This window comes from Anopheles coluzzii, chromosome X, assembly GCF_943734685.1.
Source record: "Anopheles coluzzii chromosome X, AcolN3, whole genome shotgun sequence".
NCBI classification, from domain to species: domain Eukaryota; kingdom Metazoa; phylum Arthropoda; class Insecta; order Diptera; family Culicidae; genus Anopheles; species Anopheles coluzzii.
The window spans coordinates 14581174-14807930 of NC_064669.1; the positions used below are offsets into that span (position 1 = coordinate 14581174).

The 226757-nt window shown below is 43.4% G+C and overlaps 7 protein-coding genes across 18 annotated transcripts; 3 read left to right on the forward strand and 4 right to left on the reverse strand.

Annotated features, from left to right (window-relative positions):
- Nucleotides 1-1424: 1424 nt before the first annotated feature.
- On the reverse strand, nucleotides 1425-14031 carry LOC120952470 (glutamate receptor ionotropic, kainate 2-like). 4 transcript variants are annotated; one of them, XM_040371813.2, is made up of 10 exons: nucleotides 13307-14028; nucleotides 13058-13230; nucleotides 5033-6058; nucleotides 4750-4956; nucleotides 4325-4686; nucleotides 3815-4239; nucleotides 3625-3740; nucleotides 3315-3464; nucleotides 2544-2693; nucleotides 1425-2113 (listed from the first exon to the last, which is right to left on the reverse strand). In XM_040371813.2, exons 1-10 carry the CDS (start codon nucleotides 13428-13430, stop codon nucleotides 1847-1849), a joined length of 3000 nt encoding a protein of 999 aa, XP_040227747.2. In that variant the 5' UTR covers nucleotides 13431-14028; the 3' UTR covers nucleotides 1425-1846. The 4 variants fall into 4 exon arrangements, with proteins under 4 accessions (XP_040227747.2, XP_040227766.2, XP_040227758.2 ...); XM_040371832.2 differs by lacking the exon at nucleotides 2544-2693 and having other exon boundaries at nucleotides 13307-14031; XM_040371824.2 differs by lacking the exon at nucleotides 3315-3464 and having other exon boundaries at nucleotides 13307-14020.
- A 6600-nt stretch (nucleotides 14032-20631) lies between these two features.
- Nucleotides 20632-134648, reverse strand: LOC120952514 (glutamate receptor ionotropic, kainate 2). Of its 8 annotated transcripts, none has more exons than XM_049608095.1 (18): nucleotides 134403-134648; nucleotides 132970-133949; nucleotides 102498-102653; nucleotides 102311-102405; nucleotides 67853-67942; nucleotides 61957-62114; nucleotides 52195-52336; nucleotides 51938-52096; nucleotides 51736-51756; nucleotides 47755-47907; nucleotides 47285-47673; nucleotides 46895-47155; nucleotides 44718-44855; nucleotides 26251-26449; nucleotides 25900-26131; nucleotides 23096-23211; nucleotides 22813-22968; nucleotides 21844-22385 (listed from the first exon to the last, which is right to left on the reverse strand). In XM_049608095.1, the coding sequence occupies exons 2-18, from the start codon at nucleotides 133073-133075 to the stop codon at nucleotides 22341-22343; spliced, it is 2616 nt and encodes an 871-aa protein (XP_049464052.1). In that variant the 5' UTR covers nucleotides 133076-133949; nucleotides 134403-134648; the 3' UTR covers nucleotides 21844-22340. The 8 variants fall into 8 exon arrangements, with proteins under 8 accessions (XP_040227873.1, XP_049464052.1, XP_049464051.1 ...); XM_049608094.1 differs by having other exon boundaries at nucleotides 134387-134648; XM_049608088.1 differs by having other exon boundaries at nucleotides 134383-134648.
- A 2423-nt stretch (nucleotides 134649-137071) lies between these two features.
- LOC120952488 (glutamate receptor ionotropic, kainate 2-like) lies at nucleotides 137072-146769 on the forward strand. Of its 2 annotated transcripts, XM_040371858.2 has the most exons (7): nucleotides 137072-138739; nucleotides 138942-139927; nucleotides 140001-140245; nucleotides 144869-145058; nucleotides 145131-145215; nucleotides 145297-146004; nucleotides 146065-146769. In XM_040371858.2, the coding sequence occupies exons 1-7, from the start codon at nucleotides 138631-138633 to the stop codon at nucleotides 146562-146564; spliced, it is 2823 nt and encodes a 940-aa protein (XP_040227792.1). In that variant the 5' UTR covers nucleotides 137072-138630; the 3' UTR covers nucleotides 146565-146769. The 2 variants fall into 2 exon arrangements, with proteins under 2 accessions (XP_040227792.1, XP_040227784.2); XM_040371850.2 differs by having other exon boundaries at nucleotides 144869-145215.
- LOC120952681 (uncharacterized) lies at nucleotides 146703-156796 on the reverse strand. The gene is made up of 4 exons (XM_040372141.2): nucleotides 156678-156796; nucleotides 152178-152368; nucleotides 151172-151395; nucleotides 146703-147309 (listed from the first exon to the last, which is right to left on the reverse strand). The coding sequence occupies exons 2-4, from the start codon at nucleotides 152291-152293 to the stop codon at nucleotides 146996-146998; spliced, it is 654 nt and encodes a 217-aa protein (XP_040228075.2). The 5' UTR covers nucleotides 152294-152368; nucleotides 156678-156796; the 3' UTR covers nucleotides 146703-146995.
- Nucleotides 156797-159201: 2405 nt separating this feature from the next.
- On the forward strand, nucleotides 159202-166184 carry LOC120952674 (BTB/POZ domain-containing protein KCTD8). Its single transcript, XM_040372130.2, has 2 exons — nucleotides 159202-160854; nucleotides 164495-166184. Exon 1 carries the CDS (start codon nucleotides 160021-160023, stop codon nucleotides 160714-160716), a length of 696 nt encoding a protein of 231 aa, XP_040228064.1. The 5' UTR covers nucleotides 159202-160020; the 3' UTR covers nucleotides 160717-160854; nucleotides 164495-166184.
- Nucleotides 166185-172808: 6624 nt separating this feature from the next.
- LOC120952656 (microfibril-associated glycoprotein 4-like) lies at nucleotides 172809-174406 on the forward strand. The gene is made up of 2 exons (XM_040372096.2): nucleotides 172809-173348; nucleotides 173425-174406. The coding sequence occupies exons 1-2, from the start codon at nucleotides 173209-173211 to the stop codon at nucleotides 174347-174349; spliced, it is 1065 nt and encodes a 354-aa protein (XP_040228030.2). The 5' UTR covers nucleotides 172809-173208; the 3' UTR covers nucleotides 174350-174406.
- Nucleotides 174407-206738: 32332 nt separating this feature from the next.
- On the reverse strand, nucleotides 206739-208630 carry LOC120952643 (uncharacterized). The gene is made up of 2 exons (XM_040372078.2): nucleotides 208419-208630; nucleotides 206739-208271 (listed from the first exon to the last, which is right to left on the reverse strand). The coding sequence occupies exons 1-2, from the start codon at nucleotides 208553-208555 to the stop codon at nucleotides 207245-207247; spliced, it is 1164 nt and encodes a 387-aa protein (XP_040228012.2). The 5' UTR covers nucleotides 208556-208630; the 3' UTR covers nucleotides 206739-207244.
- Nucleotides 208631-226757: the final 18127 nt, after the last annotated feature.

Sequence of the window (226757 nt, forward strand, 5' to 3'; positions counted from 1 at the left end):
TTTAAAAAAAAAACTAATCACTCATGCAAACGAATCGAGTAGCGTGCCATTACTTATACATTGTGGCACGAGGATTCGTTCACTCAAAACGCATTGTTCGTGCGGGAGCTATTATTAATTTGAGTGTGCCATCTTTATTGCATTCTCCTTTTCGTTTTGGTAATCTATTTGAATTTGCTGCCGCCGCAATGTACGAACGCCAATTAAATATTAATTCCACCAAGTAAAATGACACAGCGCACAGGGTTTGCTTTTTATTTCCCGCTTCTTTGTCAAACGTTACGACACCTAAAGTGGGCTGTCCTGTGCCGCTGCTCGGGAATGCATACTTCTGCAGAGAAATGATTGGCAGGTGTGCTTTTTATTGCCTTTTTTATTGCAATGATATGAGTTTCTCTCCGGTCCATTTTCTTTTTCTTTCGGGACATTATTTAATATATTTCCAACTTTTTTTTTGTTGTTTGGTGCCCACCCCCGTATCATAAAAAAATCGTATAATTCTAGGAATCGCCTTTCTTTTCTGGACAGCTGAACTCGTCAGCGCCCGAAAAAGTCATCCCCGTCTGTTGCCCCGTCTCATTAATCAAACTCAAACCCCGGCCCGGCGGACTGGGAAAGGAGTGTTTTGTCATCACACGTTACCCGCGCACGGAGTCCTTTGGCGCTTTGCTTTGTAAACATAAATCCTTAGCTAGCCTCTTCTCTCTCTCTCTCTCTCTCTTTCTCGTTATCTTCTCTCTGCAACTGAAGAAGAGCAGAAGGGGACGGGGAAACTCAAATGAAACCGCGGAAATGCAACAGTTACGATTCTGCTTTGCATACTCACGATGACGCATGCCGACGGGCTGGTTTTTACTGCTGCTCGGCAAATTGTAATCAGTTTTTTTTGTTGTAACCATCTCCACGGCCTCGGCTAAGGCTCGGGCGAGCACGACAGTGCAAACTGGGTACCGGTGGTGACATCTGTCCAATAGCTTTAGAAGGTCGGAAAGTTTGGTGAAAGTTTTTCGCGAAAGCTTGTCTCGGTGGAAAATGGAAAATTGAGGGTTTGGGTTTTCAAAGCCCGGGAAATAGAAAATCCTGCTAAAGCAAGTTCTTTAGTTTTGTTGAGTAAAGCTTCCCGGGAAATGAACGAGCTTTTTTTTTCAGAGGAGCTTTCTTAATGACTTCCAAGAATCTCAATGCCAATACACAATGCACAATGTGAGACAAAATTAAACTTACAGGAAGGCTTTTATTATTTGTACCGAAGTTTGAGCCAACTTTCACCAAAGAAATGCTTTTGGAGCTTTTTAGTAGAAACATTCTTTTATTTTAAGGGGACATCCATTTACTACGTAACGCAGCGATAAAACACTGAGAAGAAGTCGAGCAGCAAACCACAATTTCATATTTTCCCTTTTTATAAAACTTATTGTATACAGTTGAGTATTGCAATGTGTATCAACATTCAACTGAACTAATTTATTAATGGTTTCTCCTATGCATGCGTATGCTAGCTCAGATGCTCATTTCAAGTCTTTAACATATTATGTTGAATGCTAAAAATTGTTAGTAACACATATTGCTATTACTTTTCTTTTTTTTTGTAGCAAATCGTATAGTAATTCATATCTTGCACCCAAAACGTTACGTAATTTATGGATATTTACTTAAGTGAATTTAGATTCGCACTATACTTCATATCAGAACATTTCGGCTAAGTTGTGTGTCCTGTAGATATGTGTTTGTTTTAACGTTCACTCGTTTCTTGTACAATTCTTCCTCTGAGCTTCGTAAATATCCTCCGCCTAAATGTCCTTAACCTCCCGCTCAAACAACAAATCACTATGCGTGCCCTGAAGCTTCAGTCCTCCGACAGCATCTTCCGAGTGTTTCCGTTCAGTGCCAACTTGCCACCATTTTGCCTCCGCTGGTTGCCAGTCGGCAGACGGTCGCCCATTCCGTTGCCAGAAATGTCCTGCTTGCTGGAGCTGGTCGAGTCCTCCACGTCGAGCTCGAGCGAGTTCTCCCCGGAGGCGGACGAGCTTTTGCGATGGCGGACCGGTTTGGTGTTGCCATGGCACTTGGCGACGAACCGCAGTTCGGCCATCAGCTCCTCACGGAACGGTACCTGGGTAACGAGACGGGCGCGTGTTATCGAGAGATGGCAAAAGGCAAACGTTTAACGTTCATGAGTGTTAGTCACTGATCAAATTAAAGACATCAAAGAGAGAGAGAGAGAGACAGTGAGGAAGAGAGCAAGAGTAGAGAAACATTTCTGGAATTATTGAAGATTAGCATCAGCGGTGAAGCGTTAGGTACTGGTGGAGTTCATCACCTACCTTGGTGATGAACCTACAAATCTACAGTTCCCCAACACCCAAAACAAAGCTCCCATAAGCACAACACTCACGCATACACACACATACACATACACATGTCCACAATTTGGAGGTAGGGGTTAGTGTACGTTTGCCGGACGCCTTCTTCAGGTGCACTATCCGGTGCCCAAGTCGAACACATACACAACACATATATCGCAGCCAGTTTGCTAGAGTTACCTTGTGCCGGCGGGCCCGGTGCGCAATGACGAAGAACAACTCGCAGCAGCCAAACAGGCTAGCAAACGAGCAGCCGACAAAGAGGACAAAAAACACACCGCCTACATTGTCCATGTCGAGCTCCTCCGCACCATCGTCGCTAGTGCTTTGCTGTGGAGAGAAGGGGTAAATGGGGCAGGGACAAGGGAAACACGGCAAATGCAGGTAACGTTGGTTAATAAGGTGCGCTAGTGGGAAGTTGGTGATGTTGGTGTGATCGAGATGAGGTTCTGATGCTATCAGTTGGAAGGGAAGTTTTGGAGGGGTTTTCGGTATTCCAGACATTCCAGACAAATGTACAGTTGGCCCGCAGTATTGTGAAGATTCTTGGAACATGCTGTACAAGATGCTGAGCCTCGAGCATGACTCAGTAGATGCTCAGGGAAAAGGTTGGAATACTTGGAGGGATTCATTGGTAGCTTGGAGAGGGAACATAACCGAATCTTCAACCACTGCTACCTGTTACGGACTAGTACTACTGGCACAAGAGTCTACAGATGTTACAGTATCTAATCTGCAACAGCGTTTAAAGATGCCCCAAACATCAGCAAAAGCGGACAAACGACACAAAGGCCAAACACGGTAGTGTGCAAATGTCAGAAGGTGCTATGTGCAGAAGAGTGCGCCGGGTGGAGGGAGTGGGTCGGAACAGCGGAATATTATTTGAACCGAAAGCAATTCCTCCAACAGGAGGCGTGGACGGCGGACCACACATACGCACACGGACCGTACCTTCAGTTCGCGTGTGCGGCTGTGCACTTCACATAGCATCTCGCAGAAGCTGACGAACAGGGCGGCGACGCAGCCAACAATGAGCAGTACAAAGACGCCACCAACGTTTGATAGCTCGAGCGCAAGTGCTCCACCCTCCTCCATCGTGTTCTGGGTGGGGGAAGGGCAGCAACAAGTGTTGGCCGAGCAGAAACAAATAATGGATGTGTGAAGAAATGTCAGTGACTCCGTTGCATCCCGAACTGAGGCGTGACGGACGAAACCGCGGACGGAAGAGACGGCACTGGAAGGAATAGGACCAGATACTTACTGAACATGCTCCACCGCCACGCTTCTCCTTCCACCATTTGCGCTTCAGCGAGGTTAGGACGCCCTGTTCCTGGAGCCGCAGTACGGCTTCGCTCAGCGCACTGCGGTACGGAGAATCTGCCGGCAGATGGACGTAAAACATTTGGAAGCCATTATTTGGATTTCTGGAGTGTCTTGCTGCAGCTACTTACTCTTGCGCATCGCTATCCCGTAGCCCTTGTCGTCGAGCAGGCCCCCGATCTGCGTGACGTCACACTCCCGCTCCACGATGTACTCGATCGAGGTGGACTCCATCAGGAAGGCGTAGTTCTCCGTCTTGACGCGCTGCAGCCCCTCGGGATTGGAGGAGGTCAGCAGTTCCTGGTTCGCCATCATGTACTGGTACATCTTCGCGTACGTACCGTACTCCGCGTCCTTGAAGAAGCTGATCGTGCTGCCGTCGCGCTTGGCACCGTACTTGATTGTGCCGCCGGCCGCCGCCAAATCCTCCGCATTGCTGATCGGCGACACGACCTGCTCGACCGTGAGGAAGGCCGCCAGATTTGCCGTATAGGACGATACCATGATGAGCGTGAAGAACCACCATATCGAAGCGACGGCACGCGTTGCCGGTGCTCTGTGGGGAGGAGGAGGAGAAGGAATAATGCGTACGTATAACTTTCTCGCCCCCGGCCAGTGGCAGCGTTTACTCCGGCACTTACTTGGGCGCAATTTCCGAACCTTGCTGTAGTAGCGCACCGATCGTGAACCACATCGAGTTGCTGAAGCTGAACTGGTTCTCCAGCTCTTCTGGTTCCTCGATGCAGGGGTACGGGTTGTCCCACTCCTTCGGCGAGATGCGGCCGAGGATGAACAGTGACATCGAGACCATCATGTAAGCACCGCCGAGGTACAGCCACACCTGCTTGGAGAACGGTGACATGAACGAGAACAGCGACGGTGGTTCCTTCGTGGGCTTGCGGTACAGTATCGAGATGCCCAGGTTCATGAAGGGCATCGTAAAGTCGACGGCACTTTCGCGGTCGGACGTGATGGTGAGGTCAGTAATAGCTAGGTCAGCGCGCTGTAAGTGTGAGGAGATGTTTGGTAGGTCGCGTTCGGGCAAAGGTGTTGATGCGTTGCTTACCCATTCCAGTAGTTCCAGCACCATGCCGTTCCACTTCTTGGTGTCCCGGTTGAGCGAGCCGTACACGCCGTCCTCCTGTAGTATGAAGGTGTAGTTAAAGCCCAACATCAGCGACAACTCGTGGATGAGATCGATGCCGAAGCCTTCGAACCGCTCGTTGCCGGTCAGCTTCACGGGCGAGTCCTTCAGCATACCGTACGGCGGCGACTGTGTGCAAAGAGAGATACGATTTCGAAAAAACAACATTTTCGCAACAGCATGTCTACTTGTCGCCCTCACTTACGATAGCAGTCAGCACGAGAAATGTTCGATTCTGCAGCGTCCCATCGTCGAATGCCAGCAGCGTCTGTTCTTTTTTGCGCGTAAAGTTAAGTCCCTCGGTCGAGTTCCAGACGCCCACCTTCTCCAGGCCGGCCGGCCCGAGCTCGATAATGTCCAGCAGAAAGTCCGACCGGTGCCCCTGATGGTCGAACCGGATGCTGCGCGTCAGCCCGTGTATGGTGGAGCTCTTCATGTAGTTGATCACGCTGTACCCGTTCTTCCACGTCGCCGTATCATCGCAACGGAGCGCGATCGGTTCGAGCAGGTGGGCCGGCTCGCTGCCGATCAGGTGCTTCAGCGCCTCGGCAAACAGCAGCACCGCATCGTACATGAGGGCCGTCTCCACGCGCATCTTCGCCGGGTTCAGCCCGTCCTGCAGCTCGAGCGTCTTCGCTATCTGGGACGCGTTCAGGAAGTCGGCCACCTGCCGGATCTTGCCCTCCTCCGGGTCGATCAGCCGCACGCCGGTAATGTTGGTGCCACTGTACTGGTACGGCTCGAGATCGATCGTGTGCAGATCGAGCGAGGTCACGATGATCTGGTGGTGATCTGTCAGCAGCCCGACCTGCTGGGCCTGCCGCAGCACCTCCGGCATGGAGTCGATCGAGCAGGCCAGTATGATGCGCTTATCCTCCGACAGCTTGACGCGCCGCAGCACCGCCCGATAGTTGCCGTTCAGCCCGAGATCTAGCTGCCGCACCGTCACCGTGTACCCCTTCGGATCGTACATCTTCAGCAGGTCGGCAATGCCCGGCAACCAGGGCCCGGACTCGTACAGCACGGTGAACGACTTCCACTCGAACGCCACGACCAGGTCGAGAAAGACGCGCCCCATGATGTGCGGGTGCGGGTGCAGGTTAAGCGTGGGCAGCTTGGTGTACGCGTCCCAGCGCGTCTCGATGTGCGGCATCTCCTTCTCGTCGCAGACGCTCTGCACGTGCAGGGCCGACTTGGGCGACGAGGGACCAAAGATGCCGGCCACTCCCGTCTGGTGTGTGGGAACAAGGGAAGCAAAACCGTGCATTTAACGACCGGAGCGGAGATGCAGTGACAGATAGCGGGAGGGAAGGAAGGTACTAAAACGAACCTTAAGGTCTATTTTTACACTCGCACTCAATTCGGAGGGTTAAGTTATGAGCTCTCCGATGATGAGCGGCAGCCACACTTAAAACTTTATCGATCAAGTATCAATCCAGCTCAGAACCAATCGACAAGTCGTACCATTCAAACCATAGATGCGATAAATCAACACACACACACACACGCCAACATTCACTTCGATCCCATCACCCCAGAAGAGGGATTTTAAATTTTATGACCCAAAATGATGTGCCAACGGATAATCGGCGGTGGACGGCGTGCGGGAAACATTCCAACGTGTCTGTTTTTTTTTTTACACAGCGCTCGTCATGAAGCGCATCCTGCATTGGCTACTGGTCTAAATATTTACCAGCACACTTCGGCCGAGTGCAGCATTGACCGTCCGATCCCCGCTAAGCCGGACCAAATGTGTGTTTTTAGCGTTAGCAGCTGCTTTACGTGTACGACCGGGTGAAGCGGACGGTAAGATGAGCGTCTGGGATAAATATTTCAAACCGACCCTCAGGCCAGTGATGGAATAAGCACATTTAATAAGCTGTTCACGTATTACGTTTGATAGCACTGGGGGATATTTACTGCCGAAACGGTGATTGATCGGAGGAGCGACTTGTGGCGACTTTGGCTCGCTAAAGAAATGCTGTAAAATGGGTTTAAGTATCTTACGTTGAATCTAATGCTTTGAATTGTTCATTCGTTGCAATATGTTCCATGGAAAAATACGAAAAAATTGGGAAACTGCCTTTGTTTATGGTTATATTCAGACATAATTGAAAAGAATAAGAACAATTTTAATTTCTTTGTTATTTAGTTTTCGGAAGACTAATTTGCCCTAAATTAGTACCTCTATTTCTAAAATAATACAAGGTTGTACTGTTGTGTTTGAAAAAGCTACGTAGGGATCGAATTAAATTATAGTTATTCTGAATGTTAAACAAGAGCTGTAGAGCACTTACACAGAAACGTAAAATATTCACAAAACATCAATCAACAATCAGAGCATCAAACTGCACATAAATGTTTCAATAACCATGTCAATTTACTCGTATTTTAATTCAAAAAGTTCACAATTATGAACTGGGGCATGATGCATCCATCAGATCAGAGCAAAATGCTCCAGTTAGTGCAGAGCAATCTAGGATGTGTTTTGTTATAGGGTAAATGTACCAATAGTGGTGCAATTTGTAGTGATACAGATGTGTTTCAATGGATTTAAATTGTCAGGAAGGACAATTTGTGAATATTTTAACATATAGCAATTGAAATATGTTTTACCTTCGTAAACACAACCATTTTTATCATAAAACCCATCAAATTTACGAAAAAATACATATTTTTGTAACTGCTTCGTTGTAACCATAATGGTGATATGGTTCCTGTAGTCAATAGTCATAGTAATAAAGTAATAGTCAGTCACAATACGACGTGTTCGTATAGTTGTCGTAAACAAAGATGCCTCAAAACAGTGTATAATATCAATGTAACTTAGTTTTGAAGCTGTTTTCGTGTGAATAGCAAGGATTACTGCCATTCGATTGATTTCTTTCGTAATTTGATCGTAAAAATGGTTGATGAAAATATAGACTAAAGTACTGAGTCGTCAACCCACACCCAGAAAAGTTGGCTTGATTTGAAATCGATTTTTCACTCAGCCAGATAAGCGAATTTTGACCTTTGTTTGGTATTTGTTTGCTTATTTTAATGAAAACAGTACACGTCGAAAATGTCGTCGAAAAAAATCTAAATTTATCTGTTTTTATTGATTTTTGAACTAAGATCACTATAGGAACATGTCTGTTTGGTGTACCTATAATGGCACTATGGTAAAAGTAGTATAGTAGTATACAAGTTTTTATTGATTTGAAATTTGTGTACAGTGTACAATGGGTACTCTTGTAGATTTGTAATGGGTTCGAATTCGTTTTCTTTCCTCATTGTTTGAACAGTTTAGCTAGCCCTGCCAAGTTGAATTTTTAAACTTTTTTTTTTGTGTTTAGGATTGTCGTTGTTGGAAAAATTAGAAGAAAAAAAAAAACCCCCGAGCAAAATTTTTGAATGAAACTAATCCTAACTAACCTATTTTAATCCTACATTAATCCTACGACCTAATCTATATATTAATGATGAATTATCCATTAGGATTTAAATGCTTTAATGTTTTGATAGAACTATAGTGCAAGGTTTTGTACCAAAGAGTTTTCGTTCATTTGACATTTGATGATGTATTGCCTGGATATTTTGTCGATGTAATCTTTTACTATAGATGTTTTTGTTCTTGAGTGCAAATTGCTAGTTCTGTACCAAGGTGGGACGTTGAGTATTATTTTAAGTAATTTGTTTTGACAAACTTGTAGTTTTTTTATATGAGTTTTGGCACAGTTTTTCCAAACTGGAGCTGCATACGTTAGCAATGGTCTGAAGCAAGCATAATAAAGCGCACTATGGTAAAAAAAAAAAAAAAAAAAAAAAAAAAAAAATACTTAAAAATACGTAAATATGGTCAAAAAGCAATTGATTTAAACAATATCATTTGATAACAATTATGTTAAAAAGCTGATAATTGCGTTGTGATGTGGTCATTTAGAACATTAAAAAATATGAGTATCGTTATGAAATCCTAAGGATTTTGGAAAAATGTTGATACTCTTCACAAAATAATGGATTTTTCGGTCATTAGGAAACGGATTCATCCCATTTAACTTTTAAACCCATCTTGAAAGACCATATACTATCATAAACTTAACTACTGTTAATTTAACGTATGTGACGCATTTTAGTGCAATACCACCACTGTGGCCCTTCACGATTCTAGTCAGCTTTTTGTATGGAGTTTGACAGTTGGAGGTTGAAATTATGTAAATACTCCATACAAAACCACACATAAAACTAGCCTGCCTTTTTTAGTCTAGATTATTTTAGTCTCTAAGCTAGAATTAGATTCGAGTACCTGCTCGAAAAATGGCAAAACAAGGTGATGTTTACATTTATCGCAAGGTGCATTAAAGAGATCTGGTGAAGGAATCCAGAATCAAAGTGTATGTAGTCCAGGTGGTCCCATAACATGTTTTTATAACCAAATTTGAATATCACTTGTTCAAACAAGCTTTCTGGAGGCTTGATAAATACACAAAAAATCTTCGTTCAGAAGCGGAAGCGATAAAAATAAGCCTATTAAATTCATACACCTTGGAATAAGCCCACCTGAATATTTTACCAACTTAGATAGCTGCTATTGGTACTACCACCACTATAGGTACGTTTACCCTAGTTGGCATTTACTTTGATGAGTTTTCCCAGTTATTGTGGTGCGCCGTTAAGGTGCATGTTACGCCGTTGCAATGGAGTATATCGCCTCAACTAGATAAAAATCATTCTAAATTGTGATGTGTTTAGAAAATGATATATTCATGGTTTTTATTTAGCAAAAATGTCAAACATTCCTTAAGTGATAGAATCAACACTTGCTGGCAAATTTTATTGGAAAACAATTGATTTTCCTTCGGTGTTGTGAATTGATTAATTACTTTAGAAACCCATACTTCGGCATTTAAGATTGTCACTGTTTTGCTTGAATTGTCGGTCAAAGGCCCAATGTGTGTGTCTCAAGTTTTCTTTTTTATCAGCCTTTGATGCTGTAGTATGTTATCAGTTATTTTATTCTATAGTATGCCTCTAAAAGTATCTGAATGCAATCGTATTACCCTGCATGACAAGCTTGGTAATCATAGCCGTTGGCACCAAATTTTGGCTCAAATCAAAACCGTGTAATTTTATAATTTTTTTCGTGAAAAAAATGTAATAAAAATTTTATGTAACTTTAATGCCATAGTTTACACCTGAAAATACATGCCAACTTTTTTCATTCCATTAAAGCTTCCAAAATTTCCACAACAGTTGTTGTATTTTGAATTATAACATTGACATTATCAACTACTTAACTCAATTTCAATCATTTTGGAACGCACAGTTTAGAATTTTGCAAATAAAGCGATTGACTCACAGTAAAAATGGATGCCTTAGAGACAAAAATTGATGCGAGCTGTCAAAAATTGATGCCTTAGAGGCAAATATTTTCACACGACAGCAAAAACTGGTGCTTTCGAGACAAAAAAAGGTAAGTTAGAGTCAAAATTTAGCGGCAACGAATTGACGCTAGCAACAAAACACGTGAATTGTAAAGTTAATGGAAGTTAAAAAGATATTTTCAACCATAAAAACAGTTGGCATTTACAAGGATGCGTAAAGAGTACATAAATGGTATCAAAAGTAGTCAAATAGGCTAAAAATTACAGGGTTTTCAAGGAGTTTTCATAGCTGTGGAACACTTCATTGACTCCTTCTTAAGTGAAATGAATGGGAATTGGACTTTATGGCACGATTGTTGGACAAATCGTATCGATAGTGAACATATTTGAACGCAATATGAAAATAATCTATGCTAGCGTTAACCAAAACAAATTCTTTTTTTGCTAACCAAAACAAATTCTCTTTTTGCTTTTCTTTGCTCAATGAAACCTTTTTTTGCTGTTAAAATATTTTTCAAATGCCATTGTCTTCAAACTGAAGGAAATGATTCATCCTATAACTAGTTTTACTAACAGGTTCTCATTTTCTATCGTCTCACTATAGAGCGTTTTTGTTTTCACACTATAGTGAGAGGATGCTGGTTAATGAGTTGTTGCTAGATGCGGATTGTTTGGATATTTGTTGTATCTTTGGTCCTGTAGGTATACCTGCACTCTCAGCCACGACATAGCGATTCATCTATGTAAGCGTTGACCGAAAACGATATACATATTTTTGTCAAATGAATCCATATTCTAAATGTATAGACTGGCATATCCACATGTATAACCATATAGGCATAGACCGAATGGACTGCATATGGAAAATGGGAATATGACCGAAACAGAGGTAATTTTGTAAATTCGTTTTTTCGACAAACCAGAACAGCTGCATGCCTTTTACCGATCATTAGTGAGTGAAAAATTCATGGAAAAATTCAATCAGCCAGTGCAAAAATAAGTGTCCTCTTGCTGAAGTACACGAATTTAAAAACGAAAAAAGTGTTACAAAAACAATCACGTCGACTTGTGTTCCAAAGAGATTTAGTAGGGGAACTGGGGGTAGTTACGACACCGTAATCTTTTCTCCTAATTGCAATACTTTTGCCAATGTAAATTTACTAGTAGACATCAAAAAAGCTTTTTTGTTTCATTATGTATCATGTTACGAGAAACTACGGTTCCTGGATTGATTTTGATAACATTTTGATAAAAGTAAAAAAGTGTGTTATTTGTTCGATCGACACGATGCTGGGGTAAAATCGACATCTTGTCTTGACATCGACTCATTGGTTAGAACTTTTAAAAGAACAAACTCTGACGGCCGGCTGTTTTTCATTGAAGTTCAACAAAGCATTTCGTACCTATTTTAAGATTTAAATTTAAAGAAGATTTAAATTAACACAACACATTATTGAAATATGGGAACATTATTGAAATATGAAGTTACAAGCAAAAAAAAAATTCGTTACAAATAGCATGGGACCCGACTCCATACAATCAAAGCAGCGGAGATAGCATCTGGTTTACGGAATGAATGGTTACAATTCCTTTAAAAATTAAACCTTGCAGCCAGTATCTTCCAGCCTTCTTCTTTTTTTGTTTTTCATTAAATCGATTTATTTTTCTCTGCCAACTCGCAAGCCAAAAGTCGAACATCGGTCAATTTGATTCCATGCCAGCGATTTTTTTTTTTCTTCAGTTACGCCCAAACCGGCCTAAAGTATTCCTAAAATACGGTCAAACCCATAACAATATTATTTTTAAAAATCCTAAACCATATATTGAGTACATGTTTTGAGTCAGAGTTTGGTAAACGTTCTAGACACTATAGGCACTTTCAAATTATGATATAAAAAAAAAACTTAACATGCTACAAATCAGCATTACACTACCAGCAAGTGTGGTGTCGATTTTACCCCCATTGGCCACACAAGTCTTAGTGACATTTTATACTATATAGTTTAATATAAAAACTAAGCACTTTGATACAGAACAAATCAAAAGTGTTTATAAAACAATATTATTAACACGGCAACTATAGTTTTGTTGAATTAACGCCACAATTCCTTAAGCCCCACAAGTAAAAATTTACATCGGCTGTCAATCAGAACCATCATGTGTTTATTTTGTTGTTTTTTTTTTGAAAATTTACAGGTTTCTGATAACTGAAAAGTGACTCAGATATTCGAAACAATTAATATAAATAATGTGCACTATTTTTTTCAAAAAGTTTTACAAATACTAAAACGACAAGGTGTCGATCTTACTCACAGTGTCGAACCAACCCTGACTTCCTCAACACTTGAAAGCAGGAAAATGTTAGTCAAATGAATGTACCAGAAAAATGTCATCGCATCAAAACGATATTTTTTGACGTGACTGTCGAAAAAAATGAGAGAAATTTGAATGCGGAACATCCAATAGTGTAAAAGTAACCGATTTCGTGTCGGAGAATTTTGGAAACAAATTAAATCTTCAAACTGAAAAAAACATTGTATGATGCAAGCAGCCCCATAGTTTCAAAGATTCAAGCAGGGAAATGCTTCCTCCTTCCGTCAAGCACACCCATCATATTTTAATGAGAAGCGTCGGCACTGCCCTCACACAGGGAGACTTTGGATTCGAGCAGGCGCTTTGATTTTGCCGCCCCTTTCCGGGCACGAGATGCAGAGCGGGATTTGTTTGTTTGCATAAACGGTTCAGTGCAGCATTATACCGCCGCGTGTGGGACTATTATTTGATTATGTTCGGTTTAAAATCAACCGAACCGAGGTTCCTGGGATGGGACAGTCATTATATTGTTCGTGTCTGCGTTTGCTTACCTTCAGCAGGCGGCAGAGCTTCTTGGACGCGTCGAACTGATCGCCGTACTTCACCTGCACTGCCTGCGCCTCGAGCTGGTAGTTCGAGTACGACAGCTTCTCGTTGTTGACCGCCTCGACCGCGTACTGGAAGGCGAGCTCCACATCCTCGGTCGCACCATCGAACAGTCCACCTGTGCGAGAGTTGTTTTTTTTTTACAATAATTCCGCTTGAATGAGCCCAGGGAAATGGAACAGTGCGCCGTTTACCGATTTTAATGTGCTCCACCGTCTCGTCCAGATCGCCATGGTGGTAGCCGGTGACAGCGGCAAGCTGGGTGATCAACAATAGTGCGAACAGCACTTTCCACCGACGCCGCCCGATCGTCGACATCGCGTGTCGATTGCCGAGCACACAAACGGCACCCGCGAGCGTCCTGTGTTGATTGCGGCAGTAGTTGATCGCGCCGTCTAGCAGCGCTGCATCTGCTCGGGGTGCCGACAGGTTGACAGATTGACTCGTTGACGGGCTTATATAAGTGGCCGCTGTTGGCACGCTTCGCTACGCTACCAAAGCGCTTCCTTCACGGCACGGGCGCAAACCACACGCTCACAGTTCATTAACAAATCGGAATGAAATCGAACCGCACTAATATTCACACGAGCCCGCAGGATGAATGGGATAGGGTTCGCTGTCACTATTGCCCACTCCGGCCAGGCGGCACACTACGGCCGGCCGCTCTACGGGACGTCCGAAACCGGTCGCGACGTGCGTACGTTTGAATGCGGCCCTCCGTGCGCCTGGCGTGCCGAGCCGAATGGAACCGCGGCGGCGGCTGTGCGGTGGTGCACGCATCACAACCGCCCAGGGGGAAAAACTACGCTTTGCCACTACGACCTACGCGAAGCGGTGCAGACAGTGTGTCACGCGAGCCAGTACCGTGTGGGAGGAATTATTGCGCCTTTTTACCCGTTCGCTCCATTCCGAGGGCATGTTTATTGCTTTCGAGTAACCTGTTAAACCCCCCCCCCCCGCATCAGCCCCCTGAGATACTGTCTCTTTTTCTCTCGCAGACACTCACACCCAAACACACACCCAAACTGTGGTTGTATTTGCGACACTGCAAGTACGTAGCTATGCGATGGTTGCGTTCTATTTTCCCACAAGCATTTTTCCCCATTCACTGAGCTGCATGCCTGCCGATTCTAGCGGAATGGAGCTCTCCTCGGTTGCGCACTCTGACACGGCCCAGCATCGCTTCTTTTGGGTGGGCCGGGTGTATTTTTAACAACAACAAAACCCCACCCATCCTTCGGTTTTTGCCACCCCTCCCCCTCCCCCTTCCTTTTTCTTCAGGAGCGTTTCGGTTCACTGGGTGTTGCGTTTCACATGGCGAGACCAAAACCGCGGACGTTTATTTCTGATGTTTCTGTATGTGTGTGTGTGTGTGTTTTTGGTGAAGATTTTTGTTTGGGTTTTTAGTCGATGTTGCTGAAGAACGATGATGAAGTGAAAGCACAGGGGTAGATAGGTTGTGCTAAAAAGATGCTGACAATATGACGCGAAAGTTGTTTTAAAACCTTTAGATGTGAGGCATGTTTAGAAAGATACCATTAAAGGAAGTAATGGTCAGCACTTTGTTTAGATTGCAATATCCCTGGAATTCTATTACAAGTCCACGAGAGGCCGAAGACCCCTGCACTGCGAGCAAATGAGGGAATGCCGTTCATTCATCCTGAACCGAGTGCTATTACTTATCTGTTTCGCCTGTAAGTCATGTGAGTTAGTGTTTGTGTTATTACGCACACTTGTGCTGTTGTTTGGTGTTCAGTTCAGAGTGATGTTCGTGTCTGTAAATTTTCGTTGCTTGGTGTAAGGAATCTAAAGCAGTGATCCCCAACGTATGGTCCGCTAAATAATTGATTTTGTAAAAAAAACCATTATTTCAATTTTCTTCTTCTTCTTCTTTGTCGGTCAAAGCCTGCCTGCCTATACCATCTGGTGGGCTTGGCTTTCAGTAAATTATTGAATACCTAAAAGCAGGATAGTCAGTTAAAGGTCCTACGTAGTCGGTTCATTTGGGTTTTGAATCCACAACGGGCATGTTGTTAAGTCGTTCGAGTTGACGACTGTACCACTAGACCGGCCCTGTTATTGCAATACATATTGCCAACTTTATTCCCACGATCGAGATTAAATTTTCAACATGCATGTCTAGAATAGGAATTTAACAAATTTGGACGGGAAGCTTTGAAAACAAGTATTTAACCAAATAGATGGTCCATCTATTCCTTTTGATTAAAAAAAAATCATATCAAATAATAGTGGCAAAAACCACACCTTACATGCAAAATTAAATGAAAATTAGTGAAATTTAGCCAGGAAATTACGAGAATCGACTTACCAAAATCGAGATACGCGGTATTTTGCGGCCATTTTCGGTCCTCATTAACCGTGTATCTAGGGCACCGCCTGTACATGCAAAGGAAGGAGGTCTGTGACCCTAAAAAGATTGAAGAGCTGTGATCTAAGGTATTAGGAGTTTGGGAAAGTGTTGTTGTGCACTTCTTTTTTTTTTAATTTATTTTATTTTTTCAATATTTCTATGTGTGAGTTCCTCCTTTGATCGATACATTTTCTGCTCTCTTGAAAATATCAATGACGCTTTTTAGACAAATTTAATCGATACACCAAACAAAAACTCGGCACGAGGACCAAACACCAAAATGTGTCCGTTGAATAGATGAAAAGATTAATAAAAAAGACAGTGATTTTTTAAGGTGTATCTCTAAGTAATCTACAAAATTTTGGGAAGTACAATTAGATTTAAGGAGACAATCATTTTGAAGAGGCATACATGTATGAAATCTGAAGGAACTGTCAAAAATCATTCTCAATGAAAGGGAATTAAACCTTGGTTTACGTTCGTTTAACTTGTTCCTGTTTTTTTTTACAACATTGTTTCAATTAAATATACTAATTAATCCTATTTTGGGCTTTGAGCGTACTTATTTCACATTTCACCATAGATTGAACAAAGGCATTGCTATATAAAATAGTAAAAACGATTGTCCTTTCATGAATGTATTGTATAATTCACTGTGTTCCTGACATATTTCAGGATAACCATTACGACATCTTTAATGTTACATCTTTTTACATTCATGCCTCATTATCTACGAGATGAATGGACAATTTGAGTCGAAAAAATTAAATTGTTTCACTCATTTATTTAATTAGAATTTATTTAAGATTTCGTGGCTTAACATATCATCAACTCATTCGTTAATATGACCCATTTTTTCGGCATACAAAAAAGTCAATAAACATACAAAATATTTCGAATGATATAAGGTCCCTCAAATATGGCAACTCTCCAAAGGCCCTTTTCCACCACTGGACTATTTAATGCACATTGAAAGAAACCATTCGTTTTCAAAAGAGTAAATATTAGTCAGATTTCATGGCATTCTAGAGCGAGGGTCGCAAAATGTATCAATTCGTAGGCCGCATTACCTTGCAAATAATAGAGTTTGATGCCATTTTAACGTTACCTTAAGCTACGTTTGAAACTTTTTTTTAAATAAAATATTAACCAAATAAACTACAATTTTCTACAACCATTTTCCATTATTAAAGCAAAATAGGACTATTCTTTCATCCTTTACAAAGCAAAAACGCATTGTTGGTTTTCGTGGGTCGCATGCAATTCCCGGGCCGTTGTTGGGAGATCCCTGTGCTAGAGCCAATGAAATAAAACAAACCCAGCAAAATGTTGAAATACGACAATCGCAAGAAACGCATGAACTAATTTGCGCACCTAATACAATGATGCTCTCCAAAGATTTAAATACATCGAAAGACATTTTTACGCGTGCTAACAGCCACATAGCGTTGGGACAAGGACCGTTTTGTGGTGGAAAAAGCGGGTCCAAAATCACACAAATCCCATCAAACAATCTTCAACGCGTTCACAGCATTACCAAACCGTGTTCGCTCTGTCGCCCTGGTACGCACGTGCCCAATGATTGATTCTCACGCACTGGCACACAGCCGCAGACCCGTGCGGGGCGGGATATTGTTTCTCGAATGATTGTTTTCGATGGTCAACTTCTTAATAAATGAAGCTTACAACTTGAAACTCTGTGTGTGTATGTGTGTTTGGCTCCGTTGTGTATTGTTTTTGCACGCTCCTTGCGCGTCTCCAGGACCACTGCGCCATTAATCTAAGGCAATGGTCTGGCAAAACCGTGGAAAACCGCCGCAACAGAGCGTATGAATTGTTTATGCGACCCCGCGCGCAAACACGGCAGGACGAGTTGAGCAGAACCCGGCGTGTGATGGAGTGATGTGGGGTCGGCGAGTCGTAAATATTTATGATCATCTCATCTCGCCGATACGATCCCCTTCGCTCGATTGGCAAGCTGCTCAGTACTTATAGCGTGTTTGTGTGCCTGCGTGTGTGTGGCGCTTGGAAATGGATTTGTTTTTTCACACTTGCGCCTGGAACCGCCGAATACGTAATTCGATTTTTATTGCATACTTTATTGTGTTTCCCTTTTACCCAACACTTGGTACATCCTCTCCAGCGCTTGACTGCTTGAAATAAACTTCCGCACTCGTATCTTTTCTTTCAATAATCCTATAAGCGGAAGTCCAGTGTGAAGATGGAAATGATTTGTGAGTGATATATTTGAGAAGCAGCTTCATTGTGTGTGTTTGTTGTTGTTGTGGACTCGCCCACGTAGGCAGTAACGAAGAGTTACAGGGTTTACCTAGCCAATCCGGCATCATCAAAGCGTCATGATATTTTCCATAAATATTCTTCATAAATCCGGTCGTCATAAATATTTTTTCGGGCGACGTAAACCCTCAATTGGGCACTGTCATTTCTTTTCGGGCCTTGTGTAATGAATGCGGCTTTTCCTAGGTTTTCTTGCTGTCTAGTTCTAAAACAATACTTGTTTGCGAGTAGTTCAATTGATCTGTAAGAAAATGTATTATTTTTTAGTTAATTTACAAATGAAAATGATTTAACTATCCTATTTCAAAATTTTAATTCGAGCCCTTGCAATGCTATTTGGTTTTAAATTTTTTGAATAATGTAATTTGCTTTGCGATTGACTTAGGTTAACATTTTAAAATAATACATAGTCATTTAAACAATGTGCAAACTACGTATTGTTAAACAACTTAATGGATCAAACACACCGGAGCTACCGACTTGAAACCTTTTGAAACCAAAAGTTGGCCGCATTCTGCATTATGTCCGATTCATACTTCACAAGGCCCGAATAGAAATGACAGAGCCAAATTGAGGGTTTACGTCACCCGAAAAAGTATTTATGGCGACTGATAACGCTTTGACGATGCCGGATTGGCTAGGTAAACCCTGTAATGTTGGTCAGAATCGATAACAGGAGCGTATTGCAATACGGATTGCATAACGTTAGCCTGTTTTGTGAGAGTAAACTGCAATGATGAGAAAAATGAATCTCAGATGGGATTCGAATCTTCGAATCACAATCCTGGATGGGATTCGAATCTTTGAATCTCAATCCCAATCCCAATGTGGTATTGTGTTTTTTTTGTAGTTTGCGGCGGGGGGGGGGGGGGTTGTATAGGGGGATTAGTTGAAACTCGAATAAGAGGTTATTCTGTTTTACTCTTAATTATTTAACATTTCAGTTCTTATATCATAATTAGTACAGGTAGTCCCTGAGAAACGTGGACCTTTATTCAAAATCAAATCAAATAATTTATTTAGTGACTATAACTTCTCATTAAATGCATTAAATGCATTACACGAACATTTGCTATATTTTGACTGAAACTACGTTATTCGACATCCGAAATTTGAGATACGTGGTTTGTCTTGACCCCCATTAATAGCGAATCTCGGGGGCAGCCTCTAATTCCAATCGCAATCCCAACGGCAATCGCAATCCGAATTCCAATCGCAATCAGAATCCTAATTGCAATCAGAATCCCAATCAAATCGCAATCCCAATTCCAATCGATCCGCAATTCTATTGAGAATCCCAATCTCAATCGAATCCCAATCGCAAAGCAATCTTTTAGAGATTCAAATCCAACAAACGGGATCCGATCCGATCGAATCTTTCTAGGGATTGAATATTCGAATCTTCCGAATCCTGAATCTCTCAACACTGGTAAACTCGTGCTGCGGTACTCACCATCACGTGTTTTTTAATTATGATGTGTCATTTATTAAAAAAGAAGAAGTATGCATTTGCTCGTAGCATTCACCAGCACAACCACTGTTTTTGACATTTATTAAGACAAGTTTGGTAAAAAGTTACATACATACACCATTTTTTTCACCAGAAGCTTAAAGGTTTGCTTGCCAGAAAAAGACGCACATTTGGGGACGAACTCTTGGCTTGGAGTTTGGGAAGGAAATGTGAAAGATAGATAGCGAGAGCGATAGAGAGAGAGAGAGAGCGCGCGAGAGAGGTAGCACCGAATCAGAAGTGATACTCGGCGTAGGAGGCCGACCCGAGGCAGACCGAGCCGCGTACCGCGATCGTGTCGACGCGGTAGCAGGAACCCTCGGGACACCGCAACACCTAAGGGACGGCTTTCGGGTCGAACTCGTACTGGGCGTACGGTGGGCCGAGCGGATGGAACCGGCCGTGCTCGGACGACGGCTCGGACGCCGAATCCTTCGGCGAGGCGCGGGACGACGCGGTGCGCAGCGTGCCCCCGCTTCCGGCGTGCTTCGGCTGGGCCCGGTTGCGCTTCAGGGCGAACCGCAGCTCGGACGCCATCTCGGAGCAGAGCGATACCTGTATGGGGTAGAAGGGGTGTGAGGGGGAAGGGGGCGAGAGAAGATTGAAGGTGAGTGAGCATAAACGGATTTCGATTAGAGCCTGATGGCAGCTGGCAAACGAAGCATACCTCCTGGCAGGAAAAAAAAGAAATAGACGAAACCGGTCCAGGATGTGCGCGTGTTGCCCGGCGTTCAGCGTCCAACGGGCAACGGGATGCAGATGATGCAAACGGGGGGAAATTACAGAAGACAGCAGTAGGTCCCCGGTCGCAGCGAGAGCGAAATACACAAAGAGTGAAACAAGAAATAGAAGAAGAAGAAGAAGAAGAAGAAGAAGAGGAAGAAACAGCAAAAAAGGATAAGAAACAGAAAACGATGGCGCACGACGAAAGCAGGCGAGCGAAGTGTGTAAGTGTAAGTGGGACGAGCACAGAAAGGAGAAGGAAAGGGCCAAATGAAATTGCAAGGAGAAAATATAGTTTCACTTTAGAAGAGAATCCAGTTTTATTTAGTGCATCCAGTTTTGTTTCTTGCGTGTGTGGGTGTTTCATTTTTTTCTTCTTCCTCTTATTTGCTTCCCTTTTTATTTACTATATTGTGCTTTCGCTTTCTTTTGCTTATTCTTAAAATGACGCCTCCGGCGGTGCTCCTTTTGGCGAGAATCGCTTACATCTGTTTCCTCCTCTACCGGGGGTGGATTCTGTGGGGGTTTTGTATGGAATACACAGCATATCTAGTCCCCTTTTGCTTTTTTTATTTCACCTTCTCTCGTATTCTTCTCTAAATGCTCTCTGTTTCCTCTCTCTCTCTCTCTCTCTCTCTCTCTCTCTCTCTCTATCTATCCTGTTTTCTGGTTTTTTCTCTCTTTCTCTCTCTATTTCTCTTTGCCTCTAATTCCACCCCAGGAATGCAGAGCCTGCGGTTCGGTTACGGGACAATTTATCTGAAGAATGTTTAATCATAATTGTTGACTACTCTAGATTGTTTATTTTTTGTTGTTTTTTTTGGTAAAAAATTCCCTAATATTTTTTCTCACGCATTTTTCCGCCTTCGAGCATAATGGCTCGTTTTGGTTGCCCCGTTTCTTCACTGTTCAATCAGAACAAATGTACAGATTCACATGTTCACATGTCGTTGGATATTTACTGTGTGAGTACTCAGTTTGCGCATATTGTTTCAATTATTATCCGTTCGACCATGTAACTTGTATTTGTAGTTTGTTCCATTCTACTATTTGCTTCGCGTTGCATGGAACTGCCAATTTCAACTGTACAGGGACTTTTACTGAGCATCTACTGTGTGTGTGCGCGTGTGTATGGGTTTTATTTCCTGTGAACATCGATCCCTCTGCTCGGCTTACTTTAGTATGCGCTGGTTGTCTTTCAGTCGTACGAATTTCCCTTTCACCGAGGGTAGGTGCACGGGTGGATGCATTTAGTACTGGTACATAATACAGGTAGGGTTTGAAAACGGAAAATCATGGAAAGAAAGAGAAAAAAATAAAAATAGAGAAGAATTAAGAAAGGAAATAAATAAAAGGAAAAAAGGAACGTACAATAAAAAAAAGAAGAACAGACAAATAAAAAAAAGATATAACATGAAATGAAAAATGTTGACACGGGTATTAAAAAGACAAGTGTAATAAAAACAAACAGTAACAACAACAAAACATTTCACGTTTTCGTCGATTGGCTAGTCCTATTCTCTGCTTCTAGGAAACCATTTCTTGTTGCTTCCAACTTGTATTTTTCTCGATTTTTTTTTAAACAATCAATGAATGATTATATTTTACACATGTAGTTTCCTCTCCCTTCCGCTATTACACTCCCCCGCAGGAGCATCAGCATTTGCATCAAATCACGACTACTACTACTATCTCTAATGGAGGCGTGTTATCCGTACCGGGGCTGGGGCTTTGCCAAAAACGATGTTTTCTGTTGGTTTTGTGTTAGTTACATGGTTCCTTTCTGTGTCTACGGGGTTTTATTTTTTGTTTTTGTATGTTTCAAGGGGGGGGGGGGGGGGGGCTTTGTTCGTTGGCTAGTTGGTCCGAGCAAGAAACAGAAACCATCCCAAACGGTGTTGGGTGGCAAATTTGATTTAGCTAGCATCCGCCGCTTCTCCTCTTTAATTTTGCTTTTTCTCATTTTCTCTCTCCCTCACTTTATCTCTCCCTTTCTCTGTCTGTCTCTATCTTGTGTTTGGAAGGGTTTTTTTATATGTTATGGATGGCCCAAAAAACCAAAGATACACCTGAAACTAAACCCTCATGAATGAATAACTTCACCGAATGTAATCGTAACGCAGTTTCTTAAACCTGCAGAACGGTCTTATCTAGTTGAGCAGTTTATGTCATGGAGTGATTTACTGTTTGGAGCTAATAGTAACATGCTTAAACGATCGCGGTACAAACTGTTGCGAGCGATGGAGGGATCCTTGCTCCCTGTTAACGTAAATAGTAAATGTGGCCTTTTCTTTTTTGTTCAGAAGCGTGAGCAGCTGACCGTAATCTACTCGAATCTACACTCTTTGGGATGCTTTTTCTGGTATGGTTCCTTTGCCGGCGACGAAACAAAGAAGCACGGTGTGAAACAAACCATTATTGGGAAACCGAAGAGGGAAGAATAGTGGGAAGCAATACGACGAGCCGTTGACGCAAAGACCGATTGTGCGGAAATGGAATCGAATGTACAATGAAAACAATCAAACAACCAAAATTTAATCCAGTTACAAAACGGAAACCGGTATGCATAAAAATGAGAGAGAAAGAGAGAGAGAGAGAGAGAGAAAGAGAAAAAAGAGAAGATAAATGACAGAAGATGGTGTGACGTATGAGGTAACGTAGTATGAGCGGGAACGGGGGATCATGGAATTTGATAAAGATGCCGTCGAACCGCTTGAAATTTGTACTAATGGTGGGAGAAGGGAGGGACGGGATGGGGTGGGATTGGTGGCAAATATTTTAAACCGAGTGATGCTTACCCGTTCCTCGACCGCCACCTTTCTGCTCTTCCAGACGAACTCGCACACGGCGATAACGCACGCAACGCCCATACCGCCCATCAGCACGACAAACACGCCGCCCACGTTCGCCAGCCCCAGCTCGTTCGCTGTTGAGCTCGATTTAGACGTATCGTCCTGGGAGACGCAAGTTCGATTCGAGAAATTTAAGAAATAGAGAGAGGGAGAGAGAGAGAGAGAGAGAGAGAGAAATTTGGATAAGTTACTGAAATGGGGACAATGCTGGAATATGTAGCAAACGTACCCGGCAGGATCCACCGCCACGCTTTTCCTTCCACCAGCGCGTTTTCAGGATGTGCAGTTTGCCTTCCTCCTGCAGCTTCAGCACCGCACCGCTAATCGCCGTCCGGAAAGGTGAGTCTGGAAGGGTGAACGATGGATTAGTACGGCCCAACTGGTTATGAAATTGACATTGAAAAGTTTTTAATGCAAGTGATGTTGCATACTGGCGGGCGTAATTTACATTCATTTTATGGAAAAACGAGTGTTTGAATATTTTTATCGGCTTACTATTAATCTCATCATCTTTTCAATTTAACCAACTAAGAATGTTTAATCATAAATGTTGACTACTTTAGATTGTTTTTTTTTTGTTTTGTTTTTTTTTGTTTTGTTTTTTTTTTGGTAAAAATTTCCTTAATATTTTAAGTGTTTGAGTATTTTTATCGGCTTACGCCTACTATTAATCTCATCATCTTTTCAATGAAACCAACAACTATCATTTAAAAAGATTATGTTTACAGTCTTTGCCGTCAAATTTTGGGTCTAAGGCATTTTTTTGTAGATTTTGTCAATTATCTGACCAGTTAATTTTACATTATCAAAGTTTTACCAACAAAACAATTGGTTCATGATATCAAGCAATAGTGAAGTGAAGTTGCTGTCACACTATTATCCAATGTTAAAGATTGGTAGTTCCTATTAATATAATTTATTGTTATAGTAGTAAGGTGGTAGTATAATTGATAAGGTATAATTGATTTCGCTGGTGGTAGCTTTGAACAAGCAAATTGATCGTATCGAAGCAACATGTCTTGATGCACCAGCATTTAACGGCTTCATGATATACAAACCGTCGAACGATATCAAAAATGATCCCCTGAGTTGGTTTGGGGAACTATTTTGCCGAGAGAGCCAACATGCCGTTGTTTTTCATTATCAAAAGCCATTTGAGCTATAGCTTGGTGCTAAAATATGTTCTGGAAAACACAGTTTTTGCTCTCAACAGAGTTCTACTTCACCCACAAGGCTTTAATAGATTAGGAATGGCGTTAGAAGAATTTGACTTATTACATCAACTATCTAAAATGGCCTGCAAAGGATCAATAAAGTGTTCCAACCTTATTCCTAAAAACGCCTCGCAATAATTTGTCCCTCTATCCAAATAATCAAGGTTTAATGGTGCGGCGGGCCACATTTGGCCTGCGGGCTAGGCTTTGCCGAACACTACTCTAAGGCATCAAATGTTGACAGTGGGCATCAATTTTGACTCTAACGCGCCTATTTTGATTTGTAAGTCTAAAAGTTTAGATTCTTGTAATAAGTATGATCAAATACCATGTTTACTACAACTGTAATGTGATTATACAAAAGCACTACTAAAACCGGGTAACCATGTAATATTTAATAGATTCTAAAGCTATGGTTCCAACCTGAAAATAAATGTCCATTTTTCACTCCATTAAAACTTTCAAAATTGGCATAGCAATTGTTATATATTTTAAATGACATCAATGAAATTATTAACTGTTTAACTAAAATGCAATACCTTTGGAACACATACAGGCGTATTCTATTCTTGTATGTCCATTTGTATGGAAAAGTTCACTTCGGAGAATAGAATAAGCCTGATAATTTCAAACATTACCTTAAATATTGTAAGTAAAGCTATTGACTTGCAATCGAACATTGATGCGCAGTGTCAAAAATGTATGCAAAAATTGAGACACGATGTCAAAAATTTGTGCCGTTGAGACAACAATAGAGTTAGAGCCAATATTTATTGGATTCGACTGTTTTGCCTAAAATGTATACATTTTGATGCAAAGCAGTTGAATTTAAACGAACGCCTAACGAAGTCAAACAGGAGTTTTCTCTAATCAAGTTTATTGTTCAATGCATCGTGATCTAGATGATCTAACTTCAACGTAGTAAAAGTATTGTTTATAAACTATATGAGGAGATGATGATGATTGCAAAGGCTCGATTCGATTACTCACGGCATCATAGTATTCAAATGTAGTATTTTAAATCATATCTTATTGCACTATATTGTTACGAAGTAGTCTTCCTTTTCCATTTGAATGTCTTGTATAACCTAATGAGACTATAATAAAACTCACTTAAGACTGAAATGGCTCATCTAAGGAACTCAGTGAAGAGTACTAGTTAAAATCATTTCTAGATATTTGAGATGTGAAGCGCAAACAAACTGTTAAAATCACATATTATTGCTATCGATATGTTCTTGAGACGACAATGAAGTAATGACTATGAAGTAATACAGGGTTTGCCACGATTTATTGGTTGGTTCCCATATTTTTTTTAATGCATTCCCACGATTTTTGCCCGATACTCAGAATATTTTGGTTCAATTGTATTGATATCACGATACCAATAAATTATGGGAACGAACCAAAAATCTGTAAAAAACCATGAATTAATCGTGAGACGAGCCCTTTAAAAATAATGGGAACTGACCAATAAATCGTGGGAAACTGTGTTATATTGGCTCAACATTATTTGCCAAATTTTGTATTTATGTTTTGCCTGTTGAAATCGCTCGCGTATGAGCAGAAATCTATGCCGAGAAAATTAAACTGTTGAAATACTTCAAAATAATTTGGAAAATATCAAAGCGCCTCAATAATATGCATATTTTCCATTGGTACCGTATATTGGTACATCTATTATACATCTATATATTCCCTTACAATCTCTATCAATTATTTTACGATCATCAAACCAAAATGAAAAAGTAAAGCCCTAGTAAAACCAACATGAAAGGGAAAAATATGCTTGCTTTTCCCAACGGGGTGCAATACTTACTCGGTGGCATCGCGATACCGTAGCCCTTCGAGTCGAGCATGCCGCCGACCTGCGTCAGCTCGCAGTTCCGCTCGATCACGTACTCGATCGAGGTCGACTCCATCAGAAAGGCGTAGCTGCCCTTGCCCTTTACCACGCGCTCCACGCCCTCGATGTTGCTGGCGGTGAACACGGACGGGCGGGCCGACTCCATGAACGACCACATGCGCTGATAAGTGGAGAAGTTCGAATCCTGTCGCCATTCGGTGGGACAGAAAGAGAGAGAGAGAGAGAGAGAGAGAGAGAGAGAGCGAGAAAGTATGTGAGTAAAAATGAAATAGCCATCACGAGGGCAACACGGGCCTAGCTTACCCGGAAGAAGGCTGCGGTACTGCCACCGCGCAGTGCCCCGTACTTGATCTTGGTCTGCTTCGCCAGATCCTCGGCCGACTCGATCGGCGAGTCCATCCGCTCGACAGTGAGGAAGGCGGCCAGGTTAGCGGTGTACGACGAGATCATGATCAGCGTGAAGAACCACCACATCCCGGCAACCATGCGCGTCGAGACGGCCCTTTTTAGGACGTGTCGATTTGTGTATCCGCGCGCGTGAGAGTGGGAAAGAAACGTGTTAGTAAGTGTATTCCAAGGGTCTGTTAGGAGTGCCTCACTAGTGCTCTAGCCTTTTGCTACAACTGCTTTATTTCTTTGCAAAGTCTAAAGGCTCGTTTGGATGAAAATAATAAGGTGGGAGTTGCGCTTCTTTTAGTTTGTTGAATTGTTGCTCTTTTCTTTTGAATATCGTTTTTCATTATTATTTTCAATACAAATGTAAATATTAATTCATAATTTGGAGCGCAACTCACAGCAAAGTGGTAGAGAAGCTTTCCCTATCTAACTAAAAGCTACGATCTTAACTTTTTAGGAATGCCTCACGTGTCCCTCACGCGGCGAACGGATAGAGTGGCAAGAGTGACGCTTGACAAAGAGGAAACAAATAACATTGAAGCAAGTGAAGCAGTGAAGGTTAAAGAAAGGAAAAGCACAACGCAAAATGAAGCGGACTCTAACAGCAAAACATCGAGTGAAGCAGGCCAACAAAATGGCTGTTCTTGACTTGTTACACTAGACAGACATCTTTAAAGAGAACCACGGTAGCAAAAACAACACCCCAAAAATACACAAACACACACACACATACAGTTCGCTGATAATTCCAGCACAGTGAGTGAGGAGAAGCTTTTCCCGGCAATTCGATATGGGCTTATTACGCCACGCTAAGAATGATGAATGCAGGCAAACAACACACCGACGGCAACAACAACCGCTTTAATCCCATTGCCATCCCCGCTGAATGGGCCGGGCAGGGTGAAATCGGACATTTTCCAGCTCGCCGAGCACACGCACACCCGAAACCCCGGGTGCGCTGAAGTGTTCAGCCGTTGCGGGATGTTGTTTTTGTGTGTTGCGTTCGCATTTTCCGCAACAACTGAACAGCGGCACGAAGCCGGGGGTCAGGGGGAGGAAAAACAACCAAAGAGACACGCTACCTCGCAGACTGGGTTTTGTTTTTCGATCCTATTCGTGTCGTGCGCGTGTGTGTGTGAGAGAGAGAGAGGAAAACAAAAACACAAAACAAGACATAAAAACGCTCACTTCGTCCATTTTCCGGGAAGTTAGTTTGGCCGGCTCACTCATGGCAAAACATGGTTCGTTTCTAACCACCAATCCTGTTGTGCAAAACCAGTTTCACCTCGTCCGTGCTCGTCGCGTACGCATCGCGGAGGGGTAATTAGAAAATCGGCACCGATTGATGCAAATGATTCATAAATAAATATGCGGCAGCATGCACAAACTCGCTCAGTCTATTATGCTCCAGTTTCTGTTTTACCACAAACACTCGCAAAAACAACAGCAAAAACAATCAAAAACAAAACGGATGAACATTAAACTGTTTGCTCACTGCAAGGCTTGCATTAGCTCACGTGTGCCGATTGATTTTTCTCCCAGACTGAACCTTTGTTTGAGCCTGTCCCTGCTGCCTTCGCCCTTCTTCGCGCCTTTGTTTTATTTTAATTTTTCCACTTCCGCAGTTTCAATCAGTTGCTTTTCGTTTTTCTTTCCTGTTTTTGCAAAACAACGAGTTAGCCAGTCGGAAGCGCTTTTCAAACCACGCGCCGCGCTTTCCCTTGTAGCCGGTTTTTCATTACCCTGTGTGCAGCGAAAGACGCCTCTCTTCGAACGCCCAGCGACCAGGGAAAACCCGAACTCAAGAATCAAAGCTTTCCGCACGGAGATGGTGAACAGGGCGCGGCTTTGCATGTGAAAAGGGAACAAAAAAAAACAAAACAAAAAATTAAAAAAAAAAACTTGCGAAGGCAAGTCAGGCCATCAGCATGCAGTTTGCGGTCGTTTGAAGTGAGCCGCTCATGTTGAAGGCTTCTAATCGATAAGCCTTTTGTAGTTCGATTTACGGTCAAAGTAGCAAAACAAAAAAAAAAACACACACACACACAGACAAAAGCACGGATACTACTCAAGCTTCTTGTACTGTATTTTTGACGGGTTAGAGCAGAGATGTCAAACTGGAGGCCCGCGACCGCTTGAGCCATTTTTTTTTTGTATAAGCATATCTGCATCTACAGTGTATGTCAGTCAATTCCGGAGCTGAAATATTGAGTGATTTTCTTCTTCGCAGGTTTCTCTACTAATTGTCGGACCATCATAAAACTTTGTCGGTATTTTATCCTACCTTGCATCCATGCGTGTATGAACAAAACAAAAAGAAATTCAAGAACTGGTTGAGTTGAAGAAGAAAATCTCAAAACTGTTTATTTTGATCAAAATGAGCATTAAGTTCAAATTTCGAAAAATGGTTAAAAATTCAAAAAAATCTGTTGTACCCTTTTCGATGAATTAATTTGTTAGTAATAAATATTTGATGCACAGCTCTTTAAAGAAACAACTCGCGTTTTCGTTTCAAACTCTTATAAAACTCCAAAATGTCTGGAAGTATCTTACCCATCTGCATGTGGTTTTGGAACATTATTATTTTAATTTGAATTTTGATTCTTGATGATCAAAAAGAGCAATTTGTATAAAAACGTACATGAATAATTTAACAAAATCACTCAACCAACAGGAATAAAAAATGCTAGCTCTTACACTTCGTTGGCATATTTTGGGAAAGATCGAATCCCTGTTTAGGTATGGCTGCAGATTAGAATATTATACATCTGCAATACGTTTAGAAATCAGCTGTAACATATGTCAGCATAAACACGTATTATTGCTAATAGGATATTACAAATGATTTAAAGCTTTCCATGAGGCGGCACCAAGGTCACCAGATATAATACATGTGAGCTTATTGCTATGATTTTTGCTTAGTTGCTATGATTTTTGCAGATATAATACATGTATGCTTATTGCTATGAAGCATAATTATGTTTTTTTGGCTATAAACAGTGCTGCCGGGCCGGTCTCGTAGTACAGTCGTCAACTCGTACGACTTAACATCATGCCCGTCATGGGTTTAAGCCCCAAATGAACCGTGCCGCCATATGTAGGACTGACTATCCTGCTATGGGGGATCAATAAGTCACTGATAGCCAAGCCCACAAGTTGAGTGGTACAGGCAGGCCTTCCGACAACGGTTGTTGAGCCAAAAGAAGAAGAAGAAGAAACAGTGCTGCCAAATGCCACTGTTTGAGTCACCACGCTCTTTCTGGTTTAATGGTCTGTCGGGTCAAACAGAGCGAGAAAGCAAGCTCATTTTGTTTCATGGAACCACTAGCACGCACTGCATATCTGGCATGAATATCGGGATGATCACCGACTGAAAATGTCGTGACCAAGTGACTGACCAAGAATTGGTTGCACACAATGTCACCAAGCACAATGTCACTGTTTGAGGCTCGCATCTGATCATCACAGTAGAACTGTGACATTAGTTTGTTTCAGACGGAATTGGTCATGACTATGTCAGTGATATTTTGCAAAATTGATCACAGTAAAAATAGTCATGACATAGTGACTGACCAAGCGATGGTCGCAAAAATGTCACGAAACATGTATTGATCACACCAATCGTTTTGAGTATCACCTTTGAGTATCACAATTGAGTACGTGACGTTGATATGGATGTTGTTTCAGTCAGATTTTTTTATGACATTGACAGTGACATTTTGCAGCACTGAAGAGAGATACTAAGGGACGGTTACGAAGGACTTGTATGACACCTTGCACTCCCCGACTGTCAAATGAAGATTTGTTCAAGTCTGGACTAGACTGGACGAACCGACCTGTAGTAATTTATGGACTTTGGACAGCATCAAAAGTAAGAATTCACTGTTTCTAACGTACGTAAATGCAGTTCACAAAAAATACCAAAATACCAGTTTAAAAATATTAATAATCAAAATGACGCAATATCAACATAAAAAAATCCTTTTGACATAAATCAGTGTTTGTCAATATTTTTGCGTATTAAATCTTGTTAGTTGACACAAAACTATACAAATGTGAGAAATATCAGGCATATTCAAAATAATCAACTACAATTTTTTATACTTTCTTTATATTAAAGTTTTAACTACTGAAACGCAACTGTAATCCCGAAATGAAATGGAAAGAACTGCTCACGATTTGATTTTTGCATATGAAAGCTAGGCTGAGGCTCGTGCTACTATTTGGCGTAGCATTTTGGTCCGCGGGGTCAAATGAGTTTGACATCGCTGGTTTCGAGGCTGTGGAAAAAAAGGAAGAAAAGCGCTTCTTTTGTGTCCGTTTGCTCAAAAAGCAAATTTTATGTACACGCTTGTGGGAAAAGCTTTTGCATTGATAGGAAAGAGGGCAAACCGGTCCTCTGGAGTAATCGGAAGAGATAGGAAAGGGCACAAGGGATAGTTTTTTCCTCACTGTTTGTTTTTGGTTTGATTTGATGCCTTCTGTTCAATCTTTCTCCCTCTCTTTCTTCTCTCTCTCTCTCTCTCTCTCTCTCTCTCTCTCTCTCTATCTATCTCTTGATCTTCTAACTTGGAATGGAAAAACTATTTTCTCACATCACCTCTTTTCCAATCCCACTCCCCCCCTCTTTCTCCTCCTACTCTTGTTGTTGAGATAGAATTGTTATGGGTCGCGGAGGAAACAAAAAAGGGAAAACAAGATTTCTCCGCTTACTAAGCGCGCGTGTATTTTCCCGCCAGCCCGATTTCTCCTTCCGGGACAAGTAATCGAGTCGAAAAAGGGCCACTGGGGCCGGAGAGGGGATGGTTTGGTTGGCTGGTTGAATGGAATTTGGAACTGACCGGGTCAAAGTCAAGTCGCTCGTAAAACTGTTTTGTCGAAGCTAAACTTTTCAAATTTCCTCTACCGCCCCATCATTGTTTCCCGTAAACTTTTCCCCCCTCCCCCCAGGGGAGTGGCCGGGTGGAGGATGCAGCGCATCAGGGTATTGGTTCGCCGTTCGGCGCAAAGTGGCACCATCGGATGGGCGGCCGTGACGAAACTGGTGGAATTAATTTCAATTTTGTAAGCGGGAGGAGTCTTGCAGACTTTCTGTGTGGGGTTAGAGTATGGTAGCGTTGTTGTTGTGGCGCTCATCTTCTTATTCACCATTTTGAATCGTTAGCTGGGATGGAAAATGCCTCTCTTTTTTTTGCTACGGTCAAGATTTTAATGCGCGGATTAAAGCACGATCTAGGCCAAGCGCCAGCCTCCGCCAATGCAATGAGAAACACATCAATGGACTTGTGAATTTGAGTGTATTTATGTGAGTGTGGGTATGTGGGTACATTACTGCCGCCATTTGCTGGAATGGCATCTAAATACTTAGCAGAAGAAGAAGAAGAAGAAGAAGAAGAAGAAGAAGAAGAAGAAGAAGAAGAAACAAGACAACCAAAACATGGAAATCCGGCTTGATCTTCCCCACGCGATGCAGCTCATCCATAAATTGACGCTAAACATTCCCCGTCAGCTGAAGGTGAGGTGTCAGAGCAAAGGAAACGTCTGCTTCAAAGCATCACGCACAGGCACACAGTACAGGTGCGGAAATTCGGGGCCAACAAAAAAAAAACAAGTTTGAATTTTAATAAACCTCTCGACTGTTGTGGGCATATTTTTTGTGCCGTTTTAAGCCCCGCCTCGCGTGTCTTATCGCTTCTGCGAGTCCGCGTTCGAAGGTGCTTTATTTATTTTTTTGTTCCAGATGATGAAACATTACACGGCCGTGCAGGAAGGGCAGACAGGGCGCGCACGCAAAAGCAATCAGAAAAGGTACGGGCCAGCGAGACAGTGCACGCGGCTCTTGGTTCAAATCACATTTTCCTTCCTTTAGGCGCGCCGGAATGACTTCTGGGAAACTTTTTAGTTGCTCTGGTGTTTTCTCTCTCTCTCTCTCTCTCTCTCTCTCTCTCTCTCTCTCTCTCTTTCTCTATCTCTCTCTCGCTCGTCAAATCAACAACGCACCTTGATTATGTGTGTCTATGTGCGTGTGTGTTATAGCTTGATGAAAAGTTCTGTGCAGAATGTAGCGCAGGCGATAAAACAGAGAGACAGGTTGGGTTTGTGATGATTTGAAGGATTTAACCTACAGCCAAGCAAACAAAAAATCGAGAGTAAAACGTGAAAAAAGAAAACTGAAGTGGAAAATGGGAAAAGTTTGTTTGCTGGTGAAAAGCGGCAAATCGCGTTTGATGTAAACTGATGATGGCGCTACAAGAGGCTTGTGCTGTGAAAATAAAAAAAAGAATGTACCGGCAAATGTCCACTAGCCTCGAAGGGTAGATTTATTCTCGAAAAGATGTTTCTTGTTGTCAATGTGCGCAATGAAAGAATGAATATAAGTATATATATATATATAGAGAGAGAGAGAAAGAGCGTGTGCTACGAAGAGAGAGGGAGAGCGTAGAATTCATATCTTCTTTTTGTTTGGAAAGAATAATAGGTTTTGAACCCTGCCTCACTTCAAACCAACTTTTGCCTTTCCTTTGATCAATTTACGATTGACTGCAAGATGAAACTTTCCACCAAAACTTGATTTCAATTCCAAACTTGACCAGTAAAATGCCTTACACACACACATACACAAAAACAATACAATAAAAAGGAAAGGATTAATTTTCTACTGCCAGCTGCCTGCTATCTTTGTTGACAAGAGTATTAATGCGACAAAGATGTTATATAATATCTTATTTTTAACTAAACAAACTTAACACACTGCGATTAGCTTCCATATCCACACAACAAGTTTGCGTATTATTGCTATATCTTCAAAAGATATAATATCGGTCAGTATAGAGTGTATGTCTGTAGTAGTAAAAAATAAGTTTTGTCCATTTTTTATTATTTTTACCATCCGTGTACCTCTTACAATAATGAATTAAGGTTATTTTTCCGTCTAGTTTTTATAGCTGCACTTGAGTAAATTACGATAGAAGAGGTTCAATTCAGACAATTGTCAAAACATGGTATTACAGTCGTTGTCGCTAAATTTTGACTCTAACTTACCAATTTTTGTCTTGATGGTACCAATTTTTGACAGCGAGTCACAATGTTGGCCTCCAAAGCATCAATGACAGTGACAGTGCACATCAATTTTTGTCTCTGAAGCATCACATTTTCACTGTGAGTCCATCACTTCGTTTACAAAATTTTACATAATTTCTGAAACTATGTGTTCTGAAATTGTTGAGTTAAGCAGTGAATAGTTTCACTGATGGAATTTAAAATACATCAATTGCTTTGCCAATTTTGGACGTTTTAATTTTAGTGAAATAATTGACATGTATTTTCAGGTGTAAACAATGGCTTTAGAATTTTTAAAATTGCATTCCTTACTCAAAAAAAAAAAACAATTAAATTACAGGCTTTTGGGTATTGTTTATGTAATTTATAATTACAATTGGCAAAAATCTGCTTAAATACTTTAAAAAATTATCATTATCACAAGAGTCAAAAATTGAAGACTTATAGGCAACAATAGGTGCGTTACAGTCAAAAATGGATGCGCACTGTCAACATTTGGTGCCTTAGAAACAAAACTTGATGCGCACTGTCAAAAATTGATGTTATAGAGCGAAAATTAGGTGGCAACGACTGTAAGTTGTCTAGAGCCAATTACATTAACATATCATAGAGATTAATAGATTTTTCAGCAACACAACGCCAGTCCACAAAAGTACTATTACAAAACTGTGATTTCAGGATACGAAAACAAATTTTTTAAATTGACCCTTCCGAAAGTTTGACTTTAATTAGGTAGAAAACATTGAGAGAATAATGGTGATAAAACATAGCTAATTCTTAACTTTTGCTCAAACAGGCTTTCAGGTTACTTGACGAATACATAAAACACTCTTAAAATCTTCATTCAGAAGCAGAAGCGATAAAAATCTGCCTTCTTAATGCATCCCACCTGTACCTGTACCTACTTTGATAGCTGCTCGAAAACTGCTATACAATGCAAACAGCTGACAGGCTGAAATTTCAGCCTGCGGTCTTAAAGCGTAAAGGGGACCATTAATTGATTTTTGTATGAGCATGGTAAAAAAAAGTAAAATTATGTGCAAAATTATTTTTTAACAATCACTAACTAACACCCTATACTGACCAAAATCACATATTTTGAAGATATAGTAAACATCGTGAAAGATACGTCATGAATTGAACTTGGTCAGACCAACCAGGGAAAGATCTAACTTTTCCCTTTTTCTATTCATCTTAAAATGTTTTTGTTAAATAGAAGGTAAATTATTTGTAATGGAACACATTGTACAACCGCAAAAGCTTGAAACTATTTAAACAACGTCAATTAACTTATCCTCTTTCGCCGTAGCACACACACACGCACACATAGCCAGAAGCTAACCCATGAAGGGATAGTACGAAACGATGGTCAAAAACTACCGAATGCATTTTCCGTGCGCTCCCTCACCCCCGGCCAGTAATCTCGCTCTGATGGTAAGGAAAAGTGGTTTTGCAAATTGTAACTTCTGCAGCGAATGTCTCTCTTTACCTCACTCCATCTCTCTCTTTCTGTCCTCCCCCCCACCCCTCCTCCCCTCCCCTCCTGGATCGTTTCCCTGCAGCAAGACCGTTTCTGCTAGTGGTTGGATATACGGAACCCCGCCCGTAACCGCATTCCGAGTTTGCCACCCTTGGCCAGCGGCGGGCACCGAAACACAAATGGTCGGAAACTTTTAGTGTAATGTGAACCGTTTTACCGTGCGAAATGGGAAGCATATCCCGCTGGCGCACTGTTTCCTTCCTGCCTCCTATTCTACCCCCCCCCCCCTGCCCCTTCCCACGCGCATCCCTTCTCATCCTATCGCTTTATTTTCTAGTGGTTTTTCCATCGGTGGTCAGCAGCCGCAGCCGGGTCGAAGGCATAGTTGGTCGGTCAGTGAGTGTGAGTGTGTTTGTGTGTGTGTGTGTGTGCGTTTGATGCGTGTTAAGTTTTGAGCAAGAAATCTTCCCCGCTCGTTCTCGTGCAGCCCTCTCGGCCCGCCAAAAGGTGCATTCTATCCGCTCCAGCCGGCCTTACACTTGTTTTGCCCTTTGCCACGGAGACCAGCTTTGCCATCCCTGCACCCCTCCACTCCTGCAATTGGTCCCGAAACGAGTCCGGCAGTACCGCGGTGTCGCTACGGAATCCATTTGCATAATTTAAAGTTTCTCGCAAAAAGTGGGCACTCCTTTGGGGAGGGTGCGCGAGGGGCAGGTAAATACTTAAGCATACACTTTCAGTTGGAGAGAAGGTCGCATGGGGAGGGGCGAGAGGCCGAGCAATAAAAGGAAGAAGAAGAAGTAACGTAAGGGCACTTGCATCCCGGGTTTCTTGTAAAGTACTGGGCGCCTCCATGGAGCTGGTGAATGTGAGGTTAACATAAGCAGAAGAAGAAAAAAAACCCCGATGGATGAGCAAAAAACAATCCCGACACCTTGCTGCGATTGTGTTCGCTTGCAGTTGAAATTTGTAAAAATATACTTCCTCCCCTACAACCGGTAGTCCCACCTTTGCCTGCCATTTACCCTAAAGTGTGGTGGACAATGTGGTGGAAACAAAGTGGGGGAGGGAGGAAATTGGATAATTTTACGACAGCTATTCTTCCAGCGCAAAACGTGGACCAGATTTCAGTGCAACACTGTAGGAAAGATTTACCTGTGGGCGGCGGAGACGTGCTGAATGAGAAAAAAGAGACCTCACCCGCCCCGTGCGACGGGATGCAACGGAATGCATCGCGTGGATGGCCATCGAGCAAAGGACGGTGCATCAAGGGCCCGGTTCATCATTAGCCCTGAAGGAGGTGTCGTTTACCTTGCCACTTGGCTGGGCCCTGTTTCAACAGCACACACGGTGCGCAGGGTAAAGAAGGAAGCAAAGCCAGACCAAAAGGGCGAAGGTTCGAGAGCGAAACCGAAGCGGTGAGCCTTCACAGCATTTCCTCTCGACAAAAGCGAGTACCCTTTTGTGCTGCCAACAAATCGGTGAAACGATCTTGACTTGACGTGTGAGTGCGAGTGTGTATGTGTGTGAGGAGGCAGGATATGTACAGTGGTTGGCAAAATAATGTGCCAACGACTTAAAAATTTTAGGTTTTTTTTTACCAATTCTCGTAAAAAAATGAAGTTATTGTACTTATTTATTATTTAAAACATTATACTATTTTTTGCTTATGAATGTGCAGCACCAAATCATTTAAAAAAAAACGTAAATTTTTCTTTAAGAAAAATAACTCTCTGCCCATTTTAATCCTTCTAGAGAAATCTATTTTTTTTGACAAACATAACACCAATCTGATAATTTATATTCACTCCTCTGGCATTCCGGGCTCGTTTCAGGATCTTTGGCATATATTTTTTAAAATTTTATTTGGTATTGATTCTTCCTGAGTGCTTTTCAGAGCTTTGACATATTTTATTTTCTTTTAAATCACGCCATTTTTACCATTTTGCATCGAAAACCGCCCAATGAAATCTCGAAATTTGAACTTGGCGGTGAAAAGCGATGACGCAAATTCTAGCAATCTTTTATCTTATAATTATAAAATGCAAAAAATATAAAATATTTAAAATAAACAAATTTAATAATAAGTCCAAAGTTAAATTATCCAACAATCTCACACTGTACCTGTATGCTCTACATCATATTTAAACCAATTGGCTTTATTAGACATGATGTAGATCGGGCAAGTAGCTTGAAGGACGCCATCAGGGGGAGCTTGTCCTTAGGATTAGCTATTGTTAGTCCAATTCCGACTCCGGCAAAATCAGAATGACCAGTTACCGCCCGGAGTCGGAATTGTCTGGAGTCGGACTGGAGTCGAAGTCCTTCGTAGTGGACTAGAGTCGAAGTTATTCGGAATTGTACAAAGCCGATTGGAGTCGACGGAAATCGTAGTTGGTCGGAGTCAATAGGTGCAATGTGTTTGTGATTAGGCATTTCATTTCGTTTTGTTTTCTTGTCTTTAATTTTGCACTTCGTATACAAACCTTTGTTTCGAAAGCCGACTCCGGACAACTTCGACCTCTCCAAACAACTCCCAACAACTCCGAACGGCTTCCAACGACTTTGAGCGACTCCTGACGACACCGGACGACTCCGTCTCCGAACGACTCCGGACGGCTCCAAACGACTCCGGATAATGCTGGGCGGACCTACCATCCGGATTCGGTTCCGAAATTATCGAAGTTGAAATGAAGTTGACTCCAGATTTTTGCCAACTTTGCCCAGCACTAGAAGACTAAGGTCTTTACTAAGGTCTAAGGACAGATAAAAAAACACGCCAGCATGTCCTGAAACATGTCTGGAATGCCTGAAAAATGCATATACATTATTTGATTGGTGTTAAATATGTTAAATAATAATGTTTCTCTAAAATGATTAAAGTAGGTAGTGAGATATTTTGTTTCTTAAAGCAAAGTTTTCATTTTTGTCATAGTTTGGTATTTCACATTCATAGGCATTTAATGAATAATGTTTCAATAAATAAAGCACTACAACTTTTTTTTTCACGAAAAGCAAATGGCCAAAAATGTAAAATTGCAAGTACTGGGCACTATATTTGGCCGATCACTGTAGCTACTGCTGCCCCGTTTCATCCCAGCCCGGTAACATCATTCTGCTTGCCGCTTCCATCCCCTGGACCTAGTTGTCAATTTTTCCTTGTTGCAAGAATGTGAGTCAAAAACATTCCTTTACATTCCCTTGCTCGTCATCCCCCTTCACTTCCCTTTTTCCTATCACTTACGCCTTAAGGAAGGCTTGAACTTTCCACCCGACGTTCTCACTCTTACATAAAATAGTTTCACTTTTTGTGGTTACGGGAAAAACTGTGAGCCTGTATGTGTGTGTGTGTGCTTTTTGTTACTTTTGCTGTCAGTAGTTGCAGGAAAAATCCAATCACACGCACACATACACCCATCAACATTGTTGCCCAGGCAGAGCTATAAAGCAATCGGGCGAGCAAAGGTCCCGTTGGGTGGTGCGTTCTCGATTGCTGCCTAAATTTTATGCACCATGCCCCACCCTCTGGTGCTCTGTCTTCGAAGCTTTGCCCGGCAGAAACAGCGTTCTTTGTTACAGCATTCAATGTAGCGCACAGGCCATACACACAGAGGCAGACAGCAGTATTGAACAGCGTTAGTAACAGGGCGCCATCGTCAATAAATCAGTGGCGGGACGGGCGGATGCTCCAAAGTGTACGGTGTTGCTTGTGGGTGGGCTCATCTTACCTCATTTTCTTCTTGATTTTCTTTTCTGGTAGTGTATGTGTGCTCGCAGCGAAGGAAATGGCGTTAGTGTCAGACAAAATTTACTGCTAATGGAGTGAATTCGAACAATGGGGCAGCCCGACCATCGGCAGCGGAAAGGCTTTTGCGGGGAACACGGAAGCGAAGATTTCTGATCCGTTTTCCGGGCTGTGCGGATGTCCTGCCGTATCGATCCTTGGCGCTGCTTGGAGCGTCGTAAAGGACGGGAATGTGACAGCTTCCAATTTACGTCCCACGGACCGAATAGCGTTTCCGACCATTATCGAGTGGAAACAAAGAGGAGAAAGAGAAGGAAAGGAAGAACAGGGTTGGGAGGGGGGAATCTTAAGCAGAAACACAATCATCAATGCTCCTCTCACCAGTTGCAGCGCTGGTGATGTTCCTTTGCCTCCGCGACGGGATAATTATTTTAATTTCTTCCCTCGGCCCAGGTCGTCGATCGGCGGGACGCAATGCTGGCAAATGATAACGCGCCCGGCTCATGAATATTTACATTCTGGGTGTTGCGTTTTGCGATCGATACAAGCCACTCAATTTTGGCCCGAGCTCGAGTGGTGGCAGTTTGTGTTTTTGGTGTAATGTTTGTTTTGCCCGGGAACGCGACTTAACTGCTGCAATAATCGTGCGATGCGAGCGTGAGCAGCAATCGATCCTTATAATTGGTTTCGATGATTTGAATTTTTTTGCAGAAGAAATTGATAAACAGTGTGATGTCTGGATACGTATACCCGCACACACAGATTCAGTGACATAAAGTCACACAGACACACAGTGAAGCAACACATGGATATGAGGATTGCTACATCCCGCGGGAGAAGAAGAGCAATAATTGAAAAAAAAATTCTTCACACACACACACACACACACACACACACACACACACACACACAAGAATAGGCATGGTAAGCAACATCACACGCGTACAAGCAGCAAAAGCTAGTGAGTGTGATAAAGAGAGAAAAAGAGCGCGAGAGTGATTGAGAGAGAGAGAGAGAGAGAGAGAGAGAGAGAGAGAGAGAGAGAGAGAGAGAAAGAAAGCGGGAAGAGATAAGGAAAATAACAGCACAAAACACGATATATGATAAAGTGGGGAAGAATGTACAGTAAACAGCAATAAACTAGGATATAGCGCCTACCACAACTATATAGACAGTCGTTTTTCGCGATTTGTGGAAAATTCATAAGAAATAGATAGACACAGTAAATGTATGAGTTGTGCAGGATACTATTTCACATCTTCGTAATTTTTTTCAATTTTTTTTCACAATTTTACACGACTTATTATAAAAAACCAATTTATGATCGTATCATAACTTTAAAGACGTACCATAACTTATTCTAGAATGGTTAACAGAAAAATATTTTTAACGATTTTTTAAAAGTGTTTTACAACTAGATGCTTTAAAAAAAATTATAATATGCGATAAAAAATTTGACAAAAATATAAATATATAAAGACGTGAAATAGTATTCTGCACCACTCATCCATTCGCTATTTTTTATCTATCTCTTACGGATTTTCCACAAATCGTGAAAAACAACAGTCCATACTAGTTGTGGTAGGTGGTGTATAAAAACGAAACAAGGAATAAAACAACATTTTGTCTTCAAATAAAAGTAATAAAATGCTAATGCATTTTAATAAATACTATGAAAACAGAATCATTGAAAAAATAATCCATAAATAGCCAAAGATAACACAGTAAAATGCAGAGAAATTAAAACCAAAAACTATTTGGCAGTATTTAGAATCAGAACAAATATCTGAACAATGTGAGGGAAAATAAAAACGCTGATGTAGTAAAATGAAACATCTTGTTAATAAAGAATTGAACATAAATATAAAAAAACATGGAGAATTTGAAATAATAAATCAAACACAAAATTAGCGAAAACACTTGAAAAATTATATAATAAATAAGATAAAATATGTTTTACTTAAAAAACATCAACTGCTATAAAACATAACCACTTGAAAAATTGATACAAATAAAAACACATTAAAATCAATATAGAAAAAGGAAAAAAAGAAAAAAACCAACGTAGTTGTTTGAAAATAAAACAGACAGAAGTAAATACGGCTATAACACAGTAACGTGATGAAGAAAAAAAGAAAAAAATAAAACTAGTTACACTCAATAAAAAAGAAGCCGTGAACAAAAGAAAAATAATGGAACGAGACAAAATCCTACCCCACAACACGCCGCTACGGCACTTACTTGGGAGCAATATCGCAACCCTGCTGCATGAGGGAACCGATCGTGAACCAGAGCGAGTTGAGCAGCGTGAAGCTGTTCTCCAGAAACAGGGGCTCGCTGTTGCAGGGGTGTGGATTTTCCCACTCGTACGGTGTGAAGCTGCCGCGGCCAAACAGGATGCTCATGGAAGGGAGGGGGATGGAAGCGACCGGAGAGCGAAGGCGATGGAAGGCGGTTGGAGGACGGAGGAAAGACAACAGTGGTTCCATTCCGCCGGCACCGAGAGCAAATGAAAGCAATCAAAGGCACCGATGTAACATCACTCGCCCGTAAGGAAGAGGAAGCAGAGGTTGTGGGAAAGGGATGGAGAGGAAATGGAAAATGGAAGACAACGGGAAAAGAAGCAAAATGAGGGATCATTGTAGTAAATAAGTGTAGCACTCATTTCGATTGTGTACTGTACTGCGGTGCACGAATGGCGGGTTTTTTTTTTGGTTTTCCACTTTTCCGCAAGTAGCGTAGGGAGCGGAATATTGCTTGTTTCATTTGCCCCTGCCACCGCGGTCCCCGTTTCGCCCCCTTACAGTAACAACAATCAAAATCACTTCATCGTAGACGGGCGGAGCATTAGGAACGACTGCGTGTAAGAAGTGTCAGTGTGTGGAGCTGTTATCAATTTGCTGCTTTGCAGTTTTGTAACGCGACGTTTTCCCACCTTTTTCGCCCTTTTTTTTGCTCGCATTGAATCGCTCGATGATAGAAAACCGCCATGTACACTCTATCCTCATACGCACACACACACACACACACAGCTTTGTTGATGAGCGAGCATGAACGTCATGTTTTCCGCCCGACACGTGTACGTTCGGTGTAATTCTCGAGGTGCGTTTTGCGAAAAGGATGAAGCAATCTAGTTATAAATTTATTATCTCGCCGCTCGCTGGCGCAAAAAGGCGGAACCGATACAAACACACCACGCACACTAATACAGAAGCAAACGCTCTCTCCCTCTCTCTCTCTTTCTCTCTCTCTCTCTCTCTCTCTCTCTCTTTCCTTTCCCTTCTGCATAGATCAAGTGTAAAGCTACCGGTAGCACAGCGGGAGCGTTAGCGAGCAACGCACGTGTGCACCCGAGCGCGCTTTCCTTCGCTTCTCCAGCGAGCGAGGCATTCCCTTTCATCTAATCCCGATCGAGCAGCGCTGCCGAGATTATCCTCCCGCTCAGTGTTGGTCCTGCGGGAGGGGACGGCAGGTTTGTTGTTCGCATTTCGGTCACACAACCTCACACACACACACACACACACACACACACACACACACACACACACACACACACACACTGCCGACAGAGACGGCCCACAGCCATTGGATTATGATTTCACTTATCGCTTCTTCAATTTATTAAATTGAAATTTAATCCCGATTCCATTTCTGCCCCGTGCTCCTATCCACACTTGGCTTCCCATCGCCTAATCCCTGATTCTGCTGCTAACTCTGGCGCTCTGCACCAGTCCGCTGTGTTTCGCAGGCCACGTACGGATGGTGTATCCTTTTCGCATCTTCCACAAGGGAGTTTTTTTGTGTGTTCTCTGCAGTTTCCAATGCTGCGCGTGGAAGAAGGAGTCAACTGGCAAAAGGCTGGCTTTATCGTTGTTTGTAGCTTGTTTGCGATTTACCAGGAATAATGTGCGCTTCGCTGTAGCTTGTTAGGTATAGAATGCAGTGCGCACTGCCTACATTTAGGCGCATTTGCTACAAAGCACATCAAGCGGGGCAAGGGCATGATTGCTTCGGCAAAGAAAATGAGTAAAAGGAAAATACTTAGCCAGCTATTGGAAAATGTTTCAAGGCTTCCATCAAGTGCCATTGATCTGCAAAAGAAGAGAAAAGACACGAAAGAAAGAGCTCTGTGTTTCAACTGTTTTCTCATTTGTTTCAAGTACCATCATGTATTTGTGTGTGTGTGTGTGTGTGTGTGTGTGTGTGTGTGTGTGTGTAAAGAATTAATTATATAGCAAAACCAAAGAATTCTTTAACTTTATGTCTCTTTCTCTCTCTCTCTCTCTTTCTCTCTATCTCTCTATATATATTCTGCTTTAAGAAAAAAGACACAATATTATTTTCCTTTCCCTCATTTGTTAAAAAGTTCCTGAGACACACTTTTACTTCCACCGTAACGCACGTGGGAAAAAGGGAGACAAAGTAAGTGGCTTTTGAGTGATGAATTACGTACTATGCCCTTCATCGTCTCGGCTGCTTGAGTTATGAGCGTTATGAATATCTTTGAATGAATACTCAAACATACACACACACACATGCGCCGTCATCCATGGAAAGTTTGCTTCGACGAGGTGGAAAACAGCGCACCCTACGATGCATGAGTAGTGTCTATTTTTCAGCCCAAAACTTCAATCTCGCTTCGTTTGTGAACCGGCGGCACCAAACAGCTTCATCCTTCACCTGTCCTGTGTAGAAAAGGCTAGAGACGCGAATGTCCGTGGCTGTGTGTGTGTTTGTGTGTCGGTGTGCGTGAAGGATGGGAAAGAATAAGTGGAAAAGCAACTTCCCCCAATCATCTGGAGTGATTGAGATTCACAATCGTTGGTGGGTACGCTAGCGAAGGGTAGCTGTAGCCGTGCTATTGGGCTGTGGTCTGTTTAGAGGTAGAGAGCGAAACCCTGCCTAAAGTGGGAGTATTTATCACAAACCTTTGTTTTTTGCTTTTTTGTGTGAAGAGTTGAGCGATTGTTCAGCTTGTTTCTTCCGAGCGCAAAGGAGTGAGTTCACGAGAGCACTGCCTCCGCTGGCTGGCGTACCCAACACAAGCAACAACAAAAAAACACGCTTACGGCCAGAGCTTACAAATCCATCGCTGAAACCTGATAAGCTCGCAATCGATCGGGGGGGAAAACCGTTGTCGGCAGACAGCACCTTGACTACCCGTTCGAAACCCCATCGAAAGTGGCGTTGCTGTTCGTGGAAGGATGGAAACAAATACGGCAGAAGAAGAAAAAAAAACTCCTCTAAGCTCTGTCGTATTAGCCGTTCGCTACAACCAACCACCCACAACGGTACGGTACAATCGGCCGCCGGTAGCAGTGAAACGAGGGAAAAAACTAAAACACCTCTTGGCATCACAACGTCGTGAACGTTTGCGTGCTTGAACGATCGCAGCGCTGATGAGGTGACAAAGGGAAATGATCGGTTTTACGGCTAAGCTGGCATAAAGCCGGAGCCATTCACTCCCCCCCCCCCCCGCCCAACCGCTAACGGGTCGATTAGCGGTGGTTTGTGAGGTGGTTGGCCTGGCTGTTCGCTTCCCCCCAGCTCGGACTTCAATCGGGCTCGTGTGGCGGTGAGATTAGTGCGTGGAGAAGATAATGCAACACAATTAAGCCCGCCGCGGGAAAGGTGTAGAGAAGCTGTTAGAGATTGAACGTTAATTTGTTGCCCCCGTTTTAACCGACTTGACTGCTTTCGAACTGTCGTACGCAATCGGTTACTACAGCAGGATGGATTGAGTTACAGCCAATTGAAAATCGCATCAAAAACGCGTCCCACTGCAACTGGCTTGCAAATGTTCTACAATGCTGCTACAAACTAACTTCAAACAAGCGCTACAAGGCATCACTACTACGGATAGGAAAAAAAAAAACAAAACAGGCGTATTAAAAAGGAGGGTAAAAAAAAACACACACACACACACACACAATTATACACAATGGGAATGGCGAGAAAAATCTGTCAAAACCTCTGACACCACAAAAATGAAAAACAAAAGGAAAAGAGGATAAAATCCGTCACTCTGCACTTGAATCCGTTCAACCCGTTCGCGCGCTAAACTTTTGGGCTTCAACTTGGGGTTCTTACTTGGGCAGAAAATCGCACCCCTGCTGCATCAGCGAACCGATCGCGAACCACATGCAGTTCATCAGCGTGAACTGTGTTTGCAGCTTTTCCGGGTGCGGATCGCACGGGTTCGGCGTGGGCCACTCGTACGGTGTGAAGCTGTTCCGTTATGGGGGGAGGGAAGAGAGCGTTTAGTACGAAGCAGTAAAATTAGCGGAGCAGTTTTTGTTGTTGTTGTTGCATTTGTGAAGGTCAGGAAAAAACGGGATGAAAAAACTAGCAAAATTCAAAACAAAACTCAGCCAACAGCAGGCGGCTCAAAGTGCAAAATAAAAGCTGCATCAAAAACACCAAACCAAAAAAAAAAAGAAAAACAACACCTTTTTTGTATTTTCCCAAAAAAAACCAAACAAACCAAAGCTCCACCCACCGTGACTGACACAATGGACGGAAATGAGAATTTATTGCCCTCCGGGCAGGGAAGCCAGCGGGGCGATTTTGAATATTGATTGGAAAATTAACGATGATACAACGGCGACTGAACGGTTGTATTTATTTTCCCTGCCGCCCGCGACATGTGAAGTACGCGACGGGGAAAACGATATTGCGCTAGTAAACTAGGCACAGCATCTCACACCTGCAAGCGCTCCCCCCTCCACGCGGGTAGTGATTTTTCGTGATAATTAACTCCCACGTCCGGATGCACACACACACACACACACACACACACACACATACACACTCAACGAAAGCAAATTGAATTTGTGGTCGGTTATTTACATTCCTGTCTGTATGTTTATGTACGAGTGTGTGTGTGTGTGTAATGCTTCCTCTTCACACTGGTTGATGAGCAGATAATCGCACAGCGGGCGTTGTATGGCGCTGTTTATTTTGTTGTTGCTGTTGTTGTTGTTCTCTTGTTTGCTCATCTCGCCCATGTTCATTGGCGTGCGGATGTTATCTGTGCTGCGCTCCGTTAATCTTGCCCGGCGGGATAGCGTGAAGCGGAAACGTTTCAGTTTTTGCTTTGTTTTTTTGTTTTTGGTTTCCACCATTTTGGTTTTGCCACCATCACCAGGTTTGCAGTTGTGTGCGCAGGAAAGCTTCACCATTGTGGTGGATGTAATCGATGCTGGATGATTACGATGCTGCACAAGTAGCCAGCACTTGAAGCGCGCTCTGGGCAGGGGCTTTCGTTCGGCTAGGGGACATTATTACGGTGCCGTGACCAGGATTTCGATTGAATATATTAATCATTTTGTAAAGCGAACAGCTTTGTTTGATTTCTTTTCACCGTTCTGATCTGATTGCGCTTTAAAGCAACAGTTAGATCAAAAACAGTGCTTGGTGCCGTGACCAGGAAGCAGCCCCTGCTGCTATAAGGGACTGTGAGACGAAGAAGAAGGGGAAAAAACTACCAAGACTTGTGCAAGCGCCATTCAAGCGTGGCAAATCACCGAAATGGCCATTAATGGTACCGCTGGGGGAGCCCCCCGCTAACCGTGGGAAATAAAGGGACGCAACGCTGCAACAGGAAGGCAACCGCAACCGCGCAACGGGGAAGCGCAACGGTTTTGCGCGATGGGCACTCATAAATGGTGGATAATTTTCAATTAGATTGCACTCGTAAAACGAAATTACGCTCCACACTTGTGCGCCCGTTCGTCCGGTTGGTCGGCGAAGACGATTGCAAGGGATTTCCGACCGGGCGAATGCACAGGATTTGCACGGCACGAGCTGCTGCGGATCGGGTGGGGCGGCTTTTGCTGCTTCCTGTGCTGGTTGTTCACTGTTTCCGAGTTTTTTTTCTTCTTCTTTTTGTTACGCCCAACTGCTAGCGTGCGCACACGGTGTCATTTCCGGCTGAGCTGTCGCTGACGATGTCTAATGAGGTGCAATCTTGTTCCCGAGACCGGGGCAGACATGCTGCTGAGGCACTCCCTTGTCGTTCGCTTTTAGTTTTTGCTGTTGCTGTTTTGTTTGCTTCCCGTGTGCGCGATGCACCGTTTTGAGCGCGACTCATGGCTTCTTGGAATGCGTGTCGTGTTTTTTTTTTCATTCTCGTTCTATTTTTACACCCTTTCAAGTGCTTCTTACACAAGAACGGGCAAACAACGTCGAGCAGCTGTTGAGAGGGAGGGCAATACACAAGGAAAAGAAAAAAAAAGGAAAGGTTAAAACTTAAAAGGCATGCTCACCGCGCCAGTATGAACAGCAGCACCGAGACACCGAGGTAGGCCGTCGCCATGTAGATCCAGACGTCGAGCGAGAGCGGCGAAAGGAAGGAAAACAGATTGGGTGGCTGCTTCACCGGCTTCCGGTACAGCACCGAGATGCCGAGGTTCATGAACGGCATCGTGAAGTCGACCACCTGCTCGCGGTCGAAAGTGATGGTAAGGTCGGCAATGGCTAGGTCAGCCCGCTGCTCCAGCAGCTCCTTGATCATGCCGTCCCATTCGCTAGTGTGTGTGTATATGTATGTGTGTGAGTGTGTATAAAGAACATAGAAAAATATGTATTGAATTGCGGGCAGGATGGGACAGACTTCCCCACGCAATTGCTCGTGTTTTTTTTGTTTTTTCACCTACCCCGTCTCCTTGTTGTGGCTGCCATAACGACCGTCAGGCGCGAGCCGTATCGTGTAGTTGAAGCCCAGTATCTTCGAAATCTCGTGTATCAGATCGATCGCGTAGCCCTCGAACTGCGAGTTGCCGGTCAGCTTCTCGGCCGAATCCTTGCGCATGCAGTACGGCGCGCTCAGGATCGTCGTCACGATCAGCGTCTTGTTCTGCAGTATCTCGACGATCTCCTTCTGCTGCTCGCCGTACGTGCGCGTGAAGTTGACGCCCGAGGTCGAGTTCCAGGTGCCGCTCTTGCGCAGCCCCTGCGGTCCCAGCTCCACAATGTCTAGCACGAAATCGCTCCGGAAGCCCTGGTGGTCAAACTTGATGACGTCGGTCAGTCCGCGCATCTCCACCTGTCGAAACAAAAACAAAAAAAAACTTGCATTGCGACGAGAAACAGGAAAGGAGCAGCGGGCAAGCGACATGGTACGTACGATTTTCATATAATTTATGAGGCTGTATCCGTGCGGCCACGTATCCTGGGTGTCGCATGACAGCGGATGAATGTCAATCTGCTGGCTGGTATCCAGATCGTGCAGCGCTTTCGCAAACAGATGCACCGCGTCATACATCAGCGCCGTTTCCGCCTAGAATGCAGCAATGAGAGAGAGAGAGAGAGAGAGCCAAAGGATGAGTGAAATAATAAAGGGTGGAGGAATAATTGCGCGCACGAAGGGAAACCCGTGAGCCGTACGGCTTCTCGCGTGGAAAGTCAACACACATCTGTCCACATTTAGCTCGACGAGGAGAGCGATAGAGCAGGGCGCGAAAATGATGGCCCAACGGGGTAGGGGTGGATGGTAGAGAGGACTTAAATTAACATTCATACGAGTGCACCCAGGGCTTTGGGCGTTTGGCAGACCCGTCCGACCGGAAGCACCGTTCCGCCGGCCGACCGCCGTATCGGCCATAGGTTGGCTCCCATCGTCCCATCAAACGAGAAGGTTAAATGTAAACGAAGCAATTATTGGCATTTCATTAGCCCTGGTGTGCCTGGTGCTGGTGGTGGCGTTGGGTGGCTGCCCGCACAGCATGTACACAGCGGGCAAAGCTGCTGACAGTGCGTGCTATTGCGCTCTTACCCGCGCACCGTGGGGTAGAGTTGGGTGATCAAATGGACATTTTGGTTTTCGTTTTGGATTCATTTATTTCTTTTCTTTTTTTCCCTGCCATTATTGAGATCGAAAAAGAGAAAGTTATAAAGCTGAGTTGCACATGCCGAATGCGCGTTTGCTCCAGCAACGGCAGAGCAATGTAGCAAAAACGCTTATAAAACGCGTTTTAACGTGAGTAGAGATGGTGTATTTTAAAAAGGAAGATATTTTTGAATGTTTTTTTTTCACAAAAATTAACAAACTGCTGAAAATCTCGGTACCGGAAGTAAAAAACAGTAATCTGGTTTTAAAATTTGATATGAGCTTTGATAAATTTGATATTTAAAATTTGAAAATATAAGCAATTAGCTCTTGTACTGTTAACGGAACTGTATTCTGAACCCATCAGATTGCTGGGGATAAACTTCCTGAATGGCACGGACGCTGTGTCGGTCAGTAGTTGTTGAAGTAGTAGTAGTAGTAGTAGCAATAGAGGCAGCAGTAGTAGTAGTAGCAGTAGTAGTAGCAGTAGTAGCGGTGGTAGTAGTAGTAGTAGTAATAGACGTTGTTGTTGTTGTTGTTGTTGTTGTTGTTGTTGTTGTTGTTGTTGTTGTTGTTGTCATTATGTTCATTTACTTATTTTCCAGCAGTGAACCTATTATTACTTGATGTGAGTAAAAATAAAGTCTCAAAATGATTTTTGGCGTGAAAATTCTCGAGTTTTGGCACGCAGCCACAACTGGTACGCTATATCCATAATTGGTATCTTGACATGCAATTGTTATTGAAATTTTGTACTATTTTGATAAACACTAGTCAAAATAAAAAAATAATCTTGTGTTCTATTCGTTTTAAATTTCGGTATAGTCTTTCAAATTTTTACATATTATAGCGACAATTGATCCACTTACTCTGTTACTCTTAAACATTGGATTCGCAAATGTGCTTTCCTGAATAACAGTAATTGTGTGTAAAGCACAGTTGAGTTGGAATGTGTTGTTTTTTTTTTTGATAATATACGTGTACAGTAGAACAGCAAGATACGACTGCATTGTCGAAAAATCGTTCCATAGTATGGCTTCAGTCGAAAAAGTCGTATGACGTACATAGGTCCATACAAAGTTTACAACCATAGTTGAAGAGTCGAAATCTATGATTTTGTGAATTAAAACAAACTATTTACGATAATTTAAGATACGATTAATATGCATGTAGCTGTTATTGATCAGAAATTGAATTAAAAATGCATTAATTTCTGCTAAATTACAACTTTTGCTGGCACGATATCGACCTCGTGTGGATTAACCAAACAAATAGCAAATCAAAACAACGAGCTGTCAAGGACAGCTCGAACAATTGCTAAAGGTTACCCCGGAAGGCGCTGTCGAGAGAGATAAGGACGGAAAGATGCGCCAAGATGTGAGACAACCAGCTGATCATAAATAGGGCCAATTGGATAAAAGTTCGGTTAAGCTCACTAAGCGGGGTCAGGCAGGGTCAAGTAGCACAGCTGATCGAGGAACAGGGTGCCATCGCAAATCGCGGTAGTAGCAAAAGTTTAGCAAGAAAGAACAGACGAATTTTTAAACTGCACAATAAATATAAACATACAAAGCCAGTTCTAAAAACGTCTATCAAGCTACTCGAAATAAATATAAAGCTACATCCGTAGCAACAACATTCAACTGTCAAAATCGAAATCTTCGTTTCAGCGAATCGTCGTCACTCAAGTGGATCGGTTATCGAGGAACACCTTTATAGGAAAGAGTGCCAAAAACCTGTTTTTGTGATTTTAGCCATAAGCTAAAAGATACTTTCCTAGTGCCTAACCTACTTTATCTAAACCTTAACCTGAACTATAAAGAATAGAGTTGAGCTGTATAAAGCAAACATAACACAAATACATTAAGGTCTAGTTTGTGTGAAGGGATACATCATTGTTTGTTTGTATGATTTTTTAAAAATATGGATAACTATAGTATTCGTGTTGCTTTCTGAATCTGAATGAAAAAAACAAGAACTGTTCTAGCTAATTTAAAAGCAAACAAGGATTGAATAATTGATATAATAATAGAAATCCACTAATCTAAATTTTATGACATACTACAAATGAAATTTGAACTATTCCAGCATCAGAAGGAGGTTCCATATGTCCACTTGTTGTCATGCTATGCGCTCACGAGCCTGGCTGTAGCGATGAACCGTCAACATGCGTTCCAAAAAGTCCGACGTGCACCGTTTAGAGACGTGTGCCTGGGATGGTTTTAATCGGTCTCGTTCTGGACGATCACCGTTCCATTTGCCGGGGTCCCGTGCTTAATGATGGATGGACCTTCGGTTCGGCCGGTTATGTGGCCAAATTCTCGCTCCAATAATTTACTCACGTGCAAGGCGGGCCAGGCGGACCCGTTCGCCAACGCGGCGGATGGCGGCAGAGGCTGTTAGCTTTCAATAATGCTGGCGTTTATCTCGCGCCCAGTACACAAGCCAGCGTGAAGTGTTAACTTTAAATTATTATCCCCCTCCCTGTTTGGATGTAATTTCGCCTCAGCAGTGCAACAAGTAATTGTACCGCCGAAGCTATTTAAGGAGGACAAAAGCTGTACCGCATTCCAATCCCGGCAAGGGCAGGAATAGAAGGAAGCCAACCCCATTGCTCAAATCGTCTGATCTTTCATTGATATTTACATTAAATTTCTTCATGCCACCCGCTGGGTCAGTTGATTGACATGAATTTCAATGCAACGGTAAATATAACAACCTCGGGACGTAGCCGGAAATTTCATTCCAATTTCCGTGAGCCCCCGTAGCCGAGTCATTGCGGGTTGAAAAATGAGTTCCTGCTCTGCGTGTGTGTGCTTAGTAGGATGAAGCAAAGGTAGGAGCTACAGAGCCGTCGGTCAGACGTCCGGACAGCCGGAAATGAGGACGACAACGACGACGAAGACGACTACGTAAAGCCTGTCAAGAGGGTGCCCTTCCTTCCTTGCCAAGCTCGTACCATTCCGGGGGGGGGGGGGGGGGGGGGGAGTTTTTATTTCCTTGGGAGCAAGAGCACGTCCCAGTGTTTGCATTTTTATTGCTCCTCCCGCCCCAACAAGCACCATGAAAAAAACAGCCTCTGCCCGGGGAAAATTGAAATAATGTCAACCGGGCTGACGGCTCGGCCCAGTTGTCGGACAGCACGAAAAGTCCGACCTGACGCTGCCGCAGCCGTAATCTTCAACGCTCGAGCCGTGGCCCAACTGTCCGGGCTGGGCAGCCGTTTTTGGCAGAATAATTCAAAAGCCCAGCATTTTTGGGCCGGCGGGCTACACTCACCTTGATCACGGTCACGTTCTCCTATTATCCGGTTGTCCAAATGTCCAGTGTTTTCGTTGTTGGTTTGCGGTAAACCCATGGGGCGGGGGCGTGACGTAAGGCAGCGTGAGAAAGAAGAACCACCGACGTCCGACGATGGTCAGGGTGTGATTTATGAAGTGAATCGCTTTGCGGTTTTGAGGAATGCTGGCCGAACACTTACCGCCGTTTTGAAGTCAACCTTTTTGCCGAGCCGTGCCTCGCCGATCGTCCAGTTGTGGATGGCCTGCGCTACCTCCGGGTTTTCCGGATCGACCAGCCGGAACGCGGTAATGTTGGTGCCACCGTACTTGAACTCGTCCAGATTGATGGTGTGCAGATCCTGAGTGAACGAAAAAGGGAAAAGATTTGTGCGACAGTTTAGATACGATGTACATATATATATGTGTATGTGTGTGTGGGATGAGCATGAACACTTACCAGCGATGTGATGAGATAGCTGTGGTAGTCGCTCATCATACCGATCTGCTGCGCCTGCTTCAGCACCTCGTAGATCCGCTCGGTCGAACAGTCGAGCACGATGTGCGATTCGGCCGAGTTTTTGATCTGCTTCAGCAGCGGGCTGCAAGGGGAAAACACAAAAAGGCAGATATAACCGATTGAAAAACCGAGTTAATGAATGTCCACGGCACGATGCATGTGTGCTTCAGCAGTCCCGCTCGGAATATTATGGCACCGGGTTGACCCTCGTTGTCAGCTCTTCGCTTAGCAGGCCTGTACAACATCGTTCGAGGAACGATAGGAGCGGTAGATAACAATCCCTGGAACGTTTTTCCGGATGATGTACTTGCACGCAAAACTTTGCCCACTATCTGTCAGTGTGGTAGGTGACGAGCACGTCGGCCCTGAGCACTTCATTTCGCTACTGAAGCGCTCTTAATCTTCTTCCCGTTACAAAGTAACTCATGCGGAGCAGTACAGCTTCGCCGAAACTGGCTCGTTCCAAGCAAACAGCAAGTTCATCGCTAAGCGGTACTGTGTCTGCTTTATTCCGGGTGAATCCATTCGGTTCCAACCGATGCTCATTTGCCGAACAAAAATTAGTTTTCCTGCTATTGCAATATTCGTGGTGCTGCTAGCAAATGGAGTGTGAATGTTGATCAGCGGGCATGTTGTGTGACTGGCACTTCACCTCCCGTTGCCTTGAATTTGAATGCTGTGACACGGTTTGTGACACAAGCACACACACACACAGACATGGCTTATCATTACGCAAATGTGCCATATAGTAGCCCTCACCCCAGTTTTATGCAGTAAATTATACAAAACATCGAGAGTCGACGGTACCGAATCCATCCAATGTGCCCAATTTCCACCCCGAGAAACGGTGTAAATCGATGGATATTATTGGCTCACGAAAATGGGGGAAGTTTTGCTTGATTATCGATCAATTGAAGCCGTCTGCTGGCCACAGTGGCGACAACGTTCGAGCAGTTTGTTGTAACATCGTTGCATCGCTGCAATGGCGTAATACTGTGTAATAGGAGAGCATCTGGTTGCATGATTTTATTAAGTTACTTTCACAATAGCGTCGGCTGCGGGAATCGATGATTGGAAACCATTCCAGGTAGTAATAAAGCGATACATGAACGCTATTGGTTCATTAGCAGCGACTGGTTGGTTTTATTTTAGCGCACGAGAGCTTTTGAAGAATGATGTGATGCTTCATGAATATTACCTGCTGTTTGGTGCAAAAGTACGCGATTTTTAAAGCTATTGAATTAGTTGCTCATTGTTCTAACACTGGATGCAATTAATTTCTGCTTGGCTTCACGCAACCATAATTGTAATAATTTCTCAAATTGTTATGGTTTGAATACATTACAACAGAATAGAAAATTAATTGAACAAAACCTCAATAATTAAGCAAATTAATAAACAAGCGGAACGAATAGTAGAGCTAATTCAATACTAGAAAAACCTTGGCTACTAGTAACGTAGTACATGATTAATTTGTTTTATTTGACAATAGAATGGAAATAACTGGATCAAACTTATACACCTATAGTCACCTGAAACAGTGGTCGGCAAATTTTACGGACGAAAGAGCCAAATTTTATGCAAATACTAGTAGAGTTATCCGTGAACCAAATTGTATAATGGGATCTCTAGACATTTTGGGGATATCTCCGGTGTTTCTCCAGAAAGCAACATACCTAACAACCTAACATTTGTGATTCCTGGAGATTCCTGCCTGATGTATGCTTGTGATGTACGTTTATTTAAAATTGTCTCCTCGCACCTCTGACTGCTTGACTGTGCAAACCATCTGTGATGATTTCAGTCGAAAAGTGTTGCGTTATTACATTTCTTAGGTTTGAGAGGAATATTGACATTTCCTGCAAGTTGTCAGATTTCATAGCTCAATGCAGCAATGAGGTATTGGACTCAGGGGTTATCTTAGACAGTAAATTAAATTTTAATTTTCATTACAAACAAACCATTAGCAAAGCTTTAAAAATGCTAAGACGCATCTGTAAACTCGCTAACGATTTTAATTATCTGACTTGCCTAGAGGCTCTGTATGTGTGCTATGGGCAATACTTGAGTCAAATGGTGTACTATGGAATCTCAACTCTGAATTGTGGATGAATAAATTTAAAAAGCTATACAATGTCGGTTCACACGTTTGCACGTAATTTTTCATCATACGCAGACTATGGAGCGTGCCGTTTACTATTAGGATTAAAGTCTCTTCAGTCATTGGCGTAAAACTGCTCATTGTATGTTTGGTGCCAAATTGTACTTCGGTTTTATTTGGCGAATTGTGAATAACTGTAACATTAGTTAGTTGTGAAAGTATTTTTTTATTAAATATGTGAAGAGATCAGATAAAGTATGTCTTTAATATAGTATTTCACTACACACTATTTTGCGTAAAGTAAGCAATGCTCAACAACCACAAAAATTCTCCTAAACATCATCATATTTTATGCAATACGGCAAAACCGTCCCTTCTGATCATAACTCATCACACTTTCGTTAAGTATTTTAAACGATTTTGGAGAATTATATAGCTATATGACAAAAATATATTACAAAATGTACACTAATTATTTCTGAATGCCAAAAAAACTAATAAAGTAATTTGTTACTGGAATTCTAGATGATTTGTTAAAACATGCTCACAAAAATAGGAATAGTGTGATAGTAGATATTAAGGGTATATTTTTAAGAGTATTTAGGAAACCAATTGAACAAAACCGTGCTTAGATGTTTACACATTAAAGGAATCCCATGTCAACCTCCCGCTTAGGGCACCGAGATGTATAAATCCAGAAAGTAAATTTTAAATTAATTCATTACAGTGTATCCCACGATTTATAGGTTGGTTAGTTGTTTGGGCTTGTCTCACGATTTATTTATCGTATCCCATACATTTTTGGTTCGTCCCCTTAATTAATTCGCATCGTCCGATTGCGTATTAATACCATCAGTATACAAATTCTTCTAAATTCATACACTAATTCCTAAAGCTTGCTTCAGATAGAATTGGAACATAGACAATTGCCTGTATCTCAGTTATTTATTATTGAAATTAAGATCTGTTTTTATGCAAATGTAGCGTTTTCTTCATACTTTTAAGAAAAAATTCGGATAAAACTATTTTTCACGGTTTCGAAGGAGTTCTCGAATTTTTCCTGTAACACGGCTCATTAGGCGGCGCACATCTTCTTCGTCCATCGTTTTAGCTATCTTACTCCACCAGGACGTCATCTGATTGATGTCTTTGAAACCTTTCCCCTTGCCTTGAGTCTCCTCTTCATGATTGCCCAGTATTTCTCAATAGGGTGGAACTGGGGGCAGTTGGGTGGGTTAAGGTTTTTCGGAATAAACTGGACCCCTTTCTCTGCATACCATTTCCCAACGACTTTACTGTAATGACAGCTTGCCAAATCTGGCCAACACATTACGCGATGGTCGTGGGATCGAATGAATGGCAAAATTTTTGGAGACACTATTTTTGATATAGTTCCGACGTCATTGTCTTGTTTGTAACGAAAACTTTCGTTTTTTTCCACAGCTACAAATGTCCTCCCAAATTTTAAATTTTATTGCAAGTTTGTCGGCAAAAACTAATTTAAATTTGGCGGGAACATCTCCCCGACCCGTTGCCAAGTAAAATTTTTGACCTGGGATTTGCCCGAAGTCAGTCTTAACATAGGTTTCATCATCCATCAGAAGACACCCGTCGAACTTGGTCAGCACCTGATCGTATAGCTTCCGAGCACGAGTGTTGATCAAACTATTCTATTTTATGGTGCGATTTGGCTGTTTGCTAGCTCGATACGACTTGATTCCTTCCCGGAGTCGAGTTCTCCTGACGATACTATGAGCTGCACCGAATTTTCTGGCCAAATCGCGGTCCGACAGATTAGGATTCCTCTTAATCGTCTTCAAAATCTTACTACGCAGATTCCGGTCGACAGTTCCACTCCGACGATTGGCTTGAGGTTTCCGAATCGTCGTCAATGTTTCCTTATACCGTTTGATAACGTGCCATACGGTATTTCTGGGAAATTTCAACTTTTTAGCTAGCTTAGATGCAGACCACAAAGGATTTTCCAAATAACTGTGCACATTTTTTTCCCTTCCTTCGGCTTCCATGTTGATTGTTTACTAATTACAGTCGATTTGCGGAATGTCAAAAATACATACGTCAAGCTGACAAAATGCCCGACTCGTTGACGCCAAGAGCTTTCAAATCTGTCCACCAGGAGCGCCACAATATGAGCAACAGTTTGTTCCAATTCTAAATGAAGCAAGCTTTACGCTAATTCTTTTGCTCGCTCCTACGCTGAATTCCTACTATATTTCCTACACTATTCCTACGCTGTACATTTTCTACCGGCTATGATGTGTCGACTAGAGCTGCAATTGTATCGGTTCTAGGCCTGGAGCTGGCCCCGGTCCAAGTATCGTTCCAAATCCGGAACAGTTCCAGGTATTGTTCTTTGCAATAATTAAAATCGGGAGCTTTTTCTGGATCAGTATGGGTTCATGATGGGGCCCCGGACCAGTATGGGTTCTAGGACCAGTATAGATTCTTGATAGGCTAAAAAAAAGTTAAGCTGTTAAGGTAGACAGTCACGTGCATAATCATGGATAGATGCTGCGCCGAAAGGGGGAATTGAAAGAATGCAAAACGGTATGTAAGTGACAGCGACTAGTTCAATACGATGAATAATCGTAGGCACACACACAGTAAGCATGACGTTTGATTTGTTATTGTTTGAAACAGCGATATGTTTTCACCGTACGCCAGATCACGTGATGTGACTTTTTACTACCCGACCCGTGGGGTAGCTGGGTTCGAAAGGCCGTTCGACCGGGTGAAAATCCCACAAGCTGGGCCCCCAATGCAGAACGATCTTCCCGGGTGGGATAAAACCAAAACCATCCCGAAACCAAAAAAGGACAACAAAGGGCATAAAAACAATGCAAATAAAGCACTCCCTCCGTCCTTCCCAATTTGCCCCACGCCGAGCGGTATGTATCGAGCTGTGTAAGTGGTTGAGTGGAGCCTGCAATGCGTAAAACATATACATATGTTGTTTTTCCAACCACCCACTGGACCAAACAGAAACAAAGGGTGGTCAAAAGCGGAGTGCCAGAAAAGTGTGCGCATTTCTGTCGTCATTGGAACCCCCCAAAAAAACGGAAAATTTTACCACCGGGAGGGTTTTGAAAAGCTCACCTCTAAGCTCACTTTTCCACCTAGCCCCTTCCGTCCAGGGCGGTGCGGGGCAGTGCAATAAAAAATATGAAATGAAAGCCCAACCCGCCCAACAAACGGTGGCACATGGCGCGATCGCGCCTACTGGACATTCATTATCCGTTTTGGGGATGTGCATGTGAATGTTGCTTTTTTTTTTGTGGCCATGCCGAGATCAAACGCGGGGCCGCAGCGGGTGGCCGGGTCAGGGAATGGCGTTTTTTTTTTCGCTGCCGGGGTGCGCTGTGTCCCCGTCAGAATGCGAATTTTCATGCATTTTTCCCACCCATTGGGGAGATTTTTGTGTGTTTTATTCATTCTCAACCCCTCCCACGGCTGACACCCTCCATCACCCCTGCGGGAGCGGTTTAAAAAGGTCCAAAAGCAGGGATCATGTGGTTTTTGTTTGATGCAGTAAATTTAGCGCGTCCCGCTCGGTCTACGCCCGTTTCAACCCCCCCCCCCCCCCCCCTTCATGGAGTGGGCGCTGGGAAGGAGGAAGAAAAAAAAACGCAAAATCAACACCCTGACCCCGCACCCACTCAGACTAGTTGAAGAGTGTAGGTGTGCGAAAGGGAAAGAATGGTGTGTGTGTGTGTGTGTGTGTGTGTGTGTGTGTGTGTGTGTGTGTGTGTGTGTGTGTGTGTGTGTGTGTGTTTTTGAGAGACCTAAAAACAGAAAAACGACCCCTTCTCTTCGCTGGTTCAAACCTTCAAACGGGGTCTAGCCGCAGCCGGGACTAGAGCAGCGGGGAAACAACAAAACGGAAACACAACAACACCCTCAACCCCTTCATCAAGGGGGATGCTTTCCGTCGCACCAACGTCACGGCTGGCTGGCAGGCTGAAGAGGTGTCAGTGGGCAAAAACAGTAGTTGTACAGTGGGTTGATTTCGGTGGTGTAAGAATTATGACCCTTTTCACGGCCCGATACACGGCGCGATCCCACGTGTATCGGTTTGGGAATTTGCCGTGTTGCTATCCTGCCGTCCCACCCGCTCTCTGCCACCCATAAGGACACGCAAGCGGGCTGTGTGCGGTTTTGCACAGATGTAACCCGCTTTGCGTACGCGTTGGAAAACTTTTGCACCCACGGGCTCACCCGAGCGCTTGGCATGCATTCGTTTGCTACCACATTAAAGAAGGTAAGAAAAGGGGTGGGGAAGGAGAGAAGGGTTGGCTACCACCACTTGCCCTCACACACATACACACACATTTATATAAATTTACACACGCATGGACCCGTGGCAGGGGCCAATTGAAACAAATTTCAATTTGAAAATTCATATAAATTTTACCGCCACGCTCGCAGGTCCCACCGCAAGTTATAAACATGGCAACACGGGTTTAAGCGCGTGAGAGAGAGAGAGAGAGAGAGAGGATAAGTGGGTGGGAGAGGGATGGAAGGCGGATGAAGATAATGAAGTACCGGGAGGGAGTACGGGGACCGACGATGCGCACAGCCCAATTCCCATGCAATATAAGCTGGGCGCCGTCCCCGAATGCGTTGCGTTCACTCATCAGAAATTCATCAGGTAGTGCGCGAGCGCGCTCTGCCGTGCTGTCGCGCGGCGGCAGGAAGTTGATTTGTGTGGTGAATGACACACGAGGGCACGCAGGTATACGCCAGCAAGGCCGCAACAGGGTTTACATTATGCGACACAGCTGTGGTTTCGTTCACCGTGCGAGCGCGATTGAGTGAAATGCGATTAATTTGAAGCGATACACACACTTGAAGGCACCGAGCACTTAGAAGCAGCAGCTTCTTTAAAAAGCTACCACACCACTAGCATGCGTTGCATAGCTTTAGGCGGTGGCTTTTTTTTAATTTTTTATTCTCCACTGCCAACTGGTAACGTTCCCCGCGTGGTGATTGGAATGGGAAAGCGCAACATTATCCCGTCCGCACTTTCAACCCCATGCCATGTGATGTGACCTGTACGTGTGGTCCAAAAATTCCACGGCAGAATGACACGGTATGAAACCAACAAAAAAAAAGAAGTTAAATAAAAGCCGTGAACATTTTAATGAGATACCGCAACACCGCGAACGCGGTGGAGGATGAAAATGCCCACCGGGTGAAAACACTCGGCACTGGTGGTCCTGTTTGGTGCAACGGCTGGAAATGGTACCCAACGCTGCACCCCAAAATGGAGGGACACATTTGGCCGCTGAGTAGTGCAGGGTTGGTAAATGGAGTAATTTTATTTTTCTTTACATTATAAAATATACGATTTATCAGCCTTTCTGCTTAATTATTCATTCATGGGCTTTACTTCAGGATCATTTTAGGCCCTTTTTTTGTATTCACTTTTCAAAAGCTCTTTAATATAATTATTTAAAGTCCTTTATCAAACAGCAAAACTAGTCTTTTTTGCTGTAGGATACCTTCACCCGATAAAAAATCCAAACTATTACAAAGGCGCTCGGCGAACAATCATTTGCCTTCATGTAACGTATGATTGTATACACTTGGGTTTTTTTAACGTAGTTTAGGAAATTTTCAATGACATTTTTTCAGCCGAAAATTCCGTAATTGTTTCAGTTAAAGGATATTTACAGTACAGTAATTTTGAACTCGTTTACTGAAATCATATCAAGCTATTCAAGCTTATAGGTCAGTAATTGATAGCGATTAAAAGATTAAAATGTGTCAAAAAACATTGATATTGATGTTTTTTTATCGATGCGCAGAGAGGCAGTCCGTTCAGCTCATGTTCATTCATGTTCCATAATGTTTGATACAGTTTTTATACTGTATGGTGCCGTAACAAGCTTGATGGTTCAGTAAGCGCCTACCAAATCAGCTGTTTGCACATGAGCAAGCGATCATCGCATTGTTTTGTTTTGAGGCTCTGGCTGACAGGTCGATTTAAAAGAAAAAAAAAATGCGTTACTGAAAGGCATCCAATTGTTTTACTGAAAATCAGTTCAAATATGACATTAATGCTGAAATTCAGCAAACCTATCTGTAAGCTTGCTAGGCTGTAAAAAAGATTACTAAAGCAAACTTAGAAAACGTGCTCTGTAGCATCATCTTGACACCAGTGTTGGTAAGCGCCTAAATATATACAATATAGTTATTTTCATTGCATGGCGAACAGGAAAGATTAATACTCACTGGCGATGTGAATAGCCAGAAGGTATGTAATTATTGTAATATTGATACAATTTACATGTAAGAAATAATTTAATTTGTTCAGGCAAATTTCATAACCACACATGCTAGAGAAAAAAGTGAAGAGAAAAAGTAGGAGAAAAAAAGAGTAAGACAACGAGTGAATCGGCAAGGATTTACATTGACTTTCACCGATTAATTGTTTTTGATGAAAGCTCCTTTGATTTGTGAATAGTTTTAAACCAAGAAAAATTTGTTCTAAACTACAGACATGTCAGTAATCTTTTATTGTGTAGTTTTAGGCGTTCAGTATGCAATGCACACTTGATATTAGATGGATGCAAATATTGCATGTGGTGGTAAACTCATGCACTATTATTATTGAATAAAATCTTGAAAGTGTTGGAGTAAGGTAAGGACTGGTGAAACCCTGTAAATTCACTGAACCATATAGCACTCAATGACACACACACACACACACACACACACACACACACACACACACACACACACACACACACACACACACACACACACACACACACACACACACACACACACACACACACACACACACACACACACGCGCACGCACTCATCCACCATTCATTGTAGTTTGAAGAGAAAACGGCCGTGCCGGATGTGGTTGATTGCAGGTGGATGGCGAAACGCAACGGTTTGCAGTTACACAACCGCATACACATCAGTTTGCGGGGTTGCCAGCCGGTTTGCCCGAACCAGGTGACTCTTGCGTGTGTGTGTGTGTGTGTGTGTGCGTTTCAAAGTCAATTGTGAAGTTACCATTTGCGCAACACAAAAAGGCGGGTACCAACGCACGCACAAAGAGATTAATTTCCTGTTCCGCAGCACGGCAACGCTGACGAAGGACGGCACGAGTGCAGCCGAGGCGCAGTTTTGTTATAAAGGTGTGGTGCAGTGGCTTCGTTTGGCGGCTCTTTCCAAAGTCAAAGGCTCTTTCCAAATAGTGCACAGTTGACTCCAATAAACCGGCTGCCTAATTGCACTGACAGAAGCGTCCCTGCAGTTTCCCAAAGGGCGATACAGCACAGCTTGCCGCTTGCGAGTTGCAGCGTGCAGACAAAGATTTCCACCTCGAGCGTGGTGGCTACTTCGTTCCCCTCTCAAGGGAAGCATAAACACTTGCGCAAACTTCTCGCTACCGAAATCAAAACCACTTGGAAGAGAGAAGGAGAGAGAGCAGAACTGTTTCTTCTTAGGCAACATTGCCGGCGAGTGGGGGCGGTTGTTTTAAATAATTCATAAATTAAATTTATTCCCCCGGGGGCCGGAAGGGAAGTTTTTGGAGGCTCGCCGCTACCGCCACTTACCGGTAATCGCCGGAGTCACTCAACTGTCGCACGGTGATCGGGTAGTCGGAGAGTCCGTGCGCCTTGAGCAGTTCCTGCATGCGCACCAGCCCCTCGTTCGTTTCATAGATGATGGTGAAAGACTTCCAGCCCCAGGCCGCCACCAGATCCACGTATGCCTGTGAAAGAGAGAGATAGAGAGAGAGAGAGAGAGAGAAAGAAAGAAAGAGAGAGAAATATATATTAGTATACTAGTTAACATCGGGTGTGTACGATTCCATTGAAGATCCCAACAGGGCAGATTACTCGCCACATCTCGTGCGAATGGGCGGGCACAATAGTAGTACACGGACGTGTACTCTCAAGTGTCTCGTTGTGTCTGACTTGTTTACGTTTTGGCCTGATGCCCATCGTGAATCTTTCTCCATTATCGCTCGTTGCGCACTAGCCAGTCCATTGTAGCGATTGAACAAGCGGACAGCGAGGAACGACATTGTTGCGGGATCAAGCGCTCCATCAAGTGGCCTCTTCCCGTCTACTTAGCTCTTTTTTTTTTCTTCTTCTTTTAGCGTGAAGTGAAGCACGCCTTACGCGTAGAGTGTCACTTTACAGTATGCTGGCGCTACGGGTCTCGTGTTACCCCCTGCCGTTGGGCCGAGTCGCGACCGCAACGAGCAGCTCCGGCTCGTTCCAGCACCACTTGAGGCTGCGGGTAATTGTTGCTCGCGAGTGGCTCCTTGACGTGAGCGCTATTGTGCTGGGCCGGTGTGTATCGGTTGGTTGAAGCGGCTGCTAGGAGGATGGGGAGGAGGGTGCTTTTCGTCTTAAAAGGGTAAATACTAGACAAAGGTACATGCGTCACTTTGCTAAAACAGGAAGCAAAATTTTCGATGTCAAAATCAGCCTAACATTTTAGGCAATAGTTCAGCATCAAAAATGCTAAACCACAGTGTTTGATTTGTAATATTCTAATGACTTTTTAGTTTCTTTCTTCTTACTTATGAACCCGTGATTGAAAAAAATTGAACAGGCCATCCATTTAAATCACATCAACCAGTGATCGGAAAAGACGTGGGCCAAATGCGACCCACCTCAACATTACATCTAGTACGCGGAAGGATTTGCCTGGTTTTGAAAGTTGAGAGTAAACTATTCGCATAAAAAAATGCTGAACAACTTTTAGCATAACATTTCATTCCATCGTACTTTTCCACCTTTCATGATTGTAATATGGATTGACGGACTAATCATTACAGGGGCTTTCAGGAGTTCTCATAATTTAGGGACACTTTCTTGATTCTTTCTTACGAGAATTGAGCTTTATGCAACGAGAAGTGGACTCTACGGTACCCTTTTTGAACAGACTCATTCCCGCTAAATACAATAATGTCTTTCATCAGCAAATTTTGTGAGTCTATGTGTACGGTGACAACGTAAAAATGATGCACTTTTTTATGTCATAAAATACAAACCAGATTTCTTTTATCTGCAGAATCAATGCCCACAACATCTTTAAGTAGTAAAATTACATTGATCTTACAGTCAACTCTCCTTTATTTGAGAGGCGATGGGACTTTCGAATAAGAGAGGTTTTCAAATTACAGAGATTGAAAATGAATGAAAGGTCCATGCAAACAAGAAAGAGACAGAACATTTAGTGTGCAGTCTTGACTGTTGCTATAGGAAGCTGCGAACACGATTGTCAATTTGAGCATATATCGTTCAATAACCATGGCAACACCATACACAAATAAGAGGGATACAGATTTCAGAGGTTTTTTCAAATTAACCAGACAAAAATGTACTAAAAATGAAGAGACTGTGGAAAATGTTCAAATAAGAGAGGTTTTTCAAATTGGAGAGGTGTCAAATAAGAGAGGGTTCACTGTAGTGTAGTTAAAATCTTCTTCCCTTGTATTCCATAATCGCCAGCAAGAGCTTTGTAAAGACATTGCAAGCCGCACGCACAACTTCGTTGAAGCCTTATGGGTTAGAGCACAATCCTGTCGGAAGCAAAAAATATCTATTCTCAAAAGTATTTAAGCACAAGACTTTAAATGGCTTTTGATAATGAAAAACAATGGCAAGACATTGCAAGCCATTGACCCTTTGGTCATTGTAGCGCTCCAAATAATCTCAGATGAGTTTGATATCGTTCTGCTTGTATATTCTGAAGCCGTTAAATGTTGGTATATCAAGACATACTCCATAAGTACTGTCATTTTGCTGGTTCAAAGTTACATACATAGCAATTGATTTTTTATCAAAAAAAAAAAAAAAAACAATGTTGTGAGCAGAGTGTGCTCTCTGCAGTAACCGAGATCTAACTACTCTATTACCCTATTACCAGCTTTAACCTGGCGTGGATGATACAGTGTTTTGCGATAGAACTCAAGACGGCTGGACACTTTTATGAATAGGCGTTAGTCAATTGCAAGGCTGCGTAAAGATATGTGAAAACGTTGGCGACATCGGGGTCTGCAGATTTGTATCGCAAGTCTGTGGCACACTTTTCTGAGCACATTTTCGCTGCACAGGGACGGACGACCCAGCTCGTAAAATCTTTTCAGGACGTCCACAAGGACAGAGGAAGCGTGGTAGGCCAAGTCTGAGACGTCCGCCATTAAGGCCGGGATAACATGTTCAACATGTTCGTTGAAAATAATAGTGAAGAAATGTAAAATAGTCATGATGAATCCAAAGTATTACAATGATGTGGAATAACTTCTTTCACGCGGGGAAAAACAATGTTTACATTCAAAGTGACTTGGAAAACCCTTCATCACACTTTCGCACACTGTGTTGTCAAACCTAAATGGATACATTTTCATAATTAGTGTTAATATTATGAAACAACAATTTCGAACCTTGTTTCAATGACAGAATCACAGAAAAAGAATAATTATTATTCTGAGATCGGACCCTTTTCCTTTTTAAGATCGTATGCTAAAATTTCAGTCTATCAGCTGTTTGCATTGTATAGCAGTTGTCGAGCAGCTATCAAAGTGGGTATAATAGACAGCCGTCCTTATCCCAAGGTGTGTGTATTTAGAAGGTTAGTTTTTATTGCTTATGCTGGGCGACATCTGTCAATCGCTGCATAAAAATTTAGACAAGGTAGTCCGATAGCCTGTTTGTTTACAACCAAATATGATCGTCACTTTTTGACAGGACGGGTGCAAATTAATGCACAAACATGTTTTCCGGTGGCTTGACGAACACACAAAACACTCCTCAAATCTTCATTCTATTCACTAAAAGTTCTTCAAACACGTGAAAAGCTGCAAATTGTAAGCTAAATAAAATCAGAACGACTTAACATTCATTTTTGTTTCGATAAAACATCTTCGATGAAGAGACCAATGTCTGCAACGTATATGTTGCTATGAACAACCATCTGTTCCTATGGAAATTCATATCCCGCGCTCTGTCAAATGGCGCTTTTTTACAATTAGATATTTTTTCGAGCAGACTCTCGAATCTAATTCTAGCTTTGAGTCTGAAAGAATCAAGGCTGAAAATCGTAGGATAGTTTTGTGTGTGTGGTTTTGTATGAAGTGTTGACTGAAATTATGCCGTGAAGTTCACGGCGTGAACTGTCAAACTCCATATGAATAAAGCTGGCTAGTATCGTGAAAAGCCCCATCACTAGATTAGTCGTATCTAAGATTTTATTATGCATTTAGTTAAGCGCAAAACTAAAAAAATTGCATTTTCCTGACCCGTGGCTCTCGATTGGTTACTAAATTTGGCCTTTTACCTCATAAGTTTTCCGACCTTGCTTTAGATGTTTGTTATCAATATTCAACAGTCTTCAGCTGAGAAAATATGTGAGTTATTCTTAAAATATTTGCATGCAAAATGCTTGATTCAAAACTGCTAGGCTAGCGAGGCTGCTGTCTAACTAGAATCCTGTTTGAAACAGAACATCCTGTAACTGTTGGAATAAAATAAAACTACACTGATGGGTTATTAGGGTTGCGGAAAAGAAACCCGAAAAGCGACCAAACAGACACAACTGTCCTTCTGTCCTTTGCGGCAGGCCAAGCCAACCTTCCACGGTTGTCACCCGTCCGGAATAGAGCTGATCGCAAAATTAGGGTTTTGTTTACATGCGTCGTGTTGTTTGCGCTTCATCATTTAGCGCTTGTGGCAGTGGACAGTTTCAGCAAAACGGCCACGCACAAGAATGCGCTCCGAAGAGGCCGACCTGACGGGAATGGTGCCACTCGTTCCGTGAATGGATGGGCACCGTGTCGGGTGAAATATTTGCTGCAATTTATTCCTGCCTGTCGTTCGGAGAATATCGATTCCGTATTTCCAGCACGCCAGCCACCAGCGCGCACGTGCAAATGAGACGGGTGGACCGGAAAAAAAGAAGAAGAACAAAAAAAAGGACAAGAAAAGATGCACAAGCGTGCCCGGTGACGTGCCGGCGTATACGGTGGATAAATATTATCTCTGACTACGAAGCAGCTCTTCCTAATAAAGCATCTCACAAACTACCAGCCTCCGCTTGTCTCCGCTTTCGCTTGTGCCCAAGTACCGCCAAGAACAAACACAGCCACCAGCTGGCCATGGCTCGATCGGAAATGGAAGCGAACCCGAAAGACCGTGGCCTGTGTACACAAATTAAATATACATTTTATGCGACCGAGCTCGGGTCGTGCTTCCTTCCCGGATCGGTGTACAGGGAAACTCTGTCACCCTCTCCCTCCCTTGTACACCGCCACCAGTGCGCTCAACTTTCCCTATCCATAACGAACCCATATCGTGAATAAATGCAAAACAATGGCTCTTTACTTCGACGGAACCGGCATAAATTTGCATTCCCGGCTGCATTCGTTCCATTCCGTGCCAACCAATTTCCCACCGTCTGCATTGTTTCCTTGCCGCTGTGCACTATTTTACCGAACGGAAAGCTAATTCTAACCTACCGAGTAACGGCCGGGAGGCGATTAAAGTGCAAGCTCCTGCACATCGGTATCCCGTTTTTTTTTTTTTGGTGTCGAATCTTGTAACGAGCTTCTTGCGACTGAAACGACTGAACCAATTTTTCTCCATTTTTCGGCCGGGCCAAAAATGGGTAAGCCCATGCCGGCAGCAGCTTTGGGCCTGGTGCTGCATGCGCCAGTGCATAACAGCCCTTGCACAGCGTATCCAGTGGGCCGGAGAAGAACGCTGAGCACGATGGACGGCCTCCCTTAGAGCGCTGGCGAAAAAGGTTCCGCAAATTGGATTTATTGTTTTTGGGCTGGATTTTCTCCTGCTCTTAATGTGTGTCTGTGGGTGTGCGTGTGCGAGGGGGCGGAAGGAGGTTTTTCACATTCTGCACTCGGGCACGGGACGAAGCTTTCGCAAAACCCCGAGCAATCCGATTTGGCTGATGGAGCGGCTGGCTTTAGAGGTTTCGAAATCAATCGATCGGGGAGGGGAAGAAAATCGCCTCCATCGCTTGTACGCCATCTTCTTCGGGGCCGGGGGAAGGAGGGGGGATTCTCGCTGGAAACTCGGGAGCGAGATTAGAAGCGGAACTTCGCCAGGAATGTAGACGCATAGTTGCGCATGTGAAATAAATTTCCTCCCTGCAGCAGCAGCAGCAGCAGCTTCACCGTTTTCCTTCACAGTGCGCTGGCTTTCACAGGCGAAGCGAGAGCAAGAGTCAATCGAGTCGATCAATCAATGGTACTCTCTTTCTCGCCTGACCCCCCCTCCCCTTCGTGCTTGAGCTGTTTTCGGGCACCGGTGGGAGAGGTTTTACAGCACCGGGTTGATGACGGATTGGTATGTGGCAGCCTCCAACCACCTATCGACACAGCGGCCACAACGGTAAGCTCCAATCAATAACCGTCCGGCTTGCCCGGCTAGTTCGAGCGTTGGTACGGATCGTAGCTAGCAGCTAAAATTACAACCTTACCTTGGACAGCGTGCTCGGATGGGGGTACAGATTGACGAGACAGCTTTCGCGCCGCAACCGATAGTCCCAGCGCGTCTCCAGGTGAGGAATCTACGAAAAAGAAAAGAAAAGAGAATGTAGTACACATAAGAAGCAGAAAAAGATCAGCAAACGGTTGACGGTGTAATGGAGCGGGTCAACTTAAAAGTAAATTTATTAATCAGACACCTAACAAACCAAGCTACCCATTTTTGTGAAGTGCAAAGTATACTTTCAGGCGATTTAGTTGGAATGTACATACCTGAAGGTATGCAATCAGAATAGAAAAACAACTAATGTGCGAAGATATTGCATCAAAAAACGAGAGTATGTTTTTTGTTTGTCTTTTTTTCTGTGAAGCTTACAGGATGAATAACCGTTGAACGATCGTTAATAGTGAACAGAGAATCAATCAAAATGATCCTAGCTAAGCCACTTTTTTATTATTTTTTTTTAATTAAAACAATACAATAGAATGTTCTTAGCAACTAATTGTCCTATCAAAGATTTCAGTTCATGTTTATCTAATACCTGGAGTATCTGTTTGTTAGCTAGTAGCTCTACATAATTCCATTGGTGACAACATACATTTGGTGTTTTGGTTTCATTCCCGGTGCAAAACGGCCGGTTGTTTGCCGCGCACAAAATTACACAGAAACCCATTGCACCGGTTCGGGGGAAAGAACACTCAGCGGTTTGCTTTGCTAACCGCTGAACTCGTACGAGAAGGATTTCCACTCACTCAACTCCTCGCATCACTTTGCTTGTAACCGCTCGTCATAATTGCGTTACATACGCTTTGGTTTTAGGAGCACACACACACACACACACTTACACGAACCCGAAGTAAAACAGGCGAGCTCATCCATCCTTCCGACAGCAGCAACAGGATGGACGAAAGGATGGGGCGCTTCCAAACGCGGTTGGAAAAAGGCAAAAGGCGCCCGCTAATGAGCGCACGCTTGGTGCTTGGTGCGGAAATAGTTCCGGACGCTTACGCCGACCATATCGAGCGGAAAATTGCAAGCATGCGTTGGATGACGGTACGCAGTTGGTTAGAATATTTGCACGAAAGAGTGTGCGTGTGTATATGTTGATTAAAATAACTTTCACATTACCATTGGGTGGTGTCCTTGCCACTTTATTTATTTTTTATTGTTTGTTTTGTCAACCTCTTTCAGTCCTACGTGTTTGTGGTTGTGTTTCTCGTTCGTTCCTTGTCGCTGTTGTTTCTTTAAGCTCGTGCATTATCGATGACCGGCTTAATAGGTGCAGTATGGCGCAGAAATAAGATATGAACGCACTTTCTTCCTCTCCTTTCATCGTCCTTCCCCTCCATCCAAGTGAGTGTACGATTAAAATAAATTCCACTCGAAAGAAGGGCGACACGATCTTGGATGCGGCGATATGAGGTTAGGACATTTAAAAAATAAGCTTTATTTGTCCACTCCACTACGAATCCGGTCAGGACGAAGAATGCTTGAGTTGTGTTTAAATGAACGTGAAATGTTCAAAAGCCACTGGCTGAACAAATTTTCTTCTTTTCTTTGGGTAAAGTGGGGCAAAATTACACTGTTAAGGATTTTGCTCTGTATCTAATTGACTAAACCACTTTCACCGGGCAATCGATGCTTTGACGTCCTATTCATGAAACAAAAATAGCAATAGACATTTTAACAACACATATAAATGTTTAAAATGCTATTTAAAATTCAATATCAAAAGACGTGAAAATGTATTGTGTGGGGTTAAATGGTCTTGCTATCCGGCAAAATGGTCATACACCAATTGTCAAAACACATCAAAACAAACGGGCAAAATGGACATTGAACTTTAGGCTTTGGTTTAAGCTCTTGCATCTAGGCATCTTGCATCTTGCATCTATTTCATTTTAGTATTGCAGTGTTTTGTTAAATAATTTAGTAAAATGCAGGAATATTTTGATATTTCACGTCTTGTCAGTAATTTCTCATTTCGGTAGAGTATACAAACAGGATAGTTTTATTTATGTCAAGCATATATATTGTGCCGACCTTTGCTTACATCTCTTCTTCTTCTTTTCGACGAGCGGGAATGTATCCTCCTATGTTGTTCAAACTCATTACTCTGTCTTTGTGCTTACATCTCAGCCTCATAATTTTGCTCCTGTCAAAACATACCGACCATTGTGTTCCAAGTTGAACCAACCATTTTTGAGCTTATTTTTGAGACGGTCAATATAACGTCGCTGTAATCAATTATTTTATTTCTTAATTTCTTCTTCTTCTTCTTCTTCTTCTTCTTCTTCTTCTTCTTCTTCTTCTTCTTCTTCTTCTTCTTCTTCTTCTTCTTCTTCTTCTTCTTCTTCGTCTCCTTCCTCTTTTATTCTTCTTCTTCTTCTTCTTCTTCTTCTTTTTCTATTTCTTACTTTATTCGTTCTTCTTATTATTTTCTTCTTTTTAAAAATCTTCTTTTGCTTACCTGCTTCTTTGATGTTACCTTTTTCGTGATGTTATCTTTCCACAGTCTTCTCCACATTCTTGTTAGGAGCTGTTTTTTCTAGTATGTTTAGTGTTCTTGCATTTAGTTTTGTTTATCTATTTCTTCATTCTGTTTACTAAAGCTTTTCCATATTTGATTCGTAGTTTTTAGAGCTCGATCATGGCATTTTCTGGTTCACTATTGAATATATTCCTTTCACTTGTCTTAAAGATTGGTTTAACACAAATTGAATAGTAGGTAATAATGTCTTTTAAACATAATTAATTATAATCTCACTCCGAAACACATTTGTTCAACCCAGCACCAGTGTGCGCACATCGACACAAGCGCACACTAAATCGCGCACACACACACACACACACACACACACACACACACACACACACACACACACACACACACACACACACACACACACACACACACACACACACACACACACACACACACACACACACACACATTTGTCCCGCCCGGACACATATTTGCGCCCATTAATGTTTGACTGGTGGCAAACTTACGCTCGCTCGCGTACGCCCTTCGGTCATGAACGATTTTTCCCCCCTCACCTCCCTTTCCACTGTCCACCCTTCCTTGCGACCAGCTGTACGCCGAAAGCTTTTCGGGTGGAACGCTTTAGCACTGTGCACGTTCTGTTTGCCGAACGTGCGAATGTTAACATTCTCACTGAACGTACACACACACACACACACTTACACACATACGCACGTGCCGAGAAAAAGGCAACTAAAAAGTTACCCAAAAACATAATCATTCCACATACGCTTATGCACCACCACCACCACCACCACCTAGGGCTATTATTGTAGGAAGGGGGAGGGGAGGAGGGTTTGTTTTAAGCTAAGTATTTTATTTCCCTGCCTCCTTCTGCCATCCTGGCCCAGCCAAGTGGCACAATTTTTTTTTATGTGAAAGCCGTTTGTGTGTATATGTACGTGTGCACTCACACATTCACACACTCCTTTCATTTTATTGCTTTCGGTGCTTTTGGAGTTTTTGGCTTCGACCGCGACCCCGCTTGTACTAGGATTTCCAACCCCTTTTCCTCCCGCACCATTTCCCATCATGCCGTGCCAATACCTCCTTCCACCATTCTGCATCCCCTCCCCTTACCAGTTAGGTAAATAAGCACACGCGAAAGTACGAGTAAAAGTTTACACGCTTGTTTTTATTCCCGCGCCCTCCTCATCCACCAAGCCCGTTCCATTTAGTTTGCTTCTGTTGTTTGGGTGTGCTCTGTACTAGTGACGGAATGGTTTGTGTGGATGTACGCGTGTGTGTGTTTTCATTCTCTTCCTTCGTTGTTTCATTAACGTTCCCCTGTCGCACATCTCAGTTTCAGCTCATTGATGGAAAGTTTTTGGTCTGAATTTGGCGCTCTGCTGCCACGTCCGCTGTTTTGCTGCTGTGTTTTCCCCCTGAAGCTGCTTTATTTGTTTGCACCGTTTTCCCCCCGCAGCTTACATCCTACCTAATCGCGGTGGTTCCGTTTGTCATCTCTGCTTGTCTTCCCGCTTGGTTTTTGATTTTTGAAACGCTTATTTATTTATTTTTACTTCCCTCTTTTTTGCTTGTTGCTGGAAAGTTGTTCCAGCTGGCAAGGGCGGAGCGCGAAGCTGGAAAAGTTCGCTACCGTGCCAACGGACGGGAAAAAGGTAAATATAAAGCAACCACGGACACAACGCTCGCGTAAGTAATGAATATTTCCAATCGGAACTTCCCGCGCTCCACTCCACCCCACTTTGCTGTGTTTGACTTTGCTCAAGCGTTTCGCGGTGTAGTTTTTACCGCGCAGCCCTTTCCTTTGTTGGAAGAAAATTTTAAGTTTCTCCACAGCAAAGTAGGTTCCCGGGGGAACACATAGAACCAAAATAAAGAAAAAGCACTGTTAGTGCGTTTCGACATTACGTAGCGCTTCTAATTAACGCCTTTGCGCCTGGTGAGTGTAATGCACAGCGCGAACAGGTCGTTTGCTCACCGGTCTTAAACGACGCTGCAGATGAAACGCTGTAATAGAATTTGGCGCCCGCTTTCGAGCTCGGTGCGTTCGTTCCAGCGATTTTGAGGCCGTGTGAAACAAAAAAAAAAACTAGTGACAGTGCAGCGGAGAATCGAAAGTCGACGATACAACTTCCCACGCCGTATCGGGCCAACCAATGTCGAACTGTTTTCTGTTGCAAGAGAACAGCTTTTCCACACCAGAACAAAGCTCCACCCTTGGCCGAAAGGTTTGGCTTGTTTATGGAGTAGATTTATCGTCCTGTCCTCCGACCCTTTCCACCTCAAAACCCGGGACTGAAAGTTCGCCCGTTCGCTGGGAGCCATGTTTCTTTTTGCCCCGTTCAAGTTAAAATAAATGCACTACAGTTTTATGGTGCAGGTTTTGGCTCTTTTCAATGAGTTTTTATTTTTTATGTTCTAACTATGTGTGTGTGTGTTCGTGAGCTGATCAAACTGGAATTTGCCCCAAAAAGAAACACCAACGATGTGGCGTTAACGTAAAGCATCCACGCTGCTTTTATTTATTTATTTTTTGTTCAGCTTTTCTCTGGCAGAGCTGCGGAGCATAGGTGAGGGTATCAGCTTTTATTTCATTTTAATTTCGACACCTTCCCTGCGTTCTCGGCACCGTGAGGGGGATTTTTTTTGCTGCCGTGACGTGTCGCTCGTTACTGGCGCAAAAGAAATAAACAACTCCCATGATGCATCGACACGCCTTCGAGCGACATGAATTTTTCAGCACACAGCACAGCGTGTCAGGTCAGGTGGAACGCGAAAGGCGAAATGCTCGTTATTTGTTACATTCTTGTACCGAGGCGCACAAGCTGGCTCACAGTGTTGGCACACGAGCGGATGACTTCTGATGCTGGGAGTGTCGCAACATTGAAGGCACGCGCTTTCGGCACGGAAGGAATATTGGAGTGGAACATCCATTCTACGCGAGTATGCGGGGACGTAATAGATGTAAGAAAAGAGCGTGCTCAAGGTAAGATGTTCAAAGATACGAAGTGAGCTTGGTAGATTTAGTACAATATTATACAGCCCGATCCGGGATGCTTCTGCTCGGCGAATGGTACGCAGAGAGGGGTTACACCTGCCAGCAAGGACCAAAGCAAAGCAACCTTCTGCAGCAACCCTTATTACCCATTCCATAATTGTGCCGAATGATCACGGAAGCTTTATTCGTGCTCCAATGCAGCAGAACTTCCCGCGCGGCACAAACGTAGCTGACTCGTCGGTGTGCTCGTTTGAGGATTCTAAATAATAAAACGCCGTTGCACTGTACAAACGCTACCGGACCGCCCTGGGTCCCAATCATTGCCGGAGGGTTGGGGGCCAACGAGGCCAACCGATCCCGGCCGCTCGCCGGAATAAAGTTCGCAAAACTGCTGCTTCCGGGCGCCCGGAAGGACTGGCCCCTAGCGTGCAGGGAATGGGGCTGAAGGCGGCTGCAGTATAGTTATTAATTTGATTACTCCAGTCCCAATGTCACCAATGTCAGTCCGGGTCTCGGGGCCTGGAGTGACATTTTGTCACTCCATTGCTGGCCTTGCTTAACTAGTGTTCCTGCTGGAAAGAGTTTCGTCCACTCGGTCCTCCCGGCAGGGCGCAGAATGTACGGGACGAAGTTTTTACTGCCCCATAAACTGACACCGGACGTACACGGACGCTCGCTAGCTGCCCAGGCACTCATCAAGTACGGTGCACTTACGAGCGTCCCATCAAGTAAGCAGTTTCAATTACCGACGCTGGAATCTCGGAGCGGGTCGGTCCCTGTACCGGGAGAAAGGGTGAGCCGGAATGGCTTCACTTTGCCGTGGACAATCCTAGCGATGAGCAGCTTGCCGTTTGCCGGGGTTTGTGTTTATGATGCACGGTCGTGATTGAAATTTTGGACTGAAGTCAAGAGGAGTGAAACACGCGCAAACGAACGAAATAAAGGCTTTCTTTGCTTTGGACGTGCAGCACAAGATTGATCCGGTTCGAAGGACTAAATTATACCACACGGTCGGGACTGCACAAGTTGCGAGCATTTCAGCATGATTACTTGCATTCACTTTCATGTTGTATATGAAGTGATTGTAATTGATGGGTTGGGATAAATATTACACATACACTTAATAGATACTTGATTTCACTTCTAACCATCACTCTTCTCATCATCTTTCCCACTTATTTAGATTGATCTTGTACAGGTTTGATGTTTTGTTTGTTTTGTTTGTTTTGTTTGTTTTGTTTGTTTTGTTTGTTTTGTTTGTTTTGTTTGTTTTGTTTGTTTTGTTTGTTTTGTTTGTTTTGTTTGTTTTGTTTGTTTTGTTTGTTTTGTTTGTTTTGTTTGTTTTGTTTGTTTTGTTTGTTTTGTTTGTTTTGTTTGTTTTGTTTGTTTTGTTTGTTTTGTTTGTTTTGTTTGTTTTGTTTGTTTTGTTTGTTTTGTTTGTTTTGTTTGTTTTGTTTGTTTTGTTTGTTTTGTTTGTTTTGTTTGTTTTGTTTGTTTTGTTTGTTTTGTTTGTTTTGTTTGTTTTGTTTGTTTTGTTTGTTTTGTTTGTTTTGTTTGTTTTGTTTGTTTTGTTTGTTTTGTTTGTTTTGTTTGTTTTGTTTGTTTTGTTTGTTTTGTTTGTTTTGTTTGTTTTGTTTGTTTTGTTTGTTTTGTTTGTTTTGTTTGTTTTGTTTGTTTTGTTTGTTTTGTTTGTTTTGTTTGTTTTGTTTGTTTTGTTTGTTTTGTTTGTTTTGTTTGTTTTGTTTGTTTTGTTCCCCCCAGCTAGGAATTGGAAGACTCCACCGGAAACCTACATTTAGACGCTATACGTATCGGCGCCCGGATCGCTTTCACTGCCCAGCAGTAGCGGCAAAATTGCATTCCAAACAAACAGGCCCGACCTGACGGGACGGCGTTGTTTTGCTTCCAAGCTGACTAACAACCCGACCAATGGCGTGTCACACAGGCCCACTGTTTAGAAAAGAGACCGACAAAGAGAGAGAGGGAGAGAGAGAAAAAGAGAGATCGACAGAGCGAGAGACAAATAGAGAGAAAAAAGCTCCCATAAACATAATAAACTGGTGCCGGCAACATGGCCCGCTCGAGCGTTGCTGTTTGTCCTGCCGCTGCGCTTCATGAAGCAGCGTTAGTTGGATAATGAAAATGGTTTCCGGTAAATAAGCTGCCCGGTAGTCGAAACTGAGCTGTTATTGAGGCGGCTGTGGTTGAGTGGGGGAGGGGTAAGACAAGGACGGAAGAACTCTGATAAAAACACATAATAGTGGTGAGCGAGGAAGGACGAAAGTGTGTGTTTTGGTGGAGGCGTGCCGGGAACTCATCCTTGTTTGTATCATTAGCAATCGGAGCTTGGCGGAGGGGCTGTGGGACGGGATGGACGGACTATGCTGGCAAGCTGCTTAGCCAACATACGCGATGCGATACTACTGGATCAACAATATCTCGCATGTGTAGGTCTGTGTGCCTATCGTTTGAGCGTCCTTGCGAACCGCTAAGCCCGATGGAATAGTGTACCACAACAGCACCGCAATCAAAATCAAAAGCGGAAAGGAAAACAAACCCACTCTTACGGACTGCCGGACTGTGCGGTAAAAGCGAACCACCTGGACAGCATCTGGTTAAAGCTAGTGCCGTGCACACTGGGGTGGGAGGGCCAAGGAGCAAAACGAGAAAACGAAACCCTGCGCCCGGGCGTAGCGTCTTTGTCCTCCCTTCCTCCCGGGTTGGCACTCGTCTCGTATCTTAATTTCTCCTCAATTTATCTTTATTAAAAGCAATTCCTGGTATCGCTTTGCTGCCCTCGGTTTTCCCGCGCGCCTGATAATAACCGGAAGTGCACGGTGCTGGCCACCTGGCGCCCACCGACCGAAAGCTAATAAAGCCTCCAAAACTGGAGCGGAGTAGTTTTGCGTTTAAAGTGCGGCAAAAGCGAAGGGGTAGGCGGGATGGTTGGCTCGGCACAGCGAGCATAAGGAGGGGCTTTTATGAGCGATTATGGGTTTTCTTCGCAAGCGATCCAGCCGGCTGCTTTTGTCCAGGGTTTGCGTTTGTTCCAGTTGTTCGAAGCGGAACGGTGAGCGGGGGCGAGGGAAACCATAACGAAAAAGCGATGGGGGAAATTTAATGAACACGAACACTCGTGTTTAAAGCTTCCACAATGACGTACCTTATCGCCCACTCCAAAGCGCGTTTGCTGCCCTCAAGCCCCTTCTTCCCATCTACAAACCCTTCCCTTCGTCGCTTATTCGTGGGTGGGAACGGGAAAAGTTGAGACGCTCTTGTTGAGTTTCTACAGTCGTGCTCAAAGTAGAAGCAGTTACGTTCACATGATAAGTACATGATTTTCTGAACACATCATTACGTGTGGCAATGAGATGAGTGTAAAGGAGATTTAGTAGTGTGTGTATGGTAGTTCACATACAAAAAAAAATGTTTGAATTATATAAATGTCATTCATAGACAATAGTGTAAAATTTTAAAATTTTCTTTAAAGTTTGTTAAATATTTCAAACTCAAGTACTGAAAATCATAATGTAAAATCATAAGCAAAAAGTCATAATCTTGTTATGAAACATGAATCACAAATGATTAAAACATGAATCACAAATGCTTAAATAATTTTCAAAACATAACCTTCCCAACACTGCACAGTGGGAGCAGCCAAAACACAACATGATAAAATTATGTTGTTAGCAAACATTTATATTTTATATTGAAGTTGTATTTTATATTTTATATAATAAATGGATGATAATTAAAAAAAATCTCCTATCACGTGGAAACTGTCTTTTGTTACTTTATTATTTAGTTTCCCTATAACTGCTGTATTTTTAAAACTGGAGCATATATATTTTAGATCTTGTATTGCATTTGTTTGGAAATGAAATATTTGAGTCGGTTCTTCATTATCTCTTCACTCAATTGATTTAAAAACATCTGGTATATTTAAACCTTTCAGAGTTTTTCTTGTTGTATTCTTGCCTTCCTATGAGAAGTTTATCAGCATTTTCACTCGCAATATGTGTATATAGCTGCCACCACTGTCTGAATAGAAATTGCGACGAAAGTCGAATTACTGTTATAGAGAAAGAACTAATTAAAATTTATGTGGCAACGATAGTATTTCGCAGTATATATGACGTGTTATATTACGTTTGAATTTAATATTCAATTTTATCTACGTATATCTTATCCTTGTAATCTTAAAAAAAAAACTGCAAAATAACTTTGACAATCCAGCTGTATTTTATTTTTTCTAACTATAATTTTAGTCATGAATTCATCTCCATTCATTTCATCTTCGCCTTCTTTTAAATATGATTGTAGTTCTAAAAGCTCATGTTATCCCTTCATAAATAGTACACAGACGAAGTGATATGGTCTGTACTTCTTACAAACAGATTTTTATAAAATATGATGTTATTTCTAAATTTGTGCAAAGTGCACCTTGATTTTTGGACACAAGCTTTCTAATAAGTCATTTTACTATGTGTAGTTCTGAGGAAAACATGAATATACTAAGCTCTATGGTTTTCATCATGTTAAAGATAGAGTTATCTTTTTTTTTTGCTATAGCTATTGCCATAACTCTCGTGAATATCAAATAGTTTTCTAAACATGTCGTTCGTTTCAAAGATTTTTAAATAACCTTTCTAAAACACTATAAACCCTGAGCACTGTAAAGTAAAGCATTACTTTTTGAAATATTGTCGTTGAAAGATGTACCTTTCATTTTCCTGAATGTGATGGATTTGAACCATTGTTCAAGGTTTAAAATGTATTCCTTACTATTCACGGGATTTAAACGTATTTTTTCCTTTCTTGGTGTTAAGGTATTTATTAAAAAGTAAAAATACTCCGGGCATTCAAATTGAAAAGTAAAAAAATCATTTTCATCTCGGTCTGCTTCCACTGTGCACTGCTTTCAATCGGAATACAACTGTACCTGTACGTGACGCTTGTGTGCCCCGGGAAACGAAGACATAATTTTCCCAGCTTGCCAGCGGGCTCCAGGCGGTGGATCGGGAAAAGGGACGACAAAAAAATGGGTTAAAGGATCGCCCGTCACAATCTTCGGTACAGCGGGCCCACTGTGAACAGTCACGGAGGGCTGGGCGCCTCCATCAAACCAGCAGCTGCCGCATCGCCGGCCACCCCTCAGTTTTGCACAGCAAAAACCCGGGAAACTAATTGATACTAATTGGCGCTCAGCGCCTTCGGCCCGCTTCGGCAAAAGGAAGAGCGAAGATGCGAAAAGTTTGGAGCGGAAGCAAATCGAAACAAAAAAAAAAAACCCAAAATCTTGCCTGCCATCACGCTATCGATGAGGTTTTCTTGGAAAGCCCGCGCAGCGCGGGTGCGAATGAAAGCAAGCAGCAGCCATTTTGGGTAGATTAATTTCAAGCTCTACAAGCGCCGAGTGGCCGAGGCCGTAAGTGGAAAGTGTTTAATCACTGGAAAGGTGTGGAGCGGGCGAGGAATTATTGCTGCGCGAGCAGCTATAACCTATAATTTAGTACGAAACCAACATACCTGCCAGGCGAGCAAGCAAACGGTGAACAAATTATGCGTGAAGTTTAAACTCTCGCAAAGCAAAGTGAGGGCGCCACTTCAGCGAGCTCGTGGTAAATTATTACGTTTTATGTGCTCGTGTAAAATATTTCCCGAAAGAGGTGTGCTCGTCCTGCACGGCTGCCCGTTTGCCAATCAGCACAACCGGACCTAGCGCGCCAACGGTAGACCAAACGAAGGGCTTTTGATGTTGTGACAAGGCTCGGCCACGCCTTTCGCGCGCCGTCACATGCCGAAAAATCGCGCGAAAGCTGCACACACACACACAAAATGGGCAAAAAACGAGCAAAGGGTGTTTCGTTTGCCTTGGAGGATGGAGTGTCGGCAGCCCCCTGGTCTGGTTGCTTTTCATAATCATAAAGTAAAATCTTGCTGCTGCAGGGAAGTAAGGGGGTGAGCATTGGGGAACTGTTTCTTAAATAAAATACCTTTTTGCGCTGCGTGGGATTTCGCATTCGCTGGGGTTTTTTTTTGTTGTTTTTACGCAGCAAACTTTGCAAGAAAGACATAGTGTGGATCGTATTTCTCACGCGCATCCAAGCTGCACAGCGAGAAGGGACGGGAAAGGAAGGCTCGAGGTGGGAAAAGCTCTAATGAAAAGTGTGCGCTATCAGCGTGAAAGTGCTACCAGCTTGCCCGCACAGGAGCGCGTACGGTAAGCCCGTTAAATGCTTTCATTTGTAATGAAGATAAAAGGCCAGATTAGTCCTCGAAGGGTGCGTGCGTGTGCGTGTGTGTTTGTGGTCTTTTTTTTGTCAGAACTTCTCCACCCACTCAAATCCCGCTCGTCTCGTTCGCTCCTTCCCGTACCAGTTTTGTGTCATAAAAGGGCGAGCCGAGAAGGTGATAAACCCCCGCCCGGCTGGTACAGGAAAATGAAGATTAAGTTGCCACAGGAAAAAAGTAAGCCGACGCAAAATACAGCACAAGACGCAGATGACCACAGTGTGTGGAAATTAATAATAATAACAATGTACGTCTTAGTAAAGGAAAGATTTTACATGACAGAACGAAGACAAAAATGTTTCCGAAAGAAAGAAAGTTTAATTTTAATTAAAACAAAAATATATAACTCAAGCAGCTGATTGCATTTAGAAAAATCCTTGCTGGAATTGTATTGAACAGCACGAAACCGATCGTACTTTTCTGGCCACCACTGTGCCCACTGTATTCTGTCCGTCCCTGTGCTGCAATTGTCGCCGTGGGAAGCATTAAGCAAAAGTTTCGCCTTCATGTGTCATTTATCCTTGAGCTCGACCGTTTCATCTCGGCACTCGAGCGGAAAAACGGCCAAAGGAAGCGTTGTGGTTTCATTTCTGTTTTTCCTTTGCTTTCCAGGATTGACGGAAAAGGTTTGCCCGCCCCTGACACTGCTTCGCGCGATGGCACAGGAAGGCAGTGCTCCTGAAACTGCAGAAGGAGACGGCGAACCGGAGCGGCAGCTGGCAACTGGAGCGTGAATTTGCGATGGAGAGGGGGGGGGGGGGGAAGTGGATGTATGTGTGGCTCATCTTTCATCCTGCAGCAGCAGTAGCAGCCGAGTGCAGCCGGGTGGAACAATTTTCCGACCGGTCGGCTATGCGCCGAGTGACGTGAATTTTTCACCTGCCAGCGCTCGCTGTCTCGCTAATTATCAGCGTCCCGATCAGCGGCTCACCGTGGCCCGGACAGTTATTCGTTATGGCACGGGCAGTCAGCTACCTCATTTGCCTCTAGCTCACTATCCCGACAGTCACCCCGGGGTTGCGGTCGTTTGGAGGAGAATCAGGTTGCGCACTAAGCCGGCGGGAGAAATTGTCCAGCAATCAGTGCTCGATTGCTGGAACGCTTCGCTCGCGTAAGTGCTGGAGTTCGAAGTAGCAGCAGACGCTATTAATGCGAAATAATTATTTTATATCTCACCGCCAGTAAGTGCGTTTTTTTATGACGAGCGCGGCTAGACAATGTTCAACAAATTGCAAAACCCCTCGCGTAGTTTTTTGCAGTGCAACAGTTTCTCCGCTAAGCTTTGATGCTTTTTGCATTTCTGCTCGTCCACCTGGAAAGGGGCAGCACATTAACCAGAAAGCTAATGAACGTTTTATTACAGTCATTAAAAAAATCTGCACAGTACTGCAAATAAAGAAGCCTTTTTTCTGCACATGTCCGCGTGTTTACTTTGGTCATTATTTTCACTACGCTACAGCTATTCAAACAGCTTGTTTATGTTAATTATCAGCATTTTATAACGGCTTCACATTTAACAGCACAATCAAGTGTCAAATCAATATCTGAAAATCGTGCACGCGTGTGTGTGTGTGTGTGTTTGTGTGTGCATTTATCGTTCGTTACCCACGAACCTGTTGCGCTAAAAGGATACAACGAACTTTCTGGATGTACCTATGCCTTCCACTGCGATACGATCGAGATTTACTTCTTTTTTTTTCTACTGTTCGCTTTTTGCTTTTTGCTGTCATTGTAACACAAAATCCCTTTCAATGGCAGGCCGAATCGGCAAGCCGCTGGCTTACCTGTCATCTGGGCCCGAGAAAGGCCCAAAGCAAAATGGATCAATCGAATCGTGATGGTAGGCGGCGGTGCTGCAGGACAATCAAATCAAAATCGCAAGCAAAGAAAAGCCCCGGTGGATTTTGGTAAAGGTAAAGGTGTACCTGTCACTAGGCCCGAGTCCTTGCTACACCCTTTGCAATACACACACACACATACAAATACAGCACATTTTGCTGGGAGGAAAATGTTGGCTTTGGGAAATAATTCTCCACAAATGGCTTCAGAAAAGCGGAGGGAAATATTGTATTAGGATAACAATCGCAAGCATTCAATCGAGTGCAAAACCTTTCACTAGATGCTAGTACTTATATATTCTTTATATATATTGTTATCTTAAATACTTTTCCAACTCGCACAAATAGTTGTAGATTTTCGTACATAAAAAATTAGATTACTGCAAAGCAACAGAAACTATCATGGGTAGAAATCAACGACAAACATGATACATAAAGTCTTTCTTTCGGATAATTTTATATATTCATTTAAAAAAAGATCAATCTTATTATTAATTTTTGATGACTAATTTTACAATAAAGTTTTTTTTATAATCAAAATTAATTTAAACTTCTTCTTCTTTGGCACAACAACCGCTGTCGGTCAAGGCCTGCCTGTACCCACTAGTGAAGTGAGCTTGGCTTTCAGTGACTTATTGTTACCATAGCAGGATAGTCAGTCCTACGTATGGGGGCACGGTCTATTCGAGACTTGAACCCATGACGGGCATGTTGTTCCGTCGTACGAGTTGACGACTGTCTGGCCATTAACGACTGGTCATTAACCGGCATTTAAGCTACGAAAGAGTTTATTACACATGCGAGAATTATACTTCATTTGGTAGATTCTCTTCGGTAAAACGGCTACGCGAAAATTATTGTTTGTATTTATCATGAGCAAAATAAAGAAAGCAACAAAATGATATGTCTTGTGATTCATTAGAAAATTTAGGATAAAATTTTGTCTATCTGGTATATAAACATGCCAATGCGCCAAGCAGCGTTACGCTTCAGCAGAAACACCGTGGGAAACTTAGCAATTACATAGAAACGCGCTTGGCATCGAGAGCGTGGTTGCTGTGGACTACATCTTCAAAGTTTACATCCTTTTCCTTTTCTCCGATGCCATGGTGAAACATCAGATTCTTCCTACAATTCTGCACAACTCAGTGTAAAGAAATCACACATTTTCGTCAATCAATACATTTGATTTTGTATCCCTAGGCATAAACTAATTACATTAAATTATTTTAATCCGGGTATGGAATATAGAAATCAATTCAACACATTAATTTCGGTCGGTTAGTTGATTTTGGTCCGGTCATGTGGTAACACTTAGTCCCGTATGGCTCGGGTCTCTTAAATATAAGACTGTCCTGGATTAGGCACATCAATTTGGTAGCGGATGGTAGCGGCCAAGGCCGGTCTAAACTAACAACGTTGGTGGTACTGTTACCCCAGCATCCTAAAACCTGGCTACTAGACCTGGTTACTAGTAAAATTACTATATCATATCTTGGACCAAACATTTGGCTCTTTATTGGTGCAAGAATCAAGATATTATCAACTACCAGGAAATTTGAACAGGTCAACTTTACAGAGGAAGGTATGACGAAGAATGATCCTATGGTGCAAACACAAGATACGCGGGCTTGCGAGCTCCTTTAAAATCAGACGTGATTGACCTTGTTCTTTGATATTATTAAGTATATAAAGTATGTATAATTGCGTAATCTGTTTGGCGTAACTACATAGTCATATTAGCCCATACACAGGGTTTCTAGAATAAGTTTCTAGACTCAGTCTTGCTATGGGGTAACGGTACATCTGATGCTTGAATCCATGATGGGCATTTTTTTTAAGTCTTACGAGTCGACGACTGTACCATGGAACCGCTCCCATGTTAAAGTTTACAGTATGTGGCCTTTTTGCTGAGTGTTTTCTTAGTCCATCGAGTGTCCCACTAGGTCCCTTTCTGGTCATTCTCTTCCTCAATAACTGTACTTATAACCTTCCTGTTAACGGCTTCTTACTATACGTGGATGACGTAAAAGTTTATCTACCTGTATCCTCTACAACTGATTGTCTAGTCCTTCAATCCAGGCTCTGTAATTTCTCTTCATAGTGTGCTTCTATCGGCTTAGTCATGTGTCTTGAAAAATGCTCTCCTTTATCTTTCTTCCGATCCTCTACATGTATCTCTCACGTTTATACGTTCAACGCAAGGTTTCCGTAATCCTATGACTATAAAAACCATCTACTGTGCCTACGTTCGATCAGTGTTAGAATATGGCAGTATTGTTAGCGACCCCTGTACCGAACAATGGAGTAATCGAATCGAGGCCATCCAAAGAAAAGCGACTAGATATGCTGTAAGACTCTTACCATGGCGACAGGGCGATGTGTTACCGTCATACCATTCCCGGTGTCTGCTTTTAGGGATTCAGTCGTTGAAAAAGCGCCGTGAGATAGCTAAATGCCTTTTTATATCAGGACTACTTAACCACCATATTGATGCTCCTACTCTATTAGCAACGATAGAATTTAACGCGCCATCTAGGAATCTACGTACACGTCAATTCATATCCGTCCCTCGTTATAGAACTCGTTTTGGCCAGTCTGATCCTATGTCAGCTATGTGTCGAACTTTCATAAATAACTTTGATTTATTTGATTTCAACATACCACAGAATGTTTTTAGAGATAGACTCAGGACACAACTTACGTAATAATTCTATTTTCAAAATACATTTTCTATTCTTGTGCTCCAGTTCTCTCCTATCGATTTATGTACCTTACATAGTCTTTAAGCACTAATTTAAGTACATTCATGTAGGATCTTCAAGATCCCGATGGATTAATCAATAAACATGTTAAACATATTAAACATATTATAGTTTCTGTGATGCCCCATTTATCTGTGAGTCTTTGTCTAAGAATCTTGAAGTCTTATTTGATCCGAGAACATACATACAGACTACGTAATCAATAAGCCCAACAAATGTCTTGGTTATATTTGTCGTATGTCCTCTGAAATTATAGATCCTTTCTGTCTTAAGTCCCTTTAATGTTGCTGGGTTCCCTATTGGAATATGCCGGTATCATTTGGTGTCCTGTCCAAGTATCTGTTGGCCAAACGATTGAGAGGATCCACTGATGATTTACAATAATTGTTGGTCGCTGGATCATCACTCTATTCTCTTTTCTTAGCATGACGATAGATGCGCTCTATTAAGCCTAGCTAAGTTGGAGCACCGTCTTTCGGTCGCTCAGGATTTTGTCGTGACTGGTCAGCTGCTTCATACGATCGGTGCTCCTTCCCTTCTATCTCGTGTACATTTTTATGCTCCTTGTCGCTCCATAATATATCGTTTTCGTCTTGACATACGTATATGTCGTACATGTTTTGTTCGCAATGAGCCAGTTCTAAGAGCTATTTCGTCATCTAATAGTGCCTCAGATCTGTTCGATTTCAACTTATCCCTTCCCGTCTACCGATCCCGTCTTCGCTCCTTTTTCATATCATAATCTCCTTCCTCCTTTTCTCCGTTCATTTCTTGCTCCCGAATTGTTGTGCGCTTTAGTTAGTAAGCACTATTGCTGTAACTCAAGTAGGCAAGCAATGAACAAAAATGAAAATGAATAAAAAAATGTATTTGGGATATATGTAAACATGAGATAAATTTAAAAGAAATCAATCTTTTTAAAACTGTTTATAATCTCGCGTTAGGCATTAGCGCTTTTTCCCTGATCCTCAAATGTAGCAGAATTTGTCAAATTACTGTACACGTCTCGCAAGATCTGTTGCATAGTCCTATAACCGGGCCAATTTAGCTAGTAATAGCAAAAAAGTAAAAATAATGCACTTAAATTAATAACGCTTCATTTAATCACTAGCAACTATTACTTTTTTTCATTCAACTACCCTGCAATATTTACACAATCGGTTTTTAAATTCCATTTAAAAACCATGAAGAAATCGACAGCAATCGACAGACATTAAAGAACTTGTTTGAACGAACAAATTTAGATCGAAAAGAGCCTTTAACGAAGCGCAGAAAATAAAACAAAAAGATAAAATCTCCTATTTGTACTTTTCCCTATCAAGGACCCTTTTTGAAGTGATGTGTATAGGGAGGAAGGTTTTCTTTTAAGGAGCGGGATCAAACAAGCTGGCCTGATTTTTATTTTCTCGTAAGAATAAAGTAGAACAACAACAACAACAACAACAACAACAAACACCTCATTTCGGCCACCCCGTTTCGCTTGAGAAAAGGATTTCTTTGGAAGTATGAGCGCTTCACTGCGAGAAAGTCCGCCTTTTCCGCCTGTTGCGCTTCGTTTGAAGTGGAAATCTCCACAATGGTTCGTCTCCAAATAGGACCAATAGATGAGTGCGTTTTTTTTTTTTGCGGGAGAGTTTTACCGTTGCTTTGCTGCCCTAAGTAAGAAAGGTTGCCGATGAAAAATGGTGTCCCTTTTCTAATATGCTCCCTTAAGTAAACGGGTGTCCCTCGGGTGGGAAATTATGTCAACGGTTGCGGCTGCGGAGGCTGCGTGGCCGTAATTATCAAGAGCGAGAGGGCGAGTTTACACAAAGTAATTATCAACCGACAGGTACTGTGTCGCTGAAGCATTCCAAGAACCCGAAGTGCAAACCACTCCATTACTGTGGACAGAGCGCAAGAACATACAACCAGGGCGCAATACCCATTCGATCTTTTAACAAGCAGTAATAACGGTGCCTTTTTCTAAAATATAAAACCAAAAAGGAGACGTTAAATCATCCCTGGGTTGAAATTACTTGCAGCGGTCTCGGGAGAGAGAGAGAGAGAGAGATAGAGAGAGAGAGAGAGAGAGAGAGAGAGAGAGAGAGAAAGAAAAGCACCGCAGACCGTGGACATTTCAAAACGACAGCTCAAAACTTTTACCCTTCCCCCCGGGTAGGTCCGCAAGACAACGAAATGCAACGGAACAATAAAACCACACAAAAATTCCGCACCATTATCGGCGGCATCGGCGCAAGGAGTGGCGTCCTGCTGGGTGTTGTGCCGCTCCCTTGCTTTTCTGCTCCTGCACCAGCGCACTGTTCGCCCGTTCGGTGCCATTAAATTGCATTCTGCGAAACTGCAACTGATGATCGGGACGGCGGGCGCATTAGAGAAACAGCTGCATTCCGTGCTGCAGCGTGCAGCAAACGAAAAAAAAAACAGTCACAATAACAATACCAGAACAAAAGGAACCTCTATTCCGGGGGGAGGGAGCGGTGGAAATAGAAAGCGGATGATGAGCTTTTTCTGCTCAGCAACTGTGCCCTTTTAACATCGAATCGAAATTGCTTTCAAAACCTCCGAAAAAAAAGCGCCATCAGTCGAGCCGTAACTAAAGTCAAACCGTATTGCTTTGTGCTGTTGTTGCTTGCCTACGTGGAAAAAGGCGATATAAAATGCGGGAAATAGTACCAAACTCAGTTTTGTTTTGTTTCTGGTTTTATGTTCATTCCGCAATGTTTTCTTGACGATGAGCCATTTGAGTTTTTTTTTGTTGCTCTTTGGCTCGATGTTTTGTGTGTGAGTGGGTTTTGTTTTTTAAAGCGTACCGAATTTTCATCACTTCGGATGCTTTCGATTGTTTTTACGAGCCGGTAGGTGTTGCAATATGTTGTTCTTTAATTAATCTAGCCCTGTGTGTGTGTGTGTGTGTGTGTGTGTGTGTGTGTGTGTGTGTGTGTGTGTGTGTGTGTGTGTGTGTGTGTGTGTGTGTCGATCTTTTGTGAGCGAATGCCTCGAACGTTCGCCAGCAGTGAAATGACTTCATCCAGCAGTGGAAGGGCGTTCGCTTGCGGTGCACACTTGTGCCCGATGCAATATATATATATGCATCGAAATTGACTGTCAATGCAGGGGCACCATTGCACACGACGAAAATGGCGGAGGGCCGGTGTCTGAAGCATTGGTTAGCTGCTCGCTTTATCGCGCAGGGAAAGGTGAATGGGGTGGAAATTTCAAGCGCACAATAACGGTGCAGAACGAAAAAACAAACAAACGCCACCCGCCCAACGGCCGAAGCAACAGAGCAGATAGTGTCAGCTGCAATGACGCAGAAGACGACCGAGCGTGGCAGCCTTGGGGTTGCCCAAGTTCAAGTGGCATGCGAGCGGTGTGAGAAAATGACTAAACCTCCTCCCCATTTTCGCTCTGCCAAAGCGACACACCTCATTCCTGTGGCGTCCCGCCGTGTTATTATCGTTTGCTCTTGCTTTGCGCTTAAAGTGTGCATACCGTTGCTTCTTTTTGGAGTTTTCTCCGCCAGTGAAACCGCTATCAACGGAAGATAAAGAATAGTGTACATCACATATGCGCACACATACACACACACACACACACACACACACACACACACACACACACACACACACACACACACACACACACACACACACACACACACACAAGCACACATTCATACCTTCTAACACACAGCCACACTTAATCGGTGCGAAACGGTGCGAAGCTGACGGGAAGATCGAAAGCACCATTTTCGACATTTTTTTTTTTTGGTTACTGTTTTATTTCGTCACCCAGCTTGACGCGGTTTTATTCATGAGAGCCCCGCCACGGGTAGGTAGAAAAATGAGCGTACAATTTCTCATACACTCACACACACACACACTCACACACACACACACACACACACACACACACACACACACACACACAAAGGCTTCTGTGGGTAGGTTGAGCATTGTCTTGGTGGGACCAGCGACTGAATGCTTCTATTGTTATTCTGTATGCAAACATTCATAAAACGCACATACAAACACACATACACAAAGAGGAATATATTAAGGTATGTGTGTGTGTATGTGTGCGTATGCAGGTCATAGATATGCTCGTGTCATAATCCATTGGATCGTCGCGAACGACCGAACGAGGAGCGGCTTTACCTTGGCGATGGCGACGGAAAGCTGATTAAGTTTGACATAACACTTACAGAACGTCGCCAACGGTGTCTAGCCGTCCATTTTGTTTCCTTAAGCCTTATAAAGTAAAGCAGGAGGAGAGAAAAGTAGAGAAACTATATAAGAGTGCATTGTAGATTGTAAAAAAAAATACGAGGGAGAGTGGCGGGGGCAATTTTGAAGCGAATTTGAGGACATATACTTTCAAGTAAGTAACGCCGTTTTTCCTTTCCTATTTTTATATAAAACACTCATATGATGTAAACAACTTCGCTCTTGAATCCCTGAAACAACAACGCACCGATAACATTGATTACAGCAAAACCATTTCCAAGTGACGTGTTTGGAGGTTTGAACCAAGGCTGATAGAGTTGTTAACCTGTTAGCTTACCACTACACCACCAAGGAGTTTCCTACAGTGGGTGTTTCAGCAGCAATATAAATTTAGTGTCACCGTGCTGAATATTTTAGCTCGCTGTGAATTGTATATTAATTGCGCTTTTATTTAAAGTTAAGTTGTTTGTATTTACTTTGTTGTAAATACAATCAATTGCTCCTCCATTTGTCTTGCCCTTCAGCTCGGTAAGCTCAGGCTTTGCTCAGTCAACATTTTAAAAACAAATACAAAAACAGGAGGCTTCATCAGCACAAACCAAATAACGTTTCAAACAACCATTTGCATACACTTAAAAGTGAGTCCTTGCGTCTGTCGATGATTTTTTTTTTTGCATCATGTCTTATACGGCCCTCCTTTCGGGTGTGATTCCCCCTCCATCTAAAGCGATTTGTATTGATGTGCTGGTGTGCGAGATTTTGTGTGTGTGTGCGTGTTTGCATACTATTGCATTCTTCCGCTGCTTGCTGGCATCGATCCGGGACCCCGGAAAGGTTCGACGTCACTCGTTGGACGGTAATTTATACTGTTTACAATCGGGTCACCGTAAAAACGTTTTACGTCCCAAATTTCCGGGTCTTTTTTGTATGTATGTATGCTATACTCTGCTCACGCAGCCTGCGCTCAGGATAATTTATTATGTTTTTTGTTTCTTCTAAAATTTCCAATACCATCCGTTTGCGTGAGGATCAAGCTTGATGGTAAGTGATACGTTATGGTTTTTAGTATCATCACGAACCGTTTCGGGAGTTGGTTGCAGTGCCATTAGAGCACAGGACATTGGGCAGTGATTGTAATTGATTCTAGGTTTGCGCGCTTAAGTTTCTCGCATAAAAGAAAAGGATACGGCATAAGCGAGCCCTTGAAAATGATTTCCGGGTTTTGGTTTGAAAAGTGAAATAAAAGGGGAGAAAAACCACCAAAATTTAAACAGGTAAATTGCAAAACAAAAGGACTCGATAAGGATTAGCCAAATCCAGCACGCAACTTACTGCTAAGTTACTGGCAGGATGAGCTTAGCAGGAAATTAAGCAATCTTTAATGAGCCCAGAATCGGTCCAAATGGGCAAACCAAAGTAGTGACGGCAAATAACACGCTCGCAAATAGTCCTTGTTGCGCGGGAACAGCAAACCTCCAGACTATTGCGCGAAAGAAAGAAAAACCCTCACCCTAAAGGTAGGGTGGGTTTCGATCTGATTAATTCACTTTTATATGCCTTCCAGCAGCGGACGGTCACACTGCGACTGAAGATTTACGACCCGCACTGATCTGCCCCGACACCATCCGTCCATCGCATTAGTACGGGCCGCTTGCCTTGCGCAGCAGCAGCTCACGAACCGTTGCTGCTTCCGTGCAATGGCTGGCGATTAAATCCCAAGATGGTAATCATTATCACTCGCCCCTCTTACGCTCAGTCTTTCCGCTTCCGCCCAGTGTCCGAAGGTGAAACAAAAGGGAAAGCTATTCTGTTTTATAATGCAGCTTGATTAACGGTTGGGGAGGCGCACTGATATCCACTTAAACTGCGATGCGGTGACTTGTTTTATTCCTAACCCGCACAATTATTTATCTCTCCCTGTTTCTCTCTCTCTCTCTCTCTCTCTCTTTATTTTTTTTTCTTTGTCATGCATCTTCTTCTGCTGACCACAACGAGGTAACCCCACTGATGGATGACAAGGCACCAATCGCTGTTGAGGTTGCTCCTGTTGCTGCTGACAACGTGTGCCCTCGTAAAACCGGAACGTCCTTTATCATTTCCTCCACCCTCTCTCCGTTGCATGCAGTATTTATACGATGGTTTTATTTTCACACCATCCACATCCTCACGCGAATGGAAAGGGAAGAACAATCTAAAAACGGATAATGACTTGGCGCACAGCGCGCCACTGCAAAGCGGAAGAGAGCGCGTCATTACAAAACACTACTACCGCGTGGGATGTGAAAAATCATTGTCCCCATCTCCTGCTTGCTGATATCGACAGCTTCTCATTCGTGGGCAAGATATGGGACCAAAATCAAATGAAAAAAAAAACGCATTGCATTGAAGATTTTCTCAATCAACATTCCCCATCAACGTTCGTCACAACAGTTAGGCAAGGGATGGTATGCCATTCGGATGCTCAAACCCACACGGCTCCACAGTAGGATTGTTTTAAAAATTCCATTTTTGCACTGTGAAGCGAACACTAAGCACAACAAACCAGACAGAACTTCTTCCTGGACACAGAGGCTTGCCGTTTTCGCTCATGTTACGCTGGACCAAATTCCAACCGTCCCAACAACGGGGCCCGGTGACAAAATAAGGCGAACAGCGTCATCATGCTAACGCGGTGGCTATTATTAACTTTGCTACAAGAATTCTGATACATTTTCGCTCGCTCCGACGCACAACGGGAAGCAGTTACAAAAAAAAAAACAAAAAAAAGCAAAGAAATAAAGATACACAAGCTCAGCAACGTTTCGTAGAAATTTGAAACACATCCTGAATGCGTTCGAGATTCGCAAAAGCGCACCCAGAGCACGGCCGGGAAGGGAGGCCGGCACGAGCACGAAACGTAAAACCAAATCACCATGATACGGAATGATATGTTGGCAGCGTTGCGTAAAGCTTTCCATGGAAAGGCGGAACCGAACGGGCGAGCGGAGAGCGGGCAGGAAACAACAAGCTTCATTAAACCCAACTTCAACCATTCCAGAAGCTACAACACACCGTGCCAGTTTGGTCAGCTGGCGGCAACGCAACACAGCATCGCAACAAAAAGGAACAGCTCACACAAAGATAGTTGCAGAGTGTTTCCGCACGCTTCGGCTGCAGCAAACGCTTCGGCGACCATCGGCGCTGGAGGAAGAACCCGTCGCGCGGCCAGCATGCTGCTGTAACAACTCATCTTGGGCTCCGGCTGCTCTGAGCGTAGGGTAGGCTTACAAGCTTTTTTTTTTTTTTGTTTTTTACTACCACGCGCGGTGAGCTTTAACTGTTTGCTCTGAAATAAAAAAAAAGGTAGACAGTGGTGACCGGACAGCAGATGTGTGTGTTTGCCGCCAAAGCTGGAAAATCTGGATGAAAAAAAAAAACGAGAAAGAAAATACACAGGAGGGAACCTTTTCATCCCCTTGTTTTTTGCCTCGCAATTGATCGCAGTGCAGATCGCAAACGAGTTGCCGATGAGCACACAGTGGGGTGGCAGGGACGAGATATAATCGAAACAAAGCGCACTGCTTCCCACCGCGCCGGGCTCGGGAGCGCCCAAATTTATGCAACACACTTTGGCGTCGTTTTTGTTTGTTGGCGTTCATACAGCGCCGGCGATTTCGATACCCTGGCTGGAGGTTATTGTGGCGAAGCGATTTCAAATTTCAGTTTTCGAATGAACGATTTATGTTTTGAACGGTCGCTTAACTATTGCATACATTTACGGGCGCACAGGGGTTTTTGTTTTGTTTGTTTGTTTTCTACTCCCAAGCATGTTGGCACGGGAATTAACGATACATAAGCGTGTGCAAGAGTCCGTGCATGATGCACTCAAAAACAAGGCTTATTAAAAAATCATCCCCAACCGGGCGGCAACTTCAGGCAAACTCATCACACAAAACTCCGCTCCACCTCGGCCCTTCGCTGGACACGGGGACGGCCGTCTATTTCGCACTTCGCCGGTTCCCGGTAACGGATGCGCCTCTAAGACGGCAATCTGTAGCCGGAGCCCTCTCGCTGCGGCGTCCGGCAGTGTGGAGCGATGAGTTTGCGAATGCTCGTTTTCGTGCCTCTGTTTACCGGCATGGTAAGGGATCGATTTTTTTTATACTAGTCTTTCTCTTCCTCCGACGCACTCGACCCCTCTCCCTCCGCATTCTCCTACTTGTTCCTTAGCCCGACGGAAAACTTGCGTTGCTTGCTTCTCCGAATCTCGGCACTGAAGCAACGTAAAAGCACAACAAAAAATCACGCTTCCTTCTCCATTTCCAGTTGGGTTCTTACAGGAAGCAGACTTCAAATGAGATGCAAAATGTAGCGCTGGGAAGGAAGGGTGGCAGGCAATGAGGGGAGATTTTTTGCCGTACGAAAAAAGGCTACTCAAGCTACCTGGCTCAGATGCAGAGTTTCAGTGGTGGGCCGTTTTCCGGTGAGGTGGTGCAAAAACCTGCACCGAATGAACATCTGCTAATTATAAGGTTAAAAATAGTTTACCATCCGATAATTGGCTTCTTCTGTTTGAGCAGCACATTTTGGACTCATTAAAACACACACCCACACATTTACCCACACATACACCACGTTAAGCGCACGTATTTTCGATTGCACGTATCCAGCCTGCTGTCCGCTTTTCGGTCTGGTACATCAAGTAAAGTGCGATAAATAAATGCAAAAGCCAAACAGTGTTTACAGTGCGGCACTAAAATAGGAAGCGCGAGTCCGGAGGGATTGGAAAAAAACCATCAAAAACAACCATTCCACTGGACACAGGGGGGTGCTCTGAGCGTAGCTTGCGCTAATTAAAATGTTGTAACGAGCTGTTAAGCAATTAAGGTGCGGCGTGTTGAAGCCTTGCAATTCGAGCCCCGTGTATGCGATCCCGTGCACGATGGGGAAGGAGTATGGAGTGGATGTGCCAGTAAGCAAAAGCATCACTTGAAACGCTTAAACCAGTCCCCGGTGGATGCATTTTCGTACTCATTACTGACAGTGCTGCGGCCAGTACTTACTGTTGCATTTAATTTTGGTGGGCTACAGTGTAATGTCCATTACATCGAAACCATTTCTCAATTGAAGTAGAACCGTTGATAGGCAATACGTTTAACGGTTTGTTTTAATAAACTGATATTGTATGCGATGGGAATAGCTTTTTTTTTTTTAAATCAATTAAAAAGTTGACCATCATTGACGCATAAATGTATGTAACGTATCCAATTTTTCTCAGCATTACATTATACAGCGCCTACCACAGCTATATGGACAGACGGTTTTCGCGATTCAGGGAAAATCCGTAAGAGATAGATAAAAACAGTGAATGTATGAGTTGTGCAGAGTAATATTTCACATCTGTGTATATTTTTTCAAGTTTTCTAAATCAGTTTTACATGACTTATTACGAAAAAAAAACAAAAATATGGACGTACCATAACTATAAAAATATTTTGAAAAACAGTTTTTTTTGTGCTAACTAACGCATTTATAAATGATTCAAAAATATAATTATCATGTTTTACATAGGTTTCACAGAAAAATATGCTTTTAAGATTTTTAAGAAGTGTTTTCATAACTTATGTTTAAGGTTTTAAGAGTTTTATACGAATAATTATCAAAATTATACAATAAACAAAGATCAAATATACAAAGATGTGAAATAGCATTCTGAACAACTCATCTCATCACAACATTCTGCACTATTTTTATCTATATCTTACGGATTTTCCACAAATCGCGAAAAACGACTATCCATATAGTTGTGGTAGACGCTATAGTACAAGCCTCTTCTATAAATTAAGTCAGAAAGCTGAAATTTTGAAGCGGTCAGTGGAACAATATTCATCATCCAAGTTTGAGGTGGATCAAGGAGATCAAGGAGATAAAAGAGTATTTTGACAATCCATCACTTGACATAAGGTCCCTGGGATTCAAACCATGTTCACGTTTTCTAACGTTTCTGTACATGGATCGTGTCTACAATTATTTGTTAAATTATATACTTATTAAACGTATTTTGGGCTTTATGAATTCTTATTCAGAAATTGTTCAAAATAGATTAAACACTAAATTGGTATTGCAGTAAACAGAGATAAAAATGAGGGTTATTTCGTGATTCCATTGCATAATTCACTGTGTTTTCGACATAATGGCTTCTAATTAAGCAATTAAGGCAATACGGCAAATTCTATAAGGCAAATTCTATCAAAACAAGAACGAAGCAAGCTTTTATATCTATTTTATATCGGACACTCCTGAGGCAGTTCACCACCGCAAAGCGGTTGTAGTGCCACATAAGAAGAAGAAGAAGAATCTTTCCTCCTAATTACCTATAAGGCGCATAAATGATTTAATTTGGTACAGTTACCTATTTGTTTGTAGATTTCGAGACCAAAAAAGTCATCAACTATTTGGTTCGAACTTGACTCATTTTTCCGATATAATCAATAAACATAAGAAATTGCACTTCAGCACCAAGAAATCGGGTCTATTTGCTATGTTTCGTGTTACACCCCCTAAAGGCGCTTCTCCGCCACCTGATCTTTTTAATGCACCTTGATCCGGATTGTATCCATTTCACAGCTACGTTTCGCCATATTGGATTTCACCATTTGTGTACAAACAAAGGTTCAGTTTACTTTTTTCTGTTTAAAATGAAACATTCCACTTTTAATACATTTTAAAACATCGTTTCGAATTGTTTTCCACATTTCCTGACAAAGTAATTTTGCTTCAGCGAAAAAAGTTCAATCATCCATAAGCTAACCTTGCGAGCTTGCAATGAATCAGCGATTATTTACATATTTTTCAGGCTAAAGTAATATAGGTTGAGGAAAAAAAATTGCCCTTCCCCCCTTCTCTAGTTAGACAAATCGCCTTTGTTTGGTTGTATTTACATTAGAAAGAGAAATACTTATTTGTTTGAACAATCATAAAATTTTAGAAAAACAAATAAATTATGTACCTTTTTAATCTTGCTAAGAGCAGCAATTTCCCTCAAAAGTGCATTGCTTACAGTACAGAGAAGCAAACATTCAACATTCCTAACGAATAGTTGAAACTATAACTGCACCAATATGCACTCCACAAGTTGTCCACTGGTTAGCAATGGTTATAATTGCTGGAGGCTCAAAGCTCGTGCGAGGAGTTGCAAAGGAAAAAAAACTTCACTGTTAAGCTTACAAAACAAACATTTTTCGCAATCACTGTCACAAACAAGGCAGCACTTCAAGCACCAGCGCCAGCTCGAAAAACATCACCCGATCCGTTACAGGCACCACTTAGCCACTTTATGGGAGAGTTTCTCATTTGCCGTTGCCCTTGCTACCGCGAATGAGCCGAACTTTGCATCCACGAGTTGACACGAAACCATGAAACTGCGTTACACCATCCCCCTCCCGCAGCAGGAATGTGAAATATGATCGGGCCCGGTGGGATTTGTTTTTAAACGAGCAGGAGAGAGAGAGAGAGAGAGAGAGAGAGATAGAAAGAGAGAACTAGTAAAGGGAAGGGTCAGAAAATGTGTTTCCAAAAACCGTCGGTAAAGGCCAATTGCTCGATCGCTCAGGCACGCACGTACACATAAAAAGTGCACGACGAGAGTTCGCTAATGGGTTCAATTAGTGATGCCACCGTCCGTCTGGTTGAATGGAGGGTGTTAGAGTTAATTCGCCCCATTGCCGCATTTCCATTCCATTGGGTACAACAATAATAAAAACGGTGGGTAAAAAGTACCAGCTAGAAAAGGAAATTGAGAGGCGAAGGATGATGTTTTGTTGCTGCACTCTTATTCTTTCTTTCCGTTTGGGTTTGGGTATTTTATAACTCGCTTCAGAACTTTTTAATACATTTCTTTTGTTTGAATTAGTTTCCAGTATTTGGTTCTCTATTTTTCTATACACTCTCATTATTACACTCTCATATTCACACCGGTGAGTGTATCTTAAGTAAGGCTAAGGCGTTTTTCTGTAAAGTGACGCTAAAATATTGCCATCAGCCAGCTTGAGCGCCTAAATGTATGCACTTTTGTTCCGCAAAATAGCATTTTCTGCGAAATAATTGGCCTTTAAGATTTAAATTCGTTATCAGACTACTTTTAGCTTTGAGTTAATCAAAACTTCACTCTAAGATTTTCATTCTATCCAGGCAGATCCTAGTTCATGCTGTTGTTGTTGTTGTTTTATTTTTTGTTTTTTTTTGCGACTCTTGGATATCGGAGCGTACCAGCAAAGGGAAGCCAACACATTGGCCGAGCTCGAAAACTCGAACCGTCAGGGTGTGACTAAGCTCATGGATTATCTAACCACACACACACACACTGACATATACACACATAGAATCCCTCATCAGTAACAACAAAACTAACTAGCCAGGAACAGGAAACATGCCCAAATGTCCTGTGCCTTTTCAAAGAACACAAACACACACACACACAGGTACACATCCCAAAAAAAAAAAAATCCGATTGGATCTGTCGACTCCAGGAAGGATATCGTTAGCTGCTCACATTGAACCGGCATAGACGGGGACCGGTGCGAGCTGTGTGCTGATGGGGTTGTGGTTGTAAGCTCCTCTAGGATACGGGTACGTAAATGTTAACGAAAAAAACGGTCCCGATGTACTGTAAAGCAGGGAAGTTACACCAAAACCGACCCCAAACCAGAGCATGCTTGTGTGCGCTGTCGGCCAAAACAGATAGTGGATCAGGATCAGGTCCGATTTGCCATGTTACCGCAAAGCAGGAAGCCCGAGAGCGTTGGACAGAGAGCGACCAATTTTGTTAGTGCCAAACATGTACCCGTGCCGCCGTTGGTCGGTGTGGCTTTGTTGGCTTACTTTTCGATGTTTTTATTTGCCCCCTCCCCTTACCTCCCTACAGCCTGCGGGCGACGATCTTAGGCAGGATCCATGTAGCGGATGCGGTTTAGCTGTCGAAGGCTGATACCGCCCAACGCTGGGCGGTCAGATTAGCACCTCCTCCACCAGGCTAAGAGTGTCGATTTTCGGACAAAAGTATTAAGACGTGTGCTGGATTTTTGTTGCTAGTGGCTGGATTTAGAGACAGTTCGCCCAACAAGTTCTCCCTGGAACTGTCTCGCATTAAGGTTGTGAGCTGTGCTCTACATCCCGTCCCTTTCAGCAAGGGAATAAACAAACCAAAACAACTACAAAAACGCCTCAAAAACACCACTACCAGCTAGCTGAAAGGCTAGCGATGGTTCGGCTAAGCAAAACTCTACATTTAAATAACTGTCAATTCGCCTTTTTTTAAGCAACCACAGCGAACAACGGGTAACCGGTTTTGTGAAGCGTAAAATAAAGTTAGTATCTATGTTTGCACTACCAGTGGAGGACGGTAAAAATGCTAAGAAAGTATGAATTAAAAAGCTTTCCCCCACACGGGAGGTCCGCCACAACATTCTCCTAACCCAAATGGCGATGACGCTTCACGCAAAGGGTACGGAGTAAGCTGATGAACACTGGCGGAAGAGGGAAGACAAAATTACCATTTATAATGATGACAAATAAGAGAGCGGTAGCGTCGGTTGCTGTTTTAAGAGAAATTATCTTCCACGCTGTAATACAACGTCCTGATTTTTTTGGTTTTTTGCTTCTTTATCACATTCGCTAGCAAAACCGACAAGCGGCTAATACGCCCAAGATTAGCCTGTCCGCATGACATTTGGTTGATTTTTAAAGCGAACAGTAAAGCGATCCCGAAAAGCACACGCACGTCATCACCTTTACCGGCCCAGGCGAAAGCAGTTCGAAACTAATTAAAAAGTCTGCCTAGTCTGCGTTCACCGTTGGCTTCACTTCGCTCTGTGTATGTGTGTATGTTTGGGCTTTTGTTGTTGTTGTTCTCTTTCGGTTGTTTTTGTGTGGTAAACTGGAAGGAAATTTTCTGATTCGCGCACCAGTTCCGCAGGTGGAGCACCTTTGCGTCACACCGCGCCGCAACGAACGCAACGATGAAATCAAACAGCTCGACAAAAGTTGCACTCCGTCCGTTCCTCCGTTCACCGTTCTCTGCCCACAGCGTACACCCGCACACAAATGCTTCCCAACCAGCTTTCCGAGGGCTTTGAGGTTATTTGCCAGATTTCCCAAACTCCACGCTTACGGCTTAGCTTTACTTTTTCGCTTGTATTTTTGGTCCTTTGCGCTGTTTTTTTTATCATTTTGTTTTCTTCCTCGTATTCCGTTTTTTTCTTGCTATTTTATGCTTTAGCTTTCCCCTTTTTTTGATTAGTTAATTATTCATGCCAAGCCGGAATGCCGGGACACGCCGCGTGTGTCCTTCGGCATGCCGCTGTGAGTAATGTGCGGAAAGGCACGGGGAAAGGGTGTCGGGTAGTGAGGGCAGGAAAACAAAAACCTCAACCCGATCTTCTTGGCACACCAATACGGCACGGCAACGCAGCCCCAGTGTTCTGTTGGTTTAGTTTCGCTTTGCGCTTTTCCGTTCTTTGGTTTGCCGACTTTAAAAGCAGCTCCCAGCAGTTGGGAAGTGAAAGCACTGCACGCGGCGCTCTTGTGTGTAAAAATGTGTATGGGTGTGTGTGTGTGTTTGTGTGTGTGCTAGTTTGCTGGTGTTTGGTGTTTGTGAGCTAATCATTCGGTCGGCGTTTTCTTTATCCCAATCCTTCCGTTCCCACGCGAGCAAAGGGCGGGCGGGCGCTGAAGGGTTTGGCGAAGCAAGACACCAGCATGAAGTATTTCACACGATTCTCCATTTAGGACTTCATTAATCTTAGCTTGGCTAGTTGGTTGGTGTCCTTTTACTCCCTTCGCTTTCGCATTCCGGAGGGAGTTTTCTTATCAGCTACGCTTAAAAGTAGCGCCCACCCCCTCCCTAAGGGGTTGGGAGTTGCAGCACAGGCGAACCAGCCAGGGCTGTGTGCGGTGTGTCTTAGTACGCGATGGGACGGCGAAGAGGACCTAATTTCACGGCTAATTTACTATCCCCTCTCGTTTCTGCTGACGTCTGTCACAAACGCAAGTCGAAAGAGTCGGGAGGGTAAATTTATATCCACTGAAAATCATTTGTCTCGCCCGTTCCGCCGTTCAGTCCGGCTAGCCGTTGGAAGACAACAGGCAGCAAAAGGGAAAATTCTTGGAGCACAATGAGCAAGCGAGGAACCCGATCAATGTATTTTCTCTCTTTTCTCGTTCTTTATATCCCACTCTTTCCTTCTCTCTCGCACACACACACACACACAAACTCATAAAACCGAAAAGCAGTTAGAGTGACGGAAGTAAGAACAGCAGCAGCAACGGCATCGCCGAAGGAAGGACTGATTGCAGTGTGCCCGGTTCGACAGCGACCGTGTGGCTGTTGGGAGTGACTGTGCTGCGGTAAGCCGATTATGATTGCCACGGCTCGGTCACCGACAGCTGGGTCCGATGCTCAACTTTAACTTACCGGCCCCCGGCCCTGGTGGTGGGGCAAGAACGAGATGATTCAATTCCGACTGCAAGCTGATGTGCCCTCCTTAGGGTTGGCCACTATTGGACGTGAAGCTGCTGGCGGGCAACACTTCGTGCGACACGAACACGGCTCTGTCCCAGGGGTGTGCTGGGAGGGAAAAGAAATTTCGAACACCCTTCCTCGAGGACGCGCGGCTCCGACAGATGGCACTGTTTATATGAAAGTCTCGCACGCCTTCGTTCCTGCACCTTGCAGGCAGCAGGTGTGGAAGGGCGGGAGCACATATTTATTGATATGCAAATGTCTGCGAGCTGCAGACACTAAGAATTCGAAAGGATGCGCGCACACACACACATACACACACACACACACACACACACACTCACATACAGGCACACATACACCAACAAACCTGGAATCTCTTTTTGTTTGACCAGAAGAACGGCTGAGAGAGTCAAGACAAGAGAAGGCTGTTTTTTTGTCGGACGATTGTAAGCGTGAAGTACACCTGCAGTGCTACCTGCAGTGCAACCAGCACGATTACTCTGAAAACCTTCCCTTGGTTAAACTATTGATTTTCCACTTCCGAACGTTGACACCAGGCGAGCCTGATGAATGGCATTAATTACAATGAAACATTTTCAGAAAAAAAGCTGATTGATAGAAATCAGTGATGCAATCAACGAAAAAGGCAATCATTATACAATAAACGCACTTGACACCAACGGAAGCTTATCGCGCTGTTCAATCGACTTCTACAGTACACAACATTAGAGTTGTTTTACATAGAATTTTCACTTTGCAAATGGATTGGTATTTTGGCAAATTATTATTATTAATAAATTGTTATTGTAATTGATATAATTAATATTGTTATTATTATTGTTATTATTATAAGTACTATTATTAATATTATGGTTATTAATATTATTATTATTTTGGTTATTATTATTATTATTATTATTTTTATTATTATTATTATTATTATTATTATTATTATTATTATTATTACTTTTATTATTATTATTATTATTATTATTATTATTGTTTTTATTATTAATATTATTTTTATTATTATTATTATTACTATTATTATGATCATCATCATCATTTTTATTATTACTATTATTATTATTATTATTATTATTATTATTTTATTTTATTTTCCTTTTCTCTTTTCAGTGGATAGTAAATTCCTGAAATAAATATCTCTGTTAATCGCCTCATTACATACATTTTATCATAGGCTGGAGTGAAGACGGTCTATAAATGACTGAAGTTTTTCTAAAATAAATTAAATTGATACACCAGCTTAAATTATCTGTACATAGAAGTAACAGGGCCAGACGACAGGCCATATCATGTTCGCACTATGGACGTGTACGTAGTGGAGCTGTTGCAGTTGTTGGAGTTGACATGAGTAGTCGATGTTTCCTGTTAATAGACCTCTGACGAACATTTGCTGCGCTACGCGGTGCCTATCGATGAGTTTTTGCAGTTCAAGCCACTTTAATCGTGCTTCATAAGATGGATGAGTCTGCATCCGATTCATTTGATACACGGATGAGTCTACGTTGCATGGATTCGATGCGATCTAAAAGGTGCTGAGATAAAAGCCTTCAGACAACACAGGCACATTCCGCCACTGACCGGACAATTCTGCAGTAAACAGCCTTGGCACCAATTGGATCCCTAAAATCCGAACATGCCGGCCTATACAGGCTTTCGAGACTTGATTCATTATCACGCAGCAGGATAGGTCAATCTTTGCTACGAGAGGACGGTCCATTCTAGGCTTGAACCCATGACGGGCATGTTATTAAGTCGTTCGAGTTAACGACTGTACCACGGAACCGCCCTTACCGCCGGATTCAATTCTCTACTCCCTTACCGACAGCAAAGACAGTCAAAATTGAAAAATAACATCAACACATTTACTTACGATAACTTTGATGCCTTTGATTGAGATAGTAAATGAAACATTCATAGAAATAATTTGAAAAATAAACCCTAATGAAAGTTATAAAGTAATATTAATTGGAAGATTCAAAGAGAACTATAAACATTTGATTCTAAAACATTTTACAAAAAATTGATTTATTTATAACGCGTTGAACTTTTGTAGAGCATATTTTCAACGCTGCTCATTGATTGTATTGATTGTAAGTCGCTAATTGTTTCTTTACAAAGCTGTAACAAAAATAAACTTTAAAAAATACCATGAAACCCATTTCAAATTTGATTAAGATGTAATGTAAGATTAAGATGTAAGATGATCTAAAAACAAAAAAAAAAACATCATTTACCCAGACCACCACAAGCTCTACAAGCACTGCTTATGAAATAGTATTTAACTTACCTCCATCGTATCGCAAATGCTCTGCACATGGCTGGCGGTGTGCGACGACTGCGGCCCGAAGATGGCGGCCACACCGACACCAAGCAAATGACACACTGTGAGTGCAAAGTAGAAAAAAAAACAGTTATTTGCGGTTCCGAAAGCTCTTTCGCTGTAGCATCACCACTTAAACGGAAGAAACGCTTACCTCGTTTCGATGCTAGAAAGCTATCCTGCGGCGAGATACGCTCGATCTGTGCGAGAAGTTTCGAGCGGGGCAGTATCGTCCGGTCGGAGTTGATCTTTTCCACCGCGTACCGGAACGCTATCTCCTGATGATCGTCGTCCGGATGGAACAGTCCACCTGGCACCGAGGAATGCGCGGCAAGCAAAGGGAAACAAAGGTAAAAGAAAAACCAAATTTGAAACAGGTGTTTAATGAAACGGCCAGGCACGGTACGGTGCCGAGAACACCGAGTGGGGCTATAGAAGACGCAAAGTTTCATTTAATGTTGCTACACCTGGTCAGAGATTTTCGTTCTTATCCGAGCAGCGCAACCTTTAGTTGAATAAAATGGTCCCAAACAAAAGGGAATTCGGATTGAAACTCCTTGGAGATTAGAGGTGTTCGGAACATACGGGCAGCTATTTGGTAGAATGCGTTTTACTTCTCTACCCGGGAATGGGAGTACGAGGAGCTGGTACAATGACCTCTGTGACCTTGATAACGCTTGATATCCTCGCCATCCTTCGAATTAATGTCGTAATATTTACTTTTGCCTTCGATAAGTAATGGTTCAATTTCAATTTTTTACACTTTTTGTTCAATCAAATATGCTTAGAAAGCAAACTAAAATTGAGATTAGTGTTGTTTAGTTCAAGTATTGAGATCTTGCTCACACACACATTTCTGGGAAAACGTGCTGAGCTTCTCGAAGCAGCCGTACTTCCCTGCCAGTTAATTAATGATTCCACACAATAACTAACAAACCGCAGCTCACTGTAAACCACCACTGGCATGCGAAGTAATTAAATGATCATCGCTCGAAACCGACCTCCCTGTTTCCGTCAAAGCTTGCATCTCCCTAGTCCTGCTTCCCCCCCAGCCCCCTCCAACGCTAAAGTCAACCAAAAGTTAGGCAAAAGTTCACGCCCACCATTCAGCCCGACTCTTGCGCACCGAGTTTACACACCGAACGCATCTGGTGAGTGCATCTTCCGCGCTCGAACGCTGGCCCGAATGGTTTGGCGTTGGCAGGAAATTATACTTTGATAGTGGCAGAAGCAACAATACCGTACGCTTGCGGCTCAACTGAGACCGGGAGCCTGAACTGAAGAACTTTTCCGAACTCTCGTTCTTGTTCGACGTCCCCGGAGAAAAGAAAACGCACATCCATAGCAGCAGGTATGTGTGTGTGTGCGGATGTATCTGCTGACTTGACTATTCAAGATGCTGGTGTGTGTGTGTGTGTGTGTGTGTGTGTGTGGCTGTGTGTTCAATGGACAATTGTATTTGAAAAAAGGAACAGGTGAATAAAAAAAATTCATCGACTAGCGTCTATATTGAACAATCGGAGCGAGATTTCGCTGCTGCCTTCATCGCGCTACCAACATACCTAGTCCTCTCTCCACTTTCTTTCGTTTCTCTTTTATTTGTCGCTTCACATTTCAAAACTCCCAGGTGACAATTGTACGTCTGTGTGTGTGTGTTGCAAGTGTGTTGATACGGAATGTGGAGCATCGTTAGGTGAAGCTGTTTGCTGGTCAAGCAGTTCGTTTCCATCTGTCCTTTTCTTTTAATTTCTTCTGTTGCCTGTTTTGAGCGTAAACGTTGCTGTGCAAGCTTGTGTAGCGACGAACGCTTAACGGAGAGCTGTGCACAGAAGAATAATATGAAGAAAATCCCACATAACACAATAGCACGCTTGGGGAAGTTTTTTGTTGCTGACTATGGATTGGAATTTTGGTACTTGCTCCCATGAGGATGTGTTTGCTTGCTTCAAAAGTGTGTTTTTACTTTCTCTCCATTGCATTGGATATATACTTCACTGTTTTGTATTTCTTGTTGTATTACAATCTGCTTTTAATTCTACCTATATTCGTAGCGGGACTTAGTAGCGCAAAGGTATCTATAGAGCATAACAATTAATTCCTAAATTAGAGCCAGATTGGTTGTCAAAAGAGTTCGAATTATTGCAATATATCAATGAAAAAGCCAAAAAGAACCTTTGTTTCGTTCTGTAGACTAAATGTAATGTAAGTAATCTAGAAATTTTAAACTGAAATAAAACTTCAAAAACAAAGTAAAAATTTAATCCTAGTGTCCAACAAATGCAACGCTTCGCTGGAGCAAGTTATTAAGACATATCACTGGTTTACCCGTTCGGGTTACAGCACCAGTCTTGTGTTACATTCTTTTGCTTCTTCTATTTATCTCGCTCTGTTCTCCCTTTATATATATATATCTCTCTCTCTCTCTATCTTCCACCTTGCTGCTTACAATACCCATGAGTGCCTCCATCCGTTGCAAGATCGATTGTTTTTACTCGTCTCAAGCTCGGCGCTCTCGTGTGCGAGCTGGCGGCAATATTTTCGGCTTCGACTCGGGGAAACAAAACGAATTCCATCTCGATGGAGCTTTTGTTCAGCTTTTTCTTATTTTCCCCCCACCCTCCCTCACCTCCACCTTTCAACTCGCTCTCCTACCCGTAGAGCGGCAGCGATTCGGTCCGGAGTCGCCCACATTCCAGTCGCCCGGATATCGAATCACCGAGCGTGGTCAGGCAAAGGGGGGTGGAAAATTGGGGCGAAAGGGAAGGCGTTCGCTTCCTTCAGCCCCGCCCGAGATGCAGTGCGGGATGCGTGAATGTGCTTGCAAATGACGAGCGAAACGCTACGAATCCTTTGCTTGCATCTCGCCGCAACACACCTGGCCCCGCGCTCTTTCCGCGTCCGTGGTTTGCTTTTCGCTCTTGCTCTTCCCGCCTTTGCCAACTCCCGGTGGCCGGAAATGAAGAGAATCCAATTCACATTCACCAACGACCCCCTCCGGCCAGGCTACGAGTGTGGAAGGAGAGGGGTGCGATGGGTGTACTCGATGTACGTGAATCGAACCGTACATCAACAACAACAACCCCTCTCGAGCCGAGGGTGATCAAGTGATTTGTTCTTTGACGAAAAAAAAACAACACACCTTCCAGTGCCTTCCAACCATCTTGGAAAAGCAGTGCGAGATGGATACTAGGAACCGAAGGCAGCTCCACTCTCCCGTTCCTTCCAGCGTTTTTGGAAAGCAAAATACCACTGTTATCATATAAGTGTGTTGTTGTTTTTTTGCCTTACTTCTAACCTCCTAGTAGACAATCACTAGTACGGTTTGCGCCTGTATGTATGCGGTGAGAATATTTCAATCACAGCGCAAGTTCCGCACCGGCCTCCTGGGACATTAAGTAACAAACACACACCGACGAGCGGAGAGTTGGGCTTGACTGTAAAAAAAACAACTTTTTTTTTTGTTAATTGCATACTGTTAGGCGCATTGTAGTACGCTGTAAGGGTTTAAAAAACGCTTTTGCTTCATAGAACTTTATGTTTCATCTTCATAGCCGAAAAATCATTATACGAAAGTGTTTACGCTACCCGGTTTCCACCTTGAAAGCAATCAGTAGCTTTTGTTTTCTCAACCCTTTACTGCCTTCACACGCACAATCAGTATGCATGCAACACACAACAAACCCATCGTCATCGGGCAACCACCGCGGTGCCCCGGGTGAACGAAAGAGCACGTCCTCGGACAAACCGTCCTCGCACGTTGCACGGCTCGGCCGACAGACCAGCTGCCAGTACGGGTTGATAATTTTCCATTATCAGATTAAATTCCCGTTTCCCAGGGCAGCTCCCTGGCCACCGTTGCCACCCGAGAGAGAAAAAAAACCCCAATCGGTAAGAAGCTGCGGCACTACTGAACTAGCGACGAAAAGCGATTGCTTTAAAAGCAATTACGAGCGTGCTTTGGCCGGGCGTACGATCGGGCATTGGTATCGAAAGTTATTGGCTGTGCGTGTTTGTATATGTGTGTGTGTGTGTGTGTGTGTGTGTGTGTGCGCGTGTGCGGTAAAAGTGATGCTGCTTATTGCTTCACCAGCAGCGGTTTTCCCTAGGGGTCGCTGTTGCAGCATTTCAGTTAATGAAATTGACACTACAATTAGCATAATAAGAGCGCAGTCAAGCGAAGATTGCTGGTTAATGCGTGCGCGTGTATGTGTGTGTGTGTGCTGTTTGTATGTGCGCATGATCGATTGATCAAAACTCAGTACAATTGGCAACCATTTTTAACTCAGTGTACATTCCATGCTTGCATGTATTCCATTGGTTGAATGTGTATTAGACAAAAAATCTATGTTCAGTGGCCAACAATACAATATTTGATACAATGTAGTCAATTGCACTGCATGGCAAATTACATTGGCGAACAAAAGTGAACAATCAATAATTATGACCAGTGTTTTTGTGTTTGGTATTTACCGGGTTTTTGCCTTTATCGTTTTTATACTGGTAAACATTGGTTAGTTTCTTTTGAATGGATTTTTTATGCATTTTTGTCACTTATTCCAAAATATTTCTCCAATGATTATATAACATAAACTTTGCCATATTCTTACTTGCAGCTCAGGCATATAAATAGTATCTTTTTCGAAATATCTAATAACTAAATATTATATATCGCAACAAATATTATTCCACTAAATATTCAACAGCTTTATTTTCCCGTTGACGATGTCATACAACCGGATCTTGGTTTGTAAAAGATTTGTTCAATGTTTTTCGATTTGATTATTCATTTAATTTTAACATATATAGCAAATATGTTTTACCTCTAATAGAGAACATTTTCATGATTTTTTTTATTTTGTTTTATAAAACAATTAGCTTAAACGCGATAAATCAAAACATTTTACCCGCTACATTTAGCATCCTGTATATTATTTCTAACAGAAAGTAGGTAACTAAGTTAAAAAATAGTACCGAACTAGTTTATACATATCATGCAATCTAGTTTTAATATTATATTATATGAAAGAACAATCAAAATGTTAGCAGTTTTTTTCATTTCATTTTGGAATGATAGATACGTTACAAAAGTTAAATCTTTCAAGTAAAAAAAGTAATAAAAAAATAGCTGTAGCTGATTGTTTCCAATTGGTCATAGGACTCTGATATTTTCAACATTTGCATAGTTTTATGGCAACTAACAATACTCAGTATGCAAACATAATGTGCAAAATCTGGCCATGACTAACACGTTGGTTTCAATGCAGAGCAGTAAATTTTGTAAAGAAAAGTTGATATTGGTGTCATTTTGATCATCAATATTTTTGAGCTAGAATTAAAGTAGCGAATGCTTACTTTTGACGTTGTCTAAAGTCCATAAATTACAATAAGTCGTTCAGTCCAGTTCAGATCTTCATTTTACAGAGAAGTGCAAGGTGTCATACAAAACATTGGTACCAGTTATTCTCTTCCTACTAAACTCCACAGAAATCTTCATTCATTACGGCAACCAAAATCAGAATCATAAGCCCACCTGTAATTAATCTAAAGTTAATCGAAATCTTGCAGAAATTAAATGTATCTTTAGTATACCTAAAGATGGGTTCAACCTTTTCCAAAACAATATACCAGAAAGTGTGAGAATTTGCGTTTTTAATTCCTGTTGGTTGAGTGATTTTGTCAATTTGTACAAGTCTTTTTCTTATGGAAATTGCTCAATTGGTCGCCAAGTGCCTTGGTTGATGGCGAAACAATAAAAAGAGTAATGTTTCCTAAACCGTGGATTGTTTCCTTTAAGAATTGTTCATCAGTTTCATCATCTGGGCTATCAGTTTAACATCTCTGCCCTAATGTTTGTATATATGATGGTTCAATAATATAATATTGATTCTGAAGATTAATAATATATTGAAGATACGTTTGTACTGTTGTTCTTTGTTAGCTGCTGTATTGCTAATCTCTTAAAGCAAGGATGCATTTTGCAACATCATTTACATAAGACAAACAACGTTTTCGATGCCACATGTGTAACACAATCGTCTTGGCGGGCCACATCGAAATCATTCTCTACACGATGGAATAGTAACGGTCAATACATTATGTGTACATATATGCTTGCGCTATCCACGAATGGGCATTCAAGTGCTTAAGCGATTTCTGTTAGTTCTACATTAAAAAAATGTTCTACTTGTTTACATGTCCACTTTCACTTCAAAGTCCTTTTGGATACCGTTGCATCGTAGCCATGTCATACAGGCGTATTCTTTTCTTTTAATCGAGTCATCATGACGTCGAGTTGATGAACCTTGTGAGTTCATTTGTATGGAAAAACTCACTTTGGAGTTTATTTTCTCGACTCGAATCAAATCGAGTTCAGTGTAGAATAAGCCTAATAGATATCAATTACAACCAACAGGAAAAAAAACTCACTTTAACTTTATCATTTAGTCAATTTACCCAGGAAAATACAGGTCTTACCGGGTATATACACCTATGGATGTTTTCCCCCGAAATTTATAATACCCGATGTATCATAATACCCCGGAATGTACCAATCCTGATTATGACAAACTGTATGCACTCCAATCCAATCCCTGGCAGTGTCATACAAAATACACTGTTGGGAATGAACTTCAAGTCATAATTTTAAAGCTAAAACAAAACCCTCAATGCGATAACCCGAAGCTACCGGAGCAGTGGATATCTTGTCCCTGCCTTGATGTAGCTTTTCTATCTTTTATCCCACCCCTTCGCCCCAAATTTACAAGTCAAATGTCAATTACTTGTGCACACCTCGTCAGGCTTCGTTATCATCCTACCCACCGGCTGGATAGATTGTTGCGGTACAGATAAAGCTCCAAAAGAAGGAAGCCAACAGTACACACACACACAAACAGACACCCTTCGCTAATGATAAGACAAACAATGCACTGTTTTACACCGGCCCGGTGTACACAAAAGCCTGCCCGTGCGAGCGAGGATCAGATTTTTGTGCGGTGCGGTTTTAGATTCATGGGAGCTGCTTTATACCATTCTTTTCTTTCCTAGCTGTCTCTCTTTCTCTACGCTTGCCGGACTGGTGGGATTTTTCCTCGTGTTAAATGCCGGAAAATTGCAGCAATTAACACTCCTTTCTTCGAAAACGGAGCGAACCCTTTTTGTCACCACGTAATGTTGTTGTTTTTCGGGCTTCTTTCCACTGTTGCGCTGGTTGTTTTTTGTATTCCTTTTCGGTGCTTTTGTTACCACTGTTTAGTGGAAGAGAGAAAGAGACCGAGTGACAGTGCGAGTGAGTGTGAGAAAGATGGTGCAAAAAAGGGATAATGCTACACCGCATTGCCTTTTGCCATTTTATCGCGATCAGAGAAACTCTGGTAGCATCGCACTGGGCGGTTTTCTGGGCCACCCCGGCGGTCTTTGCTCCCACGGTGCAATTTTTATTCTGTGTTCCCCCAAAACAAAAAGGGGGTCTGGCCGGGAGCAACAGCACCGCCAAACACCAGCTGCCCGCAACGAGAAACGAGGGAGGGGGCTTTCGGGACCGTTGCCGTTGGCATCACCGTTGCCTGGGCTGAGTGTGCGTTGATCGTGGATAAAAGCTTCATGGAAAATATTTTATTACACCATGGGTTTGCCACAGAGTAGAAAAAACTTAATCAAAACTTTTACAAAAAATGGTTTTCATATTTTTTCATTTCATTTTTTTTTTTTTCAAATTAATTGTGGTGAGAGGTTTCTTCTAATTCATATCTGATGGGCGCGGGAAAAGTGGGAACGTATTTCATTCCTCGACACATGTGGCCATGTGCAGTTGATGACTTGCTCATCTAGGGTTTGCATTTACGTGCTGCATCAGCTGCTCAGTCAGCTAGCATAAACAAAAGTGCATGAAAAAAGCGCAGCAAAACCATTAAAACATCACGCGAAAAAGGTAAAGTTTATAGAGTCTGCTCGAGACGCAGGGTACTTTTTGCCCTGCTTAATGGAGACGCCTGGTGGTTACACATTTTTCTGTGCGGTGGAGACGCTTGGTGCTTCACTTCTTTTAAGCAAAACACCCACCATAACCTCAAAAGCTTTTTTTTAATTCTTTCAATTATCTTGGCAAATGCCCCCAAATTTTTAGGTTATTTTCCACCACCACCGTTTGTTGTTTTTTTTTGTGCCACGATGGTTTTTTATTTGTTAAAAATGCAAATCACTGCTCCCACAACAACCGTGATGCTTTCTTCATGGTGGTGCGCATTATCAGCAACAAACGGTTCATAATGCACCGGGAGGAACAAACGGTTGGATGGCGTTCCAACTAGTGATTGCAATGGGATGGCCGGCGGGACAACCGAAAATAGGCGACACACACACACACATACACAAACACACACAATGGAGCGGAAGTGGCGGGCCAAACACGTATCCCGGGCAGCAGCATACTCGCTCGGCGCTTGGCTGTCCATCAACGGCGTCTGACCGGCGTTTGCACCCTCACTGTGTGTGTCCTCGAGCTCCTATGCCCCCTCCCCCCTCCGTTCTACTCCCTCCGCCCCAAGCCTGTTGTGCCATATCTTTGTCACTGTCATTGTGACGTTTGTCTCGTCGGCATCACCACCGAGACAGAGAGAAATAGAGAGCCCAGCCGACCGTGCACAGAACTGGCCCGTGTCAGGTTTTGTCGTTTTAATTTCGAAACCACCCACCCAGCCTTCTGCTCGCGATCAACCCGCTCGAACCGTTGCATGGGTGGCACGTTTGTTATCTCCATCGTGATGCCGCCATCTTTCTGCTTTATGTCTATGGGTTCTTTTTGTTTTTGTTTTTTTTTGCACCTCCCTCACTCGTCTCTCATCGCTCACTGTTATTTGTGAGTCGCATTTTGACCGTCCGTCAGGCGAAGCTCAACCTCATCAGCCATTCACGAGCTCTGGCCGGTTGAGTATGTGTGTGTGTGTGGTAGGCCTTGACAGAGAATGGCTGATTCGGGCAGACGTCAAGCGTTGGGTGCGATTTCAAATATTTTGCACCCACCGCCGCTCACAAGGAAAAAGCTACCGCATCGGCTTTCCCCGTACACCGCGACACACTGTTGCTGGAATGCTGCCGTTTGCTGTACTTACGCCCCACCCCACCCTTGCTATTGTCTCGTTCACGTACGGATGCTCAAGGGTAGCAAGGAGACGGTGTTTTATTGTCAAGCATTTAATTTGCATCAGCAGGCAGCGGAGCTCAATTGCTAAGCTGAGCAGAGCTGGCCATATCAGTGCGTTCCATTTAACACATTCTTTGTGGGATGGATGGAAATGTAATGCTTGAAATAAACAACTCAGGCGAAAGGATGCGAAGAAGGGGATGGAAAATGGAGCCAATGGGGACAATGCGACCGCCGCTAGCGTTTGTCATTTGTAGTCAAAATAAGTTTCTACCCTCGTCTATTATCTGCAACAGGACGGACTACCATTAAAATTTACTCCTTCTTGAACCCTCAATTGGAAACAATCATGCTTGTAAATGTTTTGAAGAGTTTTTTTTTCTATTATTTTGAAATGTTATTTGCATTATCGAACAGTGCATTGAAAGGGCATGCAACGCGCTAAAGCTCATCATTCTATTCACCATTATTCAAAAGCTCCCCGGCCGACACTGGGCTGCTGCCAGGTACGAGCGTCCATATCGTTCGGGCCCCGTAACTGATCGCATCGTTGATTGTCCTCCAAGAGGGGGTGGGGTGCGAGGTGTGATAAAACGATGATAGCACTGTGGGTTTGCTGCCCGGCCGACATTTCAGCGAAGGGCCTCGGAATTTTACCGACGGTGCGGTTGTGGCAGGTATGATTGATAGCTCCTGGAATGACCACCCACTGTACCGTGCCGTGTTTCTCCGTGACCATGTGTGTGTGTGTGTGTAAGTGTGTGTATGTGAGTGAAGTTCACTAGCAGTGAAGCAATTTTGCAAAATATCCCACGGCGTCATGTCGTAGCGAGCGAACGCAACCGATGGACCGTCTTCAGATGAAGAAAAATGGATGTCACCCAACTCAGGGCCAAGAATTGGGTCTTAAAAGAAAAACCGAGGAGACCGGAGAGTCGAGGAAAGCAAACACGCAAACCCATTCCACGAAACCGACCGCAATCATCCGTGTCAGTAGAATGGACGGGGGGACAATAACGGTATCAATAAATTATGGCAACATTTATGATGCATCTGTCACTGATTTTTTTTTACCTCACAGTTTAGCAATGTTGTACAATTTTTTTTTATTATCTGTTAGGGAATTGTGTGCGAAGGAGGCGGTGATTCACCTTGGCTGATGTTACTTAGAGAAGTTTTAACAAAACAAAAATCAGTTTAACTTGGGAAGCTTTGTGTTCGCATGTTATAAACCTGCTTTATTTGTGTATATGCAATGTGTGTAATTTAATTATTGATTCAATTGATTTTTTAACTTCATCACAGCTTACTCGTATGTACAAAGATTCTACCTAAAATCCAAAATATCATATTTATCACATTCATTTAGGCGCTAAGGATGGTCCCCAACAACTATTGGCGAGGGGGAATAATAACGGTATCAATAAATTATGGCAACTTTTACAGGGTTTTCCAAGTCACTTGCAAATGTGCACATCATTATTCATCGCCTCTAAGATTTTTTTTCAACAGCTGTCAAATGGAGTGTAAGCGTCATACAGGGTTTACCTAGCCAATTCGGCATCGCCAAAGCGTTATCGGTTGCCGTAAATTAGTGTTGGGTTTCATGACTCTTTCGATGAGATTCATTCACATGAATCTTCAGTGATGAGTGATTCGAATCTCGAATCGCCTCTTCAAAGATTCATGAATCTCTTAAGATTTATGAATCTCCAAGAATTTATGAATCTTGAAGGATGTATGAATCTTCAAAGATTCATGAATCTAAAAGATGAATAAATTCATTAAAATTCATATATGTCCAGGGATTCATTAGTCTTTTTATGTTCATCAATTTTTTTTGATTCAAGATTATTTGGAGATTCATGAATCTTTGAGATTCATGAACCTTTGTAACCGGGATTCAGAATCATTGAATCATTTCAAAGATTCATTTAGATTAATGAATCTGACTCAGATTTACCCAACAGTACCGTAAATACTTTTTCGGGTGACGTAAACTCTCAATTGGCCATAGTCATTTCTATTCGGGCCTTGTAAAATATGAATCGAGCATAGTGCAGAATGAAAGCGACCTACACTAGATTTTCTTGCTTTTCTAGTTGTAAACAATGCTTTTATGCGTGTAGTTAAACTGATCTGTGAGAAAGTTTACAATTTTAAGTTAAATTACAAATAAAAATGATTCAAATACCTTACAGAGTTTACCTAGCCAATCGGGCGTCGTCGAAGCGTTATCGGTCGTCGTAAATACTTTTTCGGGCGACGTAAACTCTCAATTGGGCTCTGTCATTTCTATTTGGGCCTTGTAAAGTATAAATCGGGCAGAGTACAGAATAAAAGCGTCCTACTCTTGAAGGTGTCAAATCGGTAGCTCCGGTGTGTTTCATCCATTAAGTTGTTTAAAAATACGTAGTTTGCATGTTTTTTTTTAACTTAGTATGCATTTTTATAAAATGTTAACCTAATTTAATCACTAAACATATTATATGCTATAATATGAAGAACTGAAACATTTTTGTGATACAAATAAATAATTTGATCACTGTTGAAAAAACATCTCGCAATACATGAAAAATGATGTAGGCATCAGAAATTTACTGGGAAAACCCTTTATAATGTAACTGTTGATGTTTTTTACCTTTCATTTTAGCAGGTTTGTAAAAATATGTTGTATCTGTTAGAGAATTGTGTACGGAAGATGCGATGATACACCTAGCCTGGTTATATTGACAGAACATAAATTAGTATAACAGGGGATGATATGGGCTCCTATGCTTAAAATTTGTTTTTAATTTCTTGCGCCGAAAGGCATGCGAAATGTGCGTTTTAATTATAAATTTAATTTTTAATTTATCACGAGGGTCGTACTTACAAAAATTGCACCTTAAATCCAAAATACCAAATTAATCACATTTATTTAGGCGCTAAGGTGCATGGTATCCACAAAAATATGAAATAAAAAACATTCGCCATTCTCCAGGAAAGATATATCTAAATTTAACATTTCTACTGCAGCCAATCAGCAGGCACCTCATCTTTCGCCTCGTTTCACATCGATCAAACGTTTGCTAAGCGCGCCGCGGTAGCTTTTACGAACGTTTGTACCACTCTCTCCTTCTCTCTATCTCTCTCTCTCATTCTTTCTTTCTTTTTATCTCTCCCACCACCACCTACAAACCGCACGTTTCACGCGTCAACACCAGACCCAAGGATTTGCCATCGAATCCGACTCTGTGCTGGGACGGGAAAAAAAACCCTTCCTGTCAGCAGCAGATGCTGCACGCCTACATACAGCACGTGGAGGGGGTAGAAGAAGGTGGGCTCCCTTCAAATTTTGGAGCACGTACTTTGGCCGCAAGAGAATGAACTGTGTTTTTAGGCACGCCGAGCGGAAACTATTAGAGCGATAGGAGAAAAAATGACAACATTGAGGGGAGAGCGGAAAGGGGAGGTAAGGGTGTGAACGTTTACTTCAGAAATATTGGAGGGGGAGAAGCATTGAACAACAATCGATTCGTTACCGGGTTCAATTTCGGGCTCGAGGCTTTTGCCACTCCATACGTAACGGGTTGCGCCGAAAGTTATGCAATCTACATCGCACTCGCACACATACAAACACATACACCGTTATGTCCATATTAACCCGGTACAAAATGGACGCAAAAAAAAAGAATTCAAAAATACTAAGCGTGCACTTCCACACTACTTCGCCCCTTCCCCAACCCTCCGATCTTAAATCTTTTACCATACCATCAAACAAAATAAGAAAGGCAGACACGAAATGGCAAAAAAAAGAAAACCATTTTCCGATACACTTTCCTTTCATTGCAAAATCCTTTCAACGTGATTAAACTACAACAGCCACACGTCAGCCGTCATCAACGAGATTTTTCGTTGCAGTTCAATCACATTTCGTTGCGTGTGGCTGTCTATGTGGGTGGTTTAGTATGTGTAACGAATCTTTGCAAAACTGTCCAAACGTTGCCCAACGAAAGTTATACCGTACGGTGGAAGGTGACATCAAAACGGAGAGAGAGAGCATCTCTTGGCTTTCATCTTTTCGTGCACATTTTCTAAAGGCATCGCCTAGTGGGGATTATTTTTTCCGATGAGACTTTTTGTGTTGTGCCTAAATTCAAAAGCGTACAAAGAAGACAAGGTTCAAACACCACGATACACCACAAAACTGCACATGGTTCAAAAGAGAGTTACAGTTGGTGAGCAGAAAAAACTATGCCCCGCTGTAAAGCTGACCAAGCGCTGGTACCGATGCAGTGGACCGTGGTTTACCATGTTTCAATAACCACCGGTTGGGAGTGGTTTAAGCTAAGCTGCTGGATAAGCTTTAAAAAATTAAAATCATAAACACGAACCGGGATGTAATGGAAACAACAACAACAACAAAAACAGCACAGCGAATCGGAGGCAAGTAAAGCCGCGAGTAACAGTAACGCAAAATAATAGCAAAGCGTGCGCCCGGTACCTTGACTTTATTTAATAAAGCAGCGCAAACATGGCTAACTACAAATTGGATGGAGAGATGGAGGGACCAGCAGCAGCAGCAAAGCTGCGCACGGTAGGAAGGGAACGACAAAAAAAAGCTTTACTCTCGCCTCCGCCACCCACCCAACTTTTGCAATGCAATGCGGTACTCACGCTCGCGTACAAAATTAGCTCTCAGAAAAATCGGATTAATTCCGATACACTCGGGACTTAAAAAATCTTCCACAAAAGCATTTCCTTTCTTGCGCCGCCCTGCTGCCTCATGAAAAATGCTAATGCTTGGCGTGCTCTGTGTGTGCGCATGTGTCTTCCCTTCCATTTGGATGCTTCGTTTCGCTCCGTGCCTGCCCGAAACGGGCCAATTTATTGCTTATGCAGTGGTTAAGAAGTGCAAAATCGAGGAGCCAGGGAAAACATAACGAAAGCACCTGCAGAAATGCGGGGAACGGCTAAAAATATGAATGTGTAAAGCTATTGTATGAAAAATTGTGCACTACTCGCAAGCTGCACGAGAAATCGGTGAAAAATGGAGCCTTTTTTGTGCTGTTGGTCCGCAATTTGGCTTATAACATTCCACGCTCAATATTGCATTTAAATTGAGCATTTAAGGGTGTGCATATGTGTGTGTTCTCTCTCTCTCTCTCTCTCTCTCTCTCTCTCTCTTTCTCTCTCTCTCTCTCTCTCTCTCTTTCTCTCTCTTTCTCTCTCTCAATATATCTTTAACACACACACACTCTTTACCCACTTTACTTCGCATTGGCTTTGACTACGAATTTTGTTCCATTCGTACACATCCTTCCGAGCTCTCAGGGCTAAATTCGTTACATCGAAATGAATCGAATAAATTGTAATCATTTTAAGTACGCTCACACAAATTGACCCCCTCACCTCGGCACCAACGAGAGAGATTGAATACATGGCGAAAAAAAGCGAGCATGGCAAACATACGTAGCAAGTACAGCAGTCAATTCAAGTACAGCAATTTAATACATTGCGCCAACAAATGTGAACATGTTTTTTTTATGAAGTTTTATTTTAAACGTGTTCCAAACAAATGATTATATTATTTTTGGAAAATCATTTCCACCCCTGTGCTTCGCACTGTCGCTGTCACAAATGCTTGCCCACAAATTAACGATTACAGCAGTTCCAGGATCTAAATAGATTCGGTATCAAAGTCCAAATCGTGATCAACTCCCGCACCGGTATGCGTCCTGTACTATTGCTAGAAACCGTACAGTTATGGTATAAATTCCACCATCGAGACAACCTCTAGTTTGGTTTTGAAATCAATACAGGCTAAAATCCTAAAAAGGATTATTTCCATGAGTTCCGTTTAATAACCACAATACGACATCAGCTGCAGGATCGGAATAGGGCTGAAATCAGATCCAGTAACTTTGGTGTCGGTTCTTTGGTCATTATCAGAATCAGACTCAGAAACAGGAAGCATTTGCAATATCTTTCCGAGCAAAAAGCGTAGTGAAAATAACAACACTCTAATAAATCAAGCATTTGAAAAAGATAATAAGTTTGATCACCTCATTTTCAATGTTTAATCATGATTGTTTTGTTAATTTTAAGCCAATTTAAAACGAGTTTATGTACAGTGAAACCTCTCGTAACGAGTATCCCTTGTTAAAAAATTAGTATGAATTAAATGACACGGGCTGCATAAGTGTGCACAAGTTTGTGGTATGTTGACGATCATTTATTGCGTTTCGATATTAAAGTATGATCAACGCGTGATCTGCCAATTGCTGCCACTTGGAAGTGTTTTGTATGACTATAATTGTTTTGTAAATTTAATGCCAATAGATTTGTGGATATTCTAATTATTGCTGAAGAAGATTTAATTGCTTAATTGTTCATGGTTCGTAAAGTGGCATGATTGGCCAAGCTAGCGACCATAGTACTGAGGTAAAATTAAAATTTAAATAATTATAATAAATACTAACACAACCAACAGCAAATCAAACACAGCGTACAAGCTTTTTACACAGATTAACAAACACTTGAGTGGTAGAGTGGTGCCGTTCAAATGACATGTAGCGTAGATTAAATTTACGGGCCATTGCAGTCATAGGGTTGCTCTCGCTATGTGCACAACTTTTAAGGTCAGTTCTTATATGTCTGTAATTACGAAAGGAGGAAAATTTATGATGACTCTAGCCAACAGTTCAGGCAAATCTATATCACCGACGAAAAGCTGAGATATTAATGCATATTGGGCATTAATGTATATCGCGTCTCCAAGCAACTGTGTTCCAACCAAACGATGTTTGTTGTTAAATCGAGTAGAAACTCGAAGAAACTGCTAAACAACAAACTCGTTTTTGACCCAAACCGATAATGGATCGTTTGTCATCACAAATCACGTGTACGAAACAATGAAATTGGTCAATTTGAAAAATCATCTAAAAAATACTAAATCAACCAAGAGCTTTTTCAAGAAAATGTATTAATAATCATGTTACACAAATAGCTTTCTACAGATATTTTTCAAAAAAATTCATATTGATATTAAACCGGCGGGGTGGATCCGTGGTACAGTTGTCAACTTGAACGACTCAGTAACATACCCGTCAATGGTTCAAGCCGTCCCTCCGTAGTAAGGATTGACTATCTGGCTGCGTGGTAATGTAATAGTCGAATACCTGTATAGGCCGGCATGTCCGCGTAGTACGTTACTCCAAATAGAAAAAGATTAATATTAAACAGATGAGGATGTGCTTAGTCCATGATTTATAGTAAACTGTTTTACCGCTTTTAGCACATTACTTTAATATGTTGACAGGATATTTGTAAATTTTGCTGGAATATCATATCAACAAAACAGGTGCAAAATAGGAATAGCACCACCGCGTGAAAACAGCTTACTCTGGATTTTGGAAAGAGATTTTTCCCGGATTTTGTTAAGACTATGATTCAGTTTCGATTAAGAAGTGTTACTGTTAAGCAATACGGCCTTTTTGGACCGTTCCTCCTGAATATATAAAAAAGTGTAGCTCAAAAATAACAAAATAGATATTATTGTTTTCGTTAGACTACCAGCATTGGACTGATCACAGCATCTAGCATACGAAAATAAGGTTCATTGCAAAAATGTTTATGCAGAGTAATAAAAATATGTCAAACCTACTGCCTCTGAAGGAAAAATCAGATCAAAGACAAGGTTTTCATGACTGATAAAAGAAGATTCAATACTGAATCAGTGTATCAGTTAACAAATGTTTATCGTGTATGATTACCATTTCCGGTGTTAAAAACAGTGATTTGTCATTTTCTGCAACAATTAAAACCATATCATATCATGAATATGATCGTAAACCTTTCTTAATGAGGCTTAATCGTACTTAATTAATTATATTCTACTTAGAGCATCTTTAAAAATGTTCTCTTCTAGGTGAAATAAAACTTGATGTTTATCATGTGTGGCAACACTATTGATGCGATAAACGTAAACACCAGTTTTTAATTTGAATCAGAGCCCTTACAGTACGTTCATGACGATGCACTTATTATTTGGAAGGATTTATCATTTAAACAATTTGCTATTGCAGTGCAAAATGTTGGAATATGAATCGAAATACTTAAAATTATCTATATGAAACAGTTTGACCCCCTAATTGGCCTAGATAAAGTTCAAAAGTATAGTATAATAATTTCGTCACAAACATGCATGGGATAACTTGAGGTAATTTAACATTACATTACATGCTTAAAAAAAATCTTCATCGATAAGGTGATTCCGCAATTATTGCAAAAAAAAACATGGTGTAGCCATTTTAATTTCACACAATATATTAAAAAAAGTTTAATTATACTTATAAGAAGGCTATCAAATAAACTAGCTTATTGTGTTTCGTCTGCTTGCTCAGTGTATTATGTTTTTCGAAAGATTTTTTCCTATACCATTGCTTGAAGCCTCATTATTTGCCAAAGTTATGTAATTAGTAAACATTGATATAATTTTAAGTGTATTTGCTCGGTTTATCATTTCTGGTTTGATTCGTGCACAAAACGTTGGTGTTAAATGCAAATCGTCCTTTACTATTTGTAAAACTAGTATGAGTATGTTTTTAATCGTTACATTCTTTAAATGTGTGCTCGATATCGTCGAAAATCAAACGTTTTTTTACAGTTCAAATCACGATTCTTATTTAATTAAGTATGATTAATATTACGCCATAACCTGTTCTATTTTATTGACGTGCTGTAGAGTGTATTTGTGGTGCGAGAAGTGAATATTTAGCTTGTTTGTAAATTTCTTTAGCTATTGGAGCAGTTTTTTAGTCTAAGTTCGTTTCTTCTGTGCTTACTGGCAATATGCAAAGATAAAGTGAACCATTTATTTCATTTTTCATAAAAATAAAATTGGCTAAGAGTCTCCCGCTTCCCGAGTTTTTGACATAATGAGTATGTCACTGGCACGGATTAAACTCGTATTGTGGGGTTCCACTGTATTAAAAAAAAACTTCCACACAACATGTCGACAATATCATCATGCGTTACACGATTTGTAGCAGTCGTATTGGTATTACTATTGATATCTCTTAGTTTCTGATTTGGACCACCTTTCCGTCGGCCGTGCGGGGTCCGGAAGCACGAAAAAATTTGCCTCATGATGCCCAAATGGTGCGAAATGAAAAATTGTCATGCACGATGCCCAGCTAGAAATGGGCCAATTGGAGGAAACAGTGAGACGAACTGCGAACGAATAAGAAACCCCCAAGGCAAGCGGCGTGCGTGGTGTGTGGAAAAATTATGACACAGCCTCCTGCCAGTGCTGCCATGAATTATTCCGAAGGCAGGAAAAAAAAATCCCCCCAACCGGTCGGTGCCGAACGGTAAGTGGCGAGGGGGAAGGCAAAAAAAAAGAAAACGGAACGAAAAATGCCAATGGTGGAAATACTTCGCACTTCACCATGTGCGTCGTCCAGCTGCCCATGGAAACGGTCCACCCATTGTCACCCTCCGAGGGATTTGCTGCTGCTGGCTGGTATGTCTTCTACCTCTTGCGCTGGTACTCCTGTTCGATAATTCTCCAGCATGGCCGGCTGTAATGTGAAATTGTTGGAGCAAATTTTACACACACGCACACACACACCCGAAAAGCAAGAAGCTACCGGAGCGAGCAAAAAGAAATGGAAAATACCTCTCAGGTCGAGCCGGGCCGAGCAAGTATGTTACCGTTTTGTTATTTCGTGCCAGCCGTGTTTTTTCTTCCTCTTCTTTTTGGCCACTGCTGTGCCCGGTGGAGTGCAGAGCGGTTGCGAAAATGGTTTCTAGCTTTCAGGAGTGCTTTTGCCACCATCCTTCCAGCTCTTTGCCCACCTTCCAGCGTGCGCCATTAATTAGACCGTTCTTTTGGGGGGGGTGGGGGGGGAAGGGGTGGGGGGTGTAGGATACCCCAAGGCTCGACCCGACCCGGTATGCAGTGTTATTAGATTATTGCTTCACCTTTTTTCCGCCCCGGGGCCAACCATCCCTCCCATCATCCGCTGGGTACCAGCAAAAAATCGTTTTCGAGATGATTGGTCCATCTCTTTTTCGTTCGTTCGGGTACCACACACACTCGCACCTCGTCGGTTCTTGTGCTGTGTGCGTACGTGTGTGTGTTAATATTTTTTATTTACTCTTTGTAGCCCTCTCTCAAAACAATTATTTTTGAAACAGGTTTGATCGAATTGTTCGAAGCATCGCAAATCGAATCAAGCACCTTGCACTTAATTGTACAATCTTCCGAACAGCTTCACCCGTCCCGTGCTCAGTTTGATTGGGATCTGTCACTAATTGGAAGAGGATAGAGTAGTGGAGAGAGAGAGAGAGAGAGAGAGAGAGAGAGAGATAAGAGAAAAAGAGAGAGAAAATGGGGGATAGCAACAACTTGGTCAGGACATTTTCTCTGATTGGTTGCGCTCCCACGCTCCCAGGCCCAAAACTGGACAAAGGTTGAGCTGGTTTACAAAAAAATAAGCACTAGGTGACTGTTTTTGTCCTTCACACCTTTATCATTCACACCCATCATGGAAAAGGATCGTCATGTGTGTGTGTGTGTGTATGTGTGAGAGAGAGAGAGAGAGAGAGTTATCTGTCGACTGATTTGTTGGTGTGCTAATAGGATTTACTACAGTCCACCCTCAAAAAAGGGCCCGTACCTTAATTGTATTGTTAGGATATATATTTATTTGTAGGCAGTATCCCAGGGATGAGCAACTTTTTTTTTTAGCTGTCAGTGTAATGTGAATGTGAAAGAAGTGTAAACTCATGGAAAACAAGGAAAAAAACGATCAAGTATAATTATTCGTTGCTAGGCAGTGTGTTAGATCGTCGCCAGGAAGTCTGTGACTTAGGTGTTACAGTAGACTATAGTTTAAATTTCCGTTTACATATTGACAACACTGTTAACAAGGCATACAATATGCTAGGTTTTATCTTTAGACAATTCCGTGAATGTAATGATGTCTTATGTCTTAAGTCGTTGTTTACTGGTCTTGTGCGCTCGTGCGTGGAGTATTGCTCAATTCTTTGGTTCCCGAATTGCACTACGATGATTAACAGCATAGAGGCAATACAACGGAAGTTTACAAGACTTGCTTTAAAATGCGACCAATTCAGAGGACTTACAACCATGCCAAATTATCGCTCGCGTTGCCTTCTGCTTGGCCTACAGACGCTCGAACACTTTAAGGTTAACCAATGTGTATTTGTAGCCAAAATAGTGAAAAACGAATTAGACGTCCCTTATTTACTAGAGAAGATCAATATCTCCGCGCCATCGACACCTCTTCGCTCTCGTAACTTACTTGTCGGCGAGAACATGCGTACCTTATATGGATACAACGAACCGTTACTAGCTATGACAAGGCAATTCGATACATGGTCCCATCACTTTGATTTTAATTTAACGACCAACGCATTTAAAGAAAACATTTTAATAATCTTCAATTTTGGCGACACTGGATCAAGGGAGATGTTAGGGGAATAATTTAGGTGTAGGATAGGTTTTAAGTACTTAATTTGTCACAGCCTCAAGAGTGCAAGACATATTTGTTGGTAAAAAAATAAATAGAAATGTGTTTTGTGTCAATGCTTCCTAACGTGTGCATGACAAAAATGGGCAAAAGTTTGTTGATTTTTAATTGATTTACCATAACTTGTTTCTACCAACATTCTTACGCATTATCAATTTTAGTAACCTGTGAGTTCCTGAACAAAATTTTACATCTCTATCAGTTGAACTCTAACCGGGATGGCCAAAAACGTGAAGCAGCTTTGTTCAGAAGCGTGCACGATAAAAAACTGCATCCGTTAGCGTCTAAAACGGACATCGTGTGGCAGGTTGTGGACGACGTAGGCATTATTAAACAACAATCAGAGCACCAACAGAAGACCCGGTACCGAATGGCCGACGACCCTAAGCGACTTGAAGCTCCAAAGGAAGCTAAAAATGAAGACTGAGAGACAAGTGGATACATCGCTGCCTGGGAAACATAAACAAACATACCAGGAAGTAAAAATCGCGGGTCCATAGACTTCGCAACGGCAAGCAATGACGCTAAAACTCAATTCGCCCGTTTCAAGCGAATTTCGGCTTAATCTCAATATGACTAGAACGCAAAAACTGCGTCTCATCCAAATTGTCGGGACTAACCTGATGCAAAAGCTCTACTCCAACAATGTTGTCGCGAAAACTGATGAGGAACTGCTGAAAATCGAGGTAGATTTTCAAAACATGCCTGCACGTATGGATTCATCTGCTGCAACGATAATTCCGAGTAACTTACGAAAGGCAGCTCGCGTGGTTGTAGATATATTTTTGCAATAAACCTTAAATCACCACTTTTCAAAGGATGTTCATTAAAATAAATCAAGGTCAATTGTGTTACTCGATTCTTTGAAGAAGTGCCCAAAAACGGAAATGTTGTATTATGATGCGTGTTTGGCATCTCGATTTGTATCTGGTTTGATATTTTCAACTGTAAGAAAGATTTTGTCAACCGTTTTCTATTAGCTGACTCAAACGGAGACCAGTTTTTGTCCAACAACTTTCCGTCGGATCGCACTGGCGGAAAGTGTTTTATTTTACGGATTTCTATTAATAATGTTATTTTATACCATAGGATCAGCATAGCATAGTACAAATTTAGAAATGTCGCCTGCAAAATGTAAAATGACAAGAAAACTAGATATTCAGTTGCTACTCTTTTTTATTCTACAGTAAGCCAGTTTCATTACAATCAAATAGTTGTTTGTGGTAAATGTTCTTCAGCACGATTTTTTTTACGATTTCGTTCGATTAATTGGCATCAAATTTACAACAACACTTTTAGCCATACGAAACATCGTATGATTCGTATGATACGCAATGGTGTTAATAGGCAGACCATGCGCTGATGAATTATTAGTAACGATACGCAAGAAACAATCGTTACTTTACACTACTCCATAATTATTCGATACCTCTATCGAGGTAATATTTTTATGTTAAACTCTGTATCAAAAATTTAATCATATCAAAACTCTGATTAACTTGAGCGTTAATCAAAATTAAATAAATACTCATGTTAACAGTTGTGAGCTTCATAACACATTGGCAGAACAAAATGTATCAGAAACACAAACGTTATTGCTTGTTATGCGAGATTTTACATGTTAAAACAGGTATTTGTCGAGCTTTAAGATTTGCTTACAATAAGAGGCACTTGTTATGAGGGTTATTACTGTAATAAAAGAATAACAATAATACTCCCAAGGAGGAAACGATTTAACAATTTTGTAATGCTTCTTGTGCATCATGTTAGCGTTTGTTTTTAAAAACAAGAGCATTGACAGAGCGATTTGACAGAAATGTCTTTTGGGTCTTCTATAATAGCGATAAAATTCCAGTTTTTTTGGAATGGGTTTGTTGTACATTTATCCGTTTGACTCGCATAATTGGCTTGATTCTCTCTGAAAGTTTTTTTACACAGCCAGCTAGAATAGTCTTTTTTTTCAAATGCAAACGTTATAATAATCAAAACTTCAATCTGAAAAAGGAGGTGTTAAGTTCTTTTTAAAATTCAACTTTATTAAATTTTATTCAGTTATATACTTGGCCCACCGATTGTTCATCCCTGCACCATGTTGAGGGAAGCAAAAACACCATTCGCCCTAAACACGATGAGCACCAAAATTGCATTAGCACCGTCGATCGGTTTTGTTGATTTTAACATTTAAGCACGCTCAATTTAATTCACCTTTTCAGCAGCCAGCAGTCCACTGGCCGATGCATTCCCAAACCGCAAAAAGGTGGAGAAAAATAAAATAACTCAACAGGGAAACTTTAGGCAACAGTACGATGTGTCGAGTAGGGGGAAAAGTTTTCACACAATTAACCACTCCCAACGTGCTTTGCTGCTAACTCGAAGCGCCCAATTTGCTGTTGTTTTATCTCCATAGCTCTTACACTAGCATGTTAACCAATATGAAATATATGTACCATTACTGTAGGTTTAATGCGCTCCAAAAACATGAACAATAAATAATGCATGCTTTGCGATTGACTGAACTATACCAATTATTAACCCGCCATGGAACGAGCAATTTGTGCATAAACTGTTCCTAAAACTGCTAGCGTCCAGCTTCCGTGTAAGCCGCTTGCCAAGCACAGTGGGCCATTTTGTTGCGTGATGCGTTTGAGAGCATTATGGGAACCTATCTCATTACAGGCACATCTGTTGATTGTTCACTTCCTAGAATTTGTGAAAACAAATGAGCTGTGCTTTTGCTATAGCGAAGCGCCTCCCGCGAATTCCTCTATACAGTGCGGCCTGCCATGTTTATAATTACATATTACACCTAATCAGCTCGGTTGAATTCTAATGAATTACCGTTCGAAGAGAGTTTTCCAATTGACAACAACATAAAAATATAAAACAAAGCAACAGTAAAAACCGAATCATGATCAAACCCCAAACAGCAAACTATGTGCGAGAATCACAACTCTTGTGCTCGTGGGCCTATTCAATTCCAATGACGTCGGGCGGAAGCGGAAGCGGCTGAATTGGGCGGGCAAGGCAAAGCAAATCATTTCACGAAAATTATTCCCCCGCTTCTTCCGGACCGATCGAAAGTGTCGGTCGAAGCCCCGGTCGATTGGTGAGAATATTTTACCGAATTCAACACCACCGCAGCTTTGATCGACGATGACAGTTTTGCCGAAAGCCGAACGGGCCGAAGTAGAGATTAGAAAAAAGAGGATGTTTGGCGCAAGGGAGGAAGGTTGTGAAGAGTGGAGTGAAAAGTTGGTCCGTTCCCGAGGTTCACAAGCACAGTGTATCGGGAAGGCTGGGAAACAATGGAAGTGAAAAATGTTTGAAATTCCCTCCCAACGTGTCTGACCCTGGCACAGTTGGGGTTTGGAGATGGTTTCATCTTATTTCCCACGATGAAACGATAAAGAGAGAGAAAGAGAGAGAAAGAGAGAGAGAGAGAAAATAAGAGAGTGAAAGAAAAAGTAAAAGAAGATGAACTTTCTCATACTAATTTGCTACCTCCCAAAAACTCGCTCCTCCTCAACTCGTTTGCTACCGCTCGAAACCTTTTCTGCTTCACAGCTAGTCTTCCACCCTTTTGAAACGCAATGGTTAGGGGGAGGGGGGGGGAGAGGGAACGGTATGCGTGAGTACGGACGATTGAACCGATCGTTCCGGGCAGGGCTGCCGGGCATGGGGGTGTTCGTCCCAAAGTGTAGCCGCTTTTTTCAGGGCGTGCGCGTGCAGCAAAACTGAGCGCGTGCTCCCTTTCAAAATTCATCATCGTTCCGGGCGGGTAGAAACAAGCCCCAGGAAGGCAGCGAAGGTGATGCTTTCGAAGGGCCTGTCGAGTGGATGTCATTTTCCGGCACATTGCGGAGGAGCCGGACGAACGAGTCAAAACCCTTTCACTTCCTTCACACGCACACTGCTGTAGACAAAACAGCATTGCAGCAAGCATATGAGGGACACATCACAGTGATTAGCGAAAAAACAACTAACCTTCGGCATTGCTTCGTCCGCAAAAAAAAAACGCCAAAAAGTTTGCAAAATGTTTTACTTTTCTCCATCGATAACGTACAGGTTTCGCATGCGGGTGTGTTACATAGAACCTTTTTGCATACATTTCGGCGCTTAATAATTACGCCACATTACAAACGTTCGGACGAATTTTGCCACTCTCTGTGCGGGTGAGAGCAGCACTGGATCGGGTGATATTGTGCCCTCTTAGTCAACAGTCCGCCTATCCTCCTGCCCGTCCCCTTCTTGTAGTGAATAGACAACTATAGTGAATTTATTTCGAAGCGATCTTGGCAAACTGGTCCCTTCTGGGAGTTTGGGTTCCTTCGCTTCCAGCCTTTGGGAGTTGGAAGGATGGGGAAAAGGCTACAACAACAGCCGTCCCTGCATTCCGCTTCCTCATTTTGCAACACACTAACACACACAGACACACACACACACACACACACACACACACACACACACACACACACACACACACACACACACACACACACACACACACACACACACACACACAATTACACTTTAAGCTCTCCCGGGCAGACACGGCCAAGAAATGGAACGATTTGTAGTAATTCAATCAAAAGAAATTCAGTACGGGTGAGGGCGAGGCAACACAGGGTTACTTTCACCCGAAAGAAACTTTCACTCTCAGCCTTTTCATTTTCCTGAATCCCCCTCCCTCCCTCCTCCCTTCTCTTTCACTAGGATGGCAAATCGAATGTTCCCGTTTTCCCCACCTCCCGAAAGCCGACTCCCACTTTTATCGCTTTGGGAACGCTTTGGGAACACTGTTTCCGGCGCCCAGCTTTGCACAGTTTTTGATTGAAATTTTCGTCCGCTTTAACCATAAAGAATAAAATTGTCTTAATAAGTGGCGGGGGGAAGGGGGAGCTTGAAGAAGAGGGACCATTTCTTTCCCTGCTCGCTTGCAGAATGAATCGATCATTAGGAATTTTTGGGATTGCAAAGAGGCCATGGTCGAACTACGTCGATTACGCAAAAACGAATCCATCATCACGCTTCCTGCTATCTGTCTCGCTGTGCGTCTGTGCTAGATCGAAGCTTCCTGCAAGTCAATCAATCACACATACACACACACGCACACCCAGAAACAAGCATCGCAAGCAGTGGAATTGGGGACACTTCTTCCGGTTGCTATCGGAATAATGTAAAGCTTTCAATTCCTACCCTTCCTAAACTGTTTTTTTTCTCTCCTCGTTGAGATTAAAAGAAACCTATCACTACGGTACAAGAAGGAGACAAGAAAAAAAAAGTGGACGCCACCAGCAGTGGCATAAGAATGGGAGCAAAATTGTCACAATCTTTATGTACATTTCCAGTTACACATTTTGATGGATCAGTTTTTCTTCGCCGTGCTGTCACCGGTTGTGTATTTTTTCTCTTTTTTCTATCTAGTTGCTCTACTTGTAGTAGTTTGTTTTTTTTTCTGTAATACCTTCATACCGTTTTTCATGACCAGCCTATCGGGTCCCGAAACCGGCCTGACAGAACCTGACAGCAGAAAACCACAAACCACAAACACAAGATAAAGAGAGAAAAAGTATAACACAAACATCCGGCTAACCCCATGACGTGAACTTTTTCCACCGAGAGCGCGAGATTGCGATAACGGTGAGGCTAAATCTCGGTGCAACAACAGCACCAATCCAAAGAAGGCGCAAAATAAAACACGATGCTTACGAAGCGTGATATCGCAGAGCCATTTATCAAGAAAGTGAAAAGGATGCTGCTGGCCGTGGTGCAGAGATCGTGGGAGCAAACGACAGCAGTAGCAGTAGAAGAGGGCAAGTTTTTCTCGCCCTGCTTCGTTTGCTACGGTAGAAGTTTACTATCCAGAACTTTGGTGAAGTTAGCAAACAGTTACTAAAGTGTCAGATTTACTATTTTTTGTACTCTATCATCTGCTGTGCCAAACACGTCAAGGTCAAAGTTGACCAGTACCCCAAAATAACGCCTCTCGAATTGCGTGAAACATTTTGTAACTCATGCACCATTCGCAGTATACTTACTTTGTTTCAATTTATTTGATCTTCTGAAACCTTCTTTTTAGGATCCAACATGTAAGCTAAATTCAATAAAAACGCTCCAATAACATCTATCTCGTGAGCTATAATGTGCAAAGTTCCTTAATTATTAATTACAATCCTTATTGCTAAACATTGGCGCTGAGCTACCAAGTGTGGATCTATTTTTGTTTCTGCTGAGCCTATTCGAAGACTTTTTTGAAACCTTTAAAATTGTCGTAACAATAGATAGGGAAAGGACTATTAAAAAGAACGCATTAAGGAAAATGGTAAAGAAAGTGTGCTGAAACTTTGAAGTTTCTATCGTTTTTTTATGTTTTTATCGTGAATTAATACATTGTTTTGAAAACTGCAAATATTCAGGTAAGACGGACATATGATATGGGAAAGAGGGACACCATCAAGAGCGTCCATCTGGCCATGTAGAAAATGTTTGAAATTGAAGAATTATTTCAACATATCTTATTGCTTTCCACGACCTGGTACGTTCGATAAAAGTATCTTGGTCAATTGAAAGGACGGTTCATCCAGCCGTGGCTTTAGAAATTGTAAGTGCCACCTCTGACATATCGTAAAATGCAGAATCTAAAGCATTATTGAATCATCGGGTACAGCTTACAGAAGAGTCCATGACTCCAACATGTTTAGTGGGCCTTAAATATTTGTTAATAAATAGGCCCTTAATGGTATTTTTGCAATTAAGTCTAAATTCAACTTCATGATCTTGAATGAACCCATGAAATATGTCATCTGTTAGTGAATGATGCCATGTTAATACCTCTTCTTGTTGAATTAAACACAAAAGGTTCAAATCGTGGCAACAACATTTAGGAAACGCCTCATCAGCGTCGATCGAGTAATAGCATAACTTGAGTGTAAGGATGCTTAAACCACCAGAAAACAAGTATTTTTATTGCCGTTTTTTCGCCAGTTTTTTAGCATACTAATCACAAAATTTCTTTCAATTAATAAAACTTTCAACGGTCAAAACAATGCAAGTTATAGAGCTTACGATTTCTAGTAGTCAAAGTCTAGTAGATCTACAAGGGTGCGCAGGATTGAAAATTTCTTCAATTCAAAAATTTGACAAATTTTTATAATATCGTTTGAATTTTTTTTAATGTTTTTTTCATACCTTGCTACATTGATGAAATATTGAAAAAAAAAATCTTTTAATATGTGTCTATGAGAAGTGGCCATCTTACCTGTAGCGTTTGTCGTAACCTACCTTCCCGTAACATTGTGATATTCTAAATTAATTAATTATGTCACTGCAATTGACGCATTTTGGGTCCCACAGACATAGCAACTAAGCAAAAACTTTGTATCGATTGCAAGCCTTGACTTAATTAATCGATTTACAGTCAAAGTTTGATGCCTCAGAGACACAAAAAGTAATTACAACGAGTTGAAACTGTTGACCTAGGAACACTATTTTGTTCTTTTCTTAAACCGATTGTTATGCGTGTTAATGGCAAATATGAAAAAAGTATAAATACTGATGGTAAATATGAAAACAAAAATTGTTTCACCATATTTCTAAAATCAAATGACAAGAGACTCGAACAATGTTTGAAAGCTCAATCGAGAATAGGGTCAGTCTTAGCTTATTTTTTACACGCTGGGTAAAATGGATAGAACGGCAAGTGGTAACGTTACTAATCATAAAATCACACTATATGCCTTTCCCTTGCGTTCATGCTACAACTCTGAAAGAGAGATGTTGTTTTTTTTCTACCTCCCCCGTTGCGGTTCAAAAGGTGATGTCCTTATCTGGTTTCAATGAACTTGCACGTGTGTGTGTGTGTGTGTGTGTGTGTGTGTGTGTGTGTGTGTGTGTGTGTGTGTGTGTGTGTGTGTGTGTGTGTGTGTGTGTGTGTGTGTGTGTGTGTGTGTGTGACACAGTTCCTTTTGACTTCCCATCCACCAGCGAGGTACAACAACGACCAGCAGCAACATTTTGTGCCCCGTCAGCGTCCACAGACAATCATCCACAGCAAAGAGGCGAGTGGCGCTTCCGCCTTCATCAAACGGTAAGGACACTGAGAACGGCTGGGTTAGGGGGAAGAGGCTGGGCAAATCATGACTTTTCCGGATTTTCTGGGCCAATCCTCCTGCCCCACTCCACCCGTTGGAATCGATATCTTCCAGGGTAGTATTCCGAGAGGTACAAACGTACAGGCGAGTGGAAACAGTTGGTAGTGGGGGAGGAGGGAGGGGCAGTAATGTTATTGGAAGATAAATTATAATTCCAACCCAGCTGGATGTTACTGGACAGGAGGAGAGGCTGTAACGCCCGTAGGCGCACATGCTGTGGTTTCATTTTCGTATTTTTTTTTGTTTCTCTCTCGCTCTCTCTCCCTCGATGAGCCTTCGTTCCCTTCGGCATCACGTACGGTTAGGGTCCTCTTGGTTCCTCACTCCTCCGGTCCCGTTCTTTATTCCCACTGGACGAACGTTTACAGCTAGCCGGCCAAGGGGTGGAGTGCGCCTGAGAGGAGAGGAACCAGGTGGAAAGTAATACTCCCAGGTGTATCAACATGGCGACCACCTGCGGCAACAAGGAAGGTCGTAGCTGGAGCAGCTTTAATGCAAGCGATATTCTACGCCCAATCCAAACCCCCGCCCACCCCCACGTCACCCAAGTCAAACGAATTGAGACGTTATGAGCGCAACTAATACACCGCGGTGCAAAGGAAATCCAAAATAAATAACGAGCGATTATGGAAGAACACTGTGTAAGAATGAGCGTTTGTGTATGTGTATGTTATTTCTTGCAGCTGGCAAGGGAAGTTGGAGAGTAAGAAACCCGAGATTGAATGATTTTATATTCTAGTGTGTTGATGTTGTAAGATAAGATACGCGTTAATTATATCAATTGTATCAAAAACCATTGACAATGTCAATTTTACTACAAGATTTTATATAAAAAAAAACCTATTTGAAGACGAACTAAGACATTTGTGTCTGTACCGTGGCTTTTATAAGTAATTGAAGCGCTGATAGCAGATAGTGCTCCCGTAGCGTCGTAACAAGCGCTCAAGCATATGCAACAGAGGTCATGGGTTCAAGACCAATCTGAACATTGATACAATCCGTCTCTTTTCGTCGTGAGTAAACATTTACGTGAGACTTCTCAGGTCAATATTTGTGTCAAAAAAATAAGGTAATAAAGTAATCTCTTACGCGCTCTCAAGAAGGAATAAAAAAAGATTGTTTTTGCTTTCAAAGAAAACGATTAAATCCTAATCTGTTTCTTCCTTCTTATCGACTACCGATAAGCGAATTCCAAACATAAACTTACAGAGAAACACGCATCAAAAACAACGCAACAACACTCTTTCACCGATAACCTTTGTGCACCCTTCCAATCGTCTCCCGAAATAGCCCCGCGTCTGGAGATGTGTTATGCTTGTTAACTTGTGAAACCAACCCAGCGCGCTCTATTTGCGAAGGATCTCTGCACTCGTTTCCACAATACTTGCCGCACCGAACGGGACGGAGATGATAGTGGAGACTCATTAAACTATGCATATCAACTATGCTATTATCGGGCTGACAAAAACGGGTGGCTTTCAAGTGGGTAGAAACTCTTCCGCACGCATTTTTTATATGTTTTATGCCTCCCACCGGCAACATCTGGGGCCCGGTTACGCTGTGCATCTGTACAGGTAGTATGTTTTACTTCTCTTTGCTACCGATGGGTACACCGATGGTACACCAAATCTGCTGTGCACTACCATTTCGGTCTTGCATTTCCCGAGCGCTCCTGCATCGTTCAAACTTTTAAACAACAAACTCGGATCCGTTATTATTTGCGTTTGTACCCTGCATCCCGCCTCATCCCCTGCTTCTGGGATCCCCTACCCTTGATACACAAGCTGTACTCACCGATTCGAATGGCGTCCGGGAGGGCGCGGGCAGGAGCAGGACCGTGTAGCAGAAGCGCTAGTAGGCAAGCGGCCCACCAGCACGGGTGAGCCCACCGACCCGTCATGGTCTTGAGTTGAACACTCGGCTGCAGCCACTCAGTGCGAGCTCAGGGCTCTCAGACGCTCAACAAAGTGACACGAAGCTGTGCCAGGGAGGAAAAGGGAGGGATGCCGGTGTGCGAGAGTCTCACGTCTCACTGCGACAGCTCAGTGCGTCGGTTGCGCCCTTGCGCGTTCGTTTCCTCCGTCGAGCCCCGCTTGGCGAAAGCTCTCTTCACTCACTCACACAGCCGCACGCACGCACAGACACACACGCACTCGGTATAGGGAAGGAAATGTGAATCGAGGCAGGGAAAGGGCAGCGACGAGGAACACGCTTTTGCGTTATTTATGCACTACGCCAGTGGCTCACGAGCTGGTTGAATGATGCTGCTGCTCCTTCCTTTTCTACTGCTAGTAGTGGTTGATGGACGCTTGCTGTGGTATTGGTGGTAAGTGCGCTCGTCAGTGTTGGTGTGCTAATGTTTTGGTTTTGGGTGACGCCGTTTCCCCTGTTTTCCTGTTTGAAGGGGAGCAAATGGGAGGCAGCGATGGGGAGATATGCGCTTATTATCAGGATTGTCTTTCTCGCAACTGTCACCGTCGGTTGTCAAAAAGTGGAAAACGTCCCCTGCTGTGGTGTGAAGTTCAAACAAAAAAAAACACACACACGCACACGCACTGTGTACGGTTCTGGATACAAGAAAAACAAAACACACGCACACACGCTCACTGCGTAACGTCAGTTCGTGTTCGAAGGACCAGCATGGACCATGCTTTCGCTCGCTGCGACAGTAATTTTTTGTTGTTTCTCTTTTCTTTTCTGGGTTTCTCGTCTGTTTCGTTTCTCTTTCTATCTTTTTTGCTATTGTTTATCTGATATAATGGTTGATTGGAGCGCTTTGAGATTGATGAAAAGGAAAGAATGCAAGAAGCAAATTAACAACACACTCAACCCGTACCTTCACTATGCACACACACACAATCAGGAGCTTGGAGCAGTCAACAAACAGATGATGCTGTGCTACCTGAGCCGCCAGCCTCAGCACGTAACGAACACTAGCACTCTTGCAACACTAGTACACACACACGCACACGATCTGTCAAAATTCTTCCACCGAGGTTTCTACCAAAAACAAGGTGCCGCAGCGGCATACAGGAGGTGAGAAGAGTTGCAAATCGCTCACGTACGTCACGGGCACCGGATGCAAACCGCACCAGCACCGGAAGCGACACGCGGACCAAGCACCCTATTGTGTGTATGTCGGAATCGTGCGTATACAGCGTCCTTCTTCACTTATACTCCCACCCATATACACACACACACACTCACACACCCATACACGCACGCACAAATTCACACACGCATCACAAGCAACAGCCCCGATGGCGCAGGGAAGGGGTGTTGAGCAGGGAGGGAGGTGCTGGTGCTGTGTCCGGGGGAATTAACTGGGCCGCTGCACTCCCACGGTCGCAAGCGAGAACGGAAGCGGCGGGCAACTAGCTGCTAACTGACACTTGGTCGCTCGCTGCCCTCAGCTTTTAAAGGATCTCTTTTCGGATCGGGTCGGCCAGCAGGTCGGACAGAAAGCCGTGCACTATTACCCTAGCGGCTGCAAAGGATGCGACCGTACTGACGACGCGTGCTCCGAGATGCTGGCTGCTGGCTGCTGGATGCTGCGCTCACCGTGAGTGTCGAAAGCTTTCGATATGATCGAAGCTTTCGTGGGTGCGTCTGGTGGTTGTCAGCGCACCCGGCGATTTATTTGTACTTCACATGCGCACTGCCACGCAAAACACGCAAGCACTCACGCGAGGCCGCTCGGGCACCCGAAGCGGCTGATAACGTGTGGCGGTGTGCTGTGTGTTTGGAGCGTTCGGAACTCATCTCAAACCCGGTGTGGATGCTGGACAGGCACTCAGCGCCAGAGCATGGCTTATCTGTCGATGTGCTTTCAGTACAAAAAAAAAAAGTGCGGTTAAAGTTGATTCGCTTGTACAGAGCTTGCTGGTGAAATGTTTCTATGAATTTTTGAAATATTCTACGAAAATTAGAATGAAATGTTTCGCAATAGCGATTGCGTGAATGGACATGGATTGAAGCGAACGAAAGCATGATTAATGGTGCCAGTGCAATTGAAGCTAATTCCCTCACTCCTATTTCTTCACCCAAAACATAAAAATCCTTTCCAGCATTACCACCGGAATACATTAATTTTTTTTGGCCATGCTCGTCTTTATTGCTTTTGCCAGTGCACCCGTCGGGATCCATTTCATCGCTATGAACATCAATCTTACTTACTGCAGCCCTGCATCTCACGATCCGAGCCAATCGACTGCACAAGTACGTGCACTTGCTCCGGGACCGTCTGCTGTACGTCCCAGTCAGTTCAAGAATCGGAGTCATTAATTATTGCTCAAAACACACACACACACACACACACACACACACACACACACACACACACACACACACACACACACACACACACACACACACACACACACACACACAACCCCACAGCAGTACCACTCCTTGTCCTGTGCTGAAATTTGGAGCTCGAAGTGAAAGCTCCAGCCAAGCGGTATGATGGATGGCTGTAACGTTTCTGTTATGTTTCGTTTTTAACGTTTCACGTCACTTTTTGTGTTGATCTGGAAAAAAACAGGACATATTTCTTCTTATTTTTGCAGCAGCAACTGAACTGAGAGCAGCCAGGACTACCAAGCCAGACAGGGAAAACTTTTATAAAGCTTGCTTGCATTTCAGGAAAGCTGTACATTCGAAGCTCGCGTTCAGAAGCTTCCCATGTGCGAGCTGACAAACACTATTTCTAGCACCGTTTCAGTTTCTATCCCAAGCTGATAATGCCTGTTGAACGGAAAGATTTGCTCAATGTGCTTGGTCGGAGAAATCAATCATGCTTTCAACGTTGATTCATTAAAGCTTTGAAAATAAACGTGTGCTTATTCATCAACAAAAACGAAAATAAACCATATTTCAACAACAAATCTAATGTTCGGATGTATGTTGGGTTGAAATGGGTTAACGTTCAAGATGCATAGAGGTATTTTTATGATTTTTGTTTTTTTTTGTTTAGCTTCATACAATTTTTATGTCGTTCCAAAATATCCTAGAATGCATGCCAATCAGCTCTACAATATTTATATTATAGCTTTACAATAGACATTAAAATAAAAATCCAAGCAAGCTGCCACTACATAGTCGAGACCTTGTTAGCATTTTTAAACAGCTTGAATTAATTGCAATGGTTTTGTAATTTTAAATCATTTTAATTATGCAAATAATTTCGCTTCTGGTGCATGCAATGTGGAAAAAACTTTTTTGCTTTTTTTGATTACATTAATTTTGATTGTTAAGACTTCTTCTTTGGCACAACAACCGTTGTCGGTCAAGGCCTTCCTGTACCGCTAGTGGCCATGGCTTTCAGCGACATGTTGATTACCCATAGCAAATAGTTAGACCTACTTATGAGGAATACGTTGTATACGGGTTTTGAATCCAAGACGGGCATGTTATTAAGCCGTCCGAGTTGACGAATTTACCGCGAAACCGGCCTTAATTGCTTAAGATTAATCAAATATAAAGCATAATAACATTGAAAATTTGTATTTTTAAGCAAGAAAAAAGTATTGAACAAATCAGATAATTATAAATACATTAATAAAAAGCAAACATAAATAAAATACTTTAAAACATATAAGTGTTAAAAGTGTTGAAGAAGCCAGAGATATATACATACATTTATAAAAGTAGTTATAAAAATAAAATATTGTCAAATATTTTACATACGAAAGAATAAAAAATAAAAAAAAAACAAATAAAAGAAAAAAAAAACAAATAAAAAAATAAACACCAAAACTAAAGTAATTTATTTGATAATATTGCTAATACGTGACAGGAGGCAAAAATAACTCTTCCCACAATCGATCAAAAACGCTTATTCGATTGCAGGGTTGGCGGATCCTTTTTCATACTTGATTCCCATTTGGATTTTAAATTGTTTTCGAAATATGTTTAAATAAATAGCACCATTTGGCGATTTGGAATGATTCGATTGATCAATTTAAAAAAATATACATAAGCACCTCTAAAAAATACTTTGCACTCCCCTGTGTACCAAGCAGCTGTAGATTGTCATACTGCTTTGCTGGCATGGTTTAATTTTGCTTCAACAGTAAACCTTTAGCAAGCAGTACATCGTCAAGCCATTTGATATAGTGCAGTAGCGCTGCCCTCCTTTTGCCATTCTTCTACCATTCTCTTAACCTCCAAATCATAAAGCTGCCCTGCTCGGTCACCATCCCCCGGAAATTGCACCGGCCCTGCTGGCCTGGCTGCCCAGGGACACAATTTTCCTTGAGTAAATGAATTATCTGCACCTCAGAGCCACAGGAAATGACTCGTCCGCACACTCGCATACACGCATAAGCTGCAGTGTTTAAGCTAACACACTCAAAACTCGGTTAATGGACACACTGGAGAGCGTCATCCACTGCCCCGTATGCATTTGTGCCACGAGGAGAACGGGATGAACGGACAGCTGACGGAGCTGTGCAGCGCACGCTAGCAGGGATAGATCACCGAGCAAGAATAGACCACCGGGATTCCCAATCGGTAACGATGGCATCATGCGGTCAGTTGTCCTCAACGCACCTGTTAGTGAAAAGAAAGATAGGGCAATTGAAAACTGTTTCAAATAAGCATCCCGCATCCATAGCAAAATGCCACGACTACCTGAAGAAAATAATTATGAGCTTTTTATTTAAATAATAATTGCATTGCAACTCAGCATTGAGTAACCCTGTCCCGGATGAACATTTAACGACTATTTGCTTTTCTAACAAGCACGACCCGCACGACCAAAACGTTTAATAATATTCTCACGACATTTCCTCCCCCATCCCCGCCTCCTTTTCCATACCCACTCTCGTAGAATTTCCACCGCCTCAATTTCCCCCTTTTCGACTCGGTTAAAAATAGATACCCCACACCCATACAGAAAAAGACACGTGTGTGTTGCCTCGTGTCTGTCTGGTTTGGCATTTTTGTTTGCATTGGAAACAATCCGTGCGCCGGCTAACCACCCGCTCCAGCCGCCGGCCAGTTGCCAGCGCGCCCTGCGTCGAGCTATTTTTGACGTCCCGCTGCAGCAGCTGTCTCTTCCTCATCGTTGTTCATTGGCTTGGGCAATCGTGCAGCGTGCGGCCACACCAGTTGCACGATAAACGCCCGTCCCGACTGCCGACCGAATGATCTTGCACGAGCCGGCGTAGCGTGCTGTACCTTTGTGCTCGTGACCGCGTGCCAGACCGGTTGGGGTGTGTGTGTTTGTGATCTTTTGTTTGATCGTACAGCGTGTGCGTGTGTTCGGTTGGTATTTGGTCGCGCCAACTGTCATCGAACCTTCGTGCAGGCAATTTCCGTTTGAAGCGCCGAGCGAAAACGAGAAAAGGTCTTGAAGCAGAACCAGTGAGTGCAGAAAAGGATTCATCCGTTTTCCTTTTGTGTGTAGTTTGTGGCCAGAGTGTGGTGTGTGGGTGGGAGGACTATCGCTGCATGATGCAGGGCACGCGTCGTGGAGTGAGCGTCCACTATCTACCCGCGATACTGCTGCTAGTGCACGCCCTATGCGGATCTGTCGACGGCAAGCGTGAAATTCCCATCGGTGAGTGTGCCCTGTGTGTTTGTGTTAGTGTACTGCATCTCTACACGAATCTAAACGCGTCTACAATAAAATAAATACCTTCAAACAACATCCTCAATCAAGCCAAACAATTAATGTTCCAATGTCCCAATGTTCACTGGATGATGACACCTCCGTTTATTTTTTTAAATTTGTTCTCCGGTATATCCCCGCGCCCAACCAGGTGCCATCTTTCATCAGGTCCCGGATCACAGCTACGAGTCGGAGATCGCGTTCCGGTACGCAGTCGAGCGCGTCAACATGCACGAAAAGCACTTCGAGCTGGTGCCGATCGTGCGCTACGTGTCGCCCGAGGACAGCTTCCGGACGGAGCGCAAGGTGTGCGAGCTGGCGGCGGAGGGCGTCACGGCCGTCTTCGGCCCGTCCTCCCTGCTGACGGCCGGCATCGTCGGCTCGATCTGCAAAACGCTCGAGATCCCGCACATCATCACGCACTGGGATCCGGAGCCGCTCGGCGGCATCGAGGCGGAGCTGCGGGCGATGACGATCAACCTGTACCCGGAGGCGGACGTACTGTCCCGGGCGCTCGCCGACCTGATCGTCGACTACAGCTGGAAGAGCTTCACCATCATCTACGACTCGGACGAGGGGCTGATGCGGCTGAAGGACATACTGCAGATCCACGGGCCGGCCGATGCGCCGATCACGGTGCGGCAGATCGACGACGATCCCGACTACCGGCCGCTGCTGAAGGACATCCAGTCGTCGGGCGAGTCGCACATCATATTGGAGATACGGCCGGACCGCATACTCGAGCTGCTGCGCCAGGCGAAGGAGGTGAAGATGCTGGAGGAGTACCAGAGCTACATCATTACGTCGCTCGATGCGCACACGATCGACTTCGAGGAGCTGCGGTACTCGCGCTCCAACATTACCGCGCTCCGGCTGATGGACACGAAGAGCTTCGACATCAAGAATGCGGTGCACGACTGGGAGCAGGGCGAGGCGCGCATGAAGCGCCCGTTTCGCGTGTCACCCGAGCACGTGCACACCGAGTCGGCGCTGTACAACGATGCGGTGAAGATATACGCGACCGCGATACGGGAGCTGGACGCGACGGAGGAGATCACCCCGGCCAGGCTGTCCTGTGGCAGCAAAAACCTGCGCCAGTGGCCGTTCGGGCTGCGCATCGTCAACTACATGAAGGTGGTGGGTATAGGAAGCACATACACAATGGTTTGAATATCACGATAAACGTCTGACTGTGTACCTCTGTTAACAGAAAACCGAGCACGGCATTACTGGGCCCATCATCTTCGATGATTTTGGCCGGCGAGCCCACTTCCACCTGGACATCATCGAGCTGAGCAAGGACGAGGGCTTCAAGAAGATTGCGACCTGGGATCCGACCCACGGCGTCAACTACACCCGCAGCCAGGGCGAGGTGTACTCGCAGATCGTGGAATCGCTGCAGAACAAAACGTTCATCGTCGCGTCCCGCATCGGTGCGCCGTTTCTTATGTTCAAGTAAGTGATGTGCGTTGGTGTACGTGACGCTCTCCAAGGCATTGCCATCCTTCACCACCCAAGAAACATTTATTATGCTTGTTACACTTAAACCTGTCTAAAGAATGATTTATTATGAGTGTGCTAAGCTACATAGTTTAAGCATGTTGTTTGAAGATACTAAACAATCTTATTATAAAATTATAAAACATTAAATCGTTCCGAAGACGCTTTCAAGAATGCCTGTTAAAACTAAAAGTGGAGTTTTGATGTCTGGGTGAGTGGGGCTTTAATCAACCTGTAACCGTATTCTAACACGCGTTTTAGGACTCTTCATTTGAGACTAAAGCCCGGGTTAAACGTGAAATTTTGAGTTTGTCTGCTATATTTCATTAAACGTCAAACAACATTAACGTACACCAAAAGAAATGAATTTAATTACTCAACTATGTACACTATAAAACATGTTAAAATAATTAATTAAATGGGTTTTATGATGATTCTCTGCTTTGTTCGTGGTAAACGAATCATGGCCAGTGAGGAATCACTAGGAAATGCATTTAATTCATTACAGGGTTTTCCAAGCCAGTTTCGTAAACGCGGTAAACGTTGTTGTTTCAATCTTCACATCGACGAAGTTATAAAAAAGGTTGCGAATAAGTGTGGTGTAGACTTACGGATGAATGAATTGAGCCTAATTGGAAAAATATAACTTTATAAGACTTTAATTGTTCCACATTTTGACTTTTTTGTAACAATGTTATTCTTGGCTAATGAAACACTAATGAACTGGGCTAAGCGCATAATTCTTGGTTGTAATAGACGCTCTTCGTTATATGTGATGTTACATATATTGCAGTCTGTTGTCTGTTAAACAACGAATCATACAGTGGCCGGCAGAATAAAGTGGCCACTACTTACAATTTTACACTTTTTTCATTTTTTCCGTAAAAAATGAAGTTATTGTACTGCTTTATTTTTTGAAACATTGTTCGTGATATGCTTAAGAATGCGCAGTACCATAGCATGACAAAAATGAGAAGTTTGCTTAAAGAAAAAATATTTTTTCTAAAATTGATCAAAATCACTGTGCCAAAATAAAGTGCCCACTTTATTCATTCTACAGAAAATATTTTTCTGAACAAATATAACACCAAACTTATAATTTGTATGCGTTCCTCTCGCATTCTTTACATGTTCGATGATCTTTGCCATAATTTATTTTGTTTTTTATCTGCACATATTTGGCATTGGTTCTTCCTAAGAGTATTTCAGAGCTTTAACATATTTTGTTTTTCTTAATCACGTCATTTTCACTACATTTGCATTAAAATTTGCATACTAAATCTCGATTGAATTAAGATTAAGAATAACTGGGAGCCATTAAAAAAAATTTATTCGATTTGATTGATAAAAATAAAATAAAAAATTCTTCGTGTATAACTTGAGTCGCCTTCCTGTTGTAACATCAATTTATTTACTAACTCCGTATTTTTCACAGAAAACAGATAAATTCACACAGGATGCTTGTATAGGTATTTGCTTTCATTATGCCGTCGATTCAAACCATGCTCCCCACTTCTCGTATAGAAATCCCCTCCTTGGTCATCACATTGTACTCTTCATACATATTGGTTTGTTGGATCGCGTCTACTTATTTTTGAACATCTGTTCTAATTTGGACTCATCTGTCCAAATACCAGTTTTTCATCAATCTAACGATATATCTGCATGTTCTTGATCATATTGAAGCCAATTAAAGGCTTTGTTAGTCTTGCTGTAGCTCGGGCGAGGAACTTGAAGGACGCTACATCTAACGGGCAGTAAATTACGAAAATTGCAATGTGATAGCTAGGGGGTGTTTCTCTTTAGGAGTAGCAGGAAAACTGGTGTGAATCGAAAGTACAACTATGGCTGATACCTTTTTTAACATTCTTCATCACTATTTTGGGATATTTCTTTTAAAAAAATAGGGTTTGAAAACTAAAAACATGTTCCTACAGGCTAACATCTCAACACCCACAATCAATACAAAATTCATTTCTCAACTAGTATCGTATAAAACACCTTGCATGTCCTCCATGAAGTCTAAATCTTTGTTCCATCGAGAATTTGTGGCAGATTCTATGTGCGAAGGTGGATAAAACTGGTGTCACACACAAATAAATTTAAATTTAAAGTTCTTGATAACGCTTAAGAAGAACCAGATGCAAAAACTAGATGCAGAACTAGATAAACCTTTAAAAATTAGAAAAAAATACGCCAACGATCCTCGAACATGTAAAGAATGCGAGAGGAACGCGTATAAATTATAAGTTTGCTGTTATATTTGTTCAGAAAAATATTTTCTGTAGAATGAATAAAGCGGACACTTTATTTTGGCACAGTGATTTTGATCAATTTTAGAAAAAAATATTTTTTCTTTAAGCAAACTTCTCATTTTTGTCATGCTATGGTACTGCACATTCTTAAGCATATCACGAACAATGTTTCAAAAAATAAAGCAGTACAATAACTTCATTTTTCACGGAAAAAATGTAAAAAATGTAAAATTGTAAGTAGTGGCCACTTTATTCTGCCGGCCACTGTATACACAACGATGATATGTGTATATAAACTGCTGAATGACCTGTTGCCTGACTACCTAACCACAAGAATCCAAAGAGGGACCGATGTGCACTACCATAGGGCAAGATTTGCTGGGATGCCAAGGCTTCATGTGCAGGTCACATTAAGAATTGTTATACAGAGCCTACCACAACTATATAGACAGTTGTTTTTCGCGATTTGCGGAAAATCCATAAGAGATAGATAAAAACAGTGAATGTATGAGTTGTGCAGAATACTATTTCACATCTTCGTATATTTTTTCAAACTTTTTTAAACACATGTTTACACGACTTATGACGAAAAAAACAAATTTATGGTCGTACCATAACTATAAAGACACTTCGAAAAACAGGTTTTATGTGCTAACTAACGCATTTAACACTTTGACCGCCGGCCTGACGTCACAGTTTGCGAGTGAGCACGTAGCGCATGACAAGAGAGCGATGAGAGCGACAATTGTTCGTGCGACTATTATCACTCTTTTGTTTCATTTCGATAAGCGGCGTAGCACATGTCGTTCTCGTTCTCTCTTTCCTACCTCATTCGTTATCAAGAGAATTGGTGAGCGTCAGATACAGAGCTGAGCGGTGAACAAAGCCGTCGTGCGATTTCATATGACGCGGCGCTTAAAGTGTTAAAATCGTTCAAATATATAAATAGCATATTCTACAAAGGTTTTAAAGAAATACATTTTTGAACGATTTTTTAAAAGTGTTTTTATAACTTATTTTAAGGTTTTATAAGTTTTATAACAGTAATTATCAAAATATATTTTTTTCGATCATCAACAAATTTCACAAAAAAAAATTGTCGCCTGTAATGATTATTTTGAAAATGCAAACCAAGGTATGTAATTTTTTTTTTCAAAAATTATTTTGAAATTGCCATGAGAACCTTATCAATTTTGTGAACAACGGTTCAAAACTGATCCAATCAAATAAAAGCGACACAAAAAGCTCAACAACGATTTTTTAGCAGAATATAAGTATTTGCTGCTGTTACATACATAGTTGAGGAATGTAATTCTAGTCTTCTTTTCCTCCCACCACCCACTTCACCATCGATGTTCTCTTAGGCCGCTACAAAGGCGCCTGTAAATGTTTTGGAGGAAGTGCAGACGAACACGATATTCATTTGCAACGGGCCTAGAGTATTACTCTTTGCATATATTCTTACCGGCTTTTCAAATACTTATCTAATACATATAAATACCACATCACTAATTCAGCCAGTCCTTATTTAGGCTCATAAACTATCTAACGCATTCACGACTAAACTTTACAAGCAGACGGCTACCGGCTACATTCCTCAACTATGTATGTAACAACAACAAATATTTACATGACAAAAATATACGAAGATGTGAAATACTATTCTGCACAACTCATACATTCACTGTTTTTATCTATCTCTTATGGATTTTCCGCAAACCGCGAAAAACGACTGTCCATATACATTGTTGTGGTAGGCGCTATATATGATGACTTCTTTTGTAAACTGTGTAGCTATTTTGATCTCTAATTTTGTTTGTGTGTCTACTGTGTGTGATGTAGGTTAAAGACTATGCACATTATATGTTAGTGTTATCTGTGTCTGTAAAAAATCTCCGTTGATCAGAACCACGTTGGTGGTGATGATGATTTTCATTTTATTATTTTTAAGATAAAAATAATTAAATAAATAAAATAAAATGAAAGTAGACACTATTTTGAATGAATGAAATCAAAGTAGGGGTTTCCAAGTCACTTTAAAATGTGCACATAATTATTCACCGTCTCAAGATGTTTTTCAACAGCTGTCAAATGGTGCATTTGTTTCATAATAAAATTGCAAAACAAAGTGTTAATAGAGTTCTGTAGATGGTTCCTCTCAGTCTTAAGAGAGCATTATTAAAGTCTTACTAGGTCGTACAAGACATTCGACTGAGAAAGGAAGACCTAATGAATTAATCGTAACAACGTCGTTCAAACTATGAAACGATTTAAAATGCTGATTGGCCTCACATGTCTTGGTTTGCTTTTTGTTTTCAAACAGAGAGAAAAAGGATGGCGAATTCCTGGAGGGCAACAATCGGTTCGAGGGCTACTCGCTCGAGCTGATCGATGGGATTTCGAAAATCCTCGGCTTCCAGTACCGGATGGAGCTGGTGCCGGACGGGAAGTACGGGTCGTACAATAAGGTGACGAAAAAGTGGGACGGACTCGTCAAGTATCTGCTGGACCGTGTAAGTGCGCAAACAGTGGATTCCTCAGTCGAAAAAGTTGGCAATCCAACTCAACTACACTCGTTTTTGCAGAAAGCGGACCTGGCCGTTTGCGACCTCACGATTACGTACGAGCGAAGGACGGCCGTCGACTTTACGATGCCCTTTATGACACTAGGTTGAGGCTGGCTTTAGTTCTGCTAAATATCATACTGCAGAAGAATCTCATCTGCAATTCTCTTTCGCGTATCTTTCGCAGGCATCAGTATCCTCTACGCCAAACCGGTCCAGCAGCCGAAGGATCTGTTCTCGTTCCTGTCGCCCCTTTCGCTCGACGTCTGGATCTATATGGCGACCGCGTACCTGGGCGTCTCGGTGCTGCTCTTCGTGCTGTCGCGCATGGCACCGGCCGACTGGGAAAATCCGCACCCGTGCAAGCAGGACAACGACGAGGTGGAAAACATCTGGGACATGTGCAACGCGCTCTGGCTGACGATGGGCTCGATCATGGGGCAGGGCTGCGACATCCTGCCGAAGGCGATCTCGACCCGGCTGGTGGCGGGCATGTGGTGGTTCTTCGCCCTCATCATGCTGTCCTCGTACACGGCCAATCTGGCCGCCTTCCTGACGATGGAGCGGATGGATGCGACGATCGAGTCGGCCGAGGATCTGGCCAAGCAGAGCAAGATCAAGTACGGCGTGGTGATGGGCGGCAGCACGATGGCGTTCTTCCAGACGTCCAACTTCTCCACGTACCAGCGCATGTGGGCCTCGATGGAGTCGGCCCGCCCGTCCGTCTTTACCAAGAGCAACGACGAGGGCCGGGACCGCGTCATCAAGGGCAAGCGCATGTACGCCTTTCTGATGGAGTCGACCTCGCTCGAGTACATTACCGAGCGGTACTGCGATCTGACGCAGATCGGCGGCCTGCTCGACTCGAAGGGGTACGGGATCGCGATGCCAGTCAGTAAGTAGTACGTTCGTTTAGAAACAATCAGCCACTTACAATTCGTTCGCTTCTTTGCAGACTCACCGTACCGCACTGCGATCAGCGGAGCGGTACTGAAGATGCAGGAGGAAGGCAAGCTGTACCAGCTGAAGACGCGCTGGTGGAAGGAGATGCGCGGCGGCGGCCAGTGCACCGAGGTGCCCAACTCCTCGCAGGAGAACGAGCTTGGCATCGGCAACGTGGGCGGTGTGTTTGTCGTCCTGGCGCTCGGCTGCTTCTGCGCGTTCCTCATCGGCATACTCGAGTTCCTGTGGAACGTGCGCAAGGTCGCGGTCGAGGAGAAGGTGACGCCGTGGGATGCGCTCAAGGCCGAGCTGAAGTTTGCGCTCAACATCGCCGTCACGTCGAAGCCGGTGCACAACACGCTGAGTGAATCGACGGCCAGCGGCAAGAGCTCGCTGCGCTCCAAGTCGGAATCGCGCCGCGGCTCGGAGCTGGCCGGACGGGGCAACAGTGTGCGGACGGCCGCCAGCCTGACCAATCTCGACAAGAGCGGGTTCGCGTTCGACAAGCACTGAATCGCCTGCGTTGGGGCGGGCAAACAGGCGGAAAGCAATTGTTGTACCACCGTAGCAAGCACGCACAGCTAAAATTACTCCAAAAAAGACAATACTATTCTCCAATCCATCGCTTCAAAATTCCACCATTGGTATTACTACTGTTAGCGAAATGCATGGAACATTTATTCGAGTAAATAAAAAAACAAGCAGTACAAGCAAGGTACGCGTACCGAGGTGTCATTGCTTCTCTAAATTGCTCCGGTGTAGCGAGTCTCCGTGCCCTTTCGACAGCCCGGGATAGTCTCGAACTTTAAACTAATCGTCGCATTGCTAACACACGTGCACAGCAGTCGCCTGACCGTATGCAATTGGCGCTACAAACGATGCCTAATGCAGCCTAGCCGAGAGCATGTCCCTGAACTGGACTGGACACGGGGCTACACGCGGCTTTACTGGTTGAGGTACTTCTCCAGCTCGTTGCGCATCTCGAGCGGGCTGGTGGTCGGTCCGTAGCGTCCCACCGGCTGCCCGTTCCGGTCGACCAGGAACTTGGTGAAGTTCCACTTGATCGCATCGACCAGCGTGCCGCCCTGGCGCTGCTTCAGATACTGCCACAGCGGGTGCGCATCGTCCCCGTTCACGTCCACCTTCGCAAACAGGTCGTACTTGGCGCCGCGGCCGACAGCGAACTGCTTGATCTCGGCGTTCGTACCCGGCTCCTGACCGCCGAACTGGTTGCACGGGAACGCCAAAATGCGCAATCCTGTCACGGGAAAAAGAGAGAGAGAGAGAGATAGTAAGTGAGAAAGTAATGAGAATGGCTGGAGGAAAAGAGTGAAAACTTTCGCCGTCGTAGCTGCTACAAGCGACGGGATAATTAACGCCAGAGTGAACGGGTTTCGTGAAAAGCGGAAAGTTAAATAATAGCGCACAAGTTTGGATTCAAAGTTACCGCAATCCGCCATCCCAGTAGAGCTCCGCGACCGTACGCTTTGTGTAGGCGGGCAAGTGTGACTTTGTGAGAAGTTTGCGCTTTCGCAGGCGGTAAGACGATTTGATTAACGAGCTAGCTGAGCTACCCTTTTTGCATGCTGTAGTAACTGGCAGCGAGTAGGGCAAATAGTGAGTTGTTTTATCGAATCGAAATCCGAAATCGACTCCTTTCCAACAGAGTGGGTGCATTAAATTGATGAGATGAGTTAGGGTAAGTGAGTGAGTTGAATACAATAATTCTAACAAAAAATTGAATCCCAGAAAGATATGAGTCAACCCGGTGAGTTGCATCCCAAAAGAGTGCAACGGAAAAGTTCTCAAAACACAAAAAGAAATCTTGGATGGTTCCTTTTTGTAAAAAGGATAACAGAACGGCTGCCATCAACTACAGAGACATTACTTCTGTATGTGCCATTGCCAAGGTTTTGCTGTATAAACCTCTGCTATATGCATACCGCAGCTACCTAAGCCCGTATCAACATGAATTCGTGTCAAAAAAAAGTCGGCTACCACAAATCTGGTTGAATTTGTGAGCTATTCTACTAGTAAAATTGATGCCGTAGCACAAGTCGATGGAAATTATACAGAGCTGAAAGCAGCATTTGACTCCTAGTGAGCAGTAGTATTTGACTCTCTACCTCACGCAATTCTTCTCGCTAAACTAGATAAGCTGGGACTTCCCCGCTCGCTCCTGCAGTGGCTTAAGTTTTACCTAATGAATCGCTCATATGTTGTCATAATTGATAAGCACATATATAAACAGACATACAGAAATAGTCAGCAGCTCGGTTGCGCCACAAGGAAGCAATATTGGCCCGCTTCTCTTCATCTTATTCGTCAACAGATGTCAACCTCGCTTTACCTCCCGACAGTGTCAGCCTATTTGCTAACGACGCAAAAAATGTTCGCGCCTATACGCAACACAGATGAATGCATGTTCTTGCAAGATTTCCTCAATAGTGTTCTGCTCCTGATGCAAGCGCAACGGCCTAACTATCTGCATCGAGAAATGCTTCTGTGTGTCCTTTTGTCGATGCCATTCAATTACTATCAATTACTGTCAATTACTGCTACCCACTTCACAGACGGCACCGCGGTTAATCGACAAAATTATGCCAAAGACTTGAACGTTTTTCTAGACTCAAGTTTGAGCTTTAAACAACATATGACATATGACGTTGTAGCCAAGCAAAACCAACTGCTTGGCGTGGTTATCGGGACAACGAATAAATTTGAAGGGTGTCTACAATAGTATCGTTCGTTCGGTCTTGAAATATTCGTGTGTAGTCTGGAGCCCCGCTACTGCTTCTTCTATTGCTCGTCTTGAGGTGATTCAACGAAAGCTCACGCGATATGCCCTACGCCTATTTCCCTCGGCTCTAGCGAGTCATTTCCTTTGCTGCATCACATCGATATTTACGCAGCATACCGATCACTTGAAAGGCTTGATTTTGCTATGTATTTTTTTATATTGTTACTCATCTTAATCTGGTCATATGGTCCGTTTATTATTAACTAATAAATAATAATAATAGGAAAAATAATAATAATAATACTTATAAAAGTAATAATAATAATAATAAGTATGATAATAACAATAAAAATAGTAATAAAAAATTATTATTATTATTATTATTATTATTATTATTATTATTATTATTATTATTATTATTATTATTATTATTATTATTATTATTATTATTATTATTATTATTATTATTATTATTATTATTATTATTATTATTATTATTATTATTATTATTATTATTATTATTATTATTATTATTATTATTATTATTATTATTATTAATAATGATAATAATAAAATGAGAATAAAAATAGTAATAATAAAAATAATAATCATAATACTAATAAAAATAATCATAATAATAATAAATCAGTGGATACTACTGTAGTGTAACTCACTGAACAGAGTGAGTATTCTCATATCTCAAGTAACAAACCTGTACGTGGTATATATAGGTAGCACTCAAGTTACAGCTCAAGTTATCAGTTGAAATAACCCAAAAGATTCACACAATGATTCACTCCAGAAAATTTTGGCAATGCTTTTGAAAAGCTTTCGCGTAAGAAAAAAAGCCCGATTCGATTCGAAAAGCGTCCTGGGGGCAATATGTTTTACAGGCAAGGCATTCCTGATTGATTCCGATTTTAAAAATAAGTGAATATGATTGGATATTTTAAGCGATAGTTAATGTAGCCAAACAGACATCAATTCTGAGACTCATCGTTTGAAAAGAGCATCAAAAACCCGGAGCCATCTATTCAATATATTGCACAGAAATAAAACCCGAACTCAATATGCTGCAAACGACAGAACAACAAAGAAAACACACACACATACACTCATACATACAAATTAGTGCACTCACAATTTTCCACCCCATCGCTCGCACAATACAGCGAGAGGGCGCTAACACGTCGTCACCATCGACCAGCTGGCTGATGATTTGCGTTCGCGTTCACCGCCCGGCTTGACCACGGTGCCAACCATCACAGCTTTGCTAAATCGTGCGAAATCGTCGTCTACTCGTCCACTCCTCACCGATTGGGCAAGCGCGAGAAGAACAAAAACCAAGTCAGACTACGTCCAACGCCAATACCAGCAATAAATAAACGACAGCCCAGCATGATCCGCTACGCGTGCTGCGGATGCACTTGCGGACGGCGCTACAAAGTGCTGGATTGCCGAATCTCCGTTCCGTTTGGAATGTTATTTTAAAGTACCACGAGAGAGATAGAAAGGGACAAAAACCCAAAACCAGACCGTGTGACGCTTTCCTTTTCCTCCCGGTTTACGTCATTCGATGGTAAAGGTTGGCGAAGGTTTTATGTCCCTGTCTGACGTTTGAATTCTTGCACACATCAAAAGACGTGTTGTAAATTCGAAATTCAAAATTAAACTACCGACCTGTCCCGTATAGGTGCTGGTTGTAGTATCAGTTTTTCCCTACTTTTGCGAACGTTATTCAAGCCCCCAACCAGCTCACCCCACCCTAGCATTGCAACACAGAAACCTCCGGACACGTGCTCCGGGTTTCAGATTTATTACCCCGGGGGCGGTACCCAAGCAACACTGGCAAAACTTTCTGCCCATCTCCAAGCCCGCAAGAATGCAAACAAACTTCCTTTTGGGTGTAATTTTCTTCCCTTTCCGCATCTGCACCTTCCTTGCCCATCCAGTTGGGCCAGCAATTTTGGCGCTCGGATGTACATGTAGTGCCAAACTAGCAGCCCAGGCAGCCACAAACACCACAAGATGAAAGTATCCCAACTGCTCGCCTGATGCATTTCGTTGTACCAATCTGTACGTTTGCCCTTGGGAATGTTTCTTCCAGCCGCTTACTTTCACTATTCTCTCTTCACCACACACTCACACACACACACTACGTGTGATATTCTCGTGCCGGATGTGGTGCACAAGCCACACACCACACTGAGAATGGGGAATGAAAAATGGCCCGATTTTCCGGACGGTTGATTGTAACGCCCGCTGCACGAAGTGCAAGGGTCCATGGCCGTGCTTTGGCCATGATTCAGCGCGTTTCGGTTGCTTAAGAAGCTGTAAAGTTGCGGCAATTGCATACATTTAGGCGCATCCGTCCTCTTACCCTTCGCCTCGTACTCCTTGTACAGCTGGTTGAACTCCTTGTAGTGCCCGTCGGTGTAGCCACAGTTGGACGCCACGTTCACGATGATCAGCACCTTGCCGCGGTACTGGCCGAGCTGCACCGGCTTCCCGTCGATGTCGTTCGCGGTAAAGTCGTACACGGAGGAGGCCACCTTCCCGTCGGCACCGGCAACCGGTGGCTGCGCCGCTGAGCAGGCAGCAACACTGGACGATGCGGCCGCATGAAAACAAAGCAGCAGCGAACAAAGAAAAAAACAAAATTGTCTGATTAGGTGGTTTGAAAACAAATAGGGTAACACACAAAAAATCCTGCCCCGCTGAACCCTGTGCGCTGTGTAAAACAAAAAAAAACCAAAGTCGTTAATTAATTTCCCTTTCCTCTCGTGGGCCAAATCATGGTAGAAAGTTTTCCGAATCTCTGAAACGATGCGCGAGACGGGGCACAGATTGGCCTAGAAAACTTTGCACCTTGCCAGAATCAATCTTTAGATGTCGAGTTTTGTCTTACTTTTTTTGAGTTTGGTACCTGCAATTGTTCTTCGAAAGGGACTTTTGGATTGAGTTTTTTTTTTGCTTTCATTTTCCGACAACTTGGCCCAAAGTTCCACATTACAGAGTGTTGTTGAGTTGTGCTTTCATTTAACTAAAGCACACAGCGCACGTAAGCTGCGTGAAGTTAGACAAGATTTAGCTTATTAGTGCGCAAGTAGCTGTGGCTGGAAAGGAACACAGTGCAAAAGGGGGAAGGACGTAAAACTTTTCCGCACCCACTTGCAAGACCTTGAACACATCGCCTGCAGCGATGCTATTGATTGATGCGTCGATCTGGAAAATTTGAGCCACGCAGAGCTCAGCTGATACTCTTTTGTTTTCCTTCTAGTTTGTCGGTTTGATTACAGCCCCTTTTTTGATGGATCATTGTAACCTACAAGTTTGCCCCGAGCAACGACCGCAACCTCTCTCTCGCCGCAAAGCGCACGACTTACCCGGCCGGTGAGGAGAGCAAGTTGATGGCAACCATTGCCGTGCCGAGCAGCCCGACGGTAGCACCGACGGCAGCACCGCGCGGTCCAGTTAGCAGACGGCGTCCCAACAGAAACATGCTTTAGCCGCTTTTCGTACAAGCGAATCCAATTAGAGGGTAATGTGGGTCTCTTCTCGTTTGCTAGTTTTTAGTCTAAGAGAAGAAAGGAGAAAAAGAAAGAATTAGATCAAACTATTGGTTGAAAACGGGAAAAATGTCAAATGTTTAGGAAAATTTCGCCTTAAAGTATGCAATGAACATAACACCGAACACTAAGAAGCAATCGAATGAAAATAATTTGCCGAAACAGCGCCTAAAAGTATCCTCCGCGGGTAGCACGTCAAACAATTAAATAAATAGTACTGATCCACATGTTGCATACATTTCAGGAGTAAATAACAATCAGACGCTGTTGAAAAACGACCCACCCTAGCAACCCCCTCCCCCCTGCCCCCTTTGGCCACCCACGGTACAAAAAAAGACACCGATTCCTCGAACGGTGGTTAAAAATGGTTCCGATAATGGTGTTTTTTCCCCGGACCGGATGGAAGGAATCAAAGCGCTCCAGCGAGTGCTTATTTTTGGCCTCCCTTTCAATGCTACCCCCGCACATGCCCTTTCGATCTGCTAATCTGTACCCACCGCTGGCACAGGGAGGGCGGTGCGCCAAAAAAGGGAATTAAATTAAATTCTATGAAATTCAATTCTCTCGACACCGCGTCAGACGCGAAAACGTCAGCCGCCCACCGTGACACCCTGTGGGCGAAATGGAATCGAAAATCGTACCGACAACAATGGAAAGCAACGGGAAAAGGGGATTTTGAACAAAACAGAATGTCCAACAACAGTTAAAATACTTTTTTTTACATTTGCATAGCATGCTTGCTTGAATGTGTTTCCATTTAACGTAACCATTTGCAGTTTGAAAACCGGTGCACAAAAGGTACCAAAACAAGGGAAGTTTTTGAAAATAAATTTTCAAGAACCAGCTAGTTCAAATATTTTCCTCCCCGCACAGGCAAGTAAGGTATAAAGTGAACGAAGCTACCGGAAATGAGAACATTTCAACGGGGCAGAGAAAGCAAAGAAGCCAAACCCCGAGCGTAACAATCTAACGCATCACACCAGCAGCTCGGAACTGGCACCATTGCTCCTCGGCTAGCTCTGTGTGCAGAACTTTCGCAACGGCAAAGGAATGTGTAATGCTCTAGCGTGTGCACCTTTCTTTTCTTGTGCTTTTTTTTTTTTTTGGTTTTGTTTCTGTGCTCAACTATTTGCAAGAAAAGCGGGTCGAATTTTTGCTCCAGTTTTTTCGCTCCCTTGCACACAAACACACTGCGATGCGATGCAAGCGATGCGATTCAGCGGCCTCAGCAGTGCCCGGGTACAGAGGTTTATTGATCGTTAAACTTTTCTCCGTCCTTGAAACCCAACGCCCGCAAGGGGTGTGAAGCTGGAACGGAGGACGAAAGAGAAACGAGCGACAGAAAGGGGGGGATGAGGGGAGGGGGGTTCCGTAAAGTATCCCGCAAAGGAACGTTACTGCGATTCGGGTTCTATGGAATCGACCGTGGCGAGGGTGTGCAATTTGCTGCAGCGGATTGCGGCAGGCAGGCGAAGGTTTTGGTGGAAAATGCAGCAGCTGCCGTGCTGCCGCTCCCGGCAAGTTTGGTGCCGGTCGCTCGCGCTCGTGTGTGTTCTCCAGGGAGCAATCGTGCAAATGGTGCTCCAAGCCGAACAACAAACACACCGTGATGTGAAGGAACAAATGTTCCAACCCGGCCGATCTCAGCCGGGTTGATGATTCTAACCCCTGGGGAGGGGCTAAAAAAAAAACAAAAACGGAAAGACATGTACAAGGGTGAAGCGCCAACAAGGGGTCTAAAAGCGTGTGGGAAGGGGGGGGGGGATTAATCGCTGGAACGCATTCACCATAAAATGAAAATCATTGGAAGGATCATAGCTTGGCTGGCAAGAGTGATTTGAAATCGTTGCACAAAAATGCTCTTCAAAATGAAACAAAAAGGTGATGTTTTGTAGTAACGCTTCATAACGCTTTGGAAAGGCTTAGATGTGAAGCAAATGAGTAAATCCGAATGGGAGCAAACCGCACCAAGCTAAGCAATCTAACCATCTAACCACCGCACCAAGCTAAGCTAACCATCATATTGCATTCCTTCAGGCGCTTATCGAATGATGCAATTCCAAGTAGTTGAGATCGCCTAAAAGTAGGCAATGCGACTACTGAGCAAATAAAGTGCCATCATACAGAGGGCGCCATCATGGACAGGACGAGAATGCTCAAGGGCTCGTATCGGTTGAGCCTTTTTAATAGATTCACATTCCATATCCTTACCTCGTCTGCACGCTCGCTCTATTCGTAATCGGCCGATAACATCCGTAGAGCGTCACTTTAGCCCTGCCCAGGGATGGAAAAGCTACGGTTGGAACGATAATACGAATTGACAATCGGATAATCGATGAAGGACATAATTGATTTCCAGAAAATTGCACCATTGGCACAATAATTTAATCATTTTCCAGACTCATTTAACGCATTGCATACTTGAAGGCGACAAATATCCATCAATTATCGAATGGAAGATGGGATTTTACAGTTACGACGGATGGGTTACGATTTAAGCAGTTTCAGTTGTTGCTTTACTTTTGAGCAGTTTGTTTTTTTTTTTTTTGTGTTTTCATTGTGTCCTTGGTACATGATTTTTGTTACATGGGCAAATGATGTGCTGCTTCTTGAAAAGAAATCTGCTTTCTAAACTGTAATTTCTTTTATAAAAAAAAATTAAAAAAAAAAACATATTTTGTTCCCCTTAGGTCTCAAACATTCAAAAAGCTCCCTTTCAGAGGGCAATACAACAAAACCAGTTGCAAGACCTCTGCAGCAGACAAAAGATGGGGCAACAAGGCCGGGCAAACAAACAAAAATATAAAAAAAAACCAGGGCACCCGTTCCCGCGTCGTAGAGCAAATGACGCTAAAATATACTTCCAGCTTGTTGCCGTATTTCGTCGAAAACGTGCCTCAAAATTGCACCGCTTACCGGAGTGGAGGGCGAGAGTAATTGTGAGAAGGAAGAAACCAAAAAAAACAACCACTCACACACAGCCACCACGAAGCGAAAGCGAACCCTCGAACCTGCCTGCCTGCCTGCCGCCGCCGAAATCTATGCGAAGCTCGGCACGCACGAACGCACTCACAAAGGGCACTGAACGGGCACTACCGCCGGAGCCCTTCAATCAAGCTCGCTCCGTTTTCCCTTCAATATGGCGCGCAAGCACAAAACAAATGCACGTGTGTGTGTGTGTGTGTGTGTGAGCATGTGTACGGTGCAAAGGTATGCCAGCCCCGGCTGGATCGGTTTTGTGGAGAGTTTTGCAGCCTCCAGCAAGGTTTGGTGTCCTTCGTGTGCCTAACTTTACACACACACACACACACACACACACACACACACAGCGAAATGGACAAGTCAATGGCAGCAACATCTTTCCAAGAGCGGTTAGAGGAGCAGGAAAGAGAACGCGAGCAGCTAAATCCGTTTGTGGAGAGATTGGAAGGCCTTCACTCTCCACAGGGCGCACGCAAACGCGATACCAGCGGAAAAAGCATTCTCGAGCCCGTCCCGGCACTGTTCTGCTGCCATTACTTTGTGTGCATTATATGTATTGTGCGAGCGTGTGTGTGTGTGTGTGTGTGTATGTGTGTGGAGAGATTTGCTTCTCTGCATGACAGTGTAAATCACACCCTTGACATTCTCTTTCTCTATATCTCTCTCTCTCTCTCAATCGCCATTTCGTTCACAACACGTAGATTGCAGTAAGAGATTCACACTTTCACTTTTTTAGCACGCGCTTTATGTATCTATATTTGTGGCTAAATGTGTGCAAGAGTGTATGTGTGTGTCTTTTGCTGATGCGCCAAACGGAGCTGGTCGGCTAGAGCATATCTAAACAAGAATACTAAACAAAAAACAACTGCGAGCTGGCGCGTGTTAAAGCCAGTGCGCGTGAAAAACTAATCACCGATCACAATGCGGAAAAGGCAAGGGAAATGGGGACCCAAGACCAAATGCAGTAATGTCCGTGATGTACAAACATTAACAAACAATAGAACAGCATGCTGTTTGTGGTAGCGTAAACCACTGTTACTCTTTTACAATTTTTCAATAATTGTTTCAGATTATTGCTGCACCAAGGAATACTCGGTTGGACTTTCCCAAATGCCTCCACCAAGCAGTGCGATCGTGGTGCCTGGGTTTTAAAATTAACATTGTAGTACATTACATTACCGCCGACCAGCTGAGCAACAAGGACGAGCCGTGCACGTCCTCCCCCCTAATACGCAGCCTATTCTCACACCCAGTCCCCGCTGGCAACTCCATCCTCTCGCACGTCGCAGCATCGAGCAAGGAGAAAAAAATGGGAAAACAAAGGGAAAGCCTTACCGAAACTACCTCAGCGAAACGCAGTCGATAGCGCACGGAATGAAATAGAAAACTGGCCGAACAGCGTGCTGCGTTCATGCGTACGACCTCGGTTTCGATTTCTTTTCCACACTCCCGACACCCTCTCGCACACCATCACCATCAATACACTTACTTTGTATGCGAACCCGTGACGATGGTGGGTCGCGCAATACAGAAAAGGGGAGAGAGAGAGAGCGAAGGAGAGCAAACGAATGGTTCTCAATTTGTTTCGCACGATGTGTTGCAGCCACTCTTGTCCATCTTTCTTCGTTACTCTCTCTGTCTCTCTTTCCCTATCTGTATCTCTCTCTCTCTTTCTCTATATCTCTGTCATTAACGTTCTCTTTCTGCTCCCAGTGCAAAAAAAAATCCAAAATCATGTAATGGGGAGGCTGGGAAAATTCAATTGCACTTCTCGGTTGCCGGTTGTGGAAAACGCAGAACAGAGAGCGAGAGAGAGAGAGAGAGAGAGAGAGAGAGAGAGAGAGAGAGAGAGAGAGAAAACGCAAGAGAGCGCACGTTGAGCGATAGAGAGAGTCAGAGCACGTGCGCAACAGGGCGCAGGACGCGGAACAACTCTCCACACGACCAGGCGAAAAGATCCCGCAACAGCAACAGCATCAAGCACGCGGGCGGATTGCATACTAACGGGCGCTTTTTTGAGGCTACCTTGAACGAGAGCAGGAAAGAAAGAGAGAGAGCAAGAAAGAGAGAGAGAGAGAGAGAAAGATATTGGTACAGAACGGTGGGAGGGAAAAGGTAAGGGAAATAATACCGTTTTCTCACGTTTCATCTCTTCAACACGGAAGCATCCGTGTGTGTGTTTTTTTTTCGCTCTTGTACCCCGCCACCCATTCTCGCTCCCCTGAATCTAGGCAACCAGCTTGCTCCCCAACGCACTGTGGGTACTGCTGAGATCAAATTGCAAAAAAGTTTTTTGCTTCTCGAATGCCTCGTTGGCCTTACTGATGAGGGTTTGTGGGATTTTCATGTAGCACATTACAAGGATTTCTTTTTATTTCAAATAATTGAACAAAATATATAAAATTACAACAAGAATCGATAAAAAACAATCAAATTATTATACAACATGAATTAATTTATGTAAAACAGATATATCAGCTGGATTTCTAGTTTTACAAAACTGGCTAATTTTTGTTAACATGGAGTTTGATAATTTGAAATGTTGTCAACACTCTATACACAATCACGCGCTAGACTAGTCCAAGGTTTTAAACCTATTCATTTTTTATGGAAATTTGCATTATTTTTTGTATACAATTTTCAATATCCATTACGCTGGAACGCAACTGTCAATTTGATAAGGAAAATACAATCTGACTGATACATATTTTGTTTGACACTGGTTGAAAAGTCAACTTCCCAACTACTCATCACGATTTTAATCCGTTCCAGTGACTCACGCAAACTCTTCATGCGGGAAGTCTTTTTGCATGATTTGTATGAAAAGTGAAATAATTGGTTCCAGGACTGCAAATGCACTTATATAAAAGGCATATACGCATCTGAAAAAATACATGAAAGACTCATAATGCTAATCATTGCGAAGATATTTGTAAATCATTATAAAAAGTGGTCGATTGTTTTAATTTATGTTTGTATAAAACACATTTTAGATCGATTTGTGATGATGTGTTTCACTTTTTTTTTCAGACTTTTTTTTAATAAGCCAGTTTCATCACATTTTAAAATTTGTTTTGGTAAACATTCTTCAGTGCACATAAAGTCATTAAAGACTTTTCTGCAATAGTTTTGTATTGAACAAGCATCGAATGTCTTACTTGTCTGAATCATAATCAAAATCAAAAAAATGCTTAATGTTCACCGATCTTGATTTCACATCGGAACCGAAAAAAATATATTGCTCGAGATTTGACTCACTACGAGAGGTATTTGTTGAGCATTTAGATTTGCCCGCTAAGCGAAAAATTCGTTATAAGGAGTCCTCGGTATGAGGGATTTCACAGTATATCCATCAAAAGAGTCTAAATTTCTGAAGGAAAACTAATCTTTCAAACCTGATCCATCAAATATGATTAATTTTTTTTAATAATATGGTAAATGGAATAAAAAGAACAACATCAGCTAAATATGGAAATTGGTTGCATTTGTACAAGAGATTAAAAAAACGTTTTTTTAATAATAGATTAATGTACGATTTGTAATAGTAATCTCACGTTTCTGCACTCTTTTCAGCCTTCAGTGGAATTTGTTCGAATTTTTCGTATTTTTGTTTTAGATTTTAATTTATCCTACTTCGTACGGATAAAGCTCACACTGTGCAACGGTAACGGCTGGTGCGCTCCAGCAGCACGGTGAAATACACCCCTCCATCGCTCGTCTCTCCTTCCTTCATTTTCTCTCCCTCTCTTTGCCTTTCTCCTTCTCTTTCTCTCTAACTCACCCTCTGCCTCTCCCCCCACACCCTCCCCAATCCCTATCGCTTTAGCCGTCCTTTTCCCAAGCAAGGCAAAAACGACTGAACGCGTCCGCTCGCTGGTCGTGGCGAACGTTCGTGCACATCCCGATCTCATTTCAGTCGCGTACGGGTGCGAGTCTGGACGTGTGTCTTTCTCGTAACATTACCGCCCAAACCAAGCACAGGAGCAGAGATCGGTGCAGGCACGCGCTACATCTTCACCGCACACACACACACACATACACATCCACTGTCCATCTGTCCGCCACCCGGCCCCCGAACGCCACCCACGAGGTGGAGTGCAGCCGCGGCCAAGTGCATCTGCAAAGCTCATCTCCGGGTTCGTCTCCGGAACGGACCTGTCCTTCAAACGTGCTTCCTTTACTTCCCCGCTCGTCTACTCTCCACCCTTCCCTCGTGCACATTTGCTCTCTAGGCCTCCGGACAGGTGGGTTGCGGGAGAACAATTGCTACTACAGCTACGCTCGATCGTGATTTTGTGAGTTTGGTTGCTGTGATGCGAATGGTTTATTTTGCAACGATTTTTCCCGCCAGAAAATCAAAGTGCATCGTGAGCAGAAGTGTATGTGTGTGTTAATAATTGAAGAAGAAAAGAAAAACAGCAAGCGCGTGTGATTTTAGTGCTTAAAAACAAGTTGCAGCTCCCCAACCAAACGACCCCCGACACTCGAGCCTTCCATGCAATCAACGATCGTGTCCGGCAATCAACCCGTCCGCCATCGTTGAGTCCGAACTCGTCCCCTGTCAAAAGCCCCGAGCAGTAGCTGCACGAGAGCCCGTGCTTGCTGTGCTTGCATCGAGTGCAACGCGTGTGAGTCTACCATTCAGGCGCAAACCGTCGCGCGCACCGCTTGCTAAACGATGAGCGCGTTCCCGGAGGTGGTCGAGCTGAACGTCGGCGGTACCGCGTACGCCGTCAGCCTGAAGACGCTGCTCGCCGAGGAGGGCTCCTGGCTGCAGGACACGTTCGGTGGGGGCAGCCCACCGCCCGACCTGCCCGTCGACGCCCGCGGCCACTACTTCATCGACCGCGATGGCGGCCTGTTCCGGCACGTGCTGGACTATCTGCGCGATCCGGCACGGTACACCGTCCCGATCGGGTTCCTCGAGCGCGACCGGTTGCGCCGCGAGGCCGAGCACTACCGGCTGGCCGGGCTGATCGAGCTGCTGGGCAAGCAGGTGCCGGGCTGCATCACCGTCGGCTACCGGGGCAGCTTCCAGTTCGGGCGGGACGGGCTGGCCGACGTGAAGTTCCGCAAGATCACGCGCCTGCTGGTGCACGGTAGGGTCGCCCTCTGCCGGGAGGTGTTTGGCGACACGCTGAACGAGTCGCGCGACCCGGACCACGGCGGCTCGGACCGATACACGGCCCGGTTCTTCCTGAAGCACGTGTTCATCGAGCAGGCGTTCGACATGCTGCAGGAGCAGGGCTTCCGGCTGGTGGCCAGCTGCGGCTCCGGCACGGCCGGTTCCGTGTCGGAAAACCTGAAGCCGGGCGTCGACACGGAAGAAAACCGCTGGAACCACTACAACGAGTTTGTCTTCGTGCGCGACTAAGCGCGACAGCGCAGGGCCACTTTTGACACACACAAACTTTACACACACACACACCCTGACACACTCAATACACAAACTAACACACACTGGCAGACAGCAAGCCACACACACCCGTGAATGGAGCAGACTTGACATGAGGTGAGTGCAACTAGAGCTAAGCAAATCGAACCCATTTTGATGTTCTTCTTCTCTTTCATTTCAAAACTAAACAATTTAGTGATTTCTGTACCAACACATCACTTCCCTAGGCTATGTTGATCTCAAACTTGTTGTAAAGTTACAGTTGTAGACATTAGCCGCTCAATAGTAAACGAACAACGAATAGAAACATGTTTGCTACATTGCGCATTGCATACATTCTGGCACATTGCTTTTTTTGCTTGAAATTGATGCAAAAGCCCTAAAGTATGCAATCGATGTGTCATGTCTGTTTTGTAAGCTCTCAAAAATCGCTCAAAACATTAGCAACGCGACAAAAAAATCGCAACTATCTATCTCTTCAACGGTATATAGCTCTTTGCTAATTTTAACCTTTATTTGACCCGTAATGCTTCGTATTATCGCATTCAATGTGCTGTTGATAAGGAGAACATTTTGCCATGCGATTTGCATACTGCTGGGCTGATTTTACCTTGAAGTTAAGATTGAAATAAGATTTTTTGCATTTTTTTTATTTTTCTATCAAACTCGTGCATCATTTTTTCACATACAGTAAAGTGCTCGTGCATATTACGTTTTGATGATATTCAAAGCTGATCTGCATTTAAATGCCGCTCGAAAAATCCGTTGTGCAGTACGTACCGCGTGCCAGTAAGCATTGCTGTTACAAAGCATTCTGATAGGCGCCTACAAGTATGCAATGGTCTGTAATATTGTATCAATTTTTTTTTAAGAAAAAATATTACACACACAAACACACACATACACACACATACACTCAGATCTTTTCGATAGACTCAGCGGAAATGCTTCATTAGCTGCCGTGTTTGCACATCCGTTCCGTTTGCTGGCTGGCATGAAAAAATCCTGACGGACCCTTGGCACAAAGCTTCTACACAGTACAGTCTATATTGAAAATCAAAACCCCGAAGGAGCGGGAGCCCAAATTATAGAGCCATCAATTCTCTTCTTCCTCACCTTAAAAGAAGAAAAGCATCATCTCACCCAGGAGACGGTGGCAGGGAAGACTCAAGCTTGCCATAAGAATTTTCCCACCGAACTTTGTCCTGCTTAAGCAACAGTTGCCTCCAAAACGGTATGGAGCCTCGCTCCCTCCAGGGACACACACACGCTGAGAAAGAAATCCCATCCTGACACAGCGCTTTCACAATTAGAGCGCACGCTGTCTCCGCACACTCACGCAAACGGTTTAATGTGAAATGTAAAACTTTTTGGCCATGCCCGGGCAAGCCTGAGCGAAGGGAGAGGGAAGGGGAGGGGCAGGCCCTGAAATTGAATTTTACAACTCATCCCACAGCGCACAAGCGAAGCTGCCGCTGAAAAGCCACAATCCACCGTGCGGAGTGGTAAGAGGAGTGGTAATGGGATGGCCTAGGATGGTACCGAGGGACAGAGATTTCAGTTTGACTTTTTCCTATCTCTCGTTCAGTGCTTTTGATATGTGTGTGTGTGTGTATGTTTTTGCCTGTGCCGAGATCCTACGCTTTGACGCTTGGCGTATTCTTTCTATCATCGGATTTTTTTTTCTTCTCCCTGACCCTTATCTCAAATGCGAATTTGATGCGCCTCCGAATCTCTGAATTCCCCTCCGACGCTCCTTTCCGAATGCATGAATAATGGAAAAGAATGTGAAGTGTGCTGGCGAAACCCATCGGGGCCGCTCCCTGCGCTGCCCCGGGGAGGTTGACGAAACATTTAACCCTTGGCGTAGGCTGCAGCGATTACGCAGGGAATAGGCAAAGAGAAAGCAACCGGGTAATGTAATGGGAAAGTTGCCCGGAAATAATTCCACCCTTCGTTTCTAGGTCTCTCAGTCAGCGCTGCCTCTTTCAGCCCCATTGCCCATTTCTTCTCCACCACCAACACTTCATTTTCAACCCCGTGTGGCCACCCGGTTTTGCTGGCGGATGCTGCATCCACCGCTTTGGCCAAACCGACCGCGTTGTGGCCGGCCCCGAAACAGAAAAACAAAACCATGGCAAAACGAGCCCAAGTGAAATCTTCCAGCTCGCGCCACATCCACCGAGGAGCGAGTGCTGCTCAATCCATCCCCAGGCCGCCCTCCTCTACCCTTTCTCTCTCTCTCTCTCTCTCTCTCTCTCTCTCTCTCTCTCTCTCTCTCTCTCTCTCTCTCTCTCTCTCTCTCTCTTGAAACCTAACATGTACATTGAGGTGGGGCTGCTCGAGGGAGTGAAATCGATTTTCACGGTATTTTCTGGCAACGCGTTAGAGGAAGCAAGATTCCCGTTCGTCCAGGGTGTCATGTTTTCTCTTCGGGACGTTATCGGGTTGGCATGATGTGCCCAAGTACACCAAGGACGGAGCGGAGAACTTCTCCGCAAGTGGCCCCCTCACGGGCAGGCGTTTGGTGTTTACTGTTTTACTTCCTTTTTCTTCGAGAAAATCTGTAACCGAAACGAATGCGAATGCCTCTCGCAATGGAACACGACTTTCACGCCTTTTCCGTCCGTACATTGTTTCCAGCTCGAGGCGCTTTTTCCTCGAGCGTGCGTTTGACCACGGTCGGAGCAAGCGAGCGCACGATTTACTTGCTTCAATGATCCGGATTTGAACGGCACGCTATTTGGTGCAAGCTCTCCTGCAAAAGAATACAAATTTTCCTAACCACAAGCAGCAAATAGATCTTGTAGAAAATTAATGAAGTGTTCTCGCGATTCTCGCAAGCGACCGGTTTTTCTTGGAACAAATGTGACAATTTTTCCTACAACGTACCAAACAATAACTGTATCTGGTAGACTTTGTGTGTGTGTGTGTGTGTGTGTGTGTGTGTGTGTGTGTGTGTGTGTGTGTATGTGTGTGTGTATGTTGCTGTTGCAATTATTGAAAGTGTTTTCTCGTAGCTAGGCCCCAACTTTTATCTATTAATAAACCAACTTAAAACTGTGTCTCCAGCAAAAGTTACTTGCCTCGCTATTCCGATCGGAAAAGTTTCACAACTCGGAAAAATAAACAGCAAAAACAAAACTATCTCTGTGTGTGTGTGTGTGTGTGTGTGTGTGTGTGTGTGTGTGTGTGTGTGTGTGTGTGTGTGTATGTGTGTGTATGTTGCTGTTGCAATTATTGAAAGTGTTTTCTCGTAGCTAAGCCCCAACTTTAATCTATTAATAACCCAACTTAAAACTGTGTCTCCAGCAAAAGTTACTTGCCTCTCTATTCCGATCGGAAAAGTTTCACAACTCGGAAAAATAAACAGCAAAAACAAAACTATCTGTGTGTGTGTGTGTGTGTGTGTGTGTGTGTGTGTGTGTTATTTTTTTCGTCCTTTATAGCTTAAAATTAAGGTCACTGTCGGAAAGGCAGAGCAGATCTCGATGTGTACGTTGTTTCTTGCGCTCCGCATCGCAAGAGCGCCTAAAAGTATGCTTCCTACATGACAAAAATCAATTACGCTTTGCGGTCAACTTTTCATTTTCTCTGCCTTCTCTTCTCTTTTTCCTTTTTCACTGATCTTTTTCGGTCGCTCCCTAGGCTCGATTTTTTTTCTTCAACCACCTTCACTGCTCCACCTTACTGCCAAGGTACCGTTACTTAAATGTTTCAATTTTCCGTTTTTTTCGCCTAAATGTCTACTCCCCAGATGCTAGACACGCGATGAGGCTGGACGATGAAATCGGCGATGCAAAAGGCGAGCAGAACACACCACAACAACGGCAACAACTATAAAACAATAATTTGCAAACATCGCACAACCCTCAACGGCGGAACGCGAACCCGAGCCGAACGACTTAAATTCGACAACTCGAACTTTTGCAGCCCCTTAAAGTTCGTACCCTTGAATTGATTTCGATCGCTCTGGTGCGCGAAACGGCCGGCACGGGAGTACCGCAACGCGATCGTGTGCAGCAATCAAATCCAGCCACTACTTTTACTACAGCAACAGAGTGCAGGTGAGCGAGAAAAGGAGAGAGTGACAGGGGTGGAGATGCAACAAAAAACACATTGGAGATATGGCAGCTTCCGAAAACCAATCAATCACAATCCACCGGGCACATGGCACAAAGCGCAACCCTAACTTCCCACCAATGTAACAAACGTGGTAATCTTTTGATAGTATAGCTCAATCGTTCTTTCCCCCCCCCCCCCCCCCATTTTCACAACTCAACAACTCCACACAGTAGTAATAGTAGGTAGAGTGATTCTGGCAATAGTGTCAATGGTCGTAGCCCTTGCTCATCTTTCCCGTGCGCCACCGACAGTGCTGGGGAAGGGAACAGTAAATCAGAACAACAAAACAAAACCCACCGAAGCAAATGGGCAGAACCGGAACGGCCACAGAATGGAATTGTTTCTAACCACCATTCTCTTCATGGCAAGGAATGATCTCGGTGTCTCGGTTTAAAGGGTTGTGGTACACCCCTCCCCACAGGGTGGAATGGAATCAAAGTAGCATTTGTCCGACCACTTCGGTAGAGGAGTAGTTACCGTGTAATAGAGAAATCGAACTTTGTAGTTTGAAACTTAACAATCTTATAGATCCAGTTTTATGTAGTTTTTTTTTAAGTGAGTACAATTGTGCAAAGATGCTGTGTTGGTATGTGTGAGTGTGGTGAAGAAGTATAAACCACATGCACACACACACACACACATACAGAAAAGAAATCTGAGAACAACTTTTGCCATTTTCCGCTCCATCGAAATAGCAAGAGTTTTTCCCAGCCCGTTGTAGCTGCCAAAGCTGCCAAACTGCACAGAAAACGTCATAAAATGCTCACATACGAGCACAGCACACACTCACACAAACAATCTCCCATTAGCCATTTTTCCTTTCCTGCGGCTTTGGCCGTACCAGAAACAGCAGCAAAAAATCTCCCTGTTCCAGATGAGGTTATTTTCTACCGAGCTAGGTTTTATTATTAATTAACAAAACCAAGACCCACCACGCTACCCCGACTACTGGGAGCAGAATTTGAGCAGAAGGCCCAGCCAACGTGTGTATGTGTTCGGAAAATGGTACGGAAGCGCAAGTAACACAGCGTGTGGCGTAAACAGGGCGTTGCATTTATTTCAGATAAACACGGTCGAGTGTTGCGAACAGTCTGGGACAAAGAAGAGAAAAAAAACTCACACACACAAACACACATACAAATACCACCAAGCGGGTTGTTGTGGACAATTCGGGTGAAAATGAAAAGCAACAAAATGAGTAAATGTGTCAAATGCATCTGCTCGATGGACACTAAACGCCACGCACAACGCACAACAAAAACATACACACCTACACATACGTTCACACAACAATTGAAAGCGTTCACAGCGTTCGCACATAACGCAAAGTAAAAAACAACACCCACACATACATTCACAACGTCAAAAGATTTACAAGCATTACAGCGAGTTAAGCAAAGTGAGCAAAACAAAACAAAACCAACACAACACAACAACTTGAAGCGGGTAGAAGCGGGTAGCAAGCAGCAAACAAAGGCGAACAAGATGACAGATGCAGTCTAAGTGTACGTGTTTAGAAGCATAAATAAAAGAGTCGAAATCTCTCGATCGATACTTTACTAGTGAGCAAAACGTTTTTGAGCGGCCGAGAAGGGCAGCAGCGATGAAAGCAAGTAAGAAATTAAGCAAGAACAAACAAAAAAAGATAAAATAAAATAATACCTACCAGTGGGAGCACAAGAAATAAACTTTAAGCAGAAAAAGAAAAGTGAGATAGAAACAAAAACAACCATAACGTAGTAATTGCAAAATGATAACAATAGTGAAATAATACAAATAGCAACGAGGAGGTAGCTGAAACATAAACGAGATAACAGAGCAGCAGAATGAGCAGAAGCTGTAATTGTACGATTATATTTAAACCACCACGGCAGCACGGCACGGTGTGCGGAAATCTGGGTACGGGACGGCATGGTTAAGGATTGAACGGACGCGTCAAAGCGAAACGATCTGATCTGGGCATGAAGGGGAGATGCGAGGGACGGGAAGTTATTGAATTTTGATGCAAAGCAGCAACGCCACGCATCGTTTTGCGGGGATAAAAATAGTTCCATCTGTTTATTTCGCTTCATGCTACGGGTGGATCAGTTCGGAATGTGATTCCGGCTTTAGCACTGTACTGTTTCATGTGTTTACCGTGCTTCCGTGCCGTTATATGAACTATGGGCATTACTTCATTATCTTTTTCTTTCTCTCCATCTCTCTCTCTTTCTCTCTGTCTCTCTTTCTTTAGTTTTCTCTCTTTTTATCCGTGGTTGGACAGTAGTGCCGATCCTATGACGGTACCTGCCTCTAGCTCAACTTTACCGCAAATGGAAACATTGCATGTTTACGGAACTCCTCATTACGTGATGATGTGGAGGCCGGTCTTTGATCTTTGCGAATCGTTTCATCTGCCGGGTGGCTTCTTTTTGTTTGCGCCATCCCAGAATCTTGTTTATGCTTATGTCTGACGGTCATGCGGCAACATTCAATTGCCACCCTCACCCACATTAGTGACCAGGTCATCTGTTTCTATTTTTCTGTTTTTTTTTTAATCTTTGTTCCTTCGACCTTCCTTCCTCCCCTTCAAAGGACAGATACTCAAGCAGAATGTTTAAGAGTGTTTCTTAGGATAGACGAACGTTTGTGGGTATGAGTGTGTGTGTGTGTGTGTCGTTTTTGAAGCAATTCACACCGCACATAGCTCCACATGCATGCTGGGGAATGGTGGAATTTATCAAGAAAAGTTATTTGCGAGAAAGAAAAAAACAGCCAACCAGATATCTCTTTAATTAATAATGCGTAACGAGAGCAGTAATGGGAGAGCGATAATACTTCAACATATTACAACTACTACTACTAACTAACAACTACTATTCATCGTAATGGTAACAAGAAAAAAAATAACTATACTATTAAACAATAATACAAAAACTGAGACAAGGGTGAAAGAATGACGAAAAAAAAACAAAACCTACACACCCAAACCAAGGACGGAGAAAACTAGCAGCAAACACACAAAATTGGAATGAAAAAAAATAAAATACTTTAATTGATAAGATAAAGCGAGCGACAGATAGGGAGAGCGAGCGAGCGCAATGAATGAAAACATCCCAGCAGACACAAAATGCAGAACTTAGTAGTGAGAAACGCAAAAAATGCAGAAATAATAATAATAATATGAATAATAAAGAAAAAAAAATATATTGAAAGTAATTATAATTAATGCAAACCGAACACAAGAAAATGAACCCAGAAACACACACATACACACGCACACACCCGAAACACGCACACAAAAGTGCGCAAACCGTAACACCGACACACTCCCAACAAAGAAATGGATCATTGATATACACAATACAATATATCTTCAACCAAAGTTAAGTTAAGTAACGAGCCAGAAACCCTAGACATGAGCATCAAATCACATGACGTGGAGCAGAAATTGAGGAAACAGGCGAGAAAATTAGTCGGATTGTGGTAAGAGAAATGAAAAACAAGGGATAGGGGAACACAGCAAGAACATCAGTAGAACATCCTTCCAAAAAAAAAAATCAATGCTGAAATCGAGCGATTAATTAGCGCAGGCAAGTAACCTACCACTGGACGGGTAGAGGGATTGTTCTTGCTGGTGAGGAAAGTGGGGCCAGTGACCACGCGAACGAACCACCCACAGGATGGGCAGACGATGGGGGAGACGCAGGCAAATGGAAAGCATAACGATTGAACGTGAAACGTCTGACGGTTTGCTAGGAAGAAAGACACAGAGAGAGAGGAAGAGAGCAAGCGCAAGTGCGTCATAATAAAAGCCAAACAAAACAAAACAACAACAAAAACCTAAGGAAAACCCAACACAACTGGTTTTGCTTTCGCACATTTGCATGCAGGTCGAAACATCCGAAATAGATCCCCTTGCGCCCTTCCTTCCACTGGCGGTAGGACGGTGAACTCGTTCGCACGCGCCCTGCGAAACTCTCCGAAAACAGCATCTCCCACTTATTGCGGACCACCGGACAGCATACGCAGCTCATTAATCACGATAATGTCCCGCCAAACCCTAGACAGCCCGTGTCAGCTAGGTTGTCCCTGGGTTTCGGGGGATCCTCTCCGCCGCTTTGCCTCACTGTGTGGGTCGGCGTGTCAAGCACAGACTCGCCGCAAAGCTACTTCTCTGTGGAGTGGATTCGAAGCAATTCCAGCCGCATGACAGCCTTTACTTGAGTTCGGTTCGCTTTTTAGGATTTTGTATGCGTGTGTGTGTGTGTGATTTTGTGGGGGGAAAAAAGAACCTAACCTTCTAAAAACCCTAACCCCAGGTCAGTGGAATGGGAGATCCGCCCGAACGAAAAGTACACAGGTAAGCGTGAGCCAGGTTGGCAAAAGTCATCACCGCACAAACTGATTGCCTTCAACTCCTGATATGCACACAGAAAAAGGCGCAAAAAAGCATTGGAGCCCTTGCTGAGCCTGGCTAGAAGTTCGTTTCGCATCATCAACACGTTGCCGCTGACGCCACCCGCCACTGCGAGCCAAGTTGTACCCCGAAATGCTTCACCAACACAAATCGGACATCTTCTCAATTTGCATGGAAATGAGCCAGCTGTCGAATCAAAATGTCCGGAACACATGCACATAACCACACGCGTGCAATATATCAAACGACTTTCGTGTTGTGTCGTACACCATCAGAAGCTCATCAGCAACGGAAAGGGATGGAGATAGAGAGAAAGTTTAATAAAGAATAGTTTTGTTTTAGTTTTGAAAAAAAGGCGAAGACTCAGAGGAATTTTGAAAGTACCTTTGCCATGTCCGATGAGATTGGCACAATTGACAAAGTGCCGACAACAAAAGGTACGGGTCGAGCAGACCAAAAAAGAGAGCGAGAGAGAGAGAGAGGGAGAGAGAGAGAGAGAGAGCGAGAGAGACTCGTTTTACGCTGTTTGTCAACGGTGCCTCTAGCACAAAAAGCATTCGGCAGCAAGCTTTACTGCAGCCGACTGTTGAAGTGGTCACAGCTTGTGGTCAACAGTGTCGAGTGTCATCTGCATGCTGATGGCATTGTTTCCTGCATGCACCAGCGTGCTCCAATGCAAGCAAACCGCTCACACATGAGCGAAAAACCACACCCGAGCACACATACAGGGCCGCACATTTCAACTTCCCACAGGACCCGCTTTCAATCGCTACCGTGGCGTGGCGTGGTGCTAACTATTTCTACCTACCACTTCACAGTGGCACTGTCCCACTGTGAAGCTGATGGGAGGCTTTAAGTTCAGAGAAAAAAAAAACTACTTCCAAACCATCCACTTTGCCATCCTATCGATCGTGATTATGATGGAGTGCGAATTCAATTTTGACAGCGCACAGTCTCCGGTGCATCGCACTTTGTGTGTGTGTGTATTTGAGCAGTGCCCGTAACAAGGGTGCCCGGGTCGATGATTGTGAAAATACAATTTTCCCGATTCTCAGCCGCGTGCTGCAGGGAGCGATACACCTGTGTTCCAGATAGCAGCACGGCCGTATCGATTCACTACACTTTGCCAAGTTTGTTTCTCTCTATATGTGTGTGTGTGTGTGTGTGTGTGTGTGTTTGCTCCTGCTCGAAAACAGTGCGAGGAAAGCGGAAACCCAGCCATGATGAAGACTTGTTTGCTCTGGCTTTTTCCCGATCTGGCTGCCTGCCGCTGGCGTGAAGCTGAAATTCGTTACACTAAGAGCACTAACGTTCACCGCACCAGCAGCGAACGAGAGCGCGATGTTGACGATGATGATTATGATGATGTTGATGATGAGGATGTAGCAGTACACCTCCCGAGGGCGGCGAGCATTCTTTGCGGCACCGACGCAGCACGATGACGATGGCATTTTGTCTTGTTCTCTGTTGCGAGCAACACGTACCGCCGTGCCGTTGCTGGCCGTCGTATCGATCAACAAGCGAAGCGGCAGCCCAAACCGGCACAGCCCGGCGGCGGTCTTTAGCGCGCCAGAACGTCAATACGCTACTTAGATTGTGCTGCGGCGGAGCTGCCCGAAATGTGCAAGCATCCATGAGATGATTCTGAGTGGCGGTCGGCAGTGAGAATGTGTGGCCGTACGCATGGAAATAAACCTTAGCGCTCGAGTCGCTGGCAGATAAGAACGCGGGGAGAGCGAGAGAGAGGATTAAACCCTATGGAGAGATCATGCCTGTTGACCAATGTCCCGCTATCAAACCCTCTGTTATTTCCAGTGTACTCAGTTTTCGATAAGGGATCATCCATAAGTAGCGTAACGGCAAAATAAGAGATGTTTTTAATCGCGTTTTAATTGTATGCATGAATCTCCATAAGAGCTTTCAGTTTTTCGTTTTCGGGTCAAAAAGCATGCATGCAAAATATACCGTATTTTAACGTGTAGCATTCCCTTGATGAATTATTCAATAGTATTGATGACACAGTTTTTTTTTATTTAAAAAACAGCTAGTCTATATCTCCAATTTGATTCAAACCATTTTTTTGTGCTTCTAGTACAAACGAAAAGAAAGGCATCAGATTATCTCCGGATTCTTTTGGTATTTTTTGAGTTTTAGGTGTTGTTCTCCTGAAAAATCTTTTTTTTTCCGGTTTATTTATCTTTTTTCTTTTTCCTTAACACTTTAACATGTGCTTTGCCGCTTATTGCAATGAAACAAAAGAGTCATAACAATCGCACGAAAAATGATCGCTCTCATCGCTCTCTTGCCATGCACTACGTGCTCACTCGAAAAACTGTGACGTCAGACTGGCGTTCAAAGTGTTAACCATTTTCTAGGACACACTCATTATTTTTTTCTGGTACTATCTTTGGGGATACACATGCACTAGACTATCTTTGCATATAATCGAATATACAGGCCTATTATTTTGCTCACATGACATTCGATTCCGTCGGAAGCACTCGAGGGGGGAAGAAATTGATACCGTTTTCGAAATTTGAATCGATAGATTTCGTCAACCTTTTTGTTCTTGCACCTGTCAGTCCTGTCATATTGCGTTTGGCATTTAAGAAAATTCACTCGAACGTTCATTTTGCTGAAATTTGCTTTTCCGCCGGCAGTTTCAAGTTGATGAAGCTTAAATTGGTATCATATATCACGATCGAATACGCAGATTCGAGTGATTCTCAAGCTGTCGGAAACACACAAATGAATTGTAATCGCTGTCTACATTTATAACACAACACAAGTCTAATAACACTTTCATAACTCACATTTAACCTATTTGTAACCAAAATATGGAAATTATTGATTTAAAATACGGTACTGATTAAAATACAGACGGAAACGTCACTAACAAAACGATACCGAAATGAACAAAATAAGCGTGCGAGTAAATGTCGAATGCAATATAATAGGCCTGATAGTGTCTCAGATGTAGTCGAAAAGGTACTACACGTGTATAACGGCCCACTAAATCTGATTTTGGTAATTTTGGTGTAAAGGGGGCTGCTTGAATACCATCTATTTGGGGAGACACTGTATTTGAATTCATTTATTGTCAGCTGGTGCTTTGTAATCAACGCAAAACTCCACCCAAAAAAAACTTTTCTACATACTTCTTAAGAATTTTGTTAATTTCTAGAATACCAAGTTTTCCATACAAACGCGTACTTTTAGTAGAGCTCTTTCGCCTACCCCTAGTATTTACTGACACTTTTATGGCATTGTTAAACACCGTTTTAACCTCAACGAGGTTAAACGTTGTCATATTTCACGCAAAATTTGTTGAACATTGTTCACATAATTTTAACATTGAAATATCTAATTCGATACTAAAAAAAGGCTCGAAACTCGAATGGAATCAGAATGCAAAAAATAATTTCTGGTACATTATAACACATAACACATAGCAATATTTCGAACCCATGATGCATATCCGTAACGTAATTTGTGGATGCCACCTCAGAGGTTAAGACCTCTAAGTTTAATTTCTTTGGTCAATACAACGCAATTGACGGCAGTCACCACGACAAACAACAGAAGTAAGTATTGCGCTTCTACACTTCCACAAACACAAACACACACACACTCGTCGGGGTTGTTTTTCGTGTTGTTAAGCAGTCAGACAGGGTTGGTTTTTACTGGAACAATAACAGCTCTAACCTTCCGAGACTCGTAATCTCGTTTGCTAAATCAACTGTGTGTCGAAGCAGAATCGGTTACCACCGAGCACCAAGCTGGCTGTTTGTTGTTTGCTGGCCACCATCGTCCACGACAAGAGTCGTCTGTATTTTAGCCGTCGCACCATTAGGTGGTGGCTGTTGTGAATCTCGAGTGCCGAAACCAGCATGGTCGGTTGTGTATCAAGACGATTAGTTTGAGGAAAAAAAGTACCCGCAACAGCCATGGACGATAGCACGAAAAGCCACCAGATGCTGCTGCTAATACTGTTGGCCGCGTTGGTGGGCCCATCGGCTGCAGCGTTGGCGCCCAGCACGCGCGACAATACCTCCCTGCACGAGCGCTTGACGGCGCTCGAGAGCACGTAAGTAGTGAGGCGGCCATCGGTTACCGAAAGCTCAATCAAAACCTCAACGCGCGACCCCCTCTTCGCCACCCAGCATAACTTCCCGAGATGAGGAGCTCGCCAAGATGCTGCAGCTGCTGCTCACCAATCAGCGCGAAATACTCCGACTCCTGCAGCAAGACACTCCCAAAGCGTTCTGCGCAACGGACGGCACGCAGCATCAACCATCAACGCAACCAACGCGCCCATGCAACCGTGACCACTCGTTCACTAACTCGCTCCATCCTGGATCGCTCCAACCTCCGGGCAACGCTACCGCGCCCTCGACCGCTGCCTACCGCCAGGAAGCGCACCCGGCGGGCACGCATCCGCGCAGCTGCCGCGAAATCCCGGACGGCATGTCGGGCGAGGAGCTGATCTACCCGTCGGCCGGCGCGGCCGGCCCGGGCGAACCGCTCGAGGTGTACTGCGACCAGGACTTCGAGGACGGCGGCTGGATCGTGATCCAGAACCGGTTCGACGGGTTCGTCAACTTTAACCGGAGCTGGGAGAAGTACCGCGACGGGTTCGGCGACATCGGTACCGAGTACTGGCTCGGGCTGGACGAGATCCACCGGCTCACGGTGGCGGTGCCGCACGAGATTGCGTTCGTGGCCGAATCGTTCAAGGGCGAGCGGCGCTGGGCCCGCTACACCCTGTTCGAGATCGGGGGCGAAACGGACCGGTACCGGCTGCAGAAGCTCGGCGTGTACTCCGGCACGCTCGGCGACGAGTTCACGTACAATCTGGGCATGCAGTTCTCGACGTACGACCAGGACCACGACCAGTACGGCGATGTGAACTGTGCGCACCGGACGGCGGCCGGCTGGTGGCACCGGAGCTGCACCCGCATCAACCTGAACGGGCTGTACGGGAACGAGTCGGGCGTCCGGTTCGCCTACTGGCTCGACTGGCTCCATCTGCAGGGGCTGAAGCGTACCCGCATCATGATACGGGAGATAAAGAAGCGCCGCAAGTAGCCCGCGGGTTTTCGCACTCTCTGCTGGTAGGAAAATAAACTGGTAGCACCAGCACAATCAATCTTTGGCATCTTCCCATCATAGCAACAGATCACCGCTACGCTTCAGCACCGAAGGCACACGCACGCAGAGTGAAAGAAATTGCTTTAAATGATGCCCTTGAGGGGGGGGGCGTTTTTTTAGTGAAGCTCATCGCTTATCGACCTAGAATTTCGACACTCCAAAGGCTATGCACATTCTGCAAACAAAAAGGCTACGGTGGTGTGTGTGTCATATACTAGTTCGTGCTGATCACGTGGGAATTCTTGGTGGGCACAGATGGCGTTCAAGCCTTTTCGAGTGAGCAGCAACAGTGCGCTAGGGAGCAAGAGGGAGAAAGATAGAGTGAGAGAGAGAATGAAGAGTACCACATTAACGTACACAGCCAGGCCCGCAAACGCAAAAATAGAGCTGTCATATTTGTTACGCTCCAATTATTTTTCCGCGCTCATTGAGATTTCAGCCTCAGCGCAGTGGTTTCAAACCTGCCTCTCTATGTGGATGAGAGTGTTTGTGTGTGTGTGCGTGTTTTAGAGTGAGCAGATATGCCTTTGTTTCAAGCACAGTCTGTCAGGCCCCGTTTCTCGTCCACCGATAACACCGTCTCCCTACCGCATCTCCTCGCTGTGCGTACGGACAGACACGGAAGAATGGAGGACATGAAAACTTTCCCAACAAACGGCCATACAAAACGTATCTGCATGTGTGTCTGTGTGTGTGTGTGCATGTGTGAGTATGAGGAATAAAAACTTGTTGAAACATTGTACAGCTTTCTAGCACAGCCCCGTAGAAAGGAAGCAAGGATCGGATCAGAATTGTACATTTGATTCCAACAAGAATTTATTGGACTGGTTTTGCAAACGGCGTTCCATCACCCCAACAGGGCTTTGAATTAACGGGCAACAATAGATATTTAAATCCCGGCCCCGTTAATACAGTCGCCATGCATAATGGTGTGTGTATGTGTGTGTGTGTCGCTGTAAATCCAGCCGCCGAGAAGCACTTGGCAAGCATATTATTACAATTAGTACACCGCTGTCAGTGCTGCAAACCTCCAAACCTCCTTGCTGCCATCGGGTTTTAACTGTTGATGTACTGTTAACTACACTCTCACACACACACACACACACACACACACACACACACACACACACACGTAAACACGTGGAGCATAAACTCATTTTCACAGGGGTTTATGCACGTATCCGCGGCTTTTTCTCCCCAGATCTCCCTGGGCACGTGCAAATGACTTCATGCAAAATTAATTTTCATTGTAATTGGAAATTTTATTAAAACACAAACACAGCCGCCAACACCCCCCGACGTTCGCTCGCAGGTTCGGCCGGCTCGGCTAACACCACCCAAGAGAACAAGACGTACCCCGTTCCCGCCCACTCCAGCATCCCTGCCCACTCTATTCCTATTTCCGTTGGAGAAATGGTTTAACGGTTTCTGTTTTGTTTGCTCCCACCCTTACCGACCCGGGAGGGGTGACGGGGGGGGGGGGGGGGGGATGAGGCGAAGCGAGGCAGGAAAGGGGTGCGAAGCGTGGTTGCGGGCACGAATGTTTTACTTGTTATGATTCCTTGCATGATAGGGCACTGCGGGACAAAGCGGAGGAAACGCGCGGCCGCCCACGAACGCAATGACAGAAATGCAAATGCAACAACGCACAATCCGCTGTGAGGCTCTGGTTGCGAGAGATTGTGTGTGCAACGAGAAGAAGAAGAAGATGATGCTGAATAGTAAGAAGAACCGGTAGAAGAAGAACATAAGACAACAACAACAACAGCCCTATACCGTAAGGCATGCGAAGCCGTACGCTTCCCGAAAGCGCATTTCCGGGTCGCTGTCCCTCCGTAAGCCTGCGCCTAAATGTAGGCACAAGCACAGCAGCGCAGGCACCACTTCCAACTCGCCTGCCAACTCCCACGGGGTGGCAGTGGGGGTTCGTGTTCTACAGCACACGGATCGGGACGACAGAACCGGCGCTGACACGGTTGGTGAGGTGACGATGATGGCGATAATTTACAACAAAGGGCCACTGAGAGTGAGCCAGCAGGATCAGGAGGGGAGGGCGAAGGAGCTGCGATGTGTGCGTGTGCGATAGGTGACGAGCGGTTGACAACTTTGCTGCTGACAATGCCACACTCTTGCCACTGGGGAGTGCTCGGGAGGAAACAGGACCGCAAGGAGTTGTTTTGTAATTGGTAGATTGGTAAAAAGCAAAACATTGAAGGGTTGGTGTGTGTGTGTGTGTGTGTGTGTGTGTGTGTGTGTGTGTGTGTGTGTGTGTGGGGGTGGGGGTGGGGGTAATTTAAATACGCAAACCAAAGCACTTTAAACCAAATCCAAACCTCCTGTTGAGTGGAAAATACGCTCGCTCTGCTTTCCAATCAATCACAAACGGTCTGCGATACGTGCTGTTGCCCGCTGGCTAGCTTCTCGATGCTTCAGCTGAACGGTGCCGACGATTCGATTGCCCATACGAAAGCTAATTGTTGCTTACCGACCCGACCATTGCGTCTGGTGTGGCCGTTTAGTTTTTCCTCTCTTTCTCTTTCTCTCTCTCTCTCTCTCTCTCTCTCTTTCTCTTTCTCTCTTACACATACACTTTGCTCTCATCCACAGAACACTTTCTGTCATTGAATTGATGGCTGGGGATTTATTTCGCACTTTCAACTATGTCCGCTCATTCCCCACCAAAAAGGTCGACCAAACGCAGACGAGTGCTCGGTACAGCGGAATCTATCAAAGAGTAAAACAGCCAGCATCGATCAGTAATTTCGTAACCGCCTGGCCGGGGTTGCTAATGGGGTGGGATTGCGTTGGAGATATTTGATAGACTAATGAGGTTGGGTAATATTGACACGGCACGCACGTCAACTGCAAACGTTTGGCCCATCAGTAACATTGCTAGCCGGATTGCGGCAGTAGTAGCAGCACGAACCATCGCCAGCGAGCAAATATGTATCGATCCTTTTGATTGGAATCGCTATTTTATGGGCGGCTCGATTTCATCCATTGCCCAAAAAGTTGTGTTGAGAGAAAGCTTGCATGAATGTACGTTATGAAAAACCTAACAAAAGGAGATTTTGTAATACTAATTGCATATATTTAGGCGTTCACGATATGAGTTGTAACCAGCAAAATGTCACTGAAAGTGCCTTAAATAAAGCTGACTGAAATAAAAACCATGTCAGCGTCACGTACTCAATTGTTCTAATCAGTGGTGATGTTCAAACAGTTGGTGTGTCCAATACATGATTGGTGATATTTTAGCAATCAACGCTTGGTCAGTCAGTATGTCATGACTTTTTTTACTGTGATCAATTCTGTAAAATGTCACTGGTATAGTCATGACAAATTCCGACCAAACCAAAATCATGTCAGCGTCACCAGCTCTGCTGTGATAATCAGAGGTGAGACTCAAACAGTTGGTGCTACCATCACATGCTTGATGACATTTTGTGCAACCAACTCTTAGTCACTTGGTCGCGATAGCTTCTGTCGGTGATCATCATGATAGTCATGGGAGATATGCGGTGCGTGCGATTGATTTATTTATTATTCAGAAAGAACGGCTTCGGAAGGTATTGCTGTGCGTGCGATTGATCCCAAGCAATAAAATGAGCTTTTTTTTGCTCAAATGCTTTATCATTCTACCCCACAGACCATCAAACCAAACAAACAGTCCCAAAAACGTCGTGATTATCATAGGGAGAAAATGCCATGTCACCAAGCATATTATTGGTCCACTGTCTGTTTGAGTCTCACCTCTGATCATTACAGTTGTGTACGTGAACTGACTTGAACTTCGTTTCGGTCATGAGTTGTGATTGAAACAGTAGCATTTGGCTGTACTGTTCTTCTTCTTCTTCGTTGGCACTACAACCGTTGTCGGTCAAAGCCTGCCTGTACCACTAAAGGGATTGGCTTTACATGGCTTTACTGATTACGCATAGCAGGATACTCAGTCCTACGTATCGGGACACGGTCCATTCGGGACTTGAACCCATGTCGGGCAAGTTTGGTAAGTCGTGCTAACGGCATACATTCAGGGGATTATTTTTGGTAAGTAATATGCACTCCGCGTAACTAAACGCCTTTCGTTATGCAACCGGCATGACGATGGTGCATTTTTTAAACACTTTCATTGCTTTCGTTGCTACGCAACAGCAAATGAAACAGTGCTAGAAAACCACCCCTCACGGTATAGTTCTCGAACTGTTTCCCGTCCCCTCTGGCTCTTCTTCTTCCTTTAGGAAGCCTTTCTCTAACCGTCAGTAATCACGAAACAATGTCCGTATGCAAACAGTGGCTTGCTCCCTTCACGAATTCGACGTAAAACTCTTTCAGCACCCGCTAGATCCCAGTTCCAAGTAAGTGTAAGTTTTCGGCGGGTGTTAATAAGCTTAAAAACTTTCAAGCAAAACTCAACCAAGCTTCCACCACCCTCCTTGCACACATACACACACAAAATCCTCTTACTGCCATTTGTTTCGCTCGTTCAAACAAGTGCATCGATTTACTAACGAACGGGTATGGATTAAACGTTTACACGGTCTGAGCTCAGACCTGTTTTTGTCGCTCCACTTCAATCTTTACCCTGCCTTTCCCACGGCGCTCACACTCAAAGGTAGCGTTTCTGTTGCATCCTTCATCTATAATGTGTATGGGGAGGGCATAGTGCCGCTGCTAGCTTAAAACCAGTACCCAGATAAGAAGATAAACGACAGGTCAAGCAAGCGCTCCAGGATCGGAACAGCAAGGACACACCGCCCCGGGACCGCGGAAGTATCGGGTGGATATGGTGGGCAGGCGAAAACGGATGCATAACCAATACACAGTTAATAGGAAATTAAATATTTATCTGCACGAGAACGAAATGGATCCAATTTATTGGATTCAACCACCCCCTGTCTCGATTCACCGGTGGCCATTATTTTGCTTTTCGGAAACCAAATTAAAGACGCAGTGTGTGTGTGTGTGTGCACTTATGAAGTAGGAAAAAATCATTTAGAAAGAAAAGAGATACAAAAGTTTCTATTAAAACCACTATCAAAACCACTCGACGTAGCGCAACTTCAAAATATTAATCAATTAATTGAATAAAATAATGAGATGACTGGAAAAAAGTGCAGTTACTTCTATTGTTATGGCACACACTGTACACCTTCAGTTCATTCCGTTTTCCTACAAAATTTCGCTTACATCGTGGGGACATTTTTGGCTCCATAAACACACGCACACACAAACACACACCCTTTCCTATATCCCCCTCCCCCCCCCCCCTCGTAACGCTTCAATCCCCTTCCTCCCCCCCCCTCCCCCCACACACACACATCGGATCTATATCAGCATCATCAAAAGGATAGTTAATTGCATTGAGTCCGGGGATGGGGATGGCAGCAGGGTATGGGGAGCGGCGGGTACAAACGAGAGATCCCTGTCGAAGCTCGTCATCACTCCCGGGCGCGTGCCCGCCCAATGTTCGAGTATCGAGGGGTAGATAATTCCATTTACAGCCCAGACCAACCCTCCCCGCTCTCTTTCCCTGATCGACACATTTGGGTGAAAGTGGCGCGCAACCCAGAAATCCGGGAAATGGGGCTCGACATAAATAATGTTGACCCAGCGGCCCAAACGCAACAAGAACGAAATCGACGGGCGATTGGTGGGACAGGCGAGATTGCAAGCGAGCATAGTGCAAACGTTGTTTTCCTCTGACTTTTTCTTTCACTCACTCTCTCTCTCTTTTTGTCTCTTTTTCTTTGACGGTAGTTACGGGTAAAGGCACTAAAAACCACCATCACCTTAAAAAGCGTTAGGTTCGTGTGTGTTTATTCTTTCTTTGGTTTATTTGGTGTTCACATAATAAAAAAAAACTCCAATAGAAGAACCTTTGCTTATTTTAAAAAGCAAGCAACAAGAAAGCAAACAACATTCCCCAAGAGAAACGACACAGGTAGGAGAGTGCAGAGGAGCAGGAGAGGAACGGATCCTCTTCTTCCTCCCCGGAAAGCACTACATCAAGGTGCAGAAGTGGATGTCGTATATGTAAATAACTTTTTCTCGCCTCATAAATAAGTCTTCCGTCTACTAACTTCCACACTTGCACACACACACACAGTGACACCCAACTTACAAACGATAACAACAACAACAAAAAAACAATCGCCCGAGCGACATCAAACCCCCTGGCTTGTGGATTGCGAGTGCGAGCTGCCCCTGTTAAACGGAGCGGACGAAACGCGACGACAAGCGTGCGAAAGCAATGTCCGCCCGTTTGGTCAAACGGCGCTTCCGTCCGTTCCTCCCGCATTTCCAGAACAAATTACCATTCAGGTGCGGGATGGGGAGGCAAGGAGTAGCAATCAGAATGAGAAAATGGCTCTGTGTATATGTGTGTTCGTGTGTGTGTGTGTGTATGGGAGGGGGATTTTCGGGACTTCGGGCTGATCGATTCGGTTCGAGTGCTGTATGTTCTTCCCATCCTCCATTATCGATGGTAATTTTTCAATCGCAATCGTCGGCTGCTGATAAATGAACTCTCTTCCTACCGCTTGCTTTCTATCTCTCCCGCTCTCTCGCTCTCGCACCATTGAGCAGGGAACGGTAAACGACCAAGGTCATAGGAATTTGTCCCAAGTCGCCCGAAGGGAAGCCAAGGCGGTAGAACAATCAATAACAGTGTGTCGATCGGACGCATCTTCGATGTCGCATTTTATGGCCTTCGATGATCGATTCTGGTGTGGTTAAGAGCCGGTTCGCTTCCGCCTCACGCAGTAGCTCAAGAAGCTGCTTTGCTGTTGTAAAGGAGTGTTTAAAACTAAAGTCTCAAGCGTTATTCAAGCGTCGCTACTTCCATCATGTCTCGTTAGGTGTCAAGGCTCTTTGTAGTTGCTATATTGTTTCAAACTATTCACGAAACTAACAGTTCTGCTTAAGGAGGCTTCAATTCAGGACCTCCAAGAACATTGGCAGTTATTTGAATGAAGCAGAGAATTTTGATTATAAGACTAGAACAACGGGAATGCTAATTATGATCCGCTTAGGAGGAGGGCTTCAACATTCAGTCTTAGTTGTTCGATTAACGAAGAGTACTCCACTCCAGTTACTCATACGGGTTTCTTTGGTTAGGTAACTGCAAAGATGGCATGTAACATGTGTTTTAGTAATTGTTTAGTGGTCGAACACCCTAAAGTCGAACACCTCAAATTTTCACTCATCTGAAGGCTTTGTGGAAACACCTATCGGAATACCACTTTCTGCACTTCATTGTTTAGGATTCTCTTTAGTTATGTTTTTTTGCAGTTTCTAGTTAGTTTTTGTATGTAGTTGGAGGCTGAAATCATGTAAACACTCCATACAAAACCACACACAAAACTAGGCTGCAATGTTCAGTCTAGATTATTCTAGCCTCAAAGCTAGAATTAGATTCGAGTACCTGCTCGAAAATAGCAAAATATCGTGGTGTTTACATTTATCCCAAGGTGCATTAAAGAGATCTGGTGATGGAATCCAGAATCAAAGTGCATGTAGTTCAGGTGGTCTCATAGCATGTTTTTAAAACCAAATTTGAATATCATTTTTTGACAGGATGGGTGAAAACTTTTGTTCAAACAAGCTTTCTGGAGGCTTGACGAATACACAAAACACTCTTAAAATCTTCATTTAGAAGCAGAAGCGATAAAAATCAGCCTTCTAAATTCATACACCTTGCGATAAGCCCACCTGTACATTATACTCACTTAGACAGCTGCTTGAAAACTGCTATACAATGCAAACAGCTGACGGGCTGAAATTTTCTGCCTAAAAAGTTAAAACGGAAAGGGCCCCATTAATAGAATAGTTATGCTAGGTTCTGTATGAGTGTTTTCAGATACTGGTCTGATTTTGTGCATGCTAGTGCAGACGAAGAGTATTCTTATCGTTGAGTGAAGGCGATATACGAGGTTTAAAGATCTGTGCTGGATCCCTCAACCTCTGGAGTAATGTACAGGAATTTTAAAATTTCCGAGTTTAGGCGACCGCCACTGAACGTTTGTTAGAGCCTAAAAAATCTAGATTTGAATCTTTTTTCAATATATGGTATATCTTTTCTTTAATTATTGTTTTTTGCGATTGTTCAATCGAAGTCGACAATTATTTAAATCGTGTGGACGGTATAGAACAGGCGGGTTGAAGTATCAGCAAGTGGTAGACAATTGTGATTTCCAAATCGGACCTTGTATTAAGCATGTGGACAGTAGTTAATTGGATTGTGAAACCCTATATTAAGGAGGGTGAAACCCTTTATAATTAATGTTCCTGGTCAAAAATGTTATATTAGCAACGTTATATTAGCTGAGAAATTTGCCCCCAAATTGATAAAATGACGATGGCAAGTGAAGGCACAAAAGACTGATTTTCTCATTCAAATATCAAGAATTTTCCCAGGATAAATAGAAATACTACCACATCGGCAGATTTTGTTAGTAAAAAAATGAAAAAATAATAATGTTCATAAATAAATAAATGAAAATAAATAAATGAACTCGACAAAAAATATGCCTGAATAAATTATTTTCGCATACTATCAAAAGAGATAACGGCTCAGTAAAGAGCTGAGCAGCTGTCATTACAGTTGAGAAGTGTTAAAATGGCAAATTTGTATACAGCATAAAAAATTCGAAATGAATTACTCTAATTTATTTTCATTGAATTATTGGTTGTTTTCATGTTGATCCATCAAGTTTGGTTTTACTGGCGTTTCAATTATTTTCTTTCATTAGATGTAACTTAATTTTTCATAGTAAGTAAAGTGAAAAAAAAAATACTTCAAATCTGCCATACTATCCAATTCGATCCGTCCCGTTAGGGTTTTGATGTCGAGACGACAGGCTTGAATTGACTCTGGAATCGAAAGAATACCGAAAAGTTTTCATGAACAACAACAACAACCTACTTGACACATTTTTATGGAAACATTCAAATCACAATTTGAAGTGGTATAGATTAGTTGCAAAGTAGACCAGATTTCCTAAGCAATATTCAAGTCGACGTCGAACCATCTCGGTTGCAAGAATAGAATAAACCTGATTGGTTCTAGCTCTTAACGCTACAGAGAAATTAATTTTAATTTTAGTATATTCACATTATCAACTAGATTAATTTGCTTTATTTCATGGGATGGGTCTTTTAAGGCAAGATTTCAGTCCAAGTAAGTATAGTTTACCTGCTGCTTAGAATTCAGTTTGAGAGTATTTCAACTAACTTTTCTGCTTCTTCTTCTTTGGCACAACAACCGTTGTCGGTCAAGGACTGCCTGTAAACCACTAGTGGGCTTGGCTTTCAGTGACTTGTTTATTACCATTGCACGATAGTCAGTCCTACGTATGGGGGCACGGTCCATTCAGGCCTTGAACCCATGACAGGCACGTTGTTAAGTCGTACGAGCTGACGGCTGTACCACCACATCCGCCCTAAACTCTTAACTAACTTTTAAGAGTCTTAATATGACGTTATAATAATTATCATTATAAAAGCTATAATAATACTAAACGTTGCTTTGAAAAAAATGCTTGTAATACTAAGTGTCTTCATAAGACTTAAAACGGTCCCACGAAAATCAAAACGTTCTTTAAATAACTTTATTTTCTTCCCTCCAAACGTTTGAAGCGTTACTTTTCATGGCCTAGCGCAATCTCTCTTTCCAGATAGCTTGGCATTCAACAACTCTCGTTAAAAAGTTGTTCATTGCAGTTTGATCTACTGGGAGCGTTTATTCGGGCGCGGTTTAGAACGATCTTTCAAAAACCTTGGCCGGCTTGACACCATTTTTTGTTTAACGCCGTTCTGTCCAACCGAAGTCAGTGCAATGCCTTTAACCCTTAAAAACGTACAACTGCTAGTAAGAGCTACCGTTTTGGGCACGTTTAAAATCGGTCTTGCAAGCAACTCGGCCATTCTTTTTCTCTCGCTGCCACGCCGCACCTTTCCCCGGTCTGTAATTGGAACCGGAACGATCGTTGCGGTTAGGGTCACAGGCCCCATCTCCTTCCCCCGACCCAAGACGCTTGCAACACTTTTCGCAGTATTTGTTCCGTAGTCTTTTTTTCTTCTTCTTCTTCTTCTATGCATAGCATTCTATCATACACACGCACACACACACCGCCAATCCGGGCGTGTTACACAGCTCGTTTCGCTTAACGGCAGCGCAGTTAATTTGCACCATCGTTTAGGTGAAACGAAGCGGCAAAACATGATGCGAAATCTTGATTTGATTTCACCCTGTCCCTTCCGCGCCGCCTCTTCGCCTTACGAGACAGGCGGGTGTTGGTGTGTGTGTTCTTTTTTTGTGTTTTTTTTTGCTGTGCCCTATCAGTGCCTTTCCCCTTTATTTAACACAACCAGTGAAAACAGGTGGGGGGAGGGGAGAGTTGATCCCTTGAAAAAAAAAAGATCCCTTGTCTCGCACTCTAGCTCTATCTCTTTCCCCCACAATGAACCCCCGACAGAAGGAACTGCAACCCACTGCTAGACACAATACGGTCCGATTTGGTTCAACCGAGAGTGAAGGCATTTGGATTATCTGCCCCTTGCGCCACAGCACACTGCCTCCCCGAGTAATCGCTTAATGCACCGCAGCCGAGGTAGGGCGAGGGCGGAATGGTAGCCCGGCGGTCCATTTCCGAGTCCATTTCCGGGTCAATTTAGTCTGCGCAATGGGCGCTCCCCGGGGCGCTCCCGTTGACCGAAATGGCGATGGAATTGGTCGAGATTAGCTGTCGTTTCCCCTCTCCCTGCCTGCGATGTGCTGCCTGCGACGTGCGACCCACCAGCATCCAAATGTCATGATGATGGTTGAGAAGGAAGGGAGCGAGGTCCTACCCATCACAGTTAGCATGGGTTGGGTAGGGCAAATTTCGGAAGCAGACCTTTCCCGGTTCCCGGAAATCGCTCCAACGAGCAGCCAAATTTGTGTCGCCGTAGGAAAGCAGCAAACCGAAAATCAATAATCTTTGCAGGGCGGAGAGAGCGCAGAAACCGGCGAGAAGGCGAAAGTGAAGAAGCATTTTTTACCCCATTATTTTACTCCTTTTTCTTACGTTGCAGTCGCCACTCTTGTCCTGGCTCTTGTGACGGCACACCGAAATGGCACACAAACGATGTCGACTTCAAACCCTGCCCAGCTGATTAGCAGCCTCTAAAGCAGAGATGTCAAACTGGTGACCGGCGTAGTCTTTCGGTGTGGCCCGCAATCGCTTGAGCCAAAATTTATTAGTAGAAGGACATCTGCATCTACAGTACAATACATTTTTTTTAATAAAAAAACATAAGCTTAAAATTCCGGACAATTTGGGTAAAATGGTTTAAAAAGGAAAGAAAATTCGGTTATACCCTTTTCACTCAATATTTTTATTAGTAACAAACATTTGATGAATAATTCTTTAAAGCAGCGATCGGCGAAGTTTTCAGATAAAGGGTAAAATTCTGTAAATGATCGAGCGCCGCGAGCCAGTTAGTTTTGCATATAGATTATTTCTTTTCAAAAATATAAAAATAATAGTTGGTTAATAATATTAAGCAATATGATAGAAGATATTGTTGTTTTGATGTAACAAAATCACCAAGGCAAGATAAATGATTGAATATTCCTACTATTTAAACAAATTGTAATAGGAGAAGGGTGGTTGTAATTGTTACAGTAGTATGTAGTTGCTTCCGAAAGCGGACGCTGCCCAAGTAACATTTTAAGTTTTATCATAGTTCTAACAATGTTGTTATTATCATGGCATTAAGTATTCAATTCATAGGAGTTTTTCTTGTATGTCCTCATAATACCATAATAAAACTCTTTTAAGCCTGAAAGGGCCCATCTACAGAACTCTATTAAAACTATTCGTTGCAACCTTCTCTAGACTTAAAGATCTTGCACCTTGAAAATTTAATTAATTCTCCAAGTACATGTTACGACTGAGATAATCATACTTTAACAAGATTCAATGATCTTTAGAAAGTCTTTAAAACACATAAAAAATGAAATCATGGGATAAAAATCATAATCCGTTTCACTGTGAAATTGTTATTCTTGAAAGATTTCAGTGACAATAAAAATACAACCATAACATTATCTGCCTGTGAATCGTGAAAGTCAACAAATTAAATAGTCGTATTTTTATGTTAAGCAATATAACATTGCCGAAGGGCAAATTTAAATGCCAAGAAAGTTTTACTGTGAAATATTACATTGTACCTCGAATTTAGACGAATCGCCGACATAATAATACACTTAATAAATAAATAAATAACAATAAAAAAATTTATTAAAAAGAACTGCCGAGTGTTCTGCTATTTTCAAATAATAAAAAAAAACCTTTGACTGTAATCCCATATTGTAGCATAGCAGAAAGTAATATCATGTTTAAAAAAGTCATGTATTATTAAATATTTAAATTATAAGCATGAAATCAAATACTTGCATACACAGAAATTCAATATGGCATACACATTTATGTACCAATAAATGTCAATTTCATTAATAAAAATGGTATCCATTGCATTAAGACACTTATATTTTGATTTACGACTCTTTCACACACATTTTGATTTAACATGTATGGCAACAAACAATGTTTAGTCTTAAAACTCTTAGTTTACCTATTCATGTGCTCTGTTAAGCATAAATGACTGTACAGCACTGTACGCGATGACATGTAAAACATGTTAACCTGTTAGGCAGCACTGGCGCAAGATATTGTGTCTTAGGAAGCTTCATCGTGTCAAGTGTCAAACTTATAAACAAAAGCGTCTGTCGTTGTAGTGCTCCCGAAAGAATTGGAAATTCAGTGTTGCAATTAAACAAAATTGTCCTGTAAGTTGAATAGTTGACCGGTATGGACAGTCATTCATTCAGTCTTAAAGCATCAAATGCAGCTTCCATTGAAAGAGCAGAGTCAATGTTCTACACCACACATCGTCTATGTCGATCCAGCTTCAACTGTGCAGAACCTAGAATCAACACAGCTCGCGACCATCATCAATAACCAAATGCATATAATGGAAACCCAGGACAAAATAATGCAGGCTCAAGCGATGCTGCTCACATATTCCGAGTACGTCTTACAAAGTATCAAAGAAAACCCGATTGGTGCATGGCCACTGCCAAATAAAAAATATGACAACCTTTTGTCAAGTAAACCCATAAGCGACTTCATAGCCTTTTTTCTTATGTAGAAACCCACGGACCAGCTTTGAAGATCGTTGTACAGTAGTTCATCATTATTAATAGAGTTTTGAACGGGAGTTACACTTGGGCGATGAATTTCATCATTTACAGCTGGGAAAAACATTTGCTGTTGTCCCAATTGTAGAGATTGTGTGGATTCCCGAGGCGTTCGTTTGATGTTTGTTGTTCAACTGCATTTTGAAAAGGCTGATTTACTGCTCGTAATGTTTCCACTATTCTTATAGGATGTGTTTGCACAATTTCCAGATAGTTTTTAGCTACATTTCGCCTAAAACTTCCACTCGATTTTATTCTGCTCGATTTGTCAGACATGATAGCTACTTTTGTTGGTACAAAAATATGACAACTAGCAACTATTCTTCCAACATTCTTTTTATAATCCTGACGTGTCGGTATTAAGAGATTATAGTTTTAACGAGCGTAAAATTAGACAGGATGGTCTTATTGCTTTGAGTTTTAGATAGATCTTAAATCAACGGTTTTTAGAAGCTCTTTACAGCACATCTACAGTGCGATTAAAATCACCCAAAAAAACAACAATTTTGGTTTTAATAGGTGGTTTTGTAGGTGTTTTAAAATGTTTTAAAGATGCTCGCATTTCAAAAACTGCTTAGCTAGTAAAAATTGTGTATTACGACATTTAATTCTTAGGCCAATCATGATAAAACTTTGATAAGACATGTTTAAGCCTAAAAAGCGTAGGAAATGTTCCTTGGGTGGTCATAACATTATTTATTCGGACGAAAAATTGATTTCTCTGAAGGCATCTTTGAACGAGCAAAATGATCGTGTATAACGAGCATGTTTTAATACATTAGCATTTAACGCATTTAACTTCATGAATGATATTCATCTGCTGAGTTGGTTTCGGGAGCTATATTGGCAAAACGGGAAATTGCCATTGATTTTTATTATCAAATGCTAATAGAAGCCTTGCGCAAAAATAGCTTTTTTGAATAGCCCATTAGGTTTCAATTGTTAAAGAATGTGGTAAAAAAAAGCCTTATTTCATCAGCTGCCTGAATGGCGTTGTAAAATTCACTAAAAAGGACACTTACTCCCAAAATTATGAGTCCTCCCGAAAATGCGTGTAATTATTAGTTCGTCAATCCATATTACGATAGTGAAGGCTGAAAGAGTACGACGGTATGAGATGTCATGCTAAATGATTTTCAGTAATTTTTAAAGGAATAGTTGCTTCCCTTTTTTCAAAATCTGCCGTAACCAATGGCGGGCCAGATTTAATGACATTTTCTTTAACGCCGCTTTCAATAAATATCTCGCGTTTTCACTTCAAACTCGTACCCGTTAATGCTCGGAAGTATTTTGCTCATCTGTAGGTGGCTTTGGACTATTTTTTATAAGCAACGAATCAAGGTACTTGGTGACCAATAAGCAATTTCTATTTAAAAAAAAAGAAATACGAAACGCAAGCTCTAGTGAGCTTTTATGGCATATTGTTTTGTGAGAGTTTAAAGCCCTCTTTAGGCCGGTTTGGTGGTACAGTCGTCAACTTGTATGACTTAACAACATACCCGTCATGGCTTCAAGCCCCGAATAGACCGTGCTCTCATACGTAGGACTGACTATCCTGCTTTGGTAACAATAAGTCATAAAAAGTCAAGCTCACATCATTAGTGGGTACAGGCAGACCTTGAGCGACAACTAATGTTGTGCCATACAATAAGAAGAAACTCCTCTTTAGGTATGGTTGCAGCATTAGAACACTTCTGCAAAACGTTTCGAAATTGGCTGAAATCAGATGTCAGCCTCAACTCGTGTTACTTTTGATAGGAGTTTATAAACGATCTCTAGCTCTCCATGTGATTACTTAACTACAGGGCTCTCATTTTAGTCACCCTAAAGGCCGGGCTACATTGATCATTCTCGCTGATGTAATTTCGATTTTCACTAGCGCACCTGGCGGCGGCTGACCGAAGCATTTTTCAAAACAATTTTGAGCCGCTTCAGAAAATATGTCTAGACTGGACGAACCGCCGTGTCGTAATTAATTGGACAGCATCAATAGTAAGAATTCATAATTTCTAAAGACTGGGGCACATTGATCGTACTCGCTAGTGTAATTTAGATTTTCACTAGCGCATCTGGCGGCGGCTGGTAGAAGCTATTTTTGACCATCGAGGGAAGGGTCGTGCCGGATCTCAAAACTAAATATTATTTTCATCCTTTTTACGATGCGAAAATGGATTCAATGCGTGTAGAACAAGTGTATCTACCTTTTACAACACTTTTACTTTTCTCGTCCGATAGAAGTAAAAAACATGTAAAAATAACATATTTTCTGAAGCGACTCCAAATTGTTTGGTAAAATGCTTCGGTCAGCCGCCGCCAGATGCGCTAGTGAATATATAAATTACACTAGCGATTATGATCAATGTCCCCAGATCTTACAAGGCTTTCCAAGCCATTTTCATTTTAAACATTGTTTATTAACGCGTGCAAAATGTTATTCCACATCGAGCTGATATTTCATTTCCATCACAATATATTTTTTTTATTTTCTTCAGCATATTCAACACATGAAATCGAAATTATCCGTCAACGGACCATGAGATTTGGCTTCACACCCCGGCGAAAAAAGTCGAAACTCTGTTCCCAAACTTGGAAAACCCTGTAACGTTCGTCAATGATGATCAATACCAATGCTGAAAAATATTGATAGTTAAATTAACACCACTTTCAACATAAAATTTAGTATTCTGTAGGCAATAAACCAACCTACTTATCCATTGTCATTATGTTTAGTTGACAAATAAATATGCAAATTTTGAAAACATCAGAGGCATATAACCAATTAAAAATAATCTGCTACTGTTATTTTTTTACTTTATGTTAAATTAAAGCGTTACTCATTGTAACGCAACTACTATCGCAAAATGAAATGACAAGAATAATCTGATTTTTGTATCATATAATATCATTAAAAAAACTAGACTGCGACCCAGTGCACCTATTTTCAGCAGCATTTTGCCCCGCGGAGTCAGTTTGAGTTTGACATCGCTGCTCTAGAGCGAACCGTAATCCGCTTACGCGCTACGGCTGCTCGTAGCGTCTTCGAATCGATACCGCACGTGGATTCTTCTTTTTAATGAACCAAGCAAACCAAACAAACCAACCAACGCCTGTAAAAAGAAACAGGCAGGCGGAACGCAACGTCACGGCACCAGTCAGCCACCTCAGTGCGAACGTTCCGATGCTAAATGATGTTAAAAATAATTAAACTTCACTCTCAGCTCTCAGCACACTTGCCCCCGTCGCCGGCGATTCATCGTTGCCTTGGACAAGCTTCCCCTACCGCGCAAGGGCGAAAGGATGCTTGAAAGCGGAATGGTTTACACTTCCGCTTTCCGTGTTGCGCCTTTCGCCGGGCCCGAGTCCTGCCCGGAGGCACACGGTGCCACAAATAGTCGCGTTTGTTTTCTGTGAAGATGCTGCTTTCGCAACCCTCGGGGAAGGAGTCAAAACAGAGCTTTTGTCGCTAGCCAAGCACCGAACGATTGACCCAGTGGAAAGGCAAACGGTGCAAACGTGCGTTCGGTTTGTGCGTCGCGTGGGGTTTTAAAGCCTTTTGTGGAGTGAAAGCAGCGAACAAACATATTTTGCTGCTAATGTAAAATTGTGTGCGCTGTTTGGAGTTTTGATTGGGGAAATATGTTCAGTGGGAGCTTCTCCTTTTGCCTGAACTATTCACAGTAGCTCATCCACGCCTATGGAGACGCCCAGTACATCACGAAAACGCATGGAGACGCATGGTGCCTCACGACACGTACACACATTCGCCCGCAAATATCCCACCAGTCACAACCCGGTCAGAGGTCAGAGCACGGGACAGGTGCAAATTCCTTCCCGAAAGGGGTTCGATGTGCACGTCGGCATCCGGAGACATTCCAGGCGGACATTCTCCATCCATCCGCATCGCGCGGCCACGTGATGGTGCCAGCGTCACCAAACATTCCCACCGCCGGCGGGTGGCAACACATTCCGATCTGAGTGCTGCAGTCAAGCAAGCAGCATCGCCTCCAATATCGGTACCATTAACCCATTCCATCCACACTTCTTCAAGGCCGCAAATAATTCAACACATACAAACTCACAAACACATTACTGTGTAAGTAGCAGGGACAGTGCGTACGAATTAAAGCGGACGGAGCGGAAGCTCGTTGTAACCTTGCGACGACGAGCAAATAACCTTCAAAACCCGTCAGCACAGCGCAATAGCAGACAGCCGCTCGGTAATGATCGATAAAAACGAACGCACCGAACCCTTTTACTTTCATGTTACCATCTTTTTTATCACCCTTGTTTCAACTCGCTTCATCTGTTTTTTTTTTTTTTTTTTTTTACATGCACCACCGCCCATCCTGGCAGAGTTATAGAAACAATTTCCCGGCATTTGTTTCTCACCTCTGCCCCCCCACCAAACAGTGCTGCGCAAACCCTTTTTGCGTATTTATTTCCGGCCCAAACTTTATTCCACCGAACGACGCTCCATTCACGTTTGTTTCGGGAGATTATATGAAAAATAAAAGAACAAAGCCCTGCTATACCGTTGCCCCACACAAACAGCGATGGAGAAATGGAAGATGAGGAGGAGATGGTAACCGCTAGGTGCAAATTAAATGCCACCAGAGACAAAGGCAAAAGCCCGGCCCGGCAAACAGGCACGAACACTCGAGCATAAATATGTATGTATTAGATACAAGGTTTGGTCGGTGGTGGTGCAATTTTTTTTTTTTTGTGTTTTGTTGCTGAAGCCTTCAGAAATTTACATCGCAAAATGTAGGCATCGTAGACATCTTTACCCAAACTGGGAGCAAATAAATTACGAAACCAAACAGACCCGCCCTAATACTGGGATGCCACACGCTCATTAGAAATGCGGCGTCGATGGCTGGAAGGATTTTTGTAGGGGACCCGAGTGTGTGTTTCTTCTTTCTTTTTGCCTCTTTCATTGTTGTGTTGTTGCCTATTGAAGCCCACTGCCAAAGCAATCCAAACAATCGAAAACAGTACGTTTGCAATAGTTTGAAACGATGGCCGAAACGGAAATTGCATCTAATGTTTTTCCTCTGCTCATTGCCTCATCATCATGAGCTTGTTGTATCGCTTCATTCGCTTGCTAAGAGTTCCCTGTCAACCTTGCGCTAGCGCGCACCGAAATGATTGCAATTCAATTTCACCGAAATCAAAATGCAAATATGCAAGCGAAATGGAGGAAAATCGATCGAAAAACGGGTCTGAGATAACGGTTCGAAGCGTCAGGCGGAAGATTTTTCCCTTCATTCGCACTCTCTCTCTCTCTCTCTCTCTCTCTCTCTCTCTCTCTCTCTCTCTCTCTCTCTCCCTCTCTCTCTCTCTTTCTCGCTGAATCTATTTCTCGCTAGCGATCATTCTATCAGCATACATTACAAAACCCGTCCGATTGCGTTCTTTCTTTCCAGTGCTCTCGGAAAGCCAATCGGATGCGAGAATTTGTGCAGGGAAGCGAATTTGCATCGTCGCATGTGTTTTTTGCTCTTTTTTTTCCTTGTTGCATCAGCAGCTTCTTTTCTGCCCTTTATTCACACGGCCGAGGCGGGCAAATAAAATTCGGTACCATTTGCCTCGCCGCCTCCACGTTGATTTCATTAAGAGCGCAATTGTAATTCGATGATAACATGCACGAAATGAATGGCATTAAACGGCATTTTCCCCCTCCCGGGAAAGATGCTCGGTGGTCCATCTGGTTTCTGATCGATTGTACCATTGAATGGGTGAAATGAATTACCTGTGAGGGTGTGTGTGTGCTTGTGTGTGACATAGCACAAGTCAATCGAACATGACACAAAACATGACATGCCACTGTTGGCGGCAATTGCCACTGTCAACGATGGTCGGGCGATGGTGAGAATTAATTTCACATTGATTTTGGAATATTTTCTCGCACCCTCTCCATCTCCGCCACACGTTTAACTTTTACACTCTGCTCTAATATTGCTATTCGCTCTCACAAACACACACACACACACACACATTTCCCTTACCTTTTTAGTGCTTCAACGCACCTGCCTCAAAGCGCAAGTACTTTACGTGCAGCTCGAACGTTGATGACGTGGGTAAAAGTTAAAACCACCACCATCACTATGGCTTCCTGTGGTGTCTCCGCTTCCTATGCCTCTGATGCCCCCACTCTCTACATTCACACACACACACACACACACACACACACACACACACACACACACACACAAACACACCTGATGCCTGTGAGCATTAATTTTACGTCCCGTCGTACTCTCAGCCGGCTTGGAGCACCGGAAATCATCCCCAGCGGGGAAAAGGGAGCTAAACTGAAAAGCTCAAAATAATGACCATCACCACCACCCAAACGGGCAGCGGGCAGAACCAAAGCAGCGCTGGCGGCAAATGCAAGGGAACGAGAGGCAGAGCGGTTCAGGATGGGCGGGCGAGGCTGGGGATGCAAATTTTCATCTCATTCTCCTTCCACTTCAAAAAGTTCGTCCTGCCCTGACCCTCGCCAACCCCCCCCCCCCCTGGATGGAGGGTCAATTTGAGGACAGCGCTTCGAGCACCGATGGAAAGCCAACTGCTAATGCGTTTCATTTTCCAAGATGCGTCCCAATCTTCCGCTGTCTCTTTTTCCCCCCTCTGTCTCTCTCTCTCTCTCTCTCTTTCTCTCTTTTTCCCCATCAGCACTACATCGATAAGCAATGTGTCAAGTGGTCGTCTCTAATTGCTTCTGGGTTGATACATTTAATTATGCTAAAACACAGCAGTGCCCGATGGCAACAAATGGTGCTGCGGTCGGAGAGCAAATGAAAACCGAAAGAAGACGTAGCAGCCCAGAACACACCAAACGACACTGTCGACCAGGTGGCCCGGACCGGCATCAATTGTCGGTTGCGTGACGCTGACAGGAAAAGAATTATCCACCCATCAGCATCTCCTTCTCCTCGCTCCTCGGCTAATTATACGAGCTTGAAGGGGAATCATTTTCTCACTTTGAAGTGAATGAAATCCGGGATTTTGCCCTTTTTTGTGCTCGAGAAAGAAAGACCATATATATCATTGTGCCCGTAAGTTCGTTTCACTGCATTCACTTGTTAGCTCGTTTTGAAATCGTGACAAAAACATATAAAGAAATGCTGAGCGCAGGGCAGTTTTTAGTTTACGTACGACCAAACGACTGTAACTTGCATAATTTAATCTGTTTAAACATGTCTAAAGACTTTTGTGTGCTTAAATCAACATAGTTCTTACATGTCTCTTAGCAAGATCTCAGCTAAACAGTCTTTAAAGTTAAAAAAACCCGATGTAAAGTTGTTTATAAGATTATCTGTTAACACTAAAAATGGGGTTTTGGGTGGCTGGCTCCAAATCAACCTGTCCATTTATTATTAAGCACGTTTTAAGACATTTCATTTGCGACTAAGGCATCAAGATCAACGGATGTTATTGAATGCATATTAAGTCCAAGACTTAAAAAAGGGAGCTCGAAACATAACGTATAGGTTGTCCTTGAGATACGCTATTAACGGAAGTATCGAGTATGTTGAGTTTTATGTTATTTGAAACATTCAATGCAAATGATCTTTTTTAAAGCTTGTTGCTCTTAACAGGAAATGTATCAAATCAGTACAATTTATTCAAAAACCTGCCTTAATGAGAACACCATAAATATCTTCTCCCTCTTCTTCTTCTTTTACACAACAACCGTTGTCGGTCTAGGCCTGCCTGAGAACCCACCTGGGGTTTGGCTTTATTGTTTACCCATAGCAGATAGTTAGTCCTACGTATGAGGTGTATACGGGTTTTGAACCCAAGACGGGCATGCTGTTAGTCGCAAGCCCTGCACGTTGACGACTGTACCACCAGACCAGCCGATCACGAACTTCTCAATATGCGTATACGAGGTTCCGCGTATCGCGTATGAGGTAGCGTATTCTTAAAAGTTGTTTGTCTGCACAAGTGCTATGTGCTGTTTATAGCCGTCTTAGCCACATAGATTCCATTACAAATGCTCTGCACGCGTGATCAGGAACGTCCTTATGATCTAGAAGCCAATGGTATCCATTTTTATTGATATGGTTGTTGATTTGTCTCAGCAATGTTGATATTTGGACAAACAAATTCAAAGTTAAATAACAAATAGAAAAATTAGCAAGTTCCAATTTCCGCTTTTCCATTTCATGGTTATTACGACACTCTCTTGAAATAGCTTTTGGACAGGGGTGGCTTAAGCAGTACGAAAACTAATCGACCGCGTGGGGCCGAGAAAAGGAACCCACTTCCCACTCGCAAACAAATTTGCTTGTAAATCTTTCTCCTGTTTCAAATTCCTCTTACAAATTCTTGCTCAACACTGCAAAAAGGCCTATAATCGTGTGAGCGCTTAGAGCCTCCATTCGTGTTAATCCGCCACTGCTTTTGTTACAAACTGGGAGCGTTTGAAACAAATTCGAATTTCTCAAACAATCTAGTTCAAACTTTGAAGAAGCATATTATTGGGGCGCTTTAATATATCTCGAATTACTATGATGTATTGCAAAAGTGAACTTCATTATCATGGCTTCACTGCCATCCCTAGAACATGTCCACAGTAAAAGGTTGAAATGTTGATAGTTTATTTGCGCTTCACATCTTTAAGATCTAGAAATAGGGTTAACTAGTGATCTCAACAGAATTCTGCAGATAGACCCTTTCAGTCTTAAGTGAGATTTATTGAAGTCCTATTAGGTCATACAAAACATTCGAATTAAAATAAAAGATTGAATGAAATAATCGTAACAACATCATTCAAACTATGATAAGATTCAAAACGCTCCGAGGGATGTCATGTGTGTTGCATACCATTCGGGAGCCAGCCCATTTTCCGTCAACAGACCCCCGTGGTATGCAATCGGCAAAACAATCCCACCTTCATTATCAGCTCCGTTCGTTGCTGAATTGTTAAAATGTTCACACACGTACGAACTATTACGAGAAGATGGTTTTATGTGTCAGCCGCAAAAAGTAAGACCAACCGCCCCCCTTATGTGTAACATAAAACTCGCTCCGTATAAACCCTTTTTGTTTGCGTGATTGAGCGGTTCAGCCCCGTTTGCAAAATATAAACCTGAGTTTTGCCCCCTTTTCCACCGTCCTAGCAGGGACCGTTCGCACCCGTATGAAGCATATCTCATTATGGTGCCTGCGTAACGAAAAGTCACGACCACAGCCGTAACCGAAACGCACACCACACATCATCTCGGCGGTGCCGGCGGCGGGCGAAAGGCGAAAAAAAAAACATTCCGCTTCCAGCTTCGGTTCTGAATCGCACCCAAATGATCGTTCCTTCCTCCCTCCACTCCAACAGAACGTTCGAAGTTTTGTAAATATCGTTGCTTGTATGAGCTGACCTTCCGCACGCACCTGCACCGCATCGCACCCCGTATTCCGGTGTGTCTCACCGGCGGCCTATTCTTAGCTTTCCAGAATGCTGGATGCTGGGAAAGAATAAAATAATAATAATAATAATAAAAAACGAGCCCCTCTCCAACGGTACACAAGCTGGGGTATAATTCAATTTCAGGCCCTCTCGTACGCTGCGCACACACCCTCGTACCGCACACCGGCATGCAATCACATTTCTTTTATGTCGGATCGACGGCACAAGCGGGCCGCCACAACGCGTATAAAAATCATACGGAATGGGAATAAATGGTAAAAGCGCCCCGTGCGTAGGCGGGGCAGTCGCACACAATACGAGATGATGCGTGTACATTCACACAAAACGCACACACACACACATGTATGTGCGAGACGCACGGAAAATGATCGATTGCTTCTTCGGCGCAGCCAAAGAACGAGGCGGCTCTACACTGTGTACCGGGTTATTTTTAGCTGGAATGTTAAGAAACATATAGCCACGCTTCGCGATGCTTCGCTAGCGTCAAATCCAATTAGCTCTACCCATCGCCCGTCCTATTTATGGATAGATTTCTTGTTTAAAAAAAGCCATCTTTGCGCTGCACTATGCATACATTTAGGCGCTTCCGCTTGCCGATAACTTCATGCAAAGAAAATGACTGCTTCTACCTGTGTTTGTATGTTCTTTTTCTTCTTCGATTATCCCGCTGACTTCATTTCAATCTCTCTCTCCCCTCGAAACCATCATACGAAGCGTGCTCTTTGCTGCTTGATTCGTATTGGACGCCTTCAAAGCCCATTGAAAGCAGTGGGCGGGTGAACAGCAGTAGTTGCGGAGCGCTGACATGCAGTAAAGTTTTATTTTATCTTCCATCCAACAAGTGGCGAGTGGTTTGCTGCTGCATGAGCATGATTGTCTTTTTTTTTTGTTGTTCTTCTTCGGGTGTTTTTGTGCTGCGTGAGGAGATGGTGTAAAAGCGGGACAAATGCGTACACACATTCTACTCCCTCTCCCCCACCCCACCCCTGTACCCATGCGTATTTGGAACGGTCGGACCGGTTCGCTCCCTTCTTCTAGTTCGCTGCGAATGCGTACGCGCTTTATCTGATTGTGTTGCTTGATATAGGTGTATACAAATTGATTCTTCTCCTTCGTCCTGCTGCCACGTTTCTTGTCTCATAAATTATTCGCCCTTGCGCCGGGCTGTGGTAGTTACGAGGAGAAGCGAGAAGAAAAAAAAATAACGACAGAAGTAAAACCATTTGACACCGAAATAAAGCACGGACCTACCTGTTCCACTGTGCCGCTTTTGAAAGCTCAATCACACCGCAACGAAAACAAACATTCACACACACACACACACACACACACACACACACACACACACACACACACACACACACACACACACACATACCCACAAAGATGTCTCGCAACACTCGCTTTCGTTTCCCGCTGGAAAATCTCATCCCCTTCCGGGCAGGAGCAAGAAAATGAATTACACATAATTAATGGTAAAATATGATCATCATTAAAAATAATTATTTCCCCATTGAGGATTGACCTTCCTCAGCTTTCTCAGGCAGAGAATAGTATAGTTATATATATATATATATATATATATATATATATATATATATATATATATATATATATATATATATATATATATATATATATATATATATATATATATATATATATATATGTGTGTGTGTGTGTGTTTGTGTGTGTGTGTGTGTGCAATTGTATGATGCCGCAAGGCGCAGGGAGGAAAATGAGAAAATAAATAAAGCACAAAGCCTCAAACAGCCCCATCTTCGTTCTTCCAGAAACATCGGCAGGTGCGAAAGCGCCCGGATTTATGTACGGTTTTTGGGGCGTATATCGGTTTGCCGCAGGATAGAGACACACGAGCGTGCCCATTGTGCCCCGGTCCAGGCGCGTACCCAGTGAGGGCGGCGACTTCATGAATCATGTCGCTTTCTATAAATCTTTCCATCTCGCTGGTCTGGTCCCCGGCTGGCTCACCGCAGGAACGGCAGAACCAAACAATGCCTCATTCCCGGACTTTCAACGTGTGGGTTGTTTTATTTGTCTTTGCTGGCGGTGTGATAAACGCGCACGATGGCGGAGCAATACAGGTACATTTCTTCAGATTTGTTTTTCTTTCTTTATGTGTAGGAACGACTTTTTGTCCAATGTGACAGTTTGGTATCTGGTTAGGGATTTTGATTGGGCGTTTTCTTTTTTTTTTTTTTGTTAGCTTTCGCTACAAGTTAAACGACCCCACACTTACCGGTCAAGTGGAGTATTGTCATCGAACGTAACATTCAACGCAATGAAACCGCTTTGTGCTTTGTGAACCTTGGGATGAGAATCATCGATTTTTTTTTCATGAATATTTAATCGAATCAAGAATTGCATGATGATTTTCGATCTTATGCTTCATGACCGTCTCAAAATTTGATGATTGGAGACCTATAGGGTGAGTAGAAAAAACAGCAAACCGACTTCAGACTGCTCGTCTGAAAGATGTCTGATTTATTCCAGTGACATCTCATTATGTTGTTAATTAGCACACAAAAGTATTTTTGTGGAACTCTTCCAGGAAAAAAACTATTCGTGTTAGATTTCAAGCGTGATAGCGTAATTGCTTCATATTTGCTCTCGTAATTGCTCTCGTAATTGCTCTCGTTATGCTATTTGAAAGTTGGACTGGAACAATTAATCGGATATGCCGCCGTACAACACACGTCTCTTACTTTTAGGTCTGGAGACGCTTGAAAAAGACGTAAAGACTCACAACCTAGAATACTGTACGAAACGAGACATAGTACACAATATGGTGCAAATGTCTCCATAAGCACCATGACAAGATTTAACGATCATACATAATTATTTGACTGTTAACATTTAGAAACATATCAAGAAATTAGTACTAGTGTAAGATTGCGCCCCACACTAGACAGTTAAAACTCGTGACTCGAGTTTTCTATGGGAGCAAAAATCAGCACAGTTGCCATATTCACCGGAGAGCGCTAATTAGTGTCAAGCCAGAGCTACCCGCCATGGAATCTATGCTAGATTTGCTATCAAGGTGATATGAAGATATAGAAATAAATTCATGCTCCTAATTCTTTGCTATTAATTGAATTCCATATAATTTCTAGGGATACTGACCACGAAGCGCAATGCTCCGCTAGTGATGTTTACATTTTGGGTTTATCCGACGGCCTTATTCACTTTCCCTCTTTCCGTTAATATACAAATGCTTCCCTATTATTAGCTTATACAACACCCTTTGACCCAATGATTCGCATGACTAACCACGTAGATGGCGCTACTGTTAAGTGTGGAGTAGTTGCTTTATCGCCTCAAGATGGCGCTGCTGTTGTATTGTGGCTTAACTAAGGTGTAAATAAAATTGCCTATATTTTGGCGTATTTTAATCCTGAACAGTATTCATTAAACCTTCGCGGTGGACGGGTAAATAAACAATAAACAATATTAGCCTGGAAAACCACATGTGGCTATCGCATGTGGCTCGTAACCTGAACATATCGCAGTATGCCATTCTGCATTTATTGCAAAATGAGCCTGAACTAAAGCTACTGAAGTTCCAAAAACTTCAGAATCTTACCAATGCACACAAAGAAGTTAGACTCACTAGATCCAAAGAGTTGCTTCCAGCAGTTTGTGAACAATCAAATGATCGTGTTTGCCTTGCCAGAGTGGCCTGCTAAAACCTTGCAACTTCGGTTGGCCATCAGTACTTAATAGCCGTAATGGAGTATATATACAAACAAATTAATTTGTGTATTTCTCGGAGGTGTACCAGTAAAAAATATAATTAATAAATTAATAAAAAATTAATTTTCCATTAAGACCAACTAAAAGTTTTACAAAAGTATGCATTAATATGTTCTACTCATTAAATTGGTAGAGCGTTTGTATCCGTAGATGTAGTTTTTATCACATTTACCTTAATGTGTAATCTATTCTAGCTTACCCTGAATTACTCACGCCTCGACACGGCTGTTTATTAGAGGAATGGTGGAGATCGAATAGCGATTGTACAGTTTTTTACGAATGTTTTTGTACCTCTTGTTTGAAGGGAAGAACACTATCAATGGTGTATAAATCTGCATTCCTTGTGAAGCGGTTTGTATCAGTTATCACGCGTAACATTTTGTTAAGCATTACAAATCATGCATGTCTACAGAGGTAAATTTTCGCGGGCGGGAGTTTTCGCAATACGGCCTTTTTGAACTGTTCCTCTTGAATAAAAAAAGGTGATTTTTCGCATATGTGATCCATACTGGGGCTGCTTGTGTTGCAACTGGTAGGATTATCTGTTTATAAACTGCCAACTTATTAGGAAGATATCAAGATAGCGTTGCATTCTGCTCTTCAATTCGATCATGTTCCTACCTTTGACTGCAATCGCAGGGTCATCTACGCACAGAAACAGTATGCCATCGCAGAAAAGGAGAGAAATATTCGTTTTGTAAAAGATGTACAGTAATATGCCCTCCACACGTACCGGGGTCGTGTACCGTACCATCGGTGTGACCAGATTTTTTCGGCAGTTTTCGGTAGGAGCGTCAAAATTTTATTGGTATTTTTTGGTAGGAGTTTCAATTTGCATTACCAGCACGTCCAATTTTATCGCATCTCTTGAAGTACAGACACGAGCCTTAGTTGTCAGTTAGTTATGACTTTTCAGTCAGTATTATGAGAAAATCTGTGATTTTCGGTAGGATAAATGAAAAATCGGTAGTTTTAGGGTGGTCATCTGTGAATCGGTAGGTATATCCAAAATCGGTAATGATACAGATAAATCGGTATTTCTGGTCACTCTGCGTACCGTTCTGTCAAACTCTCCAAAAATGAGGGAAAGGTATAAAAAGGAACGGTATGGTACGCCGAAACGTGTAGAGGCCCAATACGGTAACGGTTTCCTTGTGGTTCATCCGCAAGAACAGGATTTGGATCAGACAAGGCAGAGTGCAAGGCCACTCTGAATGATCTCTATTTAAAGTAGCTACTAATAATTTTAAACTAGATAAACTGGAAGACCAAATTCAACCAGCTTGTGTAAAAGTCCACCATATCAAACGCTGTCGAATGCCTTTTCAACAACCAACAGTAGTGATGGTGTAGGCCGCCATAACCACCGAAGGTCGCTCTCCACTCATATTTATCGTGTGTGGGGTCAAAATAAAAGAGCAAATCTATTGCGAAAATATTTTGGCGGGGAGCTCTAAAGCCCTGAGCACCTCAGAAACAATTCAGCCGCAGACCTTGACCTTCAGCCGCAGACTTCGGTGCAATGCATCTTCGTGCACAAGAGTAAACCAGCACCCAAACCCCGTTGTCAGTAAGAGCGTCGTTCTGTCCGTCTTGGAGGACATCGACGTTCAACATTGGGTGTTCAAACCTCAAAAAAATAATTAAAAAATAAAAATGTTTAGTGTTACGATTACAGACGAAATTTTAAGGCTATCCGGAATTTGAATCAAAACGTCCGTAATTTGAAATATGAGCTTCAAACTGTCCGGAATATGAATCAAAATATCGTTGCATTTTCATGATTTTTTGGAATGATTTCAGTAAAATGATTGTAAATCTTTTTTTTCTGAAATTCAGAAGGTTCACTTCAATTAGGTGAGTTATGCAAAGGTATGGCCGACTTAATTTTTATTTTAAGCAAATATGCCTTAAGTGTCCGTAATTCGAAGCAATTCGGTATCTCGATTTTGGATCAAGAGTCTGTAAACATTCATTAATCTTCAATGGCACCAATTATTAAAATTTGAAGATTCTTATCTCTAAAGGTATGGCCGACTTAATTTTTATTTTAAGCAAATATGCCTTAAGTGTCCGTAATTCGAAGCAATTCGGTATCTCGATTTTGGATCAAGAGTCTGTAAACATTCATTAATCTTCAATGGCACCAATTATTAAAATTTGAAGATTCTTATCTCTGATAATCTGATCTGATCTGAGATCTGATCTCTAAAAGCTTTTCTCAAAAATCTCTTCGTTTCTTAAAAACGTTAAAAATAGTTCTTAACCCCTTAACCATAATGACCAGCAATTTAAATTAATTCGAACTCTGCTTCAACGAACTCACGAACCAGATGCACGCAACAACAAGCAGCACCGACAATCACACTTGTGATTTTCCACCGTTCAATTGGTGCGAGCGCTGCCCCCCATACCCTCCTATTGTCACCGGCTGGCGTTGCATTTGTTTCGCTTATTTCCCCGTTTTTATTTCCCATTTTTATTTTCCGCACAATAAGCGTTCCTCTTGCACAATACACCATCGGAGCACGCACACACATACACACGCATGCTCCCGGCACGAGGTGGAACGTAAACGTAGAGCATAAACTGCCAGCACACGGTCCCGCCACTGCGCCCAGGATAGGATGGAGGGCTTAGAAATTAAACTCGAAATTGAAAAGAAACGTTCCCACGGCCAGTAGTCGACGGTGAAAAGGTGAAGGAGTGTGTAGGGAACACTTCCACCAAACCCACCCCTTCCTCCCCCCCCCCTCTCTCCTCCCACACGAGCCACGGGCCAATCTGAGCGCAAAAAAGAAGCAAACGAAGAAAAAAGTACGCCCGAAGGACAGTAAAACATTCGCCCGATGGCACTCACGGGCCATCATATAAAAGCGCACACACACATACAAAGCAGAAAGGACACAGATTGTAACACGGTAACGTTAAAGATAAAGTAATATCAGACCGACCCTGCTGTCACACTGTTCTCCACTTTCCCACTCAAACCGTGTGCTCCGGTGCGTGTGTGTGTGTGTTTTTTTTTTTCATTTTTTTATATTTTTCTCCCTTCCCCGAGACCGACCGGGTCCGGGGAAATACAAATTCGCAAATACTGGCGGCCACAATGCCGCGCAAAAGTGCGAACCACCATTACGCGGTGACAAAACCGAACCTTTCCTTTCGCTTCGTTTCCGCCGGCCTGTCCGTCCGTTCATTAAGGGACACATTAATTTCCTCGAGCTGTCACAGCGCTGGGCGCGCCGCTGTTGAGCTACCGCTGTGTTCGCGCCAAGTATCGCGCGTTGTGTAACGTGTTAGTCAATTTATACCATTGTGTGTGTGTGTGTGTGTGTGCTGGACTGGCTTTTTATTTTTATTTTTGGAGAAAATGTGTATACGGTATACAGCGGAAAAAATACCCATTAATGCATTTAGAGTCGTCGTAATTTGGCGCAAGAAAGCAATGTATAACACACGAAAGTGTTCTTCTTTTTTCCAAATGGATTTTTCGTCGAGACAGCTTATTCTTCTTCTAATTTTTTAACTTCTTTCATTTTTTTGTACAAAGATTCATAAGAAGACGGTTAAACAACCACTTACTTTATCACGAAGCGAAACGCGCTCGAGCGCTGGTAATGAAACGAAATTTGAACGTCCGATGTGAGGTGCACCAGTCCGAGATTCATTGCACAAAACCGCGCGGCCACTCTCGACACACAAGTGCAAAAATCCAATTAAAGCAACCACGACCTGATTCGCATCATGTCTAGAGAAACCAACAGCAATAATAACACTCTTGTGCGACACCACTCGGTTTCCACCCTAAGGCACCCCAAGCCTTCTCCTGAGCCATTTTTTTTTCTAACACGAAAAAAAAAACAAAAAACAAAAAAAGGGACCCTTCGCCCAGATGTGCTTGCAGATGTGTAAAACAAAACCAAATAAAAAAAAATACGTGGAAAAATAAAGTACACAGGGTTGAGAGCAAATTGTAGGAATTATCGTTTGTGATCTCGCTTTCTTCGTTATTGCTCGCTCCTTTTTGCGTTCCGTTGAAAGCACGGCTTCATCAAGACAGGCGCAAGCGAGCGGGAGAGTAAAACAAAACAAAACGAACACGACCTCAACATTCGTTTCATTGCAGCGTGGAGCGTCGCCGCGATGAAACGCGATAATGAAATAGCAATGTAACCCAATCTACTAGCACGACCTTCTACTCACACAAACTCTACCCCTTTTCTTTTACAATGGTCGCGCAAAAACGTCTCCGAAGGTGGGAAGGGAAAACTCTCGAGCAAAGTCAATGGGCTGAACCTTCGGGTTCGAATGATTGAGTGGGGATGAGTCGACCCGATTCCCGACCATTTCTTTGTTTCGCTGAGACACGGCGCACGGCGAATGCTAAGCAGACTTTTCCCCCCCTTTGGTCGATTGTCTCTATCGGTTCGTTTCTTCCTTGAAATTACGCACTTTGCACGCCAAAGTTTGCATGTGGTAAATCGATTGAACAAAAAAAAAGGCCGGAAAAGTGAAAGAAAATTCCCAGACACGCCCGGCACGGAAAGTTGGGCCATGGGAACTGGGCAAACATCGTAAAGCGTATATTTACATTCCAATGTTTCATCTCGAACTTTCAGCCAGTTTTGCAAGCTGTTGTCTAATTTTTCACTCGTTCGTTTGAAAACCCCCACACCGACCGTCGTCCTTTTCCGCCAGCGCACCGAGGTTAAGAGCCAAGTATTTTGTCATGTTTTCTACGGCTCCGCTCCTATCCCTTGCCGCTCAGAGAACAGCAGCACTTGAACGGTACGACAATGCGTACCGTTAAGCGGGGCCAAATGGGGCATGTGGGGCGAAATGGGCACCTTCTATTTAATTTCACTTCAAAGATATATTCCAATGCTGGAAATGTGTTCTATGGACACCATATAAGTTTCATAACCCTTTTATAACAAATTACCAAGAAAAATGCAAAATAAGATTTAGTATCATATTGAGATAATTTTTACCACTTCGAAAATTAAAGCTTAAACCAGTGTCACAGGGTTGCGTGGAAGTTTTACAAGGTACAGTGGCCGGCAAACTAAAGTGCCCACAAGGTGTTTTATTTGATTAAAGGTGTTTTATTTGATACGAGCTGATTTTTTTTATTTACTGATTGTGTGTGTTGGCATGTAGGCCTGTAGTAACATGTTTTTTAGTTTTCAAGCCCCATCTTTTTAAGAAATAACTCAAAGTGTTTATTCATGATGCTAATATAGGTATCAGCCATCGTAATACTTTCGATTCACGATACATATATTTTAAGAAATGATATTTCTATACAATTTGTCCCAAGAAAGCTAAGCAATTGAATGCGTATTTTTACTAATATAACAAAAATTACAAAAATGTTTCACGTGGGGCAAAATGGGCAGTTACGCTTGGGGCAAAATAGGCAGATGCTTTCGACAAATGTTTAGCAATAGATAAATGGTGGAGGCATGTAATAGTGTAAGAATAATTTGTGTTTTGTGGCATATTCAAAGGAATACGCAGTAAACTGCTTAACATGCCCATTTTTCCCCGCTTTTGCCCTGCCAATCGTCGCAAACGTTCAGCGCGAGCCGTGGCACTCGACACGATTCGGGCGAAACTTTCTACCGAAAAATGCCAGGAAACTCGATACCGAAGAATACCAGGAGATGGCGGAGCCTGAGATGCAGAAAGGGAAAAAACACATACAGACACTCACATTTTAACAATAGGCAGCAATAATGGTGGAAAGCGGAGGGGGGAGTTGAGTGAACAGATAACAGATCAACCACGTTTGTTTCTTTTTTTTTCGGTCTCACTTGCGTGCGTGGGTGAACCAACCGGGCCCATCAATAGAAATAAACAACCGCACGTTTTGTTTGCTTTGAGGTTATCTTTATCCATATAGAGCGAGTGCTGGTTGTTGTAACCATTTACAGGAAACGATATCGCGGCTGATGGAGTTTGGGGTTGAATAGCGACCGCTACGACGAACCCGGGCCGCGGGTCAGACACACACTGGTTCTGGAGGAAAGCGTGCGCTGGCGCTGGAAGATGGAGACGACCCGCGGTAGTGACGACCGCCCCTTTTGCCACCTCAAGAGAAATGGGAAAATGAAAGGAAAACAAAAAAGAGGCGCACCGCTTGCCGGGGAAAGAAATTTTCTGCCGGCCGCTACAAGCATTAGGTGATAATGTTTGGTAAGAATAATTTAAACACAAAAAAACAGGATTACATACACAATATGAACAGGCTCTGGATGAGCTCTTGGCAGGCAAACGAAAAACCTGCACAACCGTTTCGATCATCACATTAGCTTCAAATGGCAGAGGCACGTGCCGGCTTACGGCACGACACACCCTGCCTGGCACAGATACGTTAGCAGCAGCAGTCCGGCAAAACCCCCGTACAATGCTCCCAGACGGTTCGATAGCGCCGTGGACCACCCGTGGTCCCCGTGGCGCGCCACAAATACCTACTGCAGTTGTGATTGTCCTTCTTGATCCGATCGCGCACCTCCGGCTCGATGAACTTCTCGTGCTTGGAGCCCTTCTCGCCGGCCAGACCGGGCCGCACCAGGAACTCCTGATCGGCGGCGACGGCAGCGACCGCCGCCTGCTGTGCCGCCCGGGCCGCCCGGTTGCACTCGTACGACGATATCTCGTCCTCAAACTCCGACACCACGAACACCCACTTCGGTATCTCGAACCGGATCAGCCCGAGCAGGTCGCGCACGTAGTCGAACTCGTCCACGAACGTTTGGTACAGCTTGTTGCCGAACCGGCAGGACAGCTTCATCTCCAGCCGCCACTCCTGCTGCTGCTCGATCGTGGGCGTGGCGGAGGGCGTACCGGACGACTGGGCGGAACCGGCGGTCATCGCCGGCGCACCACCGACCACCATGCTGCTCATTGCCTTGCCCGGTCCGTTCGGGACGGCGGTTGGGCCGAGCGGGACCCCGTTGGCGGGAGTGGCACCACCGCCCGCTCCGGGCACTGGGGCAGCCTGCGGACCGGCACCACCGCTGCCCGCGCTCGCCGGCTTCGTACTGATGAACGAATCGTACAGCCGACCCAGTATCATGAGCCGCGTGTGCCGGCACGACTCCCGCACCAGGTTCTGCTTGGTGAGCTTGAGGGCGGCGGTCACGTACTCGCGCACCTGCGTCTTCTGCTTCTGGATCACGTGGTAGCGGGTCGGGTTTTCGAGCCGCGTCTCCACCTGCAGCACCTTCTTCGGCAGCTCGATGTCGATGTTTTCGAGCGGCAGCCGGACGGACAGGACGGGCGGCCCGGGCGAGGTAACCATCGACCGCGGGCCCGTCTCGCTGTTTTTGATCTGCTCGCGAAACAGCTGCTGCTTGAGCTGCGTCCGGGAGGAGATGTTCAGCTGGGGGAAGCTCGTTCTTTTGTTAAGATTGGTTCGAGAAAGGGAGTTTAAATAGTGAATAGATCGTAAGAGCAGTACGCACGGGTACGGGTACGGAGCAACAGGGAATCGGTTAGAGCGGTTGCAACCGCACGCGTCGGTTAGCGAACAGTGGCACACTTACTGATCAAACGCGGACACGGTGGAGGAGCGCAGGTCGCGCACAATGTTGACGTCGCGCGATTTGTCCAGCAGCGAAAAGGCGTCCTCCTCGTACCGGCTGCAGTCGACATCGACCAGTATGCGCTCGAAATTATCCATCGTGGGGCGGGAGAGGGGAGAGAGGGGCTCGCAGCTCGCAACCTAATACTGCTTCGTACCGGAACAGCAGGCACTTTCAACAACGGTGAACACTTTCAAACGCACACGCTCTCCCTAGTTCGTATCGGCCACCGCGAATAACATTTCAGGTGGAGGGAAGGAGCAGGGAGCTTTTCGAAACCTTTGCGGGTGTGTGAAAAAGAACGGAAGGAAAGAAGAATTTAACTTTTGGACGGTTTTTCTTTTACATTTGGGGTTAGACAATTCTCGGAAACAGATGGAAAAAGTAACAAGCTTTGCTCTTTGAGTATTTGGTAACAGGATCATATTGTTAAAGACATTGCATTGCTTCTAACGTATTCTCTATGCTTCCATTGGTTTTATACCGATCAAAATAAAATTCTAGTCAAAATAACATAAAAAAACTAAAGCCTGATCAGCGTTACTTTCCAGCGGTTGCTTGGATACGTTTTGCTTAGTTCACATCTATACAATGGAAACCGTCTTGGTTATGGAAAACGCAACGCCGACTCAGATTGCAATGTTTGGAAAGGTTAGGAGAAAAATAATGCAAATTACAGCCAAAATTCAATAGACTAACACTTTTTCGTTAAACACTCAATAGTTTGCTGGTAGTTAAACTAAAAAGCATGCGTTTGTATGGAAAACTGGGTTTTGAAAGGTTAACCAAAATCTCATGACCTGTTAAAACAATTGTATGACAAAGCATGCCAACTAAACATCACATATTCAATAGTTGGAAGTCAATCGATGTTCAATCAGTACAGGGTTCCCAACTATTTATTGGTTTATTCCCATGAATTTTTGGTGGGTTCCCATATTTTTTTAGTGCGTTCCCACGATTTTTTGGCCGTTTCCCAGATTTTTTCGGTGCAATTGTATTGATATCCAATCGGAAAATACCAATAAATTATGGGAACGAATAAAAAATCTATGGGATACGATCAGAAAATCTTGGGATCGCACCAAAACATCATAAGAACTGACCAATAAATCGTGGGAAACCCTGTATGTTCAGCCTGTATATACATTAATGCGTGGTTTTTCGAACTTTGATAAAGATCGACATTGATAAAGAATGTCATCTACAACGTTTGAGGAAAGGTTTCCAATAAGTAGTCGAAGGAACTGTACAGCATGCCTCTAGGTCAAAAGATATGTATCTTACTATAGGTGGCTGCTATTGTAGGTCCGGCAACAAACAATGCAACAAACAAAAATACTGCTATAAATAATCTTCTCATAGGGATTACAAATCATACTAGCCAACACAAGCTTTAAAGACTTTTTACTAAAGTACCACGCAGCCAGATAGTCAGTCCTTGCTAAGGGCGACGGTCCTTGCGAGGGAGCACAACGGGCAATATGTTAAGTCGTTTGATTTAGACGATAATACCGCAGAACCCGGATTCTTCGAGTAGTTCCTTGACTGAGACAGACTTTGATACTATTTCTAGAGACGAATTAACAAGGCAACGTTATCAGAGACCAGAATGGGGTCAGGATCAGTTTCAGACATACCACCAATAGGCAATTTTAATTAGTTCAAGGACCAGTATTGGTACTTATATGTTACAGGATCTATATGGGATCAGAATCAGGATCAGTAGGGAAGTTCTGGTATGGGTTCAGAATCCATTCCAGGTCCGGGATGTGATCGGGATTAATTCCACAACCGGCATGGTCACTAATTCAAACACCTGTCTGGGATTGGAATCAGTTCGAAAATCAGTTCGATTGGAATTTTTAAAAACTCCGTTGCACGCTTCGGAAAGTTATTAAAAACCCCCTGATATTATCTTGGAGTTAACAAAAACAAACAAAAATTTTCTAGCAGTTGAAATGATAAGTGGTCCGCTGAATATTCCAGAAAGACTCAATGTCAGAAGACTTTAGGTGGCCGCCACTGTAGATCCAGATGTATGAAATCATTGCAACAACATTTCTAAAAAAGAGCTACTGCAACATATAACCTTTTTTTAGGGGTAACGGGACTAGCCGGCCTATACAGGCTTTCGAGACTTATTAAGTACCACGCAGCCGGATAGTCAATCCTGGCTTAGGGTGACGGTCTATACGAGGCTTGAACGCAGGACGGGCGTGTTGTTAAGCTGTTGACGATAGTACCGATGAAAAACAAGGACCAGCATAGGTTCAGTGTAAGTTCTGATATGGGTTCGGGAATAATTCCAGGTTTTTGGAGCTGTTCCAGGACTGGTATAGGGTCAAGATCAAATCCAGGGCCGATATGGAATACCTCAAAGCGTACTTATATATTTTCTCAAAGCTAGCCTTACAGTATGCAATCTGTGGTACAAGATGTCTTTATTTAGTGTTCAATCGATGGCCACCGTAGCATGGCAGCCATATGGATCTCATCTATTCTGAAAACCATATTCCATTGCTAACCGGAAGAATCAAGCTTTGAAATATAAAAATGTTCACTAAATAACACTTACAGTTTTCATTTTAAAGCATTTTTAAAAAGAACAAGATATTTTGCGTACTCTGTACTTTTCGGGCATATGTAACTTACAGAATAATATTTATTTATTAATTTATTTATATATTAAATTGAACGCATGTAGCGACCTCTCGAAGCGGGGTTATGCATCATCTCTTGTCAGGAAAGCCGTATAAAGATATCAAATACATTGCCTACTAGTCGTTCACAAAGGTCACCCTGCCACAAAGATGCCCCGTAAAATATGCAATCCACGTTACAAAACCACTCTGTTTAGATGTGGTTTGCCTGACGAAGAGGCACAGAGAGCTGCAAAAGCTCGACAATCGGCAATCGATTCGACATCACATAAATACTTCATACTTCAACTTCAAAAAAACAATGGATTCGTTCCACCCAGCATCCCGCTGACATTGCCATTGAGCGACCAATAAAAGCGGCCTCCCCGCGAGCAGCTTACGCATAATATTCTGCTCTTCAAAAACCTCACACAGAGCACACAGCACCGGGACCGGTAGAGCAGGCAGAGAACCAAACAACAAAGCCACGTCGTACCACGTCGTCAATCGCAATCGACTTGCTCGTCATCCATGATGCATCCCGTGGTCCCAGCCCAGCTCCCGGATACTCCCGGTGAACGATTTGTACCTTCGTGCGCCGTGCCCGGTTTTCCAAGTCTCTCGAGGGCCAGCCGACAAAGGTAATCGCATAATCGCACACGGAGTACATCGGCGAAACGACTGCACACCGGTTGAGTTGAACGAGCGCTGTGCGTTGTGGGTAAAGCGCAGAACCGATGCGACGAGTGCGAACTCTCGGAGTGGAGCGCTTGCTGGTTGTATTTCGCTCTTTTCGCCCATTCCCGGTGAGTGCTGCTTCCCGTAATGATGCACTACACCGTAAGCGAAGGTAGCAAAGTGGCAGGCGAAGGTTTGAGACAAGCGTGGAAAGGCAGCAAACACGCTCGCGCTGTGCCCCAGCACCAACGTCAACGAGCCATCCAACGCAGAAGCCCGGGCGCTTTATTTCCCTTGGCTGGGCTACTGGGTTTAGTGGATTTCAAGCGCAATTCCTTTTTGTTCTTCTTTCTTTTCATTTGACTAGCCGTAACGTTTACGGACTGCCTGGCTGCCGGGTAATAGAACCATTTGCAATTCTAAGGACGGTAAAATTGCGGCTAAACTGCTTTTGATTTTTATGAACCACAGAATGGAAGGGATCATTCGTCTCGGGTTTGATTTTACACTTTTTTACGATTTTACTGGCGACGGCCGTCAGAAAGACATATTCGCTGCTCCCAGATTCGCCTTATCGTTAACTTACTAAGCGAAATTATTTATTTCTTGATTAAGTGTGTGTGTGTGTGTGTTTTTTTTTTTATTCTTTCTTCTGCTCGATAACATCACCATTAGTGGCTCATCATCATCATCATTTTCCCTTGCCTGTTGGCGTACATGTTTCCCATCGGCCTGTTGTTACATGTTCCCTCTCCCTAATGGCTCCATCTTCAGCGTGAACCGACTCGCGCCGTTCAGCGCTAGTGATGGGAGCTCGGAATCGGAACTACCTGATTACGATTCCGTCTGTGGAATCAATTTCGATTCCGGAATCGCTCTGTAATCACGGCTCCGGAATCAGAATCGGTTCCGGATTCAGAATCGGCTCTAGATTCGGAGTTGGCTCCAGAATCTCCATAGCATTCTAAATACATTCGATGTAAACTCTGGGCATGGGACATGCCAGATAGATTAAATTGAGTATGTTATTATTTGTTAAATAAATAAATGAATTTACACCATGCAATTTATAAAATTTACTTCAATACGACCAAAAATAACCATTTGGGAGATCAGAACATAACGCCCTTGTTCTCAAATTCTTTTGGTTTTTAATCCAATTGCTATGGAGCTCGTTTTAAGGTTATCAACGCGTTGTAAAACTGACCGAAAATGCATCCAGCAGATTGCATTGCAACACAACTAAACCTTCAATGCATACTGCAATGAAACGATTATTGCTTTTTCATAGAACTGTCAAAATGATTCCACGGTTTTTGCTTGCATGCACTGGATGCTTTGACCCTTATTTAATAAGCCACAAAGGATTCAAATCAACTTTAAAAGGATTTATTCTCATGGAGATTCCGGAGCCGATTCCAAAGCTAACTCCAGAGCCGATTCCGGAAACTGATTCCGAACCTACTACCCGAAATTGATTCCACAAACATTAGAGGTTAGTCGGAATCGATTCCTTCCGTAATTGAACTTCATTTTTCCCATCACTATTCAGCACCCACCCGGGACAAGAAAGAAGAAAGAAAAAAACACCAACGGCCGAATCGGATGCAGCACAAACGAGATGGAATCGGCGACACGTTATGTATCCTCTCCTCTCCAATTCTCAATTCTCAATCATCATCATTCGTCAATCTTGTACCTTTCCTTCTCCCCCCCCCCTCCCCCTAACCCCCTGAGAACTGGTCGGTGAAAAACATCTTCCATTGTTCTTTGAATCCTTCCCCCTCCGCCCTCGGTTGGCCCACCGCTTCCCAAGTGTAGCTTATTTGTTGCGCCAGCCCTACCGGTAGGCTTCCAACGGACACAATCAGACAGAAGCAGCGAACCCACCCCGCCGCAACAAAAGATCTCGAGGCCTGAGAGGTTGTTCTGGTTTACTGTTTTCTTCCCCTCGCTTTTCTGCCTTATTTTTCGGCTGCAGCGTTTCGATTTCCACGTCTTCCACGACAAAGTTAAGAACACACACAACCAAAATGCTTCCCTCCGAAAAACTCGACCCAATTGATCGGACAATACCGTTAACGGATTTTTTTTTCCTTTTACAGTTTCTTTGTGGCCTTGAAGGGATGAGGGGTTGGAAAAGAATAAGCTGACATCTTGACACACACACACACAAACACTCAGAGAAACGAACTACGAATCATCGAGAGCGATCCCAGTGACACAACATGGTCCACTAATCAGCGGACTATTGGAAAGCTGCTGCTCTTTACAAGCAACTGCCCCTGGATGCTGTAGCGTGGGAAGCGTGTGCCGCGGAGGTCGCGGTGGTCGAAGAGTTTTCCTTCAGTGTTTTTGCAACATCCAATTTTTCGTTTGTTTTTTTTTTTTGTTTTTTTGCTCCGGTAGAAGACTCTTTTCTGCTTCCCATTTTCCCTCCATTCGACCGAAAAGCCGGCAATAAAAGTAAGCTTAAAGGTGTACAAAGGTAGCGGCAGGTACATTACCCCCAGCTGCCCGTGCCCCTTTGCCCCAGCCACGGCAATGGGACACCACCTGGGTGGGCTTTTCGGGGATGATTATTGATTTTCTGAAGAGCTGTTTTATTTTCTTTTATTTTATTTTTTTTTTTTGCAAGAGGCTTTTGAGCCCTCCTTCGAGCTCATTGGACGTCCGCTTGAGCTTTGTGTGTGTGTGTGTGTAGGTGGAAATGGACAATGGACGAGAAGGGATTGGGTGGGTGGTGCGTTTTTGAGCATCAGCTAACCTCTTGTTCCCTCAACAACAACAACAACAACAACAGCAACAAAACGACGACCCAAAAAAACGTGGGAAAGGAAGTACACTATCTCCGGCGGTTGCGGTGTCAGCACCAGTGTATGATCGATTTTTCCGCGGCAAGAGGGGTTTCCACAAAGACACACACACACACACACAAACCAACCCTCACGCGGATTCCTTCTATCTCCGCACGCAGGGCGCAACGGTTTTTGGGAGAAACAGCTGAACGTGGAGATAGCGAGCGGGCGGCCGGATCTATTATGGAAGCGGATCTATTAGCATTGTTTCGTGGGATTTTCCTCTCTCGCGCTCCCTGTGCTCCCATTTCCCCCATTCACGCTATCTCCCGGCGTGCTTATTCACTCTCACATTTTATCCATGTTAAACATCCTTCCCTCATCCACCGACTGCGGGCGCTCCGTGCCATTCCACTCCCCCCACTCAACAGGAACCCGGAGACAGCGTTCGTCTGAAGCGTTCACTCTTATCACGGCCGAAACAGGAGCATCCAAAACTGTGCTACCATAATAAACCGAAGCTGGCAAAGGTTTCCGGAGGATTTGCTCGCCCCACCCACGCCGAGGGTCTTGCTGAGAGCAGGTGACGGCAGGCCATTTCCCAATACCGACGCTTCGTCGGCATAGCATCTACACAGCCACACAACACACACACACACACGCACACTGGGAATGATGACATAACTTTAAAGCTTTCCCGGTAGTGTGCACCTTCCAGGTTATGAAGGGGCTCGTGGCAAACGGGAACCCACTGGCGGAGTGAAATTTTCCCCCACCAAATGATGATGATAGGTCCCATCCCATCCGGTTGTGGGGAGGGTGTAGGGTCTCTGTCCGGAGGAAATGTTTTGTGCGCGGGCTTGAAAAAATTAGAGCTTCATTTGCCAAACCCGGCTGTTTTTGTCGAGTGGAAGGAAGTTTCCCCGTACCCCCGTTCCACCATTTCCTCCCCATTCATCATAACCCATAACGAGTTGGCTCCATCATTCAGACACAATCATCGCCGGTACGGCAAAGCACCTTCCCGGGGAGTCGCAATCGTTTGCTGCTCAGCAGCGCATGCATGCATGCCTGAATGTATGCAAACCTTACCCATCTCGCAAAACAACGAACTTTACTTATCTACGATGGCAATGCGATGGTGGCGTGCTTATTGCAGACCAGAGATGTCAAACTGATGGCCCGGGAGCCAAATGTGACCCGCGAGGTCTTTTGGTTTGGGCCGCGACCGCTTGAGCCAAAATTTATTCGTAGAAGCATTTCTGCTTCTACAGTACATGTCAGTCAATTGTAGACTCCTGAAATATGAAGAGATTTTCAACTTCGTAGGTTTCTCTACTTTTTTTTATTAAAACAATACAAATCCGTATATTTGCTTTCACACTATTCCCTTACTTATCATGACCTTCAACGTGTTTTAATCCGTTATCTGTTTTATTTCATTATTTTCTATCAATTCTACGTAGTTGATGAAAAGACTCATGATTTTTTTCCATTTTGCTTATTTATACCTCTCAGTTCCGGTTTAGATAATTCGTTGAATTCAAGAGGTTTAATGTGGTACGATTCAATAATTTCTTTAAACATTTCTCAGTAGCTAATTGCCAAGCCATGCATCGTCGTAAAACCCTATCGGGGTTTTCTACCTCCTCTCTATGCAAAAAACGATATGAATTGCAAAAACTGTTGTAGTCATAGAATGAAAACCAAACATGGCTATTTTGACGAAAATGAGCATTAAATTCCGCACAATTTTAGTAAAATGGCAAAAACTATGTTATACCCTTTACGATGATTAAATTTTTAGGTAACAAATATTTAATGAACAATTCTTAAAAGAAACAATTCACGGTTTAGTTTCAAGCTCATACAAAATCGTGAATGTCTTACTCATATGTACGAGTTTAAGAACATTACTCTTTTTATTGTTAAGCCATCAATCAAGACACGGCGACCAATTAAGCAATTTCTTAAAGCAGGAGCTTATGGCTCTGATTTTGGTCGCCATAATGAATGAAGATTTCTGTGGTGTTTGGTAGGAAGAGAATAACGGGTACTAATGTTTTGTATGACACCTTGCACTCCTCTTTAAAATTAAGATCTGAACTGGACTGAACGACCTGTTGTAATTTATGAACTTTAGACAGCACCAAAAGTAAGAATTCGCTACTTCAATTGAATTAGTTTTGCGCACTGAGTTGCCATAAAACTGTGCAAATGTTGGAAATATCAATTGGAAATAATCTATTACAGCTATGTTTTTTATGTCAAAAATTAAACTTTAGTAACGTAACTATTATCCCGAAATGAAATGAACAGAACTGCTAACAATCTGATTTTTGTATCGTATAATATAGTGTAAAAACTAGGCTGCGACCGGTGCTACTATTTTCAGTGGCATTTTGGCCCACGAGGACAAAAGAGTTTGACATCGCTGTTGTAGACGAAACTTTCCGTTCGCCCATGGACGAGCCGACGGTCCGAATGCGAACAGGATGGACGGTAGCGCCTTACGATATGCAATCCGCATCACAAATGTAGCTTTTTGGTGGCTTCTAGTGCAGTTATTTTTTTGTTTGCAAAAACCACTGAGCCACACTCAGACACTAGTGGGGAGGAGAGAAAAAAAATTGTTTAGCCCATTTTCCACCACTTCTCTATTCCTCCTCCTCCACCTTCGCTGCTGCAGTCATAAGCTTCACAAACTGTTCCTGACGATTTTCTCACATATGTACACACTCAGCCACATAGCTACACAAAAGCTCACTTCCATTAGCAGCCGATTGACCGATTTGGATGTTATTTGCTTCCACTCCGATACCGCACGGCCGCACACACACACAAACGGCAAAACCCCAGCGGTGGATGGTTTGCTGACGCGCCCGGAACAACACGCACCGAAAATAAACCATAGCAAAATATTAGCCGTCCGACGCGCCGCACGCCCCCGCAAGGCATCAAGGCTAAAAAGGACCGGGCAGCTGCTTACCAGCGTACAAGCGGCTGCGGTATGCTAAAGCAAACCAGAGGCAGAACCAAACCTACGTGCGCAGTTTCGTCGGCACGATCGGCTCAAATTATGTCGAATATTAGGCGGCCAGGAGTCCCACATGCCTACAGGTTGGTGGGGGAGGGAAGATGATGCAGAGATGAAGCCGGAAACCTCAACCGCCGGGGGAGCAATAACCTGCCACGATGGATAGAGGTCGCTGCAGTCGACGTTAGCGTACGTGATCATCATTTTAAGCTCCGCCACCAGCCGGGCAGGGCCATTTCTTCCCTGCCCTGTGGGCTCGTTGTGTGTGTGTGTGTGTGTGTGTGTGTGTGTGTGTGTGTGTGTGTGTGTGTGTGTGTGTGTGTGTGTGTGTGATTTCCAACTGCTTGTAACAAATCCATGTATTTATGTGTGTTTGTGGGTGTGTTTTTATATGTACGTGCGCTTGTTGTGACATTCAAAATCCCTTGAAATTGTCTTGGCTTTTTGGGGTTGGTGAAATATTATTGCGCTTTCCTAACCTGTTTCTGGACCGTTTCAAACAGGAAACTTTGCCGCATGCATTCCACCCCAGCGTCAGTGAACCATTGCAAAAAAAAAAATGGTACCAAAAAGCACAATCCAATAAATGTGTGAAATATTTAAATACAAAACACAACCGTACACAAAATCAACCTTTTACAACAAGCAAAAAAATTCATCCCGTTTGTGCTTTCGTGTGTTTTTTTTTTTTTAGCCAGCCTTGTAATCCGAGAAGCTCGTGCCCAATACCGATGCACAACACATTCACATAGATACATGCACAAGCACACAGATTGTACTTTCTTCTTTCCGCGGGGACACGGCCATTGCAAAGCAGGGGGCTCATTTTTTATTCATGGCTCAGCTACATTTCGAGCGCGCGGGCTACGGTGAAGAAATGTGATTTTTCAACTTTCTTTCCTTTTTTGCAAACAGCCACGATTGACCCTCCACCACACAAACACACACGCCGTGGAAATGTGTTCTCGCCTTGTGATGTGGTATAACGGCTAGTGCTTCTATACCTTTTTTTTACTTCTGTAGCATGCGAGAATGTAAAATGGCGTGTCCGGGCAGCAGCAGCTCAGTTTCGCAGCAAACAATTTCAAACCAGCAGACCTGGCCCGCACCTTTCCCCGCAAGCGCCGAAACGGTGTGCATTTGGTGGACGGGTTTGCATTTTTGTGTCTGTGTGTGTTTTTTTTTTTCAGATCATTCGCTCTCGGTGGCATTTTCGCTTCAATTGAACCATTTTGCCGTGTCCACACCTGAGATTGAAACATGCCCCGTCCCCGTTTTCAGGCGAGCAGGAGTCAAAACCCACAAAAACCTTCCAACAGGCCGATATTTATATCCAGTCTTTTTTTTCGGTCAGAATATCCAGCAGCAGGATACAGTTCGAGGGGAGGTATGTAAGCAAAGCACAAGCGCTGGCGGGAAATTACAGCTAAGGCCAGCAATATACAGCGTCGCTGCGGGATACGAAGCAGCCGGCGATCGGGCGGGCGAAAGTAAAATTTAATTTCAGAATTTTTATGCCATCAAAACATGGCGAGCTGTGCGGGATGGAGTGGGGGGAGGGGGATTTGAAGGTCTGAAAATAATAACGTTTTGTTTTTCGTTTCATAAAAAAACACAGAACGTTTTTTTCTCTCTCTCCCTCTGAGAGTTACATTTCTTTCTAGTAACTAGGTTCGGGTGAAGAATGGGTTTCGTTGGTGCTTTAATTTAAATTTTTAATTAAAAAAAAAAGAGAGAGATGATTTCCATTTTGTAATTATTTTCTGTACAACATGATTATGGAAATGTTGCAGCGTTTATTTTGTATCATTATTCCGTGCCCAAAGCTCGACCGAACTTGAAATCATAATCATGTTCGTATTCCCTTGAGAATCGCACAACAATCAAAAGCACTCTGTAGCGAACTGTGCGAGAGCGTATCATCACGGTGTCGTGTCAAGCAAGCGATCTTCCAAACGAAAGGTTGTGTGATCGATTCGCAATGACGAGGGGATAGATTTCGAAAAAAAAAGTGTTGTGATTAAGGAAACCATATTAATTCACTGCAAAGATAGTGAAAAGCTCTGCTGAAAAATATGTAAATTCCTTAGAATCATTTCCACCTGTGAAGCAATGAAAAAAACACGTGCAAATAATAATCGTTATTGCGAAAGATTAATATTCTTCCCGCAACCGAAACAAAATGATCGAAAATTTGTTGCTCTCACACACACACACACACCTGCATGAGTGTTTCATTGTATCTCTTTTGTGCGCCTTTAGCCCCATCGTGAGGGAACACCAGCACTAAGGGGATATCGATGGCAGGTGTCGAATAAAAATTCACTTAACCTAGCGAACCACGGCACACGAACCCGACCCAATCCGTGTGAAGGTCGGGAACGATGCTGATGGGTGTGTGGTGTGAAGCATGATGGGTTATAATAATTTCCTCCTACTTCCCCTATCCTTGAGCTTTCCTCATCCGAAAGAAAAAATCCCCAAGCAGCCAGGGTTAATAAAGTTTACGGCCGCCGGAGAGCTCCAGCGTGACGTTGGATTGGGGCAGCACCTGGATGGCGTGCCACGGCTAGATAGATGGCCTGGCGCCGCTGCCAGTCAACCATCGGTCTCACTGTGGGTGAAAATTAAAAAGCAACCCACAACTGTCTTTTACATCTTAAACGGTGGAAAAAAAACAACAACATCACGGAATGCTGCTAGCAATCAAGGGGCAGTAAACGATGAACAAAAACAAAAACTGAGCCCAAAACATACTTCAGATAGAAATCGGCATTACAAAAACATTGCCTAAACTCGACTGGGTTACCTCTTTTTTTTTCCTTGTGTCGTCCCCCGAGCCGACCACATTTGCCCACAGTGTGCTGCGAGGCACCGTCGCAGCATCCGCTCGACCGTACCAGCGAAACCAAGGGCGGAAGATTTATGTGCATTGACATAAATTTTTATGACAAATCACTCCCAGTTGATGACCCACCGAGCGACGGTTTCGGGCGGACGGCAGACGCACCAGTCTTCTGCGAAACAGGGTTGGCCGACCGCGAGGAGGAAGAGACAAAAAAGCTACATTTATAAACTGCCCGCCCCATTACGCTCCCTCGCAGAGGGCACTAGCTTCACGTTTGTCTTCTTTTGTCGAGTGGATGATTCCTCCACCTTTTTTTTTTTGTTGTTGCTTGTAATTCTTAGCTCGCGTATGCTCCTTCGATGGTGGATTTGTTGCTGGGTAGCTTCGAATCAGAAAGGTTGATTTGAATCAATACATAAACAAACGCACATAAACCACAGAGCGTCACAAAATGACAGGGGGGTGGGGGGAGGGTGATGGTTTGGATCGTTAAAGTGATTGTTTTTTTTTTGCAGGTTTTAAATCTATTTTTGCGCTGCTCTCGATGTTTCGATCGATATTTTCCTACTGCTTCCCTTTCGTCGGTAGTGTGCCACAAAGTATCTTGCCTGCAATGTTTCGCACAGCCGTAGACGTAACCAACAAAAAAAAGGTGGAGTAAAAAGGGGACGTACGCGACTAATCGATACAAGAGGAATAGCAAAAATTGAAACCCTCCTCACAGCAGCCATCCGAACCTGCCCTGTCATCGGAAGGCCGTGGCGGTGTCGCGATGGCAAATTAGCAATCATTTTCACCAACTGTTGCTGGCTTGCTGTGAATAGGGGCGAAAATGAAAAATGACTCTCCAGCGACTAACCCTCCAAATTGCGCGCACACACACACGTTTCGGATTGGCTGTGCTTAAAAGGAGAAAAAATGGAGCGAGAAATAAAAAGAGAAGCCACACAAAAGAGAGAAAGCGAGAAGGATCATGGAATAATATATACAAAACGCACAAATCAAAATTATCCTCACTTTGAGCCGGCATTTTTTTTTTAATATTCAGCGAGCAGTAAGATCGAGGGTGAGGTTCGATTTTTCGCCTTTGCGACGCAAATTTTGTTCCTCCTTTCTCTGCTGCTCAGCACCGATCAGCAAAATCGCGCTTAGCAATGAGATATTTGCACACTCATTAATCATGCAAATTTTGGTAACCTTTTTCAAAGGACGGCGATGAAACTTGAAATCAGCTATCGTGAGAGAGAAAATGGATTAAAAAAAAACTACTGAGAAAAGAGAAAGAAGGTGATGCATTTTCGTGTGATTTTTTACCTACTAAACTTCGGCAACGGATCAATTGGGCTGGAGGATTTTTTTTCTTTCGAACGGAAACAACGCTTCGTTTGAAGTTTTTTGTTTTGGTTTTGCTTTAATCTCCCATCGCTTCGAAAATTTCCTGGTCACGGCACCACAAAATGACACAGCAAAGGTAGCGGGGAAAGCAAAAACAAAAGCCAGAGTTTTCATTTGTTCCATAAAGTGAAGTGAAAAAGTGCTCCACTCCACTAAACAGGCAAGATTACACGGAAACCTCACCAACCTTTTCCCCTGTTTGCGCACCCCATTCGCCCCAACGCTCGTAACTCAACACGCTGATGTTGGCCGGCTGCTGCTGCTGCTGCTACAGCTTATCGTTTATTATTTTGTGGAAAGAGGTTGTTTTGTTTTGTTTGGTTTGGTTTTTTACACTTTTTGGGTACATTCAGCGGGGTTTCGATGGTGCCCGGTCGCGGGAAAGAGATGTCGTCGTGGGATTGAAAAAGAAGCCAACCCCGGCTCCCATTTCCGCGAGCCCATGCCTCGGTTAGGCCGGCCTGACAGCTGGGTTGACCTTATCAGGTAATTGAATTTTCTTCCACAGCGCCATAGCCGAAATTCTGTTCGCCGACACATCAAACATGTTTCTTTTGGGGGAGGAGCGTTCTGCCCGCGTTTTCATCTCTCTTTGCTACTTTCTTGCAGTAGAACCAGCTATACTAACCCTTGCAGCAGACGGGTATTATCAAAATTCTGAAAAGCGGCGGCACCTGAAGCGCCAGAGCTCGGTGAGAATGGATGGTTAAAGTTTGATTTCGAATTAATATATTCAATACTATACACGATCCAGTTGCCGGTAATGAAAGCCGCGAGGAGTGGCCTTCCCTTCCCCTTGGGAAGAAAACCCTTGGAACCCCTCTCTCCTTCACAGGTCGGCCCAGTCCAGCTCTAAATCATGATTTCCGATCGAACTCAAATGTTCCAGGAAGCGAGGGCTTTTGCCTTTTCAACGTAAGATTTGAAATATTATTACTGTGAACCCTTCTTCGCACGCTCGGTGCGATTCAACATCTTAAATCTCACTCCGCTCACGGTGGATACGGGAAAGTTTCGGGAGTAATGTAACAACCCCACCGCCCCTGCCACAAACCAAGCATCTGCAGAGGTACAAACAATTTAATTATGAGCAAATCTTTACCGCGATCTGTTTCACCCCCAGTTTCGCCCTTCCATGCTAACAGGTCCCAAGTCGTTTCCCTAGAAGGTGCCTTGCTCCGAGTGTTATCGTTTGCCGGACCGAAGGATCTTGGATCTTCCAGCAAACACTAAAGATCAATCAATCAATCGCACACCGGTGTGTGGGGGTGTCGAAATGAGCGCAACGATAGAGCGGCCCGCCTTGGCTTATCTGTAACGAGCCGAAGCAAAAAGGTTGCCGGAGAGTTCCTGAGAACTTGCCGTTAGGGATTTGTAGCTAAATGCAAATCTAATTAAAAGTTGTTGAGCGAATGCAAATTCCACCGTGGACGACACTGGTTCATCTAAGCGTGCCAGACGAAAGGTGAGCGAGTGAGTGTGCGGGAAAAACAGGAGAATATACTATCGATTTTTTCTCTCCGTATTCTTGCGTTGATTTTGCGAAAGCTTACCCGTCATCACACTAGACAGGGGTTTAATTATGAGTTTTACATTCTCTCAGCAGCTCTAAACGCCTCTCGGAGGTGACGGAAGAAGGTATGTAATTAAAAAAAAGGGCTCCCACTCATCGCTTCCCAAAAAGGTCTGCACTGAAGCAGCAACGAAAGCACACAGACTTCAACCACTGCTTGATATAGTATGATAATGCGCACAACGAAGTTGCACAAAAAATCTGCCAAAAAAAACAAGTGACCCACCCGCAGCCAAGAACTTCTGCGAACTTCTCCGAAGAAGTGTGTCCAGAAGTTTTCGCTCCCCGAGTTGCACGAGGTGTGCACTAGTGATGTGCTCTCTGGAGCGCACCCAAGACTCCGATCCGACTCCAACTATTGTTAGTCCGATGCCAACTCCGGCAAAATGGGAACCACTAGTTCCGCCCGGATTCAAAGTCGTGCGGAGTCGTGCGGAGTCGTCCGGAGTCGTCCGGAGTCGTCCGGAGTCGTCCGGAGTCGTCCGGAGTTGTCCGGAGTCATTCAGAGTCGTCCAGAGTCTCATTGGAGTCCACCGGAATCAGACTACTCCGACTTCAAACGACTCTGGACGACTCCGAACGACTCCGAACGCCTCCGGGCGACTCCGAGCGACTCCGGACGACTCCCAACGACCCCAAACGACTCTTGATGACTCCGGACAATTCCGGACGACTCCAAGCGACTCCGGACTAATCTGCACGACTCTGGACGACGACTCCGGGCAACTCCGGGTAATTCCGGACGGCTCTAGACGATTCCGAACGACTTCCGAACGGATCGGACTCCGGATTTTTGACAACTCTACCCATTACCAATGTGCACGAGCAAAATCCCCCCCTCCCCCTGTGTTTCGTCCACGCGTTCGATACCTGTCAGCACAGCAAAGCACAGCAAACACAGCGCTGGGATCGATTGAGCCCATGTAGGAAAGGGCCCTTGGCTGCTTTGGCCGAGCTGCTCAATCAATCCTTTCCGGGTCGATAGAACTCTCTATCCCCCGTTCGCACTGGCAGGTGAAGCAGGTCACAGCAGTCTCGCCGAGCCTAATTATCGTTCCAAGCATCCCGGCTTGGATGCTGGCGTGATGGAGTTAACTCAGAGCGCTGTCTTCTGCACGCCTAAACCCTACAATCACGCAAACACACGCACGCTCTACCTCTGCAATACACACACACACACACACACACACACACACACACACACACACACACACACACACACACACACACACACACACACACACACACAAGGCACAAGCGAGCGAAACAAGCCGCACGCAACCGGAACCCGTTGTGCCGAGGAAGCACAGCATCTGAAAGGAGTTTCGATCGATATTACCCTGATGGTTTGGCTGTGATGTGAACCTGCTCCTTGCCTTTTCCCTTGCCGACAATCGCCCAACCTACCTGATGTAAAGTCAACCCACCCAACCAATGCAGACCGAACGTCCCCTCACCAATCCTTTGGTGATTTCCGAGACTGTTAGCGCAGCCGAGATTGACAATAATTAAGTGCCAAATGGGTTCGCTTTTTTATGCTTCTTCTTCGTCTTCTTCTTTTTCTCCTTGGAAACATCCCCAGCAACCTGGTGACGGATGATTAACCCAAATAGATTAGGGCCTGGATTTACGTACGGAAGCGAGGTTGCCCCCCCCCCCCCCCCCCCCCAAAACGGACTCCGTTTTGTATTTTATTTGTATTTTTAGACCCTTCAAATAGACTCAAGCGAGGCCCTAACTGGTTCAAAGTGAGCTCCTTTCCACTCGAGCGAGCCTTGTAAGCCCGTTTTCCCTCACTCCTTCCTCACCATCCTCCAGCCGTGAGAGCTTTAAAATGTGGCACAATATTGGTTTTAAATTACCGACCCTTCGGGGGAAGTTTTTTTTTTATTATTCTTATTTAATGCCACGACCTCCTCCACCAGCCGTCTGCGATTGGTAAGAAAATGGTGCGTTCGAAACCCTACACCCCACCCGGGTACAGGTGTACTACTCGCCAACCCTCCCCCAGTCACACTCGAATTGTCCCTCGTTGCCGCGAGTGCGAAGTGAAGCGAGAAATTGACATTTTATTGCCATTATCAACTGCCAGCCGCAGATGATATCGGAACACTTCGATACGCATCTGGATGAATTGGAGGATGAGTTCCATTCCCCCCTTATTGCTTCTTAGATATCCACTTCCACTCGTTGGCAGGTAGGTTTCCACTTTACATTTTCCATTTTTATGCGAATTTTATCTACACTCCTCCCCCATGCGCCCCAACTTCCCATCTCCAGCGGTTGAAGAATACGAGAGAGCCTGAAGGCGAGGCCGAGGCGCGAAAGGCAAAGGCTGGTATTATTGATTTTAATCACATGCTTCTGCCACCAGGACGATAAGGGTGAAACGGAGGACGCAGGTAGCAGGCCGCTCTACCACCCTTTTCGGGGCGAGTTCATCATTGACGCCTAGATCCTTTAGATTCCCGCAGTAGCTCGGTGGAGTTCAGCTTGTTCAGAACTTTAAAGCGCTTCCGCCCTTCCCGGCCGTATAAAGTGGGAATTTGCATTTTCAGCTGGCGGGAGCTGCGGCCGTAGTTCATGGCTACAGTGCCCCGGGCGCTTTAATTGCTCTCTTCTACAGCAGTTAATCCGTGCCCTATTAACTCTTACTTACACACTCAATCAGTTCGCAATGCATACGTGCAATGGTGCGTTGGCAGGAGTTAGCAGGGTTGCTCAATTGCAGAATAATTCGAAACCGACGAAATGAACACATTAAGCTGCAAAAACATGTTGGTATTACATTTTGATGGTAATGATCGTGGGGGGGTACGTTGGAAGAATACTAGAAGCATAAAATTCACTTTCCTTTCCCAATATGCCCAAAAGGGTCTCATTTTACAGCCCAATCCAATCAAATGGTGGGTTGATTTTTTTTGTTGTTGTTTCATTTGTTACCCCTTTTTATCCCAAAGGGAAGGAGCCGGAAAATTGGTGAATTGTGAATTGAAGCTAAAAACCGTTTCATCAAACGCAGCCAAATTATGACAACTCAATACATCGCGCCGGCCACACCGGGCGGTTCCCCGTTTACTGCCGATTTGTTTAGCGGCCCAGGCACGGAAGCACGGAAAACCCCGGTTTTCCCGAATGCTCGACACGTTTCCCGCACCACTTGTTTTTCTTGGCCAATATTTTCCACACCAACCCAGCCAAATCGTGGCTGCCGTTGTTGTTGCGTTGGTGAAGGGCCATGGAAACATGTTTAACTTTACGATGCAGCCGCGAGCCGATACGTTTAGCAGTGGGCCAAGCGCGCGTTGGACGGGTTGGCGAAAGAAACT

Coding starts and splice junctions, on each gene's coding strand:
- LOC120952470 (XM_040371813.2), bottom strand. CDS start 13,430: ATGTCGACGATCGGGCGGCGTCGGTGGAAAGTGCTGTTCGCACTATTG. Junction 6,059..13,057: donor AGCTCTGCCGCCTGCTGAAG/GTAAGCAAACGC, acceptor CCCACACACCAG/ACGGGAGTGGCCGGCATCTT. Junction 3,741..3,814: donor CGGGATAGCGATGCGCAAGA/GTAAGTAGCTGC, acceptor ATCTGCCGGCAG/ATTCTCCGTACCGCAGTGCG.
- LOC120952514 (XM_049608095.1), bottom strand. CDS start 133,075: ATGACGGGTCGGTGGGCTCACCCGTGCTGGTGGGCCGCTTGCCTACTA. Junction 47,908..51,735: donor AGAACGTGACCGTGATCAAG/GTGAGTGTAGCC, acceptor GCTGCATTCTAG/GCGGAAACGGCGCTGATGTA. Junction 47,674..47,754: donor TCATAAATTATATGAAAATC/GTACGTACCATG, acceptor TTGTTTCGACAG/GTGGAGATGCGCGGACTGAC.
- LOC120952488 (XM_040371850.2), top strand. CDS start 138,631: ATGATGCAGGGCACGCGTCGTGGAGTGAGCGTCCACTATCTACCCGCG. Junction 138,740..138,941: donor CAAGCGTGAAATTCCCATCG/GTGAGTGTGCCC, acceptor GCGCCCAACCAG/GTGCCATCTTTCATCAGGTC. Junction 140,246..144,868: donor GCGCCGTTTCTTATGTTCAA/GTAAGTGATGTG, acceptor GTTTTCAAACAG/AGAGAAAAAGGATGGCGAAT.
- LOC120952681 (XM_040372141.2), bottom strand. CDS start 152,293: ATGTTTCTGTTGGGACGCCGTCTGCTAACTGGACCGCGCGGTGCTGCC. Junction 151,396..152,177: donor TTGCTCTCCTCACCGGCCGG/GTAAGTCGTGCG, acceptor CGCATCGTCCAG/TGTTGCTGCCTGCTCAGCGG. Junction 147,310..151,171: donor CAAGGAGTACGAGGCGAAGG/GTAAGAGGACGG, acceptor TTCCCGTGACAG/GATTGCGCATTTTGGCGTTC.
- LOC120952674 (XM_040372130.2), top strand. CDS start 160,021: ATGAGCGCGTTCCCGGAGGTGGTCGAGCTGAACGTCGGCGGTACCGCG.
- LOC120952656 (XM_040372096.2), top strand. CDS start 173,209: ATGGACGATAGCACGAAAAGCCACCAGATGCTGCTGCTAATACTGTTG. Junction 173,349..173,424: donor TTGACGGCGCTCGAGAGCAC/GTAAGTAGTGAG, acceptor TTCGCCACCCAG/CATAACTTCCCGAGATGAGG.
- LOC120952643 (XM_040372078.2), bottom strand. CDS start 208,555: ATGGATAATTTCGAGCGCATACTGGTCGATGTCGACTGCAGCCGGTAC. Junction 208,272..208,418: donor ACCGTGTCCGCGTTTGATCA/GTAAGTGTGCCA, acceptor TCTTAACAAAAG/AACGAGCTTCCCCCAGCTGA.